This window comes from Nycticebus coucang, chromosome 12 (assembly GCF_027406575.1).
Source record: "Nycticebus coucang isolate mNycCou1 chromosome 12, mNycCou1.pri, whole genome shotgun sequence".
NCBI lineage: Eukaryota > Metazoa > Chordata > Mammalia > Primates > Lorisidae > Nycticebus > Nycticebus coucang.
In genome coordinates this window covers 80,880,248-81,142,010 of record NC_069791.1, presented here as the reverse complement: position 1 = coordinate 81,142,010, position 261,763 = coordinate 80,880,248, and the positions used below count along the sequence as shown (strand labels likewise).

At 39.5% G+C, this 261,763-nt stretch overlaps 5 protein-coding genes, 5 non-coding genes and 4 pseudogenes across 17 annotated transcripts; 9 read left to right on the top strand and 5 right to left on the bottom strand.

The window, feature by feature from the left end:
* The first annotated feature begins 27,036 nt into the window (after window positions 1-27,036).
* AHSP (alpha hemoglobin stabilizing protein) lies at window positions 27,037-27,963 on the top strand. Its single transcript, XM_053555203.1, has 3 exons — window positions 27,037-27,103; window positions 27,276-27,354; window positions 27,602-27,963. The coding sequence occupies exons 2-3, from the start codon at window positions 27,280-27,282 to the stop codon at window positions 27,833-27,835; spliced, it is 309 nt and encodes a 102-aa protein (XP_053411178.1). The 5' UTR covers window positions 27,037-27,103; window positions 27,276-27,279; the 3' UTR covers window positions 27,836-27,963.
* Window positions 27,964-40,968: 13,005 nt separating this feature from the next.
* LOC128563059 (small nucleolar RNA U13) lies at window positions 40,969-41,067 on the bottom strand. The gene has a single exon (XR_008373721.1). It is a non-coding gene; the product is annotated as a small nucleolar RNA U13 (small nucleolar RNA).
* A 658-nt stretch (window positions 41,068-41,725) lies between these two features.
* Window positions 41,726-41,825, bottom strand: LOC128563058 (small nucleolar RNA U13). Its single transcript, XR_008373720.1, has one exon. It is a non-coding gene; the product is annotated as a small nucleolar RNA U13 (small nucleolar RNA).
* Window positions 41,826-56,586: 14,761 nt separating this feature from the next.
* SEPTIN14 (septin 14) lies at window positions 56,587-116,332 on the bottom strand. The gene is made up of 9 exons (XM_053555180.1): window positions 116,267-116,332; window positions 106,795-106,912; window positions 105,413-105,608; window positions 95,022-95,208; window positions 87,754-87,912; window positions 78,238-78,334; window positions 67,201-67,369; window positions 65,908-66,040; window positions 56,587-56,766 (listed from the first exon to the last, which is right to left on the bottom strand). The coding sequence occupies exons 1-9, from the start codon at window positions 116,318-116,320 to the stop codon at window positions 56,587-56,589; spliced, it is 1,293 nt and encodes a 430-aa protein (XP_053411155.1). The 5' UTR covers window positions 116,321-116,332.
* On the top strand, window positions 109,190-111,352 carry LOC128561178 (2-hydroxyacyl-CoA lyase 2-like; annotated as a pseudogene). The gene has a single exon (XR_008373219.1). The product of XR_008373219.1 is annotated as a 2-hydroxyacyl-CoA lyase 2-like (transcript).
* A 2,063-nt stretch (window positions 116,333-118,395) lies between the features above and the next one.
* Window positions 118,396-118,466, top strand: LOC128563038 (uncharacterized; annotated as a pseudogene).
* Window positions 118,467-122,907: 4,441 nt separating this feature from the next.
* ZNF713 (zinc finger protein 713) lies at window positions 122,908-217,169 on the top strand. Of its 5 annotated transcripts, none has more exons than XM_053555101.1 (5): window positions 122,908-123,492; window positions 144,878-144,966; window positions 157,539-157,665; window positions 158,022-158,114; window positions 217,046-217,169. In XM_053555101.1, exons 1-4 carry the CDS (start codon window positions 123,218-123,220, stop codon window positions 158,035-158,037), a joined length of 507 nt encoding a protein of 168 aa, XP_053411076.1. In that variant the 5' UTR covers window positions 122,908-123,217; the 3' UTR covers window positions 158,038-158,114; window positions 217,046-217,169. The 5 variants fall into 5 exon arrangements, with proteins under 5 accessions (XP_053411076.1, XP_053411073.1, XP_053411072.1 ...); XM_053555098.1 differs by lacking the exon at window positions 217,046-217,169 and adding an exon at window positions 171,741-177,574 and having other exon boundaries at window positions 144,910-144,966; XM_053555097.1 differs by lacking the exon at window positions 217,046-217,169 and adding an exon at window positions 171,741-177,574.
* Window positions 177,055-177,161, bottom strand: LOC128562825 (U6 spliceosomal RNA). The gene has a single exon (XR_008373525.1). It is a non-coding gene; the product is annotated as a U6 spliceosomal RNA (small nuclear RNA).
* Window positions 179,683-179,792, top strand: LOC128562857 (U6 spliceosomal RNA). The gene has a single exon (XR_008373557.1). It is a non-coding gene; the product is annotated as a U6 spliceosomal RNA (small nuclear RNA).
* LOC128562004 (GTP-binding protein Di-Ras1-like) lies at window positions 188,729-189,376 on the bottom strand (annotated as a pseudogene).
* Window positions 191,823-191,929, top strand: LOC128562824 (U6 spliceosomal RNA). Its single transcript, XR_008373524.1, has one exon. It is a non-coding gene; the product is annotated as a U6 spliceosomal RNA (small nuclear RNA).
* Window positions 192,082-192,939, top strand: LOC128562003 (syntaxin-7-like; annotated as a pseudogene).
* Window positions 217,170-217,243: 74 nt separating the features above from the next.
* On the top strand, window positions 217,244-220,487 carry MRPS17 (mitochondrial ribosomal protein S17). 3 transcript variants are annotated; one of them, XM_053555194.1, is made up of 3 exons: window positions 217,244-217,343; window positions 217,888-218,027; window positions 220,134-220,487. In XM_053555194.1, exons 2-3 carry the CDS (start codon window positions 217,905-217,907, stop codon window positions 220,401-220,403), a joined length of 393 nt encoding a protein of 130 aa, XP_053411169.1. In that variant the 5' UTR covers window positions 217,244-217,343; window positions 217,888-217,904; the 3' UTR covers window positions 220,404-220,487. The 3 variants fall into 3 exon arrangements, with proteins under 3 accessions (XP_053411169.1, XP_053411170.1, XP_053411171.1); XM_053555195.1 differs by lacking the exon at window positions 217,244-217,343 and adding an exon at window positions 217,378-217,612; XM_053555196.1 differs by lacking the exon at window positions 217,244-217,343 and adding an exon at window positions 217,787-217,811.
* A 3,389-nt stretch (window positions 220,488-223,876) lies between these two features.
* On the top strand, window positions 223,877-258,123 carry NIPSNAP2 (nipsnap homolog 2). Its single transcript, XM_053555162.1, has 10 exons — window positions 223,877-224,082; window positions 238,337-238,476; window positions 238,558-238,603; window positions 241,776-241,870; window positions 242,208-242,278; window positions 243,080-243,220; window positions 247,081-247,112; window positions 253,016-253,110; window positions 254,958-255,041; window positions 256,964-258,123. The coding sequence occupies exons 1-10, from the start codon at window positions 223,991-223,993 to the stop codon at window positions 257,026-257,028; spliced, it is 861 nt and encodes a 286-aa protein (XP_053411137.1). The 5' UTR covers window positions 223,877-223,990; the 3' UTR covers window positions 257,029-258,123.
* Window positions 258,124-261,763: the final 3,640 nt, after the last annotated feature.

Here is a 261,763-nt window from a genome sequence, read left to right as displayed (position 1 = left end):
CAACATATATATACTGCTTTGTTTTTGGTTCTGTTTTTTTTTTTTTTTTGAGGGGGGGGTTTCGTTGTTTTTTTGTTTATTTTGATGTTGTTGATGTTGTTTTGTACTTCAATTTCAACCTTTTCCGTACAGATCTTTTTTCTTTCTCAATTTTTCTAGTTTAATTATAATTTCCCATTGCTGCCTTTTTTAATAATTAGAACTTCATTTTTGCTACTGTTTCTACCGCTATTATTTGGTTTTTCACCCAATTTTATCCTGTAAAGTTTTCTGTTTGCTTGTTTTGGTTTGATTTATAGCATTTTTGTCTTTCCTCTCTACTTGGTGGAGGTGGAGTACTGTGTCTGATCAGGTTAGCAAAGAGCTACTGACCTCAAGGGAACCACCCAACTGGGCATCCCCAGAAGGTGGTTTTATTTTTAACGTTGTGTCGAAGTACCCTACTGTACACCTATACTTCTCTGTCTCCCTATTTCTGTGCCTCTCTTCTTTTTGTCAATATTACTTTTACTCATCCCCTCTCCTTTCTCTATTTTTTTTTTTTCTTTTCACTCGGTCCTCCTTTCTTTCATCCCTTTCTTGCTCTTCAACCTTCTCACCCTTCTGGTCCTGTACCAAAAGGACTCATCTAACCCTTAGTCCACAGGCACGAGAACTTAAAGTGCAAGAGGAAGTGAAAGGAAAATTAGGGCAAGGAAACAGATAAAAGAAATCACTCATGAGGAAGAATCAGCAGAAAACTCCAGGCAACATGAAGAACCAGTCCAGAACAACCCCGCCAAGCAACCATGAGGTAGCTACTGCAGAGGATTCCACCTGTAAAGAAATGTTAGGAATGACAGAAAGGGAATTTAGAATATACATGATGAAAACAATGAAAGAAATGATGGAAACAATGAAGGAAACTGCTAATAAAGTGGAAAATAACCAAAAGGAAATCCAAAAACAGAATCAAATAAGAGATGAATGATATGAAGAATATAAAAAGGATATAGCAGAGCTGAAGGAAGTGAAACAGTCAATTAGGGAACTTAAAGATGCAATGGAAAGTATCAGCAAAAGGTTAGACCATGCAGAAGAAAGAATTTCAGAGGTAGAAGACAAAGTTCTTGAGATAACTCAGATAGTAAAAGAGGCAGAAAAGAAGAGAGAGAAAGCAGAACATTCACTGTCAGAATTATGGGACTTTATGAAGCATTCCAACATACGAGTTATAGGAATCCCAGAAGGGGAAGAAGAATGCCCCAGAGGAATGGAAGCCATACTAGAGAATATTATAAAAGAAAATTTCCCAAATATCACCAAAGATTCTGACACACTGCCTTCAGAGGGATATCGGACCCCAGGTCGCCTCAACTCTAACCGAGCTTCTCCAAGACACATTGTGATGAACCTGTCCAAAGTCAAGACAAAAGAAAAGATTCTGCAAGCTGCCAGGAGTAAGCGCCAGTTGACCTACAGGGGCAAATCCATCAGAGTGACCGCAGACTTCTCTAATGAAACTTTCCAAGCAAGAAGATAATGGTCATCTACCTTTAATCTACTTAAACAGAACAATTTCCAGCCCAGAATTCTGTACCCTGCTAAGCTAAGCTTCAAAATTGATGGAGAAATCAAATCCTTTACGGATATACAAACATTGAGAAAATTCGCCACAACAAGACCAGCTCTACAGGAAATACTTCAACCTGTTCTGCACATTGACTACCACAATGGATCAGCAGCAAAGTAATAACTCAGAAATGAAAGGACAGAACCTAACCTCCACACTGATGCAAAAGATAAAACTAAGCAATGGACTCTCACAAAATAAGATGAATAGAATACTACCACACTTATCAATTATCTCAATAAATGTTAATGGCTTGAATTCCCCACTGAAGAGACATAGATTGGCTGACTGGATTAAAAAACACAAGCCATCCATTTGCTGTCTGTAAGAAACACACCTGGCTTCAAAAGACAAAGTCAAGCTCCGAGTCAAGGGTTGGAAGACAATTTTTCAGGCAAATGGCATTCAGAAGAAAAGAGGAGTTGCAATCTTATTTTCAGATACATGTGGATTTAAAGCAACTAAAGTCAAAAAAGACAAAGATGGTCACTTTATATTGGTCAAGGGAAAAATACAACAAGAAGATGTTTCAATTCTAAATGTTTATGCACCCAATTTAAATGCACCCAGATTCTTGAAACAGACCTTACTCAGTCTGAGCAATATGATATCTGATAATACCATAATAACAGGGGACTTTAACACTCCTCTTACAGAGCTGGACAGATCCTCTAAACAGAAATTAAACAAAGATATAAGAGATTTAAATAAGACCCTAGAACAACTGTGCTTGATAGATGCATATAGAACACTCCATCCCAAAGATAAAGAATATACATTCTTCTCATCACCCCATGGAACATTCTCCAAAATTGATCATATCCTGGCACACAAAACAAATATCAACAGAATCAAAAGAATTGAAATTTTACCTTGTATCTTCTCAGACCATAAGGCACTAAAGATGGAACTCAACTCTAACAAAAATGCTCAACCCCACCCAAAGGCATGGAAATTAAACAATCTTCTGTTGAATAACAGATGGGTGCAGGAAGAAATAAAACAGGAAATCATTAACTTCCTTGAGCATAACAACAATGAAGACACAAGCTACCAAAACCTGTGGGATACTGCAAAAGCAGTTTTGAGAGGAAAATTCATCACTTTAGATGCCTACATTCAAAAAACAGAAAGAGAGCGCATCAACAATCTCACAAGCCATCTTATGGAGTTGGAAAAAGGAGAACAATCGAAGCCTAAACTCAGTAGAAGAAAAGAAATATCCAAAATCAAATCAGAGATCAATGAAATTGAAAACAAAAGAATCATTCAGAAAATTAATGAAACAAGGAGTTGGTTTTTTGAAAAAATAAATAAAATATGGGCGGCACCTGTGGCTCAAAGTGGTAGGGTGCTGATCCCATATGCCAAAGGTGGCAGGTTCAAACCCAGCTCCGGCCAAAACCCACAAAAAAAAAAAAAAGAAAAGAAAAGAAAAAATAAATAAAATAGATAAACCATTGGCCAGACTAATGAGAAATAGAAAAGTAAAATCTCTAGTAACCTCAATCAGAAATGATAAAGGGGAAATAACAACTGATCCCACAGAGATACAAGAGATCATCTCTGAATACTACCAGAAACTCTATGCCCAGAAATTTGACAATGTGAAGGAAATGGATCAATATCTGGAATCACACCCTCTCCCTAGACTTAGCCAGGAAGAAATAGAGCTCCTGAACAGACCAATTTCAAGCACTGAGATCAAAGAAACAATAAAAAATCTTTCAACCAAAAAATGCCCTGGTCCAGATGGCTTCACACCAGAACTCTATCAAACCTTCAAGGAAAAGCTTATTCCTGTACTGCAGAAATTATTCCAAAAATTGAGGAAGAAGGAATCTTCCCCAACACATTCTATGAAGCAAACATCAAGCTGATACCAAAACCAGGAAAAGACCCAAACAAAAAGGAGAATTTCAGACCAATCTCACTCATGAATATAGATGGAAAAATTCTCAACAAAATCCTAGCCAATAGATTACAGCTTATCATCAAAAAATTCATTCATCATGATCAAGTAGGCTTCATCCCAGGGATGCAAGGCTGGTTTAACATACGCAAGTCCATAAACATTATCCACCATATTAACAGAGGCAAAAATAAAGATCACATGATCCTCTCAATAGATGCAGAAAAAGCATTTGATAAAATCCAGCATCCTTTTCTAATTAGAACACTGAAGAGTATAGGCATAGGTGGAACATTTCTAAAACTGATTGAAGCTATCTATGACAAACCCACAGCCAATATTTTACTAAATGGAGTAAAACTGAAAGCTTATCCTCTTAGAACTGGAACCAGACAAGGTTGTCCTCTGTCACCTTTACTATTCAACGTAGTGCTGGAAGTTCTAGCCAGTGCAATTAGGCAAGACAAGGAAATAAAGGGAATCCAAATGGGAGCAGAGGAGGTCAAATTCTCCCTCTTTGGTGATGACATGATCTTATACTTAGAGAACCCCAAAGACTCAACCACAAGACTCCTAGAAGTCATCAAAAAATACAGTAATGTTTCAGGATATAAAATCAATGTCCACAAGTCAGTAGCCTTTGTATACACCAATAACAGTCAAGATGAGAAGCTAATTAAGGACACAACTCCCTTCAACATAGTTTCAAAGAAAATGAAATACCTAGGAATATACCTAACAAAGGAGGTGAAGGACCTCTATAAAGAAAATTATGAAATCCTCAGAAAGGAAATAGCAGAGGATATTAGCAAATGGAAGAACATACCATGCTCATGGATGGGAAGAATCAACATTGTTAAAATGTCTATACTTCCCAAAGCAATCTACCTATTCAATGCCATTCCTATCAAAATACCAACATCGTATTTTCAAGATTTGGAGAAAATGATTCTGCATTTTGTATAGAACCAGGAAAAACCCCGTATAGCTAAGGCAGTTCTTAGTAATAAAAATAAAGCTGGGGGCATTAGCATACCAGATTTTAGTCTGTACTACAAAGCCATAGTGGTCAAGACAGCATGGTACTGGCACAAAAACAGAGACATAGACACTTGGAATCGAATTGAACACCAAGAAATGAAACTAACATCTTACAACCACCTAATCTTCGATAAACCAAACAAGAACATACCTTGGGGGAAAGACTCCCTATTCAATAAATGGTGTTGGGAGAACTGGATATCTACATGTAAAAGACTGAAACTGGACCCACACCTTTCCCCACTCACAAAAATTGATTCAAAATGGATAAAGGACTTAAATTTAAGGCATGACACAATAAAAATCCTCCAAGAAAGCACAGGAAAAACACTGGAAGATATTGGCCTGGGGAAAGACTTCATGAAGAAGACTGCCATGGCAATTGCAACAACAACAAAAATAAACAAATGGGACTTCATTAAACTGAAAAGCTTATGTACAGCTAAGGAGACAATAACCAAAGCAAAGAGACAACCTACACAATGGGAAAGGATATTTGCATATTTTCAATCAGACAAAAGCTTGATAACCAGGATCTATAGAGAACTCAAATTAATCCACATGAAAAAAGCCAACAAGCCCATATATCAATGGGCAAGAGATATGAATAGAACCTTCTCTAAAGATGACAGACGAATGGCTAACAAACACATGAAAAAATGTTCATCATCTCTATATATTAGAGAAATGCAAATCAAAACATCCCTGAGATATCATCTAACCCCAGTGAGAATGGCCCACATCACAAAATCTCAAAACTGCAGATGCTGGCGTGGATGTGGAGAGAAGGGAACACTTTTACACTGCTGGTGGGACTGCAAACTAGTACAACCTTTCTGGAAGGAAGTATGGAGAAACCTCAAAGCACTCAAGCTAGACCTCCCATTTGATCCTGCAATACCATTACTGGGCATCTACCCAGAAGGAAAGAAATCCTTTTATCATAAGGACACTTGTACTAGACTGTTTATTGCAGCTCAATTTGTACTAGACTGTTTATTGCAGCACAATCACCAAAATGTGGAAACAGCCTAAATGCCCACCAACCCAGGAATGGATTAACAAACTGTGGTATATGTATACCATGTAATACTATTCAGCTATTAAAAAAATGGAGACTTTACATCCTTCATATTAACCTGGATGGAAGTGGAAGACATTATTCTTAGTAAAGCATCACAAGAATGGAGAAGCATGAATCCTATGTACTCAATTTTGATATGAGGACAATTAATGACAATTAAGGTTATGGGCGGGGGGAGGAAAAGCAGAAAGAGGGAAGGAGGGAGGGGGGTGGGGCCTTGGTGTGTGTCAAGACATGATTGCAAGAGGGACTTTGCCTAACAATTGCAATCAATGTAACCTGGCTTATTGTACCCTCAATGAATCCCCAACAATAAAAAAAAAAAAAAAAAAGAAATCAGATGATTACTGCAACGAAGTATTAAGCAATAATAAAATAATAGTAATGCAGGCTCAGCGCCTGTGGCTCAAGTGGCTAAGGCGCCAGCCACATACACCTGAGCTGGCGGGTTCGAATCCAGCCCAGGGCTGCCAAACAACAATGACAGCTGCAAGCAAAAAATGGCCGGGCGTTGTGGTGGGCATCTGTAGTCCCAGCTACTTGGGAGGCTGAGGCAAGAGAATGGCTTGAGCCCAGGAGTTTGAGGTTGCTGTGAGCTGTGATGCTATGGCACTCTACCCAGGGTGACAGCTTGAGGCTCTGCCTAAAAAAAAAAAAAAAATAATAATAATAATAATAACAGTAATGCAAAGAAAGTAACATTCACATTGTCAAATAAGAGTATGAGAGTATGTCTATTATAGAATGCTTTGACTCTGAGGTTCACTATGGAGTCATCAGTTAACTACTTCTTATTTTTTTCCCCAAAGTATCAAAGAATAGACAACTAATATTTATAAATAAAGATAAAAGATAGTTTCAAAAAATAAATCATGCCAAATCTTATAGACAATAGAAAAAGAAGAAATACTTCAAAATCATTCTACTTAATCTGGATACACCTGATATTAAAATTAGAAAAAATATATTATTATAAAGGGGAAATTACAAACATAATTCCCTTATAAATGAGGATGCAGTATCCTCTATCCTAAACAACATATTAAGAAGTTGAAATAAAAATTAATGTTTAAGTAATGTACTTTAGTCAAAATCGAATCCAATTTATGTGAGAATTAGTTACATTTTCTTTCTTCTTTTTTTTCTTTTCCTTACCCTCACCCCCTCCCTCTTTCTCTGTCTTCTCACCCCTTCCCCCATGCCCCACCATGTCATTAATTGTCCTCATATCAAAGTTGAATACATAGGATGCATACTTCTCCATTCCTGTGATGCTTCACTAAGGATAATGTGTTCCACCTCCATCCAGGTTAGTACAAATGCTGCAAAATCTCCATTTTTTTATAATAGCTGAACAATATTCCATGGTATACATATATCACAACTTGCCAATCCATTCCTGAGTTGAAGGGCATTTAGGCTGTTTCCACAGTTTAGCAACTGTAAATTGGGCTGCAATAAACAGCCTAGTACAAGTATCTTTATAATAAAAGTTTTTTGTTTTTTTCTTCTGGATAGATGCCCAGTAATGGGATTGCAGGATCAAATGGGAGGTCTAGCTTGAGTGCTTTGAGGTTTCTCCATACTTCCTTCCAAAAAGGTTGTACTAGTTTGCAGTCCCACCAGCAGTGTAGAAGTGTTCCTTTTTCTCCACATCTGTGCCAACATCTGCAGTTTTGAGATTTTGTGATATAGGCCATTCTCGCTGGGGTTAGATGATACCTCAGGGTGATTTTACTCTGTATTTCTCTAATAATTAGAGATGATGAGCATTTTTTCATGTGTTTGCTGGCCATTCGTCTGTCTTCTTTAGAGAAGGTTCTGTTCATCTCTCTTCCCCATTGATGTATGGGATTGTTGGTTTTTTTCTTGTGGATTAATTGAAGTTCTGTATAGATCCTAGTTACTAAGCTTTTGTCTGATTCAAAATATGCAAATATCCTTTCCCATTGAGTAGGTTGTCTATTCACTTTGGTTGTTGTCTCCTTGGCTATACAGAAGCTTTTCAATTTAATTAAATCCCATTTGTTTATTATTGCAGTTGTTGCAATTGCCATGGCAGTCTTCCTCATAAAGTCTTTCCCCATGCCAATGTCTTCCAGTGTTTTTCCTATTCTTTCTTTGAAGATTTTTATTGTTTCATGACTTAAATTTAAGTCCTTTATCCATCTTGAATCAATTTTAGAGAGTAGAGAAAGGTGTGGGTCCAGTTTCAGTCTTTTACATATGGATATCCGGTTCTCCCAGCACCATTTTTTGAATAGGGAGTCTTTCCCTAGTGGATGTTCTTGTTAGGTTTATTGAAGATTAGGTGGCTGCACGTTGCTGGTTTCATTTCCTGGTTTTCTGTTCGATTCCAAATGTCTATGTCTCTATTTTTGTGCCAGTACCATGCTGTCTTGACCACTATGGCCTTGTAGTACAGCCTAAAATCTGGTATGGTGATACCCCCAGCTTTGTTTTTCTTATTAAGAACTGCGTTAGCTATACGGGGTTTTTCCTGGTTCCATACAAAATGCAGAATCATTTTTTCCAAGTCTTAAAAATAGGATGTTGGTATTTTAATAGGGATGTCATTGAATCGGTAAATTGCTCTGGGAAGTATAGACATTTTAACAATGTTGATTCTTCCCAATCATGAGTATGGTATGTTCTTCCATTTTTTTTTCCATACATTTTTTTTTTATTAAATCATAGCTGTGTACATCAATATGATCATGGGGCACCATACACTTGTTTCATAGAATATTTGACACATTTTCATCTCATTAGTTGACATAGCCCTCCTGGCATTTTCTTTTTTTTTTTTTTTTCTTTTTTTTTTTTTATTGTTGGGGATTCATTGAGGGTACAATAAGCCAGTTACACTGATTGCAATTGTTAGGTAAAGTCCCTCTTGCAATCATGTCCTGCCCCCATAAAGTGTGACACACACTAAGGCCCCACCCCACTCCCTCCCTCTCTCTTTCTGCTTCCCCCCCCCATAACCTTAATTGTCATTAATTGTCCTCATATCAAGATTGAGTACATAGGATTCATGCTTCTCCATTCTTGTGATGCTTTACTAAGAATAATGTCTTCCACTTCCATCCAGGTTAATACGAAGGATGTAAAGTCTCCATTTTTTTTAATGGCTGAATAGTATTCCATGGTATACATATACCACAGCTTGTTAATCCATTCCTGGGTTGGTGGGCATTTAGGCTGTTTCCACATTTTGGCGATTGTAAATTGAGCTGCAATAAACAGTCTAGTACAAGTGTCCTTATGATAAAAGGATTTTTTTCCTTCTGGGTAGATGCCCAGTAATGGGATTGCAGGATCGAATGGGAGGTCTAGGTTGAGTGCTTTGAGGTTTCTCCATACTTCCTTCCAGAAAGGTTGTACTAGTTTGCAGTCCCACCAGCAGTGTAAAAGTGTTCCCTTCTCTCCACATCCACGCCAGCATCTGCAGTTTTGAGATTTTGTGATGTGGGCCATTCTCTCTGGGGTTAGATGATATCTCAGGGATGTTTTGATTTGCATTTCTCTAATATATAGAGATGATGAACATTTTTTCATGTGTTTGTTAGCCATTCGTCTGTCGTCTTTAGAGAAAGTTCTATTCATGTCTCTTGCCCATTGATATAAGGGATTGTTGGCTTTTTTCATGTGGATTAATTTGAGTTCTCTATAGATCCTGGTTATCAAGCTTTTGTCTGATTGAAAATATGCAAATATCCTTTCCCATTGTGTGGGTTGTCTCTTTGCTTTGGTTATCGTCACCTTAGCTGTACAGAAGCTTTTCAGTTTAATGAAGTCCCATTTGTTTATTTTTGTTGTTGTTGCAATTGCCATGGCAGTCTTCTTCATGAAGTCTTCCCCCAGGCCAATATCTTCCAGTGTTTTTCCTATGCTTTCTTTGAGGATTTTTATTGTTTCGTGCCTTAAATTTAAGTCCTTTATCCATCTTGAATCAATTTTTGTGAGTGGGGAAAGGTGTGGGTCCAGTTTCAGTCTTTTACATGCAGACATCCAATTCTCCCAACACCATTTATTGAATAGGGAGTCTTTCCCCCAAGGTAAGTTCTTGTTTGGTTTATCGAAGATTAGGTGGTTGTAAGATGTTAGTTTCATTTCTTGGTGTTCAATTCGATTCCAAGTGTCTATGTCTCTGTTTTTGTGCCAGTACCATGCTGTCTTGACCACTATGGCTTTGTAGTACAGACTAGAATCTGGTATGCTGATGCCCCCAGCTTTATTTTTATTACTAAGAACTGCCTTAGCTATACGGGGTTTTTTCCGGTTCCATACAAAACGCAGAATCATTTTTTCCAAATCTTGAAAGTACGATGTAGGTACTTTGATAGGAATGGCATTGAATAGGTAGATTGCTTTGGGAAGTATAGACATTTTAACAATGTTGATTCTTCCCATCCATGAGCATGGTATGTTCTTCCATTTGTTAATATCCTCTGCTATTTCCTTTCTGAGGAGTTCATAGTTTTCTTTATAGAGGTCCTTCACCTCCTTCGTTAGGTATATTCCTAGGTATTTCATTTTCTTTGAAACTATGGTGAAGGGAGTTGTGTCCTTAATTAGCTTCTCCTCTTGACTGTTATTGGTGTATACAAAGGCTACTGACTTGTGGACATTGATTTTATATCCTGAAACATTACTGTATTTTTTGATGACTTCTAGGAGTCTTGTGGTTGAGTCTTTGGGGTTCTCTAAGTATAAGATCATGTCGTCAGCAAAGAGGGAGAGTTTGACCTCCTCTGCTCCCATTTGGATTCCCTTTGTTTCCTTGTCTTGCCTAATTGTATTGGCTAGAACTTCCAGCACTATGTTGAATAGTAAAGGTGACAGAGGACAACCTTGTCTGGTTCCAGTTCTAAGAGGAAAAGCTTTCAGTTTTACTCCATTTAGTAAAATATTGGCTGTGGGTTTGTCATAGATAGCTTCAATCAGTTTTAGAAATGTGCCACCTATGCCTATACTCTTCAGTGTTCTAATTAGAAAAGGATGCTGGATTTTATCAAATGCTTTTTCTGCATCTATTGAGAGGATCATGTGATCTTTATTTTTGCCTCTGTTAATATGGTGGATAACGTTTATGGACTTGCGTATGTTGAACCAGCCTTGCATCCCTGGGATGAAGCCTGCTTGATCATGATGAATGACTTTTTTGATGATAAGCTGTAATCTATTGGCTAGGATTTTGTTGAGAATTTTTCCATCTATATTCATGAGTGAGATTGGTCTGAAATTCTCCTTTTTGTTTGGGTCTTTTCCTGGTTTTGGTATCAGGGTGATGTTTGCTTCATAGAATGTGTTGGGGAAGATTCCTTCTTCCTCAATTTTTTGGAATAATTTCTGCAGTACAGGAATAAGCTCTTCCTTGAAGGTTTGATAGAATTCTGGAGTGAAGCCATCTGGACCAGGGCATTTTTTAGTTGGAAGCTTTTTTATTGTTTCTTTGATCTCAGTGCTTGAAATTGGTCTGTTCAGGAGGTCTATTTCTTCCTGGCCAAGTCTAGGGAGAGGGTGTGATTCCAAATATTGATCCATTTCCTTCACATTGTCAAATTTCTGGGCATACAGTTTCTGGTAGTATTCAGAGATGATCTCTTGTATCTCTGTGGGATCAGTTGTTATTTCCCCTTTATCATTTCTGATTGAGGTTACTAGAGATTTTACTTTTCTATTTCTAGTTAGTCTGGCCAATGGTTTATCTATTTTATTTATTTTTTCAAAAAACCAACTCCTTGTTTCATTAATTTTCTGAATGATTCTTTTGTTTTTAATTTCATTGATCTCTGATTTGATTTTGGAGATTTCTTTTCTTCTACTGAGTTTAGGCTTAGATTGTTCTTCTTTTTCCAATTCCATAAGGTCTCTTGTGAGATTGTTGATGTGCTCTCTGTCTGTTTTTCGAATGTAGGCATCTAAAGCGATGAATTTTCCTCTCAAAACTGCTTTTGCAGTATCCCACAGGTTTTGGTAGCTTGTGTCTTCATTGTTGTTATGCTTAAGGAAGTTAGTGATTTCCTGTTTGATTTCTTCCTGCACCCATCTGTTATTCAACAGAAGATTGTTTAATTTCCATGCCTTTGGATGGGGTCGAGCATTTTTGTTAGAGTTGAGTTCCACCTTTAGTGCCTTATGGTCTGAAAAGATACAAGGTAAAATTTCAATTCTTTTGATTCTGTTGATATTTGTTTTGTGTCCCAGGATATGATCAATTTTGGAGAATGTTCCATGGGGTGATGAGAAGAATGTATATTCTTTATCTTTGGGGTGGAGTGTTCTATATGCGTCTATCAAGCATAATTGTTCTAGGGTCTCATGTAAATCTCTTATATCTTTGTTTAATTTCTGTTTAGAGGATCTGTCCAGCTCTGTAAGAGGTGTGTTAAAGTCCCCTGTTATGATGGTATTATCAGATATCATATTGCTCAGACTGAGTAATGTCTGTTTCAAGAATCTGGGAGCATTTAAATTTGGTGCATAGATATTTAGAATTGAAATGTCTTCTTGTTGTAGTTTTCCCTTGACCAATATAAAGTGACCATCTTTGTCTTTTTTGACTTTAGTTGCTTTAAATCCACATGTATCTGAAAATAAGATTGCAACTCCTCTTTTCTTCTGAATTCCATTTGCCTTAAAAATTGTCTTCCAACCCTTGACTCGGAGCTTTAATTTGTCTTTTGAAGCCAGGTGTGTTTCTTGCAGACAGCAAATGGATGGCTTGTGTTTTTTAATCCAGTCAGCCAATCTATGTCTCTTCAGTGGGGAATTCAAGCCATTAACATTTATGGAGATAATTGATAAGTGTGGTAGTATTCTATTCGTCTTATTTGGTGAGAGTCCATTGCCTAGTTTTATCTTTTCCATCAGTGTGGAGGTTAGGTTCTGTCCTTTGATTTCTGAGTTCTTACTTTGCTGCTGATCCATTGTGGTGGTCAGTGTGCAGAACAGGTTGAAGTATTCCCTGTAGAGCTGGTCTTGTTGTGGTGAATTTCCTCAATGTTTGTATATCCGTAAATGATTTGATTTCTCCATCAATTTTGAAGCTTAGCTTAGCAGGGTACAGAATTCTGGGCTGAAAATTGTTCTGTTTAAGTAGATTAAAGGTAGATGACCATTGTCTTCTTGCTTGGAAAGTTTCATTAGAGAAGTCTGAGGTCACTCTGATGGATTTGCCCCTGTAGGTCAACTGGCGCTTACTCCTGGCAGCTTGCAGAATCTTTTCTTTTGTCTTGACTTTGGACAGGTTCATCACAATGTGTCTTGGAGAAGCTCGGTTAGAGTTGAGGCGACCTGGGGTCCGATAGCCCTCTGAAAGCAGTGTGTCAGAATCTTTGGTGATGTTTGGGAAATTTTCTTTTATAATATTCTCTAGTATGGCTTCCATTCCTCTGGGGCATTCTTCTTCCCCTTCTGGAATTCCTATAACTCGTATGTTGGAACGTTTCATAAAGTCCCATAATTCTGACAGTGAACGTTCTGCTTTCTCTCTCTTCTTTTCTGCCTCTTTTACTATCTGAGTTATCTCAAAAACTTTGTCTTCTACCTCTGAAATTCTTTCTTCTGCATGGTCTAACCTGTTGCTGATACTTTCCATTGCATCTTTAAGTTCCCTGATTGACTGTTTCATTTCCTTCAGCTCTGCTATATCCTTTTTATATTCTTCATATCGTTCATCTCTGATTTGATTCTGTTTTTGGATTTCCTTTTGGTTATTTTCCACTTTATTAGCAGTTTCCTTCATTGTTTCCATCATTTCTTTCATTGTTTTCAACATGTGTATTCTAAATTCCCTTTCTGTCATTCCTAACATTTCTGTATAGGTGGAATCCTCTGCAGTAGCTACCTCATGGTCCCTTGGCGGGGTTGTTCTGGACTGGTTCTTCATGTTGCCTGGAGTTTTCTGCTGATTCTTCCTCATGAGTGATTTCTTTTATCTGTTTCCTTGCCCTAATTTTCCTTTCACTTCCTCTTGCTCTTTAAGTTCTTGTGCCTGTGGACTAAGGGTTACAGGACCAGAAAGGTGAGAAGGTTGAAGAGCAAAAAAGGGATGAAAGAAAGGATGACCGAGTGATAAGAAAAAAAAGAAAGATAGAGAAAGGAGAGGGGGTAGGGATAAGGAATATTGACAAAAAGAAGAGAGGCACAGAAAGAGGGAGACAGGGCAATATAGGTGTACAGTAGGGTACTTTGACACAACCTTAAAAAACCCCACCTTCTGGGGGTTGGGTGCCCAGTTGGGTGGTTCCCTTGAGGTCAGCAGCTCTTTGCTAACCTGGTCAGACACAGTACCCCACCTCCACCAAGTAGAGAGGAAAGACAAAAATGCTATAAATCAAACCAAAACAAGCAAACAGAAAACTTTATGGCGATAAAATTGGGTGAAAAACCAAGTGATAGCGGTAGAAACACTAGCAAAAATGAAGTTGTAGTTATTAAAAAAGGCAGCAATGGGAAATTATAATTAAACTAGAAAAATTGGGAAAGAAAAAGGGATCTGTATGGAAAAGATTGAAATTAAGAAACAAAAGAACATCAACAACGTCAAAATAAACAAACAAAAAAACCCAACCAAACAAAAAAAAAAAGAAAAAAAAATACACAACCAAAAACAAAGCAGTTTGTATATGTTGTTGAATATTGTCTGGGCAACACGTGGTCTTTTGGGGTATGAGATGTTAGTCACAGTTCTGATACGACTGGAGGCTGCTGATTTCTCAAACCCCAGCAGGTAGACACCCTAAATCTCTCTTCAGCCCACTTAAAAGGCACTTTGAACTTGTAAACTTGCTGAGCAGAAGCTTTCCCAGCTTTCTCGCTGGAATCACTGCTGAAGTGGCTATCCACTTACTCAGTGTGCCAAAACCGGTCTCACTCTGCCCCTGAGGGTTAGGGCTGCAAGGCGGCTCAGACCCCACCCTTAGGCTACTTGGTTGCTGGGTTACCAGCTCCCACCCGTTTCTAGCTCTGCTACCCTGAGGGCGGAGCTTGCCGGGGCAGATCACTGACAATGGTTCCGTATGACCCACCGCCAAACACTATTAGCTCGTCTGACTCAGCGGCTCAGACTGGGGCCCTTGACAACAGCCAAAGTTCTCCGCACTCCCGCTCAGGCCTTCCCCAAGGCAGTTCAACTCAGTGCCAAGTCCAAGGACATCAAAAGAGTTCACAGGTAAGGCCTTTCTGGTTTGCAGTCTCGCTGCTACTGAACTTACAGTTGTGGGCGGGTTTAGACGGTTGAACACACGCGACCACTTGCCGGTTTTCCACTGTTTTAGTCCTCCTCTTGGGGTCCAGAAGTCTCTCGCTGACTCCCTGTATCCTCATAGGAGTGATGATAGGCAGTTCCCACCAGCCAGAGATGCCTGGAGTCCTATCTCCCCAGACTCACGGTGCCCAGATGCAAGGAAGCTGTTACTCGGCTGCCATCTTGCTCCGCCCATTTGAGTTTGGGCATTTTCTTAGTTACTTTGCCAAGACATTTACATTCCACATTTGCCAAGGCTCACATGTACCCTTGTAAGATGCACCACAGGTGTGATCCTTTCAATCCCCCTCCCTCTACTCCCTCCCCCCTCCCTCCCCACGCTTTCCCCCTTCACCCTGTTCTTAGGTTGTAACTTGGTTATAGCTTTCATGTGAAGGTCCTAAGTTAGTTTTATAGTAGGGGTGAATACATTGGATATTTTTTCTTCCATTCTTGAGACACTTTACTGAGAAGAATATGTTCCAGCTCCATCCATGTAAACATGAAAGAGGTAAAGTCTCCATCTTTCTTCAAGGCTGCGTAGTATTCCATGGAGTACATATACCACAATTTGTTAATCCATTCATGGATTGATGGGCACTTGGGTTTTTTCCATGACTTAGCAATTATGAATAGGGCTGCAATAAAGATTCTGGTACAAATATCTTTGTTATGATGTGGTTTTTGGTCTTCTGGGTATATGCCCAGCAGAGGAATTACAGGATTGAATGGCAGATCTATTTTTAGATCTCTAAGTGTTCTCCATATCTCTTTCCAAAAGGAAGGTATTAGTTTGCATTCCCACTAGCAGTGCAAAAGTGTTCCCTTTTCTCCACATCCACGCCAACATCTCTGGACTTGAGATTTTGTGATATAGGCTAGTCTCAGTGGAGTTAGATGATATCTCCAAGTAGTTTTGATTTGCATTTCTCTGATGATTAAAGATGATGAGCATTTTTTCATATGTCTGAAGTCCGCGCGCCTGTCTTCTTCGGAGAAGTTTCTTTTCAATTCTCTTGCCCAGCCTGTGATGGTATCCCTTGTTCTTTTCTTGCTAATGCGTTTGAGTTCTCTGTGGATTCTGGTTATTAAACCTTTGTCAGAGACATAACCAGCAAATATCTTCTCCCATTCTGTGGGCTGTTTGCTTGCTTTATTTACTGTGTTCTTGGCTGTGCAGAAGCTTTTTAGTTTGATCAAGTCCCAATAGTGTATTTTTGAAGCAGCTTCAATCGCCCGGGGGGTCCTTCTCATAAAAAACTCACCCAACCCAATTTCTTCAAGGGTTTTCCCTGCACTCTCTTCTAGTATTTTTATAGTTTCATGTCTTACGTTTAGGTCTTTAATCCAGTAAGAGTCTACCTTGGTTAGTGGTGAAAGGTGTGGATCCAGTCTTCTACAGGTTGCCAGCCAGTTCACCCAGCACCATTTGTTAAATAGGGAATCTTTTCCCCACTGGATGTTTTCAATTGGCTTGTCAAAGATTAAATAATGGTAAGTAGCTGGGTTCATCTCTTGGTTCTCTATTCTGTTCCAGACATCTACTTCTCTGTTTTTGTGCCAATACCATGCTGTTTTGATCACTATCGATTTGTAGTATAGTCTGAGGTCTGGTAGCGTAATTCCTCCTGCTTTGTTTTTATTTTTGAGTAATGTCTTGGCTATTCAAGGTTTTTTCTGATTCCATATAAAACAAAGTATTGTTTTTTCAAGATCTTTAAAGTATGACAGTGGAACGTTAATAGGGATTGCATTGAAGGTATATATTGCTTTGGGTAGTATGGACATTTTAACAATGTTGATTCTTCCCAGCCATGAGCATGGTATGATTTTCCATTTATTAACATTCTCGGCTATCTCTTTTCTTAGAGTTTCATAGTTCTCTTTATATAGATCTTTCACATCCTTTGTTAGATAAACTCCCGAATATTTCATCTTCTTTGGCATTACTGTGAATGGGATAGAGTCCTTAATTGTTTTTGCAACTTGACTATTGTTGGTATATATAAAGGCTACTGATTTATGAATGTTGATTTTGTAACCTGAGACGCTGCTGTATTCCTTGATCACTTCTAAGAGTTTTGTAGTAGAGTCCCTAGTGTTTTCCAGATATACAATCATATCATCTGTGAAGAGCGAAAGTTTGATCTCGTGACCCTATGTGGATGCCCTTGATTGCCTTTTCTTCCCTAATTGCGGTGGCTAAAACTTCCATTACAATGTTAAAAAGCAATGGAGACAATGGGCAGCCTTGTCTGGTTCCTGATCTAAGTGGAAATGATTCCAATTTAACTCCGTTCAATATGATATTGGCTGTCGGTTTGCTGTAGATGGCCTCTATCAGTTTAAGAAATGTCCCTTCTATACCAATTTTCTTAAGTGTTCTGATCATGAAGGGATGTTGGATGTTATCAAAAGCTTTTTCTGCATTGATTGAGAGGATCATATGGTCTTTGTTTTTTACTTTGTTTATGTGCTGAATTACATTTATAGATTTACATATATTGAACCAGCCTTGAGACCCTGGGATAAAGCCAACTTGATCATGATGTATGATTTGTTTTATATGTTGCTGGATTCTGTTTGTTAGGATCTTGTTGAATATTTTTGCATCTGTATTCATTAGTGATATTGGTCTATAATTTTCTTTTTTTGTTGGGTCTTTTCCTGGTTTGGGGATCAGGGTGATGTTTGCTTCATAGAACGTGTTGGGGAGTCTTCCTTCTTTTTCTACATTTTGGAACAGTTTGAGTAATATAGGTACTAATTCCTCTTTAAAGGTTTGGTAGAATTCTGATGTGAAACCATCTGGTCCCGGACTTTTCTTTTTGGGGAAGTTTTGTATGGTTGATGTTATTCCCGAACTTGAAATGGGCCTGTTCAACATTTCCACTTGATTCTGGTTAAGTCTTGGAAGGTGACAAGCTTCCAGGTATCGGTCCATTTCCTTCAGATTTTCATATTTCTGACAGTAAAGTTTCTTATAATATTCATTAAGGATTTTTTGGATTTCTGAGGAGTCTGTTGTTATTTTGTCTTTGTCATTTCTGATTGATGAGATCAGAGATTTTACTCTTTTTTTCCTGATTAGGTTGGCCAATGATTTATCTATTTTGTTGACCTTTTAAAAAACCCAGCTTTTTGATTTATTGATCTGTTGTTTGTATTGTTCTTTTGTTTTCAATTTCATTTCGTTCTGCTCTGATTTTGGTTATTTCTTTTCTTCTACTGGGTTTGGGGTTGGAGTGTTCTTCCTTTTCCAGTTGCTTGAGATGTCCCATTAAGTTGCTAACTTCCTCTCTTTCTGTTCTCCTGAGGAAGGCTTGCAGCGCTATAAATTTCCCTCTTAGAACTGCCTTTGCGGTGTCCCAGAGGTTCTGATAGTTCATGTCTTCATTGTCATTTTGTTCCAAAAATTTGGCAATTTCTTTCTTGATCTCATCTCTGACCTAGCTATCGTTCAGCATGAGGTTATTTAACTTCCATGTTTTTGTGTGAGTATGTAGATTCCTGTTGTTACTCAGCTCAAGTTTTATTCCATGATGGTCCGAGAAGATGCATGGAATAACTTCTATTCCTTTAAATTTACTGAGGTTAGATTTGTGACCTAAGATGTGATCGATTTTGGAGTAAGTTCCGTGGACTGATGAGAAGTATGTGTATTCAGTTTTGTTAGGATGAAATGTTCTGTAGATGTCTGCTAGATCTAAATGCTGGATGGTTAGATTTAAATCTAAAATTTCTTTACTCAGTTTTTGTTGGAGGATCGATCCCTCACTGCCAAAGGAGTGTTAAAATCTCTGACTATTATGGAGCTAGAGGAAATCAAGTTGCTCATGTCTGTTAGAGTTTCTCTTATGAATTGAGGTGCATTCTGATTGGGTGCATAGATATTAATAATTGAAATCTCATCATATTGAGTATTACCCTTAACAAATATGAAGTGACCATTCTTGTCCTTCCTTACTTTTGTTGGTTTAAAGCCTATTGTGTCTGCAAATAATATTGCAACACCTGCTTTTTTCTGGTTACAATTTGCCTGAAATATGGATGACCATCCTTTCACCCTGAGTCTGTATTTGTCTTTTAAGTTAAGATGTGACTCTTGTAAGCAACAGATATCTGGTCTGAGTTTTTGTATCCAGTCAGCTAACCTATATCTCTTTAGAGGACAGTTTAAGCCATTCACATTAATGGAGATTATTGATAAGTTTGGTGAAATTTTGGGTATCGAGTTTTTCAAAAGTCCAGTGGACCATTTTAATCTTTTCGCCATTGTAGAAGTTGGAGTTTGATCAGGAGTTTCTGAGTGAGTTTACGTTTGTAGTGGAGGATTGGGTTGGTCATTACGGAGGATAGGTCTGAGAATATCCTGAAGAGCTAGTTTGGTTGTGGCAAATTTCTTCAACATATGAAGGTCGTTAAAGTATTTAATTTCTCCATCATAGATGAAACTCAGTTTAGCTGGGTACAAGATCCAGGGTTGAATGTTATTTTGCTTTAGGAGATTAAAAGTCGATGACCACCCTCTTCTGGCTTGAAAAGTTTCAGCAGAGAGATCTGCAGTCATTCTAATGTTCTTACCTTTGTAGGTAATGACTTTCTTTCACCTGATAACCTTGAGAATTTTCTCCTTCATGTTGACTTTAGTGAAGCTAATTATGATATGTCTGGGGGATGACTTACTGGGGTTGAATCGTGCTGGAGTTCTGAAACTGTCTGCTATCTGAATTTCAGAATCTCTAGGCATGTCTGGAAAATTCTCTTTCATAATTTCATGCAGAAGGGCCTCTGTGCCCATCGATGCCACTTCATTGTTTTCCAGAACTCCTATTATTTGTATATTTGCCTTCTTCGAATTATCCTGGAGCTCTCTAAGAGAAAGATCCGTTTTTGCTCTCCATTTCTCTTCCTCTTTGAGAGTTTGGGAGCGTTCGAAGGCTTTATCTTCAATGTCAGAAATCCTTTCTTCTGCTTGGTCCATTCTGTTGCTGAGGGATTCTACTGTATTTTTCATATCTTTAAGGGCTGCAAATTCTTGCTTCAGTGTGTCTAAGTCTTTGGTGGTTTTGTCTTTAAATTCGTTAAATTCTTGAGACAACTTTTGAATTTCTCCTAGGATTCCTAATTCCATTTTATCAATCTTGTATGCAATCCAAATTCTGAATTCGATTTCTGACATGTCTGCCAGTTGCTTATGAATGGGATCTTCAATTACATCCACCATTTCTTTCCTTGGGGGGGTTGATCTATTCTGGTTATTCATGTTACTTGAGATTTTTTGCTGATTCCGCCCCATGGTTGTTTTACTCCCTTTGATTTTTCCCCTAGGGTTTTGTTGAGGGCCCGTTCAGTGTTATAGCCTGAGAGACTGGGGCCCTGTCTGGTGTGGTGGGGCTGAGTGGTGTTCTTCCATTTGTGAAAGGCCTCTGCTATTTCCTTTCTTTTTTCTTTTCTTTTTTTTTTTTTTGTAGAGACAGAGTCTCACTTTACCACCCTCTGTAGAGTGCCATGACGTCACAGGACTCACAGAAACCTCTAGCTCTTGGGCTTACGCGATTCTCTTGCCTCAGCCTCCTGAGAAGCTGGGACTACAGGTGCCCACCACAACGTCCGGCTATTTTTTGGTTGCAGTTTGGCCGGGGCTGGGCTTGAACCCACCACCCTCAGTATATGGGGCCTGTGCCCTACTCACTGAGCCACAGGTGCCGCCCCTGGTATTTCCTTTCTTAAGGTTTCATAATTTTCTTTATAGAGTTCTTTCACCTCTTTTATTAGGTATATTCCTAGGTATTTCATTTTCTTTGAGGCTATGGTGAAGGGAGTTGTGTCTTTAACCTCTCATCTTGGCTGTTGTTGGCATATACAAAAGCAACTGACTTGTGGACATTGATTTTATATCCTGAAACATTACTGTATTTTTTAGTGACTTCCAAGAGTCTTGTGGAGTCTTTGGGGTTCCCTAAGTATAAGATCATATCATCAGCAAAGGGGGAGAGTTTGACCTCCTCTGCTGTGATTTGGATGCCCTTTATTTTCTTGTCTTGTCTAATTGTATTGGCTAGAACTTCCAGCACTATGTTGAATAGTAGTGGCGATAGTGGACAACCTTGTCTGGTTCCAGTTTTAAGAGGAAAAGCTTTCAGTTTTACTCCATTCAGTAAAATATTAGCTGTGGGTTTGTCATAGATAGCTTCGATCGGTTTAAGAAATGTGCCACCTGTGCCTATAATCCTCAGTGTTCTAATTAGAAAAGGATGCTGGATTTTATCAAATGCTTTTTCTGCATCTATTAAGAAGATCATATTGTCTTTGGTTTTACTTCTGTTAATATGGTGAATAACGTTTATAGACTTGGGTATGTTATACCAGCCTTGCATCCCTGGGATGAAGGAAGACAGGTTTTTAAGAAGGAGAATTAAGCAAATCAGTGGGGTAAAGGGAAACTTTTTTGAGGACATGTTTATTTAGCTGAGATGTCGAGTAAGAGTTAACTTGATCAAGATGAGGAAAAGAATTTTCTGGAAAGAAGAAACAGCATTTACAAAGGACTTGGTTTAACAAAGGTCAGTGTGGCAGCAGTCCAGCAAGAGTGTGGATAAATTAGGTAGGAGCCAAACTGCAGAACACTGTAGGCCATACTTTTCTTTACCCTTAGGGTTAACAGTTAAACTAATATTCTTTATATTCAAAGGGGAAAATGTATATCTTTTAAAAGGGTTGTGTTACAAGAGTTTATTTTTATTTCAGCTTAAAACTCATAATGCTTTTCCTCATAGAATCATGATTACAGTATCAGGTCTCATAAAAAAAACCTTTGAACCAAATGATAACACTGGAAATTAGTGAACAGAACTTATTGTCCTAAACATAACTAGGGAGGAATGAGAAAAGAAAAGAAGGAAAGGGGATTAAAAATGATGTCTATCTGTATTTAAAGAGAACGTACTAGGTATGATTGACTAAACTGTGAATAAAGAAGAAAAACAAAAAGCTTACTGTAAGTGAACGAGGCTGTCATGGGAAACCAAAACAGATGATGGTAAGGGACACATCCAGTTGCATAACTGGAGAAGACCCTCAACTGCCACTTGGACATAGGACAGTGTGATATTTGGAGCCAATTAAGGTGGAAGGAGAATAGAGGGAATTTCATACATAAATTTTACAGTCTAGAGCATATTTCTCTCAGTTATCACAATATAAAAATCTTTTAAATTCTTTTATGTATTGGTAAGAAATGTAAAATTCCAAAATGACTGTAGTGCAAATACCAATTTTATTTTGGTAATGTTAACAGTAATTCATACAGTTAGAAGTGATAATAAATTACTAAATTATAGTCACCTTGTCAAGCCATAATGTTAGCCTTGAATGGTGTGCTGGTAACTCTCAGAGTAATACTTGAGAGACAAAATTGAAGAAATTTGATTTTTAATTTTTACTTTCCATTTAATTTATAGAATTATGAATAAATTATCTTAATTTCAAAAAAAGTTTGACTCATGGTAGGGTGAAAAATAGAAGGGTTACAAACATTATGTTATATTTATTTATTTATTTATTTTGTGGTTTTTGGCCAGGGCTGGGTTTGAACCTGCCACTTCCGGCATATGGGACCAGCGTCCTACTCCTTGAGCCACAGGCGCCGCCCTCATTATGTTATATTTAAAATGTTAGCTTCCGTGAGTGTTTTGAATTCTGATGCAAACTTTTAAGAAATATTCCAGCAGAGGGCCTTGCCTTGAATGCAGGTTCTGTCTAGAGTTGTTGTGGCTATGATATCTTGGGCAAGTTGCTTATCTCTCTGTCCTTCAGTTTCTTCATCTGCAAAATGGAAATAATACTAGTACCTACCACATAAGGTTGGGATCAAGATTAAATGAGTCATGTGTGAAGCTCTTAAAATATGTTTGGCACACAGTACATACTAGTAAAGTGTTGGTCATTATTTGGAGATAGTGTCAAGTGTTCAAATGTGAGGCCCTTTGCTCCACTCCATGTAGGAGGCAGATAGACTTCATGACTAGTGTCACTATATAATTTATTGTCCAGTCCTGGACTTTTGAGAGTATCATTAAAGAAAGTGCTATTAATAATTATGTTGGGATACAGCTCTAAAGCAGAGCTGTGTTGGGAACACTGGAATGTATGATCATATTATTTATGGATCCCCGGCAGCTTTGCTGATTGCCATTGCCCACCTCTCCCTACTCAGAGACTCTGATAACCTTTGTTCATTGTAGCATTTATTTAGCCTGTAACATTAGCTGCCAGGAACCAGTTTGTGTTTGCTTTTATTAGGTACCTATGTCTTATCTTTCTAAGTGGACTGTAAGTGCTTGAGGGCAAGGACTCATCATACACACTTTACTTGTGTGCAGATCAGTGGCTTGACAATGAGTGATCTTGTGAGGTGTCATGAGGCTTCTTGGTAGGCTGTACCTAAATTCTAGCATGATAGTACAGTCATCCCTTGTTATACCCGGGGGATTGGTACAGGATCCTAGCCTATACCAAAATCCCAACATACTCAAGTCCCACAGTCAGCCTTGCATATATGCAGGTTTCACTTTCCTCTATTACTGTATTTTCTTTTAGAAAATTTTATTATCTACTTTAATAAAAAATATCTTGGTATCATTCCTCCCTCCCTTCCTTCCGTCTTTTTTATTTTATTTTTTTCAAGAGATGGGGGTCTTGCTCTGTGGCCCAGGCGGGAATCATAGCTCACTGTAGCCTTGAACTCTTGGCCTCAAGTGATCTTCCTGTCTTACTCATCCTCTGGAGTAGCTGGGATTACAGGCTGGAGCCACTGTGCCCAGCCATTACTGCATTTTCCATCTATGTTTGGTTGAAAAAAAAAATACTGCATATAAGTGGACCCATGCAATTCAAACCCATGTTGTTCAAGGATCAACTGGAGAATACTCCAAGCTCTCATCTCCCTTACTTCCCTTCATTGATTCCTCCGCTTCCACTCCTGCCTCCTATAGTCACTCTCCACACAGCTTCAAACTCCCTTGTTTAAAAAATTTCAGTGGCTTCCTATTACTTTTATGGAAGTAGCTTGCAACATTATTCTCCAAACCTTTTAGAGTAGAGTGCTATGGCATCACAGCTCACAGCAACCTCTAGCTCCTGGGCTTAAGCGATTCTCTTGCCTGAGCCTCTCAAGTGGCTCCCCCCCACAACGCCTGGCTATTTTTTGGTTGTAGTTGTCATTGTTGTTTGGCGGGCCTGGGCTGGATTCAAACCCGCCAGCTCTGGTGTATGTGGCTGGCGCCTTAGCTGCTTGAGCTACAGACACTTAGCTGCTTTGTATTCTTTTTAAGAATTGTTAAAATAACAGAGGGATGCATTCTTGCTGTGAAATAATTCAAACAACATAGATATCTAAGGTCAAATTCTCCCTTGACAATTATCCTGCTTTCTTTTTTCCAACCAATACCAGTCTGCGCATATGTATACACCTCATTTATTTTAATAGCTGTATGTCATACTATAATTTCATTAAAGATTCTCCGTATTGATGGAGCTTTATGTTGTTTCTACCTTTTTATTATTGGTTCATGCCTTGTACAGGCCTTTCTGTGCATAGAGTAGGAACAGTTCTTTAAAATAAAGTCTAACACAGAATTATTTGTTTGAAGGGCGTATGATTTTAATCTGCAGAAGTATGGTCAAATTGTCCTTCTAAAGAGCTTTACCAATTTACATTCCTTCTGACAGAGAAAATGCTTATCATAATCAAGATATATATTTCCATTATTCAAACACGTTCTTTTGACCACCTTTGCATTTTAATTGGCACACTTGTATTGCTTCTCTCTTTCTCTTTTTCTCTTTTCTTTCTCTCAGCACACTTGTATTCTGATCCCAGGTACCACTCATCTGCTTCCTCTCACTGTTACATTAGTTTCTCCTGTTCTGGAATTTCACAGAAATGGAATTACACTGCAGGTAGTCTTTATGTCTGGCTTCTTTTGCTTAGTATAATGTTTCAAGATTCACCCACATTGTCATGAATATCATTAGTCAGTTTCTTTTTATTGCTGAGTAGCATTTCAAAGTATGAATACATTACCATTTGTATATCCATTCTTTGTTTTTTGGACATTTGGATTGTTTCCAGTTTTTGCTATTATGAATAAAGCTACTACGAACATTTGCATGTAGGTATTTTTGTAGACATGCACATTCATTTCTTATGGGTCATATAGTAAGTATATATTGAATGTTATAAGAAACTGCCAGTTTTTCAAAGTGGTTATGCCATTTTATACTTCCACCAGCAACATGTAAGAATTCTAGCCGTTCCACATCCTCACCGACACTTAAACCAGCCTTCCTAGTCATTGTAATGGGTGTGTAGTGGTATCACATTGTGGCTTTAATTTGCATTTCTCTGACAATGATGTCAATCCTCTTATTGCCTGTTTGTATATCCTCTTTCTGAAGTATCTGTTCCAGACTTTTGGCCATTTAAGAAATTGGGTTAGCTGAGCGCGGTGGCTCACACCTGTAATCCTAGCACTCTGGGAGGCCAAGGCAGGTGGATTGCCTGAGCTCATGGGTTCGAGACCAGCCTGGGCAAGATTGAGACACCCCCCAACCCCCATCTCTAAAAATAGCCAGGTGTTGTGGTAGGTGCTTGTAGTCCCAGCTATTCGGGACGCTGAGACAAGAGAATCGCTTGAGTCCAAGAGTTGGAGGTTGCTGTGAGCTGTGATGCCACAGCAGTCTACCAAGGGCAACAAAGTGAGACTCCGTCTCAAAAAAAAAAAAATTGGGTTACTTTATTGTTGAACTGTAAGAGTGTTATAAGTTATGTGCGTATGTCCTTTCTCAGGTTGTTTTGCAACAATTTCCTCTAGAGGTAAAAAATATTTTCTACCCTACATAAATGCCATTCTCACGGAAACGTATACACCAATATTTTTAGCAGCTCTTTTTATACTTACCTGAAACTTCAAACAATCTAGATCTTTCAGTGGCAGGATGAATAAACAAACTGTGGTGTATTCATGCAATATACATGCAATACCCACTCGGTAGTGAAAAGGAACAACTTATTGATACTTGAAACATCTTGGATGAATCCCAAGGACATTATGGTGACTGAAAGAAGTCGGTCTCAGTGGTTACATACTATATGATTCCATTTGTGTGACATATTTGAAAATACTGAACAGATTAGTGGTTGCCAGAATTAGTGGTGAGGGTGGGAGTGGCTATAAAAGGGCAACATGAAGGAATTTTGGGGGTGATGGAAATGCTCTGTGTCCTGATTGTGATGGCAGTTACATAAATCTATAGATGTGTTAACATTAATAAATTAACATTTAATTAATAAAATTTTAATGAAGAAAATGCTATAAAATGCTATAACCAATAAAGCAAATCAGCAACCCCCTATGGATGTATAGGTGCCTATGAAGGTTGAGTTTTGAATGCAAAACAATTTGACAGGAAATGGGGCAAAAATGATCAAGTTTTTATTGTACATTTTTATATTATTTTAATTATTTCAATTGGTTTATAGTAATTTTGAAATTTGAAAAAATCTACTGCAATTGGAAAACATCAGGAAAAGCATTTAAAAAGAAGAAAAAGAGTATTTTTGCTTTACTGAGTACCTGGTGGTATGGTAGCGAACCAGACAAATGCATCTCCATTCTTGTGGAGCACAGCCTGGTACATACAATCCACTCCTCACATCTTACAGATGGTTCATCTGCAAAATGTGTCTAGAAGGAATTTTTATAAGGATAAATATTTAACATATGCTCAAAACAGTGTCTGGTACAAATGAATAAATGTAATACAAGCTGCTATCTATATAAAAGTGCCTGTCATGTAACAGGGGCTCAGCAAATGTCAGTTTCCTTAGCATTGGGAGCCTGGAGACTGGGATGTGGGGAAAAGGGGAAGGATACATCCTTGGTTTGATGCTTGTGTTTTCTGGTTTCCTCCATTATCTGTTTTTCTTGGCCTTGCTATCTTTCTAACTTCAGGGAAGCCTCTCCCTTCTTCTCCTCCATAGGTTGACCTATCACTGTCCCTCAGGACCTAGACATAGGGCGTTTCCCTCTTAGGCTGATATTTGACTCCCTGTCTACATCTAGCTTGGCACAGAGGGACATACATAGCCTGAAGAGTGTGGGTGAGCCATACACAGAGGTTTTGGACTTGCAGGTGAGCCCAACTTGGGGGAAATGTGACCTTAGAATAGGGCAAAATTGTAAAGGTTTTGGAAAGGTTTTGCCAGGCACAAGAGATTTTTAAGGAGAGTGAGTGAGAGGACTGAGGCAAATACCCAGGGATGAATGAAACAGATACTTAAATTCTACTTTTTTTTTCTAATCAGGCAGATGGCCCTTCTTCAGGCCAATAAAGATCTCATTTCCACAGGAATGAAGGAATTTAATGGTTTGCTAAATCAACAGGTAAGTCCAGGCACTCTGTTTCAAAGGACAGGCCTGGGGATAGGAGTTGTAGGGGCTGGGGGAGATGAGGGCAGAGAAGAGGGGATAATTTGGAGTTGGGAGGTACTGGTGGAGTTATGGACACAGAAACAGTAATACAAACGAGAGGAAAGAGGATGTGAGAGTTTGTGGGACTCTCCTGGGTATGCCTGAATCACATTGCTGACCACATTCTCCTTTGCCAACTCACCCCTTCCCAATCGCCCAGGTCTTTAATGAACCTTTTGTCTCTGAAGAAGCCATGGAAACTGTGGTGAATGACTGGATGAACTTCTACATCAACTATTACAGGCAGCAGATGACAGGGGAGCCCCAAGAGCAAGAGAAGGCTCTGCAGGAATTTAAGCAGAAGCTGAATTCTCTGGCTAACCCTTTCCTGGTCAAATATCAGGCCTTCCTGAAGTCCTATGAGCACCTAAATCACCCACGGCCTTCCTCCTAGACCAGAGTACCTTAATTTCTAAGAAACTCTTAAGTCCTGGCCCTGTGTCCTTCATGTCCACAGGCTGTGTTCCTTCAATGTTACTCTACCTTGACATCTCAATAAAGACCACTACTGGTTTTACTGGACTTCTGGCTCTTTTCCATCGCCTGTCCTGAGTTGTGGAAGCAGTTGGTCCCTTTTACTTCAGTTTGCTTCTCAGGTACCATCTTGTAGACTTAATTCCTTTAAGTAACCGTTAGGCAGTACCCAAACAGGCTGAACAAGGGGCCAAGAAGGCACTAAAGAGAAAGTGCTGGGGTAAGGGGGTGGTAGAAAAAAGGATTAAAGCCCTCCAGTGTCCTGTGACATACGTGCCTAGGAGGAAACTGCTGGAAGCCTTCCAGTCTTGTTCACCTTGCACCAAGTCCACAGCCTGGATTATTCAATTCCCTTCCCTGTGTCCCAGCCTAAACAACTTTTTAGCTGGATCTTCTGATTCTGACTTTAAAACTACCACAGAATACCTGCCCTGCAATAGTTTAGAGTGAGAAAAGATCTTGGCAACCATTCAATACTTCCCTTATATTTTCAGACGGGGTGACCCCTTCCGTTAGCTCCACCATCACTTGGCCCCAGACCCCAGGATTGGGAAGCAGAGAAACCCGCCTTCCCTGCTGCCCCACCTTTCTCCTGTCACTTTCCAGTCTAGGCTCCCTTTCCCTCAGACCTCTTTATTTTAGGGCTCAGGGCCGCGCCAGGCTCACAACTTTTTAAAGAAGGGCGTTAGGCCAGTCGCGCTGTCCTCCCTGAAAGTCTGGGGCACACAGCAGGGGCGCGCGGGGCGCAGACGAGCGCGGGGCGGGACGGGGCGCGGGGCGTGCCGGGTGGGAGGGGCGTGGCGCGAGAGGGGCAGTTCTAGGAGACGGAGCGCACCAATCAGATGCCGGGCAGGGCGCGCCCGGGAAGGTTGCGGGCGTTCTCCGGGAGGGTTCTCTCTTCTTGGGGAAAAGTTTGGGCCTGAGAGGTTGTTCACTCTCCCCAACCTCCAGCGGCTTTCGCCTTGGATCCGTGAATCTTCACCTCCGACTTTTGTTTTTTGGGTCTCTGCAGTTTGAATCAGGGTGACAAGGGAACTGGCTCAGTGTCCCCAATCATCCTTATAACCTCACACCCAGCATGAGAGTGGCAGTTCAGGGAAAGAGACAGCGAGCCCCTCTGAGCTGTGGTCCAGGCAGAGGTCCTGGCCTTCCCACTGCACTCCTCGGTTAAATCTCAGCCTGTTAATGGAGACCCCGAGCCCGCTCAGATGGGACAGTAAACAGCCTCACCTTTGCAAAAAGACCTGGACTAGTGTGCATGAGTGGGGGAGAGTGACTGAGGGACTATATGAAAAAAGTACGGTGTTCCCTCCTGCTGATACCCAAATCCACGGATGTTCAACTCTCTTATATAATATGGTGAGGTATTTACATATAACTTGTTCACATCCTCCCATATACTTTAAGTGATCTCTAGCTTACTTATAATACCTAATACGATGTGATGCTATGTAAATAGTTATCGTCCTCTATTGTTTAGGGAATAATAACAAGAAAAATAAGTCTGTATCTGTTCAGTGAGGAAGCCATCCAGTTCTTGCCTTAAATATTTTCCATCTGTGTTGCTTCGTTGAAGCCACAGATGCAGAACCCAAAGACTTGGAGGGCTCACGGTATTGGATTTACTGTGTTGGATTGTACAGCTTAGCTGAAAAGAATGGTCAGAAGCCACTTTGGCTCAACTAATGCAGACAGACTTACCATAAATTTAGAACTCTCCAGCTTTGGGAGCTGTTTAGTTAATCATTCCTCATGTGTTCAAAGGAAGATGATCAATTATCAGGTACCTAGTAGAAAATGTTCTCAGAAGATGGGAAGTTCAGCATCTAAACTCCATTCCAACCATTCCATAAGGTTGTGAAATTGAATAGTTATAAAAAGAATATTTTTAGGACAGAAAAACCTAACCGTGCTTCCTGTTTTCACATTCCTTTCATTCAAATGTCTGGTTGGAAATCTATGAGAAGTAAAATTTGGAATATTTTGATTTTTCAGAGATGGTGGTATGAATCATTGGGATTGTCACCCCAACATTTCATCCTGACTCTTGGGGCTAACCCTGAACTTGAGCCTCACCTTTAACCTCCCTTGCTTCTGACCATGATAGACACATTATCCTCACCATGACTCTGACTTTCATGATGACATCATCTCTCATTCTCAACCTTACACTGATCCTGATGTTAAAGTGGCATAAAAATAGAGACATAGATCTATGGAATAAGATAGAGAACCTAGAGATGAAACCAGCTGTTAATTGCCATCTGATCTTTGATAAACCAAACAAAAGCATCCCTGTTTAATAAATGGTGCTGGAAGAACTGGTTAGCCACATGTAGAAAGGGAGGGGAATGGAAGGGAGGCCACACAGGCCTCATTATACTGCCTCCCCTTTGGAGTTTAAATACAACAATTGACCAGAATTAATGTTAAAACAGAGATCATAAGACTGAAAAAAAAAATAGATTCTGTAACTGTAAGATACTAATTTTTTTTTTTTAGAGACAGAGTCTCACTTTGTTGCCCTCGGTAGAGTGCCATGATGTCACAGCTCACAGCAACCTCCAGACCTTGGGCTTAGACAATTCTCTAGCCTCAGCCTCCTGAGTAGTTGGGATTACAGGCACCCACCACAATACCCAACTATTTTTTTTTTTTGTTGTTGTTGTTGTTGCAGTTTGCCGGGGCAGGTTTGAACCTGCCACCCTTGGTATATGGGGCTGGCACCTTACTCACTGAACCACAGGCGCTGCCCCAATTTTTATTTTTTGAGACAGAGTCTTGCTTTGTTGCCCTTGGTAGAGTTCCATGGTGTCACAGCTCACAGCAACCTCAGACTCTTAGGCTCAAGCAATTCTCTTGCCTTAGCCTCCCAAGTACCTGGGACTATAGGCGCCCACCACAATGCCCAGCTATTTTTAGAGACGAGGTCTCACTCTGGCTCAGACTGGTCTCAAATCTGTGAGCTCAGGCAACCTCATGAAGAGATATGTTATGTGATTTCTTTGAATGAATTGCATTTGACAAAAAAAAGCACCATTACCAAGTATGAGCTTGGTGTGAAGATGAGTGTCATTTCGAGCTTAAAGGGAGTAGTAGAATAACTGCTTATAAAGTACAAAAGAAAAGCTTATTTTGAAAAGATGTATTGTTAGCAGTTTTTTTTCTTTAGTGACTGGAAGCACTTGAGAAGCAGTGGTTTGGTGACATAAACACACAACCTTGTTAGAAACATGTCTTTCCTGGCCAGTTTGCAACTATCAGGCAAAATACGCTCTATCACATTCTTACAAATAGAAGCCTGCTTGTAAAAAGATGTGTCATTTTGTGATTACTTTTTAGTGAATTAAAGTGTTTTTCTGGGAAATACCATTACATCAGGACCTAGGCCTCTTGTGAAAACTTGCATCTTAGCAGGTTAGGACTTAGAACGCTAGTAGAATAACTGGTTCTCAACCACACGGGAAAGTGTATATTGAACACTTGCATTGTTAGCTATTTGTTGTTGTTGCATTTTGGCCAGGGCCAGGTTCGAACATGCCACCTTCAGTATATGGGGCCGGCACCCTACTCACTGGGCCACAAGCTCTGCTGCATTGTTAGCTATTTTTTCACCTAATTGAACTGAAGCATTTGAGAAAGAAGTGGCATGGCATCATGAACGCACACTGTTGTTAGAGATACCACTATTTTGGTTTATATTCAAGCATCAGGCAAAGGAGACCCTATGGCTCCATTGTACAAAGGGAAGGCTTCTTGTTGAAAGATGTGTAGTATGTGATTTTTGTCAGTAAATTGAACCATTTAACAAGGAAACACCATTACATTAGGACCCAACATGCTTTCTGTGCATATGTGTGCCTTCACCCATTAGAAGCTTGGAAGATCCCTTAGAATAGCTTGCTCTAAAACACAAATGAAAACATACATTAGAAAGATACGCACTGGTTAGATGGTTTTTAAAAAGGGAACTGAAGTATTTGAGAAGGAGTAGTGCAATACATGGATGCACCCCCTTTGTTAGAAAAACCTCTCCCAGCCTGTATGCAATTTCCAGGCCAAAAAGACCCTACAGAGCTATTATACAAGTAGTATCCTGTTTGTGAAAAAGGGTATCATGATGTGATTTGTTTTAGTGAATTGAAGTGTTTAATGAGGAAACACCATTGCATTAGAATCTAACCTCTATGTTGTGAACACATGTGTCACATTAGGAGCTTATAATTCCCAGCAGAATAACTGATTCTACAACACAAATTAAAGCATATTTTCAAAATATGCATTGTTACCAGTTTGCTTTCTTTAGTTCTTTTGAAAGTTTGAGAAGAAAGCAGTGTGGTAACATGAACACACTCCATTTTTAGAAATACATCTCTCTTGGCCTGATAGTAACTATACTATGGAAAAATATACCCTATCATTCTCTTAAACAAATGGAAGCCTGCTAGTAAAAGATGTGTCATGATGTGATTTGTTTTAGTGAACTGAAGTGTTTAACAGGAAACACCATTACATTAGGACCCAGTATGCTTGGTGTGTATGTGTGTCTTTGCCCATTAGGAGTTTACAAGGCCTAGTAGAATAACTAGGTCTAAAACACAAAAGAAAGCATGCATTGAAAAGGTGCATTGGTAGCTGTTTTTTCTTAAGTGAATTGAACCATTTGAGAAAGAAGTGGTGTGGCAACGTGAATGTATACTCTTGTTAGAGACACATCACTCTTGGCCTATATTCCATGTGTTTCAGAAGCGGGATTGGCCTGCTTCAAGACAGATATGACTGTCAAGTCATGCTTTTCCAGAGCCATGAGAATCCAAGAGAACACAGGGAAAACAGAGTATTTGGAGAACCTCTTCCAGAGGCCCTCTGCTGGAGGCCTGAGCAAGTTTGAGGAGTCTTACCAGAACATCAAAGGGTTTCCTGGGGAATGCAATCATCCCCAACCTTGCTGCACACTACCTCCACCCCACCTGCACCCACCTAAACCACAGTCCTTGTGTCGGTGGAAACAGTGGCAATGAATGGCTCCTCTGCTGCTTTCTGGTGCATCCACATTCCCCACTTCCTTAGGAACACACAAAGTCTATATCCCAAAAGAAAAAAATGGAAAGTGTAGACAAAATAAAACATCATCTTTCTTAAAAAGCCCAGGCCAGGGGTGGGAGGTGAGGGGGTAGAGCAAGATGGCGGCTGAGCAACAACTCCCTGCAACTGGGCACGGTGAGTCTGGGGAGATAAGACTCCAGGCATCACTGCCTGGAGGGATCTGCCTATAATCATCCCTTTGAGGATACAGGGAATCCGCCAGAGACTTCTGGATCCCAAGAGGAGGACAAAAACAGTGGAAAACTGGCAAGTGTTTGCGTATGTTTGATCAACCTAATCCCACCGGCAGCCGTAAGTACAAGCAGCAGTGAGATTGCAAACCAGAAAGGCCTTACCTGTGAACTGTTTTGGGGTTTTTGGACTTGGCGCTCAGTTGAACTGCCTTGGGGAAAGCTTGAGCAGGAGTGCAGAGAACTTTGGGCATTGTCTAGGGCCCCAGACTGAGCTGCTGAGCCAGACGGAGCTAATAGTGTTCTGCTGTGGGCTGCAGGAAGACATTGTGAGAGAGTTGCCCCAGCAAGCTCCTCCCTCAGGGTCGCAGAGCAAGGATCTGGTGGGAGCTAGTAACCTAGTGACTGAGCAGCCTAAAAGCTGGGACTGAGCTGCCTTACAGCCTTAACCCTCAGGGGAAGAGTAAGACCGGTTTTGGCACACTGCAGCCTTGGGCTGTTGCCCTGGGCAGAGTGCCATGGCGTCACAGCTCATAGCAACCTCAAACTCATGGGCTTAGCACAGACCTCCATAAGAACTGCGATCTGCGACCCGCGCCCGCCGGGCCTCCGCATGCCCTGACCAGGAACTGTGGGAGTCGCGCAATCCTGCATCCTCCCTCCTGTACCCTCCCTGCATCCTCCCTCCTGTACCCTCCCTGCCTCCACACCGCTTGTCTGGCCAGGGACTCTGGTAGCCGTGTGCCCTCCGGAGACCTCCCTGCCTCTGTGCAGAGCCCTTATCCCAGCCAGAGACTGCTGGGGCCTTGGGCTATCTGTGCCAAAGTCACTGGGTGCCAGGCACTCCAAGAACTGTGAGCACCACCTCCCACCCTGTTGCTGGATCCAGATGTGTCATACTCTGGAGCAGCTTCCACAACCAGAACTCCCTGGCTGGGGTATCCCCAGAGGAACTACACAGGATCACTCCCTACAAAGATCCAGCAACAATAGAGTGATCCTGCTGGGGTCCAATCTTGGAGAGACACCTCCCCAACTCTGAGGATGGCCAGAGGCAATGGTGAAAAACAATCATGAGGCATTCTCAACATAAAAACTCTGGCAATATGAATAATCAGAGTAGATCAACTCCCTCAAGGATCAATGGGGCAGACACAGCACAAGATCCCATGCACAAATAGCTGAGATGTCAGAAATCGAATTCAGAATCTGGATAGCAAATAAAATCGAATTAGAATTCCAAGCAGTAACCCAAAAGATAGCTCAAGAATTCAAGAATTCAAAGACCAAATGACCAAAGATTTTGACACATTGAGACAAGAAGTTGCAGCCCTCAAAGATTGGAGAAACACAGTAGAATCCCTCAGTAACAGAATGGAGCAAGCAGAAGAAAGGATTTCTGACATTGAAGACAAAGCTTTCGAACGCTCCCAAACTCTCAAAGAGGAAGAGAAATGGAGGGCAAAAACAGATCACTCTCTCAGAGAGCTCTGGGATAATTCGAAGAAAACTAATATTTGTCTTATAGGGATCCCCGAAAGTGATGAAGTGGCTCCACAAGGCACCGAGTCTCTTCTCCATGAGATTATGAAGGAGAACTTTCCAGACATGCCAAGAGATTCTGAAATTCAGATAGCAGACAGTTTCAGAACTCCAGCACGACTCAACCCAAATAAGATGTCCCCCAGACACATCATAATCAATTTCACTAAAGTTAATATGAAGGAGAAAATTCTGAAAGCAGCCAGACGAAAGAAAACGATCACCTACAAGGGCAAGAATATTAGAATAACTGCACATCTCTCTGCTGAAACCTTTCAAGCTAGAAGAGGATGGTCATTGACTTTTAATCTCCTAAAACAAAGTAACTTTCAACCCAGGATCCTGTACCCAGGTAAACTGAGTTTCATTTATGACGGAGAAATTAAATACTTCAATGACCATTCACATGTTGAAGAAATTTGCCATAACTAAACCAGCTCTCCAGGATATTCTCAAACCTATCCTCCATAAAGACCAGCATAATCCTCCACCACAAAAGAAAACCCACTCAGAAAATTTTGATCAAATTCCGACTTCCACAGTCACAAAAGGATTAAAAATGTCCACCAGACTCTCAAAGGCTTATCAATATTCTCAATTAATGTGAATGGTTTAAATTGTCCTCTAAAGAGGCACAGGTTGGCTGACTGGATACAAAAACTCAAACCAGATATCTGCTATATACAAGAATTGCATCTTACATTAAAAGACAAATATAGACTCAAGGTGAAGGGATGGTCATCTATACTCCAGGCAAATGGAAAGCAGAAAAAAGCAGGCATTGCAATCATATTCGCAGACGCAATAGGCTTTAAACCAACTGAAATAAGGAAGGATAAGGACACTTCATATTTGTTAAAGGTAATACTCAATATGATGAGATTTCAATTATTAATATTTATGCACCCAACCAGAATGCACCTCAATTTATAAGAGAAACTCTTAACAGACATGAGCAATTTGATTTCCTCCAGTTCCATAGTAGTTGGAGATTTTAACACCCCTTTAGCAGTGCTGGATAGATCCTTCAAAAAGAAGCTAAGCAAAGAAATTTTAGATTTAAACTTAACCATTCAACATCTGGACTTAACAGATATCTACAGAACATTTCATCCCAACAAAACTGAATACACATTCTTCTCATCAGCCCATGAACATACTCCAAAATCAAGCACATCCTAGCCCACAAATCTAACTTCAGCAATTTTAAAAAAATAGAAATTATTCCTTGCATCTTCTCAGACCATCATGGAATAAAAGTTGAACTCAATAACAACAGGAACCTGCATACCCATACAAAAACGTGGAAGCTAAAAAACCTTTATGCTGAAGGATAGATGGGTTTTAGATGAGGTTAAGAAGGAAATCACCAAATTTTTGGAAAAAACCAACAATCAAGACATGAATTACCAGAACCTCTGAGATACTTCAAAGGCATTCCTAAGAGGGAAATTTATAGCACTGCAAGCCTTCCTCAAGAAAACGGAAAGAGGGTGGCACCTGTGGCTCAGGGAGTAGGACGGTGGTCCCACATACTGAGGGTGGTGGGTTCAAACCCAGCCCCAACCAAAACTAAATAAATTAAAAAAAAAAGAAAATGGAAAGAGAGGAAGTTAATAACTTAATGGAACATCTCAAGCAACTGGAGAAGGAAGAACACTCCAACCTCAAACCCAGCAGAAGAAAAGAAATAACCAAAACCAGACCAGAATTAAATGAAATTGAAAACAAAAGAATTATACAACAGATCAATAAATCCAAAAGTTGGTTTTTTGAAAAGATCAATAAAATAGATAAACCTCTGGCCAACCTAACCAGGAAAAAAAGAGTAAAATCTCTAATTTCATCAATCAGAAATGGTAATGATGAAATAACAACAGACCCCTCAGAAATTCAAAAAATCCTTAACGAATACTACAAGAAACTCTACTCTCAGAAATATGAAAATCTGAAAGAAATCGACCAATACCTGGAAGTACGCCACCTACCAAGACTTAGCCAGAATGAAGTGGAAATGTTGAACAGGCCTATATCAAGTTCTGAAATAGCATCAACTATATAAAATCTCCCTAAAAAAAAAATCCCAGGACCAGATGGCTTTATGTCAGAATTCTACCAAACTTTTAAAGAAGAACTAGTACCTATATTACTAAACCTCTTCCAAAATATAGAAAAAGAAGGAATATTACCCAACACATTCTACGAAGCAAACATCACCTTGATCCCCAAACCAGGGAAAGACCTGACATGAAAAGAAAATTATAGACCAATATCACTAACGAATACTGACGCTAAAATACTCAATAAGATCCTAACAAACAGAATCCAACAGCACATTAAAAAAATTATACACCACGACCAAGTGGGATTTATCCTAGGGTCTCAAGGCTGGTTCAATATACGTAAATCTATAAATGTAATTTAGCACATAAACAAACTAAAAAATAAGGACCATATAATTCTTTCAGTTGATGCAGAAAAAGCTTTTGATAATAACCAGCATCGCTTCATGATCAGAACACTTAAGAAAATTGGTATAGAAGGGATAATTCTTAAGCTAATAGAGGCCATCTACAGCAAACCCACAGCCAATATCATATAGAATGGAGTTAAATTGAAATCATTTCTACTTAGATCAGGAACCAGGCAAGGTTGCCCATTGTCTCCATTGCTCTTTAACATTGTAATGGAAGTTTTAGCCATTGCAATTAGGGAAGAAAAGACAATCAAGGGTATCCACATAGGGTCAGAAGAGATCAAACTTTTAGTCTTCGCAGATGATATGATCGTATATCTGGAAAACACTAGGGATTCTACTACAAAACTTTTAGAAGTGATCAAGGAATACAGCAATGTCTCAGACCCCCCCCCTCAGTGTGGGGCCACACCTACGGTGCATCTTAGAATGGGTACAGGTGAAACTTACTAAAGGCAGAATACAAATGTCTACATACAGTAACTAAGAAAATGCATGAAGGCTATGTTGAACAGTGTGATGAGAATATTTCAGATTGTGTATGAAACCAGCACATTGTACCCCTGATTGCACTAATGTACACAGTTATGATTTAACAATTAAAAAAAAAAGCCAAGGCCAGCAAGGTGAACTATCTCTCATCTTCTGTGAATCATGTAGCTGACAGATTGGGCACTGACACTGAAGAGCTGGTTCTCTTCTCGGCAGAATGTATGGCAAGTCAGGTGGGCAGGATTATCACACCTATCTAGTAAGAAACAAGTGTGGCAAAGGAAACCCTCATCAAATGGATCTCCAAGAATGCTGCTGTCCTTAATGAAGTGAAAAATGTTTCTGTTTGATAAGACTGATCCAAAGAACAAAAGTCCGGGCCAATGGAAAGCAGGGAAGACACAGAATATAGGCTGGCACCCAGGCAGGGGAAATCACTATCAACTGCCATCGGGATGCCACTGTGGATGGCTAACTTAGCCTGAAAGGCCACCTTTGAAGGGAAAAGTGTTCCCCCACCCTGTTCTCTGCTTCTTCATCATGCAGCCATGGCCAGAGAAGGTAGATGTGGCCTCAGGGCATCAGGGGGGAAAGGTGTTAGAATCTCTTTCCCAGCCATTTCTCCTCACCTCTCTTGTACGTACACACCGAGTTGGTAGTGAGGTGGTAGTTGCCATTGGGCAAGGGATTGTCCTGTTCAGATGGGAAGGAGAAGGGTGGCTCCTCAGGGTGGCAAGGTCATCCCTACTCCTGCTGGTCTCAGGCAGTCCCCCAACTGAATCAGAATTTGTCACACCCAAGTAGCAACGGAGGGGAAAGTGAATCGCCCCTGGTAACACAGCCCTCATCCCTTTACTCCTAGGACGCTGGGATGACCAGGGAGGACAGCCCAGAGTCCATCGGACACCTACTCCTGACCATAGAGGGCTTCTGCCTCAGCGACAGGCCTCTAGGCAGTGGCTGCTGTTACAGTGATGGTGGGCAGCAGTGTAGTGACTCACTCCTATGCTGTTGCAAGGTCTGCCTGAGCTCTCAGAAAAGAAGTCAGGAGGTGGTGGCGGCCCAGGTGGTGCCATCTGGAGCTGGCAGGCGGTGGGTATGGAGGGGGCGACTGGGCTTGGGTGTCTGGGAGGGTGGAAGGCCTTCATTGGACCGTGGGCCACACCCTCCCCATCCAGTTCTGAAGACCCCTCTGAGCAGAGTGCTGGGTGCCCAGCTAATGAGTCGTGCTGCAGGTGCTGTCCAGGCGGAGGTGGTGACCTAGGGGCAGGTGTGTGGTGGGGATGGAGGCGGAGATGGACTGGGGTGTCTGGCAGAGAGGAGGGGTTTTTTACTTTTACCTCATGTTTTCTTTTTTATCTTTCGTCTTTTTCATTTTTCCTTCTTTACCTTTTTAGTGTTTTTCTTCTTTTTTTCTTTTTACACATCAGACGGGTGATGTGCTGACCAAACTTTAAGCGCAAAGGCATCTGAGCTAGTAAACAGACGATCGCACTTATGAACCACAAAAAGATTTGGTATGACTTTTTAAAAGTTATTTTTTCATATATATCTTACTAATTAAACATGTGCGCTGAGAATGCGCACCAGAATTTGTGAGCAAACCTGGGACTCAGCTGCGGATGCCAAGACCCTTGTATCGACCACAAGTCAGCCTCAGTCCCCAGAGTGTCTGCCGATGACCAGATATCTGTGACACATCTTCGCCCTGCGGCGAAGCCGGGCCCCAGAGTTGTCTTTGACACAAAGATGGCCACGGACATCTGGTCCAATTCAGAACGCTGTGGACGTGTGTCACAGATATCTGGTCATCGGCAGACAACTCTGGGGCCCGGCTTCGCCGCAGGGCCCCCATCACGACTAGGTGGCTCCTGTGGGTCAGTATTCTTCCCTTTGGGAAGGGGCGAAGTCCCACAGTATTCCTCCCCGAGTTTGTTTCATTGGGTTGTTGACTTGCTGTTACTTACTTGCTACATGACCAAAGGTATGGCTTTTTATTTTATTTATTTATTTATTTATTTATTTATTTATAAAGCCAAGGTATGGCTTTTTATTTTATTTATTTATTTATTTATTTATTTATTTATTTATAAAGCCAAGGTATGGCTTTTTATTTTATTTATTTATTTATTTATTTATTTATTTATTTATTTTTGAGGCTGTCTCCCTGGGTAGAGCGCTATGACATCACAGCTCACAGCAACCTCCAACTCCTGGGCTCAAGCGATTCTCCTGCCTCCGCCTCCCAAGTAGCTGGGACTACAGGCGCCTGCCACAGGGTATGGCTTTTTAAAAAACCTCTCCCCCCATTTTTCTTGTATATGTTTTTGCTTTTTCACTTTTCCTTAGTTTCCTTTTTTAAATTTTTTTCCTTGTTTTTCTTCACATCAGACAGGTGATATGCTGAGCAGAGTTTCAGGGCAGAGGCACATCTCACACATGTGTGTGAACTAGAAGTCATCACTTTTTTTTTTTTTGTAGACAGAGTCTCACTTTATCGCCTTTGGTAGAGTGCTGTGGTGTCACAGCTCACAGCAACCTCTAGTTCCTGGGCTTAGGTAATTCTCTTGCCTCAGCTTCCCAAGTAGCTGGGACTACAGGTGCCCACCACAACACCTGGCTATTTTTTTGTTGCAGTTCAGCCAGGGCTGGGTTTGAACCTGCCACTCGGTATATGGGGCCAGTGCCCTACTCACTGAGCCACAGGTGCCGCCTGGAAGTCATAACGTTTATGAACCACAAAAGGATCTGGCATGACTTTTTTCCTTTTAACTTTTTGTTCTTATATGGGTTGTTAAACACTCACACTGAGAACGAGCACTTGAGTTCGCGTGTCACACCCAGAGTCAGCGGCGGATGCTGTGTGCCCTGTGCCTACCTCATGTGGCTTTGGTGGCCACAGCACCAGTTGTTGACCAGATATCTGTAGCAGGTGGCCCCAGCGCCCTGGGGTCAATCAGATATCTGAGGCAGACTTTGGACTGAACACAATTTAAGGGATAGATTTGGCTGCCATGGCAGGTGGTAAATAAGTGGTACTTATTCTTCCTCCTTGAGAGTGGGTGATGTCCCACTCCTGTACTCTTCCCCAAGTTTGTTTCTGTGCGTTATTGACTTGCTGTTACTTACTTGCTGTGGAGCCAAAGGTATGACTTTTTTTTTTTTTTTTTACTTTTTTCTTCATTTTTCTTTTTTATCTTTTTCCTTTTCATTTTTCCTTCTTTTCCCTTTTTAATAATGCCTTTTTCCTCTTCTTTTCTTTTGTCACTTCAGAAGGTGATGTGCTGACCAAACTTTGAGGACTCAAGCACATTTCATACATGCTTGTGAACAGGCAGTCATCATGCTTACCATCCACAAAAAGATATGGTATGACATTCTCTTTTTTTTTACATTTAATTAATTAATTTACTTTTTGCAGTTTTGGCTGGGGTTGGACTTGAACCCACCACCCCCAGTATATGGGGCTGGTGCCCTACTCCTTGAGCCAGAGGCTCAAGATATTCTTTTATTATTTTTTTCATACATATTTGTTATTAATTGAATGTCCTGTGCTGAGAATGAGCTTTTTTTTTTCCCCTGTTTTACCATGAGTTACCAAGAAATGAGAATGAGCTCTTGAGCTCACCTACCACCCTGGGACTTGGCTGCAGTCTTTATGTCTCCTGTGTAGAACACATACTGGCCTTGGTCCCGATTATGACTGCTGGTGGAACAGATGGCTGTGGCCAACTTTGGGCCAAGACAGCTCTTGGGGCAGACTTGGCCACTATGGCTGCATCACCACTAGGTGGTAGCCGTGGGTCAGTATTCCTCCTCTTTAGGAAGGGGTGACGTTCCCCCAACTCCCATTCCTCTCTGAACTTGTTTCTCCCAGTTGTTGACTTGCTCTTACTTGCTATATTGCCAGTGGTATGACTTATATTTTTTCCTTTTCTCCCTATGTTTTCTTTTTTTTTTTTTTTTGCTTTCTTCCTTTTCATTATTTTCTTTTCCTTTTTAGTTCTTTTTTTGCCCTTTTTCACATCAGACAGGTGATGTACTGAATAAACTTTGGGGGCAGAGGCACATCTAACATTGGTGCAAGTACAGGCAATAATCAGGCTTATGAACCACAAAAGGATCTGGCATGACTTTTTTCTTTTTAGTTTTGTTACTCAGCTAGAAATCCGGCTATCCTGGGGAATGAGGACAGGGTGAGGGCCCTGTGTCCCCATCTTGGTGCTGCCACCTTAATTTTGTCCCAAGTGATTGCTCATACCTGGGGAGAACAGACCACCCTGCCAATCTACCAGTGCAAACTACACAAGCACATAGAAGACTCTCTAGCCTAGCAACAGGTACAGTAGTCTTAAAGGTGACCTAAAACAGCCGTAAGGCTAAATATCATGTCATTAGCTTAAATCTACATGGTGGTCTACACTCTCCCCCTCAGTGGGCTCTCAGAGAGGCTCATGGGAGGTCCACATGCACAATAAGATTCTGGTTTCAAGGTCACATCTGAATAACAAGGTAGGCCCAACCCAGGCAATATAAAGGAGAATGCCTGGCCATATTCAAAGCCTTGTTTTGCCCCAGAAATGGTCAGCAGAGAACAGTGGCTGCCACACGGAACTCTAAATCATCCCATCACCTTACAATTGGACCTCTTTTGCAAAACGGAAGGAAAATGGACCAAATACGGTATGCACTGACATTTTTTGTTTACAGGAAAATTCTTGGTGGTGGAAGGTGTGTACAGAACTAAGTAACGTTGTGATGTTAAGAGATTCTCCTCAGGTTCCCACCTGTTCCATACTGCCCTTATGGAACAAAGAGGGGGGTCATCCTGTCTTTACCTCTACCAGAGGGAAGGGTGGTTCAGCTCTTACCCTTGATGTAAATAATAGAAGCTCGGACCAACCCTGGTCTTTAAGCCCTTTAATTTAAAAGAAATAGGGGAATACTTTCTAATATGTATCCAGGCTCCAAGCCACCAGGGAAAATGTGGTCAAGTAGTCAATTATTCCAAGGTCTCTGCCATAACCCAGGGCCCAAGGGAAACTCCATAGCCTTTCTGGATTGATTCTGAGAGGCAATAAAAAGCATGCCATTCTCAATCTTAATGTCTAAGAGGGACGAGTGCTACTAAAAACAAAATTATTGGCAGTGTCCATAGCTCAGTGGGTAGGGCACCAACCACATACTAGGGTTGGCAGGTTCAAACCCGGCCCCGGCCACTAAAACAACAATGACAACTGCAATAACAACAACAACAAAAACAGCCAGGTGTTGTGATGGGCACCTTTAGTCCTAGTTACTTGGGAGGCTGAGGCAAGAGAATTGCTTAAGCCCAAGAGTTTGAGGTTGCTGTGAGCTGTGATGCCATAGCACTCTACCCAGGGCAACCGCTTATGACTCTGCATCTAAAAAAAAAATTATTGATCCAAATAGCACCAGATATTAGGAAAACAATTCCAAAAGCTTGTCAAGGACCTTACCACTTCCTTTAATGACATGGTGACTGCTACTAATTCTATTTTCTGTAACAGAACTTCTGAGTTTGAGTCTCAGGCTTGGGGAGGGAACGGAGGAATGTGGCCAGGCATGTGCAGTTAATGGCAGCAGTGGAGCCACCTTTTGGACCAATAGCCAAAGCTTCCACCAAAGGAAGTGACCTCTGGTGCTGCATCTACTAATGGGAAGGGCATCAGACCAAAGACTCCCCCAACAAGGACAGGCCACCCAAATCCCCTTTTAATTAGTGCCATCAAACAGGTCACCGGACTGCACTTTGTCCTATGAGACCCTTCCAGGAAGGGAGTTGGTCCCCAGGCTGGATTGCAAAACAATAATGAAGGAGCCTGCAAGTGACCATCACTGGACTGGAGCCACGGGTAACCTTCCTGGTGGCAAGTAGGCCAGTAAATTTCCTTCTTGATACTGGGGCCACCTGCTCTGTCCTCCTCACCTACTCTGGAAAACTAAGTACTCAGTCCTGTATAGTCACCAGAGTATCTGGGGTATGACTTGCCTATTTGAGGGTGACAGCAGCCATGTCTTTACTCATACTGGAGTGTGGTGGAAATCAGAGTTTGGGGACCCTGAGAACTCCAAGAGAAAAACATCCCCAAGAGCAAAATAGAGTTTAGGAGTTTAACTGAGCAAAGAAACAGCAGCTTAGTTTTAGTATTTCAATTTTAAAAATAGCTTTGCTGACTAATAACAAGTCAGTACAATTCTTGCAGAAAACAGGTTTGAGGAAAGAAACAGAGATTGCAGAGAAACAGAGACTGCCTAAAGGTTAAGTGGCCTAGGCACATTGGAATGCAAATGTCTGTGTGAGTACAACATGGCAAGGCCTGACAGGTAATCAATCTAGCCTGGGGGCCTCAGCTTTCCTTGTAAAGGGATAAGGCTCCAACCCTGAAGAGGGCTGGAACTCAAAACCCTAGGAGAGAGCTGGGTACTGCAAAACTCACTGGGAACAATGTGTGCAACCAAAACCCACACAAACAGAGGGAGGACCTCTGGGGCAGAGAAGAGGCAGGGAAGGACTTCTTTCTCTCCCAGCTTCCAATGTGGGCAGTGGCATCAGCCTGTTTGCCCCACAGGAGAACAAGGGGTCTAACAGCCCCTTTGGACCCCTAAAGAGCAAGGCTAACCAAACAGATGTGGGCACATCCTTTTTGCCTTAAGGTTATGTTCCTTGTTTCTCATGAATACAGGGCTAAGTATAGTTAACTATCAATTAAGGAAGAAGCATATCTAGTCATACAATTGCTATGTACATAAGACACAAATAGCCCACACAAATAGCTGATGTTTGCTCAGATCTCCATAAGCTCACAGACCCACTCACCTAAAATTGGCTTTGAGAGAACTCAATAAAAGCTGAGTGGTCAAAGCATAGGGCACTTCCATTACATCTTACCATGGATAATAAGGGACTCCTTGGCCCTCCTTTAAATTTTCTCTCTGTTTTGTGTCTTTATTTTCCCCATTTGGTTGATTCCACTTTAACAGGTACCCCATGTTCCTGGTGAGGGGCTGGTACCCAATATTAGAGACCATTAATTTCACTATGGTAGCTTCCCTTCCTATCAGAAACTTCCACAGGGTCTCAAATAGCTGCCTCCTCCCTTACTCTCAGAAACTTCCACGGGATCTCAAATAGCTGCCTATTAAAGCTTCAGGCTCTGTTTATAGAAAACCCTCACTTAAAAATTGAGACCTGCTCTGGACTTAACACTACCATTCTTCTTCCAGAAGAGACAATAGCAGAACCAAGCAGGCTAGTGCATGATTGTGAAAGGGTTATACACTACCACCTCCCCTGAGCAGATCTATCCCCAGTCTTCATCCTTAAAGCCCATAAGTGAAAAACCACACAGGAGGAAGAACCAGCAAAGAAATATTAGCAATGTGAAGAATCAGAACAGATCAATTCCTCCAAGGGATCACAATGTAGCTACCATAGAAGATCCCAACTATAAAGAAATTGTGGAAATGGAAAAGAAATAGAATTTAGACTATCTATGGCAAAAATGATGAAGGGAATTGAAGGGAAAGTGGAAAATTGGCAAAATGAAATCCAAAAATTGACCTAAGAAATTAACAAAGGACAAGACAAAGCCCCCAAGATCTGGACAAATTTAGAAAGAATGTAACAGAGCTTAGAGAAGTGAAGAAGCCTTTCATTCAGAGAGTTTCAAAATATAGCAGAAAGTTCAATAGCAGATTAAACCAGAAAGAAAAAAGAATATCAGACCTGGAAGATAAGGCTCTCAAGCTAACCCACTCTTTTAAAGAGGCAGAAAAAAGGAGACAATCTCTTCAAGAATTATGGGACTATGCAAAGTATACAATCATGAATTACAGGCATCCCTCAAGGAGAAGAAGAGAAGGCACAGAAGCCCTACTTGCATATACCTGCTAGACATATTGAGTGTCTGGGTCACCCCAGTTCAAAAAAAGCATCTCCTAGACACATTGTAATTAACTTGGCCAATGTCAAAATGAAAGAGAAAATTCCACAAGCTGCCAGGTATAAACAGCACCTGACCTAAAAGGGCAAATCCATTAGGATGATTGGGGATTTTTCAGGTGAAACTTTATTAAGCCAGAAGAGAATGGGCTCCCATTTTCAATCTACTCAAACAAAACGACTGCCAGATAAGGATTCTGTGTCCTGAAAAACTAAACTTCATATTCAGTGCATAAATCAAATCTTTTACTGACAAACATACATTGAGGAAATTTGCCACTACCAGACCTTCTCTGCAGGAAGTACTCAGAACAGTACTATACGCAAAACACCACCATGGACCACTAGCCAAGTAAAGTCATTTGGAATCTAAAAGATAAACCCTAGCTTCCACAATGGCCCAACTGATAAAACAAGGCAACAGACCTCAACACAACAAAATGAACAGAAATTCTCCCTACTCATCAATTCTCTCAATAAATGTGAATGGCTTGAACTCCCCAATGAAGAGGCATATGCTGGCAGATTGGAGACAAAAATACAAGCCAAGTATTTTCTGATTTCTGGAAACACATCTAAACCATAAGGACAAATCAAGACTCAGGGTGAAGGGTTAGAAAACAATATTTTAGACAAATGGAAAACAAAATAAAGCAGGAATAGCAATCCTTTTCACGGATACAATTGTCTTTAAATCTACAAAAGTAATGAAAAACAAAGATGGACACCATATACTAGTCAAGAGAACACTATAACAAGAAGACATTTCAATCCTAAATATTTATGCACCCAACATTAACACCCCCAGATTTATGAAATGAACCCTACTTGAGTTGAACAATATGATATCGTACAACACCATAATTGTCAGACACTTCAACATCCCATTGATGGTACCAGACAGATTCTCTAAGGAGAAACTAAACAAAGAAACAACAAACTTAAACACAAGTCTAGATCAAATGGGCTTAACAGACATACAGACCATTTTACCTCATTACCAGTGAGTATATGTCCTTTTCATCAGTTCATGGATCTTTCTCCAAAATTGGTCATATCCTAGGACACAAATCAAACCTCAACAAGTTTAAAAGAATAGAAATCATACCATGTATCTTCACAGACCACAATGGAATAAAAGTAGAACTCAGTTGTAACAGAAACACACATTCCACATGAAGTCATGGAAACTAAACCCTCTTTTCCTAGGACAAGGAGTAGATAAAGATGGAAATCATTAGATTCCTTGAATAAAATGATAATAAAGCCATAAGCTATCAAAATGTGTGGGATACTGCAAAGGCAGTCCCAAGAGGGAAATTTATTACATTAAATGCTCAGATCCAGAAGACTGAAAGAGTGCAAATCAATTATCTAATGAATCATCCCAAGGAACTGGAAAAAGAAAAGCAATTCAATCCCAAACCAAGTAGAAAAAAAGAAATAACCAAAATAAGACCAGAACTACATGAAATTGAGAGGAAAGAAAAAAGAACATTCAGAAGATTAATGAAAGAAAATGTTGGTTCTTTGAAGAGATAAATAAAATTGATAAAGCTTTGGCCAGATTAACTAGAAACAGAAAAGTGTAGTCAGTAATAACCTCAATCATAAAAAAAAATGGCAAAATAACAATAGATACCACAGAGATACAAAAGAGCATTGCTAAATACTACAAAAATATTATGTCCAGAAATTTGAAAATAATGGAGAAAATGGACCAATTCCTGGAAGCACATTATCTCCCTATATTCAACCAGTAAGAAAGAGAACTCTTGAACAGACTAATATCAAGCACCAAAATTGCAACGACAATAAAAAAGCTTCCAGCAAACAAAAAAGTCTTGAACCAGACAGTTTAATACAAGAATTCTACCAAATCCTCAAAGAAGAGCTCATCCCTATATTGGAGAACCTATTCCAAAATATTGAGAAGGAAGGCACCCTCCCCAATTCCTGCTATGAAGCAAATATCACCCCAATACCAAAACCAGGAAAAGAAAAAAAAAAAACAAAAAAAGAAAACTATAGACCAATATTATTAATAAATATTGTTGCAAAAACACTCAATAAAAAAGGAGAAATAACAACAGATCCCACAGAGATACAAAAGAGCATCACTGAATACTACAATACATTACTGTGTACTCAATAAAATCTTAGCAAACAGAATTCAGCTGTATGTTAAAAAAATAATTCATCATGACCAGGTGGGCTTCATCTCAGGCGTACAAGGCTGGTTCAACAGATCCATATGTAGCTTACAAATCTGTAAAAGTAATTCACCACATAAACAGAAGTAAAAACAAAGACCATATGATACTCACAACAGATGTAGAAAAAACATTTGACAAAATTCAGCATCATTTCTTGTTAACAACACTTAAGAAAATAGGCATATATGGGACATTTCTTAACCTGATGGAAGTCAACTACAGCAAACCTACAGCCAATATCAAATTGAATGGAGAAAAACCGAAAGCATTTCTGCTTAGAATTAGAACCAGAGAAGAATGTCCTGTATCACCACTACTATTCAATATAGTGCTGGAAGTCCCAGCCAATGCAATCAAGCAAGAAAATGATATCAATTATATCCAAATGGAGACAGAGGAGGTCAAACTCTCACTCTTTGCTGATGATATGATCTAATATTTAGAAAGCCCTAAGGACTCAAGTAGGAGACTTTTGGAAGTGATCAAGAAATACAGTACTGCTGGGCACAGTGGCTCACACCTATAATTCTAGCACTCTGGGAGGACAAGGTGGGTGGATTGCCTGAGCTTACAGGTTCAAGACCAGCCTGAGCAAATGTAAGACTCCTGTCTCTAAAAACAAAACAAAACAAAACAAACAAACAAACAAAAATAGCCAGGCATCCTGGCAGGCACCTGTAGTCCCAGCTACTCCAGAAACTGAGACAAGAGGATTATTTGAGCCCAAGAGTTTGAGGTTGTGGGTGGCGCCTGTGGCTCAAGGAGCAGGGCACCAGCCCCATATACCAGGGGTGGCAGGTTCAAGCTCGGCCCTGGCCAAAACTGCAAAAAAAAACAAAACCGAATTTGAGGTTGCTGTGAGCTATGAGGCTACAGCACTCTACCAAGAGTGACAAAGTGAGACTGTCTCAAAAAAAAAGAAATACAGTAATGCCTAAGGATATAAAACCAGTGTTTGCAAATCAGTAGCCTTCATATACACCAAGAACAGTCAAGATGAGAGTCAAATCAAAGATAAAATACCCTTCCTTCACAATAACATCAAAGAAAATGAAATACCTTTGAATATACTTAACAAAAGGTGTGAAGGATTTCAACTGAGAGAACTATGAAACCTATGAAACCTATGAGAGAAAAGAAATACCAAAAGATGTTAACTAATGAAAAAACACACCACTCTCATGGCTGGGAAGAATCAACATTGTTAAAATGTCTACCTTAACTGTATCAGATATTTTAGGGACTAATGGAACATATTCTAGTTCCACAAAACCTGAAATATCATTGTGGTTCACCAGAGTAGGAGCTCATGGAATTTGGGTGATCAATGGATTTTCAGCTCACATTTATCTCACAGTGGGCCCAGTGGATCCCCAAACTCACCCTGTGATTATTTTCTCAGTCTGGACTGTATAATTGAATATTTATACTTATCAGCTGTCAGAATCCCTATATTGATTCCCTGATTTGTAGAGCGAGAACTCTTAATATTATGCTAAGAAAGGCCAAATGAAAGTTGTAAGAACTGGCCTTACCTAGGAAAGTAGTAAATTAAAAGCAATAATAATTCCTGGAAAAATTATACCGACTAGCACTACCATGAAAGAACTTAAAATATGTAAGACTGGAAAAAAATGCTTGTGAAACTCTCCAAAAGGAGGGGTATTTTGTGCTTCTTTTGCATTGAGCAAAATGTCATTATTTGGTGTATATATAAGTTTTTATGTTTAATTCCTTGCTGTGTACTTTATATATGAACTCTAGGACCTTTATAAACCTGCTTTCCTCCTCATTCCCAGAGCCAACGAAAACATACAATCCAAGCTTGATGAAATCTATCTTTACCAGGGCATTATATTAAAGTTTCAGCAACTCATGCTGAGGAAAAAGTTGTAGCATACTAGGAAATTGGGGTGATGTATTGCAGTCCAAGAAAGTTTATTCCTTTTGGTATATTCCATTCCCAACTCTGAAATACAGAAGCCTTAACTCCCCCAGTTTATGAAGAAACTGGAAGAATCCTTTCAGTCCCTGTTATACCACCAGATTGTGTGGCAAAGAGTAACAAAATGGATGTTTAGTGAACACTTTAAGCTTCTTTTAATGGAACAGCTTCCAGCTTTGCTGGAAATTACCTTCAGCAAAGCAGAAGAATTTATACTTACATATTTAGATATGGTGCTCCAAAGTAGGAAGTGCTCTGAACATTATAGATCAAATCTACCCCAAAATAAATTGGCATAAGCTTCAAGGAAGCATGAAAGCAGCCTTATTGTGCATTTTATTTTATGGTGTTTAAGTGCATAGTAAATAGATGTATCAGTCTGGAAAAAAAAAAAAAGAAAAATGTAGGAGTGAGGATTCCCACCACATCCCCATTCAACTTGCTTTTCTATCTTGTACAGATGACAAATGGATTTTGGAAAATGACATGGAATTGTTATAACCTTAACCTTGTGATGACTTCAATTGTAGCTGCCACACCAGTTTTTGTTTTATTACCTGAACAAATTAACAAATCCCAGAGGATGTTACTTGGCATACAGCTATTGATTTGGCAAATACCTTTTACTTCATTCCTGTCAATGATGTTCAACAGAAGCTGTTTATTTTCAGCTCACAAGATCAGGAATATACCTGCATTGTCCTACTTCAAGGGTATACCAACTCTACAGCCCTATACCACAATGTCATTTGCAGGAATCTTGATTGACTTTTTTCACACAGGATATCCTCCCTGTCCTTTATTCTTATATATTAAGTTGACTGGATGTTTTGAGCAAAAAGTAGCAATAACTGTAGACTTAATGGTAAGAAATTTGTGCATCAGAGGGTAGAAAATAAACACAAGTTCAAGGGCTTTCTTTGTCACTGCAATTCATAGGGGTCTAGTGGTATAAAGCATGTCAATATCCCCTCTACAGTGAAGGGTAAGTGGTTATATCTGGCTTCTTCTACAACCAAAAAAGAGGCACACTGGGCCTCTTTTGAGTTTGGAGGCAACCTGGTCCTCATTTGTGAGTATTGGCAAAACTTTGCGATTTGCTTTCTCTAGAAAGCTTTATGTGCTCTCAATCAGCATCCAACAGATAATTCTGTTTCTCCCATAGCCAAGATTTATGGGTCCAGGAATCAAGGGATGGAAATGGCTGTGGCACAACACACTATTGTCCCTAGTGACTCACTAGCAAATCTTTTATTTCTTTTTCTCACAACTTTTTGCTCTGCTGGCCTAAAGGTCTTAGTTCCAAAGAAAGTAATATTTCCACTAGAAGAGACAACAATGATCTCATTGAACTGGAAGTTAAGATTACCACCTGGCTACATGGGGCTCCTCATGCTTTTAACCCAATAGTTAAAGAGGGGAGTTCCTGTGTTGGCTGGGAGGATTGATCATGACTACCAAGGAGAAATTGGAGTCCTCTTTGGGAAAAGAATGCGTTTTTGGTTGTGTGAAAGATACTTATACCACGTTCAGTGGAATTAATGATCTTGTTGTTATATTCACTTAGAGATTAAATATGATTTAAAGATATGCATGCAATTAGCCAGGCATTGTGGTGGGTGCCTATAGTCCCAGGTACTTGGGAGGCTGAGGAAAGAGAATCAATTAAGCCCAAGAGTTTGAGGTTGCTGTGAGCTGTGACATCACGACATTCTACTCAGGGTGACAGCTTGAGATTCTGTCTCAAAAAGAAAAGAAAAGATATGCGTGCAAGTACCACGTTGACAAGGTGTGAATTTGTGAAAGTTAATTTATGTGTCAAGTTGACTGAATCATGGGCTATTAGAAAATTAGCAAACATTATTTCTGGGTGAGTTTTTGAGGGAGTTTTTAGATGAGATTAACATTAGAATTGGTAGATTGAGGGGAAAAAAGCCTTAGAACAAAAAGGCAAAAGGGAAAATCAATGCTCTCTGCCTGACTGCTTGAGCTAGAACATCAGTCTCGGGCACTTACACTAAAATTACATCATCATCTCCCTTGGTTCTCAGGCCTTCAGTCTTGGACTGAACTATATCACTACCATTCCTTGGTCTCCAGCTTGCAGATGGCAGATTGTGGGACTTCTCACTCCTCATTAGAACATAAGCCAATTTCTTATTAAATAGATAGATGGAAAGACTTTATTTTACACATATATAATACATATTATATATCCTACTGGTTCTATTTCTCTGAAGAATTCTAACTAATACAAAGGCTAGCCGCAGATTTGAGCAGGCAGAAGAAAGAATCTCTCAATTCAAAGACAGGATATTTGTTTTTCTTTTTTCTTTTTCTTTTCTTTCTTTCTTTTTTTTTTTTTTTTTGCCGTTTTGGCTGGGGCCATACTTGAACCTACCACCCCTCTCACCCCTGCACCCCCCCCTCCTCTCCTCCCCCAGTATATGGGGCCGGCGCCCTACTCCTTGAGCCACAGGCACCACTCTCAAAGATAGGCTATTTGAAATCTTCAAGTCTTAGAAACAGAAGGAAAAAAATGGGAACAGAGACTGTGGGACTTGTGGGATGCCATCAACTGGACCAACATATGTATGTATTATAGGCAGCCCCAGAATGAAAAGAGAAATAAATTATTTGAACAAATAATAGCTAAAAACTTCCCAAATGAGAGGAAATACATAAACCTACAAATCCAGAAAACACAGATTCTTAGTAGAATAAACACAGACCCAGACTGAGTCACATTTTAGTCAAACTGGCAAAAGACTAAATAAGAGTCTTACAAGCACTAAGAGCAGAACAGCCCATCAAAGACAAAGGATTTGAATAATATTATCAGCTGATTTTTTTCAGCAGAAACTGTTGAGGCTAGAAGGTAGTGAATGATATATTTAAAGTGATGAGGGAAAAACCTGTTAATTGAGAAATATACAGCTGGCAAAACTGTCCTTCAAAAATGATGGACAAATTAAGACATTTCCAGATGTTTTAAAAAGCTGAGCCAATTCATTACCTCTAAATATGTCACACAAGAAACATTAAAGGAAGTCTTTCAGGTTGGAATAAGTGAATTCTAGACAGTTAATTATACAAGAAAGTAAATAAGCTATATAAAGATATAAAGTCTCCAGGCTCGGTGCCCATACCCCAGTGGTTAGGGTGCCAGCCACATACACTAAGTCTGGTGGGTTCAAACCCGGGCCTGCCAAACGACAGTAACAACTACAACAAAAAAATAGCTGGGTGTTGTGGTGGGCGCCTATAGTCCTAGCTACTTGGAAGGCTGAGGCAAGAGAATCACTTAAGCCCAAGAGTTTGAGGTTGCTGTGAGCTGTGACATCACAGCACTCTACAGAAGGCAACATACTGAAATTCTGTCTCAAAATATATATATATAAATAAATACAACTGTGTTAAATGACTAAAAAAAAAAAGATACAAAGTCTCCAGTAAAGGTAAAAATACAAGGACAAATATAAAAATAGTATTATTATAATTTTGTTTTGTGAATTCATTTTTAATTTTCTACAGGATTCAAGAAATGCATGAAAAGTAATTATAAATCTATTGGTTGGTGCACAATGAATAAAGACATAATTTGTTACATTAATAGCATAAAGAGTAGAACTATATAGTGGTAGAATTTTGGTATGTGATTGAAGTTGAAATCAATTCAAATTATTTTGTTGCAATTTTAGGAGTAACCTATGAGGATGACATCCTAAAGTTACCTAATCCATAGTTACCTGAAAATTACTATTTAATCCTCATAGTAACCAAAAAGAAAATATGTACAGAATATACACAAAAAACAAAAATATCACTACAATCAACTAAACACAAAAGAAGTCAGTTATTGAAAAAATAATGTAACACTGACTTATTAAAAATTCCCATGTTACATAAATCTGGAGCCTCTATTTCATACTACACTGTAGCTGAAAGAGAAAAATAACAATTGCATTCATAAAGTTAAAAGTTATATGGGAAATAAACACTAATTTTTAGGGAAAAATTATGGAAATAGCAAAAATGTGCCATATACTATTATATAATATCATGTTTTATACCCTTGGGAAAAAAAGAAAAACAAAAATATAGTTCTTTTTTTGTGTGTGTGCAGTTTTTGGCCAGGGCCAGGTTTGAACCCACCACCTCCGGTGTATGGGGCCAGCGCCCTACTCCTTTGAGTCACAGGCACTGCTCAAAAATATAGTTCTTTTTAGCATGAATTTTTCTCTTAAAAAATTTCTATGGATCTCCCATTATTTCCTAAAAAGTCTATTCTCAAATGCAGCAGTGATAATTTTCACAGGGTATATATCATTTTTACTATATGGAATAACACTGGTGATTTCAGTTTTAATAACATTGGATTAAGATGAAAGGATGAGAAGATAAAAGTCTCTCAGCAGTATAACTCACAAGCATGTTAAAAAGCAACAATACAATTGATGACCTAGTATATGGTGGGGTCGGGGAAAGGGGGAGGGGAGAGAGGGAAGGAGGGAGGGCATCACAATGTTTGGCGCACCTTTTAGGAGAGGAACACATTTATAAGAGGGTCTTTGCTTGACAAATGCAATTAGTGTAACTTGGATCTTTGTACTCTCAATGAATCGCCAACAATTAATTTTTTCTTTTTTGAGGCAGAGTCTCAAGCTGTTGCCCTGGGTAGAGTGCCATGGCATCACAGCTTTCAGCAACTTCAAACTCTTGGGCTTAAGCACCCATCAGAATGCCCAGCTATTTTTTTGTTGTAGCTGTCATTGTTGTTTGGCAGGCCTGGGCTGGATTCAAACCCTCCAGCTCTGGTGTATGTGGCTGGCGCCCTAGCTGCTGAGCTACAGGCACTGAGACTACATTATCCTTTAAATGTCAGTGATCTAAATTAAATTATTTGTGCATATAATATAGCTAATGTATTAGTATTGTGTCCATTTGTTCAATTAATAATGGCCACGATGCATCTGATATTGTTCTAGGTCTGGGAATGGATATTTGAGAGATCCTGGTCCTTGTAGTGTTTCCATTAAATGATTATGTAATAGAATCTCTCTTCCACAAAATTCTAACATCTACAAGATGATTTAACAACATACATGTATAAAAATCATTGTGAATTTACTTCCCTTTCCCCATATTTTTCACATAACTTTTTCATGAAGTAAAAGTTTTTTAATTGGAGATAACATTTCTGTTTTTATGTTTTTGTTTTTTTTTTGGAGACAAAAAAAAAACAAAGTGTCTCACTATGTTGCCCTCTGTAGAGTGGTATAGTATCACAGCTCACAGCAACCTCAAACTCTTGGGGTTAAGTGATTCTCTTGCCTCAGCCTCCCAAGTAGCTGGGACTACAGGTGCCTGCCACAATGCCTGGCTATTTTTTTTGTTGTAGTTGTCATTGTTGTTTAGCTGACCCAGGCCGGGTTTGAACCTGCCAGCCTTGGTGTATGTGGCCTGTGCCCTAACCAGTGAGCTATGGGAGCCTCTCTGGAGATAACATTTCTGAAAATATTTTGAGCCTAAGTTCAATATTCTAATATCCTGGAAAAAATGCTGCATTTGAAATGGACGCAATGACAAAATTTCAACAGAAAAATTATTGGAACTCTTTTAGAAACATGAGAAGAGCTCTGTGTACTAATCAGATGCAGTTAGAGTAAACAGAGATAAAGAACCTCAAAGTTACCATTTTAATACAGTGAGTCTTGGTACAAATCAACCACACCCAGGTTGGGCGCAGTGGCTCACGCTTGTAATCCCAGAACCCTGGGAGGCCCAGGCGGGTGGATCGCCTAAATCTCACTAGTTTGAGACCAGCCTGAGCTAGAGCGAGATCTCATCTGTTAAAAATAGCCAGGTGCTACTTGGGAGGCTGAGGCAAGAGAATTGCTTGAACCCAAGGGTCTGAGGTTCCTATGAGCTATGACACCATGGCACTCTACCAGGGCCACGGAGTAACACTCTGTCTCAGATAAACAAACAATCACACTCAAATAAGGTAAACTAACAAAATAATTTTTAATGCAGGAAATCAGTGTATAAAGTCAGATGGAAGTTTTCAAAAATACAAAAAAAAATCCCCACTTGATTTTCTGTAACTTTGATAATTTTAATATATCCCCAAATCTGTAAGGCATAATATTATCATCCAAATGCTACTCATGACTTCCCATTGTTCTCTGGCTCTCTCTACCTCTTGAGTTCTTTATTCTATTATAAATTCTACAAGGTCTGACATAAAAGCACAGGAGTTTAATCAAAGTCCAATTTTTATTGTAATAAAAATTATCAATAAATATTACAACTAGACTTTAATAAGGAAAATGAACCTAGTGATTAGATTTTTATAACATTTTTTTAATGCCTATGAGTATGCAACAAAGCCCTAGCTTGTGTTTAGATATAAAATTTAAAGTCACTAAAGGAGCCTCAGGCAAGGCTATGGTAAAATGACTTTTCTGCCTACCAATTCTTTTTGTACATGATGTTATATATTTCTTTTATTTGTTCACATTAGCAAATATTTATCAAGTGCCATCTTTTGGTTAGTCTATGTTCTACATGCTGGGAATACAACATCTCATAAGATGAACAAGGTACCTCTTTTAAGGAGCTTGGGGGGGAAAAATGAGCAAACAAATTTAAAAAATTTCAATAGCAATTCGAGCTAAATGCTACAAAGGCAATCTTACAGAAAGATGGGATGGAGAATAATGGGGCTGTGTAACAGACAGAGGGGCAAGAGAGAACTATTTCTTACGATCTTTGTCTTTCTTCACATTGACTAACACGGGAGTCGGCAGCATTTCAGAAGAAGCCTTCATTCTCTGAAAATCCATTAGTTCTTCTTCCAGTTGTTTTTTCTCTTCCTCAAGCTTCATTATCTCCTCTTGTTGGACCTTTTTAAGGTGTTCAAACTTGTCCTGGAGCTGTGAAATAAATGTGCAACTGTGACTCGAGGGTAATGTGGCAGAACATGAGAAAGAAGATGCTTCTTTTTTTCTGGTTATCAAATCTATCCTCCACAACATCTTTTCTAATGAAATATGATAAATCCATGCTCACTAAAAATATGCACACTAAGACATAGCATCGATTGTGAAACATTTACTTTCAATCTAGTAGAGACCTTTATGGAAGAAAGTCTGATAATTTTCTTGTTAATTAAAATTAGCTCAAGTGTAGGAAAAAACAAAAAAGAAAGATTTTTTTTTCTTTTTGAGACAGAGTCTTAGTCGCTCTGGGGTTGAGTGCCTGGTATTATAGCTCACAACAACCTTGAACTTTTGGGCTCAAGCAATCCTCTTATCTCAGCCTCCTGAGTAGCTGGCACCACAGGTGCCCAACACGCCCCCATCTAGCTTTTCTATTTTAGTAGAGAAAGGATCTCACTTTGCTAAGGTTGGTCTCAGACTCCAGGGCTTGGGCAATCCACCTTCCTCGGCCTCCCAGAGTACTAAGATTATAGGTGTGAGCCACAGTGCCCAGCTAAAAACCAAAACTTTCTTTTTCTTTTTTATTGTTTGGGATTCATTGAGGGTACAACGAATTAGGTTATGCTGATCATATTTGTGAAGTCCCTTTTATCACCGTGTCCCACCTTCAAGAGGCGTGCCATACACCATAACCCCCCATCCTTCTCCCACCTCCCCTCTACCCCTGACCTCGTATTAGATCATCTACTGCCTTCATATTAGAATTGAGTACACTGGATTCTTGCTTCTCCATTCTTGTGATGCTTTACTAAGTAGAATGTGTTCCAGCTCAATCCAGGTTAATGCAAAAGATGTAAAGTCTCTATCTTTTTAATGGCTGAATAGTACTCGGTGGTATACATATACCATGGTTTGTTAATCCATTCCTGTGTTGGTGGGCATTTAAGTTGTTTCCACATTTTGGCAATTGTAAATTGAGCTGTGATAAACAGTCTAGAGCGAATGTCCTTATGACAAAATGATTTTCTTTTTCTTCTGAGTAGATACCTAGTAATGGGATTGCAGGATCAAATGTGAGGTCTAATTTGAGTTCTTCAAGGGTTCTCCATACTTCCTTCCAAAAAGGCTGTATTAGTTTGCAGCCCTACCAACAGTGTGAAAGTGTTCCCTTTTCTCCATATCCATACTAGCACCTGTAGCTTTGAGACTTTGTGATGTGGACTTTTCTCACTGGGTGTAGGTGATATCTCAAGGTGAAAACCAAAAAAATTTAAGGATTTCATTCACTTCCTTTTTATTTTCTCAGGATGTCTAATTTAATCTGTGGGGCTTAAAAACCAACTTATTTAGCCACAGGAAGGAAGGCACTGTCACTTTGGATTTCATTAGAGGGAGATCTAAGTCTTTAACATAACTTTGTTTAACAACATAGAATTGCTTGTATGTGTTAGAGAAACTATGTTTTTCTTAAAGCTGTCACTTGATGCCATAAAATCACAGAGGAAATGTCTACTTAAAGGTGGGAAGGCAAGAGTAGAAATGAGAGAGAACTAAACCTTATCCCACTATACAAACTGTTCACAATTTAACTAATCAGAAATGGAATGGGTAGCTGTTTGAGTCAGAAAGCTCCCTGACCTGAGAAGCACTTAATGACAGAGTGATTAGTGTTAGTATTAAAGGAGACATCAAAAGAAATGATAAGGGTGGCGCCTGTGGCTCAGTGAGTAGGGCGCCTGCACCATATACCGAGGGTGGCAGGTTCAAACCCAGCCCCGGCCAAAATACAACAACAACAACAACAACAAAAATAGCCGGGTGTTGTGGCAGGCACCTGTAATTCCAGCTACTTGGGAGGCTGAGGCAAGAGAATCGCCTAAGTCCAAAGCTGGAGGTTGCTGTGAGCTGTGATGCCGTGGCACTCTACTGAGGGCAACAAAGTGAGGCTCTGTCTCAAAAATAAATAAATAAATAAAAGAAATGATTAATAAAGTCTCTTATAAATCTAAGAGATTTATTTCATACTATACCTCTTCAGAGAGTATCCATTATTTCACCCATACTTGCTGGTTAATATTGTTCATGCTTTAAAAGCACAGACATAGCAATTGTGTTTCTATGTGTTTAAAAATTCAGCCCGCTTAGCCTGTGTGTACACATATATTAATAAATTTGGGGGTGAATAGAAGGTTGCTTGAGACATGGAAAGGATGGAAATGCAGCATCTTCTATTAAGAAATAGCTGTGCTTAATAGAGTGGAAAGTAACCTAAGCATAACAAATATTACCAAATGGTACAGTCGTATGGGATTCATAAAGTAGATTACACATTTCAGGAAAATGAGAAATCAGAAAGTCTCGATTATGCAACATAATGTGGTTGTAGCTTCATGTTTCACAGGTTTTGATAACAATAATCTATGTCTGGCAGGTATTTAAATGCATTGTCAAATGCTCAATAGATAAATAAACAATGGTTTTGGCGGCACTCATAGCTCAGTGGGTAGGGTGCTGGCCACATATACGGAGGCTGGTGGGTTCAAGCCCGGCCCAGGACAGCTAAAGCAACAATGACAACTGCAACAACAACAACAAAAAAATAGCTGGGAGTTGTGGTGGGCGTCTGTAGTCCCAGCTACTTGGCAGACTAAAGCAAGAGAATCGCTTAAGCCCAGGAGTTGGAAGTTGCTGTGAGCTGTGATGCCACAGCATTCTACCCAGGGCTACAGCTTGAGACTTTGTCTCAAAAAAAAAAAAAAAATGATTCTTTGGGCTGTTGATAACTAATTATCACTGTTGTTAAAGTTACATACTGACTGATTTGGTATCCTGCTGCCAGCTCTATCAACAGTGCTTTTGATATGTACTGCTGCTCAATGATTCTTTATTTATTTATTTTTTTTTGCAGTGTTTGGCCAGTGCTGGGTTTGAACCTGCCACCTCCGGTATATGGTGCCCTACTCCTTTGAGCCATAGGCACCGCCCTGATCAATGATTCTTTCTTAAATTTTATTTTTAGTATATATTGTGAGGAGTTTTTTTTAATAGATTCACTTTTAGAAATAGAAAGTAATGCTAAGGAATTTTTTTCTTTTTGTATAAGTCCATGACGTTAATAGGTTAGTGAGATCTCTGCATCTCATGTTTTCTTTCCATACCTGGAGTACCTGAGCATTTGACTAAGTTGTCCTGAACCAAGACTCCATGAGTCTTTGAGATGCAAGCCAATTTCTCTTGCTCTCTATTACAAGGATTCTAGCCCATTCTTTTTGCTTGAATGGTTCTATATTTTGATTGCAAGCTGAATTGAATAAAGCTTGAAAGCAGAAAGAATATATATACATATATGTAATGCATAATAAAGGGTAGTTTTACATATATTGTAAAACTAAGACGTTTAGATATTTAAAATTTTTCGTATTTGAATTTTCTTATTGTGAAAGATGGTATGTATGAACTCTGAACAGTGCACATACCATGCCCTATTAACTCACCTAGGTGAATATTAATAAAGACATACAAAATACCAAAACAAATTTTAATAATATTTCTTAGTTACTTATTTAGTAGTTATCTCCATATGACAAAGGTACTCCTGCTCTTTAAGTGTGTACCTGCATCTATAGCTATCTTTTTTTATTTCATATTAATATGAGGGAACAAATTCTTAGATTACATTGTTCTCACTTCCAGAGTAAAGTTCTAATTGTAAAAGAGCCCCTCACCCAGGGGGCATGATATACACTCTCACAAGGTGCACATTAGATAAGATCCCGCCACCTCCCCTCCCTCCTTCTGCCAATTGTCCTTTCCCCTGCCCCTTCCCCCTCCAGCCTGTCTCTACCCCTGTACTAGACTATATTTGTTTTATTGTTCATATGAGCATGTAATTGTTTATATATTGGTTTCATATTAGTATGGAGTACCTTGGATATTTATTTTTCCATTCTTGCAATACTTTACTAAGAACAATGTATTTCAGCTCCATCCAGGTAAATGTAAAAAATGTAAAGTCTCCAACTTTTTTAATGGTTGAATAGTATTCCATGGTATATACATACCACAGTTTGTTGATCCAGTCATGGGTTGATGGGCATTTAGGTTGCTTCCACAACTTGGCAATTATGAATTGAGCTGCAATAAACATTAACATTCTGGTGCAAATGTCTTTGTGGTAAAATGATTTTTGTTCTTCTGAGCGTATCTATCTATCTTATTGCATACATACATATATCTGCATTCACACATAAGAGAAAGTAATGATGTATATTTATTTCATTAAAATATAAATACATATATTTTAAGTGTCAGAACATTATGATATAAGATTTTGTGATGCTTTATGTTTTCAAAAATAATTTGTTTTAACACGATTGCAAGAGGGACTTTGCCTAACAAATGCAATCAGTGTAACCTGGTTTCTTGTCCCCTCAATGAATCCCCAACAATTAAAAAAAACAAAAAAACCTCCTTGAAAAAAAAAAGATGCTAGTGTTCCCCAGATACAAAAAAAAAGTTTGTTTTAGTAACTTTCAGTATATTACTGTTATAAGTCTCTAAAATATCATCAGTAAAGCGATGAAAATACAATGAAAATTGTACCAGTTTCTGCAAGATTGCCTTAGTTTATACTTGTTGTGCTTGTGTAATTATTAATAAGTAATGTCTTTTTTTTTTTTTTTGAGACAGTATCTCACTCTGTCACCCAGGCGGGAGTGCAGTGGTATTATCATAGCTCACTGTAATCTCAAATTTCTAGGCTCATGTGATTCTCTTTTCTCAGCCTCCCAAGTAGTTGGGACTACACGTGCGTGCCACCACATCTAGCTAATATTTTTCATTATTATTATTATTTTTTTTTTTTTGTAGAGAATGTGTCTCTGTTTCGCAGGCTGATAACAAACTCTTAATCTCAAGTGATCTTCCTGCCTTCGCCTCCCAAGTAGGAGCCAACACACCTGGCAATAACTCATAACTTCATTCAAGTAAGTGTCCTTATTTGGATGATAGATTTTGTTTTACATTTAGTACTTAAATTTGTGACATCTAGTTTTATGAAGTCTGATTGTTAACTGAATGCACCTCATCATCAGGATAACTTCAGTTCTAAATATTAACAATGTTTATAGGAAAGTCATAATAATGGCCTTGCACTATTAAAATAAGATGTGTAGATTTACTGTCTGAAAACCATGAGATAACTTCAGATTTTCTATGTTGTTTACATTCTTCATCAGGTGTTAAAAATACACATTTTTAACTCAAACAAATATTTTTTAAAAACCAGTTGATTCCAAGAAGAAGTAGCACTAAATCCCATAGAACATCTTTTGAGGAATGGTGTGCCGTTCCTGTCTTTAATTATTTTTGTCCATCGGAATGTTCAATTCTTATTTTAAATAATAAGCACACATTTACACAATAAATACTTATTTGGTGTTGTTTTTATATTAAAATAGCTACAAATCACCTCATCTTTTTCTCTTTCCATTGGCAAACTTAAGAATCATAATTCATGAGATATAAATTCATGGTATATTTTCACTGCGGTCCCATAAATAGAAATTACTGCTTTTAAAAAGTTTCATCCCTATTTTCTGCTTCTCCCAGCTTCCTTTCCCCAATATCTACATTAAAAATCACTAAAATAAGAACTGTTTTATTTTAATATAAAATAGACATAACAACCAATTATAATATGTTATCTGTGATTGGATTCTTATTTAAAAGCAAAAAATAAATAAATAAATAAATATAAGCAAAAAAGGTGCATAAACTTTTATGGAATTTACAAAAATTGTTAGAAATAAGTGAATTTTAGGACATAAAATTAATATACAAAAATAAGTTTGATTTCTGCAAACTAACAACAATTAGAAATTTAAACTGAAAAATAAAACCATTTAAAATGGCATCAATAAGTTAACTATTTAAAGATAAATATGACAAGTGATAAGACCTATAAATGATGATATTGCTGAGAGAAATTATGAAAAACATATATAAATAGAAAGATATACCATTTACATGAATTAGAAGACTCATTATCTCCACAAATTGATCTACACATTTAACACAAATCTAATAAAAATTGGGTATTGTGTAGAAAAAACAATTTCCCCTGCTGTCACCCCACTACAATCAACACAGAAGACTTCTTTGATTAAATATGTGGGGATTTCTCTCCACCCATAAACAAGCAATCAATTCTTCAGTGGACACCAATAGGTTGTCCTATTATTCTACTTGATTATGATGTAATTTGCCTAAAGATAACATAAGATCCCACAGACTGAGGGCTCAGTATCACCTTGATACCAAAGCCAGGATAGGACACAACCAAAAAGAAAACTACAGATCAATATCCCTTATGAATATAGATGCAAAAATCCTCAATAAAATTTCATCAAAATGAATTCAGCAGCACATCAAAAAAATAATCCAGCTCAGCACCCATAGGTCAGTGGGTACGATACCAGCCATATACACCAAGGTTGGCAGGTTTGAGCCCAGCCCGGGCCTGCTAAACAAACAATGACAACTACAACCAAAAAATAGCCAGGCATTATGGCGGGCACCTGTAGTCCCAGCTACTCAGGGGGATGAGGCAAGAGAATCACTTAAGCCCAAGAATTTGAGGCTGTTGTGAGCTGTGAAGCCACAGCACTCTACCAAGGGTGACATAGTGAGACTCTGTCTCAAAAAAAAAAAAATAATAATAATCCACCACAACCAGTGGTCTTCCTTCCAGAGATGCAAAAATGATTCAACTATTTAAATCCATAAATGTGATTCACCACATAAACAGAAGTAAAAACAAAGACCATATGGTCATTTCAGTCAATGCAGAAAAAGTATTTGACTAAATTCATCATCCTTTAGTAATTAAAAACTCTTAGCAAAATAAGAATAGATGAAACATATTTCAGAATTATAAAAACCATGTACAACAAACTCATATGATACAAAATGGGAATGCTTTCAGCATTCCCCCTTAGAACTGGAATAAGACAAGGATGCCCACTGTCACCACTTCTATTCACTAGCTAGTATGCTATTGAGAATTTTTCCATCTATGTTCACGAGTGATCTTGGTCTGTAGGTGTTGTTGTTGTCGTGTCCTTTCCTGGCTTTGGTATTAGATGGATACTGGCTTCACATAATGAGTTAGGGAGAAATCCCTCCTCAATGTCATGGAATAGTTTCAGTTGGATAAGGAAAAGTTTTTCTTTGTAGGTGTGGTAGTATTCTGCTGTGAATACATCTGGTCCTAGGTTTTTTGTTGTTGTTCAGAGATTTTTTTTTAATTACTGTTTAAATCATACTCCTAATTGGTCTGTTCAGGACTTATATTTCTTCCTGATTCAGGCTTGGGATGTAGTGCTGTTTCCAAAAATAAATCCAAACATCTAGATTTTCTAGTTTGTGTGCACAGAAGTTTTCTTCGAAATAATGGATGATATTTTGCATTTCTGTGGTACCAGTTGTAATGTCGTCTTTTTCATTTCTGATTGGGTTTATATGAATTCTTTCTCTTCTATTTCTGGTTAATCAAGCGAATAGTCTATCAATTTTGTTATAAAATAAACTTCTTATTTCATTGTTTCTTTGTGTTTTTTATTTCCGTTAAACCTAATTCTGCCCTTATATTTGTCATTTATTGTCTTCTGCTGACTTTGGATTTGGCTTGTCCTTCTTTTTCTAGGAACTATGTGAAAATTTAATTTTTGAGTATTTGAAATTTTAAAGACCAGTTTAAATTCTGATTTATCCATCTGGTGGATGTGCTTGGAAAGATTACCTCTGTGAGCTTCCTATTTCCTTGTCAGTTAGAGTTGCTATTTACTTACCATGTTAAAAATGATTAATTTACTCCTTTTCTAAGCAAACCAAGTGGGGCTGTTTTCTTGTCATCTTGTTCTATGGATGCCCTTAAAATCTTGGTTGTTTTTTTACTACCAGAAATTCACTTGTTATTTTCTGAAGAAATTATTAAACCCTATTAAGAACCTCTGCTACTCATCACTTTGCACAACCAATTTTAGGTTGTGGTCAGTGCTGTCTAAGAAAATGTAACAGAGAAATGGGAGAAAAACTGATTGCAGGGAGCAAAAATGAAGCTGATGTACATAGATAAGGATCATAATGGAGGAAAATAAGGTAGGGAAGAAAATTTAAATGATTGCTTTCGTTTCTGGTCACTTCCTACTTTGCATGTAAGTCTTCATGAGTTCTAGCTATACTTCCTGTTCTTGGATGCCATGAAATATACTTGTATGTTTCCAAACTTGCCCTTTATATCCAAGTGAATGGAATATCTATTACTTATTATTCAGTGGTCCCTGACCGAGACATTTGGTCTGTAGCACCTAATCACCATCTTATTTCTATGTAAAAGTAAGTACATATTCCAATTTACCTACTAAATGTTCTTACACTGAAGCCATCTGCATTTGAGAAAAGAAATTTTGGTTCTAAATATATGCCTTCATCATAAAACTTATTTGTGGCAAATAATCAAAACTATATTAATAGCCCTCCTTTTCCATTTTCTTGGAAATAGCATAGAATAAAATAAACAAAAAAATCATATAATTCACCAACTAAAACTTCTTTAATTAATCAAGACTGCATTGGTCAACATTCACTTATTCATAAAAATGAAGAATATTTTATAATGCAGTAATAATGTTAGAAAGTACATTACTCTCTAAGAAGTAAATAGATGAAGCTTGTTATAAATTTGACTTAATGTATGAAAACTAAAAATGTAAATAAAATAAAGTTAAATACATTTTATAAAATGACTTTAGGGGTTATTTAAAAGGAAAATTATTCAAGTGCCCTAGAAAAAATAAAATCACATGCTATAATTTGTAAAGGCTGTGTTAAGATCTTACATGGTAAGGTTGTTAAAAATAGAGAGTATTGGGTGGTGCCTGTGGCTCAGAGGAGTAGGGCGCTGGCCCCATATGCAGGAGGTGGCGGGTTCAAACCCAGCCCCGGCCCCCTCCAAAAAAAAAAAAATAGACAGTGTTCTGCAAAAACATCAACTAAACTCTTCAGATTAAAACATTCAAATTAACAGGATATTTAAAAAATGAATATAAATTATATCTAACTGGCAATCCTTACCTCTTTTTCAGCTTCCTTAAATGTTGTTTCTTTCTCTTTTACTAGCTGCATAAATCTCTGTTTCAACTCTTCTTCTTCCTTCTGACATTGATCAAGGAACTCCTGTCTTTTGGCTTCATAGATTTCTTGAAAACTACAAGGAAATATTTTATAGTATATGTTAGATCCCATATAAAGATATTTATCAACATCCTTTTATGTATAGCAACACAAAATGGAAACTTTAATATAAAATACAAGCACTGAGCCAAAATATTTAATATCAGAGTACACATAGAGTATATGTAAAGACCATTAGACTCTTTAAACACTTTTTTAATCACTGATTTCTTTTCTTCTTTTTTTTTTTTCATTCTTTTTGTAGAGACAGAGTCTCGCTTTCTCGCCTTTGGTCGAGTGCAGTGGTGTCACACAGCTCACAGCAACCTCCAACTCCTGGGCTTAGGTGATTCTCTTGCCCTGTCTCCTCAGTAGCTGGGACTACAGGCGCCCGCCACAACATCCGGCTATTTTTTTGTTGCAGTTTGGCCAGGGCTGGGTATGAACCCACCACCCTCAGGATATGGGGCCCGTGCCCTACCCACTGAACCACAGGTGCCGCCTATCACTGATTTCTTATTCCCAGTGCTTTCCATTATGTCATACTTCTTCATGTCTTTTAACAATAACGTTTGGGGAAACTGCTAATGTTTGAGACTTATTTTCAAAATAGTTATAATAAAGATAGGCATCTTTCAAAAAATCATTCATTTAAAACAGTTAAATTTTTGCTATCTTCAAAGAATGATACATGATACAGCTGAATTATACACACTCCATGCTCATACTTTCGAGGCACAAGTTCTACTCCTCTTCTCCATAGATACATATACCCAAATTTTTTTCACTTGACTTCCAGGACATTGCACTATTTTTCAGCTTCATCAAACAATTCTTAATATCCTTTTCCAATCTTTGTCAGTATTTTCCTAATATTTTTCAATCTCCTTCCTTGTTCTTTTTTTCAAATATGATAAATACAAAAAATTACAACAAAATAATTGTTTTTTTCTTGGATACACATTTCAGCATAACAAATACTAGATACACGTATTTCTGCTTATAAATGAATTCTTGCATGATGTTGCTCCTACTATTTCCATCTAAGTCTAAAGATGATAAAAAAAAAAAAAACACCTAAAACACAAGAAGAGTCAGGACAGAAGAAGTACAATTATTCTCATTCCTAAATTATTGTACTATGTAAGGACTCCTAAATTATCAGTTTGGTTATGTAGTAATATCTATACTTACCTAACTGGCTGGTTGTCTGGGCCCACATCTTTAAAGCCCATTTTCTGCAGTTTACCACACCTATAACATTCATAGTGCTGAATATGGGTTTGTTCTTTCAGGTTTTCCATATTAGTACAAAGAAGCATATCCCGGAGCTTAACAAAGTCACAGTGATTTTCATTTTCCACTAGCAAGAAAGATAATAAATCCACAACATTTTCAATTCCTAGGAATTAGTAAATATTTGTGAATAAATACATTAATGAAAGTGCATTTAAAATAACACATAAGTGATCAATTTGATTAAAACCTATACATTTTTTAGCCATGGAAGCATGGCTATACTATACATATCAATTATAGGCAAAATTTATTTAGAGGTCATCAATTGTCCTTTAAATTTATTACCTACAGAATAAATAAGAAATAGTAAAATAACATTTTATATGCATATATGTTATAGGTTTTAATTAATAATTGTGTATATTACAAACTACCCTTCAGTTATTTCAGAGTGCTAAGAGGATATATAATATAACATTGCTAATGTAAATAATTTTATTAAAGGAAATTCTGTTGACAAAAAGTCTTTCAAGTTGTGTTATCAAATTCCATTCATACGTCACGTTTACAAGGCTACATTAGTAAATATTCAAAATCAATAAATTCATGTGTCTATTTTAATGATACAGAGTGACTGAAAGTAAAAAGATGAAAAAATATTCAATGTAAATGATACTCAAAAGGGAGTAAGTATAGCTATATTTCTATCAGATGAGATAGACTTTAAATTTAAGAATGTAGGAGGTGGAGCAAGATGGCGGCCAAGTAACAGGTTCCCTGCAACTGGGCACAGTGAGTATGGGAGATAAGACTCCAGGCATCTCTGGCTGGTGGGATCTGCCTATAATCATCCCTTTGAGGATACAGGGAGTCAGCAAGGGACTTCTGGACCCCAAGAGGAGGACAAAAACAGTGAAAAACTGGCAAGTGGTTGCATGTGTTCAGTTGACCTAATCCTGCTGGCAGCTGTAAGTAGAAGCAGCAGTGAGACTGCAAACTGGAAAGGCCTTACCTGTGAACTATTTTGGTGTTTTTTGACTTGGCACTCAGTTGAACTGCCTTGGAGAGAGTTTGAGCAGGAGTGTGGAGAACTTTGGGCATTGTCTAGGGCCCCAGACTGAACCGCAGAGCCCGACGGAGCTAATAGTGTTTGGCTGTGGGCCGCAGGGAGCCATTGTGAGAGAACTGCCCTGGCAAGCTCTGCCCTCAGGGTTGCAGAGCAAGGATCAGGTGGGAGCTAGTAACCTAGTGACTGAGCAGCCTAAAAGACGGGGACTGAGCGGCCTTACAGCCTTAACGCTCAGGGACAGAGTGAGACAGGTTTTGGCACACTGGAGCCTCAGGCTGTTGCCCTGGGTAGAGTGCCGTGGCATCACAGCTCATAGCAACCTCAAACTCCTGGTCTTGGTGCTGCCCAGACCTCCATAAGAGCTGCGTCGTGACCCCCGAACCGCAACCCATGCTGCCAGGCCTCCGCATGCCCTGACCAGGAACAGCAGGAGCCACGCAACCCTGCGTCCTCCCTCCTATACCCTCCCTGACTCCACACAGGTCCGCTCATCTTGCCAGGGACTCTAGTAGCCACGTGCCCTCTGGAGCCCTCCCTACCTCTGCACAGAGCCCTTCTCCCAGCCAGAGACTTCTGGAGCCTTGGGCTATCTGTGCAAAAGTCACTGGGCACCAGGCACTCCCAGAACCGTGCACACCACTTCCTGCCCTGTTGCTGGATCTGGGCATGTCACACTCCGGAGCTGCTTCCACAACCAGAACTCCCTGGCTTGGGTGGTGCCAGAGGAACTACACAGGGTCACTCCCTACAAAGATCCAGCAGCAATAGAGTGATCCTGCTGGGGTCTAATCTTGGAGAGACACCTCCCCAACTCTGAGGATGGCCAGAAGGCAATGGTGAAAAACAATCATCAGGCAAAATCAACAGAAAAACTCTGGCAATATGATTAATCAGAGTAGATCAACTCCCCCAAGGATAAATGGGGCAGACACAGCATAAGATCCCATGCACAAACAAATAGCTGAGATGTCAGAAATCAAATTCAGAACCTGGATAGCAAATAAGATTGAATTAGAATTCCAAGCAGTAACCCAAAAGATAGCTCAAGAATTCAAGAATTCAAAGACCAAATGACCAAAGATTTTGACACATTGAGACAAGAAGTTGCAGCCCGCAAAGATTGGAGAAACACAGTAGAATCCCTCAGTAACAGAATGGAGCAAGCAGAAGAAAGGATTTCTGACATTGGAGACAAAGTTTTTGAACACTCCCAAACTCTCAAAGATGAAGAGAAATGGAGGGCAAAAACAGATCACTCTCTCAGAGAGTTCTGGGATAATTCGAAGAAAACTATTATTTGTCTTATAGGGATCCCTGAAAGCGACGAAGTGGCTCCACAAAGCACAGAGTCTCTTCTCTATGAGATTATGAAGGAGAACTTTCCAGACATGCCAAGAGATTCTGAAATTCAGATAGCAGACAGTTTCAGAACTCCAGCATGACTCAATCCAAATAAGACATCCCCCAGACACATCATAATCAATTTCACTAAAGTTAATATGAAGGAGAAAATTCTGAAAGCAGCCAGATGAAAGAAAACCATTACCTATAAGGGCAAGAATATTAGAATAACTGAAGATCTCTCTGCTGAAACCTTTCAAGCTAGAAGAGGATGGTCATCGAATTTTAATCTTCTAAAACAAAGTAACTTTCAACCCAGGATCCTGTACCCAGCTAAACTGAGTTTCATTTATGATGGAGAAATTAAATACTTCAATGACATTCACATGTTGAAGAAATTTGCCATAACTAAACCAGCTCTCCAGGATATTCTCAGACCTATCCTCCATAAAGACCAGCATAATCCTCCACCACGAAAGTAAACCCACCCAGAAAATTTTGATCAAATTCCAACTTCCACAGTTGCAAAAGGATTAAAAATGTCCACCAGACTCTCGAAAGACTTATCAATATTCTCAATTAATGTAAATGGTTTAAATTGTCCTCTAAAGAGGCACAGGTTGGCGGACAGCATACAAAAACTCAAGCCAGATATCAGCTGCATACAAGAATCGCATCTTACATTAAAAGACAGATATAGACTCAAGGTGAAGGGATGGTCATCTATACTCCAGGCAAATGGAAAGCAGAAAAAAGCAGGCATTGCAATCCTATTCGCAGATGCAATAGGCTTTAAACCAACTGAAATAAGGAAGGATAAGGATGGACACTTCATATTTGTTAAAGGTAATACTCAATATGATGAGATTTCAATTATTAATATTTATGCACCCAACCAGAACACACCTCATTTTATAAGAGAAACTCTAACAGACATGACCAACTTGATTTCTTCCAGCTCCATAGGAGTTGGAGATTTTAACACCCCTTTAACAGTGCTGGATAGATCCTCCAAAAAGAAGCTAAGCAAAGAAATCTTAGATTTAAACTTAACCATTCAACACCTGGACTTAACAGACATCTACAGAACATTTCATCCCAACAAAACTGAATACACATTCTTCTCATCAGCCCACGGAACATACTCCAAAATTGACCACATCCTAGGCCACAAATCTAACCTCAGCAAATTTTAAAAAATAGAAATTATTCCTTGCATCTTCTCAGACCATCATGGAATAAAAGTTGAACTCAATAACAACAGGACCCTGCATACCCATACAAAAACATGGAAGCTAAACAACCTTATGCTGAAGGATAGATGGGTTATAGATGAGATTAAGAAGGAAAGTGCCAAATTTTTGGAACAAAACAACAATCAAGACATGAATAAACCTCTGGGATACTGCAATGGCAGTCCTAAGAGGGAAATTTATAGCACTGCAAGCCTTCCTCAAGAAAACGGAAAGAGAGGAAGTTAATAACTTAATGGGATCTCAAGCAACTGGATAAGGAAGAACACTCCAACCCCAAACCCAGCAGAAGAAAAGAAATAACCAAATTAGAGCAGAATTAAATGAAAATGAAAGCAAAAGAATTATACAACAGATCAATAAATCCAAAAGTTGTTTTTTTGTGGCTCAGGGAGTGGGGCGCAGCCCCATATACTAGAGGTGGCAGGTTCAAACCTGGCCCTGGCCAAAGCTGCAAAAAAAAAAAAAAAAAAAAGAAAAGAAAGAAAAGAAAAGATAAATAAAATAGATAAACCTTTGGCCAACCTAACCAGGAAAAAAAGAGTAAAATCTCTAATTTCATCAATCAGAAATGGTAATGATGAAATAACAACAGACCCCTCAGAAATTCAAAAAATCCTTAACGAATACTACAAGAAACTCTACTCTCAGAAATATGAAAATCTGAAAGAAATCGACCAATACCTGGAAGTACACCACCTACCAGGACTTAGCCAGAATGAAGTGGAAATGTTGAACAGGCCTATATCAAAGTGCTGAAATAGCATCAACTATACAAAATCTCCCTAAAAAGAAAATCCCAGGACCAGATGGCTTTATGTCAGAATTCTACCAAACTTTTAAAGAAGAAATAGTACCTATATTACTAAACCTCTTCCAAAATATAGGAAAAAAAGGAATATTACCCAACACATTCTATGAAGCAATCACCTTGATCCCCAAACCAGGGAAAGACCCAACAAGAAAAGAAAATTATAGACCAATATCACCAATGAATATGGATGCTAAAATACTCAATAAGATCCTAACAAACAGAATCCAACAACACATCAAAAAAATTATACACCATGACCAAGTGGGATTTATCCCAGGGTCTCAAGGCTGGTTCAATATACGTAAATCTATAAATGTAATTCAGCACATAAACAAACTAAAAAATAAGGACCACATGATTCTTTCAATTGATGCAGAAAAGCTTTTGATAATATCCAGCATCCCTTCATGATTAGAATACTTAAGAAAATTGGTATAGAAGGGACATTTCTTAAACTAATAGAGGCTATCCACAGTAAACCCACAGCCAATATGGTATTAAATGGAGTTAAATTGAAATCATTTCTACTTAGATCAGGAACCAGGCAAGGTTGCCCATTGTCTCCATTGCTCTTTAACATTGTAATGGAAGTTTTAGCCATTGCAATTAGGGAAGAAAAGGCGATCAAGGGTATCCACATAGGGTCAGAAGAGATCAAACTTTCACTCTTCACAGATGATATGATCGTATATCTGGAAAACACTAGGGATTCTACTACAAAACTTTTAGAAGTGATCAAGGAATACAGCAATGTCTCAAGCTACAAAATCAACATTCGTAAATCTGTAGCCTTTATATATACCAACAATTACCAAGCCAAAAAAACAGTCAAGGACTCTATTCCTTTCACAGTAGTACTAAAGAAGATGAAATATTTGGGAGTATACCTAACAAAGGACATGAAAGATCTCTACAAAGAGAACTATGAAACTTTAAGAAAAGAAATAGCTGAAGATGTTAACAAATGGAAAAACATACCATGCTCATGGCTGGGAAGAATCAACATTGTTAAAATGTCTATACTACCCAAAGCAATATATAATTTTAATGCAATTCCTATTAAAGCTCCATTGTCATATTTTAAAGATCTTGAAAAAATAATACCTCAAATAGCCAAAAGATTACTCAGCAATAAAAACACAGCAGGAGGAATCACGCTACCAGACCTGAGACTGTACTATAAATAGATAGTGATCAAAACAGTATGGTATTGGCACAAAAACAGAGAAGTAGATGTCTGGAGCAGAATACAGAGCCAAGAGATGAATCTAGCTACTTACCGTTATTTGATCTTTGACAAGCCAATTAAAAACATTCAGTGGGGGAAAAGATTCCCTATTTAACAAATTGTGCTGGGTGATCTGGCTGGCAACCTGTAGAAGATTGAAACTGGACCCACACCTTTCACCATTAACTAAGATAGACTCTCACTGGATAAAAGATTTAAACTTAAGACATGAAACTACAAAAATACTTGAAGAAAGTATTTTTGGGAAATACTCTTTCCCAAACTCTTGGGAAAACTCTTGAAGGAATCGGCCTGGGTGAATATTTTATGAGGAGGACTCCCCAGGCAATTGAAGGAGTAACAAAAATACACTACTGGGACCTGATCAAACTAAAAAGCTTCTGCACAGCCAAGAACATAGTAAGTAAAGCAAGCAGACAGCCCTCAGAATGGGAGAGAATATTTGCAGGTTATACTTCTGATAAAGGTGTAATAACCAGAATCCACAGAGAACTCAAACATATTAGCAAGAGAAGAATACGTGATCCCATCTCAGGGTGGGCAAGGGACTTGAAGAGAAACTTCTCTAAAGAAGACAGACGTACAGTCTACAAACACATGAAAAAAAGCTCATCATCCTTAATCATCAGAGAAATGCAAATCAAAACCACTTTGAGATATCATCTAACCCTAGTAAGAGTAGCCCACATAGCAAAATCCCAAAACCAGAGATGTTGGTGTGAATGTGGAGAAAAGGGCACACTTCTACACTGCTGGTGGGAATGCACACTAATACGTTCCTTCTGGAAGGATGTTTGGAGAATACTTAGAGACCTAAAAATAGACCTGCCATTCGATCCTATAATTCCTTTACTAGATTTATACCACTTTATACTAGAAGACCAAAAATCACAATGTAACAAAGACATCTGCACCAGAATGTTTATTGCAACCCAATTCATAATTGCTAAGTCATGGAAGAAGCCCAAGTGCCCATCAACCCACGAATGAACCAACAAATTGTGGTACATGTATACCATGGAATATTACGCAGCCTTAAAGAAAGATGGAGACTTTACCTCTTTCATGTTTACATGCATGGAGCTTGAACATATTCTTCTTAGCAAAGTATCTCAGGAATGGAAGAAAAAGTATCCAATGTACTCAGCCCTACTATAAAGCTAAATTATAGCTTTCACATGAAGGCTATAACTCAACTATAGCACAAGGCTATGAGGAAAGGGCCAAGGAAGGGGAAGGGAGGGGGGAGGTTTGGATGGAGGGAAGGCAATGGGTGGGGCCACACCTATGGTGCATCTTAGAATGGGTACAGGCGAAACTTACTAAAGGCAGAATACCAATGTCTACATACAATAACTAAGAAAATGCCATGAAGGCTACGTTGAACAGTTTGATGAGAATATTTCACATTGTATATGAAACCAGCACATTGTACCCCTTGATTGCACTAATGTACACAGCTATGAGTTAACAATAAAAAAAAAGAAAGAGGGTGGCGCCTGTGGCTCAGTCGGTAAGGCAACAGCCCCATATACCGAGGGTGGTGGGTTCAAACCCGGCCCCCGGCTGAACTGCAAACCAAAAAATAGCTGGGCGTTGTGGCGGGCGCCTGTAGTCCCAGCTACTCGGGAGGCTGAGGCAAGAATCGCTTCAGCCCAGGAGTTGGAGGTTGCTGTGAGCTGTGTGATGCCATGGCACTCTACCAAGGGCCATAAAGTGAGACTCTGTCTCTACAAAAAAAAAAAAAAGAAAGAAGAGCATTTAAACAGGAAGAAAATGAACAGAATTGTTCAAGAGAAAGATAATTATTGTATACGTCTAAGTCATAAGAATGTCTGGAATAAAATTATATGACAGAAAAAATAAAATAAATTTAAGACTGTAAAACAAGATAAAGAAGGTCATCATATTAAAAAGGTATTCATATAATGATAAATGATGCAATTCTACAAATAATATAAAACCTAAATATACCTAAATATATAAAACAAATGTTAATAGATCTTAAGGGAGAATTAGTCTATAACACAATAATAGTAGAGGACTTAGATACTTCACTTTGAGAAATGGACAGATCACCCAAATAGAAAATCAGTAAGAACATATCATACTTAAAATACACTTTAGACCAATTAGACCAAACAGAAACATATGGGCTATTCTATCCAATAGGGACAGAATTCGTGTTTTTCTCAAGCAGACAACATTCTCCAGGATAGATTATATGTTAGGCCACAAAAGTCTTAATAAATTTAAGAAGACTGAAATAAAAAATGAGAGTGCAGCTCTCTTTCTGACTTGTCAGTTTGAATACATTAGAATCCCAGAAGTGGGATTTCTAAATCCTATAGTAATTCTACTTTTAGTTTTTGAGGAACCTTCATACTATTTTCCAAATGGCTCTACTATTTTCCATTTCCACCAACAGTGTGTAAGGATATCCTTTTCTTCACATGTTTGCCAGCACTTATTATCTAGCTTTTCGTTAATAACCATTCTAATAGGCATGAAGTGGTATCTCATTGTAGATTTGTAATTTACATTTCTCTAATAATTAGGGATATTGTGTATACAAGGTGAGACATTTAAGTTCTTGAACTCATCCTAGAAAAAGTGTTGTGTGCCTCATTGCTGAATATCACTATAATCACCTTTAAAGTGCTCCCCTGGAGAAGCTGTGCATTGATGCCAGCACCTAGTCCCCTTTTCAAAGCAGTTTTGGAACTCTTTTTCTGGAATAGCCATCAGTGATATCATTGTATGAGTTGTGATAATTAAGTTCACTAACTCATCCCAGAAAAATTAATTCACAAAATTAATTCAAGAGGGATAACAGACATAAATGTAAAATATGGAACCATAAAACTGCTAGAAGAAAATGTTGTAAAAACTATTCTAAATACCAGTCTAGGCAAAAAAATTATGAAGAAGATCCCAGTGGCAATTACAGCAACAATGAAAATAAATAAATGGGACTTGATTAAATCAAAAAGCTTCTTCACAGCTAAAGAATTAATAAAACAGAGCAGATAGATAATGTACAGAATTGGAGAAAATATTCACAAGCTAATAAAGGGGTAATAGCTGGAATCTATAAGAACTCAAGCAAATCAGCAAGAAAAAACAAACAATCCCATTAAAAAGTGGGCAAAAGACATAAACGGAAGCTTTTCAAAAAAAGATAGACAAATGGCCAATAAACTTATGAAAAGTGCACAACATCACTTATAATCAGGGAAATGTAAGTTGAAATCACAAAGTGATATTATCTTACCATGGTTAGAATGGCTTGTATCAAAAAGTGCAGAAACAATAGATGCTGGCATAGACACAGACATAAAGGAATGTTTATACACTTTTGGTGCAACTGCAAATTAGTAAAACCTCTGTGGAAACAGTTTGGAGATTCCTCAAAGAATTAAAAGTAGACCTACCATTTGATCCAGCAAATCCACTACTGGGGATTTCCACAAAGGAAAAGAAATCATTTTATCAAAAATATACCTGCACTCAAATGTTTATTGAAGCACGGTTCACATTTGCAAGATGTGGAATCAACCCAAGTGCCCATCAATTAATTCACAACTGGATTAACAAAATGTGGCATATGTGTTCTGTAGACTACTACTCCACTGTGAAAAATGATGAATTGAGACCCTTTGTAACAATTTGGATGGAACAGGAGACCATTATCCTAAATGAAATACCTAAAGAATAGGAAAATAAATATCATATGTATTCTTTAATAAACTTTAATTGATGAACACATATGTACACAGAGAGAAGTAAAACTCAATGGAATCAGGCAAAAGGGATGGTGGAAGCAGATGGGTAAAAACTTACCTACCAGGTCCATGAACACTATCTGAGTGATAGGCACACTTACAACCCAAAGCCAAACATAACAAAATTAATACATGTAACCAAAATCATTTGTAGCCCCACAATATTTTGAAATAATAAAAAATTTAAAAATAATTATTTCATTAATTAAAAACAATACATCTGGCTCTAACCTGTGTTTATTTTGTTTAAAAGACTGACCACAATATACTGTTTACCTTGCATAATGTTGTGACCCAATTTTGTATGCCTATCAATAATATAAATACATATTATATAATTATGTAATACATAACCTGTTTTCCCGAAAATAAGACATCCTCCGAAAATAAGACCTACTTACAGGAAAGATAAGACGTCCCCTGAAAATAAGACCTAGCGTATCTTTGGGAGCACACCTTAAAATAAGACACTGTCTTATTTTCGGGGAAACAGGGTACTAGCACGTAACATAATACAATATCATAAATACTAAAACATGAATAGTTTTATGTACCTTCCACGAATTTAAAATTTTCTGTGTCAATTTTTATTGTTTATTTATTTATTTATTTTTTGAGACAGAGTCTCACTTTGTTGTTCTCTGTAGAGTGCAGTGACGTCATAGCTCACAGCAACCTCAAACTCTTGGAGTTAAGCAATTCTCTTGCCTCAGCCTCCTGAGTAGTTGAGACTATAGGAGCCTGCCACAATGCCCAGCTATTTGTTTTTTTTAAGGTGGGGTCTCGCTCTAGCTGGAACCTGCAAGCTCAGGCAATCCACCCACCTCAGCCTCCCAGAATGCTAGAATTACAGGTGTGAGCCACTGCGCCTGGCATGTGTCAATTTTTAAAAACAACATTTGGAAATCAGGATAAGCAGAAACCTTCCATTCTCTAATACTTAATAACACAAATTATGAACAAGAGAATAAATTACTGCCTATTATGATATTTGGGCTCATCAGTATGCCAAATAATAATGATATAATTTAGCCAAAGGTAAATTGTGCTTCTTGGTTTTAAAATAGTTTCTCATTATTTTTCTAGTGACCAGTTAAAAATATTTTATAATTTAGATAGTAATTAGTTTATACAACATGCTTAAACACCACTATTTATGCTTCAGTTTTACTCAAAGTACTTTCCAGGATTCTGAATGTCATTGTTTATTCAGACAGAGGTAATATGAACAAGGTTCATTGGGATAAACTTGGAGATTCCACCCGCCTCTGGTAGATTTTGGCCCCAATAGGAATCCAACAAATTCCTATGAGTCAACCTAAGATTAGTTAATGAAACAGAATCCATGTTCCTCTCTAGTAACTTATAGATTATGAAGATTTACCAATATTGGCTCAATTTAAAATGCTATTTCAAGACTCTGGACGATATACATGGTATAGTTAATCACTCCAAAGCCTGCCCCCTTTCTTTATATTTACCTTGCAAAACTCCCCAAGGGTAGTGACGGCCTCTCACCACTCTTTTTCCAACTTTCACCTCATCCATACTCCCTACCACAGCAAAGGGTAACAGTCCCTAGAAAATAAGAATGAGAGAAATTGAATTCTTTCATATCATTATAGCTTACTCTATTACTCTTATTCCTGTTACAAAAATAACAGAGGTGAAAATATTATAATAAACTTAATCAGACAGGTATCTACCTTGCATCTGATTTTAAAAGTCGGCAATAAGTATGTGCTAACTAATTTCTGTAAGCATTAGTCTCAGGTTGTGTGCACTATTGAAAACTATCTACTGAGACTAGCTTAAAGCAAAGCATCCTGCTGTGGAGAATAGAAAGAAAAATGATTTTTAGTAGACTATTGTCTTTCTCACATTATTTTTACCCTGAAATATCTTTGCCCTGACAATGTTGAGTAAATAATATGTAAATTACTTTGAGCTTTAGTGTAAAAGTTAAAAGACAAAAGCATTCAAACTGAAACTACAATAATTAATGGATACACAATATCTTATATTAATAGACTAAGCAATGTTAATTATTAAATATTTTAATGGAATTCTTCATAATTTAGACTTTAAACAATTCTCTTATATAAAAATTCCATTTAGACAGAACAATCTATATATATAATTTTTGATGGACCATAAATCTACATGTGTAGTATTATTTATTAGTTATTAGTATAAATTAATATTATTTATTAGTATAAGAGAATTGTTTAAGGTCTAAATTATGAAGAATTCCATTAAAATATTTAATAATTAACATTGCTTAGTCTATTAATTGGTCTTGAAGAAAAAATATTTTATATTATTTTTCCTATAATTTATTTCCTAGAGTTATGATTAAATAGGGGAAGGCAAAACTCCTAAGACAAAATCTAAAGAAAATTTGGCATAGGGCGGCGCCTGTGGCTGAGTGAGTAGGGCGCCAGCCCCATATGCCGAGGGTGGCAGGTTCAAACCCAGCCCCGGCCAAACTGCAACAAAAAAATAGCCGGGTGCTGTGGCAGGCGCCTGTAGTCCCAGCTACTCGGGAGGCTAAGGCAAGAGAATCGCTTAAGCCCAGGAGCTGGAGGTTGCTGTGAGCTGTGTGATGCCACGGCACTCTACCAAGGGCCATAAAGTGAGACTCTGTCTCTACAAAAAAAAAAAAAAGAAAGAAAATTTGGCATAAAAGAATAAAAACAAATTTACATTACTCAGCATTTCAATTCAAATATCTAGGTTAAGCTATTTCAAAATAAATAAAGTATAACAATAAGAAAAGAGTAATGAAAAAAATGAAATTAACATTCATCAGTCACCTATTATATTCCAGACCCTGTCTCAGGTCCTTTACAAAGATTTTTGACTCACACCTTAAAAGAAGCCTCAATAGAGCTTTCATTGATTCTAAATCACAGATAAGTTAATAGTCCCAGGGTAAATGGGTGAATTATGCAGGATCTTTTATGTACAGGATCCAGGATTAAAATCTAAGTCTATATATTTTCAAATTTAGTTATCTTTCAAAATATAATCTAATATTTTATATATTTAAAGAAATTTGCCCAAATAAAAAATTTACAAGGGAGGCCAAGATAGTGGACTAGAAGGAGCCTGCACATGCCACTCTCAAGTAGAGGATCAAAACTTGCAAATAAGTCAGGGTGATGGCTCACACTTATAATCCCAGCCCTCTGGGAGACCAAGGCAGGAGGATTGTTTGAGCTCAGCAGTAGGAGACCAACCTGAACAAGAGTGAAAATAGAAAAACTATCTGGGTGTCGTGGTGGGTGCCTGTAGTCCCAGCTACTTAGGGGACTGAGGAAGGAGGATCACTTGAGCCCAAGAGTTTGAGGTTGTTGTGAGTTATGATGCCTCGGCACTCTACCCAGGGTGACAGAGTGAGACTCTGTCTCAAAAAATGGAAAAAAAAAAAAAGAGTTGCAAGTATAAATTCAACTACAGATGGATCATTTTAGAGAAAGAAGTGCCCAGAGATACCCAAGGTGAAGGAAAGGGAAGCAAAGTAATATGTTCAGCCTGACCAGAAAGTACCTCTGGTGTACCTGCTGAGCTTGGGAGGTCATCCTTGGGGTGAGTTGAACAGCCCCTGCACCACTGTGGAAAGCCACTTAGTTGTCAGGGGCCACTGTTTGGAAGGTCAAGATGTGTCCCCTAAGAAATCCAGTGAGAGCTTCAGTATCCCAATCCCGCTGGACCTGAATGCTGGTGAGGCAACCAGGCCCTGATTGAGGGCAAAAAAATTAGAAAGAAAGGACCAGGTCTCCTTGTCTCCTTGGCAACTAGATAGTGGCTTCTGGCCCCCATGTCCTAATGCCACTGTACCACCTGGCGTCCAGGCAATATATTGCTACACACACACACACAAAAACACACACACACATCACTGTATATATATATTCTTTTTTTTTCTTTTCTCAATGTTTTTCCCTATTGTTTTTTTTCTTTTTCCTTTTCTTTCTTCTTCTTCTTTCTTTTTTTTTTCTCTCTCTCTCTTTTTTTTGGGGGGGGGTTTGTTTTGGTTGTAGTTTTATTTTTTCATTTTTACTTTCTTCAGTAGCAAGGGCTCCTCCATTTTTTGAGAGTCTCACTGTGTCATCCTTGGTAGAGTGCTATGGCATCACAACTCACAGAAACCTCAAACTCTTGGGCTCAAGTGATTCTCTTGCCTTAGTCTCCCAAGTAGCAGGGACTATAGGCGCCTGCCACAATATCTGGCTATTTTTTGTTGTAGTTGTCATTGTTGTTTAGCAGGCCCAGGCCGGGCACAATTCCCTTCACAGTAGCTTCAAAGAAAATGAAATACCTAGGAATAGACCTAAGAAAAGAGGTAAAGGACTTCTACAAAGAGAATTATGAAACCCTAACAAAAGAAATAGTAGGAGACATTAACAAATGGAAGAACATACTATGCTCTTGGCTTGGAAAAAATCAACATTGTTAAAATGTCTATACTATCCAAAGCAATCTACAAATTTAATGCAATCCCCATTAAAATACCAACATCATACTTTGAAGAACTGAAAAAAAAAATAGTTTTTTGTTTTGTATGGAACCAGAAAAAAAACCATATAGTCAAGGCAATTTTTAATAATAAAAACAAAGCTGGAGGCATCACTCTACCAGACTTCAGGTGATAATACAAGTCCACAGTGATTAAAACAGCATAGTAATGGCACAAAAATAGAGACGAAGACATATGGAGCCAAATAGAAAATCAAGAGATGAAACCAGTCTGTTATAGCCTTCTGATCCTTGATAAACCAAACAAAAGTACACTGGAGAATCCCTATTCAATAAATGGTGCTGGGAGAAATGTATAACTACACGTAAAAGACTGAAAGTGGGCCTGCATTTTTGCTACTTATAAAAATTGACTCAGGATGGATAAGAAATTTAAATCTAAGACATGAAATGATACAAATCCTAGAAGAAAGTGTGGGGAAACTCTTGATGATGTCAGCCTGGGGAAAGATTTTATAAAGAAGACTTCAGCGGCAATCACAACAACAAAAATAAATAAATGGAAATTAATTAAACTGAAAGGCTTCTGCACAGCTAAGGACACAACAATTATAGGAAATAGACAACCTTCATTAGCTTTGGGATGGTCTGTTCTGTATATGTCTATTAAGCCAAATTGTTCTAAGGCAAAAAAAACTATGAAACTAGTAGAAGAAAATAAAGGGGAAGGGATTTGGCAATGGTTTTTTTTTTTTTTTTTTGTAGAGACAGAGCCTCACTTTGTGTCCCTCAGTAGAATGCCGTGGCATAACAGAGCTCACAGCAACCTCCAACTCCTGGGCTTAAGTGATTCTCTTGCCTCAGTTTATGGAGTAGCTGGGACTACAGGCACCCACCACAATGCCTGGCTATTTTTTTGTTGCAGTTTGGCCAGGAACCCACCACCCTCGGTATATGGGGCTGGTGCCTTACTGACTAAGCCACAGACGCTGCCCAGCAATGGTTTTTTGGATAAGACACCATAATCATAGCCAACAAAGGCAAAAATAAACAGAACTACATCAAATTTTGAACTTCTTTTTATCAATGGATATAACAAAAAATATAATCTCCCAACCTATAGAATGGGAGAAAATATTTGCATGTGATGTGTTAGATAAGGGTTTAGCAAAGGAAAACAAGTTAATATAAAAATACCTGCACTTGTATGTTTATCACAGCATTATTCATAGCAGCAAAGATGTGGAATCAACATAAATTTCTGTCAACATAAGACTGGATAAGAAAATGTAGTATATATACACAATGGAATTCTCTTCAGCCATAAAAAAGAATATTGTTCAAACATATTCAATAGTTCATAGCAAAAAGAATTCAGCTACACATCAAAAAAATAATTCATCACTTCAGGCAGGTTTCATCCCAGAGATGAAAGGCTATCAACATATGCAAATCTATAAACATAATTCACCACATAAACAGAAGTAAAATCAAAGACCATATGATCCTCTCAATACCTGTATAAAAAGCATTTGACAAAATTAGCATCCTTTTTTGATAAGAACACTCAAGAAAACTGGTATAGAGGGGACATTCCTTAAACTGATAGAAGCCATCTACAACAAACCCACAGCCAACATCTATTGAATGGAGAAAAAAATGAAAGCATTCCTACTTATAACTGGAACCAGACAAGGATGTCCACTAACGCCACTACTATTCAGCATAGTGCTGGAACTCCTAACCAATGGAATCAGACAAGAAAAGGAGATCAAGGGTACCCAAATGGGGACAGAGGAGGTGAAACTATCACTCATTGCTGATGATATGGTCTTATCCTTAGGATTCAATTAAAAGACTCCTAGAAGTGATTAAGAAATACAGCACATCTCAATGTACACAAATCAGTAGCCTTCATACACCCCAACAACAGTAAAGCTGAGAATCAAATCAAAGATAAAAATACCCTTCATAGTAGCATCAAGTAAAATGAAATATCTTGGAATACATTTTTAAAAGCATGTGAATGATCTCTACAGGGAGAACTATGAGGGAAAAAATAGCACAGGATGTTAACAGAAGGAAGAACATATCATGTTCATGGCTTGGAAGAATTAGCATTCTTAAAATGTTTACACTTCCCAAAGCGATCTACAGATTTTATGCAATTATCATTGAAATACCAATGTCATACTTTGAAGATCTTTAACAATAGTTCTACATTTCATATGGAACCAGAAAAAACTGAATAGCCAATGCAATTGTATAAAATAAGAACAAATCTGGAGGCATCACTTTACCAGATTTCAGGTTATTATTGGCATAAAGTTAGAGACATCAATTCTAGAGATGAAACCAGCCTCATATTGCCATCTGATCTTTGACAAAGCAAACAAAAGCAAACACTGGGGAGTATAATTCCTATTCAATACATGGTGCTAGAACTGGCTAGCCACATGTAAAAGACTAAAAGTAGACCAGCACCTTTTACCACTTACATAAGTTAACTCATGATGGATAAAAGATTAAGATCTAAGACATGAAACTTTAAAAACCATAGAAGAAAGTGTAGGAACAACTTATTGCCCTAGGGAAAGAATTTTATGAAGAAGACCTCACTAATTGCAGTAACAACAAAAATAAATAAGTGGGACCTGACTGAGTTAAAAATTTTTGCACAGCCAAGGACACAATCAACAAAACAAAGAGACAACTTTCAGAATGGGAGAAGATATTTGCATGCTATGAATCTGACAAAGGGCTAATAACTGGAATCTACAAAAAAGTCAAGAAAATCAAAAAGAAAAGAACAAACAACCCCCTTATACACTGGGCAAGAGACATGAACAGAATCTTATCTTATAAGGACAAATGAATGGCCAAGAAACACATGAAAAATGCTCATTGTCTCTAATCATCAGAGAAATGCAAATCAAAACCACTTTGAGATATCACCTAACCCCAAGGAGAATAGATCACATCCTAAGGTCCCAGAGCAACAGATGCTGGCATGAGTGCAAAGAGAAAGGAACACTCGTGCACTATTGGTGGGACTGCAAACTAGTACAGCCTCTATGGAAAGATGTGTGGAGATTCCTTTAAGATCTAAAAAGAGATCTACCATTTGATTCTGCAATCCCATGACTAGGTATTTATCCAAAAGAAAAAAAGACATTTTACCAAATGGACATTTGCACCTCAATGTTTATAGCAGCACAATTCACAATAGCAAAGATGTGGAAACAACCCAAATGCCCTTCAGCACATGAATGGATTAATAAATTGCAGCATATGTGTACCGTGAAATATCTTTCAGCCATAATAAATGGATATTTTGTGTCTTTTGTAATAACCTGGATGGATTTGGACAACATTCTCCTAAGCAAAGTATCACAAGAACAGTAAAACAAGCATCACATATATTCAGTTCTAGTTTGAAACTAGTAGATTAAGAAATACATGGTCACAGGAGAGAAAAACTCAATTAAATTCAAGTGAGGGGAGAGGGAAAGAGGTTAGGTAAGTTCCCACCCAGTGGGAACATTGTATGGGTATATGACACATTTTCTGGGTGAAGGACACAACTACAGCTTGGACTTTAACCTTAGAAAACCAAACTATGTAACCTAACTGTATATATCCTCATATTAATCTGAAATAAAAACATTCTAAACAAGTTTGTGTCATAGAAGCAGAGGGTAGAAAAAAGGTTACTAGAGGTTGGAGTTGGAGAGGAAGGAATAGGAAAAAGCGAAATATAATCAAAGGGGATACAAAGTTTCAGTTTGATTAGAAGAGTAAGTCTTGTAATTTACTCCATTGTATGGTGACCACAGTTAATAAAAATGTTATATATATTTCAAAATTAAATTTGTAACATCCTCCTCAGAAAAAAATAAGTTGCTGAGGTGATAGATACATTAATTAGTTTGATTGACTTTTTCTACAAGGTATACATAAATTGAAACACATTGTACCCTGTAAATACACACAATTATTATTTTTCAATTAAAAATAAATTAACTTAAAATATTTAGAAATAGATATAGCAAAAGAAGAGCAAAATCTGAAAACTACAGAATACGGTCAAAAGAAATTGTAAAAGATCTAAATAGTTGAAAAGAATCCCATGTTAATGGGATAAGAATTAAAATTGTTGAGATGGCAATACTCCCCAAACTAACCTACAGAACTAGTCCATTTCCTACAAGAAATCCAGTTTACTTCTTTGAGAAACTGACGGATGACAGTAAAACTTATATGGAAATTTTATGGGAGCCAGAGTAGCCAAATAAATTTCAGGAAAAAAGAATAATGTAGTAGGACTCACAATTGCCACTTGGAAAACTTGCTACAAAGTAAGTAATCAAGATGCATAATACTGAAACAAGAATATGTATAAATACATATATGTAGCATGTCCGTGTGTGTGTGTGTGTAGGATTAAATAAACCTTTATATCTGTGGTTAACTTTTCCTGACAAGTGTGCCAAAAAAATGCAATGGAGAAATAATATTATTTCCAACAAATGGTGCTAAAACAACCACGTATTCACATGCAAAAAAATAAAGATAAACCCTTAACTTACACATACACAAATATTAAATCAAATGGATCAAAGACTTAAATGTAAGGGATAAAATTATAAAACTCTTAGAAGACTTACCTTGCACAAAAAATAAATCCAAAATGAATCAAGGACATATGTGTTAAAACTGTAAAATTCTTAAAAGAAAACATCGAGAAACTTCATGACATTGAACATGACAATGGTATGTAGGATAAATACCAAAAGCACAGGCAACAAAAGAAAAATAGATAAATTGGACAATATAAAAGTTTAAAACTTCCATCCATGTCAAGAACATACATGAAGAACTCCTTAAACTGAACAAGTAACCCAATTCAAAAATGGACAAAAAATTTAAATAGACATTTCCCCCATATCTTGTATTTTTCCCCAATATCTTGTATTGGGGAAATACAAAATGTGGAAGATATACAAATGGCCAATGAAAAGATCCTCAACATCACTAATCATTGGGGAAATGCAAATTAAACTCACAGTGATATACCACTTCACTCCCGTTAGTATAAGCTACTATCAGAAACCTACCCACCCAATGATAGCAAGTGTTGGCAGGGGTGTGGAGCAACTGGAATTGTATGCACTTCTGGTGAGAATATAAAATGGTGCAGCCACTATGAAAAAGAGTATGGCAGTTCCTCAACAAATTAAACATAGAAATATCACCTTACACCTAACAGAAAGCTTACTACCAAAAGGACAAAAGATAACAAGTATTGGTGAGTATGTGGAAAAAGGGGAATACTTGAATACTGTTGCTGGAAATATAAATTGGTGTAGAAATTATAGAAGACAGTATGTTCTAACACATGCCACAATACTGATGAACGCTGAAGGAACTTGCATTGAGAATGTGTAAAGAACTATCACAGCTTATAATAAAAAGATAGAAATCCGATCTAAAAATGGGCAAAGAATTTGAATAGACATTTCTTCTGGAAGACATACAAATAGGCAATAAGCACATGAAAAGATGTTCTACATCACAAGTCATAAGGAAGAGATGTATCAAAACCACAATAGGTTCCATTTCACACCCACTAGAATGGCTGGAATAAAAAAAAATTCTTATAATAAAATTCAAAGCAAAGAAGTGGAAAAACAGAACTAGTACAAATATAAACTGGTACAGCCACTCTGGAAATGGTCTAGAGATCTTCCAGTGATTAAATATAGTAACTATGTGACCCAACAATTCTACTTCTAGGCATATACCCACCAAAAGAAATGAAAGCATATGTCCACCCAAAGAATTGTACACAAATGTTTATAATAGCATTCTTCATAATAATCAAAAGGTGAAAGCAACCCACATAGCCACCATCTGGATAATGAATAAACAACGTATAATATCCATATAATTGCATTAAGCCATAAAAAGAAATGTAGAGCTGATACAACATGCTACAACATAGATAAGTCTTTAAAATTATGTGGTAAGTGGAAGAAGCCAGATACAAAAGACCAGATGTTATATGATTCCATTCATTTGTAATATCCACAGCAGAGAAATTTACAGAAATAGAAAGCAGATAAAAATATGATAGAGAATAATTTTAAAAAGAAAGAACGGAGATTAGCAGTTGCCTTGTGTTGGAGAGGGGCAGAAGGTAAAGTGAGAGATAAGTGGGGAGAGATGCTGAAGACGTGGAATTTTTTTGGAAAAATGTTTTAAAATTGACTGTCATATTGGTTGTATTTATCTATGAATACACCCCCAAAATTGAATTGTATGCTTTCAATGGGTGCATTATATGGTGTACCAATTAAACATAAATAAAGTTGTTTAAAAAAGAATCAATTCTGAGCAACATTTTTCAAAATTAAGAGAACAAGATATTTCGTTACACTGGATTTTGGAAGAAACAACTCATTTATAGTCTGTCAGACACAAATTACAATACTAATATTTTTGCTTAACCTTACATTTATTGAGTTCCCTTGAGCAGTATTTTCATCATCTATTGGAAACTGATATATCCGGATGCCATTGCTAATCAATTCCTTCATTATCTTACTCTTAAACTTCTGTAAATCGTTTTTAGAAATTGTATCTGCTTTGGCAATCAGTGGTACAATGTTCACCTGTTAAGAGAGAAGACAAAAATCTCAGCAGTGAGTATTTGTTGTTCATCCTCTAGTTTTCACAGTCAAAAACCTCACAATGTCTGACAATAAATCTGTGTTTAACTAGATAACTACTGGCTATCATGCCTTTCTTTAAAAAATATTTTCCAAAATTATCAATACTTTTGAATATGCATCTTTTATCAGAATTCAGGTTTTAGGAGTCTCAATATTATTTGTCTTTTAAAAATCTCTTATTTCTCTATACATGTGAAGGTAGTAAAGTAAAAGTAGTCAGATAAAGTAGGCTACTTAATTTAGTATCAATCTGATTTCTTATTAAACTGAATGATAAAAGTCAGAATGAGAGATGCTCCATCAAAATTGTCAAAGAAGTGAATTTTGTCATTCAACCTTCTACATTACCTTCTGCATAAATCAATCTTAATTAATGTCCCATTTTCATATGCCATTGGAGATAGATTTGTTTCTCAAAGATCACCTAAAAAGAATATAGTTTTTTTATATTGTATTTTAAAGACTATTTAGGTGTTTGTATGTTATAAGCACCTTGAAAACAAATATATTACTTGTAGTTTGTAAAATTAAAATTTTCCACATTTGAACATTCGCGTATTTGCTGTTGAAGTTTTACCCATAAACTTTTTTCTAGTGCTACAATATTTCCATGCATTTGCATTGAAATAATTAAATTCTAAACAAAATAATATGCAGAATTCTAAAATGTTTTGTTGCTGTTAAGATATCTTATTAAATCACAGCTGCACAAAGACAAGATCTATAATGTGGTAGGAATGCATATAAGTTTTAAGTAGATTGCATATTTAAAAAAATTCTTGGGCAAATCCAAGGCTTTAATATTATAGCATATATGTCCCAATGGGGTCTAATTTTAATATTTATAATTTAAATTAATTTTAATTTTAATTTATAATTTAAAAATTATAAGTTTTACGAGTAAAGACCAGAGTAATCTACTGCTAAGATAGATTACAAGCCTAAAGTAAACGTTTCAGGTTATATGGATGAGAAAGCTCGGAAAAGACATCCTCCCAGCTTCACCAGATCCTTTTGCTTTCTTTCTGTGTTATGACGCCAAACCAGAGTACCTTGACATCTCTGTGACCCAGACAAATGGAGGTTTTTCCAAGCAAGCTTGAGCCAAAACTGGGAACATTCCCAGGCACTGATAAAGTTAGCTAGATTGTTGCCCAAAACACCAAAAGAAATGCCCTGGCTCTGAGCCAAATGCCTTAAACCTTCATAAAAACTCTATATCCTGACCTCCCTCACTGGTACCACCTTGATACCAAAGCCAGAACATGCAAAAAAAGAAAACTATAGACCAATATACTTTATGAATATAGAGGCTTTATTCCTCCCCACAAATGAGCAAACTGAATTCAAGAGTATATGAAAAAATGATCCACTTTCACCAAATGGCCTTCATCCCAGGCATGCAAGAATGGTTCAACATATAGAAATCAATAAATGTGATCTACTACATAACGAAAAGAAAAACAAAGACCATATGATCATCTCAATAAATGCAGAAAAGTGTTTGACAAAATTTGACGTCCTTTCGTGATAAAAATCCTTAAAAATAAATTAGGCATAGAGCAGCGGTTCTCAACCTGTGGTTCGTGGCCCCTTTGTAACAATGAAAATATATTGCAGCATTAGGAAGGTTGAGAACCATTGGCATAGAGGGAACATCTCTCAAAATTTTAAAAGCCATATATGAAAAACTCTCAGCCAGGCGGTGCCCGTAGCTCAGTCAGCAGGGTGCCGGCCACATACACCGAGGGTGGTGGGTTTGAACCTGGTCCCGGCCAGCTAAAAATAACAATGCAACTGCAGCAGCAACAACAACAACAACAACAAAATAATAGCCGGGCGTTGTGGCAGGCGCCTGTACTCCCAGCTACTTGGGAGGTTGAGACAAAAGAATCATTTAAGCCCAGGAGTTTGAGATTGCTGTGAGCTGTGACGCCACAGCACTCTACCAAGGGCGACATAGTGAGACTCTGTCTCAAAAAAAAAGAAAGAAAGAAAAACTCTCAGCCAACACACTGAATGGGAAAAAATTTAAAACATTTGCCCTAAAAACTAGTATAAGACAAGGGTGCTCACTGCCATAACTTGTATTCAACATAGTGCTGGAATTCCTAACTAGAGCAATCAGGTAAGAGAAAGAAATAAAGGGTGTCCAACTCAGAAAAGAGGACGTCAAACCATCACTTTTTGCTGACAACATGATGTTGTATCTAGTAAACCCCAAAGTCTCTGATAAGACACTCTTGAGATTGATAAATTCAGAAAAGCCTCAGATTACAAAAATCCATGTACACAATCAGTAATTTTCAGATACACCAACAACAGTCAAATTGAGAATCAAATCAAAGACTTCATACCACTCACAATAGATACAAAGAAAGTAAAATACCTAGAAATATATTTAACTAAGAAGGTGAAAGATAAAACAGGAAAGAAACTGTTGACATAAACAAATGGAGAAATATATCATGCTCATGGATCAATAGTATCAATATTGCTAAAATGTCAATACTACCTGAAGTGATGTACAGATTCGATGCGATTTCCATCAAAATACCAATGGTATATTACTCAGCACTAGAAAAAATAGTTCTATGCTTTGGAACCAGAAAAGAGCCTGAATAGCCAATGCAATACTAAGCAAAAAGAACAAAACTGGAGGCATCCCATTATCAGACTTCAAAGTATGCTACCAGGTTATAGTAACCAAAACAGTACAATATTGGTACAAAAAATGGAGACATAGACCAATGAAAAAGAATAGAGAACCCAGATTTACACCTTATACTTGTGGCCAACTGACCATTGACAAAGCAGATAATAACATACGCTGAGAAAAGAAGCCCTGTTCAATAAACAGTGCTGGGAAAATTGGATAGTCACATGCAGAAGAATGAAAAAGGAACCCTGTCTCTCACCACTGACAAAAATTAATTCAAGATGGATAAAAGACTCAAATGTAAGGGATGAAACCATAAGAATTCTAGAAGAAAATGTAAGAAAAAACATTCTAGTGTAGGCTAAGAATTTATGACTAAGACCCCAATTGCAATAACCTTACAACAAAAACAAATCAATGAGACTTGATTAAATCAATTTAAATGCTTCTGTACAACTAAGGAAAAAATCAAAAGAGCAAATAAACAACCTACAGAAGGGGGAAAATATTCACAATCTACACATCCAATAAAGGGTGATTACCCAGAATCTACAAAGAACTAAAACAAACCAGTAGGAAATAAACTAAAAACCCCATTAAAACATGGGCCAAATACATGCATAGAATTTTTTCAAAAGAAAAACTTCAAATGTTGACAATGGCCAACAACCATATAGAAAAAATACTCAGCATCACTAATCTTCAGGGACAGGCAAATTAAAACCACAGTGAGATGTCACTGTATTCCTGTTAAAATGGCTTTTATTTTTGCCCTCTTCCAAAAGATACTATTGTGGATGCAGAGAAAAAGGAATACTTGTACACTGTTGTTGTGACTACAAATTAGTACCGCCTCCCCAGAAAACTATATGGAGATTTCTCCAAGAACTAAAAGTAGACCTACAATTCATGGCAGCAATTCCACTACTGGGTATCTACCAAAGGAAAAGAAGTCATCTTATCGAAAAGACACCTGTACTCTAATGTTTATTGAAGCCAATTCACAATTGCAAAAATGTGTAATCAACCCAGTGCCCATCAAATCATAAGTGGATCAACAAAATGTGGTATATCTATACCATGGAGTACTACTCAGTTATAAAAAAGAATGAATTAATGCCTTTTGCAGCAAGTTAGAAACTGGAGACAATTATCTTAAGTGATGTATCTCAAAAATGGAAAAACAAACATCACCCACACTCTCTAATATATTGGAACTAACTGATGGGCACACATGTGCACAGAGGGGAGTAAAAATCCTTGTAAATCAAGCAGGGGGGAAGGAGCAGCCGGAGAGGCAAAAACCCACCTCATGGGTACAATGAACACTATTCAGGTTATTGGCATATTTATGGCTCTGCTCACTCTATGTAACAAAAACATCTATGCCCCCCCTAAATTTTGAAATTAAATACCCCCCAAGTGGAAGTTTTACATGTCAATAATACATTAGGTGTTCAGATTTGAGAGGTTAAGGACTTATTGTAGGAGAACAGAACAACTCAAAGGAGAAGGCAGCAGATACACACACACTCTTGCCCAGCTCTTTATACAATGGTCCTTGCTAAAATGAGAGGTTTTCTATATATAAAAATAGCTTAATGATCACAGGTGACTATAAAATTAAAAGTAAAACTGTGTGTTTCTGACACGCAGTTTAGTACACTGAATGTACCACTAAATAAGAACTTGAAGTAGATTTCAATTTTGCTAGAAATCTAATTTCTTTCAACTACTTAACAACATATGAGATTAAGTACCAAGTTTCTTTTCGGTTAGAACCATACAAAGCAAAGTTAGGACTCCTGTGATAAAATGAACTCAACTTTAGAATTCTTTCTCTCTTCAATTAAATAAAGTTAAAGACAACATATTTTATCATGGATGAGTGCAGAAAAGAATCTGATAATTTGATTATTTCTTTTATACAGACATTGCCTCTCTATTTTTTAAAAAGGATGTACTTTTTAACTTTTACGTATAATTATTTCAGACTCATAATTAAAGCTTCATAATTTTCCCAAAGTCACATAGCCAGCAAGTGGTAGGGCCAGGTTTTGAAAGCAGATAGCTTGAACCCACTGCCCATGCTTTTAATTAAAGAAATCTTAAAAGTTTGTGGTGAAAAGCTAACAAGTGATAAAGCAAATATTCAAAACCTGCTTCCACTGATAGCAAATCCTGTGACTTTTACATACACAACATTAAAATTCCTTTTGTATGGATAACAAAGCTTCATGTTCTGGTTTTTATATACATTCAATAGAATGTTTTCTATACAATAAAACTAAATTATGAAAAACTACTGAATGATTAGAAAAATTAATCAAACGAATTGGGCCTCACATAAATTTCATCAAGATTTTTCTAAAGTCATTGGATTGAACTAGACAGTTGAAAGAAAGTCTGTGTGTCCCAAACATGTGCTAGAAAGAATCATGCTTTTCTTGGCTGCTTCTATACACCAAGCAATAGCTTCCCACGTGCTCTTGCATTCTGAATCCTCCTTAATAGGATTTGTAGCAAGAGCACAAAAGCTTTATGCTCCATATCTTCAGTTGTACTGGTCAAACATTAATGGGATTATTTTATAGTACCATATAGTAAAATCAATTTCAATAATACAAGTGTCTTCCATGATCTGTAATTTCACTTTCCGCAGTTTAAGTTACTTGTAATCCACATCAATTCAAAAGTATAAAATGGAAAGTTCCAGAAAAAAATAATTCATAAGTTTTAAATTATATGCCATTCTAAATATTGTGATGGAATTTCCCACTGTCCCACTCCCTCTCACCCTGGATGTGAATCATCCCATTAGTCATCTCAATTCGTCTCATCATGTAGGCATTATATTTTCTCACATAATCACAAAAAGAAGAGTACAGCATGATATTTTGAGAGGTTGATGGAGAGAATGTTCATATAACTATTATTATTGTATATTGTTAAAAACTTTCTATTTTATTATGAGTTATTGTTAATTTCTCACTGTCTAATTTATAAATCAAACTTATCATAAGTACATATGTATAGAAAAAACATAGTATATTTAGGGTTTACTACTATGCACAGTTTCAAGTATCCGCTACTTGAAACTTATCATCTGAGGATAAATGGAGACTGCTGTATAGCAAATAACCATATCTAAATTACCATTTAATCATAGAAAAAGATAGTAAAATTTTATTTTAGTGTTTTTACCTGTATTTCACTTTCTTTTTTTTTTTTTTTTTCTTTCTTTGTAGAGACAGAGTTTCACTTTATTGCCCTCGGTAGAGTGCCGTGGCGTCACACGGCTCACAGCAATCTCCAACTCCTGGGCTTAGGTGATTCTCTTGCCTCAGCCTCCGGAGTAGCTGGGACTACAGGCGCCCGCCACAACGCCCGGCTATTTTTTTGTTGCAGTTTGGCCGGGGCTGGGTTTGAACCCGCCACCCTCGGCATATGGGGCTGGCGCCCTACTCACTGAGCCACAGGCGCCGCCCTGTATTTCACTTTCTAACCTGATGTATATTTATTACATTTCTGTGAAAAGTAAGCCAAGGCTGAAATATATCAATTTCTGAATTGTGTCCCTCCAAAATGTATACGTGAAGCCCTAACCCCTAGTACCTCAGAATCTGACTTTAAAAAGGGGATTAAATTAATGTGAGCCTGTTACAGTGGAGCCTAATATAATCTGATTCATGTCCTTATAAGAAGGCAAAACTTGAACACACAGAGAGACACCAGAGGAAATACCATGTGAGAAAATAAAGACGGGGAGCCATCAGCTAGACAAAAATAGAGGCCTCAGAAGAAAGCAGGCCTGCCAATACCTTGATCTTGGACTTCCAGCCTCCAAGACTGTGAGAAAATAAACTTCTATTGTTTGAACCACCCAGTCTATGGCATATTGCTATGCTAACCCTGGCAAAATAATGCAAATACTTTAAATATTAATAGAAAAAAATAATTATAATACATATACACACATATTACAAAATAACAGGTACAGTCATGTACCACATAATGACATATAAGTAAATGATAGACCACATATATAATGGTGGTCACATAAGATTATGACACTAAACATTTTCTCTGTCTAGATACACAGATACCATTGTGTTACAGCTGTCTACAGTATTCAGTATAGTAACATTCTGTACAGGTTTGTAGAGTAAAGGGTGATACCATAAAAGGATATAGGTTAGGTGTGTAGTAAGCTGTATCTTCTATTTGTGCAAATCCATTCCAAGATGTTCCCACATGATGAAATCACCTAAGGATACATTTCTCAGAAAAAACTCCTGCCATTGCACTCATATGTAAAGGCTGGCAAAATCTGTTATTATCTCAAAATTAACATTAAATATTGAAAGGTTGATGTATTTACTAAACATACCCTACTGTCAATGTTCTTCATTGTTAATAGATCCAGAGACTTCAGAGAATGTCCGGTCGGTGAAATGAAGTAAAGGCAAACATGGACTCGAGAATCGTGGTACTCAAAAAATGAACGTTTAATCTTCAGCTCTTCTTGAAGATAGGCCTCAAATTGAGCATCTATGTACTCGATTATTGGTTTATAGCTAAAGAAAGATTATTTAAACATTTAGCATAACATATTAATAAAATCTGGTCATCTTTTTTACCACTTAATAGCAATATATGTACTAAACAGTTTGCCATAGTGATAAAAGTGTGCATAACATGTCCATACAAAGATGATAATTTCATAATAAGGCCCGCGCTTTACTCTATGGGAATGTAACATGTAAACATAAAGGGAAACTATATGAAGGGTGTACAAAAACTATCTGTATGCTTGTTTTAGCATTCCTGTAAATCTAAAATGATCTCAAAATTAGAAGTTTTAAATATGAGGATATTAAAAGGGCCAGGGAACTAACCGAATGTTAACTAAAAGTCTTACCAGTGACTGAGGCTGGAAATTCTCAGCAACAAAATTAATTTCTATGGTATTATATTATAACTCATAAAATAAATATCCATTAGTCTAACTGATAAATAAATAATTAAATGAATGAATATATTGTTGGAAAAGAAATAAACTCTGCATTAGATAAAAATTTTAATTATAAACATAGAAGAGATGAGAAAAATACAAATTTGACATTAAAGCATCAGAGTGACAATTGTTACAAGCAAAATCCAAAATAGATGCTTTAAAATGGACAACAGTTTAAGGAGAAACAGGTTATTTGTCCAGTCTCAAAGAAAAATATCACTCTCCAAGATGTCTATTCATTACAAAACAAAAATTATAATGTTAATAGTGGAGATGATAGATCAAGGTTATCATCACTAGTAATAAGATATATCCACATCATGTACCTCCTATTATGACATTCTGAGAAAATTAACCAACTTTGTAATGTTCTTGCCAAATTCACAGTCTCAATATAATTATGAGAATGCATTAGGAAAACCCAAATTTAAAAACATTCCACAAAATAACTGGCCAATGCTCTTAAAATATTTAAACATCATAAAAGGTAAAGACTGGGGAACTACCACAAATTAAATTGGACTAAAGAGACATGACAAATCAATAAAAAGTATGATCCTATATTGGATTTTGGAACCAAAAAAGTCATTAGTGGAAATGGAATAGCTTATAGTATAGTAAATTTCATAGTAGCAATATTCATTTCGTTTGATAATTGTACTATCACTATACAGAATGTTAACATTAAAGAAAAATGATAAAAGTCAGCTCTCTTAATTAATTTGAATTTAAGAATTCTAAAATTTCTGACGGAGAAAGATGCGAAATAAGAAATCCTAACCCTAAGAATCCCAAAGAAACATCAATGACAAATACTCATGGACGAAAATGTTCCTGTGGGTGTCCAGAAGCCCAGTGGAGAGATTCTAGCACCCCATTTGAGCAAAAAATATCCAAGAAGAAATGCATTGGAGAGGGTAAGAAGAGTTTTATTTTACCAATATCATCCCTCCCCCGAAGTGGCAAAATTCAGTGTAAAAAGAACGCCCTTAAACCTTCGATTTTACCTCTGCGGAAGTAAGAGCAGAGGGAGCACCGGGTTTCTCCAGCCATAAAGAAAGTCACCCATGCCTCATCCAGAACAGTGAAGGGATCAGATTGGCTACATAGTGTTGGGGGAGCTAAAAGTAAGGAGAAAGGGCTCAAGCAACAACCACACAGATCTCAAAAACCAGCCACAGATACTACCAATAAGCTCACAGATGTCAACAAGCACATTGCCCAAGAATACCAGTAAGAGAAAAGCAACTCATCATATGCAAGGAAACTCCATAAGGCTATAAGCAGATTTCTCAGCAGAAATATTACAGGAAAGGAATGTAATGGGACATTCAAAGTGATAAAAGAAAAAAAACTGCCAATCAGGAATATCGAACATGGGCTCGGCGCCTGTAGCTCAGTGAGTAGGGAGCCGGCCATGTATGCCAAAGCCGGTGGGTTTGAGACTGGCCCGGGCCTGCTAAACAACAGTGACAACTGCAACCAAAAAGATAGCCGGGCGTTGTAGTGGGCGCCTGTAGTCCCAGCTACTCTGGAGGCTGAGGCAAGAGAATCACTTAAGCCCAAGAGTTTGAGGTTGCTGTGAGCTGTGACGTCACAGCACTCTACCAAGGGCGACAAAGTGAGACTCTGTCTCAAAAAAAATAATAATAATAGGGCGGCGCCTGTGGCTCAGTGAGCAGGGCGCCGGCCCCATATACCGAGGGTGGCGGTTTCAAACCCAGCCCCAGCCAAACTGCAACAAAAAAATAGCCGGGCGTTGTGGCGGGCGCCTGTAGTCCCAGCTACTCGGGAGGCTGAGGCAAGAGAATCACATAAGCCCAGGAGTTGGAGGTTGCTGTGAGCTGTGTGAGGCCACGGCACTCTACCGAGGGCCATAAAGTGAAACTCTGTCTCTACAAAAAAAAAAAAAAAAATAATAATAATAATAATAATAATAATATCGAACATGGCAAAGCTGTCTATCAGAAATGAAGGGGAGATAGACACTTTACCAAAGAAACAAAAGCTGAGGAAGTCCATCACCACTAGGCTTGCCCTACAAGAAATGCTTCAGAGAATTCTGCAAGTTGAAACTAAAAGATACTAAATAGCAATATGATGACACACGAAAATATATCACTTACTAGTAAGGATAAGTACATAGTTGAATTCAGAAAATTCTAATGCTATAATGTTGGTACGTAAGTTATTTTAATGCTACTATAAAAGTTAAAAGAAAGTATTAAAAATAACTGTAGCTACAAAAATGTGTTAATGGTTCCATATTAAAAATAATGTAAATGGTCATGTCAATAATATAAAATGGGAGTGAAGTAAAAATGTAGCTTTTTTTTTTTTTTTTGTAGAGACAGAGTCTCACTTTATCACCCTGGGTAGAGTACCATGGCGTCACACAGCTCATAGCAACCTCCAACTCCTGGGCTTAGGTGATTCTCTTGCCTCAGCCTCCCGAGTAGCTGGGATACAGGCGCCCGCCACAACGCCTGGCTATTTTGTTGTTGTTGTTGTTGCAGTTTGGCGGGGGGCCAGGCTTGAACCTGCCTCCCTTGGTATATGGGGCCAGTGCCCTACCCACTGAGCCACAGGCGCCGCCCCAAAATGTAGCATTTTTATGTGTAATCTAAGTTGTTATGAGCACAAAATACCCTGTTACGACTGTAGATGTTTTGTGTAAGACTTAAGGTAAACACAAAGAAAAACTCTGTACTATACACACAAAAGATAAAGATAAAAATCAAAGTATAACATTATAAAAATCAAATCCCAAGGAAGGCAGCAAGAAAGAAAGAAAGAAAGGAACTAAAAAGCAGTCAGAAAATTACAACTGGAAGTCTTACCTATTAATATTACTTTAACTCTAAATGGACTAAGTTTACTAATCAAAAGACAGACAATGGCTTAGTAGATAAAAACACAAGATCCAAGTACATGCAGCTTACAAGAAATATATTAGCCTTAAAGATAAACATAGGCGTGAGGAGATGGAAAAAATTATTTTTGTAAATGGTAGACAAAGGAAAACAAGAGTGGCAATACTTCTATCAGACAAAATAGACTTTAACTCAAAAATTGTCACAAGAGGCAAAGCAGGTTATTACGTAATGATAGAGGACAGTTTATTTTGTAGAGTAGTTTTCAATATAAGTTTTCCTAATATTTTCTTGTGAATAGACTGAGATGGTGCAATTTAGCATGAATAACACAGAGTTGGTTTGCCTTTCTCAGTGTATCCTAACAGAAGGTACAGTTTGTGGATATGTCTGATTGCTAGTGATGCTAACACCAATAAAGGAGTCAATATAACAAGGCCAAGATAGCCAATCCTCAGGGCTGACTTTGAAGGGTTCAAGATTTCAGTGGAACAATTAACTGCAGAAACAATGGAAATAGCAAGAGAATGAAAATTAGAAGTGGAGCCTGAAGATGGGACTGAATTGCTGCCATCTCATGATCAAATTTGAATGGATGAGGAATTGCTGCTTATGGGTGAGAAACAAAATGGTTTCTTGAGATGGAATCTACTTCTGGTGAAGGAGCTGTGAACATTGTTAAAATGACAACAAAGAATTTAGATATACCATAAACTTAGTTGATAAAGCAGTGGCAGGGTTTGAGAGTATTGACTACAATTTTGAAAGTTCTATTGTGTAAAATGCTATCAAACAACATCACATGCTACAGAGAAATATTTTATGAAAGAAAATATGAATCAATATGGCAAACTTCAAACATCATTACCTTACTTTAAGAAATTGCCACAGCCACCACAACCTTCAGCAACTACCACCCTGACCAGCAACTATCAACATTGAAGCAAGACCCTCCACCAGGGGGATTATGACTCCCTGAAAGCGCAGATTATCAATAGTATTTTTTGCAATAAGGTGTCCTAAGAAGGCTACACATATTATTTTTTAGACATAGTGCTATCATATGTGTAATATGCTATACTATAAATATAACTTTTATAAGCAGTGGGAAGCCAAAAATTAATTGTGATACTGGTTTATAGTAATATTTGCTTTATTGTAGTGGTGTGAAACTGAATCTACAATACCTCAGTGGTATGGCCATATACAGAGTTTAATGGAAGCCTTGTGATAATCACAAAGAAAGAAATACTATAACACATACACCAAAAAAGATAAAGAGAAAAGCATCTAAAGATAAAGTCAAGGCATAGGACAGAAAATCATAAAATCACAAAGGAAGACTATAAGAGAGGTGGAAAAAAACAGAAATGACAAAATGGCAATAGTAGGTCCTCATCTATCACTAATAACCTTGAATGCAGACAAAATATATTCTTCAATAAAAACACAAAGACTGGGTGAATGGAAACAAACATGATCCAACTACACGCAGTCTATAAGAAACTTACCTTACCTTTGTGAACACATCTAAGTTGAAAGTCAGGGTTTGGAGAAATAGTCCATGTAAATCAAAATCAAAAGAGACCAGGGGTGGCTATACTTACATTACACAAGATAGATTTCAAGTTAAAAGCTGTCTAAAACAGGCTCCCACAACCACCAAAAGCTGAGCCGAAGGAGAGTGCCCTGGAGGCTTGGTATGGAGTGAGAGGGCATTTCCTACTGTCTAGAGCTATGTTGCAGACTAGAAGCAAACCACAGTGATACAGTCAAGATGTAGGAGAGAGCCATGCAGTAACTGGGGCATGAAAGGAAACCAGATCCCACTCCTACCAGCCACGGCTGTGGCACTGGAATGGCCCCTTCCTCCCCCGGGTGAGATTTGACCCTGCAAAAGTTGCCACTTTCCCAGACATTTCACCAGTAGTGTGAGGACTTTCCACCATCCCTATCAAAGACAATGCTTGCATCCATCACTGGGGCTCCTGAGTCCAGGTTTACCACATCCAGCTCTGCCCTGGTTTGTGCACTTTCTGAGATGGAGTATGGGATCCAGCTATTTAGGGTTCCTCAGCCCAATCTACTACCTGGAATATCCAAATACTTCTCCTAGTTAATAAAGGTCAGGCATAAATCCTACTGAGACAGAGTCTCACTCTGCTGTAGTGCCATGGTGTCATCATAACTCACAGCCACCTCAAACTCTTGGGCTCAAACAATCCTCTTGCGTCAGCCTCCCAAGCAGCTGGGACTACAGGTGCCCACCACAACACCAGGCTAATTTTTCTGTTTTTACTAGAGCCGGGTGTCTCATTCTTGCTCAGGCTGATCTTGAACTCCTAATGTCAAGCAATACATCTGCCTGAGCCTCCCAATGTCCTAGGATTACAGGCATGAGTCGCCATGCCTGTCCCTTCCTTCAATTTTTTAGTGTCACCTAATGGTCTGCTGACCAGCCAACACAACCCATTACAACTGCTAACACAAGAGCATGGTGCATGGTAATGAGAAAAACTTCTTGTGGATGCTTCATTCACATCACTGTGGTTGATTAGAAGGTTGTGAGCTCATTCACCCACCAGGTATACAGCTACTACAAATGACATTAGAGGAAGCCACCACATTAAGCTATTTATAGGCAATGAAATCAAACAGATTTTACCCAACCACAGAATATACATTCTTCTCATCAGCACAGGTAACATTTTCCAAGATAGACCATAGGATAGACCACAAAACAATTTTCCACAAAAATTTTTTAATTGAAGTCGAATCAAATATCTTCTTAGACCACGGTTGAATAAAACTACAAATAAATAATAAAAGGAAATTCAGAAACTATAAAAATACATGGAAATTAAACAAAATGCTCCTGAAAGATCTCTGAATCAAAATCAAAATTAACATGGAAATCTGATGAAAATTTGAAATGAATGTAGATGAAAACAAAACATACCAAAATCTCTGAATAGAGTAAAAGCAGCATTAAGAGGGAATTTTATAGCATTAAATGCATACCTTGAAAAAGTAAAATGCTGTACATCAAGGAACAAGAAAAGCAAGAACACAGCAAACCCAAAATTGACAGAAGAAAATAAATAACAAAGATCAGAGCAGAATTAAATGAAATAGAGATTTCCTCAAATACAAAGAATCAGCAAAATGAAAAGTTGGTTCTTTGAAAAGATAAACAAGATTAATAAACTGCTAGCTAGACTAACCAAGTCAAGAAGAAAGAAAGTCTGGCCTGGCACGGTGGCTCACGCTTATAGATTACAAGCATGCTAGGATTTAGCACTCAGGGAGGCCAAGGCGGGTAGATCACCTGAGCTCAGGAATTCCAGACCAACCTAAGCAAGAGCGAGATTCCCATCTCTAAAAATAGCTGGGTGTTGTGGCAGGCACCTGTATTCACAGCTGCTCTGGAGGCTGAGGCAAGATGATTGCTTGAACCTAAGAATTTGAGGTTGCTGTGAGCTAGGACACCACTGCACTCTACCGAGGGTGACTAAGTGAGACTCTGTCTCCAAAAAAAAGATATAAAAAAAAAAAGAAGAGAGAAAATCCAAATGAGGAAAACATCAGAAATGAAAAATAAGACATTAAAATTGATACCACAGAAGTACAAAAGATCCTCAGAGACTATCATAAAGAATTGTACCTGAAAAAAACCCTGGAAAACTTAGAGGAAATAAATAGATTTTTGGAAGCACATGATAGCCCAATACTGAATCAGGACAAAATGAAAATCCTGAATAGACCAATATCAAGTAGCAAGATTAAATCAGTAATTTTAAAACTCCCCAAAAAGAAATGCCCAGAACCAGATATATTCACAGCTGAATTCTACTAGTCCTATAGAAAAAATACCAATCATCCCGAAACCGTCTCCCCAAAATTCAGGGGGCAGGAATCCTCCCTACCTCATTCTATAAGATCTGTACCAAAACTTGATACCAAAACTAGACAAGGACATAACAGAAAGAAAAGAGAAGGGAAAGGAAGAGGGGGACAGGAAAGGGAAGGGAAGAAAAGGAAGGGAAAGGAAACTACAGCCTAATATTCCTGATGATCATAGATGGGAAAAATTCTCAACAAAATATAAGCAGGCTAAATCCAACAGCAATAAAACAATAATGCATCGTGATCAAGTGAGTTTTACCCCAGGGATGTAAGGATGGTTAAAATAAGCAAATAAATAAATGAATGTGATACATAACATAAACAGAATTTAGGACAAAAACCACATGCTCATCTCAATAGATGCAGAAAAACTAATTAAGGTCTGTTTCAAGAATCCGGGTGCATTTAAGTTGGGTACATAAATATTTAGAATTGAAATGTCTTCTTATTGTATTGTTCCCTTGACCAATATGAAGTGTCCATCTTTGTCTGTTTTGATTTTAGTTGCTTTAAATCTATTGTATCTGAAAATAAGATCACAACTTCTCTTTTCTTCTGATTTCGATTTGCCTGAAAAATTATCTTCCATCCCTTAACCATGAATTTTACTTTGTCCTTTGGAGCTAGCTGTGTTTCCTGCAGACAGCAAATGGATGGCTTGTGCTTTTTTATCTAATCAGCCAGTTTATGCTTCTTCAGTGGGGAATTCAAGCCATTAACATTTATTGACATAATTGATAAGTATGGTGGAGTTCTAGTCATCTTATTTTGTGAAAGTCCATTGCTTAGTTTTATCTTTTGCCTCATTATGGAAGCTAGGTTTTGTCCTTTAGTCTCTGAGTGTTTGCTCTGCTGGTGGTTCATTGTGATGGTCAGTGCATAGAATAGGCCTAAGTATTTCCTGTAGAGCTGGTCTTGTTGTGGCAAACTTCCTTAATGTTTGCATATCAGTGAATGATTTGATTTCTCTGTCAATTTTAAAGCTTAGCTTAACAGGATATAGAATTCTGGTCTGAAAATTGTTTTGTTTAAGTAGATTAAAGGTAGCTAACCATTGTCTTCTGGCTTGAAAAGTTCAGGAATGGATTAACCAGCTGTGGTATATGTATGCCATGGAATACTATGCAGCCATTAAAAAAGATGGAGACTGAACAGCACCTGTGGCTCAGTGAGTAGGACTCTGGACCCATTATACCTAGGGTGGTGGGTTCAAACCTGGCCCTGGCCAAAGTGCAACAACAACAACAAAAATAGCTGGGCATTGTGGCAGGCGCCTGTAGTCCCAGCTACTCAGGAGGCTGAGTCAAGAGTGGTTTAGATTGCTAAAGAGGCTAAAGCCTCTTTAGATCAGAGAACCACTGATCAAAAACAATCCACAGATTCAATGAAATCCCTATCCCTATCAAAATTCCAATATGAGCTTTTGCAGCATTAGTACAAGCAATCTTAAAATTTATATGGAACTTAAAAAGAACCTAAAGAGCCAAAACAATCCTAAGCAAAAAGAAAAAAACTGGAGGTATCACAATATCTAAGTTCAAATTATACTACAAGACTATATAGCAAATAAAACAAGCATGGTATTGGTATAAAAATAAGACACAGAGATCAATGGAATAAAATAGAGAACCCAGAAATAAAGCCACATATCTATAGTTAAATGATCTTTGACAAAGTAAACAAAAACATATACTGGGGAAAGAGTATCCTTTTCAATAAATGGTGCTATGGAAATTAGGTTGCCAGATAGAGAAAAATAAAATAGGAAAACCCTATTTCTCTCCATGGCAAAAATCAACTCAAAATGGATTAAAGCCTTAAATGTAAGACCCAAAACTATAGAAATGGTGGAAGAAAACCTAGGGAAAACACTTCTAGACATTAGTCTAGGCAAAGAATTTATAACAGACCTCAAAAGCATAGGCAACAAAAACACAAACAAATGGGACTTGATTACAACTAAAAATTTTTTTTTGCACAACCAAAGAAATAATAAACAGGATGAACAGACAACTTATAGAATAGAAAAACTATTTGCCAACTATTTATCCAACAGGAGACTAGTACTCAGAGTAGACGGGTCATTATGAAAGTTTTCACCAGGAAGGCTATGTTAACCAGTATGATGAAAATGTGTCAGACGGTCTATAAAACCAGTGTATGGTGCCCTATGATCGCATTAATGTACACAGCTATGATTTAATAATAAAAAAATGAAAGTTTTCAGATTTTCAAAAATTAAGAAATATAAAATCTATGTAAATAGAAACAAATGAAGCCCTCCCTGTAACTCTGACAATCTGAGCAAGTTGAAACTTGTGTGGGTGAATCCGAAAGGATGCTGCCAACTGTGTTTTTTATAAGTGAAATAATGGACTATAATACAGTGTTACAAAATTTTTGTAGCAACCCATGTACAAAGAATTCAAACAACTGAACAAGAATGAAATCATGTCTTTTGCAATATCATAAATGAATTAAAGTCAAATGTCACAGGTTCTTACTCACAAGTGGGTGCTAAAAAATGTTTATACATGGACATAAAGAGTGGAATTATTATAATGAAACCCAGAAGTGGGAGAGGAATGAATGATAAGAAATTACTTACCAGTACAGTATACATTTCTTGGGTGATGGATATCCTCAAAGCCTGGACTTGACTATAAGGCAATCCATGCATGTTCTAAAATTGTGCATGTGCCCCATAAGTGTGTACGAATAAAAAAATAAAGAAACAAGGAAATAATCTAACCAATAGAAACTACATTAGCAAATTTTTCCTGTATTAGTTCATTCAAAATCTCATAAGAAAGTATATACAAAGGTATCAATTTTGCAAGAAGAGAACATTATTAGGAAAGAATTAAAATATGGAAGGAAATACATTAATCGACTTAGAAGAATATTACAATGTAGTTTATGGAGAAAGAAGGCCAATTTCTTAATATAAGAAGATCTTTTTAATTTAAATAAGAAAACACTAACCTGCCTTCTTTGTTTAATTGATCACCATACCCCACTGTTTTCACAACAGTCAATTTCAAATGAACATTGCGTTCCTGAAGTTCATATGTCTGGATTTTAAGTCCAACATGTGAGTAAAAATGTGAGGACTTCTTATCTTTCAAGTTAGTGTTAAACAATGTGTCAATGAGTGTTGATTTTCCGATTCCAGTTTCCCCTGTAATAAACAGAGATTCATCATCATAGGGGTATAAAATAGCTGAGAAAAGGCAAAACTCAACTCTCACAGTGATTTTTAAAATCTAAAAAAGTTGCAAGAGGGACTTTACCTAACAATTGTAATCGGTGTAACTGGCTTATTGTACCCTCAATGAATCCCCAACAATAAAAAAAAAAAAAAACATTAAAAAAAAAAATCTAAAAAAGTTGAACTCATTCACAGATACAGAGAGTAGAATAATGACTAAAAGAGGCCAAGGGAGAGGGAGAATGGAAATGAGAAGTTGTAAATAGATAGGAGAAATAAGTTTTGAGATAATTGCACCTCAGGGTGACCACAGTAATAATAATATATTGTCTATTTCAAAATAGCTTACAGTAAATTTCAAATGTCTCAATATAAAAAAATGGCAGGTAAGCCAAGTGATAGATTAATTAGGTTGATTAAACATTCCACCTAAACATATATGGAAACATCACATTGTATCCCATAAATATATACAATTATGATTTTTCTATTAAAAATTATATTACTTTTGGCTGCATGCAGTGGCTCATTCCTGGTTATAATCCAAGCACTTGGATTATAAGTGGAGGCTGAGCTGAGAGGGATTGCTTGAGGCCAAGAATTTAAGACCAGCCTGGGTAACATAGCTAGACCCTGTCTCTACAAAAGATGTTTAAAATTATTTTCATGTGGTGGTACATGCCTATAGTCTCAGCTACTTGGGAGGCTAAAACAGGAGGATCACTTAAACCTAGGAGTTTGATGTTGCAATGAGCTATGATGACACCACTGCACTCTAGCCAAGGTAACAAAGAGAGACCTTGTCTCAGAATAATAATAACAACAACAACAACAACAACAATACCTTAAACAATAAAGGATCCCTAATACTTTAAAGACTGGGATGGCCTTGAGTGTATACATGCTAGCCCTGATTCTATCATTAATGTAGTGTAGAAAGTATCCACTAAGGTATGTTATATTTTGAAAAGCACTGAAATGTTTAAACTTTTTAAATGTTTACAGACTATGCAATATGGTTAAGAAGATGAAAACCATTATAAACATGAATACCAGGTCTTGAATTGACAGCACCAGTGTTACATTGCTTAAGGTAAGTTGAAATCAGCAGTGGGAAAAATGAAGTAATAATTCAAATAAGTTGTTTGGCACTTACCTACACAGAGGATATTAAAAGAAAATCCTTGTTGGAGAGCTCTATTCACCAACTGATAGGGCAAACATTCAAAACCAAAATGGCCAAGCGTCGTTAGACAGCGAATATTTTCTTTTTTCTTAAATAAAATAAAAATTTTAAAGTTTTAATTAAATAAGAAATGAAGTAGTTTGAAAAGACAGTGATAATATATGTCAAAGCAATTAGAATTGACTATCATTTGATTATTTTGTTAGGGTTCTAACCACATAATTAAAAAAATTTTTTTGTAGAGATGTATTATCCAGGCTGGTCTGAAACTCCTGGCTTCCAGAGATCCTCCCACTTCAGCCTCCCGAAGTGCTGGGATTAGAGATGTGAGCCGCTGGATCTCAGACAATCTGAGCCACTGGACACAGACACATAAATTTTGCTATAATTTTTATAAGTAAAAGGAATCTATTTCTCAGAACATACAAAGAGGCTGTGTTTTTAAATTTAAAAAGAAATAAGGAATTAAGGAAATACCACAAGTGCCAGTGTATTACTCTAAAATAATAAATTACTTCTTCTGTAAAAAGAAAAAGAAAAAAATTGGCATTCTTCCATTGTGCTTTAGAAAATCCAATACATGTGGGTGGCATCTGTGGCTCAGTTAGTAGGGCGCCAGCACCATATACCGAGGGTGAAAGGTTCATACCCGGCCCCAGCCAAATTGCAACAAAAAAATAGCCGGGCCTAATCCCAGCTACTCAGGAGGCTGAGGCAAGAGAATTGCCTAAGCCCAGGAGTTGGAGGTTGCTGTGAGCTGTGATGCCACATCACTCTACCAACAGCAATAAACTGAGACTCTGTCTCTACAAAAAAAAGAAAAGAAAAGAAAATCCAATACATGTTAATTTAGTGCTTATTATAATGGGGCTATGTCCCAATAAACCCATGCATGGTAAGTTGAAAATAATTGTAAGTCGTAAATGCATTTAACACCCCTAATACACTGAACATTATACCTTAGTCTCCCCTAACTTAAACAATGCTAAGAACACTTACATTAGCCTATAGTTGGGCAAAATCAACTAACACAAATCTATTTTATAATAACAAATTGAATATCTCACATAATTTATTGAATATTGTACTGATAGTGAAAAACAGCACCATCATAAAGCCAAAAAAATTTAAGTTGAAACATCATAAGTTGGAGACCATCTGTAAATGTGAAGAAGCAAAAATATATTTTTTTAAAGAAGCAAAAATCAGGGCGGCGCCTGTGGCTCAGTCGGTAAGGCGCCGGCCCCATATACCGAGGGTGACGGGTTCAAACCCGGCCCTGGCCAAACTGCAACCAAAAAATAGCCGGTCTACTCGGGAGGCTGAGGCAAGAGAATCGCTTAAGCCCAGGAGTTGGAGGTTGCTATGAGCTGTGTGAGGCCACGGCACTCTACCGAGGGCCATAAAGTGAGACTCTGTCTCTGCAAAAAAAAAAAAAAAAAAAAAAGCAAAAATCAATTAGAAATTTTTTAAATGCAAATAACTTTTGCTAAAAATCTGTCATACACCCTCTGAGAACTTATGTTATATCAAATTAAGAAAAGAATCTACTACTAATAATATCACCATAGAAAACTAGAAATCCATCAATATTACACATAAAAGGTATCAACTGAGGTTTTTGTTTTTCTTTTTGAGACAGAGCCTCAAGCTGTCACCTTGGGTAGAGTACCGTGGCATCGCAGCTCACAGCAACCTCCAACCTTCAACTCCTGGGCTTAAGCGAGTCTCTTGCCTCAGCCTCCCAAATAGCTGGGATTACAGGCACCCACCACAACGCCCGTCTATTTTTTGGTTGTAGTTGTCATTGTTCTGTGGCAGGCCTAGGCTGGATTTGAACCCACCAGCTCTGGTGTATGTGGCTGGCACCTTAGCCACTTGAGCTATAGGCGCTGAGCCAACTGAGTTATTTTTAAAAGCTAAAAAATAATTCAAAGAAGATTTAACAGTGTATATTTATTTATCACTGGAAATCTCTCTCAAGCAACTACAAAAATCCACAAAATCTTTATGCAGAAGTGGTCTCTGTAACTCTCTAACATCTGGATGTCTGACTTTCTAAAATAAGAGAATAACCAAATAAATTCTGGTATATCTATTCACACACTGGGAAATTCTCAAGTCATTAAAGATATTAATAGAGAAGGCTTAAAAAATTGGAAAAAAGGCTCAGTGCCCGTAGGTCGGGGGTCAAGTTCCAGCTCAGCGCTCTCGACAGGAGGGCCTTGAATAAAAAGTCGCGCGGTTAACATAGGGGGCGTGGTCTCGTTCCTCTGATGACGTAACGCGGGGCACGCCCATCTCTGGGACTGAGTGAGGTTCAGAGTTTTGCTATTAAAGAGAGGCGGGGCTTCCTGCCGCGACACATAGCTGCTACCTCACCCAGACCTTCATGGCCACCGCCCCTGCGGGGAGTTGCTTCTCCTTCTTCCTGCTCCTGGCCTGCGTGCGGGACGCTGGTGACCACCCTGTAGGGCGCAGCGCACTGCCTGGGGCTCTTCTATCAGCTGCTGCACAAGGTGGACAAGGCAAGTGTCCGGCATGGTGGGGAGAACATGGCAGCTGTGCTGAGGGCCCATGGCGTGCGGTTCCTCTTCACGCATGTTGGTGGGCACATTTCCTCGCTGCTTGTGGCCTTCGAGAAGCTGGGCATCCGAGTGGTGGACACACGGCATGAGGCTACCGCTGTCTTTGCTGCCCATGCTGTGGGCTGCCTGACTGGAATTGTGGGTGTAGCAGCGGTAACTGCAGGCCCTGGCCTCAACCAACACAGTGACCGCAGTGAAGAATGCTCAGATGGCCCAGTCCCCGGTCCTGCTTTTAGGTGGGGCTGCTCCTACTCTGCTGCAGAACCGGGGTGCACTCCAGGCCATTGATCAGATGTCCCTGTTCTGGCCACTCTGCAAGTTCTGTGCATCTGTGCGAAGGGTACGGGATCGTGCCCACCCTGAGGGCTGCAATAGCTGCTGCCCAGTCAGGCACCCCAGGTCCAGTGTTTGTGGAGCTTCCCGTTGATGTGCTGTACCCCTACTTCATCATCCAGAAGGAGATTATGCCAGCCACACTGCCCAAAGGCCTCATGGGTCAAGAGGTCTTCTGGTACTTAGAGAATTATTTGACCAACCTCTTTGCAGGGGCCTGGGAGCCTCAGCCTGAGGGACCCCTGCCCCTGGACATCACCCAGGCATCCCCCCAGCAGGTCCAGTGATGTGTGGAGCTCCTGAGCCAAGCCAAGAGACCCCTGATTTTGCTAGGAAGCCAGGCCCTGCTGTCCCTGACACCTGATGATAAGCTTCGTGCTGCCGTGGAGACTCTGGGTGTTCCTTGCTTTCTGGAGGGAATGGCAAGGGGACCACTGGGCCACAACCACCCCTTCACATCGGAAAAACCGCAGTGCTGCCTTGAAGAAGGCAGATGTCATTGTCCTGGCAGGAATTGTGTGTGACTCCCGTCTATCCTATGGCCATGTCCTCAGCTGCAACAGCAAGATTGTCATTGTCAATTGTAATCGGAAAGAGATGTTGCTCAACTCAGACATCTACTGGAAGCCCCAGGAGACTGTGAAAGGAGATGTGGGCTCCTTCATGTTGAAGCTGGTAGAAGGCCTTCAGGGCCGGACATGGGCCCCAGACAGGGCAGAAGAGCTGAGGGAAGCTGACCGGCAGAAGGAGCAGGCCTTTCTGGTGAAGGCAGTGATGCCTGTGACCCTGCACCTGAACCCACTGTGGGTGCTGCAGCTGGTGGAGGAAATTCTGCCCAACATCTCAATTCTGGTAGTTGATGGTGGGGACTTTGTAGGCAGTGCTGCCCATCTGATACAGCCCCATGGCCCCCTGTGCTGGCTTGATCCTGGAGCCTTTGGGACTCTGGGAGTTGGTGCAGGATTTGCACTTGGGGCCAAGCTGAGCCGGCCGGATGCTGAGGTCTGGTGCTTATTTGGGGATGGAGCCTTTGGATACAGCCTCATTGAGTTTGACACATTCGTCAGACACAAGATTCCAGTGATTGCCTTGGTAGGGAATGATGCAGGCTGGACTCAGATTTCTCAGGAGCAGGTGCCCTGTCTGGGCAGCAATGTGGCCTGTGGCCTGGCCCACACTGATTATCACAAGGCAGCCATGGGTCTGGGAGCCCGGGGCTTATTGCTCTCACAGGACAACAAGGACCAGGTGATTGAGGTGTTGCGTGATGCCCAGCAGCAGTGCCGAGATGGCCACCCAGTTGTAGTCAACATCCTTATTGGGAGGACAGACTTCCGTGATGGCTCCATTTCTGTATAGGACCTTGTGGGTCAGTACGCTTTGTTCCCTTTCTAACCATGGACTGTGCTCAGCTGGTTTGGAGTCTCATCTTTGCCTGCATTGGGCCTATCCCATAAGGCCCAATGACTCTGCTGCCTCCTCTGAGCAGGGGATGGAGGGATCAAAGTTCAGAGAGGCTCCCTGGCTGCCCTGGAGAATCATGGACCTTTCCCCCATGGGTCTAACTGTGCCCTTGTCATTCTTCCCCTTCTCTCTTAAAGACTGAATAAACCACTCTGGTCCATGTAAACCTAAGTACTCAGTCCAAAAAAAAAAAAATCTGAAACTACAGCATAACATTGAAATATCCAGGTTATATTCCAAAATTACTTGATACTGTTTGTCAGGCCAGTCCATGAAAATTAGCATCAAAACAACCTGTTAGAAGTGTTAGGATTGCTGACAAGGATGTATTTTAAAGCAGTGATTATAAATACGCAAGAGCATGAAGAAAAGTATGCATATGAAATCAATAAAGAGATAGAAGTCCCAGCAAAACAATAAAAACTATAAAATTAAGACAAAAGCAGAAGTCAAAGAAGTAGGAAATACACACATAAAGAAAATTAAACAGGCCAAACTTTGCTGCTTTGAAAACATGTACCTAGCTAGGCTAACAAAAAATCCAAAATACAACTTGTTCATATCAGAAATGAAAGATAGGATAGCTCTACAGACCACACAGATAGATAACAATAGAATACTCTAAACACATTTTATAAACAAATTTGAAACAAATTTTTTGCCAGCAAATTTAAAAATAAATTCCTTGGGAAAAAAACAAATTATAAAAATAACACAATGGAAGATAGGATCAAGATGGCCCACTAGCCACAGGTAGTATGTGTGCCTCCGTCGATTCTCATATTTTTTAACAGATCATCTAGGAGAGAATGCTAGGATTCACCAGGGAAGTAATGGGAGACACCAAAGTGGGTAAAAAGAAGGTTCAGGGCAACTTGCCGGACCAAAGACTGGTTAACAGCCAGGAGAAACTCCTGGATGTGGAGAAACAGGACTCCACTCTCTGAGATGAGTTTTTACAATTTTGCTATAAGAGAAATCCCTAACCCACACAGGTCCTGGGCCTAACATATGGAGCTGCCTGGTTACTGCACTGAGAAGTTACTCCAGAATCCACACAGAATCCCACAGGTATCTGTGGAGCATACAGCAGCTGGAGTCAGGTATCATTCTGAGAGCCTAGATACCAAAGAACCATGGGCATGTCTGCAGCTGCAGTGCATTTTGAGAAAGTATAGAGAACAGCTGCTCCAGGTACCGCTGAGAAGGTCCTCACTGCCCTGCTGTGGGATACTGTTGAGATTGAGACATAGGCAGACAGCATTTTCTATAGCAGTCATCCATGCTGCATACCTGGGTGGGACCATAGCCTTACAGGTCTCAAATCCAAGGCACCATTTTGAAAGATTGACTTTGGGCTGTGCCCCACCCTTGGGCTGAGTTTAGGCCAATGTGGCTTGAGAGAAGAAAAAGACCTTAAAATAATAAAAGCCATATATGACAACCCATAGATGTTGTAACAAACTAATAGGGACTTTAAAGTGACTATGATTAATATGTTAAAATCTCTAATGGAAAATGTGTGCAATGTGCAAGACTACAAGGATAACTTCAGCAGAGATGAAAACTATAAAAACAAACAAAAAATGAAATAGCGACAGGTTAAAAATAATGCCTTTTGTGAACTCATCAGTAGACTCAACTATTTTGAAAGTATCAGTGAACTCAAAGGTAGGTCTATATAAATTAGAAAAATTAAACAGAAAAAGGAAAAGAATGGGAAAAAAGAGTACAGTATCCAAGGGCTGTGTGATATAATCAACATGATTGGAAAAGAAAGGAAGGAAAAGAAGGAAAGAACAATGCAAAATAAATATTTAAAATAATAATTGTCAAGAAATTATAAGGCTTAATAATACCAGATACTAAAACCTCAGATACAAGTTCAGACAACACCAAGTCAAGATGAATAAAAACAAAGGCAACTAGACACTATATTCAAACTGCTAAAAGCAAAAGGCAAAGAGAAATTATTTAAGATAAACAGAAAAAAAATACATCACACACAGAGAAATAAATAATAATTATGGTGAGCTTCCATTCAGAAATGCTCAAGACAAGATAATTGAGCAATATCTTTACTTTCATAGTGTCAACATTTCTATTTTTATTAAAAAAAATTAATATTAATTTTTATGGGTACATAATAGTTGTACATCATAGGGTCTGTGTGAAGTTTTGATATAGGCATACAATGTGTATTAGTACAATCAGAGTAATTGAGGTATCCATCACCTCAGGCATTTATCATTTCTTTGTGTTCTTTATTGATACATATTTATGGGGTACATGTGATATTTCGTTACATGTATGGAATGTGTGATGATCAAGTCAGGGTATTTGGGGGTATCCGCCACCTTGATTATTTATCATTTCTAGATGTTTGGTATTTTTTAAGTTCTCAATTCTAGCTATTTTGAATACAATATATTGGTGTTAACTATAGTCTCCTACTTCTGCTATCAAACATTAGAACTTATTCCTTCTACCTAATGGTATGTTTGCACCCATTAACCATATGTGCACATAAGTGTTGATCAAATAATTCCAATTTAGTATTAAGTGCTAAGTAGTGTGTGGTGGCTGTTTTTCCATTCTTGCAATACTTCACTTAGGAGAGTAGTCTCCAGTTCCATCCAGGTTGTTACAAAAGGCACTAGATCACCATTTTTATGGCTGAGTAGAACACCATGGTATACATATACCACTTCTTTATTAATCCATGCATGTATTGATGGGCACTGGGGTTGCTTCCACATCTTTGCAATTGTGAATTGTGCTGGTACAAACACTCAAGTGCAAGTGTCCTTTTTATAAAAAGTCTTTTTCCCTTTGAATAAATACCTAGTAGTGGGATTGCTGAAGCAAATAGTATGTCTACTTTTAGTTCTTTGAGGTATCTCCATACTGCTTTCCAGAGAGCTTGTATTAGTTTGCAGTCCCTGATCTAATTAAAAAGCTCCTGCATAGCCAAGGACACATCAATAGGGCAAATAGACAACCTACAAAAGAGGAAAAAGTATTTGCATTCTATACGTCCAATAAAGGGCTGATAACAAGAATCTACAAAGAACTCCATCAAATCAGCAAGAAAAGATCAAACAACCCCATTAAAAAGTGGCAAAAGACAAGAACAGAAACTTTTCTTTCTTTTTCTTTTTTTTTTTTTTTTGTAGAGACAGAGTCTGACTTTATTGCCCTCAGTAGAGTGCTATGGCGTCACACAGCTCACAGCAACCTCCAATTCCTGGGCTTAGGCGATTCTCTTGCCTCAGCCTCTCGAGTAGCTGGGACTACAGGCACCTGCCACAATGCCTGGCTATTTTTTTGTTGCAATTTGGCCGGGGCCAGGTTTGAACCTGCCACCCTTGGCATATGGGGCCGGCACCCTACCTACTGAGCCACAGGCACCACCCCAAACAGAAACTTTTCAAATGAAGATAAGACTAATGGCCAACAGCAAATGAAAAAATGCTCAATATCTATAATCTTCAGGGAAAGTCAAATAAAAATCACATTGAGATATCACTTAATTCCAGTGATGATGGCTCATATCAAAAAGTCCCATAACAACATACACCAGTATGGATATGAAGAGAAAGAAACACTCACACACTGTTGGTGGAACCAGTTTTCCACCATCTCCACTTCTATTCAACATAGAGCTGGAAGTCCTAGCCAAAGCAATTAGGCAAGAGGAGGAAATCAAGGATACCCGAATGGAGAAAGAAGAGGTCAAACTATCACTCTTTGTTGATGATATAATTTTATATGCATAAAACCCTAAAGATTTGACCAAGAGACTCCTGAAATTGATAAATTCAGTCAAGTCTCAGGTTACAAAATCAATATACACAATTCAGTAGCTTTTATATACAACAACAGTGAAGCTGAGAGTCAAATCAAAGACACAGTATCTTTTACAGTAGCAACAAAGAAAATAAAATATCTAGGATTATACCAAAGTAAAAGGAAGTGAAAGACCTCTATAGAAAAAATTATGAACACTGAGCAAAGAAATCACAGAGGATGTAAATAGATGGAAAAAAATATCATGCTCATGGATTGGCAGAATCAACATTATTTCAATGTCTATAGTACACAAAGTAATTTACAGATTCAATGCAATCCCCATTAAAATGCTAATGCTATTTTTGCAGAGCTAGATAAAATAATTCTATGCTTCATGTAGAATCAGAAAAGACCCCGAATAGCCAACTCAACCTTCCATAATAAGAACAAATGTGGAGGCATCACTTTACTATATTTCAAGTTATACTACAGGGTTACAACAACCAAAACCATGCATAATGCTGTCACAAAAATACAGACATGGACCTATGGATCAGAACAAGGAACCCAGATATGAAATCATCCTCATATTCCCATCTGATCTTTGACAAAGCAGTCAAAACATACACATGGGAAAAGAATCTCTATTCAATAACATGGTGCTGGGAATACTGGATGGACCCATGTAAAGGACTAAAACAGACCTGCACCTCTCACCACTCACAAAAATTAATTCATGATGGATAACAGACTTAAACTTAAGACATGAAACTATAAGAATTCTAGAAGAAAATGTTGGAAAAACTCTTATGTATATTGGTCTAGGGAAAGAATTTATGAAAACCCCAAAAGCAATCACAGCAACAACAAAAATACTTAAAAATTTTTAAGTAATAATAAAAGGCAAAAAATTAAAAGTTATTCTTATCAATATATAAATTATACAACTATATCCATGAAGATAGCACTATTCTTTTCACCTATTGGAAGATTATGGAATTTTAATTAATTGTTTTTCTTTTGTGTTAAATAGAAATAGTTTTAGCTTTGCACCACTGAAAAGGTCAGCAAACTCAAGAAACACGTATCATTTAAATTGTCACTGATATTTAATTGCAATTAATATAAAAGTTCATTCATGTGTAAACATTACAAACTAGCCTTTATGATCTAGGCTTATGTCAGTTTACTAAGTCAATATTTTGAATCTATACAATTTTACCAAAGTATAAAATGTAGAATTCTATTTGAAATATATACTTAACTATTTGTTCATCATCAGGTATATGTGTGGCCGTACGCCTTGATCTTTCTGCCATCCCAGACTGAAAAAGAATAGAAATGAAGAAATAAAGATTGTTTTAAATTACTTACTATATAATTTAGGTCAATAAGGGAGTCTACTATAGACATTTTCCCAAGTTTAGCTTTTAATTCACATTATTGTCCTGTTTTAAACTGGTTGTCTTGTTAGACAGGCTTCTATATAATGAATAATATACAATGTTCATCTTAGAATACATAGTAATACATTTAAACATAAGTATACAAAAAGCATCTTAACCAAGTTAAACTCCCCATCAAAGTCAAAGGGACAAAGCATTCTTCTTCTTTGAGGGATGCTATAGACATAAGGAAGAGAAGTAGAAAATTTTGTTTTAAAAAATGCCTAAAAGAAAACATAAAGACCCTTTTAAATACTTACCTTTCAAGAGTAAGGTTTGGGCATTAGGGTGTTCCCTCTGAAGGAAAATTGGGACAGCAGAGCTTCTAAAAATCTGAACAAGTCCCTTAGATGCTAAACTAAAATAATGATACTTCTCATTTTTGAAGCACATATTATGCACCTAGTATTGTGCTGAGAGCCAAAGTGCTTCTTTTAGTCCTGAGAGTAGATCTAAAAATATATAAATTTTTATTGCCATCTATATAAAACCAGGTGAAAATTTTCAGATTCAGAAAGATTAAGTAACTTACTTTCCCAGGGTTCCAGCTACACAGAAGACACAGGTCTGAACTGACTCCAAATCCAGTGATCTTTCTACTGGCCCCAGTTTTAGACCAAATAAATATGCACTGTGTTTGTAACAGTTGGGAACAAGGGAGGAGAGGTACAAGAGAGCATGCTGTGCTGATTTCTAAAAAGAACTGCCTGAGAAGGCCATGCTACCCTACTTTTGAGCCCACAGGAAGATACTAACAATATGAGGCATGTTTTAAATGGAAATATTATGGATGGGATAAAGCCAAAAAGTAAAACAAACTGAATCATAATTTCTTCACTTGCTCTATTCTGGGTATTATTCCACTGTAGTATATAAATTTATATCATTTTCCCTACTGTTTAGTAGGATTTTCTAATACGGTGTTCACTTCTGTGATATGGTTTACTCTGGTCTATTCCAATGCATTGCAGTGATTTCTAGTCTTTAATTACAGTCAACAATGAACATTTAAACCACTGAAGAGGGGTTACTTCTAAGTTTCTTTTTCTTTCTCAGATTTAAAATAAATTACTCAAGAGTCTCAATCTCTGTATAATGGCTGACTTTTTGGCAAGTGTTCAAAAGATGATTTGAAAACTAGAGACACAAATTATCTTGTATCTGAAATCCTGAACAACAATTTCTTAAACAAATAGGGGTTTGTTTCTCTCCCTTAAGTCTACAGCAGGAATTCTTTTTTCTTTTTAAAGGGGCAGTATTTTATTTTATTTTATTTTTATATTGTTGGGGATTCATTACGGGTACAAAGAACCAATTTACACTGCTTGCATTTGTTAAGTAAAGACCCTCATATAATTGTGTCCTGCCCCCAAGAGGTGTGTCACTAGAGCAGAAGTTCTTGAAGTATGGTCCCTGGGCCCCTGAAAATCTTTCAAGCAGCCCATTGGTTCACTTTTTTTCTAAATAATACTAGGATTTAATTTGCCTTTTCCACTGTGTTGATATTCATACTGTTAGTTCAAAAGCAATGGTGGGTAAAATCACTGTAACTATTACCTAGGGAGTTGTTGGCTCCTGCTTTGGGTTTCTGTTTTTGTGATATTTGGGACACTATATCCTAGACCTCTGTAAGTGATCTTTTTGGTTCATTTCTTCCACAATCACTCACCTAATCAATCATAGCACTGATTATACTATTCTCCATTCTGTAGCAGACAGCAATAGCAAGATACAGCCCCTGCCTCTAAAGAACTTGCTTATTCACAGGAATAAGATAAGAGACTTTAGGATTTTTGACCAAAAAAATAAGTTTTAACTCTAGATTTTACAGCTCCTTACCCCTACCCTGTAGGCAAATTCCCAATTTTTGTAGGTGTTCAAGTCACCTGGAGTCCATTTTTTGGCTTCTACCTTGGCACAAAACTTCTGGACCAAAAGACTGAGTCTCAGTGTTGTATAAAAGGAGAGAAGGTTAGCACTCCCCTTGACAAAAGACTGAATCTCTACTCCATCCTCCTTTAAGAACCAAGAGTTGCCGGGCGCGGTGGCTCACGCCTGTAATCCCAGCACTGTGGGAGGCTGAGGAGGGAGAATCGCTTGAGCTCAGGAGTTCGAGACTCGCCTGAGCCACAGTGAGACCCCGACTCGTGAAAAAAATGGAAAAACCCAGCCGGCCGCCGCAGCGAGTGCCTGTAATCCCAGCGGCTTCCGGAGGCTGAGGCAGCGGGGTGCCCGCAGCCCAAGTCTGAGGTTGTGGTGAGCTACCACGCCCACTGCACTCTGCTCAGGGGCATAGGGTGGGACCCTGTCTCAACAAAAAAAAAAAAAAAAAAAAAAAGAACCGTGAGTTATCCTAGTGTTTTGTTTTTTTTTTTAAAACAGCCCAGGATTGGGCTTGGTGCCTGTAGCTCAGTGGCTAGGGCACCAGCCACATACATACACCAGACTTGGCGGGTTCGAATCCAGCCCAGGCCTGCCAAACAACAATGCCAACTACAACCAAAAAATAGCTGGGCATTGTGGTGGGCGCCTATAGTCCCAGCTACTAAGCCCAAGAGTTAGAGGTTGCTGTGAGCTGTGATACCATGGCAGTCTACCAAGGGCGACATAGTGAGACTCTGTTTCAAATAAATAAATAAATAAATAAACAAATAATCAATTAAAAAAATAAATAATCAGGACTGGCTCTGTAGATGCAGCAGAAGAGGAAGGAAAAGAGATTCAGAGCATGGGAAGGATTTGGCCTACCATGGCTGGAGGGGGCAGAGTCACATGGAAAACAGGAAGGAATGTAGGCGGACCCAAGGAGCAAAGAATTACTAGTGATGACAGGCAGCAAGGAAAGACCTCAGTCGTACAACGGCAAGAGATTCAGTTCAGTCAACAAACTGAATGAGACTGGAAGTAGACTCATGTCCAAAGCCTCTAGTATATAACTCTGCCGACATTTTAATTTGGGCCTTGCAAGATTCAAAACAAAAGACACAACTGGATTACACCATATCTGGATTTTTTACTTACAGAACTACTAGGCTGCTAGTTGTAACCCACAAGGAACTTGTCAAACATCTACTCAGTTTTGATCCTACCAGCAAATTGAATGCAGGCCAGAGATTACTATGGTAATTATGCCAGAAAGAAACAGTCAGAAAAATGAGAAAATCTGAAATGGAATACAGCCATCCCTCTATATCCATGAGGGAATGATTCTAGGGCCCCCTCAAATGTCAAAACCCATGAATTTTCAAGTCCTTTTTATAAAATGGTATATTATTTGCATATAACCTGCATACATTCTCCTGTATACTAGTTCAAATCATCTCTATATTACTACAGCACCTTATACAATGTAAATGGTATGTATACATAGCATTTATACAGTTGTTATACTGTATGTCTTAGAGAATAATCACAAGGAAAAAAGTCTGTACTTGTTCAGTACAGATGCAACAATCTATTTTTTTCAAGTATTTTTGGTCTGTAGTTGGTTTAATCCATAGATGCGGAATCCACAAAAATAGAGGGGAAACTGTGTATCTTTTCACTAAAATTTATCCCAAAGATAAAAAGTGAAGATAAGGCTGCAACCAAAGTAAGTTTGGCTCTTAATGAGTCAACATAAACTACCAATACTGTTCAGTCATTTTTGTATTTAGGAGTCAATGCAAATTTTGAAGTAACTGCAGAATTTGCTTTTATAAATAATCTGTATAGAACAACTTTAGATTAAGAATATTTTTCAAGAAGTTGAGAAAATTCTAATTTGGTACAACCTTAACTTAGTCTGTTTTGCATTGCCGTAACTGAATGCCACAGACAGGGTACTTTTTACAGGAAAGAATCTTATTTTGGCTCATGGTTCTAGGCTGGGAAATCCAGGGACATGGTGGCAGCTTCTAGTTAGAGCTGCCACCATGTGGCAAAATAAGGTAAAAGCAAAGCAAAAGGGCAAGAGAGTGCACATGTGAAAGAGACCACAAAAACTGAGCCAACCTCACTTTTTTTTTTAATTATTATTATTATTTTATTGTTGGGGATTCATTGAGGGTACAATAAGCCAGGTTACATTGATTGCAATTGTTAGGTAAAGTCCCTCTTGCAATCATGTCTTGCCCCCATAAAGTGTGACACACACCAAGGCCCCAGCCCCCTCCCTCTGTCCCTCTTTCTGCTCACTTTTATAACAACCTGCTTTCATGAGAACCACTTCATTCCCAAGAGAACTCACTCCCTCTATACCAGCATTAATCCATACTTGAGAGTTGCACCCTCATGACCCCCACATCTCTTAAAGGCCCCATCTCCCAACATGCTGCATTGGCAAATAAGGTTCCAACACATGAATTTTTGGGTGACACTTTCTTTTTTTTTTTTTATTGTTGGGGATTCATTGAGGGTACAATAAGCCAGTTACACTGATTGCAATTGTTAGGTAAAGTCCCTCTTGCAATCATGTCTTGCCCCCATAAAGTGTGACACACACCAAGGCCCCAGCCCCCTCCCTCTGTCCCTCTTTCTGCTCACTTTTATAACAACCTGCTTTCATGAGAACTACTTCATTCCCAAGAGAACTCACTCCCTCTATACCAGCATTAATCCATACTTGAGAGTTGCACCCTCATGACCCCCACATCTCTTAAAGGCCCCATCTCCCAACATGCTGCATTGGCAAATAAGGTTCCAACACATGAATTTTTGGGTGACACTTTCAAATCATAGAGAATTTGCTAAGTGGATACTTCATGGAAAATATTTGGATCTACCATGGGTTATTGAACCAGTAGTGCCAACAGCAAACTTTATTTGCTCTCATGGTCTTGACCACTGTCATTTTCATAAATTTTTGTCAGAAATAGAAGCTAAATATCCTGACTTGCCCTATCACATAATGGTTTGATAGCTTGATAGTGGTAAAGTTCTATTAAGCTTTTCTTGTTTGTTTGTTTATCTCAGGACTAAAGTGAATGGAAAAAACTTTAACAGCATTTTTTTCTCTTGTCTTTCTCTTTTAACAATTTTTCAAGTGTCCACAGCTACTCAAGGACACCAGGTGGCCCAAATGCTATAATTAGCTACATGACCTCCTGCAGGATGCCAGAAGTCCAGTGCAGACCAGAGCAGGCCACTCCAGCTACCTTTAACTCACATCATTATAATACAAAAATCACTCCCCCAAGTGAGAATCACCACTGTTTTCTGTACATGTAATACATAAAGGAGCATGTACAGGAACTACATCTGTATGTCTGAAACTTCACTCTGTTCATGTTTACATACCTCATCTGTCTGGTATCTAACTCTTTAAAATTTCCACATCTCCTTTTGCTCTGAGAGAAGGTGCCTTTAGAACACAAGTTCTCCTCTATTCTTCAGCCAAAGAATTAAAATCCTGAATATCTTACTAGTTGGGTGTTCTTTCTTTGCAGCTGATACGAAGTAGGAAAAGAACACAGGTTTTTTTTGGTAATAGATCCAACCTCAACCACTTATCAAACATTGATTAACTTGGGAAATGAATTTTTGCTGCAGACTGGATAATGTTTCTTAATGAATTCAAACTAAAATTACAAGGCAAAACTGCTCTTATACACCACAACTTATGCTACAGTAAAGTCATATTTTCCATGACAACTAACATTGTTTGAATCACAAGTTATATCAAGCTGCTTTATATATTTTCAGTGCTGTCAAAAAGTGAAAACAGGAAGTGAGATCCCACCCCCCAAATTAGCAGTGGCTATACTGTATTTTCCATGTTCAAACTACAGTTCTGGTAGCACTTCCAGACCTCCACGCAAGTTCAAAGGACATCTCTACATTTCAAAATCCTTATAACTTTGCAGTTGAGGAGCTCCCACCTAATCTTCAATTGCAAGTGATTAATTTGCCATATTTAGCTTCTATTTCTGACAAAAATTTATGAAACTGACAGTGGTCAGTTTGACATGCCAAAATGCAAATATCAAAGAGAATACAACAGAACTCTATGTGCTTTCCAAGCAATAAATACAGTAGAACCTCCATAGTTGACCTCCTCCCTACATTGACTACCTTCTTAAGTTAACATAATTTTCATAGACTGGATATGCACCACATGTACTTATCAGTACAGTAGGCCTAGTTCTTTATGTTGACCATTTCTGAACGTTGACCAGTTTGTTACAGCCCCTTGGGTGGTCAACTTACGGGCTTCTACTGTATGTTCAAACTAAAGCATACGTGCAAGGACGATAATAAGCATTTGGTAGTACTTATCTATCTGAAAAAGTTTCCAAAGATGAAATATGTGAAATTTCATGATAACTAGCATAAGTAGTTGAAACTTTGCACGTAATTTTGGTGATCAAGACCACTAATTCTTATTCCAGTTAAACAAATGATTATCCCCATAAAAAGAACCCCATTCTTCTCATCAGTACATACACATACAACATACATATATATTAATATATATGGTTTAATCATTATCACTTTATTTTTGGTTTCATGAATATAAAAATGGGGTGAAAGCAGTAGGAGGTCTGGTTCCAGGACTCAGGACAGCGACGGCAGGTGTCGTCGTCGTCGTCGTCTAGGAGACCAAGAGCAAGGCCCGCGCGGGAGCAGGGCAGTCCGCCATGTCTGATTGGCAGGCAGCCCTCCGCCCGCCCTCCTCAGGCCCCTCAGATCGGGGAACTCTAAGGGCTGGAGGCGGAGGCCCGGGCCTCCCGGAGCAACCCAGCTCTGGTGAAAAGCAGACCCAGGGAGCGGGTGGAGTTACCAGAGCCGGCGATGTGGGACGCCGTCGGCCCATGGCGCCGCCGGCGCATGCGTATCGGGGACCCGAAGCCAGCGCGGCGCGGTCGCCATTGCGGGAAGGCTGTCGTCAGAGCCGGCCTAGCCGGCGGCTGGTCCAGCCCCAGGGGCCCAGGCACCTGGCGCCATTGGCTTAGACATCAGGGCCCTCAGCACCCTCTCCCGCCCGGGTCGGGACTGGCGGCGGCGACAGGGAGGCGGCGTCGTCAGGGGGCGGAGCCTCCCGGAGCGCCCTTTGTCCGAGGCGGCTGGTGAGTGAGGCGCGGGAGGGAGAAGCGGCGGGCGGGGGATGGGCGGCCGGCCGGCCGCTGCGCCCGCGTGCAGCCTTCTCGCAGGCGTTCTTGGCACTCCACCTGGTGTCCCTTTTAGATTTTGGAATGCGCTTCTCATTCTAATATTACAAGCACATTTTCCTCTAGTATCTTCTAATGACTCTGAGGCTTAAAAAAAATCTGCGATTAACAACAACAAAAAAAGCCAGGCGTTGTGTTGAGTGCCTGTAGTCCTAGCTACTTGGGAGGCGGAGGCAAGAGAATCACTTAAGCCCAGGAGCTGGAGGTTGCTGTGCACTGTGATGCCATGGTACTCTACCCAGGACAACAGCTTGAGGCTCTGTCTCAAAGGAGGGAATCTCCCTGTCAGCCCAGGTGCTGTTGCTGGGGGAGGCCATGGAAGGCCCTCTGCTTCTTCCTGGCTGCCTCCTCCACGCCCCCCCCCCAAAAAAAAAAAAATCTGCGATTTACTTTTGTATAGACACCGGTAGGTGTTATTTTGGGGAAAGTTTTTCCTCATCTTCAAATTATGCAAATCATCACCCTTATTATACTTTTAAAGAATTTTTAATTTTTTTTTACATTTTATCTGTACTTTATTCGGTATTACATTTGTGGCAAAATGTTTGATAAGGATTTACCAAGGCGCCGGCCCCATATACCGAGGGTGGCGGGTTCAAGCCCAGCCCCGGCCAAACTGCAACCAAAAAAATAGCCGGGCGTTGTGGCGGGCGCCTGTAGTCCCAGCTACTCGGGAGGCTGAGGCAGGAGAATCGCTTAAGCCCAGGAGTTGGAGGTTGCTGTGAGCTGTGTGAGGCCACGGCACTCTACGGAGGGCCATAAAGTGAGACTCTGTCTCTACAAAAAAAAAAAAATAATAAGGATTTGCCTTTTTCCTCAGTTGCCCTACCCTTATCTATTGATTCACTCCTCCACCGAATTGCAGTGATACTTTTATTTTGCAGTCGTGTTTATATTGTAATCTGCTTCTAGAAGGCTTTCTTCCCCTTTCCTGATAGTTTCTATATTGATTTTTGTTTTCATTTTAAAAATGTTAAGCATACCCCCCTTAATTATGTACCTTGATGCAATAATCTATTTCTTTTAAACTCTGAGAAATGGAAAAGATACAGAAAAGTACAAAAATGATAATTTTTTAAAATGCAGATTTGATTGTAGCACTTTGTAAGTGCAGAATAGTTATTAAGTGACAAATGTTCATTGAAAATCACTCTGTTGCTGAACACTGTGGATAGGTCCACTCTTGCCATCAGGATGTTCTAGTGCATTAGTGGTATCATCAAAGCCCTTAATGATCTTGACATTCCATCTTTCTTTGCCTTATACCCTTGAACTTTATTATCCTTTAACCATACCAAACTATTCAAATAGGACATAAAATCCTCTGGGAAAAATTCATTAGTTTGATTATGTTGACAACCCCAAATAAGTGACTGAGGCAAAGATCTCAATCCACCAAGGTTTATTAATCCAAAATTTGAGGACATGCCTGGGGAAAACACAAAACGCAGATACATCTGTAACTTTTTCCTAAGGGGGATTTGAGAATTTTAGTATTTAAAAGGGACAGAACATAACAGAAAGAAAAATGGAGGGGGTTGAGCAGCGGAGCAAAATGGTTACATTCAGTGAACTCAGGAAATACACATTTTTACATAAGATGAGAATGTTTGAACAGAAAAAGTGAAGAAAGAATCAATTATGTTGATACCCCTGGGAAGGTGGAGGAATGATTGATCTTGTTTTATCTCTGTTCTGTATTTACTGTAAATGTTTTTAACTGTGAATTTATTAAATTTTTTATGTATAAAAAAATATATAACGTTATATATCTGTGGCTCCGTGAGTAGGGCGCCGGCCCCATAAATCGAGGGTGGCAGGCGTCTGTAGTCCCAGCTGCTCAGGAGGCTGAGGCTGGAGAATTGCGGAAGCCCAAGAGCTGGAGGTTGCTGTGAGTCCTGTGACGTCATGGCACTCTACCGAGGGTGGTAAAGTGAGCCTCTGTCTCTACAAAAAAACAAACAAAGAAAAAACAAACATGTTTTTAACTGTGAATTTATATTAAAAAATTGTGGAACTTACATTAAGAAACTTGGTAGTATGGGGAGGCGCCTGTGGCTCAGTCGGTAGGACGCCGGCCCCATATACAGAGGGTGGCGGATTCAAACCCGGCCCTGGCCGAACTGCAACCAAAAAATGGCCGGGCGTTGTGGCGGGCGCCTGTAGTCCCGGCTGCTCGGGAGGCTGAGGCAAGAGAATCGCTTGGGCCCAGGAGTTGGAGGTTGCTGTGAGCTACGTGAGGCCACGGCACTCTACCAAGGGCCATGAAGTGAGACTCTGTATCTACAAAAAAAAAAAAAAAAAAGAAACTTGGTAGTATGTTTAACTTACATAAGGAAAAAAAGAACAAAACTCACACACAGGACTATATAGAGGCACAATAAAGTTTTATAACGCAAAAAGTTTTTAAATTACCTCTTTTCAAAAAGCAAGAAATATAAAAAGCAAATGATGTGTGAAAAAATGCTTGTCACTAATCATCAAGGAAATTCATACTAAAACCACAGTGCTCTATCATTCACATCTGTTAGAATGGCTACTATGAAAAGGACAAAAGATAATAAGTGTTGATAAAGATGTGGAGAAAAGGGAACCCTTATACACTGTTGGTGGGGATGTAAATTAATATAGCCACTGTGGGAAACTATATGGAGGTTCCTCAAAAAATTGAAAGTAGAACTACCATATGATCTAGCAATCCCATTTGTGAGTATATATTCAATAGAATTAAAAATCAGTATGCCAAAGAGATATCAACACTGCCATGTTTATTGCAGCATTATTCATGATAGCCAAGATGTGGAAGTAACCTAGGCATTCATCATCAGATGAATAGATAAAGAGAATGTGGTATGTATACCTGATGGAATGCTTTTCGGCCTTTAAAAAGAAGGAAATACTGTTATTTGTAATGACATGAATGAACCTGGAGGACATTGTGTTATGTGAAATAAGCCCCACACAAAAAGATAAATACTGTATGATCTCACTTAAGAAGAAGGTAAGGGCAGCACCTATGGCTCAAAGGAGTAGGGCGCTGGCCCCATATACCAGAGGTGGTGGGTTCAAACCCAGCCCTGGCCAAAAGCTGCAAAAAAAAAAAAAAAAGTGGAAGGTAAAAATGTTGAATTTACATAAATGGAGAGTAGGGTGGCGGTAACCTGCGGATATAAGAGGTTTAAGAGATACTGAGCAGGGCGGCGCCTGTGGCTCAGTGAGTAGGGTGCCGCCCCATATGCTGAGGGTGGGGGGTTCAAACCCAGCCCCGGCCAAACTGCAACAACAACAACAACAAAAAAAAAAGAGATACTGAGCAAAGGGTACAAAATTTTAGTGAGACAAGATGAATAGATTTTAATGATCTATTGCATGCAGTGATGACCATAATAAATAATAATGCATTGCATATTTCAAAATTGCTAAAAGAGATTTTAAATGTTTTTTCATGAAAAGTATGTGACAGGTTAATTTGATTAAATTATTCCACAATATGAGCATATACCAATATATCACATTGTATTCCATAAGTATATACAATTATTATTTGTCAGTTGTAAATGAAATTTTTTAAAAATCATCAGTGGCCAGTAGTTCAATCAGTCATGTCTACATAGTGGAATCGCCATAAAACCCCTAAGCAAAGGAGTTTGAAGAGCTTCCAGGTTGGTGATCGCATAGATATGCTGGGATGGTAGCATGCCCATAGAGGGCATGAAAATTCTGCACACACCCTTGCCGTATACACCTTTCTCATTTGGCTGTTCCTGAATAAAGTGACCAAAAAAGATTTAAGCTTTATTAAAGCTGTATCACATATTATGATCTGACTGCAGCCATTGTGTATTTCCTATTACCTCTACAGCCCAAACCATTTATATCACTAACACATGACATGCAGCTCTTCTGCATCAGCTGAGGAGATAGCTAATAATGTCAGTATACAAGAAGGAATGAAAAACTGGTAGTTCAAAATTTTTTGCTAAAATGAATTATATTGTGTGTTTAAGATCATTCTAGTATAAAATATAGTAAAATTAGATGTTTAATAAACCCTTTAAATCATTGGTAAGTATATAAGTGAAACCAAATCATTCACTAAACAAAGTAACGCTATTCTCTTGATTACTTGCTTGTGTGTTGTCACACTGTATTATAATTTACTTCATTACCTTGCTATTGGATACGTGTACATAGCATGTATTTCTCTGTCACTGTAACTATTGTAATGACACATTATTGTCTTATATAATCAAGATAGTATTGATAAGAATGAACTTGAGACCCTGGGCCTGAACTGGGAGGTGGTCTCTCAGGTCTGGTGCTCAGTTATACATATGACCTGCACCTCTCAACTTTTGCCCTATCTGTTAAATATGTGTTATTGTCATAGAATGCCTTTAAATCTGAAAAAAATGTCAAATTCATGAAAGAACAGCCTAAGGAACTATTACAGATTAGAAGAAACTGAGGAAAAATAACAACTAAATGCAGCATGGATCCTAACTCAGAGAAGGAGCATTCGTGAAGAAACTGGTAAAATGTGAATAACTTAAGTTAATAGTGTTACACCAATGTTAATTGTCTGGTTTTATCATTGTACCATGCTTATGTAAAGGTATACAAGAATTCTACCATTTTGCAACTTTGGTATAAAGTTGTCCTTTGAAGTGGTTCAAAATAAAAAGTTAAAGAAAAAAAATTTAAAACAGAGGGATGGCCAAGATGTCAAACAAGAAGCAGCCTGCACATGCCACCCTCATGGAAAGGACCGAAGGAGGCAAGTGGATATCCATCTTCAGATAGATTATCTATGAGAAAGCACTGTGAATCAAAGAGGTGACAGGAGGCACCCAAGGTGAAAGAGAAGGAAGAGAGGTGACCTGCTCTGCAGTTTGGAGGTACACAGGGAAGATGAACACACATGGGAAAGGCACAGAGGACAGAATCCCAGGGCTCCACATTTCCCCCAGGATCATTGCTATCTGAGCTGCAAGGGGACCCTACACTGCAGAATTGTACAGAACTGACATAGGGAGCTGTCTGGAGCATCGCTTCAGAGAGAGGGCACAGTGTTGTACAGCAGCATCACTTCAGAGAGAGGGCACAGTGTTGACCCACTGAGCACTGTGGCTGCTGCCATTTTAAAATCGTAGACCCAGAGCACTGCCTCTATCCAGGGTAAGAACTGTTGCTGCTGCCTCATTGTCCCTGCCAGTATATGAGACAAGGGAGCAGGGAAGCTGGGCACGCTTGTGAGTACTGTCCTATAGGCAGGAGTTGTGTGTCCGCCCCCTCACGAGGGGATCTGGTCAGACTGACAATCACTGCCACCTGTCAATGTAGGTAGGGCTGTGCTCAAGCTGGCACTCCCTGGACAAAAACCTGCCCAAGGATTTGAATGGGTAAGCGTTCAAGCCAGCACAGACAGATAGTCTCAAGCTCTCAAGCCAATGACAATCACTGCCACCTGTGGGTGTGGATAGGGCTACACTCAAGCCACAAAAGTCAACAAATGCCACCACTCACGGATCTAATCTTGGTAAACTCAAGCCTTTGAACTCGGACAATCACCGTGGCTGGTGGGCATGAGTGGAGCTGTGCTCAAGCTGGCACTCAGCTAACACTGCTGTCTATGCATTTGAGCAGGGCAGCCCTCAAGCTGGCCAGGTTTATTAATCACTGCTCTCCACAGATACAAGCAGGCCTATCCTCAAGTCACAAGACCTGGCATATGCTGTTGCCACTGAATCTAACCCAGGCAGCTCTAAAACCAGCATAAGTTAACAATCACTGCTGCCTGTGGACATGGGCAGATGTTCACTCAAGCTGGCACCTAGCCAACAAATGCTACCATCTATAGATACAAGTGGAGCATCTCTTAATTAAGCCAGGAAAGAGCATCAGACACTGCTGCCAGACGGTATGAGCAGGACCATACTAAAGCCACATGAGCCAACCAATACTACCACCCAGGTCTTAAGCAGCCATGGACCATCAATCACTGTTTCCTATAGATATGGGTAGGGCTATACTCCAGCCAGCATGTTGCCCATGGATCTGAGCAAGGCAACTCCTAACCCTGTACAGGCAGACATTCGCAGCTACCCACAGATAGAGGGCTGCACTTAACCCAGCTTGGACTGACAGTTGGTGATGCTGACAGAACTAGCATTCACTCACTCTGCAAGATGAGAACCACCAGTGACAACCATAGGGAAATAAATAGTGAGGCAGGAGATGCAAGAGAACATCATTTAAACACTGAGAGTGCATCCACACATCTCATGCCGAGTCAGTCCTCCAGAGTAAGACACAAATGTGCCATCTGGGGAGCTCTCTTTTGCTCAAAGTAGGGGAGCTCCCACTGAGGAAAATGGGTGCATTGCAAGCATATTTGTCTTGAGCTGAAAGCAGAGATTTCAGATGAGAAAGAGACAGAATAATAATTCTGGTAACATGGGGGGGGGAGCTGTCTTGGCACCCCTCCCCCCAAAGATCATAGTAGGTCTCTAGCAATGGATCTGAACCTAAAGAATTGCAAAAATATCAGAGATAGAATTTAGAATATGGATAGTAAATGGAATGAATAAGATCGAAAAGAAAATTGAAAACCAACACAATAAAGCCCCCCCCCCCAAAAAAAAAGTTTGGCTCGGTGCCTGTGGCTCAAGTGGCTAAGGCACCAGCCACATACACCTGAACTGACAGGTTTGAATCCAGCCTGGGCCGCCAAACAACAATGACGGCTGCAACCAAAAAATAGCCAGGCGTTGTGGCGGGCGCCTGTAGTCTCAGCTACTTGGGAGGCGGAGGCAGGAGAATCGCTTGAGTCCAAGAGTTGGAGATTGCTTGTGAGCTGTAATGTCACAGCACTCTACCCAGGGTGACAGCTTGAGGCTCTGTCTCAAAAAAACAAAAAAAGTTTTAGGATATGAATGAAAAAATTGAAAAACTTGCTGAAGAGATGGACAATATAAGAAAAGATATAACAGAACTTAAAGAAATGAAAGAATTATTCAGGGAATTGCAAAATACAGCAGGAAGCATCAACATATTAGACCAAATAGAAGAAAGAATTTCAGAGCTTGAGGAAAAGGCTTCCAAACTAACCCAGTCAATCAAGGACACAAATAAATAGAAAGAAAGAAGGGGAAGAGAAGGGGGAAAGAAGAACAATCACTCATGGAAATATGAAACTGTATAAAGCGGGCTCATATAAGAATGATGGCTCAGGTATCCCTGAGGAAGAAAATAAAAGCAAAAAGCATTCAAAATCTATTCAAGAAAATTTTTGAGGAAAACTTTCCTGGTATTGCCAGAGATTCAGATATCCAGATACAAGATGGTCATCAAACACTGGGCATATTCATAACAACTGGGACATCTCCAAGACATGTCATCAACCTAGCCAAAGTCATGTTAAAGGAGAAAATTCTTCAAATTACAACAGGAAAGTAACAACTAACCTGCAAAGGATAACTCATTAGGCTAATAGCAGACTTCCCAACAGAGACTTTAAAAGCCAAAATTGATTGAGACCCCATTTTTAGTCTTCATAAGCAAAATATCTATTAGCCAAGAATTTTGTATCTTATAAAACTGAATTTCATAAATGATGGAGAAATAAGACAAGCAAATACTAAGGGACTTTGTCCCTATTAGATCTACCCTACACAAAAAGAAGTGTGTTATACCAGGATCAGCACAATAGATAGATACCCACCAGCGTACAAACACCCAAGCTCACAGCTCTTATAAAACAATAGAAGAGGGGGCAAAAACCCATAAGGAATCATCCCGCATGATGAACAGAATCGTATTCCATGTGTCAGTACTAACATTGAACTTGAATGATCTGAACAACCCACTTAAAAGACATAGGCTAGCTGAGTGAATGAATAAAACATACCTCATATATGCTGTTTCCAAGAAATGCACATAACTTTTCAAAGACTTACACAGACTAAAGGTAAAGGGATGGAAAAAATATTTCATCTAAGTAAAATTGAAAAACAAAAGTTAAAGGGATGGAAAAAATATTTCTCTAAGTAAAAATGAAAAACAAACAGGTGTAGCCATTCTCATATTAGATAAAATAGGCTTTAAATGAACAATGGTTTAAAAAAGCCAAAAAAAACAAGCTCAGCACCCATAGCATAGTACTTGCAACGTCAGCCACATACACTGAAGCTGGTGGGTTCAAACCCAGCCTGGGCCAGCTAAACAACAATGACAACTGCAACAAAAAATAACCAGTGTTGTGGTGGGTACCTGTAGTCCCAGCTACTTGGGAGACTGAGGCAAGAGAATTAAGCCCAAGGGCTGGAGGTTGCTGTGAGCTGTGACAGCACGGCACCCTACCAAGGTCGACATAGTGAGACTCTGTCTCAAAAAATAAATAATTAAAAAAAAACAAAGATGGTCATTATACATATAATGGTAAAGGGAGCAATTCAACAAAAAGACATAATAATCTTATACATATGCGCAACACAGGAGCTCCCAGATTCATAAAGCAAATTCTACTAGATTGAAGCAAAGAAATAAACAATAGTGTTGAAATTACCAGGGACTGGGTGGCGCCTGTGGCTCAAAAGAGTAGGACAACAGCCCCATATGCTGGAGGTGGCGGGTTCAAGCCCAGCCCCGGCCAAAAAAAAAAAAAAACAACCAAATTACCAGGGACTTCTATACCCCACTGGAAGGACTGGACATCATCGAAACAGAAAATCAATAAACACTAGACTTACACAGGACTCTAGAACACATGGACCTAATAGGCATTTACATAACGTTTTACCCCCAAACTACTAAATATATATTCTTATTGTGTGGGACATTTTCCCACACAATTGGGATTGATCATATCTTAGGCCACAAAACAAGTCTCAGCAAATGCAAAAAAATTGAAATTATACCATGTATCTTCTCAGACTACAGTGGAATAAACTAGAAATCACTCAAATCTATACAAAGTCATGGAAATTAAATAACCTGATGATGAGTGATCCTTGGGTAAGTAACAAAATTAAAATATAAATCAAAAGATTCCTTGAACTGAATGACAAAGGGGACATAAACTTTCAAAATCTGTGGGATACAGCTAAAGCTATCATAAGAAGAAAGTTCATAGTCTTAAATGCCTCCATAAAAATTCCCAGAAAGATCCCAAATTAACAATCTAATGTCACATCTCAAGGAACTAGAAAAAGAACAAACAAGACCCAGAACCACTGGGAGAGAAATAACAAAGCTCAGAGCCAAACTAAATGAAAGGGAAACCAAAAAAACAATACAAAAGATCAGTGAAGCAAAAAGTTGGGTATTTGAAAAGGTAAACAAAATCAATAGATCACTACCCAGATTAACCAGAAATAGAAGAGAAAGGACTCAAACTCAATTAGAAGTAAAAAGGGAGACATTACAACTCATACCACAGAAATACAAAATATCATGTGTATTATGAAAACTTTTATACACACAAAATAGAAAACATAGAGGAAATGGATAAATTCCTAGAAACATACCACTTCCCAAACATGAATCAGGAAGAAATAGAAACATTGAACAGACTGATAATGAGCAGCAAAATTGAATCAGTCATTTAAAAAATCTACCAACAAAGCCCCAGATTAGACAGATTCACATCCAAACTCTACCAGATCTACAAAGAAGAACTGGTATCTATCCTCAGAAATTATTATATAACATTAAAGAGGAAAACCTAGTATCTCTGTGATACCAAAGTCAAGAAAGGATACACCGAAAAAACTATAGACCAAAGTTCATTGTGAACATACATAGAAAAATCCTCCACAAAATACTAGCAAACCAAATTCAACAGCACATCAAAAAGATAATTCACTATGATCAAGTGGGTTTCATCCCAGAGACACAAGGATGGTTTAACATATGCAAATCAATCAGTGTGATTTACCACATGAACAGAAGCAAAAACAAAGACCATATAAATCATGTCAGTGCATGCAGAAAAAGCTTTTTGATAAAATCCATCACCCTTTCATGATAAAAACCCTCAAAAAAACTAGGCATAGAAGGAATGTATCTCAAAATTATAAAAGCTGTATATAACACACTCATAGCTAACATCACACTGAATTGGGAAAAGTTGAAAGCATTTCCCTAAACTAGAATAAGAAAAGGGGTCTACTGTCATCACTTCAATTCAACATAGTTCTGGAAGTGCTAGCCAAAGCAGTCAGGCAGGAGAAAGAAAGAAAGGGTACCCAAATTGGGAAAGAGGAAATCAAATTATTCCTGTTCACTGATACTATGACCTTGTATCTGGAAAACACTCCAGACTCCATCAAAAGACTTATAGAATTGATAAATTCAGCAAAATCTGAGGTTACAAAATCAGTGTACAAAATTCGGTAGCATTTCTAGGTACTAATAATAGTTGAGCTGAGAGTCAAATCAGGAACTGAATACCATTTACAGTAGCCACAAAGAAAATTAAATACCTGGGAATATACTTAACCAAGGAGGTGAAAAATCTATATTAAGTAGGAACTACATAACACTGAGGAAAGAAGTAAGAGATAACACAAACAAATGGAAAAACATCTCATACTCGTGGATTGGTAGAATCAACTTCATTAAAATGTCCGTACTGCCAAAAATGATTCATAGATTCAGTGGAGTCACCATATGAATGCCATATTTCAAGATCTAGGAAAAATGATCCTAAACTTCATTTGGAACCAAAAAAGAGCCCAAATAGCCAAAGCAATCTTAAGCAAAAAGAACAAATCTGGATGCGTCATATTACCTGACTTCAAATTATAGCAAAAGGCTATGGTAACCAAAACAACATGGTACTGGTGTAAAAGTAGAGACATAGACCAATGGAACAGAATAGAGAACCCAGAAATAAAAACATCTACCTGCAATCAACTGATTTTTGACAAAGCAGACAACACTCAAAGAAAGGAAGCCTATTTAATAAACCATCTGGAAAAACTAGATAGCTTCATGCAGAAGAATGAAACAGGATTCCTATCTCTCACCATATACAAAAAATTAACTCAAGATGGATAAAAGACTTAACTGTATTTTTCCACTTATGATGATGTTTTTGTATAATGCACACCCACATTTTAGGCCCAAACTTTCAGGAAAACACCCCTTGAAAAAGTGGCCAGCTCTTGCGGGAGAGACACATCTAGGGAGGCCTAACACTCCCGTGGTAAACATGCACATTGCACCACACTCCCACAGCAGCCGACTCTGTGAAGGCTGCTCCTTGCTTCTCTTCCAAGAGCCCTTACCTCTCCACCATATCAGGGGCCACAGCCATGATGCCTATGCATATGGCTAGAAGGGCAGGAGCTATTGAGACTTGCTTAGGACATGAGCAGCCAGGCAGATCCCTGGGACCTGTTCAGGGCTCCCACCCTCAGCACAGCTGAGCCTCCAGCCTTGACCCTCTCCTTGCATAGCCACAGCCTGCCTTGCAAGCCATACCACCACCCCTCTCCTGATGCCAGCACTTAGTGGAGGCCACTCCAGCCCACTCCTATTTGATCCTGAATCCTCCCCAGCTGGACCCCATGTGTGCAGTGGGCCCAGTTGGGAGGATACAGCAGCTCCAGAAGGCCTAATCAGCTCCCCTGCTCCCAAGCCATACTACCCATCTATAATGCACATCCTTATTTTTCCCTAAAAAATTTGAGCAAAAAAAGTGCATGTTATACACGAGAAAATATGGTAAATGTAAGGCATGAAACCTAAAAATTCTAGAAGAAAACATAGGAAAAACTCATGTAGACATTGGGCTAGGCAAAGAATTTATGACTGAGGCCCCAAAGGCAAATATAGCAACCACAAAAATAAATAAATGCTACTTATATTAAAAGGCTTTTGCACAGCAAAGGAAATAATCAAGAGTTAATAGTCTACAGAGTTGGAGAGAATATTTGCAAATTATACATCTGATAAAGAATTCATATCCAGAATCTACAAAGAACTCAAACAAATCAGTAAGAAAAAAACAATCACATTAAAAAGTGGCAGAAAGAGATAAACGGAAGTTTTTTAAAAGAGGATAGACAAGCCGGGCGTTGTGGCGGGCGCCTGTAAGCCCAGCTGCTTGGGAGGCTGAGGCAGGAGAATCGCAGAAGCCCAAGAGCTAGAGGTTGCTGTGAGTCCTGTGTACATCATGGCACTCTACTGAAGGCGGTAAGGTGAGACTCTGTCTCTACCAAAAAAAAAAAAAAAAAAAGGCTAGACAAATGGCCAACAAACATATGCAAACTATACAACATTAGTAATCAGCAGGGAAATGCAAATAAGAACTACAAAAAGATACTACCTTACTGCTGTCAGAATGATCGTTATGAAAAGGTCAGAAAAACAATAGATGCTGGCATGAGGGCAGAAACAAAAGAATGTTTATACACTGTTTATGGGACTTCAGATTTCCTCCTGGAAAACAGTATGGAGATTGTTAAAAGAAGTAAATGTAGACTTACCATTCTATCTTAGCAATTCCACTACTGGGTATCTGTCTACCCAAAGGAAAAGTAGTCATTTTTTTTGCCCAGGGCTGGATTTGAACCCGCCACTTCCGGCATATGGGACCAGCGCCCTACTCCTTGAGCCACAGGTGCTGCCCCAAGGAAAAGTAGTCATTTTATTGAAAAGACACTTGTACTCAACTGTTGTGTTTTTTTTTTTTTTTATGGACCTAAAGTCTTTTTTTTTTTTTTTTTTTTTTTTTTGTAGAGACAGAGTCTCACTTTATCGCCCTCGGTAGAGTGCCGTGGCATCACACAGTTCACAGCAACCTCCAACTCCTGGGCTTAGGCGATTCTCTTGCCTCAGCCTCCCAGGTAGCTGGGACTAAGGTGCCTGCCACAGTGCCTGGCTATTTTTTTGTTGCAGTTTGGCCTGGGCCAGGTTTGAACCTACTACCCTTGGTATATGGGGCTGGCACCCTGCCCACTGAGCCACAGGCACCGCCCTGTACTCAACTGTTTTTCACAGCACAATTTACAATTGCAAAGATATGGAATCAACTGAAGGGCCCATCACTTCACTAGGGAATAAAAGTATGTGTGTGTATTTGTCATATTACATGGCTGGATACATTCCAGACAACCCTTTATGAAGTATATGTGTGTGTATGCATATGCATGTGTACAAGTGTAGATGAAGCCTCAAAAGCAAACAGGAGAGGCTCAGCACCTGTGGCTCAAGCAGCTAAGACACCAGCCTCATATACCTGAGTTAGCGGGTTTGAATCCAGCCCAGACCCGCCAAACAACAATGACGGCTGCAACCAAAAAATAGCCGGGCATTGTGGTGGGCGCCTGTAGTCCCAGCTACTTGGTAGGTGGAGGCAGGAGAATTGCTTGAGCCCAGGATTTGGAGAGTTGGAGATTGCTGTGAGCTGTGATGCCACGGCCCTCTACCCAGGGTGACAGCTTGAGGCTCTGTCTCAAAAAAAAGCAAACAGGAGAGTGACCTGAAAGAATGGGAAGCAGGTATAGAATTCTTTATGGCTTTGTACTCCAGCCTATAAGAGTGGTAGGATGCTCTGAGGAATTTTAAGTGGGGGATTGGTATGATTAGGTTGTTATCTTTTAAACTCCCTTAACCCTCAACTGCAAAGGTTATGAGAGTAGATTTTAGGAAATCTTAAGAATCAGTAGCACATAAAAGGTACAGGCAAAGGAAAAGAGATTAGAACATAGCCCACTGAGAGAGGCAGTGGAATTATAAAGCAAAAATTAGTTGTCATATTGTATAGTGGTGAAATTTCAAAAATAATAATCAGTTGTCAGCAATACCAGATACTGTCAGAGTTCAAGTAAGAAGTATTGAGGCCCACTGCATGAATAGCATAAATGTTTTTAGTATTCATTGCCAGAAACATTAGGGCAGAACAAAAGCCAGATTATAGGGAAATGAGAAATAAAGGGGTGATGAGGGAATAGAATAAGTGTTGACAATCCTTTGAAAAAGAGTTGTGATCTTCAAAAAAAGCAGGGTTGGTAGTTGCAAAGATGTATGTGGCCAGTGAGAATGTTTAATGTTGGAGATATTAAATGATTTTAAATGATGATTTGAAGGATTCAACAAAAGTGAAAGATAAAGCTGAGAAGATATGGGCTAGATTTAAACCTTTTGTGAGCCTGGAGAGAATGGACTAATTGCAAGGGAAAATTACCTTTTTGTGCAAATTGCTGGGCTAGTAATACCCCAGAGGTACTATTTCATTAGTTGGGAATGGGGAGGATAAGACCAGTGAATCTGCTTTTCAACAAATACCACGTAATCAGTGATTTTCAGGCTACATTTTGATAAATATGACTCTTTTTTGTATTTTCTCTCCTATCTATTTAGGAGAAGACTCCTGTCTTCAGTTTCTTCTCTATCTAATCTAGATTCTACTATCTAGTGTTTTCTAAGATAGGAATGATTTCAGATGCTTCGTGGCCCCAGAAGTAGAATGATGGTGAAAATCATTGGGGTTGTGGAAGTTAAAGAAGTGAAAGGCTCTGATAGGTCAAAATCAGTTGTGGGACATTTAAAAAATATGTAGATGTCAATTTCACCTCTGCAGATTCTGATTTAGTAGCTCTTCGGTGGCACCTGGACATGTATACATTTATATCTATGTACTTAAAAATCCCTACAAGTGTTAATGCACAGCCCAAAGAACTACTACATTAGTTTTCTACATGATAAGTAAAGTTGACTCAGATTTTTGGAAGAGTCTGAGGTGAAAGAGAAACCTGTTAAGCCCAGAGTCATCCTTGATTTGAATTGATTGTAATTCTAGTATCCTTTAGGACAGCAGTCCCCAACCTTTTTTGTACTAGAGATTGGTTTCATAGAAGATAATTTTTCCATGGGCTGGGGTGGAGGGGAGGATGTTTTCAAGCACATTACATCTCCACCTCAGATTATTAGGCATTAGATTCTCATAAGGAAACACACAGCCTTCTCCTCACATGATCAGTTTACAGTAGGGTTTGCACCCTTATGAGAATCTAATGCCTCTGCTTATCTAACAGGAGGCAGAGCTCAGGCAGTGATGCAAGCAAAGGATAGCAGGTGTAAAGATAGAGAAAGCTTGGCTCCCTCACCTGCCTTCACCACCTGCTGTGTGAGCCAGTTCCTTACAGTCCACAAAATGGTACAGTCTGCAGGGCAGAGGTTCAGGACTATAGACTTAGGCAGTCAAAAGGGAATTTGTTACTTTTCAAGATATCATGGTTAACTTGTCTGATAGAGACTATAGCAATCCCACAGGCTTCTCTAGAAAGGTTGAAGTATAAATTGTGTGAGGAATTATACCAGGATGAGGGGACCTGTGGCCTTCTAGGTCCTTAGGTGTGGCCTTTTGACTGGAGTAAATCTGTAAAAATACAAATTTTAGGCGCTTGTAGCTCAAGCAGCTAAGGCACCAGCCACGTACACCAGACCTGGCGGGTTCGAATCCAGCCCAAGCCTGCCAAACAACAATGACAACTACAACCAAAAAATAGCTGGGCATTGTGGCGGGCACCTGTAGTCCCAGCTACTTGGGAGGCTGAGGCAAGAGAATCGCTTAAGCCCAGGAGTTGGAGATAGCCGTGAGCTGTGATACCACGACACTGCCCAGGGCGACAGCTTGAGGCTCTGTCTCAAAAAAAAAGAAAGAAAGAAAGAAAAGAAATTCAATGTTCATCAGCATTGTAACACTCATAAGGACCCCAAATATTTTAAATTAGAGGGAGAGGCATGAAAGGTTGTATTGCAGAAGTTAAAAGATGAAAATCAAAAGGGAATTTGTTACTTTTTGAGATATCAAAAGCAAAGAAAATTTGTTCAAGCAGTAGTAAGACCTGAAGATAATGCCACTGAAACAGTTTACAAAGTAGCTTATATACTTGGAGAAAGGGGGAAGCCATTCAGTGATGCAGAAATTGTGAAAGAATGCATTGTTGTGGCTCAGTGAGTAGGGCGCCAGCCCCATATGCCGAGGGTGGTGGGTTCGGACCCAGCCCTGGCCAAACTGCAACAGAAAAATAGCCGGGCGTTGTGGTGCGCACCTGTAGTCCCAGCTGCTCGGGAGGCTGAGGCAAGAGAATCGCTTAAACCCAAGAGTTAGAGGTTGCTGTGAGCTGTGTGACGCCACGGCACTCTACCCGAGGGCGGTACAGTGAGACTCTGTCTCTACCAAAAAAAAAAGAATGCATTGTTGAAGTTGTAGGATGCGTAGACCCTGATAATGTTTCAAAGTACAAACTGCCTCTTTCAAAGAGAATGTAACTGATCATCAGCATGAATTAACCTTCAACATAACAAAATAACTTCATGTAACACTTCAAAAGGAAAATATATATTATTCGATCACTTTGGATGAATCAACTGATACTACTGACTTGCCCCAGGTTTTATACTTCATTTGAGTCATAACAGAAAATTTCCTTTGCTACGAAGAATTATTCACTTTGGGCACCCTTGGTAACAGAATGTGGAGAATAGATATCTTCAACTACTTTCACAATAAATGTTGTAAAGATGGGCTGAATTTGGTAAGTTTAGCGAGTGTATGTACAGATGGTGTACCTTCCATTGGCAGGACATGAAGGGTTTATTGCACAAATTTAAAAAAAAGTATTGACAGATCCAAATGCTCTCATTTCTTTTCTTGCATCAGCAAAATCTCTGAGCTAAAGCTATTATTTTAAGTGACACTTTGCATCAAGTTATAAGTATTGTTAACTATATTTGTGCAAATGCAGCACAGCATCATCAGTTTCATAACATGCTAAAGTTGAATGTTAAAGTATTCAGTGTGGATTTGCTGAAGTCGAGGCAGGTGGATTGCTTGAGCTCAGTAGTTCAAAACCAGCCTGAGCAAAAGCAAAACCCCATCTGTACTAAAAAGAGAAAAACTAGTCAGGCACCCTGGTGGGTGCCTTTAGTTCCAGCAACTAGCGAGGCAGAGTCAGGAGGATCTCTTGAGCCCAAGAGACTGAGGTTGCTGTGAGCTATGATGACACAACAGCACTCTACCAAGGCAACAGAGTATTTTTCGACTCTCTCTCTCAAAAAAAAAAGATAAAGTGTTTTGGGTAACATACTTTACCCAACACACTTTAACACCCAGGGACAGGTGTTAGCCCAGATTTTATCTCTTCAAGAACAGAAAGTTAAACTTTGTGAAGAATAGAATCAGGAATGTGAATTATTGAAAGAAAATTTCTATAGGAATGCAGCATTTCTGTGTGATTTCATGTCAAACAAAAATATCCTGAATATTTCTTTACAAGGTAAAAAAAAACTCAGTCTACATATGATATGTGGCAAAAAAAAAAAAAACGAACAAAAAAAAAACAAAACACCAAGCATTTTGAAAACTATCTTTTTTCAAAAGACTTCTAAGGGAAATTTCAGATGAACATTTTTCCCAGTTAAGCAAAGGCCATTGATGAGCTGGATAATATATGCAAATTATTTGAAGAATATACAGCTTTTGATTGGAGAATACAATGAAAAGTTCATTGACTTTGAGAATCATGACATCACACTCAAATCAGCATTTCAGCCTCACTTAATTGATGTCACTAAGGCACTTAAAGGACTACAGATGGAATTGATTGAGCTCTTAGTAGATGACATTTTGTAGTCATTGTTTGATGCTAGGAAAGACCAACTGAAACATGGAAAAATGAAATAGAATACCCACGCCTTCAGCAACATGCCAGAAAAATCCTTTCTTGCTTGTCAAGCACTTATTGCTGCAAATCTACATTCTGCCGTTAACCCAAATCAAAATACCCTTCAGGTCACAAATGTCTGATACCCTGTTAGAGGAACAACCGAAACTGTGAAACTCTGCTACAACCAAATATTCAAATGCTTTCAACAAAAAGCAGATACAACAAAGTCATTAAAGTTAATTCATTTTAAAATTAGCAAATTTTTATTTTTGAAATTAAGTACATAGTAGTTAGATTTTTACAAAATAACGTACATTTTTAAATATATCTACTTGAAGTTTCTTGAATGTGGCCTTTAATTATAGCTAAATTAATGTGGCCTTCCAACATGAAAAGGTTTCTCACCCCTGATTTACACTATTAGTTTGTTGTTCTTTCCAGTATAGAATTAAAAGGGAAATTACGATAAGAAAGGGGAAAGATTGGCTCGGCGCCTGTGGCTCAAACAGCTAAGGTGCCAGCCACATACACCTGAGCTGGGGCATTCAAATCCAGCCCGGGCCGCCAAACAACAATGACAGCTGCAACCAAAAAATAGCCAGGTGTTGTGGCGGGTGCCTGTGGTCCCAGCTACTTGGGAGGCTGAGGCAAGAGAATCACTTAAGCCCAGGAGTTGGAGGTTGCTGTGAGTGGTGATACCACGGCACACTACCCAGGGAGACAGCTTGAGGCTCTGTCTCAAAAAGAAAGGAAAGATTAAGTACTAAGAAGGACTCAGAGTATACAGTCACCCCTCCATAGCCATGGTTTCTGCATTCATAGACTTAAAACAACCCCAAATAGAAAATATTAGGGGGGAAATGGATGATTTTACCTGTATTAAATATATACAGCCTTTTTTCCTTTGTCATAATTAACTAAACAGTAAGTATAACAGTAATTTACATCACATTTCCATTGTATTAGGTGCCATAAGTAATCTGGTTATGAGTTTAAGTATACAGAAGAATGTGTCTAGGTTACATGGAAATACTGTTCCATTTTATATAAGGGACTTGAGCATCCATGGATTTTGGATCTGTAAGAGTCCTGGAACCAATCTCCTATGGCTACTGAGAGATAACTATATTAGAAGGAGGCCAAGACTATCAATCAGAAGTCCTGGGTTCTAGAACCAGCTTTCACTTAGCTCTATGATATAAGGATCTTCAGGATACTTCCTTAAGCCAAAGAACTGAGAGCTAAATCAGCATTTCCCAAGGTGTGTTCTGTGGAATCCTAGTCCCATCAGTTGCCACAAAAATATTTTCAAATTGGTGGCACCTGTAGCTCTGTGAGTAGCTCATTTCTTTATGAATGAATAGTTTGTCTATCTCTTTACAGCCTGAGCCTGCTAAACAATAATGACAACTACAACAAAAAAATAGCTAGGCGTTGTGGTGGGTGCCTATAGTCCCAGCTACTTGGGAGGCTGAGGCAAGAGAATTGCTTAAGTCCAAGAGTTGGAGATTGTTGTGAGCTGTGACACCATGGCACTCTACCGAGAGCAACAGAGTGAGACTCTGTCTCAAAAAAAATGTTTCAAATTAAATATATTTTGGAAACATTGCATTCAATATGTAATATATTCGACACACTTCCCTTCCCTTTGGGGTTTTCTGGGATTCACAATGTACATACCATATGACAATCTCTAAGATTTGTAGCAAAAAACCTTATTTTAATTTGGTTGAAGCCATAATTTTCTGACTCTGATTTCATCCTTTTTTGTGAGTAACAGACATATGATGTTAATGTGGCACACTTTAGGAAAATTTCAACTAGGTAATCTCTGGAATCCTAGTCATCTGGAGTTCAGTTCATACATATGAAGGAGAAACTCTATTCTGCCTACCTTTGTAAATGTAGCTTTCTTCTTGTGAGATACATGGCTTTGAGGTAATTGGCTTTGAAACTTCAGGGAATTCTCATAACTTCTGTCTTGCTCTTCTGACAGTGGGGCTTTTTCAGTGCTTATGCTTGTTGATTAATTCCCAAACCTAGTTCTTACAGTTGCTTTTAAGTTGCTCCTGAAGGGTCTGCCTCTCAGTGAACTAGTTGTGAAATTTTAGTTTCATGCCATGTCTTGGGCAATAAATGGCTGCCTTAATGAGCAGGGCCATTTCACTAGAACTGTGGTTTTCTGTTTTAAAAAATTGTTTCCCATGGCTCGGTGCCTGTGGCTCAAACAGCTGAGGCACCAACCACATACATCTGAGCTGGCGGGTTCAAATCCAGTCCGGGCCCACCAAACAACAATGACGGCTGCAACCAAAAAATGGCCAGGAATTGTGGTGGGCGCCTGTAGTCCCAGCTACTTGGAAGGCAGAGGCAAGAGAATCACTTGAGCCTAGGAGTTGGAGGTTACTGTGAGCTGTGATTCCATAGCACTCTACCCAGGGCAACAGCTTGAGGGTCTGTCTCAAAAAAAATAAAAATAAATAAATAGTTTCCCAGAAATGACTTTTTTCTTTATTTCCATTACTAGCTTTTTGAGAAAGATTTTTTTGGGGTTGGCCGGGGCTGGGTTTGAACCCGCCACCTCTGGCATATGGGTCCGGCGCCCTACTCTGTTGAGCCACAGGCACCACCACCCTAGAATTGTATCTTACAAGATCCCTGCCAAGGCACAGATTTGAATACCATAGTGAAGTCTGTATATGAAGGATTGATGATTTTAGAAAACAAAAAGTAATAGCCACCTTCAGAAGCCCCTGCATCTTACCTCTTCATAAACAAGGCAACATTCTGAGAGTGGCTGCCCCTGGAAAGCAGAAGTCATTCTTGTGGATATCTTGGGGTACCTCTAATATCTGGGAGTGGCTGTTCCCCACAAGGCACTGGAAAATTAGCTTTCAGGGATTCACAAGAATACTCATGCTTCTAGTACAAGCATCTCCTGACTGTCATACTGAAAGAAAACAAAGCTTTGGTGACATTACAACATAAGAACTACAAAGAACTATAGTGATCCTGGTGGAGGACTGAATCCAGACACTCAAAGGAAGGTGAAAAAAAAATCAAAAAGGAAGATGAACATTCTGAAAAATGAGAAGCATGAAATGTCTTTTGTATATTCAAGGATCACCTTAAACAAAGGAGAGGCAGGTCTCTGGAGTATAAGCTTGAAGATAAATTGATCTCTTGTAAGGATAAAGGGTAAAAATAGGCCCTCAACATATGTTCTCTGTATCACCTCATGTCAGTAATTCTTATCTACACTTAGAATCACTTGAAGACTTTAAAATTTAAAATGCTATTGCCCAGGTCTATCCCCACCCAATTAAATCCAAATCTTTGGGAGCTAGGGCTGAGCATTGGCATATTTTTTAATTTCCCCAAGTATTTAGCTAGGACTGAAAAACTACTGACCTCATTTGTGCCACAACAAGTGGAATTGTACCACAGAGGAGAGAGTCCTGCCTTGAATCCCCCAGTGTAATAGAGGACTAGGGATGTCACAACCTTTCTGTCTTAGCATCTCTGTAAACTATATAAACACAAGGCATAAATTCCAAGATTTAAATTTAGCCTAATATGTATTAACATGATGCTTTTCTCAGTTATGCCTTCTCAGAATGCTGTTCCTTCTCAGGAAGGGACCACGAAGAGGAAAGAAATGAATGCTGGATCACAGATAGTCAGGTCCCAGGTAAGTTCAGTTTTCTTCTCCTCTGAAATGCTATTCTGGTTGTCAGAATATGGGCACTTTTCTTTTTCTTTTTTTTTTTTCTTTATGTAACTGTTATTCTTTAATATTAAAATTTTTATTCATAAAGTATATTCTTTTTTTTTTTTTTTTTTATTGTTGGGGATTCATTGAGGGTACAATAAGCCAGGTTACACTGATTGCAATTGTTAGGTAAAGTCCCTCTTGCAATCATGTCTTGCATGTGTGACACACACCAAGGCCCCACCCCCCTCCCTCCGTCCCTCTTTCTGCTTTCCCTCTCCCCATAACCATAATTGTCATTAATTGTCCTCATATCAAAATTGAGTACATAGGATTCATGCTTCTCCATTCTTGTGATGCTTTACTAAGAATAATGTCTTCCACGTCCATCCAGGTTAATACGAAGGATGTAAAGTCTCCATTTTTTTTAATGGCTGGATAGTATTCCATGGTATACATATACCACAGCTTGTTAATCCATTCCTGGGTTGGTGGGCATTTAGGCTGTTTCCACATTTTGGCGATTGTAAATTGAGCTGCAATAAACAGTCTAGTACAAGTGTCCTTATGATAAAAGGATTTCTTTCCTTCTGGGTAGATGCCCAGTAATGGGATTGCAGGATCAAATGGGAGGTCTAGCTTGAGTGCTTTGAGGTTTCTCCAAACTTCCTTCCAGAAAGGTTGTACTAGTTTGCAGTCCCACCAGCAGTGTAAAAGTGTTCCCTTCTCTCCACATCCACGCCAGCATCTGCAGTTTTGAGATTTTGTGATGTGGGCCATTCTCACTGGAGTTAGATGATATCTCAGGATTGTTTTGATTTGCATTTCTCTAATATATAGAGATGATGAACATTTTTTCATGTGTTTGTTAGCCATTCGTCTGTCGTCTTTAGAGAAAGTTCTATTCATGTCTCTTGCCCATTGATATAAGGGATTGTTGGCTTTTTTCATGTGGATTAATTTGAGTTCTCTATAGATCCAACTTATCAAGCTTTTGTCTGATTGAAAATATGCAAATATCCTTTCCCATTGTGTAGGTTGTCTCTTTGCTTTGGTTATTGTCTCCTTAGCTGTACAGAAGCTTTTCAGTTTAATGAAGTCCCATTTGTTTATTTTTGTTGTTGTTGCAATTGCCATGGCAGTCTTCTTCATGAAGTCTTTCCCCAGGCCAATATCTTCCAGTGTTTTTCCTATGCTTTCTTGGAGGATTTTTATTGTTTCATGCCTTAAATTTAAGTCCTTTATCCATCTTGAATCAATTTTTGTGAGTGGGGAAAGGTGTGGGTCCAGTTTCAGTCTTTTACATGTAGACATCCAGTTCTCCCAACACCATTTATTGAATAGGGAGTCTTTCCCCCAAGGTATGTTCTTGTTTGGTTTATCAAAGATTAGGTGGTTGTAAGATGTTAGTTTCATTTCTTGGTTTTCAATTCGATTCCAAGTGTCTATGTCTCTGTTTTTGTGCCAGTACCATGCTGTCTTGAGCACTATGGCTTTGTAGTACAGACTAAAATCTGGTATGCTGATGCCCCCAGCTTTATTTTTGTTACAGAGAACTGCCTTAGCTATACGGGGTTTTTTCCGGTTCCATACAAAACGCAGAATCATTTTTTCCAAATCTTGAAAGTATGATGTTGGTATTTTGATAGGAATGGCATTGAATAGGTAGATTGCTTTGGGAAGTATAGACATTTTAACAATGTTGGTTCTTCCCATCCAGGAGCATGGTATGTTCTTCCATTTGTTGATATCCTCTGCTATTTCCTTTCTGAGGATTTCATAGTTTTCTTTATAGAGGTCCTTCACCTCCTTCGTTAGGTATATTCCTAGGTATTTCATTTTCTTTGAGACTATGGTGAAGGGAGTTGTGTCCTTAATTAGCTTCTCATCTTGACTGTTATTGGTGTACACAAAGGCTACTGACTTGTGGACATTGATTTTATATCCTGAAACGTTACTGTATTTTTTGATGACTTCTAGGAGTCTTGTGGTTGAGTCTTTGGGGTTCTCTAAGTATAAGATCATGTCGTCAGCAAAGAGAGAGAGTTTGACCTCCTCTGCTCCCATTTGGATTCCCTTTATTTCCTTGTCTTGCCTAATTGTATTGGCTAGAACTTGCAGCACTACGTTGAATAGTAAAGGTGACAGAGGACAACCTTGTCTGGTTCCGGTTCTAAGAGGAAAAGCTTTCAGTTTTACTCCATTCAGTAAAATATTGGTTGTGGGTTTGTCATAGATAGCTTCAATCAGTTTTAGAAATGTGCCACCTATGCCTATACTCTTCAGTGTTCTAATTAGAAAAAGATGCTGGATTTTATCAAATGCTTTTTCTGCATCTATTGAGAGGATCATGTGATCTTTATTTTTGCCTCTGTTAATATGGTGGATAACATTTATAGACTTGGGTATGTTAAACCAGCCTTGCATCCCTGGGCACTTTTATTTTTCAATTCTCAGAAATTCTGAGTCTCCAAAATCCAAGCCCAGGAGATTCTTGTGACAGATGATGTAATTCATCTTTCATTTACATTGTATCCCTCTTCATAGTTTTTCTCTCCTTCCAGCATTTTCACTAGATTTACTTTCATGGACTCATATCTATGCTAGATGTGAAGAAAACAAAAGAAAAGACTTTTTTAATCACCCTTTGATAGAATTTAAACAACACTTCCTATTCTATAAACGAAGTGAGTCATGCCAAGGCCATTATGACTGTTTGGAGATAATGGAATTACTAAGTATACCTGAGGATATCTGCTACCACAAATTAATGCTTATCAAGAATCTATTTTATCTCTTCCAAAACCTCTTTAAACCTATTGTTATAATTCTATAATTTGATTAAGTATTACATAAACTGATGAGATATGAGTACAATAAGGAATTGTTTCTGTGAAAACTAGTTGAATGCTTTGAAAAGATTCAAAGATAAATGCTGGTCACTTTTTTAAAAATTGCTATCAAATTAGGTGTGAGCAAAACTGTAAAACATTGAAGAAAATAATCATAAAAATCTCAGGGGAGGCCAGGCACGATGGCTCATGTCTGTAATCCTAGCACTCTGGGAGGCCGAGGCAGGTGGATTGCCTGAGCTCACAGATTCCAGACCAGCTTGAGCAAAAGCGAGACCCTCTCTCTAAAAATAGTCAAGCATTATGGTAGGCACCTGTAGTCCCAGCTACTCAGGAAGCTGAGGCAAGAGAATCGCTTGAGCCCAAGAGTTTGACGTTGCTGTGAGCAGTGACGCCATAGCACTCTACTGAGGGTGACAAAGTGAGACTGTCTCAAAAAACAAACAAATAAACAAACAAAAACAAATAGAATACTACGGTAGCTTCCTAACTGGTTCTCTCTCCCTTCAGTTCTTGCCTCTCATAAATTCAGTCATTATATAGCACCAGGTTGATTTTTAGGGCAGAACTGGTTACTTATATACATATTACTTTCCTGCTTAAATTCCCTCAAATGCTTTCCACTGCACTTACTGTAAAAGCCAAACAGCTAAATACTAAATACCGTTGGGTTACTTTATCTAACCCCTGCTCATTTTTCCAAGCTTAGCTCAAGTCATTCTCTTCCTTATTCCACTCCAACCATAGGGGCTTTCTTTTAATTTCTCAAATATACATGCATGGTTTTGCAGATGATGTTTAGTACATGCTTAAAATGGTCTTTTCTACTTACTTATTATAATTTCGACATATTCTTCATTTCTCATCTTAGTTTTTTAAAATTTTTTTTTATTTTTAATTTCAGCTTGCTTGTTCATTCTGCTTCATTTGAAGTACTCTTTTTTGTTGTTGTTGTTCATTTTCTTCTTCCTCTGGCGATGCTCTTTCCTGTTGCCTCCCCAGTAGCTGGGATTACAGACGCCCACCACAACGTCCGGCTGTTTTTGATGTTGTTAGTAGAGACAGGGTCTTACTCTGGCTCACTGCTGCTCATACTGGTCTCGAGCCTCTGAGCTCAGGCAATCCACCCACCTCAGCCTCTCCCAGCACTGGGACTACAGACTTGAGCCACCCCACCCGGCCTCTCATCTTACATTTTGCTTCCCCGGAGCTTTTTCCTGATTCCCTAATGTACATTCATACCACCTTGTTTTTATTTTGTATAAAAAAAAAATCATTGGCAATTCATCACTATAAATGTATTTGCCAAATATCTGTCAGTAAGCTCCTTTAGAACTGTCTCATTTTCTCAGTGATGTATAGCTGATACCAAGCACAATTTCTGTCACATATTAGCTACACACAAAATATTTACTAAGTTACTGCATCATCTTCTTAACATAATAAATAGTTCTGGAAAATTAAAATTACTCCTCCGGCTAGAATGTGGAGAAATAGATATACCACCTTGGTTCTAGATGTCTTTCTATTCCTGTCTTTGGGGAGCCTTACAATTAGTTAAGAATAAATTAAATGGGGCGGCGCCTGTGGCTCAAGGAGTAGGGTGCTGGCCCCATATACTGAGAGTGGTGGTTCGAGTCTGGCCCTGGCCAAAACTGCAAAATAAATAAATAAATTAATTAATTAATTAAATGACTCCACTCTTAATATCCAAAGATGCCAAAGCACTAATATACCAACAAAAGCTCAGCTCCAGCTGCTCATCTTCCCACTGTCCTTGTTCTTGCTCAAGCTTTATTTCCTGTCTACAATGGTCCCTGTTTTCTCTAATCTCCAAACTTACCTTCTAATAATCAGCACACATTCAAACTCTGCATTTTTCATGAAATCTTCTCTCATCTCTCTAGTCCTGATCAGATTTCTTCCTTCTCCAAGTACCTGTTATATTTGTAGTCTTTTGTATTCATATCAGTATCCAACATTAAGCATTTTTGAATATTAGTTGTGTGACATGGGATTTTAAAAATCCCCTCTATCCTGCAGGGGGAGCTGAGGCCTGACAATCTCAGGTGCTTAATGGAGGCTGGGGCAGTTCACTCAGTTCCAGCCCCACCCCTGATTGATTTTGCTGACAGAAAAGAACAGTTTCACAGAGTGTGTTTCTGTCCTGGCTATATTCCCCTGTGGATCAGACACTGTTTGAGTTCACAGAAACTGCAACTCAGCCCCAGTCTGTGCCACTACCCAGAGCTGGGGTATGTGTCTCGGTTGGAGTCTGTGTTGGGGCGGGTGCGGTTAGAGCTCACACTCAGCTTTTGGTTTCCCACCTGCTTTTGTCTCAGCTATGATGCCCTGAGGGCCAGGTGCGTCTTAGGCTCACTAAAGCAGTCCTGGCTCAGTCCCACCCTGGGAGTATGCAGCCTTAAAAAAAGGTGGAGACTTTACCTCTTTCATGCTTACATGGATGGAGCTGGAACATATTATTCTTAGCAAAATATCTGAAGAATGGAAGAAAAAGTATCCAATGTACTCAGCCCTACTATGAAATCAAGTTATAGCTTTCATATAGCCCAAGAATATGGGGAAAGGGGATAGGAGGGGAGGGGGAAGGATGGGTGGAGGGAAGGTGATTCGTGGGACTACACCAACTATGCATCTTACAAGGGTACATGTGAAATTTACTAAATGTAGAATACAAATGTCTTAACACGATAACTAAGAAAATGCCGTGAATGCTGTTAACCTGTTTGATGAAAATATTTCAAATAGTATATAAAACCAGCACATTGTACCCCATGATTACATTAATGTACACAGCTATGATTTAATAAAAAAAATAAAAAGAGAAAAAAATCCCCTCCAATGAGTTTACTGGCTGCCTAAGGATGATGATTATCTTATACAAAGAGAACAATAGAAGTCCTCCTGTCAAAAGCAATTGAGACTGGTATCCAGTTGTACTAAGAAAAAAAGTTGTTTGAAGTAGAGATCCATAAAAGATATCTTAAGCATTTTAATTCAAAACATAAATTATATTGATTCTCTCATGTTTTGATATAAAGCTCAGCCTTTTCTGTAAGAGTAATTTTAATGACTGAGTGCCCATACCTATAATGCATCTGCTTCAGTTTCATGAAGGTGAAAACAAACAAGTGACACTTGGGCAATAAGATATATAGAAATCCCCTGAGATTTTTTTTTTTTGAGACAGAGTCCCCCTTTGTAAGGTATAAAAGGAAGGAAAAACAGTAGTTGAGGTACTGATTAAAACCGCTCCCCTCTCAAAAAAGCCCTACAGATGTATTAAAGTACATAGATGATGATTCACAGTTGTCCTCACCCTTGTGACATAGCACCACTGGTGCTGCACTCAATAAGCATGGGGAAAGTAGAATGGAAATTAGAAATAAAAATCACAAGAAGAGGGAAGATATTCATACAAGCAAAAAAAAAAAAGGACAACTTTGTAGTATGATAGGAAAAGCATAAGCTTTAGATTAAGACCTAAGATGAAATCCTCTTGCAGTTTGCTAGCTGTGTGTCCTTGGATAAATTACTTAATTTCTTCTAGCAGTGGAGTCTTCTCTAACTAGCCTAACCCATTTAATTGAAATACACTTTAGAAAGATAAATTGTCAAAGCATGAAAATTAACTTAAATAAAATACCACCATTGTACTTAAATGTTGACTATTAACTTATGAGGAAAAAGACTTATTTAGAGCACCACACTCTAGTCATTCTGAAGAACTGAGAATTTACTGTGTCCCTGAAGTAGGTGGTATTTTGGGGAGATGGTAAGGGAAGGGAAGAAGCAGAGGTAAACATGGTGGGGGCCAGGGATGTCTCTATCTCTTAGAGCAGAGAGGTTGTTTAAGCAGCATTTACAATAGAGAAAATTTAGAGGTCACCCTTTTTTATTTGAAGTCCCTATCTGAAACAAGGCAGTTTCCTTTCTGATCCTAATCTATATCATGTGCCTTCAACTCTTAACCTGTTTGCGCTTGTTGCTTTTTTTTTTTTTTCCACACACTGGGATATCTCCTCTTCTGTCCAAAGCATAAAAATCTGCTAAGAATCTATGTGAGATCTACCTACTTGTTACTTACTTTCATGGTTACAAGCACATCCTAAATTCATTTTTGAAATGAATTTCTTTATGCAAGCGTACTTCATTTTATTGCACTTTATCTTATTGTACTTCTCAAATATTGCATTTTTTACAAATTGAAGTTTTGTGGCAAACCTCTAATGAGCAAGTCTGTTGGCACCATTTTTTCAGTAGCATGTGCTGACTTCGTGGCTCTGTGTCATGTTTTGGTAGTTCTCGTAAGCTTTCAAACTTGATTATTATATCTATTACAGTGATCTGTGATCAGTGATCTTTGATGCTACTGTTGAAATTGTTTTGGGGGTACCATGAGCCATGCCCATAAATGTGGTGTTCTGACTGACACCAACTGGCTGTTCCCCTATCTCCCTCTCTTTGAGGATCACTGTTCCCTGAACCATGACAATAGAGAAATTAGGAAGAGTCATGTAGTTCTAACTTGAAATCAATAACTAGAAATGATTAAACATAGTGAGTAAGGCATGTTAAAAGCTGAATAGTCCCAAAGCCAAAACTTTTATGCCAGTTATCCAAGTTGTGAATGCAAAGGAAAAGTTCTCGAAGAAAATTAAAAGTGCTACTTTAGTGAACACATATTATAGTTTTAAGTAAGTTTTAGTTGTCTGGATAAAAGATCAAACCAACCACAACATTCCTTTAAGCCAAAACCTAATCCAAAGCCCTAACTCTTCAATTCTAGGAAGGCCGAAAAAGGTGGGGAAGCTGCAGAAGAAAAGCTGGAAAAGCTAGAAGAGGTTGGGTCATGAGGTTTAAGGAAAGAAGCTATTTCCATAACATTAAAGTGCAAAGTGAAGCAGCAGCAGTTGTCTAGAAGATATACCTAAGATCATTGATGAAGGTGGCTATACTAAACAACAGATTTTCAATGCAAATGAAACAGGCTTCTATTGGAAGAAGATGCTAATTATGACTTTCATAGCTATACAGAGGTTAATGCCTAGTTATCAAAGCTTCAAAGAACAGGCTGACTCTCTTGTTAGGGGCTAATACAACTGGTTACTTTAACTTGAAACCAGTGCTCATATCACTCTGAAAATCCTAGGGCCCTTAAGAATTATGCTAAATCTACTCTGATTGTGCTTTGGAGATGGAACAATAAATCCTAGGTGATAGCACATCTGTTTATAGCATGGTTTACTGAACATTTTAAGCGTGCTATTAAAAACTACTGCTCAGAAAAGATTGCTTTCAAAATATCAGTGCACCTAATATTGCACTCTGGTCACCCAAAAGCTGTGATGATGATGTACAAGGAGATGAATGTTGTTTTCATACCTGCTAACACATCCATTCAGCAGCCTATAAATAAAGGACTAATTTTGACTTCTAAGTCTTAGTATTTAAGAAATACTTCAGATTTTTTTCTAAGATGTCAGATAAGAGGCTTCTCCAGTATGCCTTACCCACTTGGAAGAAGCAAAATAGTATGTAGAGATTAATACTATGAACTTTTATTCAAGAAGGAACACAAAAAAAGCAAGGGAAATTTTGGATCCCCGGGGAAGAGAAGGTGACTGGAAAGCTGGCATGACAGCATCCAGCTGAGAATTGTAAGTAAAGTCCCAAGACAGGATCGGGGAGACAGTATCCCCTATAATCTGCCTTTCCACTGGGGAACAGGGAAACCCAGGCAATGGAAGAGCACCCAAAGCTGATGAACAGGTGGGGAGAGGCCAGGAGACTGTGAGAAGGAAAGGCACCAGGAAGTACCTCAAGCATTTTCCCAGACCCAAGAAGGACACCATTCTTAGTTCTGGCTCATACCAAGCTGGGAAAGATTTGGCTACATAGCAGGGGCACTATCCCAGGCATTAGAATGTCTCTAGTCAGAGATTGGAGTGTTGGGTCTGGAGCAGGGGAAGGGCCCCATAGCCGAAACTAAGTAACAAGTGTGGAGTGGCACTCCCAACCATAAGCACTGGAGTTGGACATGCTTTTCTTTTTTTTTTTTTTTTTTTGTAGAGACAGAGTCTTACTTTATGGCCCTCGGTAGAGTGCCGTGGCCTCACACAGCTCACAGCAACCTCCAACTCCTGGGCTTAAGCGATTCTCTTGCCTCAGCCTCCCGAGTAGCTGGGATTACAGGCGCCCGCCACAACGCCCGGCTATTTTTTGGTTGCAGTTTGGCCGGGGCCGGGTTTGAACCCGCGACCCTCGGTATATGGGGCCGGCGCCTTACCAACTGAGCCACAGGCGCTGCCCCCCCCCTTTTTTTTTTTTTTTTTTTTGTAGAGACAGAGTCTCACTGTACCACCCTCGGGTAGAGTGCCGTGGCGTCACACGGCTCACAGCAACCTCTAACTCTTGGGCTTACGCGATTCTCTTGCCTCAGCCTCCTGAGCAGCTGGGACTACAGGCGCCCGCCACAACGCCCGGCTATTTTTTTGTTGCAGTTTGGCCGGGGCCGGGTTTGAACCCGCCACCCTTGGCATATGGGGCCGGCGCCCTACTCACTGAGCCACGGGCACCGCCCCTGGACATGCTTTTCTTTCTCTGTGACCAGAGCAGGGGAAGATTTGCCAAAGCTGCAGTTTTGCCCAGGTGTAAGATTTGTGAACAGGGATTGCTTTGAGGTCTAAACCCAGTCTGCATGTGACTTTACTGAGTGCCCCCACTTGGTCCCTTGTTTGGGATGGGGGGGAGGGGGCGGTGAGTTCTTCCAGTTCTGAAGAGAGAGATGGGTCCTACATCCACTTGCCTGGATTAGGAGCTAGGGCCACGTCTCCCTTCCTATGCAAGGAACTTGGTGCAGAATGAGTTTCTCTGCTCCTTGCCAATTCATATCTCCCATCATTTGGTGACTACCCCCAGACCCTCATTGAAGCTGCTGCTTGTGCCCACCATTAGGGTACCTGAGTGCAGGCCTGCCTGGTCCAGCTTCACCCATCCATCCTCTGTGGTCAAGTACAGAATCAAAACCACTGTACATTCACAGCCCAGGCCATTGCAGAAAACACCACAGAGTTTCTCCTCCTACACAGAAATTGAGCGTAACTTCTGCCACCACCACAGCCAGCTCTTATCTGCAAATGCCACCTGTTAGACTGGAGGTCAACCTTAAACGTAGTACAAAATCTGCTGACATAAATACATAGCTCTTAGGAACAAGATAAGCTCATAACCTCTGCCACCCTCGCTTTGCAGAGGCCATGAACACTAGTAATAATCACAGAGATAACAAATCAACCTAAGGGTCCATCAACAGATGAATGGATAAAGAAAATGTATTGTGGTATGTTTATGTGTGTGTGTTTTGTGTGGGGCAGAGACTGGAATACTATTCAGCTATAAAAAAAAAGAAATCATGTCTTTTTGCAGCAGCCATATAGAACTGGTGGCCATTATCTTAAATGAAACAACTAAAACAGAAAGTCAAATGTCTCATGTTCTCACTTATATGTAGGAGTTGAATTATGTGTACACAAGGACATAGAGTGTAGAATAATAGTCATTAGAGACTCAGAAGGGTGGGAGGGTTGGAAGAGGGTGATATACAAGAAATTAATCGGTAAAGTGTACAGTATTGGATAATGGGTACACTAAAAGCCCAGACTTCACCACTATGCAATATATCCATGTAACAAAACTGCGTTTGTACCACTCAACTTCATATGAAGAAAAAGAAATTCATTTATTAAGGCTGTAGCTGCCATGAATAGTGATTCCTGTGATGGATCTGGGCTTAGTTGAATATTTTCTGGAAAGGATTCACCATTCTAGATGCCATTAAGAACATTCATGATTCAGGAGAGGAGGTCATTATGTCAACATTTACAGGCGTTTAGAAGAAGTTTCCAACCCTCATGGATGACTCTCACAGGTGCGAGACTTCAGTGGGGGAAGGAACTACAGATGTAGTTGTTTCTTATGTTTGAGCAAAGTCTGGTTTCTTCAGATGAGGAGTCGTTTCTTACAGATGAGCAAAGTATGGTTTCTTCAGATGAAATCTCCTGGTGCAGATGTGGTGAACATTGTTGAAACGACAACAAAAATGTTAAGAATACTATAATAGAGCTGGGCGCAGTGGCTCATGCCTGTAATCCTAGCATTCTGAGAGGCTGAGGTGGGTAGATTGCTTGAGCTCAGGAGTGTGAGACCAGTCTGAGCAAGAGTGAGACCCTGTCTTTAAAAAAATAGATAGGCATTGTTGTGCGGCGCCTGTGGCTCAGTCGGTAAGGCGCTGGCCCCACATACCGAGGGTGGCGGGTTCAAACCCGGCCTTGGCTGAACTGCAACCAAAAAATAGCTGGGTGTTGTGGGGCGCCTGTAGTCCCAGCTACTCGGGAGGCTGAGGCAAGAGAATCGCTTAAGCCCAGGAGTTGGAGGTTGCTGTGAGCTGTGTGAGGCCAGAGCACTCTACCGAGGGCCATAAAGTGAGACTCTGTCTCTACAAAAAAAAAAAAAAAATAGATAGGCATTGTGGCAAGTACCTATAGTCCCAACTGTTTGGGAGGCTGAGGCAAGAGGATTGCTTGAGCCCAGGAGTTTGAGGCTTCTTTGAGCTATGAGCTACTCAACCTCAGGGCTACTAAGTGAGACTCTGTATAAAAAAAAAAAAAAGTAGACTATGATAATATATTACATAAACATAGTTGATAAAACAGAAGGGTTTGAGAGGATTGACTTCAATTCTGATGGGTCAGATGATCATTGGCATTTTTAGAATATTATATTTTAATTAAGATCTGTACTTTTTTTTTTTTTTTTGCAGTTCTTGGCCAGGGCTGGGTTTGAACCCGCCACTTTTGGCATATGGGACCGGCGCCCTACCCCTTTGAGCCACAGGCACCGCCCAAGATCTGTACTTTTTAGATATCATGCTATTACACACTTATTAGACTACAACATAGAGTAGAGTAAACATAACTTTTATATGCACTGGGAAAACAAAAAAATTCATGTGACTCACTTTATTGCAGTATTATTGTAGTGGTCTGGAACTGAACTCATAATATCTCTGAGGCATGCCTGTAGTGTTTTAATTGTTTAGATGAGATGAGAATCTTTTGTCCCCTGCAACAAATTAAGATGCTTAAATGCAAGATTATTTCCTGCATATTTTGGTTCGGCACCTGTGGCTCAAGCAGCTAAGGCACCAGCCACATACACCTGAGCTGGCGGGTTCAACTCCAACCTGGGTCTGCCCAACAACAATGACGGCTGCAACCAAAAAATAGCTGGGCCTTGTGGCGGATGCCTGTAGTCCCAACTACTTGGGAGGCGGAGGCAGGAGAATCGCTTGAGCTCAGGAGTTGGAGGTTGCTATGAGCTGTGATGCCACGGCACTCTACCCAGGGCAACAACTTGAGGCTCTGTCAAAAAAAAAAAATTACAATTAAAAACAAAATATATATATATATTTCCTGCATATTTTAATAGGTCTTGAAAAATGATAGACAAATACTAATTTGTTTCAAAAGTTTGGCCTGGATTATTCAGAGTCCTGGAGATTCTCAGTATAAATGCTTAGACATCTTGACCCTTGTCTAGTACTGCACTTTTATCTCCTTCCCCTGAGGTCCCCTGTAGAATAGTTTCTGGCTGAGCTGGTTGTCCTTGATGTTTCAGGAATCACTGACATTCCAGGATGTGGCTGTGGACTTCACCAGAGAGGAGTGGGACCAACTGTACCCTGCTCAGAAGAGCCTCTACCGAGATGTGATGCTGGAGAACTACAGGAATCTAGTTGCACTAGGTAGGGTGGTGGGTCCTGTGAAATTGGAAACCATTCGCATGAGTTTATTTCCTTAAGTAGTATAAACCTCCAAAGCTTTTGTGAATATAGTTTAGTCCAGGACAGAATAGAAATTATCAGTTCTGTAGACAGAAACCTTTCTGCTACGGAAACCTTTATTCATACATCCTCTTTCAGTTTCCTGATCTTGACTTTGTTGAATTTGAAATAGGTACCTTTATTTGGCTGCTTCTGAACCTTACCCTCCCCTTTCCAAATTCAAAGGCCCTAAAGACTAAGAGGGCTGGGAATGGGTTCTGAGAGAGATTTTTGTTCCCAGTATAAATTCCTAAGGCATACATTTTCCCCATGAATAGGGCATCAACTTTATAAACCAGAGGTAATTGCTCAATTGGAGCAAGAGGAGCAGTGGATGCTAGAAAGAAACAGCCCACTGGACACTCATCCAGGTAAGAAGCAAGCATTTGGGCATTTGCTGTTTGGTAAGGGAAAAGAGTCATTTCTAAAATACTCAGTGGAGTGGAGTGTACTCCAGAAATCTCCCTGTGAGATTAAAGAATACTGAGCCCTTTGAAATAATTCAATTCATATTTGATTTTTTTGCCAAAGTGGAACTGGCTGTTTTATATTTTCTGATTGAACTGATAATATGTACTTATAATGAAAAAAAAAACACAAGACAAAAGGTTATTTTGAAGATACTAATTTGAACACCTATAAATACCTTGATGTTGATCTCCACATAGCATTTTCTTTTTATTTTTTATTCATACATCCTCTCTCAGTAATCTTTCTTTTCCATATCAAAAATCCTTTCACTTTTACCTACTTCTCATATTTTCTTTCCCTTTTATCAAACTATAAAGTCTTGTCTACAATCCATAGCTTCATTTCTAATTCTCTCTCACCTTTGTGGTATGACCCAATCCCACTTGTGCTACTAAAATCTTATTTTCTTGGAGATTACCACTAACTTCCAATCAAATCTGGTGGCTAAAAAGCCAGTTGATTGTGTTGACTTTACTCTCTTGAAGTTTTCTCCACCTGGCTTGTGATGTACTATTCTTATCTCTTCTAGCCTCTCTCTATATTTTCACTTTCTCCTATACTGTAATTTCTTCCTTCGTGTTCTTCTGAAGACATGTATTCCTATGGACTTGGTGTTCTGCTCTGTAGTACAGTGTTTTAAGTTACCCTTCTGTGTCATTTTCCCCTTTTACCATTCTAGCCCCAATATTTTACCCACATTCCCTTCTCAGATTTTAGATTAAATTTTTATTTATAATACCATGCTATCATTTTAATTAAATGTTCCAAAACCTGGATTTGTTGTCTTTATACTCTTCAAAGCATTCCTTTAAATGGCATTGTTTAGGGGAATAAAAGTATTTGTTCTTATTAAAATAAAAAGAGAATTTCTTGATAAAAATACCAAACACCACCATGTTAGCTTCCCTATTGCTGACATACCACCTACAATGTTCTGCCTAGTTATCTTAGCAAGTAGTCAACTGCTTCTAACTGTATACCAGATACTAAATTAGGTATTTTCCACTCTGGTCCATTAAACCAAGCTAACCTGTCCCATCTCTATGTAGTTCTCACTCTGATTCCTTGCTCTGGCACCTGATTCTATCATTTGGACTTGGTTTTCTGTCATTCAAACTTTGATTTTTTTCAAGTTGATTTTGACTTACTATCCTTTCCACTTTTAATGCTCTAGATTATTTTAGGTGGAAAACCTTGTTCCTATTCCAGCTGCACTGAGACCCTTTATCTTACTGAGCCAGAATTTTGACCTGTGCTCATATTCTATGAATAGAGGCTAGTAATTAAAACATTTTGTCAAGTAACCTTGGCATTTTCCCTGACAGTATTTCTCTAACCCCCACATCCCTGAACCTAGAGAGTAGGAAAGTAAAAAAAGAAATTTCAAAACTCCGTTTTCAGGTGAATTGTAAGGGTAAGCACCTACAGCAGAGGGCAGAGCTGTTCATTTCCACGGGTACATGTGCTGCAGTCTAAGATCCACACTGTTTCCTATTCTGTCCCTCCCATAGACCCCGCCCCCCAAACTAGAAAAAAATAAGAAAACTTCCAGATTTTATTATACAGCTGTATATGGATGCCCAGTGCTCTTGGTTCATAGACCAGCTTGACAAGTGACTTTTTTACATCCCTTGCAAGGAATAATGGTCTCCTCCAAGGAGACTACTTGCATTTCATTATCCTGTGAGACACAATCAGTGGTTCCCCTTAGAGGATGTGGTAAAATATTTCTGTTTGTCAAGGGACTAAGAGAATGATCTAGCTATGTAACCTAATTTTGGCGTAGCCTCTGGGGTGCTACATGCTTCATTGTCATTGACACTTGCTGATGCCTATTAATCTGAAAACTCTTCTAAGCTGAGATAAGACCTGGAAAAGATCCAGTGGATTTAGCATCAAAGAAGCTGGGTCTGTTAGATTGGTGGGACTACTGGAGGAAAATTGTACAAAACTGTGTGAGATATAGTTAAATTAATGAGAGAAGTGATGGGAGATAATTAGAATAGTCAGTTTGTACATTGTTGAGTGAACAACAGGAAGAGATTTTTAAAAAGTAAAGCTAGTAAGTATACACTACTCTAATAAGAAGCTAAAGTGAGAAGGAGAGACAATAAGGAAGATATTAGCTAGAATAAAGATAGAGTCTAAAGAGGATTATTCTAATTACGACAAGTTTAGCTGAAGGGAAAGAATCAGTAGAGAGGGTAAGTAAAGAATAGATACAAGACAGCAGATTCTAAAGAGTTGGGAGTAGGATTGGTGGGAACAGTATTAGGGTGTCTATATGTAATAAGTTGTTGGTGAAAGATTTGGGGGAGTTCACACATGGTGACTTCTATTTTCTTGGCAAATTAGGAGCCGAAGTCCTCTGTTTAGTGTAAATGAACTTAGAAGGCAAGTAGATGACTTGCGAAGCATTTAGTGTAGCTTACTAAGGGCAGTGGAAGCTGACTAAAAGACGAGCAAAGGGATTACAGAATGGCTTTGAAGGCCCAAATGAGATTTTGCCCTATACATTTGTGTTTTCTAATTAGCATGAGTATCCCCTTTCTCTTGTTTTGTTTAGCACTGGGAAGGGTTTGTAGGACCTAGGTTGAGAGTCTGTTAGATTGGTGGAACTACTGGAGGAAAATTGTATGAAATTGCATGAGAGTTAATTCAAGTGATTTGATATACTCCAGAAAGTGACAAGAATTAAAATGAGGCTGAATAGAACTTAAAATTAGAAGACAACAGAAGAGTCAAAGAAAGGGAGGTCTAGATGAGGTCATAAAGCAGGTAAAATATAAATACGAGCATGAGAGTGTAACACTGAGCTGGAGATTTCTTCTGTGGAGCAGGTAAGGTTCAGAGTATAAATATATAGCCATGTCAATAGATTGTTGAAATGTAGTAAAGATAAAGGAATGAACAACTACCAGTTAGACTATAAGATGGAAGAGAAGAACCCATTAGCAACTAAAAAGATAAAACAGCTAGTGGTAAACTTCAACAAGAAATGTACAACATCTGCATGAGGAGAAGCTTTAAAACATAGCTGGGTGTGGCTCATGCCTATAATCCCATGACTTTTGGAGGCTGAGGCAGGAAAATTGTTTGAGGCCAGGAGGTCAAGATCAGCCGGAGCAACATAGCAAAACTCCATCTCTACAAAAAATTTAAAAATTACTAGATGTGGTTATGTAGTTGTAGTCTCAGCTATTCAGGAGACTAAGGCCGAAAGATCACTTAATCCTAGGAGTTTGAGGCTGCTTTGGGCTATGAATCCTGGGCAACAGAGCAAGACGCTGTCATGAATGAATAAATGAATGAATGAATCAATATAGCAAGATAACTATGTCCCTACTATACATGTAATGCAATCCCATAAGTAGAAGATTGGGGAATGGGGTGAAGGGTTAGATAAGCTCATTCTAAAGTTGATATGGAATATCCCAAACAATAATTAGGAAAACTCTGAAAAGGAAAAACAATAAGGGATATATACTCTTTACTAGATATTTAAAATATATAGTAAAATTTCATTAATTAAAACAAATCAGACCAACTGAATAGAGCAGAAAATTCAGAAATAAACCCAAATACATGTGGGCATTTAATATAAAGGCATTATTTCAAATTAGGAGATGAAAAGTGAACTTTTTAATAAATGATGTTAAGATAACTGGTATTTTGAAAAGGTAGACCTTTTAATAAACGGTGGGTAGCCATCTGGAGAGAAATAAAATTATGTCTGTAACCTACTCCTTAAACAAAGATAAACTCTAAAGGGAGCAGAGATTTTAACACATTTTTGACTTCTTTATGCAGAAGCTATCCCATGTCACCGACTGTTATTCCTGTGACACTATCAAGAATGCTTTTAGGCTCGGCGCCCGTAGCACAGTGGTTATGGTGCCAGCCACATACACCGAGGCTGGCAGGTTCAAACCCAGCCCAGGCCAGCTAAACAACAATGACAACTGCAACAAAAATAGCCGAGCATTGTGGCAGACACCTGTAGTCCCGGCTACTTGGAAAGCTGAGGCAGGAGAATTGCTTAAGCCTAAGAGTTGGAGGTTGCTGTGAGCTGTGACACTACGGCACTCTACAAGAGTGACGAAGTGAGACTCTGCCGCAAAAAAAAAAAAAAATGCTTTTACAATATCCTACATTACCCCATATTTAAAAAATTGCAATACCTGATGCAAGTGCAAACACAAGTTAACCATGATTGGTTTACATTTGGGCATGAAAATACAAATTAACTCATGACCTTTCAAAAACTTGTTAAATGTAAAACATGAAACTATAGGAGATTTGGAAGAAAATGTAGGGAAAATCTTTTATAAGTTTGAATGGAGGAGTCTTATCTGACTATGATTCAAAATCCAGAAGCCATAAAAGAAAAGATTCATATATCCAATACACACAAATCCAAAAATTTTGCATGATGTAAAATAATAAAGACATAAATAGCAATGAAGGAAAAATACTTGCAATTTGTGTCAAAAAGGCTAATATCCCACTAATATATATATTGTGCTCCTCTAAATCAATAAGAGGTCAATAGCCCAAGAAAAAATAAACAATATGAACAATTCTTAGATAAAAGAATCTGAATACATTTAACATACTAGAAAAATGAATGTTGAAATTACATGTTATCTTTTCTTGCCTGTCAGATTAGCAAAAGTCTAAATGTTTGACGGCACTCACTGTTGAGTGCATAGAGAAGAAAGTACTCCTTATATATTGCTGGTATGAGATGAATCATCAGTCAACACAAAGACATCTTTGATTAATCAGGGGCTTCTTTTCCAGATACCTTATTAGGCAGTACAGACTCTTAGATGAGTAAAACCTAGTCTTGAGTTGTATATTTTATAGATAAAGTTTTATAGGAACACAGCCACATTCATTCTTTCACATATTATCTGTGGCTGCTCTCACACTGTAACAGCACGATTGAGTAATTATGACAGAGACCACATAGCCCACAAAACCTAAAATTTACTATGTGGCCCTTTATAGCAAAAGCTTCTCAATCCCTGCTAAAGCAATAGATTTTTGTTTTTGTTTTTGAGACCCTGAATAGAGTTCTGTGGTGTCATAGCTCACAGCAACCTCTTACTCTTGGAGTCAAGCGATCCTCTTGCTTCAGTTTTTCTATTTTTAGTAGAGACGGGGTCTTGCTTTTTGTTCAGGCTGAACTCATGAGCTCAAGCTATCCACCTGCCTCAGCCTCCCAGAGTGCTAGGATTATAGGCGTGAACCACTGCACCTGGCCAGCAATAGATTTAAATTTTTGACCACCACTCTCTTTAAGAAGTGTATTTTATTGCCACCCATAAGATCTATACAATCTGTAAAACTGAAATAAAAGTTTTGTAAAACAATATTTATCTTTATCACTTTATCACAATTGTCTGACAAACTCTGAAATTTCTATTTTTTTGGCCTATATTTCAATTTTTTGAGTTTCTACCTACTAAATTAATATCATAACCCACTATAAATCATTACACTTTTTTTTTTTGTAATTCAGGAAGATGTTTATTTTATTTATTTATTTATTTGCAGTTTTTGGCCGGGGCTGGGTTTGAACCCGCCATCTCTGGCATTTGGGGCCGGCGCCCTACTCCGTTGAGCCACAGGAGCCACCCTCATTACACATTTTTAAAATTAATAAAAGAGAATCAAAAATATCATAATGGTTTATAAGTAGAAAGTTTTTTTTTCCAAAAAAAATTGTTTTCCTCCTTCCTTTTTCCCTTCCCTTTTTCTCTCCCTGCCTCCTCCCTTTTTTGTTTTCTTCCTTTTTACTTCCTGAATAGTTCAATAGAAAATGCATTGGAGGGCCTGAGTAGGGGAAACATCTTGGTGAGGTATAGAAGGTGTAGAAGGTCCCGCAAGATATTATTCAAATTGCCCAGTGGCATCACAATATGCTAATACTGACCAAAGATCTGTTTGGAAGGTGTTTATTCTTAATACAAAAGAGGTCATAGGTGCCCTAGAAATCTAATTTATTAAAGAATCATAACCTCAGTTGATACAGGGAATATGGAGTCAGTAGGGACAGATAATAGGCAAAGACAATAACCAGATTGAAACTACAGTAATCTGTGCAAATTGCCAATTGTTCTTTATTAAGAGTCCTTAGGCCCCTCCAAGATAAACCTGATAAACCCCTGCCATAAACTGGAGGGGCTTAGGCTATAGGCTGTGACTGAGGTATTGTATTCATTTAAATTGAGTCTTTGGAACAAGTTAGATTGCATTTCATTCTCACAGTGTCGGCAGGGAAGCTCATGTCTGAAAACAGTTTCTTTCCGATTAGCATTTATCTGTAATTTCAGACAACAGGAAGGTAGGCAACATAAAATCGGATGTTGGTTCGGATAGAGGTTCTTAGGCAAAAGTACAAAGAAAGTCTTGAAGGTTTCAGTGAATGAATTGAGTCTTCAGCCAGGTAGGACGAAAGTGGGCAGTAGTTAATGAGTGACCCGTATCATTACATACACCCATATATATGAATTGATTGGAGGGTAGGATATTGTCATCTGTGCCCACTCTTCCTTTTGAGGGCAGTCATAGTCAAGTCTGCTAACATAGAAGGCTTAGGTTAATAAGGGAACTGGGACAAACAGAGTTTTGTTCTTCAAAACTGCCTTGAAGCCCAAGATAATCATTGCCCCAGTCTGGAATCTGATATACCATTGGGGGTTTTGTTGTTTGTTTTTTTGAGATAGAGTTTCACTCTGTTGCCCAAGCCAGAGGTGCCATGGCTTCAGCCTACTTCATAGTAACCTCAAACTCCCCAGCTCAAGGGATCCTCCCGCCTCAGCCTCCTAGAGTGCTAGGATTATAGACGCAAGCCACTTAGCCTGGTACTCCACTGGGATATAGATAGGCTACTCTGCCATGGAAGATCTGAGTATGCCTTGAGGCTATCCACCTCAAGGGGATGGGGGTCAGTGCCATGCATAGTCACTCCTCCTTATCAGTAGATGGCACCTCCTTCAAGAGACAACAGGAGGTTTTCCATTTCTCTCATAGAGGCAAGATGCAGAAAGAAAGAAATCAGCAAATGTGGCCATGAGCATATTGATCCATTTGCCATATTTCCAGGATAATCTAAAGTCCTAGTAGCTAGAGCTTAGGAAATAAATGAATGCTCTGAACTCCAGTCCTAGGCAGTAAGAGCCTAGGGTACCATACTTACCTGTGCTTTCAGGAGCCATGTCTGTAGGGTACAGATTTTGGTGCTAAGAGAGTGTAAAACAGTCTTCAGAACTCCAGCCAATCATTTCAAACATTCTAGAGCCAAAATCCATGGGCAGACAAAAGCATCTTGACTAAATATAAAGTAGTCCAATAGATAATTTGGTTGAAATGATAAATTGATTAAAAATTAATCTTCCCAATCACATATAATTTAATTGTAATCACATATATAATTTTAATTTTTCTACATATAATTTTAATTTTAGGTCAGAATCAGTTCTGTATCTTGATCTGTTTTCAGTTTTCTTACTTGAACTTTTTTTTGTTTTTAAAATTTTTAATTAATTCATGTTCAGCAAACTATTCTTGCTGTGCTGTTTGTGATAACAAGAAGCCACAATCTAAATGTGAATTGATTAAAAATACTGAGGTCTACTGGGTGCAATGGTTCATACCTATGCTCCTGGAACCTTGGGAGGCTGAGGTAGAGAATCACTTGAGCTCAGGAGTTTGAAACCAGGCTGAGCAATAGTGAGACCCTTGTCTCTACAAAACATAGGAAAATTGAGCCAGGTGTGATGGCATGTGCCTATAGTCCCAGCTACTCAGGAGGCTGAGGCAGGAGGATTGCTTGAACCCTGGAGTTTGCGGTTGCTGTGAGCTCTGATGATGTCACTGCACTCTAGCTGGGGCAACAGTGAGATTCCATCTCAAAAACAAAAAAGTACTTTGATACATACATAAAATTAGATATCTTACAGTCCTTTAAAAGATATATGGAAATATATTTGCTGACACAGAAATGTATTCATGATATGCAATAATGTAAAAAATAAAATACGAAACAATATTATGGTATAATTCCATTTTAGTTTTTAAATGTGCATCCTAGTTAAGGATGCATTGCTCCAGCAGTGCAGTGTATTTATGCTGATGAATGATAGGCCTTCACTTATTACATTCTTCAGTCATCTCACGACACAACTCAGGCCCTTCATAGAGACAGAAAAGTCTTAAACATATGAACTAGTAATTGGAAATTCACTTTCTATTATGTTAATTTTTTAATTATGAAAATGTTTAAGTAAAAAATTTATACTTCCTTTCTTGTGTTTCTTTTTAAATAACAATACATGCTTGTCATGAGAAAATGAAAACTGTACCATCCATGATACTATCCTCCCAGAAACAACTACATCTTCTTCAGGACCTGTGGGAATATTTTTTAACAAAAACGAGATCATTTGTTACATAAGGTCTTGGGACCTACTTGTCTACCCATAAAATTATGCATAAATGTATTTATTTTGAATCATATAAAACAGTAAACACCTTTTACTTACATAAAACACCTTTTAGTCATGTGTAATGTGATTTTTATTAAGGGTAATTTTTTTTTTTTTTTTTTTTTTTGTAGAGACAGAGTTTCACTTTATGGCCCTAGGTAGAGTGCCATGGCATCACACAGCTCACAGCAACCTCCAACTCCTGGGCTTAAGCGATTCTCTTGCCTCAGCCTCCCAAGTAGCTGGGACAACAGGCACCCACCACAACACCCGGCTATTTTTTTTGTTGTTGTTGTTGCAGTTTGGCCGGGGCCGGGTTTGAACCCGCCACCCTCGGTATATGGGGCTGGCACCTTACTGACTGAGCCACAGGTGCCGCCCTATTAAGGGTAATTTTAAAAGGAAAGTGCTACCAGATTTTTTATGTGTGTGAACATGATGAAATCAGTGACTTGGGAAGAATAATTTAGTTGTATTATGCTGGATAGTGAAATGGTAGAAATGACTATTGGCAAACAGAGGATAGAATATAAGAATTTAGTGAAAGAGGTAGAGACCTGGTCTTGTCCTTGTGCTGCAGCTGTCCACCATCCCAGGAACGCATGTGTCTCAGCAGCCCAAGGCTCCGTGTACCCCAGGCCTCTGAGTGAGGACGGCAGTAGGGGCCCATCCTGCATCTCCTCGCTCTATTCTGCTTGATTATGCCTAGGCAGCTATCAAGTCCTGGCCATTGCTGAGACCTTATACTCCCAAGAGACTCTGAGGCTTCTACTCTCCCTGCCAGGAGCTGAAGAGTAGGAATGACGAAAGCAATGAAGAAAAGAGATTAGGAACTCCCCAAACTGTTTCCATTCTGTGCCCAGCAGTCTCTCACCTTCCCTGATCCTTGCAGGGTGGCTTTTGTAAATAGTGTAAATTCTCCAAATTCTCCTCTAATTATAAATGTAAGCTTATTTCCTTAGATCATTATCTAGAGACTGCCAGAAAGTGGGTAGGATGACCATGGGTTTCCATTTGGTTTTGTTCTTTGCTTTTAGTTTCTAGAAAATGGAGGGCCTGCAGTGCACGGTTTCTTCCAGGCCAAGGTACCTGCATTGAGGGTTCTTTATTGTAGTCACTCAGACAAGCGTATCTGCTTGCAGGGTCCTTTTTATTGCCCCTGCCTTCCACCTCCCCATGTTTCCAAGTCACCTTTCCTGCACAAAGAAATCCTAGTTAAAAAGGTGTTTTGTATTGGGTCGGGAGTTGAATACAGGGTGGGGGGATGGATGCATCTGAAGCAAAGAGTGGGTACCCAGATGTGCCCCCATTAGATATTTCTCTGATAATGTCCCTAATCATGCCAGGGAGACTCACATTGATGAGAACTCAGGCAGAGGCTTGAGAAGGCTGACAGGGCCCCTGATCTGCCTGGCTTCCTTCACTTGCACCTCAGTTTTGCAAAGAGCCACCCTAGGCTCCAGCTGACTGCAGGAATGTGAGGCAGCTCAGAAATACTACTGCAACTACCTGCTCAATAAAACCCAGGGTGGTATTAAGGTTATGGGGGGGGAAGCAGAAAGAGAGAGGGAGGGAGTGGGGTGGGGCCTTGGTGTGTGTCACACTTTATGGGGGCAAGACATGATTGCAAGAGGGACTTTACCTAACAATTGCAATCAGTGTAACTGGCTTATTGTACCCTCAATGAATCCCCAACAATAAAAAAAAAAAAAAAAAAAAAAAAAAAAAAAAAAACCCAGGGTGGAAAAAAAAAAAAATTTAGTGAAAGATAATAGTTCTTTCTCCCGAAAAATGCAGGTATGTACTTGCCCACACAACTTTATGTTCAATTTTAGCATATCTATTGAAACCTTGAAATGTTCAAAGAAGAAATAAAATAGCCCATAAATATATGGGAAAATGCTAAAGCTAACTTATAATGAAATAAATAAGAATTGAAAGATTGACAAGGTACATCAATCAAATTGGCAAAATCAAAATGTTATCACAGCTTGTATTGGGAATGGTATGGGTGAAATGAGCTATATTTCGCATTATTATGTGAGTTTGGTAGAATCTTTTAAGAGAATAGTTTGACAGAATCTATCAAAATGCTTAGTATTACGCACTCTTCAGGGGTCCTCAAACTTTTTAAACAGGGGGCCAGTTCACTATCCCTAAGACCGCTGGAGGGCCAGACTATAGTTTAAAAAAAAAAACTATGAACAAATTCCTATGCACACTGCACATAACTTACTTTGAAGTAAAAAAACAAAACGGGAACAAATACAATCACACCACCTCATGTGGCTTGCAGGCCACAGTTTGAGGACCCCTGCGACAAACTTGGGTCTATGAGATGTTTATATAAGGGTATTCATTGCATCATTGTGTGAAATAGCAAAAAAATTGGAAACCTACAACTTAGCAGGAGAATAGATGTTTTAACATAGGATATGCCCTTTAAAAAGAATAAGTTAGATCTATTAGGAAAAAACATTAAGTGGAAAAGGTTAGACAGGCAATACGTACATTATCCTGTTCTGATTTAAAAATAACAAAACTATACATGTATAAATATATACACGTATTTACGTATGCGTGTGTTATAAAGGCCTTTCATCCTTTAGAGTTGACAGAAGATATTTACATACCAAAGTAGGTATAGGAACCCTCACCGATATCTCCATGAGCATGAGAAATGGCCTTATTCACAATCTAAAGGCTTTTTTAAAAAAGGAAAAGAAAAAAAGAAATGGCCTCATGAACCAATTCCCCTCAGCCAACCAGATCAAGGATATAAAAGGAAATTTAATAGAGACTTCTCTAACCCCTTTTGGGAACCAGAGGTAGAAGGAAGCATAGCAAGGGTTGAGTCAAGATAGAGTGGTCAGATGCCTACTCCCCCAGTTTTCCCATACAGTTCATGACATAATTATTAATGGTAAGTATTCCAATTAGGACAGTAATTTTATGGTTACCCAGCTTCATGAGGACCATTCTGACAGCTTGATGTATATTCCCTGTGGTTGCATGACCAAAGGTAGAACATGACTCAGATCTGAGAAAGCTAAAGCAGACTCTAATCCAGAATGTTCAAGGCCCAAGACCAACTGACTTATATGGCTTTGGTGGATAAGCCAGTAAAAGCTGTTAAGTTATAGGGCAGAGCCTGTGGCTCAAAGTAGTAGGGCGCCAGCCTCACATGCCGGAGGTGGCAGGTTCAAACCCGGCCCCAGCCAAAAACTGCAAAAGAAAACAAACTGTTAAGTTAGGATGACTTTACACTAAGTTTATGAGTGCAAGGTATTATGAGTGTTTCTCATGGATCAGCCAACATTGTCTTAGTTCTTGCCAAATAAGACTTATTTCCAAAATAGAGATGTATCGGCCTAGATCTAGGAGGGAGTAAGGGGTCTAGCAAGAACCTCTCAAGAGTCATTAAAAGTTCCTAAAAGATGGGAGGCACCTGTAGTTCAATGGTTAGGGCGCTGGCCAGATGCTCCAGGACTGATGGGTTCAAACCCAGCCCAGCCAAAAAGATAGCTGGGCATTGTGGTGAGTGCCTATAGTCCAGCTACTAGGGAGGCTGAGACAGAGAATTACTTGAGCCCAAGGGTTGGAGGTTGCTGTGAGCTATAACACCACGGCACTCTACCAAGGGTAACAAAGTGAGACTCTGTCTCAATAAAAAAAAAAAAAATTCCAGGGCAGCACCTGTGGCTCAAAGGAGTAGGGTGCTGGCCCCATATACCGGAGGTGGCAGGTTCAAACCTGGCCCTGGCCAAAAACCGCAAAAAAAAAAAAATTCTAAAACAGAGTCCATTTTAACCATCTGCCAAACTGAGAATGTAAAGTCACCCAGCCATGGAAAAATTGGCCTATCTCTTAATGTGTCCTCCCTCACACAACTGTTGTTAGACAGGGACTAAACAACTGTGAGTGAAGGAAAAGAATAGTAGGGAAGTAATTAGTGTGGAAAGAAGCAAGAGAGTAGAGGCAAGGAAGAAACTAGCAGTGTGAGAGTAGAATGGGGAAAGGAGTCATTAAGAAAAGAGTAGAAGGGGGGAAAGAGGCAAGCAGGAAGAAAGAAGAAGGAACGTGACCCTTTCTGGCTGAGGGGAGGGGAAAGGAATTAATTTTGGAGTTTTAGCTATTACTTATGACTGAACATTTTAATTACTGAATGGATACTGGATTTGCGATTTAATGCATTGATAGGAGTATATATTACCTAAGAATTAAGGAGGAAGCCATGGAATGTATTTACATCTTCATCTAGAAGCAGAGGAAAATGCTTCCACTGAATAAAGTTTGAAGAAGTTGTGGGATACCAACGGGATATTTTTTATGCATAAGTCATGTTTAAAATATGGTTTTCATATATGTATGTGTGGGCATAGGGAAAATCTGGCACAATAAAATCTAAACGACTAACAATGAATGATTCTCTAAGACAGTGATTCTCAACCTTCCTAATGCCACAGTGTATTTTCATTGTTAAAAAGGGGTTGCGACCCATAGGTTGAAAACTGCTGCTCTAAGAGCTGCAATTCTTACCTTATACATTTCCATGTTATATGAATATTTTACCTTAAGCAAGTATTATTAATTTTATTATTTTAAGCAAAGGATTAAAAATAAGAATAAATATTTTTAAGTAAACAAGTAACTGGCATTATAATAGAATAATCCACAGATGAGGTTTGTAAGGGCATGGACTCAGACCTGCCTTCTTTAAGGATGGTCATTTCTCTATCTCCCACATCTAAACACAGACCTGTCTCTGATATTTCTTATTCTCTATCCATATTCAACCTGAATGATTTCTTCTTTTTATGATTACCATGTTTTAAAATATTCTCCCTGCTCATGGATTCTTGTCTTTTTAATCTTTCCCCTTGTTATGTGGTCATACTTGAAAACTTTCAATGCTGCATATACCTTGCATACATCACTGTCAGTTTTATTTAACAATTCATTATGCAACAATTTCTTTTTGAAAGCATAAAGAATATTGGGAAATATTTGTATGTTCTGAATTTCTTTTAGACAGGAAGAACCAACCTGAAATAAAAAAGTCAACTCTAAACCAGAATATTTCTGATGGAAATCCAACCTGTGACATGATAATGGAGAGACTAACAGGAGACAGCTTCTGGTACTCCATCCTAGGAGGACTCTGGGACTTTGATTACCAATTAGAGTTTAACCAAGAAAACCAGCAGAAACATTTAGGACAACTATCTCTCACTCACAAGAAGATCACTCAGGAGAGAACCCTTGAATGCAGTAAATTTACAGAAAACTATAATCTGAACTCAAACCTTATGCATCCAAGAACTTCTTCAATTAAAATACCTCTTAGTTTTGACACACAAGGAAATAACATCAAACATAATTCAGACTTGATTTATTATCAGGGAAATTATATAAGAGAGAAGCCCTATGAATATAATGAATGTGGAAAAATCTTCAATCAACATATTCTTCTTACTAATCATATTCATACCAGAGAGAAACCCAGTGAATGTGAGAAGGCCTTCAGCTACAACTCATCTCTTACACAACCTCAGATAGTCCTTACAGGAGAGAAGCCCTATAAGTGTGATGAATGTGGAAAAAGATTCAGTCAGAGGATACATCTTATTCAACATCAGAGAATTCACACAGGAGAAAAACCTTTTATATGCAATGAATGTGGGAAAGCCTTTCGTCAACATTCATCTTTTACTCAACATCTGAGAATTCATACTGGAGAGAAGCCCTATAAATGCAATCAATGTGGTAAAGCCTTTAGCCGTATCACATCACTTACTGAACACTATAGACTTCATACTGGAGAGAAACCTTATGAATGTAGTTTTTGTGGCAAAGCCTTCAGCCAGAGAACACATCTTAATCAACATGAGAGAACTCATACAGGAGAGAAACCCTATAAATGTAATGAATGTGGGAAAGCCTTTAGCCAGAGTGCACACCTTAATCAACATAGGAAAATCCATATTCGGGAGAAACTGAGTGAATATAAGTATGAAAAAACATTAAGCCATAGTCCTTCCTTTACTCAGCAACATATAACTCATGATGGAGAAAACCATATAAATTTATAAATGTGGGAAATTTTTTATCCCATTCAATATCATATTATTCATAGTGGAGAGAAAGCTTATAAATAAATGTTTACTGCTTACAAACCAAAAAATTGAGACTTTAAACTACCTAGCAGCATATTCCCAGGAGGAGTTATAAATAGTGAAAATAATTTTATAAATAAAATTATATTAGAAGTAATGTTCTAAATCTGGTTTTAGAAAAATTTTTAAAGAAATAAGCAGAAATTCTGAAGGCAATAACTTATAATTATTTACCTGTAATTCACCTATACGTTTTATGGTATCAGGTTTTTAAATCGTATAAACATTGATTATTCAAGGCAATGCTATAGTGCAGCCAGTCACATAAACTTGAAATAAACATGAAAGAGTAGTATTTCTCACACTTATGTTATTTGTGTACTTCCTTTAGTTTTTATTGTATCTATTACTCAATATTTTTTATAAAGGGACTCAGGAGTTTTAGCCTTCTAGGTAATATCATTCAGCATATAAAACTCACAATTTAGTTTTTTTTTAATCAGACATTACCTGGGAACAGGTAATGGAGGGAGGGAGTCTCACAATTTAGTTTTATATTCTAATTATATTTGTTCTGTTTTCCATCAAAATAAATGTATAACTTTTGAAGTTATAAACATTCACTAATGTACCACCCAGAACTTGTATACCATCATTTGAGAAACAATGTGATAGGATAAAGTAATATTCTGTTGTTCTTTTAGCAATCCTTGCATTATTTTCATCAAATAAATCCTAGGATCACTTTGAGAAGAGTCTTAGAAAAGGGTCATATTGATGAACTTTGAAAAATTGATTCAGAGAAGTCTGCTTTTCTGTCCTTTTTATTTTAGCTTTAAATTTCCCTATGGCAAAGATAGATTTTTGTCTTAAAAGTATTATATCATATTTGTAGGTTTGTATCCCATTTTTGTGTAATGACCAGAGGCTAAGAAGCCCCACGCCACCCTACCCCACTGTGAAAGATGGAAGAGTAAGGAACTATTCCAGAGGTTGAGCTATGGTGACATATTGAGGCTAAGAGCCTCAATTTGCTTTACTGGCTTACGTAAAAAAACTAAAGAAGTAATATAATTGGGTTAATAATTCATTTGTTGAAATACATTTATATAATAACTTTCTATGAAAATAATTTAAGGAGATTTAATTGATTTTTTGTGATTACTGCCTTGTTTGACAGAAGTTGCATTTGATGTTACAAAGGATTATAAATGTAAACTGTCATAAACTGTGAGTAGTTGCAAATAATGAGGATGCTTCAGTTTCTTGGTTTCAGAGTTTTCTCTCGGTCTTCTCTGACATGGCTGAAGAAACCATGAGTGCAGCCCTCTTGTTTTCTTACCTTTCTCCTAACACATCTCCCAGCTCTAGATTTTCCTGATTTCTTTCTCCTAGTGAAAGGCCTGGATTTTGTAGGCCTTAAGTCAAAAATGAAGTGATTTAAATTAAAACACGCCTGTGGCTCAGTGAGTAGGGTGTTGGCCCCATATACCAAGGGTGGCAGGTTCGAACCTGGTCCCTGCCAAACTGCAACAAAAAAATAGCGGGGCATTGTGGCAGGCGCCTGTAGTCCTAGCTACTCAGGAGGCTGAGGCAGGAGAATCGCCTAAGCACAAGAGCTGGAGGTTGCTGTGAGCTGAGATGCCACAGCACTCTACCGAGGGCGACAAAATGAAACTCTGTCTCTAAAATAAATAGATAAATAAATACTAAAATTAAAACAGTAAAAGCCAAAAGAGTAACTCATTTCATCACAGAAGTTAAATCTTTTGAAGTGTATTTATGTTCTACACAACAGTGGTTGTAAAGTTGAAAGTAGGTCTTACTACTTGAATTACTATGGTCAGGGAGGATTTCTAAGATTGTTTTATTGAAATATCTGTGCGATAGCAATCAATTTTCAGGGAAGATCAATTCTGAAAATATCTTCAGAAGGCAGAGTATAGAGAACTCAGAATTCTGGATGGGAAAGAATGAGCCAAGGTGAAGTCTCAGACAACAGAGGTATGTATTAAAAGAAGTAAAAATTAGCCAGGTACAGTGGCTCATACCTGTAATTCTAGCACTTTGGGAGGTTGAGGCAGGTGGATGGCTTTAGCTCAGGAGTTTGAGACCAGCCTGAGCAAGAGCAAGACCCCATCTCTACTAAAAATAGTAAAACTAGCTGTGGTGGGTGCCTACAGTCCCAGCTGCTTGGAAGGCTGAGGCAAGAGGATCACTTGAGCCCAAAAGTTTGAGGTTGCAGTAAGCTATAATACCAATGTACTCTAACCAGGGCGACAGAATGAGACACTGTCTCAAAAATAATAATAATAATAATAATGAATAATTACAGTTGATAAAAGCTTTGATCAAAGACTAATTTTGCAATCAGAAAAAAACTTGAATATAACAGTTCTAGGGGCTCTAGTACAAGGCAGTGTATCTTAACATAGATTAAAAAAACAAGAACAATGTGGAATTTTCAGAAGAGGATTAGCAGAACTCAGTCCCAGAAAAGAAGTGTCTGAACTGAACCAGACCATATTTGGCCAAGGATTTTCACCAATTCTTCATAAACAGGAATTATAAATTAAGATCCTCTTATATATTCCTTAGTGTCATAAATGATTATATTTGTACAGATTCATTCTCATGTTGTCTTTTGTTTTTTTGTTTGTTTCTTTTAAACACTGACTTAAGATATAAATATATCATGAAGTCATTAATTTACCTGCAAAATGAAAATTTTTAGAATTTTTAAAAAATGAACATTTCATCAAAATCAACCTAAAATGTCAGATTCTATTAAATGTTTTAAATACTTTAAGGAACAGAAAAGACACACCCAGAATGTCACCATAATTATACCAAAACCAATTATAAATATGTTAACCCCATGGATTTAATTTTTTTTTCTTATCCTTATTTCAGCACTGTCCCAGGGTTCTAATTTTCTATGTTTCTAGTTTTAGGTTGTTATACTATGTACTCTTTATGCCTTCCTCAAGTTTCAGTAATCTTACCAGACTCAAAATAGTAATATCTTCTTAGACAAACTAAGTTGCATTAGCAACAAGCTGATCCTTGGGTCATCCATAAGACCTACTTTCACAGACCAAATGACTTTTCTTGCATTCCCTTTTATAACAAAACAACCCTAGTTATATCATGGGACATTTTAAGACCTTTTGTATAGATTTTAAATTTTTGAGATTTGAACCTTTTTCTTTTTTTTTTTTTTTTGAGACAGAGTCTTACTTTGTCACCCCCAGTAGAGTGCTGTGGTGTCACAGCTCACAGCAACCTCCAACTCTTGGGCTTAAGCGATTCTCTTGCCTCAGCCTCCCAGGTAGCTGGGACTATAGGCACCCAACCACAATGACTGACTATTTTTGGTTGCAGTTGTCATTGTTTAGCAGGTGCAGGCCAGAGTCGAATCCTCTACCTTCAGTGCATGTGGCCAGTGCCCTTAGTCACTGAGCTACGGGTGCCAAGCCAAGATCTGAACTTTTCTAAAAACCTTCTGCCCATTGTCTGTCGTCTTAATAAAATGATCTTACTGGCTAGTATTATTTAAAGTCTTTATATACCTTATTGGTATAATTAATAAGGCCATTCAGCTTCTTCCTGAATAATGCAGTTTTGTAGTCAGTTTCTGTTTGACTACTTTAGCATTTTGAAACACCATTGAATCCTCTTTCTACTTTGTTATTATTGTATGTGATCACTAGAGCTGATTAACTGTTGAACCATCTTTCTCCTTTGTCTAAGTAACCATTCAGTTCTTCCTATTTCTTGATATGCTCTCAACTTTTCCCAGGATTACTTACTTGGCTTGCCCAGAACTTAGCAAGAAAAAAAAAATATTTTTATGATGAATAATGGATTATATATAGCATATTATAATTATCCTTTTATTTTACAAATGCATTTTAACACACTTAAATATATTAACTTTGCTCTTGAGTGTCTTTATGAACACTTGGTTGCTTATGTAATCATCTAATTCCAATTAACCGTTGTTTTTTTATTTTCTAATTAAAGCTTTAATTGTAAAACAGAGTATAACGTAAGTTAAATCAAAATAAACCCTAGTAAATGTTTATAAATTAGGTGTATCTGATTTTCTTAAGTTCTTCAAATATCCAATGTAGCTTTCTTTTTTCTTTTTTTTTGTTTAATTATTGTTATTCCTTTATTTAATTTTCCCCATGAATTATATAAGCTTAGTTATATAACTTTTATTAAAAAATATGGAACGCTTCACGAATTTGCGTGTCATCCTTGCGCAGGGGCCATGCTAATCTTCTCTGTATCATTCCAATTTTAGTATATGTGCTGCCGAAGCGAGCACTCTTTTTTCTTTTTTTGAGACAGAGTCTCACTTTGTCATCTCCGGTAGAGTGCCGTGGCGTCATAGCTTACAGCAACGTCAGACTCTTGGGCTCAAGCAATTCTCTTGCCTCAGCCTCCCAGGTAGCAGGGACTACAGGCACCTGCCACAAAGCCTGGCTATTTTTAGAGATGAGGTCTTGGTCTGGCTCAGGCTGGTCTGAACTCCTAAGCTCAAGTGATCCACCCACCTTGGCCTCCCAGAGTGTTAGGATTACAGGCGTGAGCCACAGTGCCTGAACTCAATGAAGATTTTTTAAAGTTAAAATATTATATTAAGGAACGTTAAACAAGTACATAATTTAAAAAGTCATGTAACACTAAAAAATAGCATTTTCTACTCTATCCCCTCCTAAATGCAACTCCCCAGAGGCAACAAACTGTGAACTTTTTTTTTTTTTGAGACAAAGTCTCAAGCTATAGCCCTAGGTAGAGTGCTGTGGCATCATAGCTCACAGCAACCTCAAACTCTTGGGCTCAAGAGATCCTCTTGCCTCACTTTTTCTATTTTTAGTTGAGATCCTCTTGCCTCACTTTTTCTATTTTTAGTTGAGATTTAGTTGATATCTCACTTTGCTCAGGCTGGTCTCAAAGTTGTGAACTCAAGCAGTCCACGTGCCTCAGCCTTCCAGAGTGCTAGCATTAACCATTGTTTTTTTAATGCTCAAATCATGACATCTTAATAGAGCCAATGGAAGCTCCATTAAGCTAGCTTCTTTTAACTTTTAGCATTATTGTTATTATTCCTAAAACCACTCTCATTTTTAAAGATGTTCCAAGCCCATCCTGAATTTTTTCTTGCTCGAAGACATGAGATTAGCTACCTCTTCCACCTCCTTCCCAAAGACTTCAAATTTATTTTAGTGGAGAATAGTAACAAAAACCAAAACTTGGGCACTCAGATGTACGTGACCATTGAAAGTGAGCAAAAGTCCTGCTAGTATAGCTTTTGCTTTAAGGCCACTTTTAATAGGAAGACCTTAATAATATGTCTTTTAAGACAAGACCATATTGTCTCACTGACTTTTCTAGTTTAGCATATGTGAATATAATCTATTTTAAACATGATAGGGTTTCTTTATCACTGGGGTAGTCACTTCCATTGACAGAAATCATTTTTAAGTAACTTCACTTAAAATTGATTGCATGTAAATTAGTACAACCTCTATGGAAAACAATGTGGAGATTTCACAAAGAACTAAAAAGAGAACTGCTGGGCACCATGGCTCACACCTATAATCCCAGCACTTGGGAAGCCGAGGCAGGTGAATTGCCTAAGCTCACAAGTTCAAGACCAGCCTGAGCCAGAGCAGACGCATCTCTAAAAATAGCTGGGCATTGTGCTGGGCACCTGTAGTCCTAGCTACTTGAGTAGTCCCACCTACTCAGTCCCAGTCTGAGGCAAGAGAATTGCTCAAGCTCAAGAGTCTCAAGTTGCTGTGAGCTGTGACACTACAGAACTCTACAGAGGGTGACAAAGTGAGACTGTCTCAAAATAATAATAATAATAATGAAAAGAGAACTACCATTAGATCCAGCAATCCTACTATTGGGGATACACCCAAAGGAAAAGAAATCTCAACAAGATACCTACACTTAGCAAATGTGGTTGTATCATTTTAAACATGATGGAGTTTCTTTATGTTATGGTAGCACAGATAACAATAGCAAAGACATGGAATCAACCTAAGTGTCCATCAACAATGACTGGATAAAGAAGGTATGTGTTTGTACACCTGTATATGGATGTGCACACACACATATACAGTGGAATAATATTCAGCCATAAAAAGATTGAAATCGTGTCTTTTCCAGCAACATGAATGGAATTGGAGGCCATTATCTTAAGTGAAACAACTCAGAAAGTCAAATCACATGTTGTCATTTCCAAGAGAGAGCTACATAATGTGTACTTGTGGACATAGAGTGTGGAATAATAGTCACTGGAGACTCAGCAGAGGGCAGGCAGAGAGGGGCTGTATGAGAAATTACTTAATGGGTATAATGTACTCTATTCAGTTGATGGTTACACTAGAAGTCCAGACTTAACTACTACATGATACGATATATCCATGTAACAGAAGTGCACTTGTACTCTTTAAGTTTTTATAAATAAAAAAATTTGATCCCGGGGAAGCAGAAAGAGGGACGGAGGGAGGGGGGTGGGGCCTTGGTGTGTGTCACACTTTATGGGGGCAAGACATGATTGCAAGAGGGACTTTACCTAACAATTGCAATCGGTGTAACCTGGCTTATTGTACCCTTAATGAATCCCCAACAATAAAAAAAAAAAAAAAATTTGATCCCAGGATTCCTTTGAGAAGCCCTCAAATTTTTGTGTGAAAGCAAACTTCTAACTTCCTTTTTTTATTAAATTGTACACTGTTAATGGTAATATTCTTAAATGGTATCACATGAGAATAGTGTTGTGTGCTTGGGGATAGGAGCGACCTATGATAGTATGCCTTCAGCAGCTCAGCAAGGTGCTTGCTTTGGCAGCACATACACTAAAATTGGAATGATACAGAGAAGATTAGCATGGCCCCTGTGCAAGGATGACACACAAATACGTGAAACGTTATTCCATATTTTTAAAAAAAAAGCTCAGCAAGAAGTTAAGTATCCTCTGGAAATCCCAATTTCCTATTATTTGTCTATATTTTGCAAAAATAACTTGGCTCCTCAACATTTTAGGACTTCCTTAAAATTAGCTCCCATATACTTACTCAATTAACTGAGTATTTTTATATTGGGGTCTACATTTCTATAAAGGATTTCACCCCCTGCCCCCCACTACAGAGTTTCTGAAGCCCTGGATGGTGATTAGCTTCGTCTTCTGGGATTACAAAAGAAAAAGTTCTCTCCAGTTTGTGTAGAAAGGTATTTGGAAAGCCACATTGTAGGCACCCTAGAATTCTTAGATAGAGCTGAAGTAAGGGGCAAGTGATGAATGCTTAGTAATGGGTTGATTAATCCAACAGTGATGTACAACATGGTAAAAGAAAAAACCTCTTAGTACTGAAAATATAGCAGAGAAATGTAAAGTATTTAGAACCTCCATAGTTGACCACCTTCCTACACTTGACCACCTCCTTAAGTTGACTTAATTTTCATAGCATGTATCAGTATAGTAGGCCTAGTTCCTTATGTTGACCATCCCCATATGTTGACCAGTTATTATAGTCCAGGGGGTGGCCTGCATAAGCTTTTGAAGGACCCAACATGTAGTAATGAAAATTTAATTCAAGAAATAACCATTGAATCAGGTAACCTTGGCCATCATGCTTCCTCTCACTTGAGTGTTATATATTTAATGTGTCTGTGAAGCTTTTCTCCCTTCATAATATCATAGCCCCTGCCTCCGTGAATTCAGCAAGCTCAGTTCCATTTCAAGCCCAGTGACAGGCACAGGGCACCATCTCTGTCTAAACCTAGCATGGGTGAAGGGTTTGGGGAATTTATTTGATGTCTTGGAAGACATGTTCCATTTTTATAATGCCCATGCTTGTGAATATTATGTGCAACGTGACTTTAAGTTCAATTCATCATGCTCTTTGTCCCATTTGTGGCTGCAACAAGTATTTCTGACGTTAGAAACTACAAGTGCTAATAAGCCATGGAAAGAAAAATCCTGTGGTTTCTGAGAGGTGCAAACTTAATCTTGACCTTGTTCCCTAATCACATTGGAGGAAGAAAATCTATGAAAAATGGAAATATAAGGTTCTGCAGCTAATTGTTGGAAAACTTGCTAAATTGGATGAGAACAGTGTCCTCCCATTGATTCTGCAACCCCAGTGCAAGATGACTTTAAATCCTAGGAGGATATTGAAATCAATGTATTGTATTTTAATATTAAACCTAAAATATAAGTTTATATTGAGGTAAAAAGTTTTATGAAATCTTTATTCACAAATGGAAACAATAAAATGACAAATTATTTTTTTAAAAAAAAGAAATAACCATTGCTCTTAAAAATCAGTTTAAAACAAGATCAAAAATCCATTGCAGAAATGGGTAGATGACATACACAGTTGACAAAAAAAGATACAGATAACCCTTAAATGTAGGAAAAATACTCATCTTCACTCATAAGAGAAATGCAGATTAAAACTAAACTGAAATACCATTTCTTACCTTTCAAACTGGCAAAAATCCAAAATCTTGATAACAAACTCTGAAACTCTTAGGAAACAGGCACTGTTACACATTATTGATGGGAATGCAAAATGGCACAAACCCTATAGAAGGGTATTTAGCAACATCTAGCAAAACGCTGTATTCGATTTTACCCTTTTGCCCAGCAAATCCATTCTAGAAATTTACTCTGAAGACAACATGTCTTACAATAAAATACATTTGCACAAGGTTATTTGCTAAAAGAAGTGGGTACCACTAAATGCTCACACAAGAAAAATTAGCCCAAAACACTACTGTACATTCACATAGTAAAGTTCTGTGCAGTTGAAAAAGAACGAGGAAACTCAGCTTGTTCAGTCAGCTCAAGGAACTGATTTGGAGGGCTTCTTCCAGGATATGTTAAGTGATGAGGAAAAATATAAAACAGTATATATCAAATGTTACTTTTTTGTAAGAAAGGAAAAAGAATATACTGTATATGTATTTGATTATCTTTGCAAAATGAAATATAGGAGGGACAAAACAGAAATTGGTTACCTATGGGAAATGGGAATAAGGTCAAAAGATTGGGAGAGAATGAAACTTCTCTGAGTTATTTTTAGTTTTGATTTTGTGACCCTTTTTAATTTACACGTTCAAAAATAAGATTAAATTTTAAAGGGCATGTTTTTTCTATTCTTGAATACAAAATGGTATTCAAACAGATGCAAATGAACCTAATTATATAAAATATTGATAGCATAGTAACACAGATGAAAAAAGAATCCAAGAAATATATATATATATATATATATATTTTTTTTTTTTTTTTTTTTTGTAGAGACAGAGTCTCACTTTACTACCCTCGGTAGAGTGCCGTGGCGTCACATGGCTCACAGCAACCTCCAGCTCTTGGGCTTATGTTATTCTCTTGCCTCAGCCTCCCAAGCAGCTGGGACTACAGGCGCCCAGCTATTTTTTTGTTGTTGCAGTTTTGGCCGGGGCTGGGTTTGAACCCACCACCCTCGGCATATGGGGCTGGCGCCCTACTCACTGACCCACAGGCGCCGCCCCAAGAATCCAAGAAATTTTTTAACAGTGTTCTCATTGAATAAGGACAAAAAGAACTGAAAAAAAAAAAATCTTGGGTATTACTTAGCAAGTTTGTTGTTAGTAAGGATATCATTATTATTATCCCAGAAGTATTTGACACATGCATATTGTAGGATTTAGCATTAGTCATTGATGTTGCTGGGATTGAGAGCAGGTTATCACTGTGGAAGAAAGGAGATAGAAATATAGAGTTGGGGAAGAAAAAGAAGAAACCCATTGGTGTTTAGAGGTAGAGATGTATGTTGTGTATTTCTTTTCTTTTTCTTTTCTTTCTTTTTTTTTTTTTTTTTTTTTTGAGGTAAAGTTTCATTATGTTGCCCTCGGTAGAGTGCCGTGGCAACACAGCTCACAGCAACCTCACTCTCTTGGGCTTAAGCGATTCTCTTGCTTCTGCCTCCCAAGTAGCTGGCACTACAGGCGCCCCCCATACCACCCAGCTATTTTTTTGTTGTAGTTGTCTTTGTTGTTTAGTAGGCCCAGGCCGGGTTCAAACCCACCTGCCTTGGTGTATGTGGCCAGTGCCCTAACCACCGAGCTATGGGCACCCAGCCAGGTGTATGTGTATTTCAAGGTATAGATAGCTCTATCCTCTGAAATAGCCTAAAAGTGAAAAATTGCCAGTAGCAGGACACTCACCTTGCATCCAGATCTTGGTTTCTAAGTACTATTCCACACTGAAATTTTACCTTGAAGAAACTTCTGATCCAATGGGCAAGGAAAGTATAAGTGAATTTGGATCATACTTTTGTACCAGAAATTAAGGAAATACACAAAAACTGATGGAGACTAGTGAAAAGGACACACATACACATAAGCTTAAACAGTCTCAAAATTTGAACTTCAAAATGAATGACAGAAGCAAATGATTACATTTAAAAATCCATGAGTCCATACAGTTACACAAAAAAAGCTTAAACTTTTAAAAGTTGTGTGTGCAGGGCGGCGCCTGTGGCTCAGTGAGCAGGGCGCCGGCCCCATATACCGAGGGTGGCGGGTTCAAACCCGGCCCCGGCCAAACTGCAACAAAAAAATAGCCGGGCGTTGTGGCGGGCGCCTGTAGTCCCAGCTACTCGAGAGGCTGAGGCAGGAGAATCGCCTAAGCCCAGGAGTTGAAGGTTGGGTTGCTGTGAGCTGTGTGATGCCACGGCACTCTACCGAGGGCAATAAAGTAAAACTCTATCTCTAAAAAAAAAAAAAAAAGGTGTGTGTGCAACAGCATGCAGTAGAGAAACATTAAGTGAAAAAGCCTCTTTATATGAAGTATGTCTACATTTATATGAAATTCTAAAATAGGAAATGTTAATGTATAGTGGTAGAAATTAGATCAGTGGTTGCTTCCGTATGAGAAGGGTCGACTAGGAAGGGACATAAGGGAACTCAGGAATTTATCTTCATAGGAGACTGGGTCACGTGAACACTTAAATGGATACATACATTTCACTTTATATGGATTATATCACAATTTAAAAAATTTAATGTGATGTGGGGGAAAGGGATAACTATTCTTTACAAGAGAATACCAACCAAAAATGTAGTAAGAATGATAGAAAAATCACCATTTTATAACAAGGGACTATAACAAACTGACCAACATACAGAGGTGTTCAACGTAAGGGGCTAGGCCTCCTATGCTGATACATACATGTGATGCGTGTCTAGTCTATGAAAATTAGGTTAACTTGAGATGATTGATGTAGGGGTCAACTATGGAAGCTCTGCTGTCTGCATCTTAAAAGAAAGCATGGCAAGGATGGGTGGAGGGAGAGTAATTGGTGGGACTACACCTACGGTGCATCTTACAAGGCTACGTGTGAAATTTACTAAATGTAGAATACAAATGTCGTAACACACACAAAAAGAGAAAGCATGGCAAAATATTAACAATTGATGGATATCTGAGTGAAGGATTTATGGCAGCTTATTGGACTATTGCAAAATTTTCTATGGTTTTGAAATTTTTTAAAATAAAAAGTTGGTTTTAAAAAAGCAATATTCATTGAATCTTAAAATGGGCCCCCCCAAAAAGAGTTGGGAGATGAACTGTTTGTCCTCAGAGTAATCTCATCTTTTTATTGTGACTTCCTGTAACACAGTATCTTCTATCGAGCACCAAAATGTTTCTAAATGGATCTCAACCTCCAAGTATCCTAAGAAAAAAAATATATTACATGGGTCCATATGTGCTACCCCTATATTCATGATCAGATAATTAGATGAACACTTTCATTATATAATTCTAACTTTTTTCCTAAGAGAAATGTGAAAACAAAACATTTCAATACAAAAAAGAATGAAATTTTTCATTGAAAGATACCATCTACAGAAAAGGAAATGAAAGTGTCAAAAATAAGGGGAAAGAAAGATCACATATTACCATAATTCTTATCAAAATCCCAACTGGTTTATTTTGCAGAAATTGATAACACTGATATTAAAATTGTATAGAAATGCAAGGACCAAGAAGAGACAAGCAATTTTGGAAAAGAACAAAGGTAGAGGACTTGTACTTCTTGATTTCAAAACTTACTACAAAACTATAGTAATATAAACATGGTGGTGCTGGGGTAAGAATAGACTTTTAGATAAGTGGAACAAAATTGAGAATCTAGGCCGGGCACGGTGGCTCTTGCCTGTAATCCCGGCAGTTGAGAGGCTGAGGCAGGTGGATTGCCTGAGCTCACAGGTTCGAGACCAGCCTGAGCCAAATCAAGACCTCATCTCTAAAAATAGCCAGGCATTGGCAGGCATCTGTAATCCTAGCTACTTGGGAGGCTGAGGCAAGAGAATCACTTGAAGCCAGGAGTTTGAGGTTGATATAAGCTATGACGCCACAGCACTCTACCAAGGGTGACAAAGAGACTCTGTCTCAAAAAAAAAAAAGAATTGAGAATCCATAAATAAACCCTTACATTTATGGTCAATTGGTTTTTGACAAGGATGACAAGAATAAGAAGCTGGCCAAGAAGTATGATGCTTTTGGCGGCTCCCATAGCTCAGTAGGTAGGGCACCAGCCACATACACTGAGGCTGGCAGGTTTGAATCCCGACTGGACCAGCTAAAACAACAATGATGACTGCAACAAAAAAACAGCCAGGTATTGTGGTGGGTGCCTGTAGTCCCAGCTACTTGGGAGGCTGAGGCAAGAGAATCGCTTAAGCCCAAAAGTTTGAGGTTGCTGTGAGCTGTGATGCCATGACACTCTACTGAGGGTGACATAGTGAGACTCTGTCTCAAAAAAAAAAAAAGAAGTATGATGCTTTTTTGGCCTCAGAGTCTCTGATCAAGCAGATCCCACAAACCTTGGGACCAGGCCTAAATAAGTCTGGCAACTTCCCTGCTGACACATAATGAAAACATGGTGGCCAAAGTTGATGAGGTAAAGTACACAGTCAAGCTCCATGTGAAAAACTTCCTATTTCTAGCCGTGGCTGTTGGCCATGTGAAGGTGTGTTTGTGTACAACATCCACCTAGCTGTCAACTTCCTGGTGGTGTTGCTCAAGAGGAATTGGCAGAATGCCCAAGCTTTATACAACAAGAGCAAGCCCCAGTTCCTGAATTAAGGTACCTCCTAAGAAATCCTAGTCTCACCAAAAAAAGAAAAAGCATATGCATCTGTACAAAAACCATATCCATATCACTATCATAATCAAAAAGTGGAAACAATCCACTTGTCCATCAATTGATGAATACATAAATAAAATGTAGTATTATCCTCAAATGTAATGTTCATCCATAGAAAGGAATGAAGTACTATGCTAAGTAAAAGTAACCAGTCACAAAACTCCAAAATAATGTATGATGCCATTTATGTGAAATGTCTATAATAAGCAAATCTATAGAGACAGAAAGCAGACTAGTGGTTTCCTAGGGCTAGAGAAGTTGAAGGTTAAAGGAGGGAATGACTGCTCTTGGATACAAGGTTTCTTTTTTCTTTTTTCTTTTTTTGGAGGAGATTGCAGGATCCAAAAAAAAACCTTTATTGCAGGAAGACTATGTCTATAGGGAATGCAACACAGACCCCCCCAATGGGGGTGGAGGCACCCACATGCTGGGGGAAGAGGGCCAGGGTCACAGCAAGTGGGGCCTGGCATGGTCCCCAACACCGGGGATGCCCAGGCAGGGTGGGCCAGCATCCAGAGAGAACCCTTATCCCTCCCCAAGATTAGGGCAGGACCTGGGTTGGGAGAGGTATGGAGGTTGGTGGGGCCCCAGAGAGATTATGCTATCAGGGTGTGTCCCTGAGAAAGGACTGCAGACCCCGCTACCAAGCCTCACCCTCTCAGCACTTTCAAAGCCCAGAAGCCACTCCCAGGGCTGATTCAGGGGTCTAAGGTATGATCAGACACAATGTGCCGGCTCTTCCGGGGGGACCCTTCTGGGTAGCAATGCACACTCTCTCTCTGTCTCTCAGAATGTGCCCAGTAAACATTTGTTGAGTGAACAGTCACGTGAATACAGAGGAAGATAAACATGCTGATATCACATCAGACACAGAAAATTCCCTCTTACCTACAAAGTTCTACCTGGTCATGTGACCACAGAGCCACATGAGTTCAATCTCTCTCACAAGCACACACACAGGCATGCATACGCCACTCCCACATACCCAGTAAGAACGCAACGTCCATCGTGTGGGATACTGGGTTACTCTCTCTCCCTTGGTGCTCTATTCCAAGTCATCATATGGATAGGTCCATGTGGCAGCTTCCAGCCAACAGCCATGGTAAGGATGAAAGACTGGACAGTCTGACACCACAAGGACCTGAATGCTGCAACAACCCCATGAGCCCTGGAAGAATCTCCTTCCCCCTTTGGGCCTTCTGATAAGACCCCCATCTGGCCAATGCTTTGATTGCAGCCTCCTAAGATTCCAAGGAGAGAACCGTTAACCTTACCACAGAAATTGTGAGATAATGTGTGCTGTTTGAAGTTGCTACATCTGTGGCAATTTTTTATGGTGGCAATGGCTGGCAGATACAGATTTAGGGCCAAAAGTCACCTTGCTAAGAGTCAAAGATAGTGTCAGATAGTGTCAGGTTCACAGATAAATGTTCTCAAATAAAACACCCACCCACTCCTAAAAACACAGTCATACTCATATGGGTACAAAGATTTACATGGACATGTCACAGAAATGTAGTCCTATTGACAACCACATGCGTGGACCTGCAGCTACCCACCTCTAGGTACACCCTGAACCATTATTATAAGCACAGACTATTGAAGAAAAATATACCATCCCAATGGCACATGCACACAAAGGCAGACACGCCTTAGATACAGGCCACTCATCCATGCACCCCAAGCCACATGCATGCACAGTTCCACAGTCACCTCCATGTCTGTCGACACAGCACCCCCATGGGGTTGCGTAAGTGTGGAGTTACCAAGACTCTCACAGCTGCAGGTGTCCCCCATCTTCAGGGCCCCACCTTCTTAGGCATAGCTGGTAGGAGGAAGCGGCTGAACAGAATTCTCCCTGGATGACACCCCACACACACACACTGCTGGTACTAGTCCCAGAGCCCCCCAGAGAGGGTATAGTTTGTGTCTCTCACCAAAGCCCCAAGCATCACCCTCCCAGCACTCCAGACCCCCAACCTGGGTGTTGCCAATGTCTGTCTCAATGGAAGGGGCGGGTCCTCAGGTGGGGGGTGTCCAGGAAGCCCCTCTGTGCTCACTACACCAGGTGCCTCTGTGCCTCTCCAGAGGAGCCATTCTTGCTGGACAGTCACTGGAGTTGTGCTGTGGCTCTCCGGGGATTCTGGACTGCCCTTGGTCTCTACCCCTGTCTCAGCCAGCTGGCAGGGGTGCTGCTACAGGGCCTGTGGTTATTACCTGGTGGCCTGAGGCCAATCCTGTGGGCCCCATCCCCACCCCAGTGTAGGGACAGGGGCAAGAGGGTTGTTTGGGGATCCAAGGAGGAGGCACAGGTCAGAGGCCATGATGAACAGGGTAGGGTGTGTGAAACACCAAATGGGAAGAAAAAAGAAAATCTGAAGTTGATGTGTATCTCAACTCCTCCCTCCCCCAGAAGGTCACAGTGATCAAATATGGAAGATGGGGTGCAGGTCTGGCTAGGGGCACCCGAGGGAAAAAGGAGACGGGGGTCCTCTGGCAGAGATGGAAGAAACGCCACCTCCTCCTGACCTGGTGGGGACAAGCAGCCCCTCTTGCTGGCTCCCCTGTTTTCCCATGCACATGAAGGGGACACGCCTTAGATACAAGCCATTCATCCATGCACCCTAGTTTGGGGGTACAGATGGAATGGGAGGGCAGGGAGTGGGGGGAAAGAGTCCTAGCTCTGCCGTAGGCTGGCCAGCCAGGATTCTGGAGGAGGGAGGAAGAGAAGGATGAGAGGAGAAGGGTGTGGGGAGGCATCAGAGACTGGGGACAGCAAGTGGCATTCTGGTCTCACATGCAGGTGCATTTGCCCTTGATGTGGTCTGTCCTCTTCTGCTTGCTGGAGCTCCTTGATGTTTTAGTTCATCTTGGCTGAGGTCTTCATGAAGGTGCACTTCCACTGTTGGGCCACGGCCTGGGCCTCGCGTGTGTCCACCTCCCGCTGTGTCTCGTCACCCTTTTTGCCCACCAGCATCACAGGGATGTCTTCCATGCTGCCCTTGATCTGCAGAATGAGCTGATAGATGGGTCCTAGTTCCTCTAGCAACTGCTTGCTGGTGACAGAGAACACCAGGATGAAGGCGTGGCCCTTGGAGATGGACAGCCGCTGCATGGCTGGAAACTGGTGGCTGCCCGTCGTGTCTGCCATCTGCAGCGTGCACACACTCTTATCGCAGCTGATCACCTACAGGTGGGTGTCCTCAATGGTGGGGATATAGGTGTCACGGAACGTGCCCTTCATGAAGAGCAGCACCAACGAGCTCTTGCCCACGCCGCCAGCCCCGAACACCAGCACGCAGTAGTGGTTGCTTTGCTGGGGCATCTTCCCCGGGGCAGGTGGGGGAGGGGCCAGGAGGGCAGGTGCCGGCTGCTAGAACCCCAGACAGGCCCTGTGCCCGCTGCTGCTGCTGCCCCTGCGTATCCACCAGCCACAAGGTTTCTTTTGGAGTGATGAAAATTTATTGTGAAGATGGTCGCACCACTCTAAGTATATACTGAACACTGCTGCATTATACAATTTAAATGGGTAAATTATATGGAATATGAATTTTATCTCAATAAAGCTTGAGGTTTTTTTTTTTTTTTGAGACTGAGTTTCACACTTTTGCTGGGCTAGAGTGCAGTGGTGTCATCATAGCTCACTGCAGCCTCCAACTCCTAGGCTCAAGTGATCCTTCAGCTTCCCATGTAGTTGGGACTATAGGTGTGCATCACTGTAACTGGTTTATATATATATATATATATATATATATTTTTTTTTTTTTTTTTTGGTAGTGACAAGGTCTTTTTATGTTGTCCAGGCTGGTCTCAAACTCCTGGGCTAAAGCAGGAGTTTTAGCCTCAGCCTCCCAAAATGCTAGGATTACAGGTATGAGCCACCGCACCCAGCCAATAAAGCTGTTAGAAGAAGAAGAGGAGGAGAAAGAAGAGGAAGAAGAAGAAAGAATTCTGACCTATTTAATGTGTTCCAAGTGCCATGCTAGACTCTGAGGATGCAAAATAGAATCGAGAAATACCCACTGCTCTGAAGAAGTTCAAAGTGTAATCAGGGGAATGGAAATGCACAAATTGTTGGAGTCACAGGTGAAAGAGTTAATAGATTCCCAGAAGAATGTTGTTGAATGAGGCTTCTAGAACAGCAGGTTCAAATATGTATATATGAAGGAACAAGAAGGCACATTCCAGTATCACAAAAAAAAAAAGTATTCTGATTTAAAAGAGTACAGGAAAGGAGATAAATGCTATCAGATAAGCCTAGAAAGGAGGGCTAAGGCTAGATCATTGTTACTTTTGGTAATAAAATGGGGTTTGAACTTTAATCTCTAGGTCTACGGTCCTCAAACTGTGGTCATATTAATACCCCTGATGGGGAACATACAGAGCTTAACCAAGGGATCTCACTGTAAGTTAATGGAAACAATTCATGTTAAAATAAACATAGCTGTTATGGAATAAAATATTCACGTGAATGCTTTACATAAAATTACAAACCTTCAATGAAATTTCAAGTTTGAAACTGTCCACTACAACATACATTGCATATCTACTTTGGCAGATACAGTGCACTGGTTCTAACCAAGTTGTATTCCTTTACTATAGATGATGGAAAGCCAAAACCTTACCTTCCCAAGTATCTCTGCAGCCAGTGGATGGCCATGTGACGCAGTTCTAGGCAATGAGTTATGAGAGGAACTCTGCCGGTGGTCAAGAAAGTATTCGATGCCTGAAGTGTAGCTCTCATCCCTAAGGAATGGCAGATCAGTAAGAAAGAAGGACCCTGGTTCCTTTACAATATCATGGAGTTATAGTACCTATCCTATGCTGAACTTTTGTTGGATTTTCTAGTAATCAAAGCCTAACATAACTAATACGCCAACTTTTCTGCTCCTTCCCTGTCTACCGTGTGCATGTATGCGTATTTCTCTGCCTTAGGGTTAAGAAAAGTTGTGAGAAGTACTTCTCTGGGAGATGGGAAGCTATATTAGTGTCCTATTGCTGCATAACAAATTACCACAAATTAGGCAACTTAAAGCAACACCCATTGATTATTTCATGGTTTCTACAGATCAGAAGTCTTGGCATGGCTGACTTGCATTCTTTTCTGGAGGTTGGTGTCCTCTTTCAATCTCCTGTAGTTGTTGGCAGAAATCAGTCACTTCTATTTGCAGAACTGAGCCCCCATTTTCTTGCTGGCTGTTGGCTAAGTATAGATTACTTCAGTAATTAGAAGATGATCTCACTATCTGCTACATGGCATCACATGGCCCCCTACATTTTCAAAACCAATGACAGGAGGAGAATCTCCCTTGCATTGAATATCTCTGGCTTCTGAAAGGGACCTTTTAAGGGTTCATTTGAATAGGCCAGGCTTGGCAGTGCCCGTAGCTCAGTGGGTAGGGCATCAGCACATACACTGAGGCTGGGGGTTTCAAACCCAGCCTGGGCCAGCTAAAATAAACAATGACAACTGCAAGAAAAAAATAGCCAGTGTTATGGTGGGCACCTATAGTCCCAGCTACTTAGGAGACTGAGGCAAGAGAATCGCTTAAGCTCAAGAGTTTAAGGTTGCTGTGAGCTGTGACGCCATGGCACTGTACCAAGGGCAACATAGTGAGACTCTCTCTCACAAAAAAAACAATAAATAAATAGGCCAAGCTCACCTGAATAGTTTCCCTTTTGATTAACTCAACATCGCCTATATATAATCAAGGCAACAACTATGCTGTCATATTCAGAGATTTCTCCCACACTTAAGAATAAGGGGATAGGTGCTCGCTTCGGCAGCACATATACTAAAATTGGAATGATACAGAGAAGATTAGCATGGCCCCTGCACAAGGATGACACGCAAATTCGTGAAGCGTTCCATATTTTTAGACATGATTGCAAGAGGGACTTTACCTAACAATTGCAATCAGTGTAACCTGGCTTATTGTACCCTCAATGAATCCCCAACAATAATAATAAAAAAAAAAAAGAATAAGGGGATAGGTGTGGCCAAAGGAGGCGGAGGAGGAAGCTGAGGTCAAGGTGACTGCTTAGAAAACTACACAGCCCACCAACATCTGTTGAAATTTGGTGAATAAACCAGCCATGTCTTACACTCCGGGAATCGGTGGTGATCCTGCCCAGCTAGCCCAGCGTATATCTTCCAACATCCAAAAGATCACACAGTGTTCTGTAGAAATACAAAGAGCTCTGAATCAACTTGGAACACCTCAAGATGCACCCGAATTGAGGCAACAGCTGCAACAGAAGCAGCAGTATACTAACCAACTTGCCAAAGAAACAGATAAGTACATTAAAGAGTTTGGATCAAAAAAAAAAAAAGAGTTTGGATCTCTGCCCACCACCCCCTGTACAAAAAGATCACTTAGTGGCTAAATCCACAACATCACTGACAAACTTCCCAAAGGTCCAGAGGCAAGCTGCTGAGACAGAAAGAGTTTGTTGCTCGAGTAAGAGCCAGTTCCAGAGTATCTTCAGGGTGGTTTTCCAGAAGAGAGTTCAAAAGAAAGGAATCTTGTATCTTGGGAAAGCCAAACTCAACTTAAAGTGCAGCTGCAGGATGAAGAAATCACAGAAGATGGCCTCCTCCTTATTCATGAGAGAGAGTCTTCCATCAGGCAACTTGAAGCTGATATTATGGATATTAATGAAATATTTAAAGATTTGGGAATGATTATACATGAACAAGGACATGTGATAGACAGCATAGAAGCCAACGTAGAAAGTGCAGAGGTACAAGTTCAGCAAGCCAACCAGCAGCTACCACAGGCAGCAGAATATCAGCTCAAATCCAGAAAAACCCTATGCATCATCCTCATTATCACTGTCATTGGAGTTCTGGTTATCGGTCTCATCATATGGGGATTGCATAGCTAAATTTATCAAGGAGCACACTATTGCACTACATTAAATTATGTGGGAAGATTCCTGTAATTATGGATTTTTTAATTATTATTTTAAAGCTATTGTGAAAAGGATGGTTCCCATATTTCCTTATTTTCACAAGGGGGTTCCTTTGGATTAAATCTGATATTTTCTAATAATGAAAGTTTTTCTAAATGTTGTTGCTGATACAACTTTCATGCTTTTCAATTTAATAACTGTTAAGTTGTTGCCCACATTGTATATGCCTTTCATTTATAATTTATTTACCCCGTTTGACTTAGTTTTTTGAAATTAGTAAGTTTAAAGATGCGTGTGTTCTGTTTATCTCTCTGTCATTGTGTAACATGCACCTGGATCCATGTTACTTCAATTAGAAAAACCTCCAATTTAATTTTGATTTGGTTCAACAGAGAAGGTGTTCTCAACTTAAAAAATTAGCATATCATTTTCTGGTGTTTATAAAATTTTGTCTGTTTTGTAACAGCACAAATTTTTCTTCCACTTTTCTTATTGTGTTCTTTTAAAACATTTGTTTACTCTGAATGAAATGAGTGAATGATTTGCTGGGATATTTCATACTTGTGATGTGTATATATTAAGCATTTGCTGTAGATTGCTTAGTAAAATTACTAAAGATAGATTGCTTTTACAATCTATGGTAATTTAAGACTCATGTTCACTAGGGAAAGTGTAGTTACTGTAAATGTTTAATGTAATTTGGAGGAGGAGTATGAAAACTAATACCAATGCCTGTTATGTTTAGATTCTAAAGATCCCAACTTGTTATTCTACTAAACTATCTTAACAATTAAAAAAAAAAGAATAAGGGGATTGTTGCAGTAAACGGATCTGTGGCGTAGTCACAGATATAGAGACCAGTAGTCAGAATTCTGGAGAAGCAGAGAGTTGTAGCTCACTCAGGCATGCAGCCCCTAACTTTTTTTCTTGCCAGTTTATATATTTTTAACAATATTAAGTTCTGCACGTACTCATTCTAACAATAAAACTAATTGGCAGCCAATGGTTTATATGATAAGAGTACAAAGAAACCATACAGAACAACCACAAAAACTTATTCAGCCATTTGTCTCAGAAAACAGGTGCAACATGTAACTGAAATGCACATTAACTTATCTTGTTTTCCATTCCCAAGACCCCTTCTAGGAACTTCCACAGACAGCCAGATTCTGCTTGCAGAGTCTGCCTCCCGTATGACTAGCTTGCTAATCAGTTTGGAGGGTCTTAAAGGAACATCCCTTCATATGGACTCTGAGAAAGCTTCTTCAAACATAAGTCAATGGCACTCAAAGTTACATTGAGGTTAAAGTTCTCTTTTTTTTAAATTATGCAAGATAACAGAAAACATGGTTGCTTGGCGGTCACTCACTTGCTGGGCTTGGCAGACGCATCTGCAGATTAAACACAAAACAAAACAAATAATGAACATTATAACAAGCAATCCTGTAGAAGTTCCAAATAAAATATTCAATTTAGGTAAAGGATTTAATTTTTCTATTTCATTTGACAATTCTTTTAGTATAGTATCTCCATTAACATGTTCAAGCTTGTGCTGGAATGTGGCATGCATCTTTTGCTGTAAGTTAAGAATATCATTAGTTAAATTTTCATGGTTTAACAAATGCTTTTTCACTTTATCCCAAGGGAATTCAGTTGCATTATAAAGAACAGGAGTGATACAAAATGAAGTTACATTCCAATCACAATGAAATTTGATTTGTTTTTGGAAACTAGACAATTGATCTCCTAACATTACTACTCTTTGTTCTAAATCTGAAAGTTCATTGTGGATTTCAGTGTCAATTTGTCTCTGAGCTGTCCAAAGCTGCTCAGAATTATGGTGCCATTCAGCAACAAAGTCCTGAGTCTTGATGCTTTCAGTCGAAGCGACTCCTGCAGCAGTAACAGCAATTATTCCCAAAATTGCTGCAATCAGCATTCCAATGAAATGCTTGGTTCTCTTCAGGACCTTCTTGGCAATTATCTGAAGTATGGACATTGCTGGAGACTCTTGCCACGGGCGGGCAAGCTTCACCAGCAACCAGCCACCTGTTCCTGCTCTTAAAAGATATAACTGCTCTTTGGAAACATCAAACTGAACAGAACTATTAATGCATGTATACATAGTACAGGTTTGCAAACATTGGATTTCTCCACTGGTTTTCTTCCAATATATAGAAACTTTAAGCCATACAAAAGGCAGCCTTAAACAGGCTCGAACATTATGAGTTGTGTCTTTGGTAAAAGATAAGGTATATTTTTTATCTTGTTGATTATTCTATGATTTTTCTACCCAAGCTTGAAGAGGGCAGAATGCAGCCCCAATTTCCATAAATGATTTTGTTTAGTATATTTTGATAGACGGGGAGAAGGAGGAGAAAATCCTTCATCTCTCCACATAATTTGACTGGATATTGTAGTGGAAATGGATGTATTATTTCCTTTCCATCTAAAAGGTTTTAATGAATTCTGAGGGTGTGTGAAACCCCTGGGGCTCCAATCTATGATGCTTCCAGATTGGAAGGAAGCATCCAATCTGGATGCTTTACATTTACATTTCCATCTGGATGCTTCACCTTTACATTTCATCCAAAGCACCCATTCACTTACTTGTGAAAAGTGCATCTGACAAAGAGGTAACTCAGAAGAAGCCAAAGTATCTTAAGTTTTGTTCCTTTAATAGAAAGGGCTACTAAAAAGATATATTTTTCTCCATGGAGATTCACTGGAATGTCAGTCTATACTTGTTCAAATTTGATACTGAAAAGTTAAATAATGGGGCTGATTACCAAAGCAAATGGGTGGTCCATTGACACTAGTATTGTAAATAAAAAATGTCATTTCCTCCTCATCGGGTTTTAAAGGACCACGAGTGTCATAAGGCCCAGGAAGTCAAAAGATTCATTCACATAAATTGGTACACTTGGTTCAAACCAGCTGACTCCCCTCAGTAGAGGAGGATATATGTCCAATATTCATATAATTGAGCATTTACCTGGGTAGTGAGGAGTGAGATCATAGCCAAGAACAAAGCGGATGTGGTCAGGGGTTGCTTATTCTGAGCCTGGGGGTATGGTCTTTTCTGTGCCATCCCTCAGTTTTAAAGCTTTGTTAGGGATCCAAAAGTTTGATGAACCTGTTGAGATATAAGCATATCCTCTACCCCAACACAACACCTGAACTGGGATCCATTTATTTCTTTTTACATCTTTATAAAAAGCTGGTTGATTAAGAGGTTCTGTTGTTATTTTTATCCAGTGCTTCTGAGCTGGTGTTTCATTATTGTCATCCATGTTTAAAAAATTTAAAGTAAATAAGGCAGAATGTAATCTATTCCTGGGGGTAATTTTGTACTGTTCTCCCCCTTTCTGTTGTTTTAGAAGCATGTTTTTAAGTGTTTTATTTTGTCTTTTAATTATAGCTTGTCTTGTGCTATTGCCTGGGATACCTGTCATATGTTTTATATTATGTAGTTGAAAAAAAGCTTTGCATTTATTAGAAAGATATGCTGAGCCATTATCAGTTTTAATCAAAGCTGGTTTTCCCATTATTGAAAAAGCTTCCAATAAATGGGCAATAACAGCATCTGCCTTTTCCGATGTAAAGGCAGATGCCCAGGAAAAATGAGAGTAAGTAGCAACAGAATGATGGATGTATTTAAGCCATCCAAATTCAGGAAATTGAGTAACATCTATTTGCCATAATTGATTAGATTGGAGGCCTCTTTGATTAACACCAGAGGGTAAAGGTGACATTATTAAAGGCTGACAAGTGTGCATGAGCCAACAATAGCTCTTGCTGTGTGCCATGTAATACCATGTTGCACTTTTAAAGGTTGAGCATTATTATAGTATAAGGAGTGTTCTTGTATTGATCCACTTAAATGATCAATAGCAGTATTATTTTTTTTTCTCATTTAAGCATTATTTTTTTTTATTAAATCATAGCTGTGTACATTGATATGATCATGGGGCATCATTCACTAGCTTCACAGACCGTTTACCAAGTTTCACATATACCCTTGTAAGATGCACCGCTGGTGTAATCCCACCAATCCCCTTCCCTCTACCCACCTCCCTCCTCCCTCCCCTCCCTTTCCCCCTTCCCCCTATTCTTAGGTTGTAACTGGGTTCAACAGCAGTATTATTTTTAAAGACAGATTTAGGTAAATTAGAATGAGCTCTTATATGAATAATATATAAAGGTTGTTTTGTGTGGAAGAAAACAGTTAACATATGCCATCTACTGAATTTTTTCTTAATTACACTTTGTTTTAGTAGAAGTGGCTGTGCCTTTAAGAGCAGCTGCCAATAAATTAGCTTGAAAGGTTCCAGAGCCAACATCTCTGCAGGCTCGAATATAAAGGTCTAAAGTAATATTTTTCTGCATCTTTATTCCTGTCAAAGCCTTTTAAAAATCTACATTAGCATTTCATAAGCCAATGAAAGAAGAAGCATATTTTGTGCATTTCTTTCAGGGACCGAATGTTTAATGGCTGATTGTAATCAGGCTACAAAATCTGTGTATGGTTCATTAGTTCCCTGAAAAATTTTGGTAAAAAATTACTGCATTTCACCTTGTTCATCAAGTTTTTGCCCTGCTGTAGAACCAACCTCTCTTACTTGAGCCAATAGCTCATTAGTGTAATTATTCTGAGCATGAACATCAGTATATTCTCATGTCCCTGTTAGTTGTTCAAATCTATAGAAAGGAGGGTGATGAGCACGATTTCTACAAGCCTGCTTCTTCGCTTCATCATTCCACCAAGATTGAAATTGCAAAAATTGTCCTGGAGAAAATATAGTCTGGCTAATGTCTCCCAATCAATAGGAATTAATAAATGGTTAGAACAGTAACCAAGTAACAGTAACCAAGATTTTAAAGCTCCTTGCACATAGGGTGCATTTGGACCATAAGCATGTACAGTATCTTTTAATATTTTCAAAATTTTCATATCAATATGGTAATGAGTTACTTCTACTTCATCGCCCTCCGTAGATTGGCGAACAATCGGGAAAGAAAAGAATTAGACAGGGTAGAAATGGCCTCTCCTGATACAGGGACATTCGCATCCTGAATGATATTATACATTTCAGCATTTTTTTGAAATCTAGAAACTGTTCCTACTGTGCTATCAGGGAGGGGAGGGTGCTGCTGTGGGGCAGGATCAGCCCGCAGCAGTGTTGGCAGTGGCGGTGCAGAAGACAAAGGAGTTGGAACATGATTATCAATAACTTTACAGTAATGAGTTAAAAGCTTTTTAAGTTTTGATATTTCATCTTCTGATACATTAGTAAGAGTTTTATCAGAATCACTATCCTCTGTTTTAGAATCTTCTGTCTCTGTTTTCCTTTTTTCTGAGTGGCTTTTGAGAGGAACATCACATAAAGGTTCCTCTACATTTGGCTCCCCTGTTGGGGGTGGAACAACATTGTGATCTGCATCAGAACTAGATTGTAAAGGTTGCAACGCAGTTGTGACCAAATGATAAGCTGTCGAGAATTCTGTTTCAGTACAATCACTGTGTTTGTAGGCACCACAAAGAGCCCTACCAACTTTTCTCCAAATTTTTAAACTTAGCTGATTTTTCTGATCCAGGGTAAACCAATAACAATGTTTGGCCACAGCCTGAAATAAACGTTGTAATGTTTTTCTTTTGACTGCCAATCCAGTAGTTTTTAACAAAGATTTCAGCAAAGCAACATATTGTTCCTCTGTAGATGGAGAGTTCCCCCTTTTTCCCCTCTTTATTATGCTGGAAGTCTCAAGTACTCACTGCATGTAGCTTTTCCTTCCAGTTTCAGTGTTCCAGACTAACCTTAAGCCACTGTCTGTTCAGTGAGGAGCTTGTCACAAAGAAGTGGGCCCTTGCTGTCCATGAATGCGTACCCTACTCGCTGTGCCAGATTGTTGCGGTAAATGGTCCCGTGGCATAGTCACAGAGATAAAGACCAGTAATCAGAATTCTGGAGAAGCAGAGGGCTGTAGCTCGCTCAGGCATGCAGCCCCTAACTTTTTTTGTTGCCAGTTTATATATTTTTTACAATATTAAGTTCTGCATGTACTCATTCTAATAATAAAACTAATTGGCAGCCAATGGTTTATATCAGAGGTCCTCAAACTTTTTAAACAGGGGGCCAGTTCACTGTCCCTCAGACCCTCTTGGAGGGCCGGACTATAGTTTAAAAAAAAAAAAAACTATGAACAAATTCCTATGCACACTGCACATACCTTATATTGAAGCAAAAAACCAAAATGGGAACAAATACAATCACACTGCCTCATGTGGCCCGCAGGCCATAGTTTGAGGACCCCTGGATATGATAAGAGTACAAAGAAACCATACAGAACAACCACAAAAACTTATTCAGCCATTTGTCTCAGAAAACAGGTGCAACATGTAACTGAAATGCACATTAACTTATCTTGTTTTCCACTCCCAAGGCCCCTTCCAGGAAATTCCACAGACAGCCAGACTCTGCTTGCAGGGTCTGCCTCCCATATGACTAGCTTGCTAATCAGTTCAGAGGGTCTTAATGGAACATCCCTTCATATGAACTCTGAGAAAGCTTCTTCAAACATAAGTCAATAGCACTCAAAGTTACATTGAGGATACAGGGGATATACAATGCATGTGCACCAGGGATCAGGAATCTTGGAGGCTATCATAGAATTATGCCTATAACAGAAGCCATTGAGGAATTGAGCAGAGGAGAAACATGATAAATTGTGTTTTCAAAGAACTAATAAAAAATTGCCACCATACCTACGTCCAGCTACTTACATCTGCATCCCTACTCTACATAAAATATTGGACACACACTAAAGACATGAAAAGACTGTTCTTACTTTATCTGGACTGAGAGGATTTGACAGTATCTGACAAAATCCATCTCATCTACTCTCCTACCACCAGAAATGGTTGCAGGTTTGTATTGGCAATGAAACTTTTTAAATCTAGCACTACATTTACTCTACTTTATAGAAAGAGGATAGGAAATTACAGGATGTCCAATTTCTGTCGTATCGAAAGCTTTAGCAGATGCCCACAATGATAGTTTCTTGGTCCCTCACCAACATTCATAGTTTCTTGGGATGAGGTCAAGATATGCCTGGTTCCCTTTGACACAAAAAACCTGCTGCCTTGGTTTCTCACTGGTATTTTATGTCATTTCAGTCACACAGGCCAAGGACCATACACCAACTCACGAGTTCTGCCGGTCCATGTGCAGGCTCACAGATCAGGTTTCACAGTAAACCAAACTAAGAGTTATTGTTCCACAATTTCTCTTATGTTTCCAAGGAAGTGGTATTATGAGAAGGTAAACAGGCCCCTGGTTATATTGAAGGGACCCAGATCTGATGTTAACCCTCCACTTACAGCTACTGATGACGAAAAACCGGACTTACATCTGTAAGACTGAACAAAGAAAAATCCCCAAACATTTGAAAAAGAACCAGAAGGAGACAAATCTGGGCTTTTTGAGTGAAGAGATTCCAGAAATATAGTTACAATATCAAACACAAAAAAGCTTAAGAATAAAACTGGCTCCCATCTTTAACCATATATAAAAATCAACTCTAAATGGATTAAAGACTTAAATGTAATACCTGAATCTATGAAGCTACTTGAATAAAACATTGAGGAAATGCTGTAGGACATTGTTGTGAGCAGAGACTTTTTGAGTAAGACCTCAAAAGCGCAAGAAATGAAAGCAAAAATAGACTTACAGGATTACATCAAACTAAAAAACTCTGCACAACAAAAGTATAATCATTAATAAATTGAAGAGATAATCTACAGAGTGGGAGAAAATATTTGCAAATTATCCATCTAATAAGGAGTTAATCACCAGAATAGATGAGGAACTCACAGTAGCAAAAATAATAACAATGATAATCCAATTTAAAAATAGGCAAAAGATCCAAATAGACATTTTTCAAAAGGAGAAATACAAATGGCATATGAAAAACATGCAAATCAAAACCACAATGAAATATCATCTTACCCCAGTTAAAATAGCAATTATCAAAAAGATAACACACTGAGGACAAAGTGGAGAATGTTGGTGGAAATATAAAGTAGTACAACCAGTATGGAAAATAGTATGAAGGTTCCTCAAAAAACTAAAAATAGAACTACCATATAATACAGGAATCCCACTGCTGGGTATATATCCAAAAGAAAGAAAATCAGTATATTAGAATCAGTTCTTCCATGATAATTTTGGCACTATTCACAGTAGGTAACATACAATCAACCTAAGTTCCATTAATGGATGAATAGAAAAATAAAATGTGATACACACACACACACACAATGGAATATTATTCATCCATCAAAAAAAAAAAAAAAGAAATCTTATCATCAGCAACATGTTTGGAACTAGAGGTCATTATGTTAAGTTAAATGAGCCAGGCACAGAAAAACACTGATCACCTGTTATCACTCATGTGGGAACTAAAAGGGTCAATCTTATGGAGGTAGAGCAGGTGTCCTCAAACTTTTTAAACAAGGGGCCAATTCACTGTCCCTCCGACTGTTGGAGGGCTGGACTATAGTTTAAAAGAAAAAACTATGAACAAATTCCTATGCACACTGCACATATATGTATATATATATATATATATTTTTTTTTTTTTTTTTTTTTTTGCAGTTTTTGGCCAGGGCTGGGTTTGAACCCACCACCTCTGGCATACGGGGCCGGTGCCCTACTCCTTGTGCCATAGGCGCCATCCCACATATCTTATTTTGAAGTAAAAAAAAAAAACAGGAACAAACACAATCACACCACCTCATGTGGCCCGTGGGCCGCACTTTGAGGACCCCTGAGGTAGAGAGTGGAAGGGTGGTTATCAGAGGCTGGGAAGGGAAGAGGGGGATAAAGAGAAGTTGTTTAAGGGGTACACAACCAGGGCCGGGCACGACGGCTGATGCCAATAATCCTAGCACTCTGGGAGGCCGAGGCATGTGGATAGCTTGAGTTCACATGTTCAAGACCAGCCTGAAATTCAAACACAGGAATTACTGGATTAAGGCCTGGCACAGAGGAAGCCCTGAAAAATTGGTATATTGTTTGTATGTATGAATGTAAACAAAACAAACTGTCTCCAAATACAGAAACGTTTGCAGGCAGCATTTGTAAGATGTAACCAGATGGTATCTAAAGATACAGCCCTTCAACAGTAACATAGCAGTGGATGTGCAAAACTACTACCTGAAGGGGAATTAAAAAAACTTTCCCTTCCCCTACTCTCTTTCTAAAAGAGTGACTTCTGGGGGCCCTTTTTAAAATCCCAGGTGTAGAAGAATGCCCTCAGACTCAATCTTGCTTAGGCTGTTTTAGTCATCAAGCATTTAGGGCAAGTCCTGACAAGGCTCAGTGACCAGTGGCTAAGATGTCTCAACCAAATCCCCATGGGAGTCAGAAATTTCTTCTACTTTTTTTTCATCCCAAAATGTGCTTTTTCCTGAAATGCTCTGGCGTCTGTACTAAGAGCATTCAGGCCCTCAACTCTGCCAAGATGGATTCCTGCTCCTGCAGGGTCCCCCCTCCACCTTCCTTCTCAGCAGCCTGATTCCTTTCCTGAGTGTTTTGGGTCCTGAGCATCTCTGGTGATGAGGTCACCTTGTGTACATGGAACACACATACCATATGCTAGGCACAGATAGAAACCTACATCGAACTAGTAACTTTTAGTGTCCATTTTAAGGTGAGAAAAGTGGTCACAGGCTAGTCCCTTATCTGAGGTCACCATTATCTGCTGTGGAATTTGAATTGAGTCCTCTAGGGAGCCCCACACTAACTTGGGACTCTTCTACTGTGCCCTGAAATTGTAGCAGTGGAAGGGAAGCTTAACATGACTACCATTTCACTATTGACCCCCTGTGGTAACATCTTTAGCTTAAAAGTATTCTGCTTAGTTGTACACACAGAGCTGATTCCTATCAAGTTTACAGTAAAAATTTAGGCTGTACTTAAACTACAGAAAAAGATGATAACCACCCCTTTCCCTAAACTAATTCCTGGGGAGATAGGTAAGTATGCACATAATGCCATGTTAAAGATTTACAGGAATCTCGTGTCCTGAGTTACATCCTCCAAAGTTAACTGACCAAGAATAAAGAAGTTTTACAACCTCCTCAGAACCTCACCAATGCCCAGAGGTCTGCAGTTACCTCTTGCAACTCCTCATCTTCCCCTTCTCTTAACATATTAATACAACTAACTAACAGACTAACTGAAGGTGCTTCTTTTTATTTTATTTTGTTGAGACAGGGTCTTGCTCTGTACAGTGGCAGAATCCATAGCTCACTGTAACCTCAAATTCCTGGGCTCAAGTGATCTTCCCACATCAGCCTCCCAAGTAGCTGGGACTACACGTGTGCACCATCACACGTGGCTAATTTTTCTTTTTTGGAGAGACAGGATCTCACTTTTGTTTAGCTTATCTCAAAATCCTGGCCTCAAGCAATCCTCCCACCTCTGACTCCTAAAGGGCTAGGATTATATAGGCATGAGCCACAGCGTCTGGACTTAAGATAGTGCTTTAGGACATTAGTTCACCATCTTTTCAGTTTGCTGGCTCTATGAATAAGTCACTTTTCTTGCCTCAAAATCTTGCCTTTCAATTTATTGGCTGCCCTGCAGTAGTAGACCAAGCTTGGACTTGGTTACAAAATCACTACCTGGTAGCCAGTAGCCCCTTCTGCTGTTCTCTGGCACCACCCAGAGGCAAGCTTCCTCCCCTTGACAGTGAGGCCTAAGACTTCCTTAACTTACACTTTACAAGATCTTAGGCAATGCTTTATTTTTTTAATCACAACAAAGAATCTCTGAACCTACCGATAACTTGTAAGCCCCTGCTTCAGGATGTCCTGCCTTTTGGGGCCAAACAAGTATATATTTTCCATGTATTGATTTATGGCTTACCTCTAATTCCTGTCTCCCTAAAATGTATAAAACCAAACTATAACCCAGCCACCTCAGGACCACTTACTCAAGGCTTCTTGGGTATGACTCCCTGGGCCGTCAATCACTCATATTCGGCTCAGAATAAAATTCTTTAAATTATCTTACAGAGTTTGGGTTTGGTTTTTTTTTTTTCTGTTAACACCTCATAAGTAAATTCTTTCCTGGCCTTCTATAAACAAGGACATACCAATTGTAACTTAGGTCTAGCTCCTAAAATTATAGTCTGTTTGATACCTCACTGATAATGCTCATTACGAGCTTATCTTCTAGCCAGGCAGAGTGTCTCATGCCTATAATCCTAGATACTCTGGGAGGCTGAGGCAGGTGGATGGCTTGAGCTCAGGAGTTTGAGACCAGCCTGAGCAAGAGCAAGATCCCTCATCTCTACATAGAAAAATTAGCCAGGCCTGATGGCTCACTCTTGTAGTCCCAGCTATTCAGAAGGCTGAAGCAGGGGGATCGCTTGAGCCCAGAGTTTGAGGTTGCTATGAGCTAGGCTGACACCACTGCACTGTACCCAGGGTACAAAATCAAACAACGACAACAAAAAAACAAAACAAACTTATCTTCCTGGTTGCAGATCAATCATTCCTCTACCTACCCAGAGACACTTGGATAATTAATTCTTCTTTACTCCCTTTTTCTCTTTAAACATTCACCTTATCTTATATAAAATGTAGATTTCCTGGGCATGAACTCACTTGCAAGAACATGAAGTGCTTTTTCAGAAAAGCAACCCAGATATATCTGTGGCTCATGTTTTTCTGGCTATGCCCTAAAGCTGGCTTAATAAACCTCAACTGATTGAGATCCTTGCTTCTGGCAGTAAGATGCATGGTTCCAAACTCTTCTTCCCACTCCCAGAGTAAGAAATTTTGTAAGCCGGATCTAGTAGTTTGCAGGGTGCTGATCCTAGGGAGATCTTTCCAGCTATGTAACACACCTGTCTAACAGCACAGATTAGCCTTTTTAGGTCTGGGTGTCTGTAACCATGCTCCCTTCTAGAATATTTTAGGAAAATCTACCTATGAGGGACTTTGATGTTCCCATCTGTTCTGCTGAACTGCTTTATAACCCACCACCCCCAAATTTAGTGGGTTAAAACAATATTATTTGGCTAAGGAACCTGTCCATTGGATAAGACTCTGTGGGAACAACTTCTGCTCCTCACAGCATCAGCAGGAGGAGGTTGACTAGAGGCTGGCAATGGTGCCAGCTCTTGGCTGGAAGCTCAGTCGGGGCTTTGGGCCAGAGTCCTGGTTTCCCTTCCAGGTGGGCTTCTGCACAGGCTGCATGGGCCTTCTCCCAGCATGGTGGCTGGATTCCAAGAGTAAGCACTCCAAAAGAACAAGGTGGAACTGGGTAGTATTTTATGACACAGCCTCAAAATTCACAAAGTATCAGTTCCATCATATTTTATTAGTCACAGAGGTCAGCCCAGGTTCAGGAAGGGGGGTGGAGTTGAGGGACAATAAGCCCCAGTATTTGATGGGAGGATTTGTCAAGATCATATTGTAGGCCAGGTACGGTGGCTCACACCTGTAATCCTAGCACTCTGAGAGGCTGAGGAAGTTGGATTGCTTGAGCCGAGGAGTTTAAGGCCAGCTGAGCAAGAGCGAGACCCCATCTCTAAAAATAGCCGGGCATTGTGGAGGCCGTCTGTAGTCCCAGCTACTCTGGAGGCTAAGGCAAGAGGATCACTTGAGCCCAAAAGTTGGAGGTTGCCATGAGCTATGATGCCAAGGTACTCTTTAAAAAAAAAAATCATATTGTAGGAAGAACATGTAGGATGGGAGATGTAGAAAATGCAATCTCCCACACCACCAACTATTAATAGTAATACCTGAGCTCTTGGTACAGCCAGCTGTTCCGTTAGTCTGTCCACTCCAGTAAACCTGTGCTATGTGCTTCTTTACCCCTTAACTTCTTGTGTCTTCCTGAGTAGGAATAAGTCTAAACGTAGCTTCCACTTCCTTTTTAAACTCTGAAATCTCATTACCAGTATAGATAGCCCACATCTCAAAATCGCTATTAGTTCATAAACATCCATATCGTACCCTAGTGCACATTTGGTTGGATTACAAATATTGGTCCCTCCCATTGGATTTTATCTATCCAATAGTCATTTTTCTCCAAAAACAAAATGATTTGGGATTTATTCTGCTATTCTCTTGTTTTCTTATTCATTAATTTCTGTTTTTGACCTTGAATTCTTTTCTTCTGCTTTTCCCTTCTCTTTTCCTTTCCTTTCTTTTCTTTTCTTTCTTTGGATGATCTTTAACTTTCTTTCTTTCTTTTGAGATGACGTCCACCATGTTTCCCTGGGTGTTCTCAAACTTCTGAGCTCAAATAGCCCCCCTGCCAGCCTCGAAAATAGCTGTGATTACTGCTCCCAGTTCTCTGTTTTCCCTTAAGATCACTTTTTGTTGTCTAAGGACAGTTGAAGTTGGACACTTATTAAATAATTAACCTGTTACTAATGTTGTTAGAGTAAACAGGGAGGAGTAGAAACAAGCAAGTGGAGTGCAGAAGAAAGATAAAGGGACTTTGCACAGGACTCCCATGATGCACAGTGCAGTATAGGGCCCCTAGGACTCAAGGCAACCTTGGGACAGTTAACATGTCATTACCATTGTGGTCCCTCCACCCCTGTCACCCCACATTCGCCCCATGCCTACTCCCCATCCCCACCGTTGGACATCAAGACATTTTTGGATAAGGCCATAATGGGGTAAAATTCCCCTCCCATCACTAGGGTGGAGACAAACACTCCACTGGGCAATTCAAATAATATAGCTCTTCCTCAGAGACCCAGATAGCATGGGGCCAGAGTCCAGGCTGAGGAGGCCTACTCTAACACTCCATATGTGCCTTTGCTTCTTTTCAGCCTGCAAAAACATCCTTTTCTATCCTTGCCCTGTCACCTGCTATCATTCTTTATAGCAGATTGACAAGAACCAAGGGATTCAGCATGCAGCCAGTTACAATGTGAACCCAAAGCTGTGAAACGTCAGTGTCTTGTACAATTCTGGACTGCCTCAATTCCGCTGAACAATGCAGTTCAAGAATACCCACACCATAGGGAATGCTCACTGTTTATAGAAAAGCTTCTTGTATGTAACCAATCGCTTATACACTAATATTTTTTGTGTATCCAGTCTGTGCAAAGCACTAGGATAGATGCTGTATAGAAATCAAAATTACCAGGCTTGGGCGGCGCCTGTGGCTCAGTGAGTAGGGCGCCGGCCCCATATGCCGAGGGTGGCGGGTTCAAACCCAGCCCCCGCCAAACTGCAACAAAAAAATAGCTGGGTGTTGTGGCGGGCACCTGTAGTCCCAGCTGCTTGGGAGGCTGAGCCAAGAGAATCGCATAAGCCCAAGAGTTAGAGGTTGCTGTGAGCCGTGTGACGCCACGGCACTCTACCTGAAGGCAGTACAGTGAGACTCTGTCTCTACAAAAAAAAAAAAAAAAAATGACCAGGCTTTAGGTCCTTCTCCCTTCAGAGAACACACAGAATAGTTAGTGAAGCAGATGCATGATGAAACTACAGAGGAACAAGCAGCTTAGCATGTAAGCCACAACAACTGCAAGAAAATATATTATTGGAGCATAAGTGAATTGTTATTGCTGACTAGATGCTTTGGAAAGGGTTTTCTGGAGGAAATGTTATCTGAGCCAGATTCTTAAGGATGAGTGGGTAATATTTTGGCATGCAATGGATAAAGGCAGTTCAAGGAATAGTAAACAAAGAGGGTATATTAGTTTCCTCTTGCTGCTGTACCAAATCACCACAAACTTAGTGGATTAGAAGAATACAAACCTATTATCTTACAGTTCTAAAGGTCAGAAGTCCAAAATGAATCTTAGGCAGCTAAAATCAAGGTAGGAGGACTACATTGCTTCTGGAGGCTACAGAGAGGAGTCTATAATATTTTCTGGCCTTTTCCATTTTCTGGCCACCTTTATTTCTTCCTTCATGGCCCCATCTCCATCTTCAAATGACATCTCTCTAACTTCTGCTTTAGTCATCATGTCTTTTTCTGACTTTTGCCTTCCTCTTATAAGAACCTTGTAATTACATTGGCCCCAATTAGAAAATCCAGTAAAATATTGATGTCCCCATCTCAAGATCCTTAACTTTAAAACATCTTCAAAATCCTTTTGCCATATAAGGTATATAGGCAAAAGGCCCATATATTTTTGGCTCTGCCAGTCTGAGAGTGAAATAGTAAACAATCTTGTTTGGCACAGTCTAGGAGAGACCAGTATATAATTCCAATAAAAGACATATAGCCTGAGTATGCAAGAGGTAAAATTTCCATAACTCATGGCTGACCTTGGAGGCTGGGGACTTGCATACAAGTCAACGGTATATCTTAGGAATGTCCGGGTTGTGTTCTTTTTAGATAATTTACAGCCTCCAGCTGGTTTGGGGCCTAAAAAGCAGACATTCAAGCAGCCTTCTCCCCTGCTATGCTCTGTGACCTTATCTTTATGTGAATAAATGGCTGACAGCATGTTTTTCAAAGAAAGTTATTTTGGGTAGAGTAAAAAACATATAAGAATGTATATCGGGCGGCACCTGTGGCTCAGTCGGTAGGGCGCCGGCCTCATATACTGAGGGTGACAGGTTCAAACCCGGCCCCGGCTGAACTGCAACCAAAAAATAGCCGGGCGTTGTGGCGGGCGCCTGTAGTCCCAGCTACTTGGGAGGCTGAGGCAAGAGAATCGTTGAAGCCCAGGAGTTGGAGGTTGCTGTGAGCTGTGTGAGGCCACGGCACTCTACCGAGGGCCATAAAGTGAGACTCTGTCTCTACAAAAAAAAAAAAAAAGAATGTATATCAGTGAATCAGTAGATTACCAGACCCTAGAGAAGAGTTAATCTATTGTTACAATGTAGTTGTGTGATTAACAGTGTGTATGTGTACCACCAGTTATATAAGCTGGAGAGAAATAAAGAACTTTGCTGCTTGCCACCAGAGCTTGCAGTCCTCTTTATTAAAATACAATTTCAAAAGCAGGTTCTACACTCTGCAACACCGACCACACATAAGAATTCATGCAACAAAGGTATTAATAACATGTTCACAGGTTCTAACATAAACATCTTTCAAGGTCCATTATGCTGCCTGACATGAAGGGTTTGTCTGGAAAATAGTAAGTAGATTAGGGGAGATGGAAAACAGTCTGGTGCTACACAAGAGGCACATGTTGAGATCCTCTGGAGGGAAACACCTGGTGTGATACCATAATATGATATGAAGTATATATTTGGTCTTAATCCTGGTTCCTGGCACAGAGCTCCTAAAATACTTGTAATTTCCTGAGTGATAGGGAGAGAGAATCATGTTTTGTTATTCATAAAAAAAAATCCTTTTTACCATACCTGAGTTTATGGTCATAAAATGACACTTGAAGGATGGGAGTTGGTAATCAAGCCTGTGAATAGAAAGTTGGAGCTTGCAACCCACTCTCCACCTCTCGGGAGGATAGAGGGCTGGAGATTGACTTAATAACCAATGACCAATGATGTAATCCATTGTGCCGATGTAATAAAATCCTCATAAAAACACTAAACAACAGAACTCAGAGAGTTTCCAGGTTATTGAATATATACACCTTCTGGGAGGATGGCACAACTCAAACTCTGTAGGGACAGAAGTTCCTTCACTTGGGACCCTTCTGGACCTCACCCTATGAATCTCTTCAATAGGCTGTTCATCTGTATCCTTTATGCTAATATCATTTACAATAAACTGGTAATAGGAAGTAAAGTGTTTTCCTGAGTTCTGGGAGTCATGACAGCAAATTATCAAATCTGAAGAGAGGATCATAGGAACCTCCAATATGTAACCAGGTTGGACAGAGTGGGGGTAACCTGGGGACCCAACATTTGTGATTGGTGTTTGAAGTAGAGGGCAGCTGTCTGAAACCAATTCCTTAACCTTTGAGGTTCTCAATAACTCTGGGTAGTTAGTGCCAGAATTGAGTTAAATTTTAAGGTACTCAGTTGGTATCCAAAAAAAATTATGGAAATTGTAATGTATGGAAATCTCACACATTGGTGACAGAAGTGTTATAAATATGGAAATACTGTTTCTTTACCTATAAAAAGTTTTTGGGACCCCCCCTCCTGCCAAGGATAAAGATTCCCTCAACAATTACTACATAAATTAGTAAAAATCACTTCCTACCAGGATTATCCAGGGTCCACTACAGTGGCTGTAGTTTCTTACAAAAACTTGTAGGTTCCTGTTGAGAGTCACTTACACATTGACAAGACTACTGAACTCGATGAATTACGTATCTGTAGTGAAAGTTGAAAGTCTCTCACTCTTGCGTTTTCTTCAGTCTAACTAGATTTCCTTACAAGCAGTTCCATAAGAAACCACAGTAATTAGAAATCTATGTTTCCAGTATGTTATCTATAAAGTACATGGTGTCTCTTACATGAATAAGCTAACCTGTAGGAATAATTGTAAGAACTGAAGATTTGTTTTCTGGCATATTATTCAGTAAGCTAATTGGAGTCTCTTACATACACTAGATAAAATTGAAAAAAAACCGAAACACACACCTTACAAGTTCTGTAGACTTATATGTTTTTCAACCAGCTGAACAATCTCTTACAAATACCTTTTTAGTTTCTAAAGAAATAACAACAACAAGAGATTTTTATTTCTACTGTGTTATTTACTAAATTGGATGAAGTTTCCTACTTTATACAAAGTAATTTCCAAAGTAATTTCCAAAAGCTTTACTCTGTCTTTTTCTTCACTTCCTCGGGTGGCTTCCCTTCCCTCAAGGATGGTGACCAGGATGGATTAAAGGCCTTAGATGTCAGTAAGAGTAGACTGCTGATGGAACGAATTGTAAACCCTCGTAATTTCACATTGTCCTATTAAATCCACAAAGTGTCAATACCTTCTGAAGGATTCAGGGAGCCTTCTCAGGTAAAAGATTCACAAATCCATAAGAATTATAAGCCTGTGTAATTATATGTAATGTACAGAATTGCACGTTGTGAAAACTTTTCCTTCCAATCTAGGAGATCTACGGCAGGATCTTTCATTTAGGGCCTCTTTCTTCTTCCACAGCTGGGCGCCTTGGGACTCCATTTTTCATAGTTCCCCACGAAGAGCAGTTTTCTTTGTCCTTCTGAAATGCTATCAAATGATTTAAGTATTGCTTTTCCCTCCTTTTTTTTTTTTTTTTTTTTTGAGACAGAGTCTCACTTTGTTACCCTTGATAGACTACCATGGCGTGATAGCTTACAGCAATCTTAGACTCCTGGGCTTAGGCAATTCTCTTGCTTCAGCCTCCCAAGTAACTGGGACTACAGGCACCTGCCACAACACCCAGCTATTTTTAGAGACAAGGTCTAGCTCTGGCTCAGGCTGGTCTCAAACCTGTGAGCTCAGATGGTCCACCGGCTGGGCCTCCCAAGTGCTGAGATTATAGGTGTGAGCAACCACACCCAGCCTGCTTTTCCCTTCATTTCAGCTTTCCGTGCCCTAGGAGTCCCTCTCTGCATTTTCTCATTTACTTATTGATATAGTTTGGATATTTATCCCCAATGTTAGAGGAGGTACCTCCGAGGAGGTGTTTGAATCATGTAGGAAGATCCATCATGAATGGCTTGGTACCATCTCCATGGTAATGAATGATTTCTCACTTCTCATACCAGAGCTAGTTCATTAAAGGAGCTTGGCACTCCTATGATCACTCTCTTCTTCCCTCTCACCAGGTGATTCTTGCTCCCCTTCACCTTTCACCATAATGGAAGCTCCTGGAAGCTATCACCAGAAGTAGATGCTAGCACCATGCTTCTTATGCAGCCTGAAGAATCTTGAGAATCTTTCTCAGCCTTTGCCCTCCATGGTGACATTTGAAAAGTGTATTGAGCAAAACTGGACACTTTCCTGACTATATAACTCTATTGGAAACTGTGAAAAAAAGTAATTTAAAATCTAAGTTATTGGAACTTTAAATTATTTTGATCCTTAAAGGAATGTGATTATGAGGCCCAAGTTGCATAACAGGCAGCTGTAATCCTTATTTCTCTAACTATTGATTGGCCTTCCTCATTATCTCACTGTTTTGTAAAATGCTGTAAATGACCAGAGGGCACCAGGGAAGACTGCCCCTCCCTCTCCACTGTTGATCTTAATTATAGGTTAACCTCCCTCTTACTTTTGTCACTCAGTGACTTCATGGTTTAAGATGAAATGTTAAATATACTCTTTTAAATTGGAAATGTTAATTGAAATGTTAAATATACTCTTTTAAATTGTTAAATATATTCTTTTAAATTTAAGATGAAATGTTAAATATACTCTTTTAAAATGAAAACCAACTATAAAGAAAACAAGCCATGGGAAAAGAAAACCAACAATAACTAAATTATTTATTGTAACTTTCTTTTTTTTTGTAGAGACAGAGTCTCACTTCGTGGCCTCACACAGCTCACAGCAACCTCCAACTCCTGGGCTTAAGCGATTCTCCTGCCTCAGCCTCCCGAGCAGCTGGGACTACAGGCACCCGCCACATCGCCTGGCTATTTTTTGGTTGCAGTTTGGCGGGGGCCGGGTTTGAACCCGCCACCCTCGGTATATGGGGCCAACACCTTACTGACTGAGCCACAGGCGCCGCCCTCTTTTTTTTTTTTTGAGACAGTCTCACTTTGTCGCCCTTGATAGTGCTGTGGCATCACACCTCACAGCATCCTCAAAGTCTTGTACTCAAGTGATTCTCTTGACTCAGCCTCCCAAGTTGCTGGGACTACAGGCATCTACCACAACATCCAGCTTACTTTTAGATACAGGGTCTCACTCTTGCTCAGGCTGGTCTCAAACTCCTGAACTCAGGCAATCCACCTGCCTTGGCTTTCCAGAATGTGTTGTGACTCTTAAACCAGGCTTGTATAGAAAATGCTGCTATTGGGCGGCGCCTGTGGCTCAGTCGGTAGGGCGCCGGCCCCATATACGGAGGGCGGCGGATTCAAACCCAGCCTCGGCTGAACTGCAACCAAAAAATAGCTGGGCGTTGTGGCAGGCGCCTGTAGTCCCAGTTGCTCGGGAGGCTGAGGCAGGAGAATTGCTTAAGCCCAGGAGTTGGAGGTTGCTGTGAGCTGTGTGAAGCCATGGCACTCTACTGAGGGCCATAAAGTGAGACTCTGTCTCTACAAAAAAAAAAAATGCTGCTATCCTATTAATATTAAATTTCTTTGCCTCTTCCTATAAGCATGAAGTTAACTTTTGCTGGGCTCAGTGGCTCATGCCTGTAATATTAACATTCTGGGAGGCTGAGGCCAGTGGATCACCTGAGCTCAGGATTTCAGCCTAAGCAAGAGTGAGACCTATCTCTGTTTTTTGTTTGTTTGTTTGTTTTTTGAGACAGGGTCTCAAGCTGTCACCCTGGGTAGAGTGCAGTGGCATCACAGCTCACAGCAACCTCTAACTTTTAGGCTTAAGCGGTTCTCTTGCTTTAGCCTCCCAAGAAGCTGGGACTACAGGCGCCTGCCACAATACCCAGCTATTTTTTGGCTGCAGTTGTCATTGTTGCTTAACAGGCCTGGGTTGGGTTCTAACCCGCCACCCTAGGTGTATGTGACCGGCGCCCTGCCGACTGAGCTACGGGTGCTGCCTGAGACCTATCTCTTAAAACTAGAAAAACTAGCTGGGCATTGTGGTGGGCACCTGTAATCTCAGTTACTTGGGATGCTGAGGCAAGCAAATCACTGGAACCTAGGAGTTTGAAGTTGCGATGAACTGTGATGCTATGGAACTCTACCCAGGTCAACAGAGTAAGACTCCATCTCAAAAAAAAAAAAAAAAGAAAGAAGTTAACTTTTAACTTCCAAGTACTGACCCCATGTCCTTGGGATTTACATGTCCTAGAATGACCATTCTTGGATTTTTGCTCTTATAAACTCTTTCTGATCCTTTTGATTTTTTCAGGTTGACATAATAGTACAACATAGTAGTTTTCCTATCTGTTTGTATTTGGCCAACAGCATGACCTAGCTAGCAAAGCCCAAGAGGTTATTGTTCATGCCCTTTCAATCTAGAATTCAGACTGAGGCAGGGTGTGGTGGCTCATGCCTGTAATCCCAGCACTCTGGGAGGCCAAGGCAGGTGGATTGCCTGAGCTCATGAGTTGAAGACTAGCCTGAACAAGAGGGAGAACCCATCTCTAAAAAAAAATAGCTGGGACGGTGCCTGTGGCTCAGTGAGTAGGGCACCGGCCCATATACTGAGGGTGGTGGGTTCAAACCCAGCCCCGGCCAAACTGCAACAAAAAATAGCTGGGTGTTGTGGCAGGTGCCTGTAGTCCCAGCTACCGGGGAGGCTGAGGCAAGAGAATCGCCTGAGCCCAGAAGTTGGAGGTTGCTGTGAGCTGTAACAGGACAGTACTCTACCTAGAGTGACAAGGTAAGACTCTGTCTCAAAAATAATAATAATAATAATAATAATAGCTGGGCATTGTGGCAGGTGCCTGTAGTTCCAGCTACTTAGGAGGCTAAGGCAAGAAGATCACTTGACCCCATTAGTTTGAGGTTGCTGTGAGCTAAGACGCCATGGCACACTACCAAAGATGACCAAGTGAGACTGTCTCAAAAAAAAAAACCAAAAAAACAGAATTCAGACTGGGTGTTAATGACCTGTAACTATAGGCCTCAGGGCTCTGCTCCGCTTCCTATCTCAGCCTCCATCTTGACCTTTGTCTTGGGGCAATATAAAGCATAATCCCAGAGAGAGGACACACTGCCAATCTGTCCCTTCCACACAGAAGTCTCAAAGAATTGTTTAATTATGATCTTTTTCTGGTGAGGAGAATATAAATTTAAGTGTGACATGTGCACTAGAATGTTTATCGCAGCTAAATTCACAATTGCCAAGATGTAGAATCAATCCAAATAACTGTTAACCCATGAATGGATTAATAAACTGTGGTATACGTACATCATGGAATACTATTCAGCAAAAAAGATGGAAACTTCATATCTTTTATATTAACCTGGGTAGAGTTGGAAAACATTCTCATTAGTAAAGTAACACAAGAATGGAAAAGCAAGGCATGCCCGTAATCCTAGACTCCGGGAGGCCAAGGCAGGTGGATTGCCTGAACTCAGGAGTTTGAGACCAGCCTGAGCAAAGCAAGACCCTGTCTCTACAGATAGAAAACCTAGCTAGGTGTTGTGGCAGGTGCCTGTAGTCCCAGCTACTCAGAAAGCTAAGACTACAGAATCACTTGAGCCCAAGACTTCAAGGTTGCTGGGAGCTATAATACCACACACTCAACCCAGGGTGACTGAGTGAGACTCTGTTTAAAAAAAGAAAAAAGGAAAATCAAGAATCCAGTGTACTCAATACTAATATGAAACCAGTAGATGAACAAATACACATCCACACAAGAGAAAAACACAACTAAACTCAAGTGGGGGCAGGGGGATAGGGAAGGAGAGGTATTGGCGTCTCCTCACCTAATAGGCACAATGTAAGGGTATACGGCACACCTCCTGGGTGAGGGGCACAACTACAACTTGGACTCTACATAACAAATGCAAACAATGTAACCTAATTGTACCCTCATATTAATCTAAAATTAATTTAATTAATTAAATAAAAAATAAATTTAGGTACCCAAGAGGGAGTAGGAATGAGGCTCTTCTTCTAGGTCCTAATGTTTCCTACTTTGCTTCCAACGTTTCCCTCTTTACTTCCCAAAAGTTTGCTTGGGGGCAAAGAATTAGGCTTTTCAAAATTTAAGACACAGGATCATCTGATTCAACCAACTTGGTAGATGAAGATTCTATCACTGAACCACCAGTGCAGAACCACCAAGAGAGGTCCTTTCTGCCTAGGGCCAGCAATCCAAGCTGGCCCTAGGCAGAAAGGACCTCTCTTGGCCAAGCTGAATGTTCTTCCCACTCTGCTTTTTCAGATGAGCCACCTTGGACCAAAGCTTGTCTGTTTTTGAAAGACCTCACTAAAAAGCTGCAAGAAGCAGCCAACCGGGGCGGTGCCTGTGGCTCAGTCCATAGGGCGCCAGCCCCATATACCGAGGGTGGCGGGTTCAAACCCGGCCCCGGCCTAACTGCAACCAAAAAAAAAATAGCCGGGCGTTGTGGCGGGCGCCTGTAGTCCCAGCTACTCGGGAGGCTGAGGCAAGAGAATCGCTTAAGCCCAGGAGTTGGAGGTTGCTGTGAGCTGTGTGAGGCCACGGCACTCTAACGAGGGCCATAAAGTGAGACTCTGTCTCTACAAAAAAAAAAAAAAAAAAAAAAAAGAAGCAGCCAACCACAAGCCAGTATGCTAAATTAGCTATCTTTGGTCTAAGACCAGACACTCTTCCAAATTTGAATTACATGAAATTACCATCTTATTCAACCAGAGTTTTGGAGCCATGGAGTGAGGGAGGGAACGGGAGATGGTGTTGATTAATCAAGTTTTCTCTCTCCCCAAAGTAAGGCATTCCTTTCTCAAAGCTCCCATTACCTGCGCCTGTTTTATAATTGCTTTTTTCTTTATCTGTCTCTATTACTGTGGGCCTTTGAGAGTGAGAGTTCCTTTTTATTCATCTCTTTGCCCCCTCCCCACCCCGTGGATAGTTTCTGACAATAAGGGTTCATAAATTTTTGTGAAGCAATGAGTATGGAATCGACTAATACCTGGATGAATTATTTTCCCAGGCTTCTCTCACCAGTTGCTAAGATGTTTCAATAGTCAAAGAAGATTCACTACGCCTGTATTTTGGCTCTCATGTTGTCTGTTCCAGTAGCTTATTGTATGCTGTTTCTCTTAGCAATTTCCAAACTAAAGCCTAATACTGTGTATTCACAAACTGCCCTCTGAGAAGGCATTGTCAGACAGTCTGCTTGGCCCATAATTGGCACACATCTTCTAGATACCTACAGCACACTTCCTTTCATCTCACAGAAACTGAGAAATAACTAAAATTTCACACTAAAAACAAACATCTACACAAGTTTATCTGAAAAGCTGCTGTAGGTGATAGAAATGATTGTGATCTAAATGATTCAGCATTTAGAACCTGAAGTTTCAATGTGTGATGAATAAAAGTTCCTTTGATTTGGAAGGCCTTGTCCAGTGTCTTGGAGATCACGGGAAGAAAAGAATACCAAAGGAAAGACCGAAACCTCCTGCGCCACGGTAGGCTCGCGGAGAGAGGAGAAGCCAGAACACCCACAAGCTCCCGAACACCCCGCCGCCGCGGTTGGATTTAAGGTAGAGTCTTGCCCTTAACTCCGCCCACGGCTCCGGGACCTGCGGCAGAGGAGAGGGGCGGTCTGGGGCGGAGCTGACTGCGTGCGGCGTGACGTCATCACGCTCCAGCCCGAGTTCTGCGGTCACGTGGCTGCTCAAAGCTTTGTGGAGGTGAGCGCGGACTGGGTACTTCTGCTATTGGGGGTGGTTTTGGGGACCCCAAGCGCCCCCAAACCTCCCGGTGAGAGCCTGCTGAGCGAGTCGAGTCACCTGACCTTAGGGTTGCCCTGGGCTGGAGGCCATTCACCCCAACCGGCCCCCGGGATAGACGCAATATTAACTGATCCCTGAAGCAGCCCTAAATCCGGCGCTGGGGAGGACACTACCGCAGATCTGCCAAGGGCTCGCGTGCCACGAGTAGACAGGCAGTGAGCTTTTGGGTAAGACCGCCCAGCGAGGATGAGAGAAGTAAGGGACACCAGGCATAGCTAGCGTTTATTCGCGACATTGAGCCCCTCACGGGTTGAATCTTCAAACACTCCTGTGAATAGGACCTGTTATTCTCATTTTCAGAGGGGGACACTGAGCATCTCTAAAATGGTGATTCCAGGAAGCTAACAAAAGCTGTTTCTGAATTTGGTCAGTTCTCGTGACAGAATTCATTTGGTGAGTCATAATCACCAGAATATTAAACTTTGAGAACTTTGCTTTTCAGGTGACCAAAGCCACATAATGTCTACAGTTCGTTCATCCGTCCATGCCAAATGGATTGTGGGGAAGGTGATTGGGACAGCAATGCAAAAAACTGCTAAAGTGAGAGTGACCAGGCTTGTTCTGGATCCCTATTTATTGAAGGTGAGGAGCACTCCTTTTTTCAGGTGGCTTTAGTAAATCACCAAAATGTTCTGGGTTCTCAGCAGAAGAACATTTCCCTGTCACTAAAGGTGTGTTGAGCATATGCTTTAAGCTAGACAGTGTGCTGCTCTGTGGGTATAACATGGCTCATACTCATATTCCAAGAAAATAGTGTTGCTGTAGTCATTCCATATGCAAAGTACTGTAGGAGCAGAGAACAGGACACCTCATTCTTTCCTCCCAGGTTGCTGTAGGAGAGCATCCTTAGTTAGGAGACATGTAAGCTGAATCTCAAATAAGATTTTATCCAGAGGACCAGGTAGGAGGAAGTCATTCCAGCCATGATGAATAGTATGTGGAAATTCATTTATAGTGGTAGGGCATAACATTCTACAGGAACAGCAAGTAGCGTGGCAAGGTTGAGCCCAGAGCTTGGCACTTATTGAATGAATGACAAGGACAATTAGAGCTGGACTGTGAAGGGACTTGTGTGTTTTGGATTTAATCCTTTAAGCAAAGGAAGGACGAACTTGGAAACAGGGATAGAGATGAAGACTGAAGGTAAAGGAGGCTATTGCCAAAGTCCAGAATGGAGATGATAAGGACCTGAACTGAAGATGGTGCAGTGGAGATGGAGGAGAAAAAAGATTTTAGGAAGAAGGGACAGAGTAATGGATTTGTTAAATGTGCAAAGAGGAAGAGATAGTCAGGGATGGTTTCTGCATTCAAGGTTGTTCACACAGGCAAGTAAAAATGCTGTTAATTGACTCACATCAAAACCACAGGAGCGGACAGCGCTTGTGGCTCAGTGGGTAGGGCTCTGGCCCCATATACCGAGGGTAGCAGGTTCAAACCCAGCCCTGGCCAAACTGCAACAAAAAATAGCTGGGCATTGTGGTGGGCTCCTATAGTCCCAGCTACTCGGATGGCTGAGGCAAGAGAATTGCCTAAGCCCAAGAGTTGCACGTTGCTGTGAGGTGTGACACCCTGGCATTCTACCAAGGGCAATAAAGTAAGACTCTCTAAAAAAAAAAAAAAGAAAAAAAAACTACAGGAGCAAGCCAAAAGTGATGACATGATCTTTGGCCTCAGAAGACCTTGCTTTGAATACTGACTCTGTCGTTTACCAGCTGTGCATATTACTTAACCTTGATGAACCTGTTGTCATTTGTAAAATGGCAATACCTATCACAGCGGATTGTTGTAAAGAATAGAAGTTTTTTGTTAACATTTGTGGCTTATTTGCACTAAATACTTTGAGCCAGGCAGAGCTAAGTGCTTTATGTATATATTTTAATGTTGAATCTCTTGATAACTTGAGAGGTGCAGATATTAGAGCCTTGTTTTATGGTGGAAAAAACTAAATTGGAGTGGTTAAGTGACTGACATCCCTAATGATGTGAGTAATGGATTTAAAGGCTGGAGAGAAGGCTTCAGTAGGAAGGACTGGTTTAAGTCAATAATTTTTAACTGGTACTATGAGAAGATCTTAGGTGTGCCATGAAAAATTTTAAAGATGATTAAATTATTTTCAAAAGAATTTCCAAAGCATGGTAGTATATATTTTTTTACTCTTCTTTTTGGTCAACATAATTTAAGTGTGCTGCAGAAGTTTTAACTAGAGGGTCAAGTGTGCTGTGAGATAAAAAAGTTGAAAACCACTGGTTTAAGTAGTGTAGAGAGAGGTGGTAATTGATGCATGTAGGGAAAGAGTATTGAAGGGAATAGAGGAGAGCTTGGGGATAGCATCTGCTCTAGAAAAATAATTGGCTGTTTTCCAAAATTAAGCAGCTACTTTTTTTTTTTTTACTAGAAGTTTTCTTAAGTATCTTAATATCTTTTCCCAAGTCCTGGCTTGTTTTCTATGCATTACTTTTTATATTCTATACTGCTTTGCCAGATCACAGACGAATGGTTTGTTTATTTATCAGAACTACTGATTTAGGCCAAGCGCCTGTAATCCCAGTGCTCTGGGAGGCTGAAGCAGGTGGATTGCCTGAGCTCCCAGGTTCAAGACCAGCCTGAGCAAGAGCTAGACCTCAAGAGCTAGACCTCGTCTCTAAAAATAGACAAACTATTGATTTGTTCCTTTCCTTCTCTCAACAGTATTTTAATAAGCGGAAAACCTACTTTGCTCATGACGCTCTTCAGCAGTGCACAATTGGGGATATCGTGCTTCTCAAAGCTTTACCTGTTCCACGAACGAAGCATGTGAAACATGAACTGGCTGAGATCATTTTCAAAGTTGGAAGAGTCATAGATCCAGTGACAGGAAAACCCTGTGCAGGAACTACCTACCTGGAGAGTCCAGTCAGTTTGGAAACAAACCACCTAGCCAAAAATCTAGAAGAACTCAAAATCTCTTCCTCACAGTGAAGGAGGATTATAAGAAGAAACCAAAGGGAAAAATTTACATGTTTACTTTATGGAAAAAGAAATTTTTCTAAGTTTCATCACAAACCGTCCAGTTTCTCTTGTAGTATTTATGAAGTAGCTAAAAGTAGATGAAGTAAAGGGCTCGTTGTAATTTTCATAAGATTTGTGGCCACATTTCAAATCTTTTCAGTGGTCTTACTTTCACAATGCACTAAGTATGCCTAGCAATCTGCTGCATTTTTTGTGAGCTCACTGTTTTAGAAGGTATAGTGGTTTTCCTTTTTTCATTCAAAAAATGTTTCCTGAGCCTTTATTTTGAGGGAAGAAAGCCTTTTGGTATAAATAGATAAGGCCACAGTAAGTGAATATTTTTGATGGTATATATTCAAAATAAATTTAAACATTTTGGTTTCACCAATTCCATAGGCAAATTAGTCAACATGCTTGTGGCCAGACTTTTTTCAGATTAGGCTATATTAATAATGTCATGTAGAAAGTAAAATCTTAAAATTCTATGTCACTTCTCTTCTAGCTAGATTAAAAAGGAATGAGTTCCTAAAACTTACCAGATTGATTAAATTGTAGGACCTTGCACACATGCATTTGAGTTGGAGAGTGAGTTTTACTGCTATTCATTAATAAATTATGACAATTTAGATTTTGACTTGAAACATTAAGCTACATAGTTTTCTGGCTTTTAGAAAGAGACTTGGGCATATTTCAAATTTAAACGTGTATTGTATAAACACAGGGTTTCAATAGTGATCAAGGGCATTGTCTACCTTCTCAGGGCTCATAATCTAGTGGGGGAGGTACACCCAGGTGCCTTCATAGCAAACAGGACCACATGGATTGGGAGAGTAGGGTAACCTCCCAGGAGAGATGAATGTTAAAACTGATTTTTTTTTCCTGGGGGTGGGGGTGACAAGAGTCTCAAGCTGTCGCCCTGGGTAGAGTGCTGTGGCGTCATGGGTCACAGCAACCTCCAACTCTTTGGCTCAAGCGATCCTTTTGCCTCAGTTTTCCTATTTTTAGTAAAGATGGGGTCTCGCTTTTGCTCATGCTGGTCTCAAATTCCTGAGCTCAAGCAATCTACCCGCCTCAGCCTCCCAGAGTAACTAGGATTACAGTCATGAGCCATGGTGACTGGCCTAGAACTGAATGTTAAAAGAGACTCCAATACTAGTAGATGAGGGTTGTGGGAGGGGCATTTCAGACAGAAAAGGGAATGTAAATTTATCAGATTGTGAAAGAAAGCATAACCAGGGATTCTGAAAGCTGGTGAGGATTACTGGTGTGGAACAGGGATGGAACTCAGAAATAAACAGGAGTTACTCTGTAAGTAATGGTACATTAAGATTTTAAAAATAATGATATAATTAGATTTTCATCATTGCCATTCAAAAACCAGTCTTAAGACCTAAATTAAGTTGCTTAGGGAAGATGAAATACTAGGTAACTATTGTTCCAAGAATGACTTTCAGTTTGGTGCCTGGGTGAGTGGAAGTGGGGGAGCATCTTAAGAGTACGTAAGTCAGGCGGCGCCTGTGGCTCAGGGAGTAGGGCACTGGTCCCATATGCCGGAGGTGGCGGGTTCAAACCTAGCCCCGGCCAAAAACCAAAAAAAAAAAAAAAAAGTACGTAAGTCTCTGACAGTTGGGCCTGTGTAGTGCTGATAGCCAGGAAGGGTTCATGCAGAGCATCTCAGGCACCTACAGGTGGTTATTCCAGAAAATGATGACACCTGTGCCATCAGCTGTGGGCCAGAGTTCACGCCATCTCAAATATTTAAAATGCTTTATAATGGTATCATTTTTATTTCTTTTTGCAGCTTTTGGCCGGGGCTGGGTTTGAACCCGCCACCTCCAACATATGGGGCCGGCACCCTACTCCATTGAGCCACAGGCGCCACCCAGTATCATTTTTATTTAAACGAAGTTTTTTCCTAAAAGTTTTGATGTAAAAATGTGCTCCAGGGAGACTTGCTGAGTTTATTCTGTTTGAGTGCCCTAACGCCACACACTTGTGAGACTAGAGTGCCTCCTTGGGTTAATGGAACACTAAAGTGAATGACACGTGGAGGAAAACAATGCAGAATAAGCAGCCTAATGCTAAATAACAAAAGCCAGGTCAGGGTCAGCAAAGAAATGTCTAGTTACAAAGTGCACATTTCAGGAGAATAGATTTGAGAAATTGGGGAAATGTGTGAGAAAGTCACAGGGGCTCATCTGCACTTGACGAGCCTTGTTCTGTAGAAATGGCACAAGCCCATGCCGTCCTGGGAAGAACGTACTTCTACCTCTCTCTTGGGTCTACACAGCCTTACTAAGCATCCCCTAGTTGAGGTCAGGAATTCCCTGGGCTATAGCCTCTGGCTCCCAGGGACAAGTCCCTTTCCTGGTCTGGGGCAAATCTGGTAGCCACCCATCCTGCATCCAGAGAGTCTAGCTCTGTTCTCCGTGGTGGCCCCTTTCCATATTAACATGTTCAAAGTCTTACCCAGTCAGAAAACTCCTGCACCCCAAGAGTACCAGCTTCAGAGAACTCAGTCCGCAAACTCATTCTCTTCCCCCAACCCTCTTATGCAGAGACCCCCATATCCTGCGCTGGCCTCCCTGGAATGCTCTCCTTAGCAGCTGCACACTGTTCTCCCTGGTTCTCTTCCTCATCTCAGTGTCTAGCTCCTTTTTGCTCATCTGGTCTTGGTTACAGTTTTCATAGTTACATTTTGGCTCTTTTATCTTCCCGCAGGATACATTTTTTTCCCTATGCAACATCACCTGGACACACGCCTTTACTTAAATTTTCTTTTGCCAGAGACGTCCTTCCACTGCTCAGCTCTTCCCTTGGGACCCAGGTATCCTGGCTGCTCCTCTGGGAAATTTTTAAAGGTCTATTCTCCACCCCAACTGCAGACTCTCCTGCGCTGGTTGGGCGCCTTGTGAATCTCTCCCATTTCAATCGGACACACTTGGTCTGATTACCATTTCACATTCTGTCCCCACTAGATAGACTGGGACGGTGTGAGAGCGGGTCTGCGGCCTACGCCTATCAGTGCTGAAATGAACGGGAACGATGTGGTCGCGAGACCACAAGAGAATTTCAGTGTGTTTCCATTCAGAATGCTTTTAATAGAGTGTTAATTTTTTTGGAAATGGTAATGTATTCACATGATACAAAATTAAAACGATATTCGGGAGAAGTTCCCCTCCTGCCCCCTCTCCCCCAGGCAGGTTCTGGGTTCCCCTCGGAACAGTGCTACTCTTCTATGTGGAGCTGTCCGTGCACATTCAAGCCTTGCCCATGCAAGGCCTGTTCTGGTCACCGAGCTCCTTTCGCTAGAAATGATGGGTCTCGCGACTGCGTCCCCTGGGGCTTCGCACTCCCTCCTCCCAGCGGCCGGGCCTGGGACACCCGCTCTGCGGGGCTCACGGCCGCGCCCTGCTCCCCCTGGTGGCGGCGCCCAACGCTGCAGCGACCGCGCGCCCGCCCCGCCCTAGCCTTGTCGGGGCCCGGCCGGGGGAGGGGTCGCGGCGGCGGCGTCAGTGGCGGCGCCCGGGCGGTGGGAGCCCAGGCGCCGGAGCAAGATGGCGGCGCGAGTGCTGGGGGCCCACGGAGCGGCCTGGGCCGGGGGCCTCCTGCGGCAGACCACCCCCTGCAGCCTCCTGCCCGGGTTCCGGTGAGCAGCGCCCCCCTTTCCAGAAGCGGCCGGGGAGGGGCTGCAGCGGGGCAGTGGGCGTGGGGTCTCCGACGCCGGTCTCTGGCCCGGCCGCACTCCCACCGGCGGGAGCCGAGGGCGCGGGCGGAAGGATCGGGGCGGGCCGGAGCCTCGGCGGGGGTTGGAGTGCCTTCCCCGTCCACCGTGCTCAAGGTCACCGCAGGGATGGGCCCGGGCCCGGCCCCGCCCTCGCCGGGGAAGGCGCTGGTGGTTCGGCTTGGAGGCCACGTCTACCCGTTGCGCCTCCCTGGCCTGCGGGACTTTGACCGGCGCGACCCGGGGCCGGGGCCAGGGCCAGGGCCGGGGCTGTAACCGAGCGCGCGCCCGAGGCTTGTAGGCCCCGGACGCGGCCTGCTGGGTTCCTGCCGGCGATGCAGAGAAAGCTGCGCGCCCGCTCAAAGCTCGGTGTCTTCTGCAAAGGACAATAGTACTACTTGCCTCTTAGGTGGTTGTGATAAAGAAAGAAAATAATGCATTGTCCCTGTAAGACCTCAATGAAGGTTGTGAGATCAAAGCACTCAGTCTTTGACTTGAATTTTAAAGCAGATAGTGGATCAAAAAGTATAATTATCATTACTGAGTATTTAGGCCTTGGGTTCATATTTAAACTTTTTGTTTCTAACCTCAATGGGTTAGATGGTTGTCTGAATCCATCACCTTGACATGGCCATGTACTTTTTCCACATTCAAAAACCAAATAAATGCTTTCTTGTTTCCATTACTTTGGGTAACTTAAATTACCCCAAAGAACAAAAGAACTATCTGTTTATTAGACTCTTACTATGGGCCAGGAAGCTTTATAATATGGTTTATTTCATTCCATCCTAATAGCAATTTTAAGAAGTAACATCAGCGTCTTAAAAGATGAGGAGATGGAACCTCAGAGACACACATAATTAGAAAAAGCATTTGAACCCAAGTTTGTAGGCTCCAGTTCATTATTCTTCCAGAGGTGATGCTCAATTTGTATGCCCAAATTATTTCAATTTGATGTTTATGTTTCCAGATCACCTTCCTTTTATTTGTATGATTATTCAGCATCTAGATGTGTCTTATTTTTTATGGGCCCTTGAAATTTGAATTTTCTTCTTTCTAAAAGAAAGCTGAAACTGATAGTGTTTGCTCAACATACTTGCCAAGCATTAAGCTAGTGAACTTGAGAGTTGGACCTGGGTCTACTCAATACCCTCACTTCCCCCAGGACCAAATGTTTACCTTGGAGTCCTATCTCCATCTGACCTGTTGGTTCTCTGAGATATGTCATGGAAGATACAACATGAGTTTTATTCTAAGAGTTGTGGAAAGACACAGGTATAACATGATCTGATCTGTGTTTTTAAAAGACGAATCTGAATTTGGATAAGGAACAGAGTCAAAGTTTATGGCCAACTGAGTGGATGCTGGTACTGTTATAACTATTATATGGTTATTATGAGCAGTCATGATGTGCCTGGCATTGCTGGCTGTTGGAAAACATAGGTAAATAAGGCCATCCAGGTGGAGATGGGGTGGGGAAGGAATCCAGAGCAGATTAGAACTTGGTAAAGTTTGAGAAAGCTGGGTGCTATTCAAATGGAAATGCCAAATAGGCGGTTGGCTACAGGATTCCTCAAAGGAGATATCTGGGCTGCAGGTGACATTTGGGAGTTGTCAGCATATAGGAATGGTAAATGTTGATAGATACATGAGTTTTGTTATACTATTTGATTTGATTGAAATTTTTCATCCTACATTTTAAAGCTGTAGGAATGAATAAGATTGCTTGAAGAGAGAGTATAGAGAAAAAGCTGAGAAACAAGCCCTGGGATGTACCAGCATTTACAGGCTGGATATAGGAGGGGGTACTGGGAAGGTCACTTTTATGTGACTGTTGCCAGGAGAAGTATTTCAAGGAGTGATTAGTTGAGTTAGATGCTGCCAAAGGTTAAGTAAAATGACAGAAGAAAACAGGATTTGCCAGGAGAGGTGTTGTGGGTAACCTTGGAAGATGAGTTTCCAAAAGGAAGGGAGAAAGTCTTCTGAGACCAGCACCAGGCCCCAAATTCCCAGCTGCTTACAGTGTAACATTGCACTAGTGTCCCATGGCTGCTCAAAGGGCTTATGTGCCCAGGATTTAGCACATCGTCCTCCTACAAGGTCTGCTTTCCTGGGTTTTCTCTTCCCAGTAATGGAACATCTTACTTTCAGTGGCCCAGGCCAAAAGCCAGGTCTTCCTCAACCCCATCCTTTTCTTCTTCCTCCCATCTCGTTGTCAAATCTGTCAGTTCTGCCTGTAAATGTGACTTCTCCATCCTCACTACCCAGTTCAACCCTCAGTGACACTCTTCTGTATTCCTGTGAAGACTGTGGATTTGAACCCCTTGGTGAAGGGGACTACTAAAGGATTCTTTTTTTTTTTTTCTTTTTGGAGACAGAGTCTCAAGCTCTGTTGCCTTGGGTAGAGTGCCATGTCATCATCATAGCTCACAGCAACCTTCAATTCTTGGATTCTTGAGCTCAAGCTATCCTTGCCTCAGTTATTTCTATTTTTAGTAGAGATGGGGGTCTTGATTTTTGCTCAAGCTGGTCTCAAACTTGTGATCTCAAGTAATCCACCCACCTTGGCCTCCCAGAGTGCTAGGATTACAAGAGTGAGCCACCGATCCCAGCCAGGACTACTAAAGGGTTCTAAGAGGACATTTTCCTTTTAGAAAGATCTCCATGACCATGAACCTTGGCTTTATCTTAATCCCCATCCCCCTGCCAAGAAATTTTTATTTTTCCTAGATGTGATGATAGCATTGTGGTTTTGTTTTTGTTTTTGTTTTGAGACAGTCTTACTATGTCACCCTGGGTAGAGTGCCCTGGCGTCACAGCTCACAGCAACCTCAAACTCTTGGGCTTAAGCAATTCTCTTGCTTCAGCCTCCCGAGTCGCTGGGGCTACAGGCACCTGCCACAATGCCCAGCTATTTTTTGTTACAGTTGTCTTTGTTGTTTCGCTGGCCCGGGTTGGGTTCGAACCTGCCAGAGTTGGTGCATGTGGCTGGCTCTGTAACTACTGTGGTACGGGCACTGAGCCCGCATTGTGGTTTTGTCTTTGTTCTTAGGAGATGCGTGATGAAGTATTTAGGGATGAAAACCCATTGGTCTATATTTTCTTTTTTTTTCTTTTCAAGAGACAGAGTCTCACTTTGTCACCCTCGGTAGAGTACCGTGGCGTCACAGCTTACCTCCAGCTCTTGGGTTTAGGTGATTCTCTTGCCCCAGCCTCCCAAGTAGCTGGGACTACAGGTGCCCACCACAATGCCCGGCTATTTTTTTGTTGCAGTTTGGCCAGGGCTGGGTTTGAACCTGCCGCCCTCGGCATATGGGGCCGGCGCCCTACTCACTGAGCCACAGGCGCCACCCACAGTTGTCGTTTAGCTGGCCTGGGCTGGGTTTGAACCTGACAACCCTTGGTGTATGTGGCTGGCGTACGTAACCACTGTGCTACAGGCACTGAACTTGTTTGTCCTATTTCAACTTCTCTGTGTTTGAAGTTTTTCAAAATTAAAAAATAGGGAAACAGGTCTTCATAGATCAATGTGGAAGACAGATTTTGCGGGGTTGGTAGGTGGTTTAGTGGTAGGGAGGGGAGTCAGGTAGCTACTGCTGAAATGCAAGACTCTTCTCTCCCCCTGGCCTGTGCTTCTTCCCAATGCAGTCTTTGCAAACTCCTGGCTTTGGCAGTTACCAGTCCTGCCTTACTCCCATGGGTGTCTACCTGACAGACTGCACCTCATGTTTCAAGATTTCTGCTCAAAACGTACTCCTCCAGGGACTTGGTCTCCAGGCTGACTTGCATGCCATTTCCTCTGTCCCCTCCCCTACCACAACCACAACCTTGGATCTCCATCAAATAGATTATCTTACTTTGGGCTGTGATCATGTTTGTCTATCTGCTCCCACCAGCAAACTGAGCTCTGTGAAGGCAGGGTCAGCTTCATCCTTGTATCCTCAGCCTGACAGGTGCAGTGCATAGTCAATGAGTATTTGATGATCAAATGAATGATGCCCTCTACACTACTGCTGCCTCACCCTCTGATCTCAGTGTTAAATCTTTTCGCATTGATTTTCTCTGACTGAACCATAGCACCATCTTCCATACCTGGTCAGAACCCATGTCTCATCCTTTTTACCTCAAGAGTGTCTTTTGAATGTACTCCTGTCCCTTCATCTCCACTGCCATCTTCTTAACCCAGGACCATCCTTTGGTCCATCCAGTGAGTATTTATTGAATGCCTCCTTTTGCTGGCCATGGCAACTAGTGGGGAACCCGAGAGCTATGCTCCTGGCCTTTATTGTACAGTCATCTGCCACTACTGCCAGGCTGCTTTTTTACATGTAGACCTTTTTTGAAAACTTGCCAGCATTGTACCATATACAGAATAAAGTTCAACTGATGGGCATGGTGCACAAGAGTCTGCTTAACCCCCTCTTTGCCCTCCCATAATACCTCTTACTGTCTTCCAGTACCCTGCTGAACTCTGCTGTTCTGGAAATACGCCATTCACTTTCATGACTCCATACCCCTGTACATGTCATTTCCTCCCACCAGAATTATCACCTGCCTTTTCCACCTTTTTTGTTTTGCCCTCCAAAACAGCCAGAATGTCTCTGCTGTTTCTCCCATGCCAAGCTAATGATATATGTGGGTGTCTGTGTGTATATATACACAAGTTTATAGTGTCTGTGGTCATTCTGGCTGTTTATTGGTAGGTTTTTGCTACGAGACTGAACAGGCTGAGTTGTTTCTACTTTATATCCACAGAGCCTGGCACCTAATGCTTATTCTTTTTAAGGTCTAGTGTTTTGTATAATGTGCTGTTCCCTATCCTATGGCTCTGTAAAGTGCCACCTAACATATATATGTTATAAAGAGTCCTGATTTTGATCATTTTCACTGTCAGTTAGGAACCTAGGCCCAGTGCAGATCTTACCACTCTGACAGCTGTTGGCATGGTTACAACTTAAATGACTAATAGATTGGGCACAGCGTTAGTCATGTGACACACTGAAAAGATTTCATTTTGACAGTCACGGGGTCATACTGCTTTTCATGTTGAGACAGTTGCTATCCAAGTTCATAAGCAAACACCGCTCAGAAGTTCTGTGAGTATGCTTTGTTGGCTGTCTCTTAGTCCCATCCCATGCACCACTTATTTCGTTTACAAAGCATTTTCACATCCCTTACTTCATTTTACCCATCCTAAGGTAATCCCTTTGGTATTATTAAAATATGGAATGAATGAGTGTTCAGTTGGGGAGATTTCTCTTTTGGGGAGGCATCTCTTATTAGTGAAAATATTTTGAACTTCATAGTTAGATTTAGATTCATATTTTTATTTTGCCACTTTTTAGCTCAGGTCATTTAGCCTCTCTAAGTCAGTCTTTAAAATGTGATTATAACTACCTTGCTACAATAAATATCCAGTGTACTCCATGCTAATATGAAATCAATATATGAATAATTACATATCCATAAGAACAATAAAACACTAATGTAGTCCAATTTGGTGGTAAAGGGAAGTGGGAGAGGAAAGGGGGTGAATATATGGCGGAGGAGGGAGGGCATGAGGCAGGATCTCACTTTATATGCACATTGTGAGGGTGTATGACAGGCCCCCCGGGCGAGGGACATCTACAAATGGAACTTTACCCTACAGCTGAGAACAACGTAACTTCAAAATTGTACCCTCATATTAATTTGAATTTGAAAAACTAAAAAAAAAAAATACCTACCTTGCTAGGTTGTTTCAAGATTAAATGAGATGACATAAACTCGTTGGTCCAATCCCTAGCAGAAGTTTGTGGTTAACTTTTAATCCCCTTGAGTTATAAAGAAGAGGCAAAAACTTACTTTAGGATTTTTCCTCCCTCCAGATTAACTTGCCAATAATTCTTTAAGTGCCATAGAAATTAAATATAAGTAAATGCATAATATATGCATGTCTATGTATTTCTGGAAGGATGCATTAAAAACTATTGGTAAGGGGCTCGGTGCCCATAGCTCAGTGAGTAGGGCCCCAGCCACATATACTGAAGGTGGCAGGTTCAAGCCCGGCTTGGGCCCATTTCTGCTAAACATTGACAACTGCAACCAAAAAATAGCTGGGCATTGTGGTGGGCACCTGTAGTCCCAGCTACTCGGGAGGCTGAGGCAAGAGAATCACTTAAGCCTAAGAGTTTGAGGTTGCTGTGAGCTGTGACGCCATGGTACTCTACGGAGGGCGGCATAGTGAGACTCTGTCTAAAAAAAAAAAAAACTATTGGTAAGGGTTACCTTGATGAGTCTTTCTTTCCTTCCTTCCTTCCTCCCTTCCCTTCCCTTCCCTTCCCTTCCCTCCCCTCCCCTCCCCTCCCCTCCCCTCTCCTCCCCTCCACTCCCCTCCTCCATGGTAGAGTACCATGGCATCACAGCTCTCAGCAACCTTAAACTCTTGGGCTCAAGAGATTCTCTTACCTCAGCCTCCCAAGTAGCTGGGACTACAGGCACCCGCCACAATGCCCGGCTATTTTTTTGGTTGCAGTTGTCATTGTTGTTTAGCTGGCCCTGGCCAGGCTCGAACCCGCCAACCTTGGTGTATGTGGCTGGCGCCCTACTCACTGAGCTATGGGCGCCAAGCCCGCCCAGCTATTTTTTTATTATAGTTGTCATTGTTGTTTTGGCAGGCCCAGTCTGGTTTTCAACCCACCAACTCTGGTGTATGTGGCTGGTGCCCTAGCCGCTGAGCTACAGGCACCTAGCCAGTATTTCTTATTTTAAATGAAACTCCCTAGAATGATATTTTTTAGAAACTTTCATTATATTTATACTGCTTAATTGTTCATAATTATTATTCCTAAACCCTTACAATTTATTTAAGAAGAAAAAAAATTTTTTTTTTTTTTTTTTTTTTTTTAGAGACAGAGTCTCACTTTGTCGCCCTTGGTAGAGTGCTATGGCGTCAGAGCTCACAGCAACCTCATACTCTTGGGCGTAAGCGATTCTCTTGCCTCAGCCTCCCAAGTAGCTGGGAGTACAGGCGCCCACCACAATGCCCAGCTATTTTTTTGTTGCAGTTTGGCCGGGGCCAGGTTTGAACCCACCACCCTCAGTATATGGGGCCAGCACCCTATCCACTGAGCCACAGGCACTGCCTAAGAAAAAAAATTTTAACACAATTTCTGTTTAGTAAACTTCAAATCTGAAATAAATATAGGAATTATAAAAAGTCCTACAAGCAAATCTTAAAACTTTTTTTACTTTGCCTATCACTAATTTTATATACTTGGCATTTTGCTTTATGACACTATTAAACAAATACCCCCAAAATTTAAGACATTTTAAACAAATTGGCAAAATGTGTTTTATTGAAATAAATTTTATCATGCTACATTTGAAGAATTGTCTTCAGATTTGAGTTTATTGTTTATAATCAAAGTGAATTGAAAACAAATGAAAACCATGTGATGTTGTTTTTGCTAAAGAACTAATAGTTTCTATATGTAATTTCTCTTTAATTTTAGAAAACTTTGTTGACAAAATAGTTTTTAAAACTTTTTTTATTATTTCTTTTTTATTATTAAATCATAGCTGTGTACATTAATGTGATCATGGGGCACCATACACTGGTTTAATAGACCGTTTGACACACTTTCATCACACTGGTTAAAATAGCCTTCCTGGCATTTTCTTAGTTATTGTGTTAAGACATTTATATTCTACATTTACTAAGTTTCACATGTAGTTTTTAAAACTTTTAACCCATTATTATATACTAGGTGCTGTCCTGGCCTGTTCAAAACACTCGATTTTTATATACTTTAAGTGTATCTACGTGTTATCTAAGAGTACTGTGTGTATATTTTTGTACTTAACAATGTACAAAAGGAAGAAACTTTCTCCATAGTGTATGGAGAAAGCTATGTCTCTTTTCCCTCTGTCCTTCTAAGCCTCCCCAAAGTACACCACCATTAAATTTTCTTTTCTTTTCTGTTCTTTTTTGGAGACAGAATCTCATTGTGTCGCCCTCGGTAGAGTGCTCTGGCATCACAACTCACAGCAACCTCATACTCCTGGGCTCAAGCGATTTTCTTGCTTCAGCCTCCCAAGTAGCTGGGACTACAGGTGACTGCCACAACACCTGGCTATTTTTTGGTTGAGTTGTCATTGTTTAGCTGGCCTGGGCTGGATTCCAGCGTACCACCCTCGGTCCATGTGGCTGGCGCCGTAACCACTGTGCACAGGCACGGAGCCCCATTAAAATTTTAGCATATAGTAAAAGCAAAATGGAAGAATCGCCAACTTCTGTTTACAGATGCTATTTAGAACTATGTGTTTTTGTCCTAAGCACAGAAAAATTGCATGTATGAGTATTAACTTGTTACTTTGCTTGCTTAATGTAAGTTTGCTACTTTTTAATCATTGAAGGATTTGAATGCTTTTGTTTCTTTCTTTGTTTTTTTTTTTTTTTCTTTTTTTTGAGACAGTCTCATTATGTCAACCTTGGTAGAGTGCTGTGGTATCACAGCTCACAGCAACCTCAAACTCTTAGACTTAAGCAATTCTCTTGCCTCAGTCTCCCAAGTAGCTGAGACTACAGGCGCCCCCTACAAAGCCCAGCTATTTTTTTATTGCAGTGGTCATTGTTGTTTAGCTGGCTCTGGCCCGGCTTAAACCCACCAGCCTCAGTGCATGAGGCTAGTGCCATATCCACTGTGCTACAGGCACTGAGCTGCTTTTATGTTTCTTTTTTTTTCTTTTCTTTTTTTTTTTTTTTTGAGACAAGAGCCTCAAGCTGTTGCCCTGGGTTGAGTGCTGTGGCATCACAACTCAGAGCAACCTCCAATTCGTGGGCTCAAGCGATTCTCTTGCCTCTGCCTCCCAAGTAGCTGGGACTACAGGTGCCCGCCACAACGCCTGGCTATTTTTTGGTTGCAGCTGTCCTTGATGTTTGGCGGGCCCGAGCTGGATTCGAACCTGCCAGCTCAGGTGTATGTGGCTGGTGCCTTAGCGGCTTGAGCCATAGGCACCAAGCCTGCTTTTATGTTTCTTGATCATTATTTATAGGAAACTGTTTATTGCTGATTTTATACTTGCATATTTTATGTTTATAAGTTAACATTCAAAAATATTTTTATCTGGTTTCTATCCTGTTTAAAACAATACCCTATGGATTGACTTTTAAATTAAAAGAACATGTTTTAGGGAGAAAGTTGCTCTGTAATGTTTGGTCAGTAAAACAGCCCACCAAGTTGATTTTTTAAGCAGAAAAAGAAAAAGGCTATCAGTATAAAGTTTAATTTAGAGTACTGCTATTTCTAAAATACCTTTATTGAAGAAGAATAGAAATTTAGGCTCGGTGCCCATAGCACAGTGGTTTCAGCGCCAGCCACATACACTAAGGCTGGTGGGTTTCAAAGCCGGCCCGGGCCAGCTAAACAACAATGACAACTGCAATAAAAAATAGCCAGGTTTTGTGGCGGATGCCTATAGTCCCAGCTACTTGGGAGGCTGAAGCAAGAGAATCACTTAAGCCTAAGAGTTGGAGGTTGCTGTGAGCTATGATGCCATAGCACTCTTCCAAGGGCAACATAATGAGACTCTGTCTCAAAAAAAAAAAGAACAGGAATTTATATTATTGTAATATAGAATCCACAAGTTCATTTCTTGAGGCAGTGGGGAATTTGCCCTCATGAGAGTTTTCCTCGTTCCTTGTTTAAATTTCTAGTCCCTTTTTTTTTTTTTTTTGACTGAGGCTGGGTTTGAACCTGCCACCTCCGGCATATGGGGCTGGTGCCCTACTGAGCCACAGGCACCACCCTCTAGTCCCTTTTTTAGTACCTGGGGTTGCTAGCTCTTTTACTCTTAACTTTAGCCTGGCAGTGTCTATGTCCTTAAGCACATCTGTCAGACAGACTAGAAACACTGTAGTCTGTAGAAAATCCTCTAGTGTTTCTGTAGAGGTCTCCAAGAACAGATTACACTGACCTGTCAGCATCTGGACCTTGTTTTAAATCCATGGCTAAGATCCTGAGCATTTATCTTTGCTATTTGGAATTCCAGCACACTACCACTCCTGGTACCATATGGGTAAGGGCAGAAGAGACGTATGTGTGGGTCATTTAAAGGTCAAAACTATAGCCAGGCAACGTGGCTCATGCCTGTAATTCTAGCACTCTGGGAGGCCAAGGCCGGAGGATCCCTTGAGCTCAGGAGTTCAAGACCAACCTGAGTGGGCGGCACCTGTGGCTCAGTGAGTAGGGTGCCGGCCTCATATACCAAGGCCAAACTTTTGTTCAAACCCAGCCCCGGCCAAACTGCAACAAAAAGCCAGGTGTTGTGGCGGGCCCCTGTGGTCCCAGCTGCTCGGGAGGCTAAGGCCAAGAGCTGGAGGGTGCTGTGAGCTGTGACGCCATGGCACTCTACCAAGGGCGACAAAGTGAGACTCTGTCTCAAAAAAAAAAAAAAAAAAGACCAACCTGATCAAGAGCCATACCCTGTCTCTACAAAATACAGAAAAAAAATAACAGGTGTGGTGCTGGGCGTCTGTAGTCCTACCTACTCAGGAGGCTGACACAGAAGAGTGGCTTAAGCCCAGGAGTTGGAGGTTGCTGTGAGCTACAATGTGCCACTGCACTCCACCTGGAGCACAGAGTGAGACTCTGTCCCAAAAACAAAACCTTGAAGGGTAAGCTGTAATAGACCTGGCCAAAGTCAAGGTCACCAATTATAAAAAGAATTGTGCAGAGAGAAGGGGCATAGATTCAAAAGACTATATTCTGTGGGACATACAGAGGACATTCTGGAAAAGCAAAACTGAGCAGTGGTTGCTGGAGGTGGGAAGAGGGGTTATTACAAAAGGCAGGATTTTGGTGGTGAAGAAACTGTTCCATATCTTATTGTCGTGGTTAAATGACTTTATGTATTTTACAAAACTCATATAACTGTGCAAAAAAACAAAAAGTATATTTTACCATATGTAAATTTGAATAAAAGTGATGAAGATGATGGTGACAGAGTTTGTCATTTGATTGTGGTTATAAGAAGTTAGGCAGAGGCTCGGCGCCTGTAGCTCAAGCTGATAAGGTGCCAGCCACATACACCTGAGCTGGTGGGTTCGAATCCAGCCTGGGCCCGCCAAACAACAATGACGCTACAACCAAAAAATAGCCTGGCATTGTGGCGGGTGCCTGTAGTCCCAGCTATGTGGGAGGCTGAGGCAGGAGAATTGCTTGAGCCCAGGAGTTAGAGGTTGCTGTGAGCTGTGATGCCATGGCACACTCTACCCAGGGTGACAGCTTGAGACTCTATCTCAAAAATAAATAAGTAAAATAAAATAAATAAAAAAATCATGGTATTTAAAAAAAAAAAAGAAGAAGTTAGGCAGAGAATAAATCCCAACCAGATTCTGAAAAATCCTGTTTTCAGTGGTTATAGGAATTACCTATAGAGGGGTTTCTAAACATTCACTTTTAGATTTTTTAGCTCATTTTTAATCATAATTTATAATAATAAAAATAACATGTATATAGAAATTTTCCAAAAAGTCAAGAAAACCTACAATGAAAAGGAAAAATCTTTCTTCCCACCCCTTACCTTGTCATGTACCCCAGATGTAATCACTATTAACAATTTTCATATAGTACTGTCTGGGCTTTTTCCGCATTATTTATCTTAGAAATATCAACTGCACATTTCTAATTTTGAATGTTCCCTAATTTATTTGACCAATCCATACTAATGAGTATCCAAATTGCCTGTACCAGGAGAAAACTGGAAACAAGATAGTAATGAACGTTTTAGTATATTCATTTTTGTGTACTTATCTAAATATAGCTGCCTCTAGATCATAACTAGAAGTCTAATTATTGGACTGAAAGTCATACAAGGTTTCAGTTTTGATACAGATAATGCCACACTGCCCTCTAGGGAGGTCATAGACATTTGTCCTCCCACTGGCTGGCTTACGGGAGTTAAACATCCATTTAAAAAGTCATGGTTAAAGTATAGTTTATTAATTCAGTCAAATTTATCCTCACTTTCTGACAGTATTTGTAGTAGAAATTAAATTTATAAGATGAAAACTAGCAAATTATGTGTTAATAAAGTTTGTATTCTGAGGTTTTGGTGACAGTTAAAAATCTCAATTCTAAAGTTAATTTAGTTCAGGGTAAATTTTTTTTTTTTTTTTTTTTTGAGACAGAGCCTCAAGCTGTTGCCCTGTAGAGTGCTGTGGCATCACAGCAACCTCCAACTCCTGGGCTCAAGCAATTCTCCTGCCTCCACCTCCCAAGTAGCTGGGACTACAGGCGCCCGCCACAACGCCCGGCCATTTTTTTGGTTGCAGCCATCATTGTTTTGGTGGGCCTGGGCTGGATTCAAACCCGCTAGCTCAGGTGTATGTGGCTGGCGCCTTAGCCGCTAGAGCCACAGGTGCCAAGCCTCAGTAAAATTTTTTAAAGAAAGAATCTATTTGGGTGGCGCCTGTGGCTCAGTGAGTGGGGCGCCAGCCCCATATGCCGAGGGTGGCGGGTTCAAGCCCAGCCCCGGCCAAACTGCAACAACAAAAAAAATAGCTGGGCGTTGTGGCGGGCGCCTATAGTCCCAGCTGCTCGGGAGGCTGAGACAAGAGAATCACGTAAGCCCAAGAGTTAGAGGTTGCTGTGAGTCGTGTGACTCCACGGCACTCTACCCAAGGGCGGTACAGTGAGACTCTGTCTCTACAAAAAAAAAAAAAAAGAAAGAATCTATTTCATTTTCCCTGTATATTTTTTTAACTTTTTTTTTTTTTTTCTTTTTTGCAGTTTTTGGCCGGGGCTGGGTTTGAACCCACCACCTCCATCATATGAGGCCCGGTGCCTACTCCTTTGAGCCACAGGCACCACCCTTTTTTTTTCACTTTTTATTATGATAACATATGTACATATAAACATATAAAATCTGCCATTTTAACCATCTTACATATATAATTCAGTGGAATTAATTAAATTCACAGTGTTCCATCACTGCTATTTCCATACCAAAATTTTTTAATTTTGACAAATTATACATAATATTTACCATTTTAACCATTTTTTTTTAATTGCTGGGGATTCATTGAGGAAACCAGATTACACTGATTGCATTTGTTAGGTGAAGTCCCTCTTACAATTGTGTCCTGCCCCCAAAACATGTTAACCGTTTTTAAGTGTACAGTTCACTGGCATTCAGTATATTCACATCATTAGCAACCACCACCGTCCATCTTCAGAATTTTTTTCATCTTCCCAAACTGAAACTCTACCCATTAGACAATAGCTCCCATTCTCTCTCCCTACTGCCTGGCAACCAATATTCTACTTTCTGTCTCTATGAATTTGACTATCCATGTATATTTTTTCTCTGTCAAAAAGTGTTTTGGGGCTTGACACCTATAGAAGAGTGGTTATGGCACCAGCCACATACGCCAGAGCTGGTGGTTCAAACCCGGCCCAGGCATGCTAAAACAACAAAGGCAACTGCAACAAAAAATAGCTGGGCATGTGGCAGGCACCTGTAATCCCAGCTACTTGGGAGGCTGAGGCAAGAGAATCGCGTGAGCCCAAGAGTTTGAGGTTGCTGTGAGCTGTGACACCACGGCACTCTACCAAGGGTGACATAGACTCTGTCTCAAAAAAAAAAATAAAAATTAAAAAAAGTTCGGACGGCGCCTGTGGCTCAGTGAGTAGGGCGCCGGCCCCATATGCCGAGGGCGGCGGGTTCAAACCCAGCCCCGGCCAAACTGCAACAACAAAAAAAAAAAATAGCCAGGCGTTGTGGCGGGCGCCTGTAGTCCCAGCTGCTTGTGAGGCTGAGGCAAGAGAATCGCGTAAGCCCAAGAGTTAGAGGTTGCTGTGAGCTGTGTGACGCCACAGCACTCTACCCGAGGGCAGTACAGTGAGACTCTGTCTCTATAAAAAAAAAAAATTAAAAAAAGTTCTTTGGAGGAGGGAAAAATACATAACACAAATTGATAAACATGGGAATTCTCTTAGGAGTGTCATTGAGTTACTTTTATGTTTTTCTCTGTTCCTACTCTCTCGAGTGCAAGCTGCCATCACAGAAAGACATTCTGTGGTACCTCAGGTTCTAAAACAGAGCCAAGAATAAGCGTTTGGTTTATGTTTTCTGAATGAATTGATGAATTTATGAAAATAATGTACTACGTGACACCACCTTTATTGTTCCATAGGAGAGTGACATCTTCCAATAACAGACCTCGAGAAGACAGCTGGTTAAAGTCCTTATTTGTCCGGAAAGTTGATCCAAGAAAAGATGCCCATTCTAATCTCCTAGCCAAAAAGGAAACAAGCAGTCTATACAAATTGCAGTGTGAGTGACAGGTTTGCTATCTACATAGTTGTCTCTTTTCCTTTGTTCATAAGTTTATCGTTGAATTTTCTTTTGTTTCAGTTCACAATGTTAAACCGGAATGCCTAGAAGCATACAACAAAATTTGGTGTGTATACCAAACTATCCTTTACTTGGGGAAAAATAATAATTTTAATATTAGTTGGTTCAATTAACACTTGATAGCAGCAAGTGAGATCTGTCATCTCTCTCCTTTAAAGCTCAGTATTCAGAGGTTCTTAAGCTGAGCTCTATGTAGTATTGCCAAAGACATTTTGATTTTAAGCATTCACACTGATAAATGATCACATAATCTATCAGAGTTTAGAATGTTACCAGACTCTTAAGGTTGGAAGGAACCTTGCAAAGCCATCTGGTCCATCTCCTCATCCAGGGCTTGAGTCCTTTGTGCAGACCTTCCTGACTGCCTGTACTTAAATAAGTTCCATTTCTGAGCAGCTTTGAGTGTTAAGAATTAGAACTCACATGTTTGTGACCTCTGTTTTCAATTTCATCCCTAAGTAAAAATGCCATGTGAAAGTCCTGTATGTATTTAAACATAGCTGCCATTTCTTCCCCAGTCTTTCATTTTCCAGGATCTAACTCCCTTCAGCTGATTCTTATATGACATGAGATCTGTACCCTGTTATACAAGACCAAGAGACAATTTAGCTCATTCGTTCTGTTTAAGTAAACAGAGGTAGTATTTTAATGATCAGTTGTAAACAAATGTACTAAAAAATATATTTTTTACTTTTAATATCTACTGCTATCATAAGAAAACAAATTGTTTTGTCTCTGTAATCAGCATAATTTTCAGAAGCAAAACCTTTTGTTGTTTATTTTTGGAGGTGCTCCATGAAATGTAACATTAGCATAGAATTTCTTGCTCACCATGGTACATTTTTCTTTATTTTAAAAAAATGCCCTAAAACAAAGCAGACTTTTCTCATAAAATGACCATGCTGTTGTTTCCCTGGATTATCTTTTCTGTCGTGTTTTTATCACTTCATCTCCTGTCTCAGATTCCTGGCAGTCTATTCATATTTCTCTTTGGATGTCTTGCTCTCGCTTCCAACTCAACATGTAGAATCACCTTGCTCCTCCAACTGCCCTGTCTGTGTCACTCAGTGTTTTACTGAACCCCTTCCTTAGTTCTTTGTGATTAGTTCAGTCACCTGGGGCTGTGCATTCTTCATGTGACATGTGTTTTGGTTCTCTTTGCTTGTTCTTTCTACATCTTCCTCCCCAAGCCTGTTGAGCCCTATTCCCAATTAACATACTTTCTATTTTTCTGGGCTCAAAGCTATTCCTGTTTCTCCATCCCACCCTGTAATACGTGTACATTACCCGAAAGTTTGTCAGATTGATCTACTTGAGTTCTGTTTTCTCCTTCATTATGTTTTTTCTTTTCTCTGAAACTTTCAGCAGCACCCTGTTTCCAGAACATAAAGACTTAACTCCTGCCTGGTTTTTAGGGGTCCCAATAATGAGATTCTGCCCAACCCATCCAGTTCTGGGTACAAGTACTCCCTGCCTTACAACCTCCATTCAGGTAAGGCCAAGGCTCCCAAGAGCAGGTTTGGGGTCCCCAGCAAAGAGGATTGACTACAAATTCATGTGTGATTTGTATTAGTCTGAAGCCTAGACCCTGTTGTCATGCCCCTGGTCCCAAACCCCACTGAGTCTTCTGTACTGGCTTCCTTCCTCCGCACTGGCTCTAAATCAGGATTGTTGACTTCCCACTTGCATCATGTGGCAGTAAGGAAACCCATTTCCACTACCCTCGCATAATCCGTTCTCCCCATCCCCAGTTTTCCATCAGTCCCATATTATTTCTGAACATTGATAGGTTATGTATCAGATACATTTCATACCAGATCTTAATTTAAAAAGTAAATGTCGGGTGGCGCCTATGGCTCAGTCGGTAAGGCGCCAGCCCCATATACTGAGGGTGGCGGGTTCAAACCCAGCCCCGGCCAAACTGCAACCAAAAAATAGCCGGACGTTGTGGCGGGCGCCTGTAGTCCCAGCTACTTGGGAGGCTGAGGCAAGAGAATCGCTTAAGCCCAGGAGTTGGAGGTTGCTGTGAGCTGTGTGAGGCCACGGCACTCTACCAAGGGCCATAAAGTGAGATTCTGTCTCTACAAAAAAAAAAAAGTAAATGTCATTCTTCAAAAAATATTCATGGTGGTCATTGTACTGGGTCATAAAGACATAGGGATTTTCAGTTGTTTGTACATAGGCCATTTGGAACTTTTCTCTGGTAATTATTTATGTATACCTAATCCTGGTGTTCTAGTAGTGATCACTAGCTTAGTATCACTCAGTGTCAACAAAAGATTTGAACAAATTCTGTGTCTGACCCTTGGTATCCTTTTGCATCCATTGTTGAGTCTGTACCTTACTTTTCCATCATAATTTTTCCATTCAAAAAGTGTGTAGGCTTTAGCTTTCCCCTTTCCGTTGCCCTTCCCTGTACAGTAGAATCTATACCATAGGAAGGCGTCCATGGAACTAAACTCTGCTCTGACACCTCTTTCAAATTAATACACTGCTATGACTTGTCATGGCTTTCCCACTGCTCCTGCAGTGAGCAGGAGTGACTTGGTGTGTTCAGTGTGAGACTGTGTGATAGATACCTCTTACATCCCCTCTGCTGGTTGAATTGAGTAGAACCTAATTTATGCTTCATATTATAGCTTTAATTTTGATTCTTCTGCCACGTTGATGCTCTCTGGGACCACTGGAAGTTGGACGGTATTCTAGCTCTTTTTTTTCCTTTCTGAAGGACAACTTGTTCTCGGCTCCAGTTACCTCTGCCTGCGGGTGCTGCTTCTTTCCTTTCCATCTTTCTTATTTCTTCCATGTCCTTTTCTAACTATTCCCATGTCTCTAATTCTTCCTGCCTTTGGAACCAGCAGAACTAGGCTTCTATAAACATCACTTTCTTAAGTAGTTCTTTTTTTTTTTTTCCTGAAATGACAGAAAATAGATCCAGAGCTCCTGGAATCTTGGGACCTTTGGCTCTTCTTTATCATTTTTATCAATATACTCGAGTTGCTTACAACTCTAGTTCTAGATAGTTGGGGTATCAGAAACCTAAGTTTCTGATAAGTGGGATATTAGAGCATAACAACATTGTTTTATCATAAATATGTTGTGAAATCCATTGCCAGAGCACAGAATAGGCAGTCTTTCTCCTGTTATTGATCATGTGTTGTACACATAGTAAGATTTCATTGGTTGTTTAATTAGTGTTGATGTTTCTTCTCTTTAAGTCAAGAGGTGTTGCCAAAGATTCATGAAGATAAACATTACCCTTGTACTTTGGTGGGGACTTGGAACACGTGGTATGGCGAGCAGGACCAAGCTGGTAGGAAGCAGACTCTTTGGAATGAACACTTTTCCTTAAGCCTTACTATAACACTTAAGTAATTTTCTGATTTAATGGTTGTTTTTATAACCAAAGCTTTCTAAGTCTCAATCTAGTTTATACTTTAAGTAGTTTCTTCAATAATTCATTTCAAAAATTACCTTTTAATTGTTTTTAATGTTTAAATCTATTATTGAAACTTTATAGCGTAACTCATAGGCCAACACATGGCACATTACAGTTTTATACTGCATTAACATTGTGCATATTAGTGTATTTTCAAGATAAGAGTATCGTGAAACTCTAAATGTATACTGTCTTTTAAAATGCATTTCAGTCCACCTGTGGAGGTATGAAGGAGGCTATCCCGCCCTCACAGAAGTCATGAATAAACTCAGAGGAAATCAGGTAATGATTTTGAAACATTTCCTTACTCAGACTAATGACATAGTAAATGCTGGTATGGAAGTAAATGACTCTTCTGTGTCATTAGTTTTTAGTAAATTACTCATTTTTTATGGTAGAAATGTTATTGTTTGGGCTCTTAAAGTTATATTTAAACATAAAGTAACCAGTTATAATACTACTAAAATAACAGTCCTTATTGTAAAAATCAATTGTACTTTGAAAGTGAGAAACTGGTACTTTGAAACTGGTAAGTCAGCATGGTAGACACAGTTAGCCCTGGATTTCCTAACACTGTCCACTTCAGGAACTGTCACCCACTTACTTTATCTTGGGCAAACTTTGCTATCCCACCCCTCCCTCCCCTGTTAGGCACATGTTAGTAGAGAGAATTTTAACAGTCACACATCATTGGGAAAGCAAATTTTTTGTATAGATTCCCAGACAAATATAAATGCCATTTGAATCATCTGCTGTTTGTGTTTTCCATGTCACCTCTATTAACATATCATCAAACACTATTAGGAGAATCTGAAAATGTAGAAATTAAATTTGTTTACACTGTCATTTAAATAACTAGGGAGACTGTAATTTGTTATCTAAATCTAGATACTTATATAAGTGAAAAGGAATGGTGTTAGTCATTATACCAGTTCAACACTTGTAAACTGAGACTGTCTCAGGCCAGCTGAGACCTACTGATCACCCTATTTATAATAATATTGTGTGGGAACATATTTTGTTACTTAAGTGGGCTTGTATATGAGTATTAGAAGATTTCACAAGCACGTTTTTCACCCAAAGGAATTTGTGGAATTCCGTAAGGCAAGAAGCAACATGCTTCTCTCTAGGAAGAATCAGCTGCTGTTGGAGTTCAGTTTCTGGAATGAGCCTGTCCCACGGTCAGGGCCTCATATATATGAACTCAGGTCCTATCAACTCCGAGTAAGTATGAGTTACCTGTCCTTTTGCTCTTCTTTGAAGAAGCACAAGCACTTTCTAATGTTGACAACGAAATTTAAGTGTACAGTCTGTGATGTATGTTTAGCATTATATTTTGATTTGGATTGTTTTCTCTGCCATCCTTCTCCCTTTGTTTTTTTTTTCTTTCCCATTTCCCTCTCTTCTGCCAAGCTCTTTTCTTCCTTATGACCTTATATATAATTCTTGTTATTTGACATGTTTCCAGATAGCATTTCTAGTGGTTTTTTTATTTGTTTTTTAAAACAGTCTCTGTCACCCTGGGGTTGAGTGCCATGGTGTCCTCATAGCTCACAGCAACCTTAAACTCTTGGACTCAAGTGATCCTTATCTCTCAGCTTCCCAAAGTAGCCGGGACTACAGGCACCCACCACAATGCCCAGCTAATTTTTCTATTTTAGTAGAGCTGGGGTCTCACTCTTGCTCAGGCTATTCTTGAACTCCTAAGTCAAGTGATCTCAGCCTCTCAGAGTGTTAGGATTATAGGCATGAGCCACTGTGACCAGCCAGCATTTTTGTTTTGAAGAAGAAAGATCTAAAGTTCAGGACTAAGTACAATATACAGCATCTATTGTAGCTGAAAAAAACAACAACAACAACTAGGGTGGCACCTATGGCTCAGTGGGTAGGGCGCCGGCCCCATATACTGAGAGTGGCGGGTTCAAACCTGGCCCCGGCCAAACTGAAAAAAAAAAAAAAAGCCAGGCATTGTGGTGGGCACCTGTAGTCCCAGCTACTCAGGAGGCTGAGGCAAGAGAATCACCTAAGCCCAGGAGTTGAAGGTTGTTATGAGCTGTGATGCCACGGCACTCTACCGAGGGCAATAGAGTGAGACTCCGTCTCTATAAAAAAACAAAACAAAAAACTAATAAATGTTAGAACCGTTGAACAAATTATACAATACTAAAAGAGTGAAAGGGGAATAATATTTTATAACACTTTCTAGATGTTTCCCTACTAAGTGAGTACTAGAAAGAAGCCCTCAGACAGCAGCATTATTGAAAAGAATACATATCAGTAGATCTGTATTGGGGCTAATCACCTCACCTAGCCCAAATTGAACTTACAGAAATTTCACAGTAAGCTGGGCAGAATGGCACCTGCCTGTAGTTCCAGCTGCTCGGGAAGCTTAGGCAGGACGGTCACTTCAACCCGGGAGTTCTGGTCATTGTGTCCACACTATGTTTGGCATCAATAAGGTAACCTCTCAGGAGCAGGGGACCACCAAGTTGTTTAAGGAGGAGTGAACCAGGAAAGGTTGGAAATGGTACAGTCCAGACTCCTGTGCTCATCAGTAGAGGAATGGCACCTGTGCCTAACCACAGCCCTTCATCCAGCCTGAGCAACAGAGGAAGACCTTGTCTCTTTAAAAAAAAAAATCACAATAAAGTCTGAATGGGTAACCACAATTTAATCATGACAGTTCATCTGAAGGATGAACCCAACTGTGGTTTTGATAACTATAGATGGATAATTTTTACATTGTATGTATGTTTTCTTGCATTAAGCTGTAAAATATTACTCCTACTATGGGATAGGAACCGCAATGAGTAATAATATTTTGTTACATTGTTTAATTCAGTCTTTCTCAATCATTTTTATTTTATGGCACATTTGAACCTATAGTTAAACTTCACAGCACACTTAAATTATGTTGGTCAAGAAAAAGAGTAGAAAGGCAGCACCTGTGGCTCAGTGAGTAGGGCGTTGGCCCCATATACTGAGAGTGGCAGGTTCAAACCCGGCCCCGGCCAAACTGCAACAAAAAATAGCTGGGCGTTGTTGTGGCGGGTGCCTGTAGTCCCAGCTACTCGGGAGGCTGAAGCAAGAGAATCGCCTAAGCCCAGGAGTTGGAGGTTGCTGTGAGCTGTGTGATGCCACAGCACTCTACTGAGGGTGATAAAGTGAGACTCTATCTCTACCAAAAAAAAGAAAAAAAGAGTAGAAGAAAGAATATACTTACTGTGCTTTGAACTTCTTTTGAAAATAATTTAATTAACGATTTTTAAAAATTTTCACAGCACTGGCTTGGCAGCTAAGGCGCCAGCCATATACACCTGAGCTGGCGGATTCGAATCCAGCCCTGGCCCGCCAAACAACAATAATGGCTGCAACCAAAAAATAGCCAGGCATTGTGGCGGGCATCTGTAGTCCCAGCTACTTGGGAGGCAGAGGCAGGAGAATCACTTGAGCCCAGGAGTTAGAGGTTGCTGTGAGCTGTGTTGCCACAGCACTCTACCCAGGGTGACAGCTTGAGGCTCTGTCTCAAAAAAAAAAAAAAAATTTTTTTTTCCACAGCATACTTAACATCCTCTCACAGCACACCAGTTGAAAATCACTGGTTTAATTTATTACATCCCACATTATTTATTTTTTTTTTGAGACATAGTCTCACTATGTCGCTCTAGGTGGAGTGCCATGGTGTCACAGCTCACAGCAACCTCAAACTCTTGGGCAGGGGTCCTCAAACTATGGCCCGTGGGCCACATGTGGCAGTGTGATTGTATTTATTCCCGTTTTTGGTTTTTTACTTCAAAATAAGATATGCGCAGTGTGCATAGGAATTTGTTCATAGTTTTTTCTTTTTTTTTTTTGAGACAGAGCCTCAAGCTGTCACCCTGGGTAGAGTGCCATGGCATCTTAGCTCACAGAAACCTCCAACTCCTGGGCTTAAGCGATTCTCTTGCCTCAGCCTCCAAGTAGCTGGGACTACAGGTGCCCGCCACAACACCTGGCTATTTTTTTTGGTTCATAGTTTTTTCTTTTTTTATTGTTGGGGGTTCATTGAGGGTACAATAAGCCAGGTTACACTGATTGCATTTGTTAGGTAAAGTCCCTTTTGCAATCATGTCTTGCCCCCAGAAGGTGTGGCACACACCAAGGCTCCACCCCGGTTCATAGTTTTTTTTTGTTTGTTTGTTTGTTTGTTTTTTTTGGCCAGGGCTGGGTTTGAACCTGCCACCTTCAGCATGGGACGGGCGCTCTACCCCTTTGAGCCACAGGCACCTCCCCCGGTTCATAGTTTTTTCTTAAAACTATAGTCTGGTCCTCCAACGGTCTGAGGGACAGTGAACTGGCCCCCTGTTTAAAAAGTTTGAGGATCCCTGCTCGGGAGGCTGAGGCAAGAGAATCTTAAGAGGTTGCTGTGAGCCGTGTGACGCCACGGCACTCTACCTGAGGGCGGTACAGTGAGACTCTGTCTCTACAAAAAAAAAAAAAAAAAGTTTGAGGATCCCTGCTTGGGTTTAAGCAATTTCTCTTGCCTCAGAGTCCCAAGTAGCTGGGACTACAGGTACCCGCCAACAGTGCCTGGCTATTTTAGAGACAGGGTCTTACTCTGGCTCAGGCTGGTCTTGAACTCTTGAGCTCAGGTAATCCACCTGCCTCGGCCTCCCAAGTGCTAGGATTACATACATGCCTGAGCCACCATGCCCAGCCCAGCCCACATTATTACAAGTTAATTTTTTTTTTGTAGAGACAGAGTCTCACTTTATGGCCCTCGGTAGAGTGCCGTGGTCTCACACAGCTCACAGCAACCTCCAACTCCTGGGCTTAAGCGATTCTCTTGCCTCAGCCTCCCAAGTAGCTGGGACTACAGGCGCCCGCCACAACGCCCGGCTATTTTTTGGTTGCAGTTTGGCCGGGGCTGGGTTTGAACCCGCCACCCTCAGTATATGGGGCCAGCGCCCTACCGACTGAGCCACAGGTGCCGCCCTTACAAGTTAATTTTTAAGTTAGTTTTGTCATTTGACATTTTTTATACTGCTGTTTCCATATGATTTTCACAGAAGAACTAACAAATCTAAATCTAAGTCTCTTTTCAGCCAGGAACCATGATTGAATGGGGCAATTACTGGTGAGTATTGTACTACATGGTGAGTTTGTAAGTCTTATTATTTTAGGCCAGCTGTACTTAACCTGTGGGTCGTGACTGTATTAAACTGCATTAAAGGGTAGAGCATTAGGAAGGTTGAGAACCACTGTTTTAGGCCATAGTACTAATTCAAGGGGGAAAAATCTGAGCATGATACCAGGACTTGACAATAGACTGTTGTTTTTATTGAGTTGGTTTTTATTAGGCTGGTTTTTCAAATATATGCCAAACTAGAGAGAATAACAACATAGATTCCCCCCATTCTGTGTCCATTACTTAGCTTCAATAATTAACAGCACATGGCCAGCCTTGTTTAGGTCTAATTCCCCAGCCCATATTTGTTTGGAATGAAATCCCAGTCAATGTTTCATTCATAAGTATTTCAGTATTGAATGTATTTCGAAAAGATAAGGACTCTTTTTTTATTAAATAGAACACCAATACTGCATGAGGTTATTTTGTAAACTTCTTGAATGTTTATCTTTTCTGAAACATTGCTGTTTGTCCTGTAAATAGACAATCTCAGCGATACTTTGCTTCTTTTTTTCTTCTTATTTTGAGTAGCAAAATACCAATTTTTCCCCAAATTGATTTATAGATTGGCAGAATCCTTATCCAAATCCCAGCAGTTTTGAAAATGCAAAGGACTCTAAATAATCAAAATAACCTTGAAAAAAAGGAGAACAAAGTTGGCGATCTCATACTTCTCGCTTTGAAAACTGACTACAAAACTAGAGTAATCAGCTTGGCGCCTATAGCTCGGTGGCTGGGGGTCCAGCCACATACATCAGGGCTGGTGAGTTCAAAACCAGCCCAGGCCTGCCAAACAACAATGACAACTATAACAACAAATAAAAATAGCCGGCTGTTGTGGCAGGTGCCTGTAGTCCCAGCTACTCAGGAGGTTGAGGCAAGAGAATCGCTTAAGCCCAAGAGTTTGAGGTTGCTGTGAGCTGTGACTTCACAGCACTCTACTGAGAGCGACATAATGAGACTTTGTCTCAAAAAAAAAAAAAAAGAATGTTGGGCGGCGCCTGTGGCTCAAGGAGTAGGGCGCTGGTCTCATATGCTGAAGGTGGGGGTTCAAACCCAGCCCCGCCCAAAAACAAACAAACAAAAAAAAGAATGTAGATAACCCAATTTAAAAATTGGTAAAGGATTTGAATAAATAATTCTCCACAGAAAATATACAAGTAGCCAACAAACATGAAAAGTGGTCAATATCACTAATCATAAGAGAAATGCAAGTCAAAACCATAATGAGATATCCTCTCACGCCCTTTATGATGGGCCAACAAAAGAATATAAAATAACAAGTATTGACAAGGAAGCAGAGAAGTTGGAACTCTTGTGCATTATTATCAAGAATATGAAATGCTGCAGCCATTATGGGAAATGGTGTAAAGGTTCCTAAAAAAAATTAAAAACATAATATCAGTATAATCCAGCAGTCCCATTTCTTTTTTTTTTAAGTTTTCTGCCTTTATTTATTTATTTTTTTTTTTTTTTGGCCGGGGCTGGGTTTGAACCCGCCACCTCCGTCATATGGGACCGGTGCCCTACTCCTTGAGCCACAGGCGCCGCCCCAGCAGTCCCATTTCTGCATGTATAGCCAAAAGAATTCAGAGCAGGATCTTAAAGAGATACTTTCATCACCATGTTCATCACAGTGTTATTCATAGTAGCCAAAAGGTAGAAGCAGCCCAAATGTCATCAACAGATGAAGAGATAAGGAAAATGGGTGCAGGGTGGCTCATGCCTATAATTCTAGCACTCTGGGAGGCCAAGGCAAGAGGATCACTTAAATTCTGCAAGACCAGCCTAAGCAAGAGTGAGATCTCATCTCTACAAAGAATAGAAAAATTAGCTGGGTATTATGGCAGGTGCCTGTAGTCTCAGCTATTCAGGATGCTGAGGCAGGAGGATCACTTGAGCCCAGGAGACTGAGGTTGCTGTGAGCTGTGATGCCATAGCACTCTAACCTAGTCAACAGAGACTCTGCCTCAGAAAAAACAAAATGACAGAATTCCTGTTGCGTACTATAACCTGGAGGAACTTTGAAGAGGACATTATGCTAAATGAAATAAGGGACTCATAAAAGGACAAGTAATGTATTACTCTATGTACATGAGGTATTCACCGCAGTCAAAATCATAGAAATAGAAAATGGAAATGTGGTTTCCAGGGCCTGGGCAAAGGGGAAAGAGGGAGTTGGTCTTTAATGGTGAGTTTCAGTTTTACAAAATGAAAAGGTTGTTTGGGAATTCTTTGAGCAGCATTATGAATATATTTAACACTATTGAACAGTTCACTTAAAAGTGGTTAAGATGGTAAGTTTAATGTTACTTTTTCTTTTTTTTTTTTTTCTAAAGAAATAGAGTCTTACTCTGTCACCCGAGTTAGAAGGGGTGGCTCAGTCATTGCTGACTGCAACCTCAAGCTCCTCAAAACAGTCCTCCCATCCTAGCCTGTCAAATAGCTGGGACTACAGGCATATGCCCCCATGCCTAGGTAATTTTTCTTACTTTTTGTAGAGGCAGCAATGTTGCCCACGCTTGTCTCAAAGTCCTAGCCTCAAGTGGGCTTCCTGCCTCAGCCTCTCAAAGTGCTTGAGATTATAAAAAAATATTTTTTTAACTTATTTTTATTGTGGTAAAAAGCACAGAACAGGCTGGCCATCAGTGGCCCACACGTGTAATCCCAGCTTTGGGAAGCCAAGCCAAGAGGACAGCTTGAGGTGAGGAGTTAAAATCAGCCTAGGCAACATAGCATCTCTACAAAAAAAAAATTTTAAAAAAACAAAATCCAAAAAATTTTGAGCATTTTTTTCTTGAAACTTGAAAACTATCTGTGCCTTCATTTTTTTCTGGTTTTCTTTTTCTGTGGGGGACGGGTGTGTGTGTATGTCTTTGAGGTAATTATGCTAACTTTTAATTTTCTTTGGAAACTTGGCATTTCTATTTCCTAAGCTAGCATTTTATAACCTTTTTCTCCCACAAAGGGCATGAGTTACTTGATAGCTCTGACCCAGGGTTTCCTTGTCTATAAATGACTTTGCCTCTTACTTACTTTCAAATTATCTATGGTTCTCCTTTTTCTTTTTAAGTTATGAAATTTCTTGCTTTGCATTAAATAATTTCTAAGATCTCTTCCAGCACTAACAGATGGTTCTATGATCTTTATTTCTAATGACTTTTCTTCTTGGATCATCGAAGACTAAATAATTCAAATTAGAATTTCTTTTAATTTGAAAACTAAGAAATACGTATTTGCTTGCACACTACTTTTGTAGACACTATTTTGTCAAGTGGTTTTTATACATTTTTGTCCTTTTATTTCAGGGCTATAATTGTAATTATTTCACTCTCCACAGAATAGAATTACTCAAATGAGTTCAGTTTTTGCACGTTACTGATTAAGACTTGCTCACCCTGGAATCTGCAAAGATGTACTGGGGTTATTCAGTTGTTTAAAAAATTATCTATGAAGCCAGTTCAGCATTCAGTTTATATTTTGGCACATAGGTAACTATTTAAGATGGTGATCTCCTCTTCGGTACATGCTTCTGATTATTACCAGGCTAAGGCAAGTATGTTTTCTTTGCCTACCATAACTCAGTAAGAAAATTCAGAATGAAGTGAATAATCCAGAATATTTATCACTATCAATTAAAAGACAGTGTTTTCATTCTGAGTTAGACTGCATGTTAAAGTGATTTGTGTAATTTATCAACCATATTTGTAATTTTTGTGAAGATACCAATCACTTAATTCTAAATGGAAAGGTTAAAGAATTTAACATTATTTGTGGATAACCCATAGGGTTATGAAGCAAGTGAGCCCTCCTTCACCACTGAGAAATCTAAAAGCATGAGTCAGGGCTCCGTTGTGGTATTGAGCCCACGGTGGATGGGAGCAGAGGTGTACAAAGTGACCTTAAGGAGATGGGCTTCATCACCCACACAGCAGATTGCTCTTGCTCTGATTCTATTCCCCTTTTTGAGATATCACAATTTAGTATGTAGGAAGTTTGCCTCTAGGAAGAGAATGCACTGGTGAAGCCAGGTCAAGCATTTTGTCCCTTGAGAATTGTGTCTTACTGTAGACATGAGTAGATCGGTATCCTTGTTCATATGTCTCCATCTCTTTTAAATGAGGATGAATCTCTTCTCATGTCCTGTCAACTCTGGAACCCTGATGTGACTGAGGCTTCAGGCCAGAGCCTGGGCAGTTTTGATATAAATTTGCTGGGTAATCCATGGTTTGGAGTCTCTTGACAGACTCCACTGTGCTTTTTCTGTTAGCGTCTCATCATCGTTTTCAAATGATGTCATTTGATCATCATCAAACCCCTTCCTTCATTTTCACCTTTGATTCTAGAAAACTGCTTTTGGAAGAATTCATACTTTTTTTTTTTTTTTTAGAGACAGCTTAGTTTGTCGCCCTTGGTAGAGTGCCGTAGCGTCACAGCTCACAGCAACCTCCAGCTCTTGGGCTTATGTGATTCTCTTGCCTCAACCTCCCAAGTAGCTGGGGCTACAGGTGCCCACTGCAATGCCAGCTATTTTTTTGTTGCGGTTTGGCTGGGGCTGAATTCGAACCTGCCACACTCGGTATATGGGGCCGGCACCCTACTCACTGAGCCACAGGTGCTGTGCAAAAGAATTCATACATTTTAAAACATTTCTAGGAATTCAGATGCATTGCTAAATACAAAAACAAAGTGCCTGATACAAATATAGCAGGTGGTGTTTAAACTAAAGAGCTGATTCCTTTGCAGTGGGAAATCTTAAAAAGGAAAGTTTATGCAAATGCCAATAACTTACATAGATACAGTGTATATTTGCACTCTCCTTCATGGTATATAATGAGTGCTTTTTGGTGCTCATTTTCTGTAGGATTTGCTCTAATAAGAAAAAAAAACAATAGACGAGGCATCTGCATCCTAAATAGTGATGGTAGTGATGGTGTTCTGCCAAGAAGCTTTGTTTTCATGGTTCTTCCATACATTGTTCAAAAGGTTGCAGAATCCTGGAAACTAAGAGGGAGGAGATGGGGGGGAGGGATAAAAAACTTACTTATCCTGTATAATGTACATTATTCTGGTGGCAGGCATGCTAAAAGCCCAGACTTCAGCATTATACAATTCATCCAAGTAACAAAAGCACTTGTACCCTCTGAGTATAAAAGTTGCAGAATGCAGAATCCCTCTTACAGTTCAGAGAGCAGGTGTGTTTCTCAAGAGTTCTCTGTCTTTGGCTGCTGTGAAGGTGTGCTCCCTTCATCTCTGTTTTGTTTTTTCCTTTTTCCTTTTCTTTTTTGAGATGGGCGTCTGTGTTGCCCAGGCTTGTTGGAAATGCCTGGGTTCCATTGATCTTTCCACTCCGGCCTCCCTAGTAACTGGAGCCATAGACTGGCACCACTGCATCAGCTTCATCTCTGATTTCAGTGCCATTCTCCAGGGGCAGTCCCTCTGTCCCTGTGGGATCTTAGTATTCTAGAGTCCGGGTTTCCCTCACTTCCTCTCAAAGAGTGTTCCGGAGAAGCATTTTTTTAAGTTGGTGGGTCCTACCTCTGGCAATTTTCTTGTCTTCATGTCAGTCAGCAGTGCAGCCACGTTCTCATGTTAGGGTTTCATTTTTAATAGTTGTCATTAAGTACTGTGTACTTCTCACACACAAAAATGATTAATAAAGCTACGGAAAGGTACACCGACATTTTGCAACCATTGAAATAACTTTTGATTGCATTCAATAATACAACAGTATGATGATTGCTTGAAAAAAATCAATCCTTTATCCTGAACAACTTGCCCTGAGTATGGAGATTTAGTCTGTTCATTGTTTTTAACATGTCTAACTCAGTATCTGAACATTGTTCTCACAGGGCTCGTGCAATTCGCTTCAGACAGGACAGTAATGAAGCGGTTGGAGGATTCTTCTCTCAGATTGGGCAGCTCTATATGGTGCATCATCTTTGGGGTATATATTTTTTCCTTCATTTTTGAGTTACTGGAATTTAATAGGTCATTACTAAGTTGTACTAGGCAGTAGAGCAAATGTGGAGTCAGTAACCTTAAATTCTATTTCAAATGCAAACATCACAGAGGGATGGTAAGTGCTGGGCTATCTGGAGCTAAAGAGGTCAACAGTGAAAGACCCATAGATCCGTGGGAAATTAGCAAGCTGAAAATGAAAGTGGAATAATGGTGAAAGAGTCAAGTAACCATGGGAGAGGGAGGACAATGAAGCCACAGAGTGGGCCCTGCCTCCCTTTCCAGACTGACTTCCCATCGCTTCCTCAGAGACAGTTCTGCATTTTACCTGAAGAGGCAACTTCTGTGCACACACACCCTAACTGCCTGCCTTCATAGATGTGGTTCCACCAGCCTAGAAGGACCTTGAACCTCTGATCTTTTCCATCCCCACTCGCTTTTGTTTGGCACCATTTTAGGAATCTTTCAAGGCCTGACTTGCGTGTTACCCCCTCCCCATGAATGTCACTCTTCTCCTGAGTCCTCAGAGCCCTGTGTAGTGCTGGTTGTGGTTATTTGTACCTGTCTGCCTGCTAGAACATGGACTGGATCTCAGTAATAGCTTGAAATAATACTGCCAGTACATTCTGAGCACATTTGTAAAAGGTTTTTTAGTTCAAGGAAAAGCATAAGTCATTTCCAGACTAGCAGTTAACCAAGTTATTGGCTTGACCTATGTCGTAACCCTAGCTATCCTGCTGTGTTAGCATAACAGGGCTTACAAAGATAAGAATGACAAGACTGGCGCACCCGTGGCTCAGTGGGTATGGCACCAGCCACATACACCCAGGGTGGCGGGTTCAAACCCAGCCCAAGACTGCTAAACAGCAGTGACAACTGCAACACAAAAATAGCTGGGCGTTGTAGCAGGCGCCTCTAGTCCCAGCTACTAGGGAGGTTGAGGCAAGAGAATTGCTTAAGCCCAAGAGTTTGAGGTTGCTCTGAGCTGTGACACCACAGCACCCTACCCAGGGCAACATAGTGAGACTCTTGTCTCAAAAAAAAAAAAAGGAAGAAGGAAGTCCTGTGAGGAAATGCCATGTGTCCCAAAACAAACTGGAACTTAGAGAAAGAACCCTGGACAACTTTGAGTCTTAACCACACCATGTGTCAAATGCCTGGCAGGTGTTTCCCTGGTAAGTGGTTGGGAGGATCTTGCTCAGGTTGGGAATCAAAAACCAAGGCATAAGGCATCTGTATGAGATAGCAACACCAAGGACTAAGTGATGGCTTTGACCATGCTGTCCCCTCCACCTACATCACCTTTCTTCCCATTCCTGTGTGTCAGTAATGTCCTTTTCAACTCTCAAGACCCACCTGCTCAAATCACACCTTCCAAGCAGCTGCCCCCATTCTCCATTTAGCACAGTGCTCCCAGGGGTTGACCTTGCCTTTGAGCATCTCCTGTTCTTCATTGCATTGAATGCAGTCTCTTGCCCACATCAGTGTAGTGCTCTATAATGTTGAACAAAATCAAATTTGATACTGCTTATCTGTAGTCTATTTCTGGTTATGAATTTAACATGTTATTGGAAAAGTTCAATTGGTGTGTAAAGATATATCTTGGATTCACTAGATTGTAAAGATGAAGAGCAAATTGTTTTGCTTCTCCCACAAGGCCTAACACAATCTTGCTCAAAATAACCAGCTCAACAACTTTCCCAGTTCAGTACCAAATACCCAAAATAGTCTCTGAGAAAACTAGATGACTAGCTGAATCAACACCTTAATGGATGTACTAATGGAATATAGGGCGTTCTGGTTAAGTCTTTCTTCTCTGTGGTTATTTTTAAGCTTACAAGGATCTTCAGACCAGGGAAGATATACGGAATGCAGCATGGCATAAACATGGCTGGGAAGAACTGGTGTATTACACAGGTAACGTTTTAATAGGCATAAAAAATCTGATTGTTTTTGTCTTATTATTGTTTTCATTATATTCTTTCATCCAGATGCTAACATGTATTTTTTAAAAACTAGTATATTGCCAAAAAGAAATGCTTAGAAAAAATTTATTTGTATAGGCTTGGTGTCTGTAGCACAGTGGTTATGGCGCCAGCCACATACAACAAGGCTGGCAGGTTTGAACCTGGCCCAGGCCAGCTTCGATGGCCTATAACGTTGGAGGGAGAGGAGATAGTCAAATTTTTTAATACTTACATGACTTTTTTTCAATAAAGAATATTCATCTTTCTTTAAAAAAAGAATTATGGTACACTAAGACGAGACAAAATGCACAATTCAAATAAGGCAGAAAAAGAAGTCTTGGACAATAGATAATAAACAGTAATACATTAACATAAATATATCAAAAATCACTTTAAATATGAATGTTTAAATACGCCAATTAAAAGATAGAGATTATCAGAGTAGATTTTAAAAACTAGACTGAATATATAACTCCATATATATAGACTGTCTATAGAAACACACTTTAAAGATAAAGACTCTACTGAATTACAAGTGAAGGGAGAGATATACCATGCCAACACTACTCAAAAGAAAGCTGAAATAACTCTCTTAATTGCAGAGGGAGCAGACTTCAGAAAAAAGGGACACTACATAATAATAAAGGATCCATTCTCTCCACTACATAATAATAAAAAAAATCTATTCACCATCAAAAAAAAAAAAAGAATATTCATCTTTCATATACGTATATTATGCAGTTTTCAGACCTTGGATTTATAAGTTTTATTTTTTTGTAGATGTCTATATTTTCTAAAAATGTATTATACAAATTTTTTTTTTTTTTTGAGACAGAGTTTCACTATGTTGTCTGGTAGCATGCCATGGCGTCACAGCTCACAGCAACCTCAAAATCTTGGGCTTACATGATTCTCTTATCTCAGCCTCCCAAGTAGCTGGGACTACAGGCACCCACCACAATGCCAGGCTATTTTTTGTTGCAGTTGTCATTGTTGTTTAGCTGGCCCAGGCCAGGTTCAAACCTGCCAGCCTTGGCATATGTGGCTGGCGCCATAACCACTGAGCTACAGGCACTGAGCCTATACAAACAAATTTTTTCTAAGCATTTCTTTCTCATCAAAATTGTCAGTTCCCAAAAATATAACTTAATCATTAAGTAAAGAGTAATTTTGGAATTGAATTTCATAAATTAGACTTTCTGTGTTTACATGTGTGTGTACTAATAAACCAGGTTTACTGGATTTTTATAAGAAACAACTGAGCTAAATAATAAATACCAGCCATGTTGCACGTCAAGCATATTTAAAGCACATACAATACGAAGAAAATGAGAGTATTCTAAAAAGTGTTAAAAGCAAGCAGCAGAATCACACACAATTATCTAATTTCTTGAAATTTCTTGAAATTAGATAATTGTGTGTGATTTTGCTGCTTGCTTTTAACACTTTTTATCCGTTCCCAGAGGCCTGTTCTACTCAGCAGTGATAGTTTTATAAGTGTAGTCTATCTGTTCTCTGTACAGGATACATTCACATGTAGTAAATATCACTTAGTTTTATATAAATTTATTTTAGTTCAAAGAAAATTTTCAAAAATGACCATTTTTCTCATAATGTGGACTTTCTTCCTACAAATGAATCTCCAGGTAGGATCTGTTTTAATGTTAATAACATCTTAGGATGACAGCTGATCTAGTACGTGTGTTAGCTTGTATATTTGTGTCCATGCAGTCAGTTCTGTATTTTGCAATATTCTATTTTGTTTTTAAGCAGCACATCTTCTGAGCATTCCCAGCAATCTATTTGTTCATGTATATTTTCTGTAATGTGTTTAGAAACAAACAAGCACAGTAATCCTGATCCTGTTTTCAGTCCCACTTATTCAGGAAATGGAATCCAGGATCATGATCCCACTGAAGACCTCACCCCTCCAGTAAAGCTATAGAATCTCTATGTGCCTACATACATTTATGTGACAAGTATTTGTCATAAATTAATTTTAATTGTATATCAAGTGAAAAAGAAAGACTGAGGTGTAAACTGCTGTACATAGCTTATGAGAGACCTCTTTTCTTTAAAATTTACATGATCATAAGAAAGGAACGATTACGGTTTGACCGATTGTAACAGTGCTCTGTAGTCCTCTTTGAAACATCTCTGTTTGTTGAATGTACCTTATAATACTCAGCTACTCTTCCCCCTCCTCCAGAAGAGATCCAGATTAAAATCTGAATCACTTCTAGATAAGATTCCAACCATGAAGAAAAATTAGCTATTTCTTTATAAAAAAGCAAAATCTGTTTTATAATTACAGGTTTTTAGACAAATTTCTTGTATCAGGAAGGAATACAAATTTTGTTACGTTTCTCTAGCAGTTTTCTGAGTTTCAAACTAAGAACAAATTATGAGTGTACCTAATACCTGAAAATGTTTTAATTCACTCTCATTTTTAATCAGTCCCAGCCTAGTAAACAGTGTGTCATTACCAAGCTGATAGTGGTGGGCAAACTACATTTAATCAGTCTTCACATGGTGTATTGTTACGTCTCTATGTGAGAGAGAAAAAATGGCTTGAACCTATGTATCATATTTGATTTTGAAATGAACACCTTGAATAGCACTAATTTTTATTTGTAATATTTTTCTATAACAAAACAAGTAGCACTAGAAAAAGAGGTTTTATTTTATAAACAATCATTTGTGACCTCAGACATTCTCTGGTGAATATTTTAGTAAGCTCACAGCAGATTCTTTCAGGGTCATGTATGAAGGGTGGTGCATGTTGAGATTTAAATTGGCATTAAGCTGCATACTTTGTCTAGCTCTGTTTGACTTAGTTTTTTAATATAGTGTGCCAATTTTGTGACTGTAATCATGTGAAAGTCTTGTTGAAATGAAAAATTATGTCTGCTCTACAAATTTATGTGTAAAATAAAGTGTGAATAAATCTTCTATCAACTGTCAGGCTTTTACATGTGAATGGTTTTCTCCAAAAGCATATAAAAGTCAATAAAATCCTCTTAATTTTCACATATTTCATGTGGGGGTTTACTTGCTTGCTTTTTAGTGAACTCGTGCTAAGAATGATCCTGTCCCTCTTACAAAATAGATTGTCAGAAAGGATCAAAGGAGGTGAAGATGTTAGCTGGTGTCTGGGGAAAAATCCCTCCATATGGAGAGAATGGCCAGCATGGCCCCTAGGCAGAGTTGCCGGATGTGTGCTGAGAACAGCAGAGACCACTGTAGCTGGAGCAGATGAGAGGGGGAGCTTGGTGGGAGATGAGCTAGCGAGGTCATGGGGCTGGATCAGTGAGTATTGGATGGCTTTAGAGGGACCTTGCATTTTACTCTTAAGTGAGATGGGTATGCTGGAGGCTTTTGAGCAGAGGAAAGGTATGCTCAAATGTAGCGGAGAAGTAGGAAGAATCATCAGAATCTAGATGTATTTTGATTGCAAAGCTAACATGATTTCCTGAACAATTGATTATGGAGTGTGAATGAAAGCGAAAACCCAAAGTGACCTAAGTTTTTGGCCTGAGCAATTGGAAAGGTGAAAAAGCTGTAAGTGGAACAGAGGGGAGTGAAGATCACCAATTCTGTTTTACTCATGTTGATTTTGAGATTTCATTGCTTCTCAGACTTTTGGCTAAAATCGAGTGTGGAGTCTGAGAGGTCTCTATCCACATCCAGGTAGAGATGTCAGGTAGGCATCTCCTGACTCACTGGTTATGTGAGTTTGCAATTCAGAAGAACAGTCTAATCCGGAGGTGCACATTTGCAAATCGTCCACATGTAGAAGTTAAAGGGAGGCTAGGCGAGCTCACCTAGGGCATGAATGCAGATAGAAAAGAAGACCAAGGTAAGGAGGAGTCAGCCAGGAAGACTACAAAAGCACCAGGGAAAGGAGGAGTCAGCCAGGAAGACTACAAAACCACCAGGGACATGGCACTCAAGTGTGTCAGGAAAGCTAAGTGAAGGAAGTCTATCAAAGATGAGTAGAGGCAAAATGCACCAAAAAAATTAAAAATTAGCTGAACATAATGGTGCATGTCCGCAGTCCTAGCTACTTCGAGGCTAGGACAGGAGGATCACTTGAGCCCAGGTGTTGGAGGCGACAGTAAGCTATGATTGCACTCCAGCCTGAGTGACAGAACAACACCTGTGTCTAAAAAAAATAAAATAAAATTTTAAAAAAATGTCAAATGCTGCCAAGAAGTTAGGTAAGATGAGGTCTGAAAGCTGATCATTAATTTAGCAACATGGTGGTCACTGGCAACCGTTGATAAGAACATTCTGTTATTAAGGTAGTTTATGAAATTATCACTGTATTTTAGCAATTCCTGCTGAATTTATCAAATCCTTTTACTAATCCTTATAGAAGAATGAATCAGATTATTTTGTCAAATTATTCATTGGCAGTATTTAAAACTCCTAAATCAGTTTCCATTCATTGGGTATTAGTCTGATGAATATTATGAAAACTAATTTTCAATTATAGTATATGTGAGCATTTTTAACTCTGTTTCAAGAAGTATTCCATACAATTGGCATTCCTACCACTTTTATTAATAAAAGCCTTCTTAAAACCACTTTGTTCTCCTCCAAACAGCACTTGGTAGAACCTGCTTATTTTCTCTTATTTCCACGACTCCTTGTGAAAGTTCTTTTTTTTCCAGTTTCACATATGATTTTGTTCTGATTTAGGGTCTTTAAGATGGACGGCTACCCTCGCCTACCCCCCAATGATTAGGAGAGAGGATGGAAATAAATGTTTTATTACTTACAAGCCGTGGGGGTACACAGCGCACCTGGTGGCACACACAGGTCAGGGAGCACAGGCAGGGAGAAGGAAGGACCTGTGAGCCAGTAACTATATTGGGGTCCAGGGCAGTATCCTTCAGAAACCTCTACAAAGACAAATGAATGGCCCAACAAACATGAAAAAATGTCCATTGTCCCTAATCATCAGAGAAACGCAAATCAAAACCACCTTGAGATATCACCTAACCCCAGTGAGAATAGCCCACATCACAAAGTCCCAAAGCTGCAGATGCTGGCGTGGGTGCAGAAAGAAGGGAACACTTTTGCACTGCTAGTGGGATTGCAAACCGATACAACCTCTATGGAAAGAAGTATGGAGAATTCTCAAAGAACTAAAAGTCAACCTTCTGTTTGATCCTGCAATCCGATGACTAGGTATCTACCCAGAAGAACAAAAATCATTTTACCACAAGGACATTTGCCACTAGAATGTTTGTCACAGCTCAATTCAATCGCCAAGATGTGAAATCAACCCAAGTGCCCATCAAACCATGAATGGATTAATAAACTGGTATGTGTATACCATGGGAATATTATTCAGCCATAAAAAAGATGGAGATTTTCCATCTTTGGTATTAACCTGGATGGAGTTAGTAAAGTATCACAAGAATGGAAAAGCAAGTATCCAATGTACTCAATAGTAGTATGAAGCCAGTAGATAAACAACTACACACCTACATGATAAAAAAAATATTAAAAATCAATACCATGGAATACTATTCAGCCATTAAAAAGTTGGAGACGTTACATCTTTTGTATTAACCTGGATTGAGGGGGAACTCAAAATTAGTAAAGCATTACAAGAATCCAGTGTACTCAATTCTAATATGAAGGCAGATGATCTAATAAAAAGGGGTAGAGGAATGTGGGAGAGGGGAAGAGAGGGGGATGGAGGGTCACCGTGTCTGGCACACCTCTTGGGGGCGGGACTCAGTTATAAGAGGGACTTTACCTAACAAATGCAGTCAGTATAACCTAATTCTTTGTACTCTCAATGAATCCTGAACAATAAAAAAAAGAGTGAGCAGGCCCTGCTGATAGCATGAGAAAGTCTAACTTATTTCAGACAGATGCCAAATCAATGGGAGAAAGGGAGAGGGAAAAAGAAAGAAAAAAGAAGAGAACGTAGACTGTCAGTTCCAATGGACAATAGTGGGACTGTCAGAAAGGAGGGCAGTGTCTTCATCTATAGTATTTTTTTTTTTGCAAGTTCTAAAAATCCTTAAAAATTGATATATATGCCTAGAGAAGTTTAGTAAAAACAATTCTAAAGAAAGATAATAAAGGGCGGTGCCTGTGGCTCAAGGAGTAGGGTGCCGGTCCCATATGCCGGAGGTGGTGGGTTCAAACCCAGCCCCGGCCAAAAACCAAAAAAAAAAGAAAGATAATAAACATACATAGAATATGTCCAAAGTTAGAACACGTTGTAAGGGTCAAGGGAAAACTTCCCCTTTGCTCTCTGAAGGTTTGCTGAAAATTGCCAACAAAGAAGGCAGATTAATAGGAGAAAAGGCATATAAATTTATTTTTTTCCTCTGCATCTTTTTATTAGAGTAAATACAGAAAATTTTACTTTTATTCATCTGTTTACATATATTGACAGTCTTGCCCTTTCATTCATGGAGATGTCCCATTGAGTTCCTTACGGATACAAAGGTAAAGAAATAACTGTCTTATCTTGGATATGTTTGTTTCTGTTTAATGATGGCTTTCTAAAGTTGGGATTAGGTTATAACATATATAATGTTGATATTACTTGACTGAAAATTAAAACTCACTGAAGCCCTAGAGTAAAAGCCTTAATTCTTTTTTTATTTTTTTATTTTTTATTGTTGGGGATTCATGGAGGGT

Bases quoted from the DNA above. Each gene is read 5' to 3' on its own strand.
- MRPS17 (XM_053555194.1), top strand. From the start codon at position 217,905: ATGTCTACAGTTCGTTCATCCGTCCATGCCAAATGGATTGTGGGGAAG. The intron at 218,028-220,133 runs GTGAGGAGCACT...TTCTCTCAACAG, and splicing joins TGGATCCCTATTTATTGAAG to TATTTTAATAAGCGGAAAAC.
- SEPTIN14 (XM_053555180.1), bottom strand. From the start codon at position 116,320: ATGGCAGAAAGATCAAGGCGTACGGCCACACATATACCTGATGATGAA. The intron at 106,913-116,266 runs GTTAAGTATATA...ATTTTATTTAAG, and splicing joins TACCTGATGATGAACAAATA to AAAAAAGAAAATATTCGCTG. The intron at 95,209-105,412 runs GTTAGTGTTTTC...ATCTTTCTTTAG, and splicing joins CAATTAAACAAAGAAGGCAG to CTATAAACCAATAATCGAGT.
- NIPSNAP2 (XM_053555162.1), top strand. From the start codon at position 223,991: ATGGCGGCGCGAGTGCTGGGGGCCCACGGAGCGGCCTGGGCCGGGGGC. The intron at 241,871-242,207 runs GTAGGAAGCAGA...AATGCATTTCAG, and splicing joins TGGCGAGCAGGACCAAGCTG to TCCACCTGTGGAGGTATGAA. The intron at 242,279-243,079 runs GTAATGATTTTG...TTTCACCCAAAG, and splicing joins ATAAACTCAGAGGAAATCAG to GAATTTGTGGAATTCCGTAA.
- ZNF713 (XM_053555097.1), top strand. From the start codon at position 144,880: ATGCCTTCTCAGAATGCTGTTCCTTCTCAGGAAGGGACCACGAAGAGG. The intron at 157,666-158,021 runs GTAGGGTGGTGG...CCCCATGAATAG, and splicing joins CAGGAATCTAGTTGCACTAG to GGCATCAACTTTATAAACCA. The intron at 158,115-171,740 runs GTAAGAAGCAAG...AATTTCTTTTAG, and splicing joins CCCACTGGACACTCATCCAG to ACAGGAAGAACCAACCTGAA.
- AHSP (XM_053555203.1), top strand. From the start codon at position 27,280: ATGGCCCTTCTTCAGGCCAATAAAGATCTCATTTCCACAGGAATGAAG. The intron at 27,355-27,601 runs GTAAGTCCAGGC...CCAATCGCCCAG, and splicing joins ATGGTTTGCTAAATCAACAG to GTCTTTAATGAACCTTTTGT.